This window comes from Anolis sagrei, chromosome 5 (assembly GCF_037176765.1).
Source record: "Anolis sagrei isolate rAnoSag1 chromosome 5, rAnoSag1.mat, whole genome shotgun sequence".
Taxonomy (NCBI): Eukaryota; Metazoa; Chordata; class Lepidosauria; order Squamata; family Dactyloidae; genus Anolis; species Anolis sagrei.
Window position 1 is genome coordinate 154,499,969 of NC_090025.1, and position 278,029 is coordinate 154,777,997.

Here is a 278,029-nt window from a genome sequence, read left to right on the forward strand (position 1 = left end):
GGTAACTCTGGAAACTCTTCGAGCTGGAATCATTACCAAACCTGGAGTCAGGAAGATATTTTATAGGCCTGAGTGTCCACATAGGAATCTGACAGGAGGGGAAAAAAAGAACTTTGAAGCATCTGTCACACTGGGTAGAATTATGAGGCTGTAAAGTGAAAGACATAGCTCTCTATTTACTATTTATGTTGTATTCAAGTCTTTAAGCACTGTCTACACCACCAAAATAAATCAGTTGCAATTCAGAGTATTCTGCTCCAGAGTTGCCCCTGAACCATCCCCTCCCCCAATAATACACTGCAGCAGTACTTCCCAACCTTTGGTCCTCCAGGTGTTTTGGACTTAAACTCTCAGAAATCTCAGCCAGCTTATGAACTCTTAGGAATTGTCGGAGCTGACGTCCAAAACACCTGGAGGACCAAAGGTTTGGAACCACTGCACTACAATGATATTGAATTGATGGCCAAACATTTCTCCTGTTCAAATTCAGATTGGGACCACTTTTTCTCTCACTTCTTAAAACCACCACTCTTCCTCAGCCACGAACAAGTTCAACTGTGAGTAGTTTGGGCTCTCATCACTGAAAAGTCAAAATCATCTCAGTCTTTCTTCTTGGGCCCAGTTGTTCACATCATGTCATAGAATAATAGAATTTTTAAGTTGGAAGGAACTAATTAGTTAAACTCCTGATATGCAGGAATGTACAACTTTAGACCTAAAAGATCTCCAATCTCTGATTAAAGATCTCCAAAGATTATGAGTCCACCATCTTCTGAGGCAATTTATTCCACTGTCAAAATAGTTGTTACAGTAAAAAGGTCCTTTCGTATTTATAGGTGGGAACTTGTTTCTTGTTATTTGAATCCATTGGGCTGTATTGTAGTCTTTGGAGCAGCAAAAACAAGCTTGCTCTATCTTCTACTTGACAGCTTTCAGAAATTTAAAGATAGCTATAATTTTATCTTTCAATCTCCAAGCTAAACAAACACACATCCCTAAATTGGTCCTCATAAAGCTTGGTTTCCAGATCTTTGATCATCTTGGCTGCCCTTTTATGGATATGTTCCAACTAGTTGATAATGTTCTTGAAGAGTAGTCCCCAGAACTGTACACAGTATTCCAGGTGATATCTGACCAAAGCAGGATAGAGCATTACTATGACTCTCAAGAGAGAAACAAATTCCTGTTGATGCAGCCCAGAATTGTGCTGGCATTTTTTTGCCACATCACACTGTTGACTCATATATAACTTGTGGTCTACTAAGACTCATAGATCCTTTTTACATGTAATGCTTTCAAGTCCTACATCACCCATCCTATATTTATGCATTACATTTTTCCTGTCATTGAAAGGAAAAACATGAACAAATGAAAATACATTTCACTGATTGAAAATTAAATGTTCTGAATGCTGGATTGGAACAGTAGGAAAAAGTACCCAAAACTTTTCTCAGCTTTGTTTTTAAAACTTCTGTAGATATTGGCACAATGGGTTAAATCTTTGTGCTTGCTGAACTGCTGACCTGAAGCTTGATGGTTCAAATCCATGAGATGGGGTGAACTCCCATCTGTCAACTCCAGCTTCTGATGCAGGAACATGAAAGAAGCCTCCCACAGGAGGATAACACATCCAGGTGTCCCCTGGGCAACATCTCCGCAGATGGCTGATTCTCTCACACCAGAAGCGACTTGCAGTTTCTCAAGTCGCTTCTAACATGATAAAAAAGATATTGATATTAACAACACATGAAAGCTGTAATGCATCCAATGAGACTTCAAACCAAGAAATGAGATTGTACCTAAATTTCAAACATAGGGTAAGGTGAGGAAGAAGAATTAAGAAATTTAAGAACCAGGTAAGTACAAGGCAGCAACTGTGTAGTGTTGAAATCAGTTGTATCTGATGCAGTATACTCCTTGCACTGACTACTCTGCCCAGCAGTCAATGCAGAACACTTGGGGGGGGGGGAGGTGAAAAGATGGGTTGGAAAGTTTACAGGAGCAATGTCATAGCTCTTAGCAGCAAGAGGCAGCAGGGAGAGAGGGGGCATTTCCAGACAGTATCAAAATGTGGGTTTTAAAAGTGGGGCAAAAAATCCTGGGCCCAGACAGCAAGTCCACACACAGACCTGTCAGTCCCAGGAAATCCCCCCCCCCCCATCCTCACACCTTCATTTGAAGCAGATCAAGATGAAGGGCAAATGGGGGACATCCAGAGGAAGATTTTTTAAAAAATTATTATTCTCTCTCAGATGCACTGGACACCATATGCACATGCAGAGATCCCAATGTACACACAAGAAATTTTCTTATCTCTTCACCCAACTGTTAATTCAAACTCTATTTAATATTACAAGAAGAAAAGAAAGGTTGCAGAAAGTTCTACTTGCTTTCCAACTGTGCTTTTAGCTACCTATGTGTCCGGGGCTCAATTTTTTGACAGATGAATCAGCTGTTTGGGGCTTTTAAAATGTGCATGTGCACTGGAGAAGTTCACACGGGGATGGGAAGGAAGTTACCGTATATTCCGGCATATAAGGCGACTGGGCGTATAAGACGACCCCCAACTTTTCCAGTTAAAATATAGAGTTAAGACGACTCCCATGCATAAGACTACACCCGTGTATAAGACGACCCCTTTTTAGAAGATTTTCTTGGGTTTAAAAGTAGTCTTATACGCCAGAATATACTGTACATGTTTTTTTATGGCTGTAGGGATATATAGTCATGCGAAGGTGCACATTATGGGGAAAGAATCAGGTTTTAAGCATGTGATTTTCAGCTGTTAATCTGATTCCACTTGCATTTTCACCACCTCCCCTTTTATCCCGGTTACTTCCAGGTTTTATTGCATGTGTAGAAGGGCCCAGATTCGTTTCAAGATAGCACTCTTCTTCTGAGATTGTTCCTTTCACTTTGAAATCCAGCAAAGTGGAGGGGGGTGTCCTGCAGTCTCACATCGCTCACACAAATATTACAGAATAACTCTCGACATAACTTGGAAAAGTGCCATTTTATACTGCAAATCCCATAATTCCACAGCTAGTATATAATTTCATGTTTCAATTTCATTCAAAAGAAATCTAACTCTGAGTGAGTGCTAAAATCCCTGAAATTTCATAACTCATGGGCTTTGGTACCATTATTATAGCATAATACCAATACTATTCTATAAAAGGTCTTGTTTCTCTATAACTTTGCCTTAAGCAGCAAAACATCTTGTCTCAGCCCTGACTACAATACCACAACTGCAGCAAAAGAAAGTCAGCTTGAAACCAGTTGCACAACAGGTCTTATTTATGTGTGCTCTGGGAGGGGTGGCGGGGTGGGGAAGTAGGACAAACTTCATCGAAGACATAGGAAACAAGCTGATATAAATAAGAAGGAAATTAAACTCAGCAGGCTACTTACTAAAATAGCAGGGATGCCTAACAGAGTGCTAGGATAAGAATAAAAAAGGAACAAAACTAGCCGTAAGCCTTGTAATGTGAAAAAAGCTCCCCATTGTCCAGGGGACTAACGCTCCCCCTATGACCAGCCCAAAGCACTGCCCATGTGGTATTACAGAAAGGTTCCCTGGGGCAGGGGGCCAGCAAGTTCTAGAAGTCTTCTGAAAATACTGCAAAACTTTTCTTTTCAGGCTAACTGGCCTTAAGCAGATTGGCTGGGATTCAATGTTTGGACTGTTTTCTTTTCATCTATTTTTTAAAGAGAAGTTGATTTTTAACTCATCTTTAAACTCAAAGTAAGGTTATATCCATGCTACACAGTTACAGCACCATGATATCACTTCAGTTGCCATGGCTGCAACCAATGGAAAACTGGAATCTGTAGTTTACTGGGGAATTTAGAATTAGGTAGCATAATATGGAGCTCTCTAAGTAGAAAAGTCTAAGTAGCTGTCAAGACTACAAGTATCAGAATTCTGCATAAATGAACCATGTTAGTTAAAGTGGTCCCAAAATACTATGCAGCATGCTCCCCCTTATCTGTGGATTTAATATCCATGGTTTCACTTACCCACATTCCAAAAAAGATTCCCCCACCTCCTGGAAGTGTTTGTGTGCCTCACTAGGTCCTTCATTGTGGTGCTATAGCATGATTAGTCCAAGTACAGTCAAAATATAGGGTTTACTTTTATCCAAGCTTCAGGTAGCCATTGGAGTCTTGGAATGTATCCACAGCAAATATGAGGGTTGTATCTTAATTGTACAGTATGAATATACCCTAAAGATAAAATATGCCATAAAAAGGAAGGCAAACAGTGATCTCAGCACAGCCTATCTCACATGGAGCAATGAGGATTAACAATTGTAAAGGTCCAATACAATGGTTCTCAACCAAGGACTGTGGGTTCAGAGCCCGGCATGTCAAGCTCCCAAAGGATTGAATGAGACACAGAGGGATAAAGGCAAAGATCAGAGGCTTTATTCTCCTTTGGTCAAAGGAGGATGTCAGCATCAGTGCTCCGAAATCTGACATAAATGCAATTGCAAATTGTGTATGTGTGTGTCAGGAGCAACTTGAGAAACGGCAAGTTGCTTGTGGTATGAAAGAATTGGCCATTTGCAAAGAGGTTGTCCAGATGTTTTGATGTTTTACCATCCTTGTGAGAGGCTTCTCTCATGTCCCCACATAGGGAGCTAGAGCTGACAGAGGGAGCTCATCCATGCTCTCCCCAGATTCAAACCTCTGACCTGTTAGTCTTCAGTCCTCCTGGTACAAGATTTTAACCCATTGTGCCACTGGGGGTTCCAACAGATGTATTTATAGCACTTTGACAGCTATTCATAGCCAAGGCACTCTTCCACACTGGCTTTTGATTGGTCCAGAATGGTGCTGGCTGCGATCCACTCCTTGATATACCCAGGAGAGCCATCTTCCATTGCTGCTGATTGGCTCCAGTCATGGTGGGAAATGTAATAAATAGTCATTTGCTAAATTTGGAGTCTAGTAGCTGTTTCTGGTCTGCCCAGGGAAGGGATGTGGGAGGATTTGAATGTGACTATTTGGAGGTGATAGGATTAGATGGCCCTGCTCCTGCTTGGCTAGAACAGGACCACACATACAATAGGTGTGGAAGGCATAAGCATACCGTGAATAAGATTCCCCAGGAGGGGGGTGATCAGGCAGCCAGGAAAGAACCCTGTGGCCCTTTCCAAACCCATTATCTGTCCTGTGTATCTCTCAGGGCATTGCAAGAAGATTATGGTAACCAAATGTCTGGACATTCCCTGAGGTTTGGAGTGTAGTGCTTCTGCAACATTTAGGTGGGTTCACTGAAGGATTGCCTGAAAGTAGAGAAAAAGTCATTGCGGGCTCCCTATTGGTTTCTATGGAGTTGCAGATTCTGGGATTCAACTTTTGGGTTGTTTTTTGGTAATGCCCTGACTCAAGGACATTCATCTTTATTTTGATATAAACGTAAGAGCAGCTATTTTAGCTATCTGCAATGCATTCATACCTAGCATGCTGAGTAACCAAACTGGATCCCATTGCACTACCTACACTGCCCAAACACTGGGAATAGGTTTGTGCACAATGAAACAAGAATGGAAGTTTAATTCTCCCCATTCCCACATACTGGAAGAGGGAGGAAGAGGGAAAGCATGTGGGAAGAAAAATATGTGGGAGAAAGAGGAGAAGGGATAATTATGAGAGAAAAATGGAACAGAGATGCACACCAGATGCACATGGCTTTTGTCCACTTCTCCTGTTTGATGGTCGCAAATCAGAACTTTCCACACAACTGCTATTTTTTAGTCAAGAATTAATGTCTGAGAGGTCAAGAGCTCCTACTTCCAGTTTGAACTTCCCTTTGGTGGCTTTTGCAAACTGGTGCAACCACCGTGGGTGGCCAGACCAAGAATTCCTCTTGCAAACCTGAAGACACTCAGAGTCCACACTCCTTCTTAGCCATGTGGAAATACTTGCTGACTGTCTCCTTTTACTCAGGCATCTGCTGTCATCGCTGGCAAGTTCTGACTCTGATGTTGCTCTTATAGGGAAAGATATGCAGCTTTTTATTTCATGACAAATACCAGGGCCTGTCGTATACAATAACAGCCTATTAATAATTCCAATAGCTGTAACAAACATAGGCAGAAGGAGGCCCATAAGAACCCAAAGGTTCACATAGTAAAGGCAAATCATGTTCCATGGCATCACACAGACAGGGAATTGGATCTGGTTCTGGAAAATCTGTATTCACATATCCCAGATTCCTTTTTTTTTTTTTTTTTTTTTTGAAAAATGGGCATAAAAGTGACCTCTCACACCCAGCAGCAATGCTGTTTGTGATGCTACCACCTGCTCTGGCTTTGATGATGACATTATCAGGTTCTAACCCACAACATCTTCTGGAGCCATCTCTAGGTCTCGGGTTTTGGTTTGGAAATCTCAGTGCCAATAGACCTAGACCAGATTGTAGATTAGAACATCAACAGCTTTTAACACAATGCCAGCTTCTGAAAAGTTGAACTTTCCCCTATTTATAGCTATAGCAAATACCTTTGGAATGAAAGACAAAAGTTCAGAGCTTTTCTTTCATTTCCTCTCAAGACTCAAAGGAAAGGAATTAACTTGTGTTGCGAGAGTCCAAAAGTGGCAGGCCCAAACCCAGCACCTCAATTCATGGGTGATACCAGATGAGAGACTCCCCCCTGGGCACTCAGAAGACTGGGCGACTTGGAAGGCGCTGAACAGATTGCGCTCTGGCACCACGAGATGCAGAGCCAATCTTAAGAAATGGGGCTACAGGGTGGAATCCTCGGCATGCGAGTGCGGAGAAGAACAAACCACTGACCACCTGCTGCAATGCACCCTGAGCCCTGCCACTTGCACGATGGAGGACCTTCTTGCGGCAACCCCAGAGGCACTCCAAGTGGCCAGATACTGGTCAAAGGACATTTAACCAAATACCAAATTTACAAAATCTGTGTGGTTTTTTTTCTTTTTTTTCTTTTTCATTTTAATCTCTGTGTTTGTTTTGCTCTGTTAGAATTGTAAAACAGTGGTTGCTGATGACACGATAAATAAATAACTTGTGTTTTGACATGAAATTAAACAGAGGTTTAATTATGGGTCATCCCACAATATAGTGCTTTGAGTGTTATATTAGGACTCTGGAGACCATGATTGAACTCCCATTCAGCCATGGAAATCCAGTGTGTGACCTTGGGCAAGTCGCACTCTTCTAGCCTCTGAGAACGGTAAATACAAACCTGCTCTTACCAAATCTTGCCAAGAAAAACCCATACATAACCCATAGGGCAGTGGTTCTTAACTTGTGGATCCCAGATGTTTTGGCCCACAGCTCCCAGGATTTCCATCCAGTTTACCAGCTGTTATGATTTCAGGGAGTTGAAGGCCAAAACATCTGGGTACCCATAGTTGAGAACCACTGCCACAGGGGTTGCTCTAAATCAGAAATGACTTGAATACAAAAAACAACAACAACAACAACAACAACAACAACAACAACAACAACAACATGTTAGCCAGCTGACTAAATGCTTTAACAGTAGCAGATCCCACTCTGATTTTGGAAGCTAAGTAGGGCCTTCCAACTCTGGTTAGCACTTTGATGAGAGACCACCAAGGAACACTATGTCCTGTCAGTCATATTCCAGATCAGAAGGCCAGTTCATGGTACTTCATACTGCTGTCCTCCCAACAGTATGAAGTACCATGAACTATAGTTTGAAAAAAAAATGAATGAATCCTATGTATATGCACATATCTTATTTGTAGTGCAAAAAACATGAGAGAACAACACAATATTTAAAATGAAGAACAATTTAAACCTGCATAAACTTACCTGTGTTTCAGTGGGAAGTATTAGCCTGCTTTTGGCTGATGAGATAGTCAAGTTAATTAGGATTTTTGTTGTTGTGTGCCTTCAAGTTGTTTCAGACTTAGGGCGATGTTAGGGACAGGTAAAATGACCTTGGAGGGCCTTGGTTTAGGTACTCCTAATCCAGACAAAGGAACTGGCAAAACCATCTCTGAATATTCCTTGCCTATAAAATCCATGGTGCCACCATACGTTAATAGTCAATTGAAAATGAATACTGTACACAGATGCATCTAAAATTGTAACAGACACTGCTATACTATAGGATTGAATATATCGCTTCTGGAAGAGTCTGCAAATATTCCTGATGGACCCACATGCATGAACTATTCAGGTGCCCTAGCATGAGAAAGAGAAAAAAATAACTATAGGATATTGCTGCCCCCCTAAACATTCAAAGACTGCCACAGAAAAGTATTTGCTCCACTATTGTTTCATTTCCTTCCTTCGTTTTCAGATGGAGAGTTGGAGCTGGGAGAAATACAAAGCATTCCTTTCTAGCCTTGTATTTACAAAACAGTCTTGTTATACTTCCAGCTCTCTACTCTGTTTGTACTTGCAATAGAAAATATATAATGTGGACATTTCTAATTTTACCCAGCTCCCTTTCATTTCAGGGATAATTGTAAAGGAAAGTTACCTGGTTAAGCAGGGCTACCTAATGACAATAGTTGCAATTCTATTTCCAAGGGCTCTGACTCAGTTTTTCTGAAGCAAATTGTGATGATGGTCATGATGGTGATCATGATGATGACAATGACGATAACAATGACTATTATATCTGTATCCTGCTTTTGGATCAAGTCTGAAAATTGGCTCACAGCCTTAAAAACTATACAATTAAAAACCTACAAAACATAAATATTAAAATATAATTAAATTACTAATTACTGAAATCTGCTATGCTCTCTGTTCCACCCTTCCGTTGACTTCTTTGCTCTCCCAATGGTTTGATAGTCTCTTTGAGTTGGAATTGTTTCCCATTTTATTTATTTTATTTTGAATTTAACTGAGGTGACAATGACTGATGAATGGAAATGTATTAAATATCATTTTTTGCTGATATTAGCAGGATGTTATGATTATATCTACCCTACTTGTGAAGAAATTCTGCAGGATACAATTCGGCAAACTTACTTCTGGGAGACAAGCATTCCCAGAACTCTCAAAGCAGCAGTCATTGGAAACTAAAAAGTCCCCCACCTAGTCACTTTTCCAAGGTATGCAACAGATCAAAGACGCATGAAGGCAAAGGAAGGCAGAGTTTTGTTTTTCTATCCAGTCACAAACTCATGGGCTGAGCTATTTCCTTCATTGTATTTTTGCTGCCTTGTTTCTGTGGACAGTTTTCATAATTACTCTAAAGCAGTGCTTCTGAACCTTCTTAATGCCGTGGCCCCTTTATACAATTATCCCTGTTGTGGTGACCCCAACCATAACATTATTTTTGTTACTACTTATATGTTATTAAATATATATTTTCTAATGGTCTTTGGCGACCCCTCTGAAACCCCCTCACGACCCCCAGGTTGAGAAACGCTGCTCTAAAGTTATCAAAAGTCTTTGTGCTTCACCCAGCCTCTAGATCCTACCCAGTGCTTCTTTCCTGCTCTGTTCAAATCTCCAAAACAGTAATCTAAAAGCTGAGATAGGTTCAGCACTGTTGAGGTCATCTCAACATGAACACCTGTTCATTCAGGATTTAGACAGAATGAATGACATCTGAACAGTGCTGGGTCAAAACCCAAAGAACTTTTTTTAGACTAGGAAAAGTCTGTGATCTAAGAGACACAGGAATCCTATTGGTTAAGTTGTCCAAAGTGGATGTTTCCTCATGTTCTTATGCTGAGCATTCACTATGTAAAATAGTTGCCTTCTGAGTGATGTGCCAGTTACAACACATGACACTTACTGGAGATTTAAGAAGCCATTAACGCAGCAATAAAAACAATTTTATCTTCAGTGCCAGACTTCCACTAACTCTGATCTAGCAATAGTAGCACAGTAGTTTGTGTAATGAAAGACTGAGTGCAGGAACCTTACAGAACAACATGGAAAGAATGTCACTTTTGAAGGAAAGAAAAAACATTTAAAGAATCAAGCGCATAAATAATTTCCCAAAAAGATAGCTGAATTGGTCAATTGCAGCAAACAAGTCTTGTGGCACTTTAAAGACTACCACATGTAAGTTTAAACTCCTGTGATTAGTTCTTAAAGGATCTCTCATAATAAATACTGGAACTCTTTAAGGTCCCTGTAGACTCGGGTTGTTTTAAAATAAATAAACATTGCAATACCAAGATTTTCTATCTTTTAATATTATTCCCTTTTATAGTTTGCCTATTTGTTTCCATTACAGTGTTACAATGACATTACAATATTTATATTACATTTATTTGTACATTACTCCAATGTGCTCTTTGCATATTACACCTTACTGATACAGTAGTTTAAGATTAATAGCCTGTCAAAAAAAAAAGAGAGATTCTAACAGCATTCCCATGAATGTACTTGAATACATAGCCAGATTTTAAAAAGCATAACTCTACACCAGTGGTTCCCAACCTTTATTTGACCAGGAATCACTTGACCAGGGATCGCTCTCCAACATTAATACCAAAAGAGTTACGAATCAGTTTTTGCTCAACTTTAGATTCAGTTTGTTATTTGGGGTGCTGATTCAGAAAATTGCATTGGATAGACCACATCAGCTCTAGTTTCCGATACAGAACATATGCCATCCAGTAGTCACGATCTGCTCACCAACAGAAAACCATATTTAATCAGCCTCGGCACTATAAGAGGGTTTTGTGAGACTAGTCACTCTCATTGCGACAGTGTAGTAATGGTGAGGCCATAGACCATTTTTAGTTCTTGTGGACCACTGGTGGTCCACAGACCACAGGATGGGAACCACTGCTCTACAGGGATGGGCAGGTTAGCTTTCCTGCCCCAAACACTCACATCTTGTTCTTGTTTCCATCACATTTCTATAGAACATTTTTGAATGTTCTTATTTTTTAAAAATAAACAAAAATATTCCTTTTAGAAAGCCAACAAAAGACAGAGTGTGGGCAGAATTTGTTGCCAGAAGAACCTTACATTTTATGGACACCATATGATTGTTATTGTTGTACTAGAGTGGAATGTATTTTTACTGTAAGACTCCTTGGCAACTGTTTTGAGAGATTCTTGAGGCTTAGAAACTGGAGATAAACAGAACTGTGAAGCTCCATAAGAGGGAAGTTCACCTGGAGTCTGCCTTACTATCTTTGGAGCTCCTAGGTTTTTAAAGTATTGTTGAAAGCCTTCAAACTACTGATGTTGGAGAAAACCAAAGCACTAACAAAAAACATAAAGAAAAAAGAACAAAATGAAATAAAAGATAATTGGAAGATACAAATAGTCACAAAACTAAAATACCTAGGGATAATATTGACGGCCAGAAATTTGCAATTACTACAAAACAATTATACAACTAAATGGAAGGAAATCAAGAAAGATATGGAAGGATGGAGCAATCTGAACCTATCGCTAATGGGACGCATAGCAATGATAAAAACGATGGTAATACCCAAAATGATGTTTTTATTCCAAAACTTGCCGATAGTAAGAAACCAGAAGACATTAAAAGAATGGAACAGAGACGTGGCAAGATTCATCTGGAAAAATAAAAAGCCAAGGATCCACTACGACAACATGAGAGAACGAAAGGAGAAAGGGGGACTATCCACACCAGATTTAAAAATATACTTTGACTCAAACGCCTTAATCTGGGCAAGAGACTGGGCGAGGCTGGAGAAAAAGAAGCTGTTGACTTTGGAAAGGATAGAACTAAGAGAGGGGTGGCACACATATATTTGGTACAAGGGAAAAAAGACAGAGAAGAACTTCGGGAACCACTTTGTGCGATCCACAATATTGAAGGTCTGGGAAAAATACAAGAACAAATTATACAAAAAAATACCGATGTGGATATCCCCCTTAGAAGCTGAACAAAGAAGGTGCATGGGATGGCATGACTGGCCAAAATATAAGGATATATTAAAAAAAGAGGGAGGAGAGGTGACACTAAAAGCACAACACGAACTAAACACACTAGATCAAAAAATAACATGGTTACAATATTGGCAAATTAAAGAAAGATTCAAAAAGGATAAGGAAATAGGGTTTAACCTGGAGAAAAACTTCTGGGATAAAATAATGGAATCAGAAGGAAAATTGATAACGAAAATCTACAGAAAACTACTTGAATGGGAATTAGAATCAAAAAAAGGTGAAACATATATGAGGAGATGGAATGAAAACCTAGGAAGAACAATCAGAAAAGAAGAATGGGAGGAGGCTTGGAGGAAAAGACTAAAATACTGTTATGCGACAGACTTAAAAGAGAATTGGGCAAAGATCGCGTACAGATGGTACATGACGCCAAAGAAACTGGGGAGGACCTACAAAAACATGACCACGAAGTGCTGGAAATGTGGGGAAACAGAAGGGTCGTTCTACCACATGTGGTGGTCGTGCCCAAAAGCGAAAAGATACTGGAAGGAAGTACAAAAAGAAGTACAAAAGATACTGAAGATCAATATACCCTGGAGACCGGAGATATTCCTACTAGGAATGCAGGACTTAGAAATTGACCAAAACTCGGACAAACTGATGTTCCTGATGATGACAGCAGCCAGAATCTGTTATGCGCGAAAGTGGAAACAGGATGAAATACCGGACGAGGATGAACGCTTAACGAAGATAGTAGAAATTAGAAACATGGATCGACTTACCTCTCTTATATTAAGGAACAAAGGCATTAACAGAAAAGAAACAAACTGGGAGAAGGTGTCAGAATACTTTAAAGAAAGAAACAAGAAGATTCTAACAAATTAACAAGACAAAAATTACTGAGAATGAAATCTAATAAGAAGAGAGGGAGAAAGGAATAGATAAGAAACGGAAGAAGATGAAAGAGGAAATGAGGAAGAGGAAAAGAAGAGACCCTTAAGATGATACCAGGAAGTCACAAGCTTTTAATTTTTTTTTCTTAACCCCCCCCCCCATTATTACCCTAAATTTTTTTCCCCCTCCCCATTGTTTCCTCACCACCTTTCCCATCCCTCCCTCCCCTATCATTCCCTGACCACCCTCCCCAAATCCTTTTTTTTTTTGCTTTTAATCTCTGGTGAAAAACTTAATAAAGATTATTACAAAAAAAAAAAACTACTGATGTTGCCACTCCTTTATACTACTACTTGACTTGTAATTCTTTTTATTTGTGTATGTTGTACCCTGCCCTCAATGATGAAGGCAGGTGTAGATATCTTTAAAATGATGCAAAATAAACAACAGTGGGCATCCTACTCAGCAGTAGCAATATCTTAAGACAGAATTGTGATCTTGTAACTTTAGGGATTCACAGTTACAATCATTAATGACAGAATGTGACCTCTCCCAAAAGCTTTTTAGCCAGGCAGCATCTAAACCAAAAAATGGAGCACCGGGAAATGACATCTGCAGTGGTATGCCAGTCGTGGGCACATTGAGAGACACAGAATCCCATCAGGGCTCCAAGAGGTCTTTACAATCTGCCTGCCCAATATGCAGAGCACTGATTACATAATTTCCCAGTAACCTGTTCCTCATCACTCCAGAAACCTTTTGGTAGGGCTGCTGCCTGGCTCAAAAGGTAGTTTTTGGTGGATTGCATTGCCAGGAGGAACAGTTGTCATAGTTACATCTGATGATGCAGGATCTCAGTCTTTCCTATTTGAAAGTTGAGTGAAGAGCATAGAGGAGTTAATTTGGACCAGGTGCATCCCTTAAAACTTCCCATTCTGTGACAGCTGTGATACAATGCTGAGCTTATCACTCTTCTAATTAAAGAAAGGATTGCTCATTGGGGCTTTGCCTGGAAAAAGACGTCTAAGTCTAGATTTGTAAGAGGTGACTAAGGGATTTCTGAGGATTGGCTGAAGGGCGGGGGGGGGGGGGGTAGAGCACACTTCACCTGTTCAGTTGAGAGACCAGTTCCATTGTATTTCTCCTTTCTTCTGAACTATTTTCATTCAGGTTGACTATTACTAACATTTTGTAACTCCGAGAACTGAAGCTGTGTTTGGCTGTTTCCTTCTTTTATCATCTGCTTTTTCCTTTTTTGTATCATGTCTGTTAGACATGGCTGTCTTCTCTTTTAACTGATTTTATTTTACCCTAAGAGAGGAGTAAAAATGATGTAAATTAATATGTGTGTGAGAGTGTATTCTCAAAGTTATGTTTTCTAGTCCAGTACTTCTGAGAATGTTAATCTGCGGAACCAGCATTTCACCACCACCACCACCACCACACACCTTTAATGTGTCAGGGATGAGTTCCATATTTGTGCTGACAATTGTTCCTTTCTTTCCTGGAAACTCCTGGCAGACTGGCAGCTGATGGCTCATGGAACGGCACCCGTCTAGAGTTGGCCATTTTCAGCAGTACTGCTCTAGGGGCACTTCTAGACAACACTAAATCACAGGTTTTATCGAGGGGCAAAAAATCCTGGAACTTCGGGAGAGGAACACATACATACCTATTGGCCTGGGATTTCTGCCTCCATTGTCCAGACTTGATGCTTTGTTCTGAGATTTAGAGGCCACCACAGGACTTCTGGAAACTGGCAGTTTTTAAAAAACCTGCAAAATGCGGATATGCAGAGATCTGGATATTTGATTATGTGGATCACTGCAAAAGTTCCATTCTGTGTGCAGGGCAGAGAAACTCTGCCCTCCACACATTTCATAAAGTTTCTGGCACACAGTTTCATAAAGTTTCTGGCACACAGTAGAAGTTTTTGCCTTCTACTCAAGTGTTACCTTCTTTTTAGGAACCAACCAATCAGAAACAAGCATCTAAAACCTGGGTACAAACCCAGATAAAATATCCCATGATTTCTGATTGCAGGGACATACAGACATGAGAAGATCCAGATATTCGACTCAAAACCACGATATTCCTGCACCTGGAAATCTTGTGTTTTTTGCCTTTTGTAGTGATTGCTTCCAGGTTTACAGGGAACGGCATCTGGCCACCCTCATGTTTGCTGTGGAAGATCCGGGGATAAAGGTACTGGCTGGATGGGCCCTAGGCTACAGGTACCAAGAAATACAGTTCAAGTAATAATGTGGGGAAATCATATTCCTTGAGGACTAGCAACCTTAGGAAAAATCCTACATTAAACCCAAAATAGTGTTAATCATGCTTGAACCATTGGAATGAACTGGCTCGAACATATCTTCACTCCAGAGTGAATTTAGGACAGAGATACCATTCACATTGGAAAACCGTTAAATAACGTGAGCTTCTCCAAAGCCTCCTTTTAAAAAACCATTGACATGTTGTTCCCCCACCACAACCAGCATTATACAATCTCCTGTTCACTTTAGGGCATAAGAGTTAATGAAACATTCCAGCAAGTCCAATACAATTGTTTCTTAGAAATTCAAAATGCTATCAGCCTAGAGTTGACTTTTAATCTCAGCTCAGCATGGTGCCTTCAGTCACCTTGGCTTCCACCTGAAAACTTTCCACATTTTGACCTTCACTGCTTATCTGATGCCTCTTGTAAATTGCATGCAACTGCACACAAGCAGCTGGACAAATGTGTTTTGTACCAAAGGAAACATTATTGAAATCCACAAGCTCTCAGTCATTGTTTGGTTCTTGCTTGACCATAGTACAATGCACAAAATCTTTATGGTGAGATAGTTATTTCAAACAAGAAACAAACTATAGAAGTGCAATGTAAAAGCAGGAGTGAGTTCACCTACATCTGGAAAGCACTGCGGACTCAAACAATGATTCTGGACCAAACTTGGCACAAATACTCAATATGCCCAAATGTGAACACTGGTGGAGTTTGGAGAAAATAGACCTTGACATTTGGGAGTTGTAGTTGCTGTGATTTATAGTTCACCTACAATCAAAGAGCATTCTGAACCCCACCAACAATAGACTTGGACCAAACTTCCCACACAAAACCCCCATGCCTTGAAGGGACTTGCTGGCATGAGCCTCCCTCCAACTTCACACACTCTCTCTCACCTACACATGCACACCACGCTGCCATGTGCCAAGCATGCCTGCCCTCCCAGCTTGGAGTCTCAGAAACAGCCCTCCCCTTGGCTGAGAGCAGGAGGAGGAGAGCTTTTGGTAGGAGGATTTGCCGTCTGTTTCCAAAAAAAGAAGAGAAGGACAGGCGGCGAGATCTTCAGCCTTTTCTGCCAAAGAGGTTCCTAAAACCACCAGAAATATATGTTTTTTGATGGTTTTTGACAACCCCTCTGACACCCCCCCCCCCCAGGGGTCCCGACCCCCAGGTTGAGGAACACTGGGTTAGATGAACTCTGTCTAAGATAAACTGGCCAGTCTTGCAAATCAAAACCTAATGACTGAATAATGGTTCTTTTTATCCTCATTCCCTAAATTCATGCATGAGCAAAATGTGGCTAAGGATGATTTTAAGGACTTTCTCCATTTCAGATTCAGTTTTTCTGCCCAGACAGAACAAACTGCTGCTCTCTAAAGCTTCCAGGTGCTGAAATTCACCCTTTAGAGAGGTTCTACCACCACCATTACTGTAGCTACATAGACTGTTTGACATTTTAACATTTCTAGTCTTCAAAACCAGAAGTGGACTTGTGGCTGCTTCCAACTTTAGAACTTGGTTTTTTGGTGAAGAGCGATGTTTTGGCAGTCTGTGTGCCATCCAGAGAACCATGGAAAGAAATTGTCCTGCAAACCCACCATAGTTATCCAGCTGTGTTTTGCAACACTTGAGTACCTCTGGTCTCTGTATCATTCAATCTCACAAAGGTCCTGAAGTGGAAAATTTTCTCCTTGCTTTCTTTCCAGTTCTGGTTAAAATAAAACTATTAATGATTGCAAGTCCTTTCCAGTGTTTCCTCAAAATGCTAAGTAAAAGACTTGGCATGCCTTTACCATCATGGTACGTGAACAGCTGCCTGATCAAGTGATCCATTACTCTCCTGTTCAACTGCTGTCAGATCTCTTGCCTAATAGCCACACCCCAGAGGCTTCTAAAGTCTAGCAATACAACTTTGCAACAAAAATTAATAGGGCTTCCATTTGAATTTTGAATTTCATTTTTAGTCAAACAACTTCCTATTGCTGCCATTGTTATAACCTTTTTCCTAGTACTACAACTAAAAAAAAAAGTCAGATAAGAGACAAAGATCTAAAATTCCCTCTTGAACATCATTAAAATTATTTCACCTGGCAATCCTGAAGACCTTTTATTCAAACTAAAACAGATAGAGCTAGGTTCACATATTATACAAATTTTAAAATATAATTAGACAATAACATTAGTAAAGGTAAAGGTTTCCCCTTGACATTAAGTCTAGTTGTGTCCAACCCTGGGGGGGGGGGGGGTGCTCATTGGTGCTTAATGCTTAAGTATCTCTCAACCCTACAAAATCCCACAGGGTGCTCTAGAATCCCTAGTCAATTTCAGTGCCTTGCTCTGTTCTTGTGCAAGTTGTATGAACACAGATGGGGAACCATTTTTGTCTAGAAGAAGGAACAAATCCTTACACTTGGCCACGGTAGTCCACGCTCTGGTCACATCCCGCATAGATTACTGCAACGCGCTCTACGTGGGGCTGCCCTTGAAGACTGCCCGGAAGCTCCAGATGGTCCAGCGCTCGGCAGCCAGGTTGCTAACAGGAGCAGCTCTCAGGGAGCATACCACTCCTCTGTTGAGCCAGCTCCACTGGCTGCCAATTCCCTACCGGGCACAATTCAAGGTGCTGGCATTAGCCTACAAAGCCCTAAACGGTTCCGGCCCCACCTACCTCTCCGAACGCATCTCCTCCTATGAACCGACACGGACATTAAGATCGTCCGGGGAGGCCCTGCTCTCGGTTCCGCCTGCGTCACAGGCACGGTTGGCGGGAACGAGAGACAGGGCCTTCTTGGTGGTGGCCCCTCGGTTATGGAATGCCCTACCAAGCGACATCAGACAGGCCCCTTCGTTGCTGGCATTTAGGAAGAAGCTCAAAACCTGGCTTTTTGAGCAAGCGTTTGGCTAATCAGCGCAATTGTACACAGAATGACGGTAAACTGAACATAGGAACGGTATAAGGATATGAGACTGGATCTTGGTTGCGATCGAGGCACTGTATGAATGGTTGTGTGTTTGTTATTGGGTATGCTGTGTTTTAATTGTTATTGTTGTGGTAATTAATATTGTGTAAACCGCATTGAGTCACCTATTATAGGTTGAGAAACGCGGTATAGAAATAAAGCAAATAAATAAATAAATAAATAAATAAATTACACAGTCTGGAACTAGTCAGAAATCCAGCTTGGCTTCTCTTTTCCCTACCTGAGGAAATGACAATAAAGCGAAAAAGCTCACTTTTCTGCTATTTGCAAACCCAGCTGGGTGTCAAAGTTTCTCATTAACTCTGCACCAATGATCACTAAAGACACTAGGCCTTGGGGCCTGTTGGGATCAGACCCTACTGCAGTGTTTCCCAGCCTTCCTAATGCCACAGCCCCTTAATACAGTTCATCATGTTGTGGTGACACCCAAGCATAAAATTATTTTCGTTGCTACTTCATAACTGTGGAGGATGTATTTTCATTCACTGGACCAAATTTGGCACAAATACCCAGTACACCCAAATTTGAATACTGGTGGGGTTGGGGTGGGGATTAATTTTGTCATTTGGGAGTTGTAGTTGCTGAGATTTGTAGTTCACCTATAATCAAAGAGCAATGGAATTGAACCAAACCTGGCACACAGAACTCCCATGAACAACAGAAATTACTGGAAGAGTTTGGTGGGCAGTGACCTTGAGTTTGAAGGTGTAGTTCACCTGCATCCAGAGAGCACTGTGGACTCAAAACAATGATGGATATTAACCAAAAATGGCACAAATACTCTAGATGCCCAAATGTAAATACTGGTGGAGTTTGGGGAAAATAGACTTTACATTTGGGAGTTGTAATTGCTGGGGTTTATAGTTCTCCTACAATCAAAGTGCCCCTTGAACCCCATCAACGATAGAATTGGGCCAAACTTCCCACACAGAACCCCCATGACCAAAAGAAAATACTGTGTTTTCTGATGGTCTTTGGTGACCTCTCTGACACCCCCTTGCGATCCCCTAGGGGTCCTGACCCCCAGGTTGAGAACCACTGCCTTAGTGCCTTTTTGCCTGACTCAGAGGGTGGGATCATGCCTCTTCACAAATTCATTTGAATAAACCAACCAAACCAGTGGCTCAATGCCACTGCAGCACTAGTGAGGAAACAGCTAGCAAGTTGACATATAGCATATTCTTCAGCATTTGACAGATTAAAACTGGGACACATGCATCCAGGCAACATCAGAATACAGTTAAGATGGCTAAAGTTATAAACAAGGAAAAACAGACAAACCAGAAGAGACAAGAGCAGTTTACTTTTGCCTGAGTCTACCGAGAAGGGCAAGAAGACACCCTCTTTTTTTCTCCTACTGAATTAATTTAAAATTATTTCTGAACAATGAACATAATTTGCAGAAATTGAAGTAAGCTGGGGACAAATAGGAAAACGGGGGAAGAGAAGAAAAAGAACAAGGATATTTTAAAGGGAGCTGCGATGGCAGAGAATTAATTGGGACTATCCCTGCCCATTCAAGACAGCTAGAGGGTATAGTTTATGAAGCACAGAGTAAATTGTGTGGCATATCAGCTCTGTTCTTTAGCAGACATCTCTCACTATCTGAAGCAGTAGCTGCATTGTGCCTAATGGGACAACCAGCCCTGGCACAAATAGGAATACTGGGTACTGTCCAGTTTTCCTTTGATCACTCAGTTAATATCTTTAATCCTGGTGCACAAGTGTGTTGTTTCTCTTCCATTTCACCCATCTATTCTCACCCACTACTAATCCTCACACTTAGCCCGCTGTTCTCCTGCATAGATTTTCAGCCTCGATAATTTCTTCTTAGTCCCTGCAAACAAACAGTGTGTAATCAAACCTATTCTGGGACCTGTTGTTCAAAAATGAACTTTTCCAAGCTCTGTGTTAACCCTTTCAAAGAGTCTGGAGGAGACCAGATCCAAAATTGCAGTAAATACACACAGAATAAGTTTATTTACATTTGTGAAAAGTCTTTCCCTCACTCCTACTGCCTTCATGATACGAATTTGAACTCTCTTAGCTACACAATCAGATTTTAAATACTTAGACTTCTAATTTTTCTCTTCTAACGAAAGGTACAGACATTCTTCAACAATAACATACATTCCAAAATCATTTGTGCCTTCAACTAAACATTTATCTTACCTTTGTTTTCCCTGGGTAGCGAGTTTAATTATAGTGTTACATAAAATGCGTATTTTGTTAACATTGGAAAGAGGTTATGCTCTACATTAAGGTCCAAACAAGTCTGTGTTTACAGTACATCATTCTTTTTCCAGCTGTTCCCATAGTCATTAACAAAGTAAATTAGATATTTCTTTAAACCATCACCTTATTTTGTTGACTTCAGCAAAATGCAAAACATAATGGATATGGAAAATTACTACCCCAGGAGCTGTTCAGTTATGGCGACTTCTTCAAGTACTATAATCATAAGTTCACTGGGGAATCAGTTATGGCGGCCACAGCATTCTACTTCTTCTTCCTGGGTGTATCTTAGTACATAAACAAAGGGAGAAGTAGTAAAATGCATAGCTTGAAGCTTCTATTTCACTCTCAGAGGGGAAAAGGCTAAGAGTCTTCGTAAAAATGGTTTGAGGCTAAGATATCTGAAAGACTTCTGACTTGTCCCACATGAGCTTGCCCCAACTCTGGGAGCCTCACTACTGACCTTGTTCTATGTCAATCACCAAATAGGCTAAAATGCACAAGGATTTCTCTATAGCAACAACTCCACTACAGCATTCCCTCCCACCAGAAGACAACATGGCTCCATCCTTGTAGAGCTTCTGAGAAACAGTCAAGATTATAATATTACATCTGATCCGTGTGTTTGTATGTGTGTAACTTATGGTGACCTCGTGTTTTCATAAGGTTTTCTTTGGCAAGGAATACTCGGAGGTGGTTTGTCACTTTCTCCCTCTGAAATATGGCTCTTTAGTGACATTCACTGGTGGTCTTCCATCTGATTACTTAAAGAGCTGGGCATGTTTAGCCTGCAGAAGAGAAGGCTGAGAGGAAACATGATGACCATGTGTAAATATGTGAGGAGAGGTCATAGGGAGGAGAGAGCAAGCTTGTTTTCTGCTGCCCTGGAGACTAGGACGTGAAACAATGGCTTCAAACTACAGGAAAGGAGATTCCACCTGAACATTAGGAAGAACTTCCTAACTGTGAGAGCTGTTCAGCAGTGGAAGTCTCTGCCCCATAGTATGTTGAAGGAATCTTTCTTCGGAGGCTTTTAAACAGAGGCTGGATGGCCATCTGTCAGGGGTACTTTTAATGCAATTTTCCTGCTTCTTGGCAGGTGGATGGACTGGATGGACCATGAGTGTGTTTCAACTCTATGATTCTACAGTACTAACAAGGGCTGAGCCTGCTTAGCTTCCAAGAGCAGATAGTATCTGATGTCTTAGGAGCTGTTTAGACCCTAGCCTATCTTAAAATGTCTCTGTGTGTAGTATCTACATGTAAACCATTTATTTGTTGTTGTTTTCTGCCATTGACTAATGGTATATAGTATTTGTTTTCTGGTCTTTAGAGCTTTGAAAATTCCAAAAAGATAGATAGATAGATAGATAGATAGATAGATAGATAGATAGATAATATCACTGAACGTTCAGGACTCTCTTGATCAGAAAATTAAAATACTACATTCTATTTATCACCAGCAGAAATAACAACAAATAAATGGATAGTTGGCATGCAGATACTATTTCCAGGAACTGACTATTAAGATGAACATCAAGAGACAGCTGGATGTGAGCTTCCCTCCACCATAGTGCATAAATTACTTCATTTTTATATTCTTTTTACCCTCTTTCATAATACATTTCACAGGGGGAAGGGCAAGGTGAATGTATGTAGTATGACTGCTCCTTTGTATCACTAGAATGACTATTAAGGCAAACAAGACTAGTGACAACAACCTGAAATTAATGCCCCAAACTTGGTTGGTTAATGCTTTGAACCAGCTATGGGGTGGAGAGGGGAGATAAAATATGGGCATTTTTTCTAAAACATTGGATTCTGCCCCATAATAACATTTTCCTTCAGTCCCCAAATTTCTATCATTACACTAACTTAACACTAACACAAACATTTAAATATATACTATAGGCATCCAAAGAAAAGAGCAGGCAACAGCAAATGTAAGAGCTCCACTTATTTATCATGTCAGAAGCAAATTGAGAATACAGTTAGAATGTATTTAAAAACACAAACAAAGTTTAAAACTTGGCATTATGCTAGATTTCCTTTGACCAGAAGCTGGCCAATTGGAGTGCCTCTGGTGTCGTTGTAAGAAGGTCCTCCATTGTGCATGTGGCAGGACCCAGGCTGCCTTGTAGTAAGTGGTTTGCTGATCTCCACACCCACATGTTATGGGCTCCATTTCTTAAGACTGCCTCTGCACCTTGTGGTGCCAGAGCACAGTCTGTTCAGCGCATTCCAAGTTAACCATCCTTCTGTGTGCCCAGGGGGAAGTCTCTCATCTGGTATCAGCCATGGATTCAGGTTGCAGGTTTTAGCCTGCCACTTTTGGGGTCTCATTTGCTGAGGTCTTCCTGTGAGTATCTCTGAAAATCTTAGGAAGCTATTTTGTGATTTAAGGTGTTGGTGTGACAGAGGATGTCACTGCCTTGGTCTTTTTATTGTTGGCTGCAACACCAGTGGTGTAGTACCGGCTAAACAGTATAATTTCTCCAGTGGTGTGGAGCAAAGACATCTTGTGATAATGCAGCATGTCTCATTAAGAGCCGCATCCATTTTTAAAAAGTGGTAACATGTATTCCACACTGGGAATGAGTATTCAGTAGCAGAGCTCCACTGTAAACACAGCAATATTAGAAATTTGGGGTTTGAAGGAAACATTCATGGATGTGTATTAAAACTATTGTGGGGTAATGCCCTTGTTTGTTTTGTCCTTCCTCTGTAGCCATATGTCTTAAGTGGGCTGTATTCCACAAAGAGCTTTTATTGAAATTATTAATCTTAAAGCTACCCTACAATTCATTTTTATTTTGTCTTTTGGTAATGAAACTTTATAAAAGGGGAAATATTTTCCCCATGACTTTAAAGTCCAAGGGTGGGACAGATAAATAACAAATGTATGGGGATTTTACATATCTAGCTGGCCAACTCCAGCCATTGGGAATGCGAATGCGTTTCCAAACACAATTTAAGTAGTGGGTCTTACTAGACTCTTCTCCTTTTTTGTTGTCGGAAAAACTGTGCTTGCATTCTTCATATTGACAGTAAACTCTGGCCTCTCTACATTGTTTTGCTTCAGGGTTGTTATTTGAAATAACAATCTTGGCTTTTTATGTTTTCTGCACGTGTTACATTTATTTATCTTACTGAGAAAGGTTACTAAGTTTGTTTGTACTCAGAGGTGCTGCAGTGGGCTCTAGATCACTGAGGATAAAGCTATATCTACAAAGGACTCCAGTACAAGTATAGAAATAGAGAAGAGTACCTGGTTGTCCAGAAACCTTAAGTAAATCTTTATGACTTTCTCACAGAATGTGCTCACTTTGGGATTTTGTAGAGAACTTCATCACAGGTTTTAGACATTATTTGACTATCTAAAGATGCCTCCCAAACTCTATTTTTAGATTATAACTAATTATATTATCCAGATTACATGATGTAAAAATCACCTACCCAGCCCTTTATCTTTTTCTTTCTTTGCTTATCTTTCCGATAAAGAGTCCGAAGAGACTGGAAACTTGCACAATATCTGTATGATATTTGAATTGGATTAGTGAAGGTTAGGTGATACCTTAATATGGATTTAGCACCTTTTTGTTTAAACAAGTAATTAAAACGGGTGACAAGGAAATCTGAACTGGAGCTTCCAGCATTTTTCCAAAGTAATACCTTTGCAATACTTAAAGTGATACCTAAAATAATACCTTTCTTACTCTGGAACTTTATCTGAATTATAAGAAGCACTGCTTGAATATCAAGAAAAAAGTGGGTGCTAGAAATAACATCCTACGAAAGCTGACTGGCACAACCTAGGGATCACAACCAGACACAGTGAAGACATCTGCCCTTGCACTTTGCCACTCTGCTGCTGAATATGCATGTGTGGAATACATGTTACCACATTAAAACAGTAGATGTGGCTCTTAATGAGACATGCCGCATTATCACAGGATGTCTATGCCCTGGAGGTTATTATACTGTTTAGCCGGTACTGCACCACCTGACATCCATTGGGAAGTAGCCTGTAATGAAAGGACCCAGGCATTGGCATCTCTGGCCCATCCTCTGTTCAGATATCAGCCAGCAAGCAAACATCTTAAATCAAGAAATAGCTTCCTAAGATCTACAGAGATACTTGCAGGAACACCTCAGCAAGCGAGAGTCCAAAAGTGGCAGGTTAAAATCCAGAATCTCAATCAGTGGCTGATACCGAATGAGAAACTCCCTCCAGGGCACATAGAAGACTGGGTAACTTGGAGGCACTGAACAGACTACGCTCTGGTACCATGAGATGCAGAGCTAACCTTAAGGAATGGGGTTACAAAGTGGAGTCCATTATATGTGAGAGACCACTTACTACAATGCAGTCTGAGCCCTGCCACATGCACAATGGAGGATATTCTTACAGCAACACCAGAGGCACTCCAAGTGGCCAGCTTCTGGTCAAAGGAAATTTAGCATAATGCCAAGTTTTTAATTTTGTTTCTGGTTTTTCTATACATTCTAAATGTATTCTTAATTCACTTCTGACAGGATAAATAAAATAATAACATTGCTCTCTCTTTTTTCTTTCTTTTTTTCTTTCTTTTTTTACAAAAATATACTTTAAAAGTAGGGAAATTGTTTATAAATGCTCTTAGTTCCTGAAAATGTTCTTCCAAAGATAATACTTTAAAACTTTTTAAAAATCTCATTATGTTAGGTGAAAATGTACCTCTGCCATAAAGCATTTATGGAATGATGAGAGGTGAGGATGATGTGAGTGGGATTTTGAGGAGCGGTGTAGTTTTTATTTGACTACATAACCAACCCACACTGTTTTGTGAACCCTTGCTGGCTGTTGTATACTAATGTCGATGTTTTGTTTAGATTTATGTTATTATAGAATTTTGTCTGGTTACATGTAGTTTAATTTATTTGTGTCAGGTGCAATTTACTGATGTTAGGTCTTAATTTGATGTTAGGCCTTAATGTTACTTTTATATGTGGAGGTTTTCTGGGATTTTATGTTAGTATTGTGTGTTTTATATAGGCATTGAGTGTTTGACATTGTTATGTTGGAAGCCACCCCGAGTCCCCCTGGGGAGATAGGATGGAATACAAATATATTATTAAATGTATATTAATATTTGTATGTACCATAACATAACATACTTGTTTATTTATTTATTTTCATATTTTAATACTTTTGCTCTATTTTCATTGTATTGCACCATTGAATTGTCCCATGTATTGTATTGTTTTAGCCGCCTTGAGTCCCTAAGTTGGGAGAAAGGCAGGATAAAAATTAAGTTAATAAATAAATAAAAGATTAAAGTGATATCAAACTGCATTCATTCTATAGAGTACATGCGCCCTGAAAGAAAGAAGTTGTAGCATAAGTTTTTGTAGACCTAAATCTGTACAGATGCAAAAAGCCGAGAAAAAAAAAGTAACCTAATTGTTTGTTAACATATTATTTTTCAAAGTCTGGTTTGAATTCCATCTCTTCATCTCTTCAAAGATTTAAATGTCATATGGAAGTTCTACGGCATTCAGGCACCTTAACAGGAATATGAAACTATCCAAGAGGCCTGAGAAAACTGTTCTGATTTGGACTCAGTGACCTAGCTATATCAAGTTATTTTCATCTCTACATGCAGTAATAAATTATGACAGCACAGTCACAGCTTTGAGATACCTATTGCTGTGCAATGTGTTATCAGAGGCCAAATTGATCTCTTAATTTCTTCTGCCACGGTGGCCCTTCCAGGCCTCAGCAATGCCCACACCTCAAAAGAAATACTCAGTTGGCAGTTATCAAGGCAACTGAACTGAACGAAGACTGAATGCTAAGAGCAATAGTCTATTTCAAGGGCTGTCTAGTTAAGTCTTGCTTGAAAATACATAAAACTAGGAAGGGAGACCCAAGGTCTTGAAGTTTCCCAACAAGCGGTAAACAACAAATAGAACAGGCAGATCACATGAATTGATATAATTTTTATTTAAATTATATCAATTCATTCCTAAATAAAGAAATATCCTTCCCAAAGCTCTCTCTCTCTCTCTCTCTCTCTCTCTCTCTCTCTCTCTATATATATATATATATATATATATATATATATTAAGATGCAGATCTGTGTTCTCATTCATCTTTTCTCTCTGTGTGTAGAATTCCTTGCTTTTGACAATGTGTAAGTTGCTACTGATTATGTTAACTGAGTGAGTTAGGACAAGGCAACCTGAAGCTGAAGGGAAAGAACAATTCTGTTTTATAAACACATTCTGAAGAGAGTCTAAAAATATCTTGGGGAGGAATAAATAATGAAGAGAGGGTTCATTAATTTTTTAAAAAATCCAGAGAGAAGGCAACAATATTATATTTAAAAATTCTTATACTTTTCTAACACAGGCTGGCCTTTGCATCTTGCTGAAATGAGATCATGATGTTTTTACTAAGGGCAAAGTTTAGCCAAACAGCTAGATAAGTGACACTTGGTTACTCAGCTGAAGCAATCCAGTGTGCTTGCCAAATGAACAAATCTATAGACTTTGAACAAAGCTTTATTTTTTTTCTCAAATCCATTCTTCCACTCCCCTTTTACAAATAAAGCTAAAGGTAACCTTCACAGCTCGGGAAGGTTACTTTTTTACAACAACAGTAGCAATAACAACAACAGCATTTATTTACAATGCCCTTTCCATCAAAGGGTGGAATATCAAACATAGACAAAGAAAGCAAAACATAATACTATAACAGTCTTTGATGTAGGGAGCAATCCACCAGGAGAGATTTAGGTAGCAAGTAAGCAAGAGGAAGATACAACTCTTTCCTCATAGAGATGGTGGTGTTCTTCCCATTTCCATGTGCTGACTCCCCTTAGACACAGCAGACACCCCAACTTTTATAATCTTGCAAAGGAGAAAGGTGGTCCTCCCATTTAGGAAAAAATCCAGGAACTTATCTACCAGGACTAAAAACTCATAGTCGTAGATGCTACAGTCCTGACATTCAACTTTCTTGATTATTCACTTGTAATGAGGTTCTTTGGCCTCTAGAAACATGACTTTAACCCTGCAATCTTGCAGAAAATCTAGAATTTTTTTGGCCATATAGTTGGCTCTCCTGGAAGCATCATTTGTTGTTGAGTTAGTGGGAGGAGTTAGTGGTGGAAAGAACCGGTTGGTGAGAGGCGATCGTTTCCACCAGAAATGGGAATATAGTTAAATTCTACTAGAGATTGACCACAGAATTGCACTGGAGGACCTTGAGATTCCTAGACAGGTGCTTTCTCTAGAAACATCTAGGTCCTCCAGCACAACTGGAGGAAGTTGACCATAGAGTTATTATCAAGCCATGGTAAAAAAAAAAAAAAGAACGGCCTGCCAAAAAAATTATAGTTCACAAAGAGACTACAAATAAATATGTGATTTTTTCTTTTTTATTAAAAACCTTTTCAGGAGGTCTGAAGATGCAACATTTTTAAGCTTTAGAAGAGCAGGAATAGACCTAGCAGCAGCTGTGCCCCATTAACTATATTGTGCCTAACCCTTTAATAAGGTAAAGGTAAAGGTTTTCCCCTGACATTAAGTCCAGTCGTGTCCAACTCTGGGGTGTGGTGCTCATTTCCATTTTTAAGCAGAAGAGCCAGTGTTGTTCATAGACACCTCCAAGGTCATGTGGCTGGCATGACTGCATGGAGCGCTGTTACCTTCCCGCCAGAGTGGTACCTATTGATCTACTCACATTTGCATGTTTTCAAACTGCTAGGTTGGCAGAAGCTGGGACTGACAGAAGAAGCTCATGCCGCTCCCGGATTCGAGCCTGCGACCTTTTGGTCAACAAGCTCAGCAGCTCAGCGCTTTAACCCACCGGGGGTTCCCTTTAATAAATTGTATCAAATTGATTATTTCTGTGCAACTTGTATCTTTCATACTAAGTGGAGCTTGACAAACATATCTTTAGAACTACAACTTCGAGAAACCTCATGCAAGCTGGAAGTTGTGGTCAAACCCATGAAATGCTTCCAAGCCCTACCTAGAACAGGGGTGAGAATTATCTAACCCTGCAGCTGCTTTTGTTACTGCAACTCCCTCCCACCCCCTTGCCAGCAAAGTCAATGGTGAGGAATGCCTGGGAGGACCATTGATTCCCCACCTCTGGCCTAGACAGACAAGCTAGCTACAGATAGCTGACATTATCCATCTAACCACCTGTTTGATCTGCTTTGCATGTCTTTAGTTTCCTCTTGCTGGGCAGGAAAACAGAGGCCCACCGTTTTGTTTCCACACCTTTGGTGTCCCGGAGGCACTGGGGGAGACTGCATATGCTCCTAGTTTCCACCCAGACACAGGTGCAGACAACAATGGTGCATCCCAGCTGTTTTGAGTGCACAGGCTGCATCCTGTAGGAAAAGAAGCAATCGTTTCTTGTAACAACCGCAATGACATTTTCAGTGGGAATAGGGTAAGACCCTAAAGTTTATAAAAATAAGCAATAACCATGGAAAGAGAATATAAAAGAGCTATATGAGAAACTACAGAAAAAAAGGATATTTGTGTTATGTAGGGTAGATTAATATGCAAATGCCTCCAGGTCATCATGAACCCAAATGGAGAGCTGGAATCTCAAATTGGCCAGGATCCAGCTATATCTCAAGTTTTTGAAGCAAGACTTGGGGTGAGGCTCAAACCACCATACTACTCTGGCTCTTTAAGGAAATCATAGTATCACATATATGCTGGTAGAAGATGAACTAGAAAGGGATTTTGAATGATGAAAAAGTCAACACAGCAGCCATGAAAATGGCTGCAGCAACTACATCCCAGCAACTACAACTCCCAAAGTGCCTTCCTAATGAAGCCTACAATATTTATCATTTAGAATAAAAGATTTATCATTTAGAATAAAAGATGGGATTTGACAGAGTTTTACAAAAATGATGTGGAGTAAAAGAATAAAAACCTTTTCCCTCTTTAATAATAGTGGAGCCCAAAGTCCTCAAATGAAATTGATAGATCTAAAGAAAAGTACTCCTTCACATAATTCATAGTTGAGGTGTGTAATCAGATTCTATAGAATATAGTGATGTGATCATTGGTTGATAGAACTTCAAAAGAATAGGACTATCAATACTTATTGAGCTTTCCCAACCAAATACCATCTAGTTATTTTGTCTAATGGTCAGAAGGGATTGTAGCCTAAAACAACTGCAATATCCCAGCTAGAAAAAGCAGCCTCAGGCTTCATCTATACTGTCAGACAAAACCCTACATTGCTATATTATCCAGTTAGAAGTGGATAATCTGGATTTTGTCTGGCAGTGTAGATGTGACCTAAATGAAACATCTAAGTAAAACATCTATATTCAGAGTGAGGTTGGGGGAGGGGGTGATTGGACTACAACTCCCAGGATTTTTTGGCCAACATAGTCATTCTAAGATTCGGAGAATGGTCGTCTAAAAAAGTGGTTCAGAACAAGGATGCTGGTTGTTGGCAGACACAGAAGTAGCCTGAAATAAGTTGAAACCATTGTTCTATCTAGTCCAGCACTGTAATACTGATTGGAGCAATAGTTTTTCAAGAGATGGGATTTTTTAAGTGGTTCTCAACCTTCCTATTGCCGCAACCCCTTATTACAGTTCCTCATGTTGTGGTGGCCAACCATAACTTTATTTTGTTGCAACTTCATAACTATTATTTTGCTTCTGTTATGAATCATAATGTAAATATCTCACAGGCAGGGTGTATTTTCATTCACTGGGCCAAATTTGGCACAAAGACTCAATATGTCCAACTTTGAATACTGGTGGGGTTGGGCGGGGGTTGATTTTGTCATTTGGGAGTTGTAGTTGCTGGGATTTATAGTTCATCTATAATCAAAGAGCATTCTGAACTCCACTAATGATGGAACTGAACCAAACTTGGCACACAGAACTCCCATGACCAACAGAAAACACTGGAAGGGTTTGGTGGACATTGGCCTTGAGTTTGGGAGTTGTAGTTCACCTACATCCAGACAGCATTGTGGACTCAAACAATGATGGATCTGGACCAATCTTGGCACAAATATTCAAAATGCCCAAATGTGAACACTGGTGGAGTTTGGGGGAAATAGACCTTGACATTTAGGAGTTGTAGTTGCTGGGATTTATAGTTCACTTACAATCAAAGGGCATTCTGAACTTCACCAACAATAGAATTGGGCCAAACTTCCCACACGGAAGCCCCATGCCTTGAAGGGACTTGCTGGCACGGGTCTCACCTACAATCAAAGGGCATTCTGAACCTCACCAACGACAGAATTGGGCCAAACTTCCCACACAGAAGCCCCATGCCTTGAAGGGACTTGCTGGCACGGGTCACACTCCCACCTAGCCCACTCTTCCTAAGAAACACACAGTTGTTCAATTGGGAAAGAATTAACTAAAACAATTTTCCTCCCTTAAGGTATCTCACTGTTCCATCAGGAACCACCAAAATCATCATGAACAATGATTGGTGGGGATGGTAGGAGTTGTAGTGCAACATATCTAGGGGGCACCAGGTGGAGGAGAACTGGACTAAATTAACCTGATGACTAGAAGAAAAGGAAGATTATGACACAACAATTCAACGGATTACCTGAGTTGCATCATCTTCTGAAATTATATAGCACTAGAAAATTCTTCCTCAACTCTTTTGGTCTGGGAAGAGAGCCAAGGACTCTCTACTCTACATTCCTCATCTTGTTTGTTCATTTGTTTCTGTCCCATTTATTTCCATCTTAAGTAATATTTTACTAAATGTCATGGAGCCAGCTTTCCCTCCCACCCTTCAACACAAAAGAATAATTCAATGCTAATTTAGTTAGAGATCCATAATTAATGACAGATTTCTGAAAGGACAAAGTAGCTAGTTGTTTCCACCATGTCACATCTGGAAACATCTTCATGGCTCAGTGACCCGTGGCCAAAACAGCACAGTGCCTTTAACACCTCTGTCTTATACCAGTCAACTCTTGACTAACATATTTACTAAGATTCATTGAAAACAGTGGTGATGATATTCTCTTGTGCCATGAATCCATACATAGCCAAGCGGTATAGTATTTTTGAACAATACTTGTTCTTTATGGCCAAGATCTGGTATGGTACAGGGTACAGCTCTACAGTAATAGTTCAACAGGAAGAACCATACTACATTTCTTCACTCATACGTCCTCCCCAACTCACCATTTAATTGCTGTAGCCTTCCTCCTTCTCCCTCAATCATTCTGTATTCAATGGAGATAGGCATCGAAGAAACATCAGTTGTGTTTGCTTAGTCCTATGCATACTAATGACATGATTACCTGACAGGATAACTATTATCTCTGGAGAAAATGGGCTTCCTATATAGGAAATAGGTTTTCTCTGCAGAAAATAGTTTTTTGGAGCAAAAAAACCCCTCCTTCCTAATTTTTTCCCTGTGAAGCAAAACCTTCACAATACATCCCATCTTTCAAATATAGAGAGAAAAGTGCACAAAATTCTCAGTAGTCTATCATTCTTCCTGATGCGGTTCCCATGAGGAGATCTCATCACAAAACCCAGTTTTCAGCCTGGAGGTTAATTATTGTGAATATTGTTTCTGTCCCTAATAGAAACATAAATATACACATTTTAGCTTTTTCTAACCCAGTGGTTCTCAACCTTCCTAATGCTGCAACCCCTTAATACAGTTCCTCATGTTGTGGTGACCCCAAATAATAAAATTATTTTTGTTGCTACTTCATAACTGTAATTTTGCTACTGTTAGGAATTGTAATGGAAATATCTGATATGCAGCATGTATTTTCATTCACAGGACCAAATTTGGCACAAATACCCGATACACCCAAATCTGATTACTGGTGGGGTTGAGGGGGATTAATTTTGTCATTTGGGAGGTGTAGTTGCTTGGATTTATAGTTCATCTACAATCAAAGAGCATTCTGAACTTCACCAATGATGGAATTGAACCAAACTTGGCACACAGAATTCCAATGACCAACAGGAAACACTGGAAGAGGTGGTGGGGACTGACCTTGAGTTTTGCAGTTGTAGTTCACCTACATCCAGAGAGTACTGTGGACTCAAACAATGATGGATCTGGACCAACCTTGGCATGAATACTCAATATGCCCAAATGTGAACACTGGTGGAGTTTGGGGAAAATAGACTTTGGCATTTGGGAGTTGTAGTTGCTGGATTTATAGTTCACCTACAATCAAAGAGTATTCTGAACCCCACTGATAGAATTGGGCCAGACTTCCCACACAGAACCCCCTGGTCTAACACTGGTCTAACCATTTCATTGTTTCAGTTCCCATCTTCTTTTCCTTTCAGGGCTGATTCTGTTGTTAGACAGAGTAAGGCAACCCCCTTATACAACACATCAGGAGATCCTGACAATTTTCCAGAGCCATTACTCTGTGTTGTAGGATGGGGCTGTTTTTACTACGTGGTTCATTCTGCAGCCTCTAAAGTGGCCCCCGGCACTCAAGAGGGGATCGTCCTATCAACAAGTCTGAAGTAAAATTAGACCATCACTCCAGCTCATTGCTGTCCGCTGAAGGGAGGAATGGTGTCATCTTGTCCTTTGCCTCTTTCAGCAAATTATATTGGCACTCACTACATCGTTATAGTACCTTGGCACCACTTTAATTGCCATGGCTACATTTTACAGAAATTTGTAGTTTACTGAAGTACTAGTGCTCCCTGGAAGATAATCCTACTAAACGACAGATCTCAAGATTCCATTGGATGAAGCCATAATGGTTAATATGGTATCCCACTATTATAATTGTGCAGTGTAAAAGAGACCTTGGACTAGCCCTGGGGTCATTTATCATTTGTTGACATTTCCTTTTGAACCGTATTTGATCATTCCTCCTGCCAACACGTCTCTTTTTATCATCAGAGCCGGTTTTGCCCTCCTTTAGGAATATACTTTTTAAAGGAGTATTAAAGCAGTTGCGTTTGAAGGGAGAGAGGCGATCTAGTTTATTTTCTACCTACTTGTCCAATTAAGCCCTTCTTTCGTCCCTCTGTTTTAAACTTTTTAATCCATGCTACCAGCCCTGCCCACTGTGATTTTTTTCTGTGTTTAAATTATTGTGATTTTACATTGCTTGATGTGATTATTTATATTGTTTTTTGTATTTTTTATTATTTTTATATTTTATTGTCATTGTATATTGTTTATTTGCATGGCTGTATTGTTGGGCTTGGCCTCATGTAAGCCGCCCCGAGTCCCCTTGGGAAGATGGTGGCGGGGTACAAATAAAGTTTATTTTTATTATTATTAGTTGAACCTGGGAGGGGGAAACAAATATAACATATGTTGTACACCATAGTTTGGCCCACATTTGGCCTCAACAATTCCCAAAGGGAACATCTTAAAGCACTTTGCAATAGTGTGAAATCTAAGCTAGTGTAACATAAGCCACACCAACTGCACACACACTATTCACGGATTGGCCTTCTCAAGTGTGTGACAGTCTGGTATAGGCTACATTTGTGTCTAAGTGACAATGTTTGTTTCGGTCAGGAGCAAAACAGTTACTCATCCAACTAAAAATGGCGCATTGTTTGAGTGGCAGCTGCTAGGTGGTTTTCTGCAAAGATGTTCATGAGCTGCTCCAGGCAAACACACACATACAGAGTCCATGCAAGGGCAAATGTTCATGATCAAGTAAATCACATTGCTTGGATACCAGAGCATTATATATCAGAGGAACACTCAGGAAGGCCATATGTTAACTACCTTTCAATGATAGCCGCTATGGTATATCAGTGGAAGCCTTTGGTATAGAAATCCCAGTTACTCGCCCTTCCATCCTAGGGTGAGGATTTAAATGATCAAAACGTTAGACGGAGAATGTGGGGTACGTGATGGAGCCATGAGAAGTGTGGCTGGGAGAGAAGCAATCATGAGATTCCACAACTACTACATCCAAGTCACAGTTCAACTTACAATGACACATGATCTTGTGTTGGAGATTTGCAGATCCTGAGAAAGTCTGGGGTGAGCTGAATACTAAGCCTCTGGGAAAGCAGTCATGCACTGCCCCTTCAGCTGGACCTCATAGCCCTTCCAGAGGAATTCCTAGCTAATGGAATGGTTGTGCAGAATCCAGATAGTAATGACCATTTCAGTCTCCCTAGTGAAGCAGACTCTCAATGGCTTTTCACAAAAAAACAAAAACAAAACAAAACAATCCCCTTAAACCCTAGACTTCTGTTGTAAAGTGCTGGAATATCACTTCCAGGTAGTGCTTTCATTTACAGTTCTCAGAGCTGTGTAAGTTAAGACTACCTGGTTGTTGTACAACAATACTGATATTGCACTATGCTAATAATATAATATATTGTATGTATATATATCTTGTAAGACGCTCTGAAGGCATATAAAGGTCGTAAATAAATAAATAAATAAATAATAAATAAATAAATAACATCTCTAGCATCCAACAACAATCTATATAAATAAAAATGTAATGTTCATTTGTGGGATTAACATAACTCAAAAACCACTGCACGAATTGACACCAACTTTGGTCACAATACACCTATCAGGCTAACAAGTGACCACCACTCATAAAAACACTGAAGAACACAGTGGAAGGGATTTAAGATCCAAAAAACCCAAAAAGACACTACAGCACATGTGCAAAAAATGACTTCCCCGACAAATAAAACACACAATAGTATATCCACGTTCTCTTCTGGACTACAGCTCCCAGCATCCCCTAGACCAGGCCCTTTAGGAGAGGATGCACTGCTTCCAAGATGCAAGCTTTTTTCTCCTTGGATTTCTTTGAGAACATCTCAATCCCTGTATTTTTCCAATTTTCTATTCCTGGACTGCAACTCCCAGCAATCCTCCAGATAGATAGATTAGATAGAGATAGGTAGGTAGGTAGGTAGGTAGGTGGGTGGGTAGAGAGAGAGAGAGAGAGAGAGAGAGAGAGATCAGGAGGACTGCTGGGAGTTGCAGTCCAAGAACAAGTAGAGAAGGAAGAATAGGGAAAAAGAGGAAGGGAAAGAAAAGCAGGGGAGGAAGGGAAGAGAAGGAAGGGAGAGAGAAAAAAGAAAGGCAAGGAAGGAGAGAAAGCAAGAAGAGAAAGAAGGAGGGAGGAAAGGTTGGCCACAACAACGCGTGGCGGGTACAGCTAGTAATATAATAATAATAACTTTATACCCCGCCTCCATCTCCCCTAAGGGACTCTGGACATTTTGCTAGCTCACCTGAAATTAAGTAATAGAAGGGCTTAATTTTTGACATTTTCACTTCATATGTCAAAATATCAGAAGGTCAAAAAAAGACTGGGACGTGATGTGTTGGTGAACATTTTGAAGCTAAAAAGTGTTGTGCCCATTCAAAGCCGAGTTGTCTAACCTGAAGAAATCAGACAGATCACATTTTTCCCTGTAATGTTATCTGCATACCAGAAATGCCAATCCTGGCTTAATTTAATCATGCACTGTTAAATACACAGGAACAGGGGAAAAGAAAGTATTTAGCAATCAGTGTGAAGACATGAACCTTGTCAATGTAATCAAATGGAAAAGAAACAGGTAAAACGTTTTTTTAAAGAAAGGACAATGTCCTATATTCTATTGAAGATTTTCTTTCACGAAAACATAGAAAGCTAAATTTTAGCCTACCATAGAATGGTTCATCAAGACCAGGGGCCCGTTCACATTACAGAATTAGAATGCTATTAATTGTCACAAAGTAAAGGTACAGGTTTCCCCTTGACATTAGGTCTAATCAAGTCCAACTCTGGGGGATGGTGCTCATCTCCATTTCTAAGCCGAAGAGCCAGCGTTGTCCGTAGACACCTCCAAGGTCATTTGGCTGGCATGACTGCATGGAGCACCATTATCTTCCAACCAAAGCACTACCTATTGATCTACTTACATTTGCATGTTTTAGAACTGAGTGGTTAGAATCATAGAATCAAAGAGTTGAAAGAGACCTCATGGGCCATCCAGTCCAACCCCCCTGCCAAGAAGCAGGAATATTGCATTCAAATCACCCCTGCCAGATGGCCATCCAGCCTCTGTTTAAAAAAGGCTGGATGCTAGCAGAAACTGGGGCTAACAACAAGAGCTCACCCCGCTCCCCGGATTTGAACTGCTGAACTTTTGGTCAGCAAGTTCAGCAGCTCAGCAATTTAAACCATAGCAGTTTGTCATAGCACCTAAAAATCCTGGCGTTGGCAATGTAGAGAGTGATATTTGGAATGAGGACTGAGCAATCTCCAGCATTGTGTTATTGGGGGCTCCATCTGTTGATATGAAAGACTTATTACAGAGTAAAGATTCTCCCCTGTCCCACATTTAAGGAAGCCTGCAATACTTCAAAAAGGGAGATGCAGAGTACTGAGTACAAGTGGAGTGCTATTAGTTTCTTATTTTATATTACTTAATATTTCTTCAGATTGAAAATCTCATAATATAATCTTTCTGTACTAAGACCCATATACATTTACAAATTCATTCTGCGTGCTACAGATTCTAATTCCAGTTTTGGATTGAAGCAAACATAATATGTTGCTACACATAACTGCAAGTTTCATGTCGCTGCACATACATACACTTCATTCAAGTCTGTGCCAAGTTGGTATTTACACTTGTAATTCCTGTAGAATTCATTCATGAGGAAAACTGTACAAGCTTGCGAGTTAATTATTGTCTGATATATAAAGCCCTTGGGCAACATATGATTCACGCTGGCAAGGCTGCAACAGTTGGAAAGATAGGAAGCAAAGCCATTCTCTACTATTTCTTGTAAATACAGGTTGAGTATCTCTTATCTGAAATACTTGGGACCAGAAGTGTTTTGGATTTCAGGTTTTTGGCGGGAGTTGGATTTTGAACACCTGTATTGGGTTATCTGTGCATAATTCACTTATATTCCATCTTTCTAATGAGATAACTTGGAGATGGGAACCAAGCCTAAACATGACATTTTGTGCATAAAACCATAATTGTGTACACTGAACCGTCAGAAAGCAAAGGTGTCATTATTATCTCAGCCACCCATGTGGACAATTTCAGATTTTAGAACTCCTGATAAGGGATGCTCAACTTGTACCTTAGGAATCTTCACCTCTTGGACACCAGGTGACATGTGTAAACATACAACTTGAATAGATGTCAGATTTTTAAAATTTTAAAATGTATCTACTACTATAATATATAGCTAATCATTTTATTTATTTATTTACTATATTGATATCCTGCCCTTCTCAATGCAAAGGGAACTCAGAGCAGCATTTACACATAGGCAACAATTCAATGCCATAAAAACAACATGCAATTAAAATAAACATAAACATTAAAATAAAAGAAATTAACATTGTACCAATTGTTAAAACCATACAGTCCAAGATCATAATCCGGAGCCATTCCACTTGTCATTGCACATATTCCATATCCTTTATTGCACTACAATTATCTGAAGGCTTGGTCCTATAGCCATGTTTTTATTTTCTTTCTGAAGGCCAGGAGGGAGGGGGCTGATCTAATCTCACTGTGGAGGGAGTTCCATGGCCAAGGGGCCACCACTGAGAAGGCCCTGTCTCTTGTCTCCACCAACTGCACCTGTGAAGGAGGTGGAACCGAGAGCAAGGCCTCCCCAGAAGATCATAATCTCTGAGATGGTTCATAAAGGGAGATATGTTCAGACACATAAGCTGGGCCAGAACTGTTTCGAGCTTTAGAGACTAAAGCCAGCACTTTGAATTGTGCTCGGTAGCAGACTGGCATATTGAGTTCTGTGAAAGAAAATAATGATACAAAGCATGACTAACAAAGAGGACATTCTATGTTCACCTTCAGAAGTAACCGGTAGGCAAGATTCTTGATGATAATAACAACAATAATAATAATAATCCTCAGCTGCTGCAAGAAGATCACATAGACAGACTACAAGCAGAGGCATAACACTGTTGCTCAGATGATTACTTGGAACTTGTGCCACAAATACCATCTGCCTGCAACAAAGAACTGGTGGGATCACAAGCCGGAAAGAGTTACAGAGAATGAACACGCCAAACTCCTCTGGGACTTCTGAATTCAGACAAACAGAGTTTTGGAGCATAATACTCCTGACCTCACAATCGTGTTAAAAGTATGGATCATCGATGTCACAATCCCAGGTGACAGCAGGATTGCAGAGAAACAACTGGAAAAGCTGACACGATATGAGGATTTAAAGATCAAACAGCAAAGACTCTGTCAAGCCAATCATTTTGATTCTTTTGTTAATATAATAAAATGTCTTGTTCCTATGATTTAATACTGTTTTCTAATAATATTTGATTGCAGTGGAGGTTGTAAGTATAAATAGTTACTGTGGACCTGTCCCACCACTACCCTACTTCATACCCTACTTCGCTTTTTGGAAGAAAGTTGATTTTTGTGCCTAAGATAAAGCTGGAGGATGTTTGCCAAGTCCCTCTATTCTAAGAGAGATTTCAGTGATCTAGCCAGGTGAAGAAGGTAGGCTCCTTAGCACATAAATATTTGAAAATCTAGCGGCTGGTTGGAGTCCTTCAAAATGTGCAGTTCTTTAGCAAGTCAACAAGAATCTCCTTTAAGGGATCATACTAAAAGTCAAGCAAGTTATGATCAGAACTTTAAAAAGTGACCATGCTGGCAAACGGACTCTGGGAGCACTGGTCCAAAACATTAACTTTTTGTATTTCTCGGTTGGGAAAATGGGGGGGGGGGGGGATGCAATGAAATATACACTTATGCCACATAGGTTGTTCAATTACTATCTCTGAGTTAGTCATACCAGTTGTTCCAGAAGCAATGTGTACCTTTGGGCAAGCATCAGTCTGTGACTTAGGAAGCTATGGTGCTGTATCCCTGAATGTTTCTTTCAAATAGGAGCCAGATGTAGCTTTCATTGACTTGGCCATCTTACCCAATAGCAAGGAATTATGAAAGTTAAAATTCAAACATTTGAAGGGTTTCACTATCCCAGTCCCTTTCTTGAAACTAATGAGCATCTTTGGAAGCCACATTAGGAAAGGTATTCCAAGAGAAAATACATATACACTGAAATAGCTACGCTCTCATATCTGTCCTGAAGTAGGAAGGGTGCATGGTTGTTTGGCCTGGATTTCAACCCAGGTGAAGCTACCTAACTGTATAATTGAAATATATCCTTCTCTAGATAAACTACAAAGTATGCAGTGCAGCAAGATGAGGGGAGGAGGTTGAAAACCTGTGACAAAATATACAAGGGGTAAGACCTGATAAGAAGGAATGAGGCCAACCACACTGATAGCTAACCTAAGATGTTTTACTCTTTAAGGAAGAGGGCAAGATGGTGCCTTTGGAAAAAAGGCAAGGGACCTGCTCACCTCTCAATTAAAATAGTTACCTCACTGCAGTGGGTTAAACCGCTAAGCTGTTGAACTTGCTGATCAAAAGGTGCTGCAGTGGGTTAAACCGCTAAGCTGCTGAATGTGCTGATCAAAAGGTTGCTGGTTTGAATTTGAGGAGCTGGGTGAGCTCCTGCTGCTATCCCCAGCCCCTGCCAACCTAGCAGTTCGAAAACATGCAAATGTGAGTAGATCAACAAGTATCACTCTGGTAGGAAGGTAACAGGACTACATGCAGTCATGCTGGCCACATGACCTTGGAGATGTCTACGGACAATGGCAGCTCTTTGGCTTAGAAATGGAGATGAGTACCAATCCTCAGAGTCAGACACACCTGGACTTAATGTCAGGGGAAAACCTTTACCTTTCCCTACCTCATTTTACTTAGTAAAACGCCAGCCATGAAAGCTTAATGTAATTTCTGGATGGTCCCATGGTCTGTCTTTTTTTAATCTCAAGGATAAAATATATTAATAACCCCAAGAAACCACACATAATTAAAACAACAATTAAAATATATTCTTGGCTTGATGACTGGATTTATTAAAGTAGACAGTGACAGATATGAACAGCTGAGTCTTCAGTTTGAATGACTGAAGGTCACCCTACCAAAGTCAGACAGCCCACCCAGAGTATTCTAAAGCTTGCTTGCTGGAGCATACCTCTTTAAAAACGTAAAGCACTACTTGACTCATATATTCAGTCTATGGTCCTGCTTTGTGAGTGTGCATAAAGTATACAGTCATGTATACAAATATAATGAAAGATTAGAAGCCAATGATACTGTCAGGGAAAAGTGTTTTTTAAAATCGCAATGTTATATCAGTACCGGCATAATGTCTCCTGTGAAATGACCCTGATTCTCCAGCTAGATAAATGGGAATCATACCATCCCAAAACCTTTGGCTGCCCCAAATGCCTGCATTCTGCCAGGGCCAATACTGCATGTTGGGGCAGGAGGAATCTTTGGCTCTATTCAATCCCATTTTTTGTTTTTATTAATCCTCGCCAGTAGCTTGGAGTCACAGTCTAAAACAGCGACTTTTTTCAAAACTCAGATTGCTTACTGATTAAGAATATCACTTTGGCTCTCTGAGCCTGCTTGGTTCATATTTAGCTGCACAATTAATTGTGTACTTGTGGAAAGGCTTTGTTCTTTCATTTTTTAAACCAACCATCTTGTCAGAATTGAACTGTGGAGGAAGGATTCAGTTTCCATAAGCTGCAGTTTTTCCCACACAGAATTGGGCTGTTTGGAAAGGAGTCCATTTTAGGAATCAAGCTGAGTGGAGACTCTATTGTCCATCTGATGTTCTTATTTCCCGTTACTGTCCTATAGTTTGATTACACTCCTCAAATCTCATTCAGGCTAATATTGCTGTTGCCCTTTGCTTTCTGTCTACTTCCACACCACTTGTCATCTTTCCACCCATCACTGCTCTGTCATTGCCCTTTTAAGCACACTGTACAAGCCAAAAGCAAAGCAAAGATGAACAACAACATAGCCTATGGGTTGTTGTGAGTTTTCTGGGCTGTATGGCCATGTTCCAGAAGCATTCTCTGAACATCTATGGCAGGCATCCTCAGAGGTTGAGAGGTCATATCCTATGTCCAAGGAGCTCCACTGCTGGCCAAATGTCACAAACCAGCACCAGAAGATTCAAATTATGCACTCCTCTTTTTATATTTCTCTTTCTCTCTTTTCTGTGCTAAAATAAAGGTTTCTTGACATCAAAAATAACTGGTGGAGAGGGCCTCTTTTGATGATCCAGGTATCTACCAAAGCAATATCATGAAACAGCAATTATACTGGAAACCTCTCTTGTTCCGACAGATAAATACAGTCCCTCAAGGGAAGAAAGAAGGAAAGAAGGGAGGAAGGAAAGATAGGATACTATTATTCCAGCAACCAACATGCTGTGAGTCTTTGGACTTCTAATCTTTTAAAATTTAAATAAAATTTTGCAAAAGGTCAAAAAGTGCTACATGTAATGCCTAAGTATACAGTGTTAACAGTGTCTGGAGGACAAATTTAAGTTTCCCAAATAAGGAGACCAAGTTAAACTTAGGAACTGATGCAACATGTTGAACTCAAATATTGTTTTCAAATGCAACATGGCAAAGTCCTTGAGAGTCTCTTAAGCAATATATTTTTGAAGAGTCTCTAGATTATAACAGTGACCTGTAAGTCTCAGGTAGCTACAGAGATTCCAAAATAGCTTTTCCCAGCAAAGTTAATTTCTATTTACCTTAATGGATATTAGCCCAGACTCATAAGATGAGGTTGGGTGCAGTCCCTAAGAAATGGTTACTGGAAGGAATTTGGGGAAGAAGTTGTGATTTACTTACACAAACACTTGGTAAGGGATCTAAGGTTCAAGAGTTTTAACAAGTTATTTTTGGGCAACTCACAGAGATTCCCCCCAACACTGTAACTATTCCATTTTCCAGTACCAACTAGATTTGATGCAATGGATCAATTCTTGAATGGAATTCAACAATTGTGTAACTATCACTCATTTGGTGACTCTTCTGTATATGAGATTAGAATTGGATTTAGACCTGGGAATTGTTAAGTAAAAAACTTTTCCAAGTTCTAATACGGATGTTGATTGCATCAGGATGAAGGAACCCATCTACTTTATCTACTTTTATCTGTATACAGAAGACATTGCAGAAGCAACAAAAGAAATCTATGATGTATAGAATGCTCAGGGACATACTTTTATTTTATTTATTAATAATGCAATACTAGCATCCATTTTGTGCCTCTCATGTTTAGCCAATAATCCTTGAATAAGGTTGCTTGTTGCTTGCTCACAAGAGTTATCAACTGATGATCTCGTCAGCATAAAAAAAGAGGAAATAATTAGTCAAGGTACATTCAGAACTGTATTGGCAGTTTATAAGTGTGCCTGAGGATGAACTGTAATTTCAGTCCCCACCCTATAACCACCTGCTATGATTCTCAAACTGAACAGTTTTAGCAATAGTTCTGCAAATCTGTTGCCAAGTTTCCAACGCTCTGTAGAGCAAATAATGCCACACAGAGAGAAAGGATAGACAGGTAACCTCCAAGTCATCCTGAAATCGGCTGTAAAATTATTGATTCACCCCATGCGTGCAAAGTAGAAGCAGCCGGTTTATCAGAACCTTTCTCCAAACAATTGCCCTTCAGATGTACCAGACTACAGTTCCAAGAATCACAGGTGATGATGACTGGGGTTGATGGGATACATAACCAACACAAGGGGGAAAGTTTAAACTCCAACATGTCTGACTTTGTTAAATCTTCATTCTCCCTGCTCCATTTCTCCCGCATAAGTGGTACCTATTGATCTACTCACATTTGTATTTTTTTCTTCAAACTGCTAGGTTGGTAGAAGCTAACAGCGGGAGCTCACCCCACTCCTCAGATTGAACCACCAATTTTTTGGTTGGCAAGTTCAGCAGCTCAGAGGTTTGACCTGCTGTGCCACCGGGGGCTCCTTGAAAAAGAACATTGGGAAAGAACATATTCTACACACTTTTCAGTTTTTCTGGGGAAAAACCGCTTTGGAAAAAAATGGGGGGGGGGGGGGGACAACACTGATATGAATTTTCCCCAATTTTTCTAGTTATTTTTTTCCAGGCCTTCCCACCTCTAGTTAGACCCTATCCTTAGTAGTCTAAATTCAAGAGTTGAGACGGCCAGTCCTCCTCCAATGATTTGCATTTGAAAAACAAATAGTTCTCTCTTTATTTGGGCCTTCAGCATACAATTTGACAGAATTATAGAGTTGGAGGGACCACAAATACAATCTAGTCCAACCAAATTTGAAATGACTTATACTTCAACTGTGACTATAAGCCCTTAAAGCCACGTTCAGGCCCTAAGACATGGATAAGAACATCATGGACCTCCAGGTCTTACTGGCCAGTTAGTGGTGACAATAGTTAGGGATAGTAAGAGGTGCAACTCAAAAATATCTGGAGGATCTCAGGTTTCTCATCCTATTGAAGAGTTACAGAACACTGGACCCCAAATAAGGGAACACCACATTTCTCTCCTGTAGAAAAGGCTTTGCCCATGTTTTTTCTGAGTTGACAAACAAAGCAATAGCGCATCTCAGATGTCTGATCAAAGAACAGATATTTTTCAAACATATTAATCTCACTTTGACACTCTCCCCATTGGGACTCAAGAGGAAAGCAAGAAGAAGGAGTTTACTGCAGTGAATAAAAAACTGGGTTTTCAAAACTTCTGTTTTCTGCTCTTCGAAGTTTAAGTCTCCATGAACATTTCATGGCCTTTGCTTTCAACAGTATCATAACATTTCTGAAATATTCAAGGCAATCCTATGGAACCACTCAAGAATAAATCCTATTGAGTCTTCTTTGGCTTAGACACAGATAGATGTGTAAGGATCTTATCAGATGCAGAGAAGACTGTGTCTTCACCTCGTTTCTGCATGTTAGTGAAACAGAGTCCCACAGAGCCCATCACATGACCCAGGGCAACTTCTGGTTGGGCTCCATGGGGCTCCTTTTTGGCAATGGGCAGAAAAGGAATCCAGAATGGCTTTGGAGGAGTCGGGTAACACCCAAATCCTCACTAAGGAATACAAAGAGGAAGCAGGGAAAGGTCAAGGAAAGAACGGGAAACCACGTGGGATGGGAGGCCATTCCAGAAGACATGGAAAAATGGTAGGAAATGGAAGATGCTTCCCTCCACTTTCCCCTTCATTCTCCCTGCCCGTCTGATGACGTCCTTAGAGTGAAACAATAGAAAGAGGTTTTTTTCTCAACACCATACCTTGTGCAATAGGCTATGTTTCAGAAGAAGTAACTGGCAAAACCACCTCTCAGCACCCATACCTTTAAAAAAAAACCTATGAAATTTGCAGGGTTGCCATAAGTTCAGAGTGGTCATAAGCTGCTCTAAGTCCCTTTTGGGATGAGAAGGGTGGGGTATAAATACAGCAAATAAATAAATAAGTTTTACAACATGGCAGCACATATTTGCTTGTTGTTCCTGAATGAGAAAGTATGTGTTAACATAGGATTCCATTATCTGGGCATAACTCCATGTATAAAACAACATAGAATAGAAAGTGTCATCAAAATTTGTCTGGAGAGGAATGGCATGTGTTTCTCATTTCTGCTTGGTGAAATGTTCCACTAACCTATTTTTTCTTTTCTGTTCCATCGATTAATATAAATATTGCCAACATCAAAGACATAATGCATAAAATATATTCTACTGAAACAACAAAGCTCATTCATAGATATAAAAACATCATTGACAGGAAGGCTGCTGAGCACACAGATAACATGAAATTTGTTATTTTCCTTTAGCAATTTAGAAAATATGAAATAGGCACTAGTACATACTCTCCAGCTTTTGGAGGAGTCCGCGTTAAGAAATACAAAGAGGAAGCAGGGAAAGATCAGGGAAAGGATGGGAAAACACATGGGATGGGAGGTTTAATACTGGATCATGTATGGCCAGGTAACATTACGGTCTGGTCAAGATGACAAACATTATTAATGAGAAGGAATAATAAGGTTAAGACAAGCGGCAGCTGTTTGCTTTTGCCTGAACCTAGTGGAAAGTGCAAGATTACACCTACTCTCTCATCTCCTCCCCTGCACATTCTCCCCTTGGGTGCAAGCTACTTTTCCACCTTGAACTCAATTTGTAGTAATTTAAATAAGCCAAAACAAAAGGGAGAAATAGGGGGACACTTTAAAATAAGCTGGAAAAATGGGATGACAGTGGATTAATTGGGACTTTTCCTGCCAAATCAAGAAAGTTGGAGGTTATGCATCACATGTAGGATTTCAGTCCTTTGCCAATGCCTTAATAATAATAATAATAATAATAATAATAATAATAATAATCTTTATTTGTACCCCACCACCATCTCCCCGATGGGGACTCGGTGTGGCTTACATGATGCCATGCCCAAAACAACAATTACATAAAATAAATCCGAAAACGCAAATAATGAACAATAATAACGCAATTACATAAAACAAATGAAAACATAGCAATATAAGACATTAACATTTTAATGAGTAGGCAATACTATAACATTGTTTTTTGAACTCTGTCATGAAGGAGGAAATGTTGAAAATCCCCCTTTTCTCTGTCAAATATATGGCTTTTTTTCTCTAGAAATTATGGTGATCTAAAATCGAGATAACTTCTAGATACAAATAAACCAAATTTGTTTGACCATAATCAAGCAATTTTAATACAAAATGCCAATGCTAACATTCTAGGAGGTTTCCCCTGCTAGAAAGAACTGTTAGAATCATAGAAATATAGAGTTGGAAGAGACCACAAGGGCCATCCAGTCCAACACATTCTGCCATGCAAAAAGACCCAACCAAAGCATTCCAACAAAATGGCCATCCACCCTGTTTAAAACCTCCAGAGAAGGAGATTCCACCAGGAAGTTTTTCCTAATATTTAGGTGGAATTCTTTTTCTGTACCTTAAATCCATGTTTCCGAGTCTCTGGAGCAGCAGAAAACAAGCTTGCTCCATCTTCCATGATATCCTTTCAAATATTTAAACATGGCTATCATGTCACCTCTTAACCCTCTCTTTTGTTCCCACTTCTCTTACAGGAACACATATTTTGCAGTGAGATCACATGTCCCTAGGATTCCAACCATGAAATATTGCCTCTCATAAAAGAGATCTGTAAAATTATTTATGAGTTATACTGACAGGTTAGAAAAAGGCTTTTGATTCATTCTGCCTCCCTCCTCCCAAGAAACATCCAGTTGTCTTACGGTTACAATTCTACAACATACAACTATTTTTATCTCGTCTATAGGTCAGGTTCCAAAAGTACTGCTCTAATCAATTTTCTTCCTCGCCTTCTCCAGTTTCAGGATAGATGATAGTGAATCTGCTAAGCAGTGTTGGGATTAGCTAATTGCTGACTGGGTAATGGATGGCATTTGCTTTCAAAGGAGTTGAACATGAGCTCAGCCCTTCTCCATTTTGAATACAAGAAGCTGCTTTCTATTGAGGCAAACCATTCATCCATCTCCATGGTTTGTTCTGACATGGTAGCTACCCCTTGGCTCAGGAACTGCCATCCCAGGGAGACTAAAATGCCCCCCTCCTGACTGTCCTTCTGTCATTGTCAGACAAAGATGTTTTATTTCAAGAGACTTTTAGAATTGAAGCTATTTAGAGAAATGCTTTTGGGGATGCTGTACTATTTTTATTGAACTGCTTTTTATTGCTTTTTAGATGCATGATTTATACTGTTTTAATATTGCGAATACAGTCAGTCCCCAAGTTCCGAACAAGATAGGTTCTGTAGGTTTGTTCTCAAGTTGAATTTGTTTGTAAATCGGAATAGGAACATTTTAAATGTACCAGCCACATAGATAGATTAGATAGATAGATAGATAGATAGATAGACCTTCTCTCCCCCCCCCCCCCAAAAAAAAGATGGACAATTTCACAATTGGCTAATCATAGCTCTGTGTGTATGTCTCTTCAATTTGTCTATCAACTTATGGTGATGCATGAATTTCACAGAGTTTTCTTAGGCAAGGAATACTCAAAGTTCTTTTGCCAGTTCCTTTATCTGAAATCTAGCCTGCAGCACATGGTATTCATTGTTTTCAAACAATTACTAATCATGGCTGACCAGACAAGATCTAGTGTTGTACAAGTCTGGAAAGCGTCAGAGGATTTTTCTCAACATTCAGAGGATGAGGGGAATGATGGGTTTCAAAATGAGGTGTCTGTGAGTGTTCAGGGGGAATTGCAGGCAGACAAGGCTGATGTTTGGAATTCTTCAGATCGTTCCCAGAAAACAGAGGAAACTGAAAGCACCAGTTCCCTTGAGAAACAGTCTTGGAAAGATGGGGAGGTTTCAAGGAAGTGTAGATTAAACTTGAGAAAACAGGGTGTGAAAAGCAGGCAAAGTATTCCCAATGGGTTCAGAATAAGACTTTGAAATCCAGGTGTCTTAGACATGATGTCATTGGTATCTGGATGACCTTAAAGTAAGTGGTTTGGCTTCAAGCCTTTCAGAGGAGACAACATTGCTATTGTGGATTCGGTCTCCTATTCATGTTACCAAGTTCTTGGTTCCTGTATTGTCAATATTCTTTTTGTTCCTGTCTATGTATCTTTGGAGTATTTACCATGGAGAGGTGTGGTGCTGGGTGAATGGATGTCTCAGTGCTAGGGTGCAACATCCATTACCTTTAAAAGTAGTTATCCTTTCAGTGTCCTGACCCCCAAGCTGTCTAAAAATGTATGAACTCTCTTCCAAAATGATTAATGACAACCCCTATGTACACCCTGAAGATTTTCAGTTTTCCATTCCTATTTTAAACATTGAGAAAACACAATGCATTTGTGTCATATGCAAGTGTTTTAGTACAGCCAAGACTGAGAAACTATTTATAGCTTCCATATCTGAATTTACAGTATTTATATTCTAGTGAGTTGTATGTTTAATTATCATGTTAACTTCCTGCTTTTTCTCATCACTGTTACCAGGAACATCTTTTCACAAATTAGTTTCAAGCTCTGTTTTTTGTATGACAGTTACAGGGCCACATGTTATTCTGAGCATGTCAGAAATTTAATATATTTACATTTTTAGCTTTTAAGGAAAGACTTGTGATAAACTTCACTGACCTAATGTTTATAGTACTGTGTGATAAAAGTCACATTAAAAATGATTACACACTAAAGTCTAGATAACTGCCAAGGTTTTTGAAGCTCTGCTCTGTTAGTCAATAGTTCTTACAGTTTTAAAAGTGAACGTTCCCTATTCTCTTGAGCTTTTTCTGTCTTAAGAACAGAGTTGTTAACACCTGTTCACACACAGCAGTTTGGGACTGCAAACTGACTCACTGCACTGTGTTAAATTAAGGTTGACTGACAAAATCTTTTAGCATAATCACTTGCTTACCATGTGCCCCACTTTCCAAACATTATCATGAGTGTTCCTTTTGCTATTAAACACAGACCTAAAAGAGAAGGAAGCATTTGCCTTGAAACTCTGCTAAATTAAAATAATCTGAGCAGGAATCAGTAGATTTGAAGCTGTAATGTTCAAAAGTTGACTTACCCATTACAATCATTATTGGTGATGGAAATCCTGAAACCCTCTGCATTCATGGAGTTGACTATCCATAGTTTGAAAACATTTTTTTAATTCCTAAAGATAAGCCTTGCATTTGCCATTTTATAGAAGGGAAAACATTTTACTATATCATTGTATGTAAATGGACTTGACTATCCATGGATTTTGTCATCCCTGGAGTCCTGGGACCGAACACATGGGGATACCAAAAATCCACTGAATATCAAAATGTCTGATTTACCCATTATAAGGCAATGAAATGTATTATTTGACTATTGTTCATAGAGTACTTCTATGAATTCACTGACATTTCCCAGAAACAGTGTACTCTAGTTTCCATATATACTAGTGTGCCCTTTAAAACACTGCTAAATTCTGCACCAAGATACTAAAATATATACATTACGGAAATATATTATATTTGCCCATTCTCCCACAATTCTGTTTCAAGTGACTACATAAGGTTTAGTCTGATCATTAGAACATCTATCCAAGGCCCTGACAACATTAGTTTTTTGAATGGCTATTTCCAGAAACCCCAAACCAGAATGGCTAATGGCCATACTAGTTCCTGGATTCTGGGAGCCATAGCACCAGAACTAATGGTTTGAATTAGTATTTTCCATACACTGGTTTTATTTTCTGATATCAAAAGTTTGAAAACTGGAGGGGGAACTGTACTTTCAATTGTTGTATAAAAGAGGGAGTTTCAGCAGGTGTTGCTTGTCACCTGGTTGCATGACAGGCAATACCTGTTGAAATTTATTCCACTATATGATCATTAATTGTACAGCAACCTTGTCAGTTTTCACTCTGACAACTCTACTTCAGCTCTCCAGAGACTCAGAGTCCCTCAGAGTAGAGATAACAAACAATTGGATCAGGAACATACAAGTAACAAAACACAGCTATGCATGGGATGCTTTCAACTGGAGAAAGGAAACATGGCTTTTCATATACCAGAAAAAGGAAAACTAGAAATATCTATGGTAACATTTTGATCAAGTGGAGATTTACTCTATTTAAAAAACCCCACATGACTTGATCTTGAAGACCAGTGGCTTGGCAAATGCCCAGTCTGAACACGGTGCACTCTCTTTTACCTCTCCCACACTTGGCACAGAAAGAGCAAAATAACCCATAAAGCAGGTCTTAAAAATAGCATGCTTCTTACACAAGGTGACCCATTAAACCTGGATTTACAAATACACATAGGTATAAAATGTTCATCATCTTCATCGTTGCCGTCAAGCTTACTCTTGCTTGATTTGTAGTGTAACCAAGTTATAAGAGCACAGAACATGATGTCTCTGTTTTAGCAAAATGACTCACATTATAGAGTCTTAAAAGTAATACAATAATGCCTACTATTTGATCCAAAGGACCTGAAGCAAGACAGTTTTTAAAAACAAATTACAATTGGTTTTTCATGGGTTGCCTCTGTGATAAATAGGAGATGAAACGGGGAAAACTGTTAATACAGAGGTCATTGTAACATCTGAAACAGGATACCCTGACATCTTGAGAATCAAGGTATATTTTGTCCACCAGGAAGTACCAGTCTTCCAATCCAGACTTGTATATAAGTTTGCAGGGAGAGTGAAACAGTTAAATGTGAAAAACACTTTTCTTACAACTTGCAAAGTTCTTTTTAATTTTTTTTGCTACAAAAAACCCACATTTCCATAACTGGAAAAGCTATTTTCCCACTGCAGGAAATAAGAGAGGCATTTCAGTTGTCTAAGTGCTCTCAACATTCGCTTACATTTATCAGCTAATGTTTTCCTTCCAAATCGGAAAATTACATATCTATTCAATGTTCCTGATTTAGAAAAATGTGTGTCTGTATCATAAACAGCATACCTCAGAGTTGGCAGTCCAAAAGCAACAAACTATAGACCATATTTTGGTTGCCTTTGAATTCTTGGCACAATCATTAGTCTGCAGTTTTCACATCCTCAATTGTACTATTTTATTACCATTTTGACCATTACCAATAGTATTACCATGGCTTTGTTCTTTTGCAATTGAATTACAATAGCTCCAGTACTGTTTCCATACCAATATTCTTCTGCTGTCACTCCTTCATATTAATTTAATTATCTCTCAAAAAGTTCCTCATATTAGATCTTCATTCTATTAAAGCTACATTTTCATAGTAGAGCCTTCCATGCATCCTCATCTTGTAACCAGTACATGCCATCAACATATAAAATCTGAAGTTTAATGGAACTGAGATATCAGGAAAAATCCATCAGTGAACTGTAAAAACAGTATGATGCCACATCTATGAGGGATACAATCCTGAACATAAAGTAGAAACAGAAAACAATGAAATAAACAATTTCCACAGGAAGCTGCCATAGAGATGCCCTGGGAGACCTTGATTCCCAGGTTCACTATGTTCTCCAGGGCAATTCTTTGGTACTTACTTGTTTACTTACTAAGGTGATCCCTCGTAGCCCGAGGATGATGGTCCTCGAAGTATGGTGTCTTGACGGTGGGTTCGTAAGTGGCTGTGGAGCCCTATTCTTGACCTGCGTGTTCTCCCGCAGTGATGACATTGGTTTCAAGATGGAAGGCGTTCCTGGTCAGGGTTGGCTTGATGTGCCTTCCTCTTGGCACGTTTCTCTCTTTCACCCCTCCATTCATGCCTCTTCGCATTCTGTAGCACTGCTGGTCACAGCCGACCTCAAGTTAGAGTGCTCAAGGGCCAGGGCTGCCCAGTTCTTGGTGTCTATGCCACAGTTTTTTAAGGTTGGCTTTAAGCCCATCTTTAAATCTCTTTTCCTGTCCTCCAATGTTACATTTCCCATTCTTGAGTTGGACGTATAGTAACTGCTTTGGGAGATGGTGATTGAGCATTCAGACAACGTGGCCAGTCCAGCAAAACCGATGCCGTAAGAGCATCACTTCTATGCTGGTGGTCTTTGCTTCTTCCAGCATGCTGACATTAGTCCACCTGTCTTCTCAAGAGATTAGCAGGATTTTTCTAAGGCGACGCTGATGGAACCATTCTAAGAGTTGAGTGTAACATTTGTAGACGCTGGCATATAGCAGGGTTGGGAGGACAATAGCTTTATAAACAAGCACCTTGGTCTCCCTACAGATGTCCCAGTCCTCAAACACTCTCTACTTCATCTGGAAAAATGCTGCACTCACAGACCTCAGGCAGTGTTGTATTTCGGTGTCAATGTTGAATTTGTGGAGAAGTGGCTGCCAAGGAAGCAGAAATGGTCAACATTTTCTAATGTTACACCATTAAGCTGTATTTCTGGCATTGCCGAGGGATTGGCTGGTGACTGATGGAAGACCACTTTGGTTTTCTCAATGGTCAATGACAGGCTGAACTTCTTGTATGCTTCAGCAAAGGTGTTTAGAGTGGCTTGTAGATACTTGAATTAGTATAGACTACGTTGTCATTGGCATATTGGAGTTCTATAACAGATGTTGTGACCTTGGTTTTGGCTTTCATTCTGCTGAGGTTAAATAACTTGCCATCTGTCCCACTCAGGTGGGAAGCTTCTCATCAACAATATGCATTATCATAGCGATGAAGATGGAAAATAAGGTTGAGGCAATAACACATCCCTGTTTGACACCTGATTCCACCTTGAATGGGTCACTTTGGGAGCCACTGCTGTCAAAGACCGTTGGGTAACTTCAAGCAGAAGCATACAACAGAACTGAAAGACCTAAAACTCCAGCAGGGTCATATTGGAAGATATATATCCGGCTAACATGGAAGTGTGGTCAAAATGGCAAAAGTTATTAGTGAGGAAGAAAAGACAAACTAAGAGAGGCTACAGCAGTTTGATTTTTGCTTGAACCTACTGGAAAAGGCTCCTTACAGTCTTCGACTTTTGCCTTTTGAACTCAGTAAGTAAGCCACTGAAGTAAGCAAAAGAGAGAAAGAGGGTAAGTGGGAGAAGAGAGAAACCAGAACATTTAAAAAGGTGCTGAAAAGATGACAAGAGGATTTGCTGGTACTATTTCTGCCAAATCAGGACAGTTGGAGAGTATAAAGACAACCACCAGTTCAGTAACCAGGCCAAAACAATTAGGAATGTGCTGTTCTGGAAGCTATTGGCTTTTTGTTCTCTTTGTAGCTTTTGTTGGATTTATTTCATCAATATCTAGTTCCACTTTCAGTCAAACAAAGAGCTTTTATAGTATACGGAACAGTAGACAAAGGAAGTGCTACCTGGCCCAGGAATCCCCATTCCCACAATAATAATCAGGTAACTGGTTTTGGAAACAGTACAGTTTTTAGTCTACAGACTTCAGATTTCAGCTGAGAGATAGAGTAGTGCTTTTGCAACTGATTAAAAAAAACCATACTTTTTCCCATGCAGTTTATACATTTCCAAACATAATATTCTGTTAAATATGTAGGTTTGATTTCTGAGAAATATGACTGTTTTTAAGGTTTGCGTCCCTCAACACCAAATGAAGAGTACCTGCCTTATGAGAACACAAGAAGCCCTAAATAAATGACCTATTTTGTATAGCATTTTATTCCTATAGTTGCCAGCCACGTACTTATGGGACACTTGTAATCAATACATGAATACTGATCATTTGTGGTACAGAAACATAATGTATCTGATAGTGAATGCGATATAGCCATCAAAATAACTTTGTACCAAGAGCCTTATCCTTAATTAATTTGTTTAATATTCTTTTAAAGCCATTCATGTTGGTGGCCAAGTTTTCCTATCTTGATAGCTTGCGACTGCTGGGGACGAGAGACAGCGCCTTTTTAGTGGTGGCTTTCACCTATGGAACGCCCTCCCCAACAAAATTAGATCACCTCCTCTTGGCCTTCTAAAAAAGCAAAAAAAAAAAAAAAAGGCTGTGCGTTACCGTAAGTTGTAACAGGATCAAGTGTGTGTGTGTGTGTGTGTGTTAAAGAAAACCTTATACTGTTGATTATTATGTGCAGCTGCTAATGTAGGTCAGCTAGTAAGTTTGGATCACACCCAGTGGGGTATAACTGTATGGGTTTTAGTATACAGTTTAGCTTTTGCTCTGAGGAGCCTTTGCTCAGGCATTTTGCTCAACCATTTCTACTGCTTTCTCATTTGGGTGAAGATGAAGAGGCCTTATTTTGTATTGCTTACAAGGACTATGTAAGTTTGTTGCACTGTTTGTTTTTGTTTGCAACATTGCAAGTTTATGTTTTAACTCTGCTGATAAGAGTAATTTTTTCTGTTCTTTTTCCTCTTGCCTGGGTGCAGGGTTGTTGTGTCTTCTTCATTGGACCTGACTGAAACACGCTATGTGCAACACTGTGGAAACAAGCATTTGGGCAGTAAGCAGAACAAAAAACAAACACGGATTATGTGCAATTGTTATTTGATACTGGAATGCCCTGGACCATGCTTTTGGATCATGTGATTTAAATGTTTATATTAAAATGTTTTTGGTACCTTGTTTTTATTGTCAAATGTAGTTATGTTTTATGATTTAATTGATAGTTTTATGTTACTGCTGTTTTATGTTAGGTTTTCATATTTTGTAAGGCATTGAATTTTGCTGTGAATATGTTGGAAACCATTTTGAGTCCCCCCAGGTGTGAGAAAAGAGTTACATAAATGAAGTAAATAAATAAATAAATAAATTTGTAGAACAATATCAGAAATCTAGGAGCTCTATGGCAGAACATCAGCTTGATATCCAAAGAATTCAGGGTCTAGTTATGGAAGTGATGTGAAGAATACCTCTTTAAACTACTGTGTAGAGTTCACATATGTTTTGTTAAAAAAAATGAAACTAACTGGTATCACAGCATGAGAAATCTATTTCACTTTGTGGTGGGATGGGAAGTAATTGATATCCTGGGGGGAAGAAAAATAGCACCAAATCCCTTCTCCAGGATGTGTGGAAGAATCTATATTTAAAATACGAACCCCTGATCCAAGCTCTCATGAACTTCCTAGAACCTTAAGGATTTTGTCTTCTATAAATGTGTAGAGCAGTCTTCCCCAACCTAATGCCCTCCAGTGCTTGACTACAACTCTAATAATTTAGAGATCACTGGCTATGGCATTGTAAGAGTTGTAGATCAACATCTCTGAAGTCTGTTCTAGATAAACTCATGCAAGAAACTTATAGTATACTGCCCAACAGGTGGTGAAGCAGTGGTGAAGAGTTGATGAAGGGGAGACAAAGGAAGATCCTAGGGAGATTGCAGTATATTTTGTCTGATCCAAGAATAATTTTTCCAAAAGACATGTGCAGGAAACATTTAACAACAGTGATGAATAGCAGTAAGTGGGAGGGGGGGGTAGGGGTGAGGGTTCAACTTAAGCCCCTTGGAGTTCAGTGAGGTTGTCTGGGTGTAACTGAGATAGGTGTTTGGCTGAGGTAATATCCATTCTATTCTCACGAGTTTAAACATAGTATTGCAATAGAATCTGCTCAAAGGGCAGAGTGCATGGAGTGCAAGGACTGTCCCTACCAGATAAGCAATCGTTGAAACCAAGCCACTGCTTACTCAATCTAGGAACTGAAGAAGCAGGAAAAGACTTAGGAAATGTAGCTGTATTGGCTGCTCTGTAGCTTGTACTGTAACCTTCCTAGAGATAAAGGTAAAGTAACAGATAATTCTGACTCAATAAATACTGATTTAGTTAATCTTTGAAGGGTTTTCTATACCCCCACCCCCTGCAAAGCTGTGTTTATATCCTGACAATAAGGATTTTTCATACTGTAAAGCCCCTTTTAAAAAAAACCAAAAAAAAAAACCAACAACTTGTTTTTGAACCACTTTATAAATATTGATCTGTCAGTCAAAGTGAAGAAAAGGTTCTAAAGCTTGCAACCAATAAAGGGAGGAAAAACACAAAACAGTCATCAAAGTCAGGAGAAGCCACAGTTCTGTTGTTGCCCTTGCCGAAAACTCTCCCATCTGCTCATAACCAGAGGCTTTCCTTTGGTGTTTCTTCCAAGAGAGATGTGGAGATGGAAGCAAACAGGGAAGAGTTTGTCAGTTGTGGAATGCTCTTCTATGAAAACCCCATCTAGATTCACAATTGTAATATTTTCAGCATTCAGTTAATATGCTACTCTGCTGCCAGCCCCTTGAAGAAATGTATTCCACTAGTTCTCGAATATCAGTGCCCTTTGAGCAGGCACTAGCCCAGGGGTTCACAACCTGGGGGTCGCGACCCCCAGGGGGGTCGTTTAGCAATTTCGGAGGGGTCACGAGTCTGCCTCCTTAAGCCCCGCCCCCAATGCCGCGCCCAGCCGAGGGCTCTCCTCGTGTGAAGTCTCCCTTGGCTGGGCTACGGTCCCGCCTTCCGGCGAGGCCGCGATCCAGCCGAGGGGCTCTCCTCTCGCAGAATCCCCCTCGGCTGGGCCGCAGTCCCGCCTTCCAGGGCTGTCCTCATGCCGGGTATATTATTTGTGCTAATTCTGGTCCAGATCTATCATTGTTTGAGTCCACAGTGCTCTCTGGATGTAGGTGTACTACAACTCCAAAACTCAAGGTCAGTGCCCACCAGACCCTTCCTGTATTTTCTGTTGGTCATGGGAGTAGTGTGTGCCAAGTTTGGTTCAATTCCATCGTTGGTGGAGTTCAGAATGCTCTTTGATTGTAGGTGAACTATAAATCCCAGCAACTACAACTCTCAAATGACAAAATAAATCCTCCCCAACCCCACCAGTATTTAAATGCGGGCATATTAGGTATCCGTGCCAAATTTGGTCCAGTGAATTAAAATACACCTACATATCAGATATTTACATTATGATTCATAACAGTAGCAAAATGACAATTATGAAGTAGCAATGGAAATAATTTTATGGTTGGGGGTCACCACAACACGAGGAACTGGATTAAGGGGTCACAGTATTAGGAAGGTTGAGAACCACTGCACTAGCCGATCCCTCTGCAATGCCAAAAAACAGCTTAATGGTGTAACATTAGAAAATGTTGACATTTCTGGTATATTGGCAGCCACCTCTCCACAAAAGTCCACATTGACATTGAAGTACAACACCTGTCTGGGCTCTGCAAGTGCAGCATTTTTTTTAAATGAAATAGAGAGGGTCTGAAGATCGGGACGTTCGTAGGGATACTAAGATGTTTGCTTATAAAACTATTGTCCTTCCAACCCTGTTATACGCATGTGAAAGATGGACTGTCACACTCAACTACTGGAATGATTCCATCAGCATTGCCCTTGAAAAATCTTGCATTTTTCTTGCGAAGACAGGTGGACAATTATTAGTATTCTGGAAGAAGCAAAGACCACCAACATTGAAGTGATGATCCTCCACCATCAACTTCACTGGACTGGCCATGTTGTCTGAATGATCACCATCTCCCAAAGCAGTTACTCTACTCTAAACTCAACAACGGAAAAGGGAATGTTGGTGGACAGGAATTCAAAGAGGCATGAATGGAGGAAAAAAGGGGACGGTCAAGAGGAAGGTACATCAAATTAACCCTTGTCGAAACCACTTTCCATCCAGAAATCAATGTTCTCACTGCGAAAGCACATATGGATTAAGGATAGGCCTCTACAGTCACCTACTGACCCACTGCCAAGACCCTATACTTGGAAGGCAGTCATACTCAGCCACAAATGACAGCCTATGATGATGAATATCTGTCCAAGACCAACTGATTATCCCTACATTTTTCATTGGCCAAGGTGTTACTGTGTGTGTATGTGTGTGTGTGTACACGCGCATACAATTATACAGGGTGAGGCAGCATAACTTCCTTTTTTAAATGCGCGCCATTCAGTCGGTTGAAGACGTAGTGGAGCGCTAGTGGTCTCGTTCGAGAGACGGGAGTATAAAGTTTTGTCCTGACACAGTTCAGTCGCCATCATGCGTTGGAACAGTGAGGAGCGTTTTTGCCATTGAGGCCTATTTTTCAAGAGGATTTCGAGTGGCCGGCCCTCTCTCCAGATTTGGCCCCTTGTGATTTTTTTCTATGGGTTTTTTTAAAAACCCCATATTTATGTGAACCGTCCAAGGATCCTACAAGTTTTGAAGACCAACATCCAGGAAGAAATTGCCAACATAATGCCTGCTATGCTGGCAAGAGTCATGACAAATGCCAGAAATTGGTTTACTCAGTGTATGGAGAATGGGGGACGTCACCTACCTAATTTGATCTTCAAAACGACGTAAAACAAAACTTTAGTTATGCGCTTATATTACATATATATATTAAAAAATTCTGATTCATACAATGGGTTTTATAAAGTTTTGAAAAAAGGAAGTTATGCCTCCTCACCCAGTATTAAAATACCCAATGGGGTTTGATAACAAGACGCTCCCCCTTCATGGATACCAAAATCTGTGGATTCTCACATTTCATGGTATATACAGACATAGTAAAATTATGACCTTAATATCAAATGGAAAAATCAAGGTTTGCTTTTGGGATATATATATATTATATATTCAAGCTATGAATGATTGAATCTGTGATTACAGAACCTGTGGATTGTGAGAGTCAACTGTATTAGATGTTTGTTTTAGTTTTTGTATATTTTATCTACAAAACATTAGGTCTTTTTAAAAACTATAGAAGAAACAGACAATGCAAACCATAGAAGCAAAAGGTACTGCATGCAAACTCCCGTCCCAAGGTATTCCTGCAATGTAGGACAGCAGTTACCATTTTGATGGGTGATATCGGCACAGCTGCTGGCATTGTGTGAATGCAATGCCTCAGCAGTGTAAAGTGGACAACTTAACTCTGCCCTTCCACTTGCTGCTTCCCCCCTCCCTTTATTCTTTTTTCTTTTCACAATTGCAAAGTGCTTTAAAATAAATGTTTCATAGGTTCACCGCCTCCATGCGATAAAGTCCCAAGTCAGATGATGCAAGATTTCACTGTCAGCTTGGAAGTGACTATGGACTGAAGATGTTATAAGTGAGTTCATCCCCTTATCCCCATCCTATGTGTCATGATGACCTGCTTTAGGTCACTTTTTATAGAGATAAAGTGAGGTAGAAATAATAGCAACAACAACAATATGTATTTTTGATGATGGGAACAGCTCTGCCACTGGAAGAGTATATCAGTAGTATGGTTAGGGGATAGAATTCCACCAGTATAGCTGGCAGGACAGCTGTTTTTAAATATACTGCAGTGTGTGTGTGTGTGTGTGTGTGTGTGAGAGAGAGAGAGAGAGAGAGAGAGAGAGAGAGAGAGAGTTCAAAGTGGGGAATCTATTATTGTTTCATATTCTAAGATTAGAACGATTTTCAAGTAAAACACCCAGATCTTTGCAATGGAAGCCAATTTCAGAGAAAACTGAATACCACTCAGGCATGACTGACAAGCTCTGTCATGCCTTAAACATATATTGTGTTTGGAATGTATTCTCACAAGCCTTCACCCTGTAAAAGAGATTTGAACCAGAAAATCTCGTTCTTGTAAAGGCAAATGCTTAAGACGGCAATCTTACTCTTGCTGCAACACCATGTCATTTTCCAAGAGTGAGAATTTTCTAACAAAATTAGGAGTAATGGCATGAGAAAATGGTTGCACCCTCTTCTCCACATGATAGCCCCAGTCTAAACTGGGAAGGGGCAGCTGTTTTCTTTCTTTGGAATTCACTATGACCAGTCTCACTATTTAAATACAATCTGATTGACAAGACTTTGGTTTTATACATTTAAGGTGTTTCTACACTCACCCAAGTCCACTCAGATGCCAAGGAACTGCATCTGTTAAGTCCCTGCCCTTGACAATTGTGTAATTTAGGCTATAGAGATAAGGTATTGTATCCAATTATGTTGATCATTGTCTTGGAGCTTAATATCAGTTGCAAAGTTGTGGTCTAAAGTCTCAGCTTTAAAGACTATGGTGTACGTGGAGCTTAAGTTACCATTCCATATCACAAGCACCCAATTGCTAACCAATATAGTCCATGTACAAAGCATTATACTAGCACAGGGAATAGATACATTCCATTATTTATTTCGGATTTAGAATCAACATTTTGGAAATCATGAAACATATGCAGAGTAGAATTTTGTCCTACACCAACAGAATACTTTCCAGAATAGACTTTTCAGATCAGATAATGTTTCCTCTTTACACAGTTCTTTGGAAAGTTTCCTGTACAATCCTTTTCTCTTGCATACAAATTTTTGCTGCTTTAATTAATCGACTGACCATATCAACTGACTCAAACTAGTAGTTCTAGGCCTTCTTGTTTTGCATACCCAAGATAAAACACAAGGACAGAAATGAGTGAATTTAAATTAAGAGAATGGAGTAGAGTGGAAAAATAAGAAGAAACATACAGAAAACATTATATAGAGACAACAAAAAGGCACTGGTAGTATATAGCTATATGTCTTCCCCTAATTTTTAAATTACTGTTATTACTAATTTTGCCATTGAACATGCACATTTAAGGAATGGAATTTGGGGAGGGAGATAATTCTCCTTGGAACATATAAACAGCCCTAAATAAGGGAAATTATCTATATATTAAACTTTCCCAGATACTAACTACTGAACCATTTAACTATGTTTTATGTGCTCAGCAAAGAATGGGCCTTAAAAGGGTATTGTTTGAATAAATCTATGCTGTTTTGCATACGGTAATTAATAAAAATTAGATGACATATAACTGTTCATTGTGGAATGCATAAACTTGACATTATATCTTGTTACGCATGTGTTCAAATCATGTGTTCCATAGCCAGAAGCAAACATCACATAACATAATGGAATACTGCTTGTAAGAATGGTAAACTGATACTTGTGATGTTGGATTGTTTTTTTTAATGTCACGATGTATCTTACAAAATAAGGTAAGAGTTTTATTATATGATCCAAAATAATTACATAGCAAGGAAACATTGTAAAAATGTCTGTATTTCCACTTTTTTCACAATAGTAATCATTTGGCACAATCTTGAAGCAATTTCTTAACATGACAATACAGGGGCATCTTCTTTCCAAAGGACTCTAGCACGTACTTCACATTACAGACTCAGGTAGATTCATTGTTACTTCAGGTACATCCACATCGTAACATTAATGTTCTGCTGTGCTTTCAGTTAGACAATCCCCCAGATAATCTGGCTCCAACCAGGACCCAACATCTCATCCTTGCACTTTACCGCTGCTCTGTACTCAAGTCATAATGTTCCATCTTATACTGCCCGCTATCCCTAATGTTGCCATTTGACTTATGCATTTTACCCACCAGACCTATCCTTACAATTGAGTTGCACTGGTCTGCCCACCCGTTCCCAGAAATTGTTTGTTATTGCAGGTTCATTGGTTGCTGATTTGATAGTTACTCTTCTATTCTGTTATAATGTTGTTGTTTTATGCTGTTTTATGCCGTTGTTTTTATATTTTAGTGTGTTATATTTTAACCATGTTTGTTTGGGCTTGTCCCCATGTAAGCCGCTCTGAGTCCCTCCAGGGAGATGGAGGTGGAGTATAAAATAAAGTTATTATTATTATTATTATTATTATTATTATTATTATGCAGTTTGACCACACTTTAACTGCCATGGTGCAATGCTATAGAATCACAGGAGTTGCAGTTTTACAAAGTCTTTAGACTTCTCTCCCAAAAAGTTTTGGTGCCTCACTGAACTACAAACCCCATTGTAGGACTGAGCCATGGCATTTAAAGTACTAAAGTATTAATTTTACATTTTACCCTTAGTTTTAACATCATATATATATATATATATATATAGAGAGAGAGAGAGAGAGAGAGAGAGAGAGAGAGAGAGAGTCAATAAAAAGATATAAAGGAAACCTTTATAGGTCATTTTATTGCAGAAAGCATAATGTTTTAAGAGACATAATCTCCACACTGAACATGGAATTGTATTAATGAGAAACTGGTATGATCCATAAAATATTCTTAAGAGTAAAAAATTGTACAGCCATCTAAGCAAGACAGTATCCTAGCACAGCGAATAGAGGGGCAACAAACAACAGGCTTCCATTTTTTTTATGCCTGCCGTTTATGAATTGGGATCTTGTTAACTGATAGAAATGTTAGACATTATGGGACATTAAAAATCAACTGGATGTTGTTCCAAGGCTAAATGCCAGACAGCAGCTGCACTTCCTGCTGTGTACTGTCATGGGAACTGGAGTCCCTAGGAAACAGGATTTAGTTTCTATTTTGATGAAGCGGATGTCTTCTATAAAAGACCACTTTTGCCTTTCATGATTTGACTGGCTGACATTTAGAAAAAGATGCATATGACCTTGTAAAGATGGCTTCTGTTTTAATTTTTTTCCTGAATTGATTGGATTTAATCACATCAATCCTTAAATTATGTGGACTCAATATACTTCAAGGACATTATATGACAAAAGTCCACTTGGTTTTAAATGGGCAAACTCATTTTTTTAAAAAAAGCACAGAAATTGTACACCACAATTTTAGAAAAATATATTTAAAATTACCTATAAAAAGGTAACTTAGTTTGTGATAGGTTGTTGTGGCATTGTTTAGAAGGTGTTACAGACAACAAGCAGGGAATATCAGCCTGCAAATGGACATGGACAACAGTGGTCAGTTTCCCCACAGCCACTGAGCTGAAGGGAGCCAGTCTTCCAACCAGCAGCCGATGAGAGGCCCTCCCTCCATCTTTAACTGCCATTCCACCAGCCACTGAGTGAGAGGGACCCAGTCTACCAACCAGGCACTTGCCAGCAGCCACTGAGAGGACCTTCTGCCATCTTTAACTGCCATTCCACCAGCTGAGTGGGAACGAGCCAGTCTACCAACCAAGCACTCTCCAGCAACTACTGAGAGGCCCTCCCGCTATCTTTAACTGCCATTCAACTGACTGCTGAGCATGAAGCAGCCAGTCTACCGACAAGACACTTTCCAACAGCCACTGAGAGGCTCTCCTGGGGTGGCCTTTACCATCAGCTCCCTGGCTAACTAACGTTCTAGGGCCTGATTCCATTGGACCACCTATGGTCGCACGCAGACCTGACTACCAGCATGAGCAACGAGAGCTGTGACTCGATTGGTGGCTTCCCTGGGCTGCGCTCCACTCGGTCCCTGGGCTGCGCTCCACTCCACTTCCCTGGGCTGCGCTCCCACTGCCCAGCATCAACCTGGGGAGGTTGGTGCGGCAGAGCCGCTCTACCATCGCCTCCATTTCCTGCTACCACTCCGTGACCTCGCTGCTAACTAGCCGTAGCCCAAGGTTACTTCAAGTCATTGATACCTTATAGTGTGCCTCCAAAAATAGAACTACAGTACTGGGGAATTTTACCAACCAGCTCCCCTTTGACCATCAGTTTTGTACTGCAACTGGGCTTAGCTTGGATTGGGGCCACTGGCTTCTCTGCTGATGCTCTACTTTTGGCTCTGTCCTCTTGGGATTTAGTGGGGACTTTTTTTTCTGGGTTTTTTATGAAGACATGTTTATGTGTTGTATTATAAACACATGTTTATGTGTTGTATTTGTTTATTTGTATTTGTAATGCAGCATTGAATTTTGCCTTAACTGTAAGCAGTTCTGGGTCCCCTTCAGGGGATAAATACTATCAGTATATTAATTTTCTGCCTTGAAGTAGAAACTCAAACTTTCTGAAGATTAGATATTTTAACAAATGCAATTCTGTCCCTGTCCTTGGTTGGATAGGCAAAAAGGAATTACTTTGAGCTGGATTTTCAGGATTTTTCCTTGAGGCAGTTTTCCTTTTATTCGCCAGTGTCATTCTCTCTCTCTCTCTCTCTCTCTCTCTCTCTCTCTCTCACACACACACACACACACACACACACATAAACACAACTGTGCCAGATGAAGATTTCATCTGCAAAGATGTTTTCAAAATGAAGCATTTGTGTTTCAGAAAAAAGAATGATACAGTGATATCAAGAAACGGCCATGGAGACTGAAATACAGTAGTAGAAATACAGAAAGGTAGATAACCCACTTCGCAAAATACTACTACTATTATAACAACAGCCACCCAATCAACCAGGAATGTAAAATGGAAGTTGGCATTTCACTCCATCCATCTGATGCTCCTTCATCAGATGCTACTAACGACTTTCTTTCAGTTATTCTCAAAAGCACTAGAAGATCCCTTTGTATATCACTCTTCGTAAGACATTCCTACACAACCTTGAGCAAGAACTTTCATTTCCAGTCTTGCGTGATATTGTACAGATAATCATCTGAAATGTTAATACAGGCCTTTCAATCTGATTAATTTGAGCAGAATCAAACACAAGTGTTTGAACTGAGATGTAATCACACATTCCCTTTGTTTGATTTATTTATTTTACATCTAAACCCAAACATCAAGTGTTCTATTTTTATTAGCCAGAAGGGACCATGTGAATATTATTCATCCCATTCCAGGCAGTGAATATTGAATGAATAAAATTGATATTTAGCTGTTCTACTTACTTTGGCCATGATGGAGTATTAAAAAAATATAAACAATCAAATTCATCAAACATAATATCCTATGTAAACACTTAAGTTTCTTCATGTAAAGGAAAGAAATAAGTCTATAAATATTTAAATTTTGTATCTGAAGATTCTAGTAAGGATGTTATCTGGTAGTGACATTTAGATAAAAGTTGCTTTTAATCTTAGATTGTGTATGATCTGATAACTTGTTTGATGATAAAGGCCTTTAAAACTTTATTTCAGCATTAATTCACACCCTAGAAGGCAAGACAGGAACAGAATTCAAAATGATCTTAAGAGATTTGAGAGATGGGCCAAAACTAACAAAATGAAGTTCAACAGGGGCAAATGCAAGATACTCCACTTAGGCAGAAAAAATAAAATGCAAAGCTATAGAATGGGGGATGTGTGGCTCGACAGCAGTATGGGTGAAAAAGATTTTGCCGTCCTTGTGGACAACAAGTTAAACATAAGCCAACAATGTCATGCAGCAGCTGAAAAAGCCAATGGGATTTTGGCCTGCATAAATAAGAGTATAGTGTCTAGATCCAGGGAAATCATGCTACCCCTATATTTTGCCTTGGTCAGACCACACCTGGAATCTGTGTCCAATTCTGGGCACTGCAATTTAAGGGAGATGTTGACAAGCTGGTATTGTCCAGAGGAGAATGGCTAAAATGATCAAAGGTATGTAGAACAAGAATGATTGACAACTGGAAAATAGAGGGAGAAACCGTGGAGGCTGTGACAGACTTTGTATTTCTAGGTGCAAAGATTACTGCAGATGCAGACTGTGGCCAGGAAATCAGAAGACGCTTACTTCTTGGGAGGAGAGCAATGTCCAGTCTCGATAAAATAGTGAAGAGTAGAGACATCAGACTGGCAACAAAGATCCGCCTAGTCAAAGCCATGGTATTCCCTGTAGTCACCTACGGATGTGAGAGCTGGACCTTAGGGAAGGCTGAGCGAAGGAAGATCGATGCTTTTGAGCTGTGGTGTTGGAGGAAAGTGCTGAGAGTGCCTTGGACTGCGAGAAGATCCAACCAGTCCATCCTCCAGGAAATAAAGCCTGACTGCTCACTGGAGGGAAAGATACTAGAGACAAAGTTGAAGTACTTTGGCCACATCATGAGGAGACAGGAAAGCCTAGAGAAGACAATTATGTTGGGGAAAGTGGAAGGCAAAAGAAAGAGGGGCCGACCAAGGGCAAGATGGATGGATGGCATCCTTGAAGTGACTGGACTGACCTTGAGGGAGCTGGGGGTGGTAACGGCCGACAGGGAGCTCTGGCGTGGGCTGGTCCATGAGGTCACGAAGAGTCGGAGACGACTGAACAAATGAACAACAACAACATGTAGAACAAGCTCTTTGAGGAACATCTTAAAGAGTTGGGCATGTTTAGCCTGCAGAAGAGAAAGCTGAGAGGAGACATGATGGCCATGTATAAATATGTGAGGAAAGTCATAGGGAGGAGGAGGAGGAAAGCTTGTGTTCTGCTGTCCTGGAGACTAGGACGTGGAACAATTGCTTCAAACTACAGGAATGGAGATTGCACCTGAACATTAGGAAGAACTTCCTGACGGTGATAGCTGCTCAGCAGTGGAACTCTCTGCCCCAGAGTGTGGTGGAGGCTCCTTCTTTGGAGGCCTTTAAACAGAGGCTGGATGGCCATCTGTCGAGGGTGCTTTGAATGCAATTTTCCTGCTTCTTGGCAGGGGGTTGGACTGGATGGCTCACGGGGTCTCTTCCAACTCAATGATTCTAAATATAAAAGTGCTGTACCCAGCATTTCCTACAAGTCACTGAGAGAAACAACAGGTAAATGCTCTTCTGTCTCATTGCTGCTATTTTCCATGTGAACTGTAGGGTTTGACCAATATTTTAAAGCAGTTTTTAAAAAATGTGAACCCTTTTGGCAGAAAGATGTACATTTCCTAGTTTTGTTCGCTTGTGATAGTCTAGAATCACTCTTTAAATATGCAGCTATAAACTATTATAAATTGTGATCTCGGCTTCAGGATTTTATTGTAACCATCACTCCATCCAGCCTGGTATTGCCTTGAAGTGGTATATTTTTTGGTATATTAACACAAATAAATCCACCAGTGGTAGACACAAATAAGAGGCTGGGAAAATGAGGACTACAATGCTGGTTTTGGATTCCCCAAGAGTTTCCCAGCACTTGCTAATTTATTTTTATTTTGCCAAGGGTTAATTTGAAGAAGATAGTGGAAGTGGGGGCACTTTTATTGTATTTTTTTCTACTACTTTGAGACATTTCACACCTAACCAGTGCCTTTTTTCATTAGTTTTTCATCTAGATTGAGAAAAAAGCCCTATCCTGTGGGAGGTGGACCAAAAATAGCAACAATTTTATTTTACTTCCTGGTTGATTCATAAAAAACATAGGGATGAGAAATGAGAAGGGGTACAATGTCCTATATTTACCTCCTAATGTTAAGCAATTGCCTTCTTCTGCTCTAAACAGGCCACACACAGCCACGGGCAGTTCCCAAAGAGCAATTATTTCCGGACATTTTTCATTACTGCAAGCTTCTTGCATCAGTGTTTGTAGTTCCTAGAAGGCTGCTTTACTCGTTTTTTTTTCTTCCCAGGTCTGCTTATTCATATTACAAATATTTCTTAAATCTGTCTCAACACAGTTTACCATCATGACTGATACTACATCTAGCTCTGTAAGAAATTCCTTCCCTAAAGGAAGTACTAAATGGGTCAGGATGTGTTCTTCTGACCTTAAACCTGAAACATTAGTGAAACATGGGTAGCTTTGCACTAAAATTATGTCAACTACGGCATATTAATGGGTAGCTTTGCACTAAAGTTATGTCAACTACGGCAATAAAACTGGGTATTCTTGGATTTGAATCTGAATGATGATTGTGTATCCCAAAAGATAACATTTAGCTCAAGAGGGCTGGGTTTGCTATTTATTGATTGGATTTTTAAAAGGCCGAGTAGTTGATGTCTGTAAAATTATATTTCATAGCTAGATGCAAATATATATAACTCCCCTCCGGCAGTTTTTAGTAGTTTCCTTTGCTTCATTATCTCCAGGATCTACAACCATTTCACTAATCTATTCCTTTTTCCTGAGCAACTGGCAAGAGGCACATCTACATTACTGAATTAATGAAGTTTGAACCCTGTGCAGGTACAACTGTACCAGGAGCTCCAATTTTGTTTGCTTTGCATTTAATGTTTGTTGTAGTCCTAAGTTTCAGGGACTCTACAGATAGGTGGCTTCTTTTGGCTGCAATCATAGGGCAAGCCACCTGTCAATTATAGTTAGGTTCCCTGGTCCTGCCCCTTTTGGGGTTTTTGGAGGGAATAGGAGCCTTTTTGGGTCAGTCCACACAGAGAAGCTTTCAATGCAGGACATAATACCAAAAGCTCCTGCAGAAAGCTTCGTCTTCTACAGCTTGGCCGGGGTTATACAGCCCACATCTTGGATCATACAGCCTTACATCTCCTTTGCTGAGGGACTTCAGTCAGCCATCACTGAAACTTGAACTCCTTTTTCCCTGGAAGTCTACAAAGCTCTGCTTGGTAAGGGTCACTCATGGAAGCCAGAAGCAATTGGTACCGGGTGCAGGGGCTCCACACCAACAGAGGCAAAGACAGATTGCCCAGATTAGAAGTTATGGATTTCCCTATTAGCTAAAATACAGTTTATGAAGATGGTGCCTGTTCCCTGTGGACAAGATTGAGAGAGCCAATAGACTGTTAAGAAAGTTTTAAAGTACCTGTTTGTTTTCATTAATAAAGAACTTTGTTGAACCTAAGCAATCTAAAGACTCTGTTTTGAGGAAATCCAAGGTCCTTTAATCTGTGGCAGACCCAGCGTCCCATTGGACACACGGAATTTATGTCCTGTCTACAGTCTTATGCACAGGCCCAGCATGCGACAGCACAAACCCACTGAACTGCCAGGGCTGGAGGCTGTAGCCTTCTCTGCCAAAGAGTGTTTGCTGATCTCTCAACAAACTACAACTTGTATTGTTCCATACATACAGGGGCGGCTCAACCCATTACTCAAAGTAAGCATTTGCAGTATAGTTGATTTTGCCCAGGGGCACTCTTGAGGCGCTCTTGGGGGAAAATAGACCTTGACATATGCGAGTTGTAGTTACTGGGATGCAGGCCCGTAGCCAGGATTTCGTTTCGGGGGGGGGGGGAGGCTAATTTTTTTCAGGGGGGGTTTCGGGGAGGCTGGATTTCGGGGGGGGGGGCTGAGTCTGAGTGAAAGAGGGTCTAGCCTAGCAAACCTTTTTTATCATTACCCCAATACCCCCATGCATACGGGATATAGTGAGTATGGTGATCAGATCATGATATGAATAAACATAACAGTTTAAATAATGCACTTTTCACGAACCACCATGAGAATTTAGGGGGGGGGGCTGAAGCCCCTCAAGCCCCCCCCCCCCCCCCCGGCTACATGCCTGCTGGGATGTATAGTTCACCTACAGTCAAAGAGCATTCCGAACTCAATGATGGAATTGAACCAAATATGGCACACAGAACTCCCACAACGAACAGAAAATATATATCAGTGATTGGTTTGGGGGGGGGGGGCCGCCAAAATACTGTTTGCTTACTGTTGAAAATTACCTAGGGCCGCCTCTGCATACATAGCATTGAGCCATGGCAGCCTCCCACAATTCCTAACAGCCTCAGGCCCTATGCAGATGAGGAAAGGGCCTGGGACTTTTAGGAATTGTGAGAGTTGAATTCCAAAACGCCCAAGCTTGCCCCTGCCTGATCTACACTTTCTGAACCCAGATTATATCTGCTTGGAACTGGAACTATATGAGTCTGCACTGCCATGCAATCCCGTCCTAAGCAGATTCAGAAACTGTCTGATATGAGTGTGTACAAGGGAAGGCCTCAGGGCCGCGCGCCGACTGGCCCCGCCCCCCTGTCTCGATCATTTCCTTCTTTCCTCCCAGGCCCCGGCCCTTCTGTCTGGCCCCGCCCCGAAGGGGGCGGAGTCGGCGCCTGCGCAGTTCCTCAGGGAGGCCGGGACGCTGCGGGCGGGCGGAGGAATGTACGTTACGGTTAAATAGTGGGTGAGGGGGGCCGCAGGAGGAGCAGCAGCAGCAGCAGCGCTTCCTCAGAGACCCGAGGGAGAGGAGGCTTGGTCGCCGGTGGAGGGAGCGGAGCGCTTCGGGCCTCCATGGCGAGGCGGGCTCATGGGCGGCCGCGGCAGAAGAAGAAGCAGCAGCAGCGCTTTCGCGGTTAGCGCCGCCGAGAGGCCTTTCATTGTCTTCGGCGGCGGACTGGCTGACTGAGGGGCTCTTCGTCCTCTCGCCTCTTTTGAGCCTCGGGGGCTTCCGTCGCCGCCGTCACCGGAGTGCTTGGCGGCGGCGGTGGCCTTGCCTCGCCTCTATGATGAAGTTTAAGCCCAACCAGACTCGGACCTACGACCGGGAGGGCTTCAAGAAGAGGGCGGCGTGCCTCTGCTTCCGCAGCGAGAGGGAGGACGAGGTGGGTCCCGAGGGGGAAGGCCGGAGGTGGACTTCCCGGCGGCCAAACGGGATTTCAAGGCACTACAGCAGGCCTGGGCAGACTTGAGCCTTCCAGGTGTTTTGGACTCCAACTCCCACCATTCCTAACAGCCTCAGGCCCTTTCCTTTCCCCCCTCAGCCGCTTAAGCGGCTGAGGGGGAAAAGGAAGGGACCTGAGGCTGTTAGGAATGGTGGGAGTTGGGGTCCAAAACACCTGGAAGGCCCAGGTTTGCCCAGGCCTCGTCTACAGTGTGATGGATTCAAATGGCAGAAAAAGATATTCCACCTAAACCTTAGGAAGAACTTCCTGATGGTAAAAGCCTCTTCAGATGTGGAATATGCTTCCCTTGAAGTTTTTAAGCAGAGGCTGGATGGCCATCTGTTGAGAGTGCTTATATTGGGTGTTCCTGCCTGGAAAAATGGGGCCAGACTGGCTGACCCCCTTGGAGGCTCTTTTACTGGAGGTTTATAAGCAGAGGTTGGATGGCCAACTGTTGGGAGTTCGTGTTTTGGGTATTTCTACCTGGTATAATGGGGCTAGACTGGCCGACCCCCTTGGAGACTCCTTCACTGGAGGTTTTTAAGCAGAGGCTGGATGGCCATCTGTTGAGAGTGCTTGCATTGGGTGTTCCTGCCTGGCAGAATGGGGCCAGACTGGCCGACACCCTTGGAGGCTCTTTTACTGGAGGTTTTTAAGCAGAGGTTGGATGGCTAACTGTTGGGAGTTCGTGTTTTGGGTATTTCTACCTGGTATAATGGGGCTAGACTGGCCGACCCCCTTGGAGACTCCTTCACTGGAGGTTTTTAAGCAGAGGCTGGATGGCCATCTGTTGAGAGTGCTTGCATTGGGTGTTCCTGCCTGGCAGAATGGGGCTAGACTTGCCAACTCCCTTGGAGACTCTTTCACTGGAGGTTTTTAAGCACAGGTTGGATGGCCATCTGTTGAGAGTGCTTGTATTGGGCGGAATGGGGCCAGACTGGCCAACCCTTGTGATTGTGCCTGTATGGTTCAGTGTGCACAAACATTTTTTTATACATAAAATACTGCATATAATTACCTCAAATTGTAAAGTTGGAAGACAGCCCCCACCCAGGGCCATCCACTCCAACACTATTCTCCCAGGCAGAAATCTGCACCCCAACAGATGGTAACCCAGGTGACCATTTGGAATCCCCCCCCCCCCAGGCCACAACCAGCCAGGTTTTAAAGCTGCAAGGCCATTAAATGCTAATCAAGGTGGCCATTTGCACCAGTCCCACTTGCCTCGAGGAGAGAAAGAGTTCTTTCTCCGAGCCGGGGCATTCCAGAGATATATAAACCCCAGTTGCTTAGTTTCCAACAGACCCATTGACCCCTGCAGATGCCTGTCATAGATGTGGGTGAAATGCCAGGAGAGAATGCTCCTGGAACATGGCCATACAGCCTGGAAAACTCGAAGCAACCCTATCCAGGCTCTGATTTTAAAAGTCCAGGGAAGGAGATTCCACCACTCCCCAAGGTAGAGCATTCCAGATTTACCTATAATGTACAAGATGTACGGATTTTGTGTTTAGACCTGGCTCCCATCTCCCAAGATATTTCAGTATGATATTATGCAAATATCCCAAAATCAGAAATCCCAAACACTCCTGGTCCCAAGCATTTTGGATAAGGATACGCAACCTATATGTAACAGGTAGTGTATTAAATCCCCTCTTTCCCCTGACCCACAAATACAAAATCATTGGGAATACACTATATGTTACATTGCCCTTTGTATAATGACCCTAGAAACAATCTTCTGGGAGCCCTTTTGGAAGAAAGGGAAGCATGGCAAGAGTCAGCAGTTATCTGTGACTTTTTAGCAGATTATTCCAAAAACATAACATTAAGGGTTGCCACATTTGCAGTTGCAGCCCAAATTAGTAAAGTCCACAGCAGAAGCTAGAAATTGAGATAGTTTAGGATGATAGAAATCAGACATTGTTATTATTACCATGTCACTGCTATATGGAATATGTTTTAATGTTTATATTGGAAAGTGTTTATTGTAATTTTACAGGTTGCATATTATTTGATGTCAAGGTCTATGGCAATTCATTCATTCATATTCAACCTATAGAAAATTCACCTCTTCTGAGATAGGCCTGGGAGGGTCTTTGAGGGGTCTCAGCCTCTCGAGTGGTGAGGCATTGCCAACAAGGGCATCCTGCCAAGCAAGGTCTCCCTCCAGCTTGGTTTAGTTGCAACATAGAGCAATAACAGAGAAGATCAGGGTGTAATATATGAAAGAGCTACTGTAAAAAAGCCAGCCCGCTAGTCTGTAAATGTCTACTTGTTTAAACTGAAATGAAAGTGTGCAGAGCACAGTGCATCCTTCACATACAGACTTGTACCTTAGCCGGAAAGATCTGGCTGTCTCTGAAAACAGCATGGCCTGAGTTCAATGACCTTTTCAGTGAGAGGGCAGATCAAGTTGCTTTTGTGACACCATTTTCAGAGCCAGCATCTTTCTCCCCCTCCCCTCGCCCAATTGGCACAGCAGACAGGTAGGCGGCACTGGCTTCTATTTATGCAAGAGTAGTCTGCTTTTGCCCCATTCTTTTTTTTCCCCCTCCTGTATTCAGATCCAGTAAATCTGCCACATTTGATAGGGAGCTGCTGGTAAATTACCATCCCACTGAAGCAAAAGTAGTGGAAGTGGCTTTGAAAAGTCACTGGGTATACACTATATGATGTGGTAACAGATGTCAACCACAAAATTGCTCGTAATATAAAGGACATGTAAAAGTTCAGTTGGTCTTCCGTATCCATGAATTCCACCAAGCCTTGAAAATTTCAGCAACCTCTCCCTCCAAAAAGCAAAGCCCGATTTTACCATTTTACATAAGGGTCAGCATTTTATTATATCACTGTATATAAAGGGACTTGAGGATCCTCTAATGTTGGTATCCATGAGGGTCCTGGAACCAAACCTCAACAGATACCATGGGCCTTTTCTAGAGTGTTTTTAGACATTTTCGTACAGTGGTTTCTTTTTTTAAATACAGTAGTCTCACTTATCCAATGTTTGCTCATCTAACATTCTGTATTATCCAACACAGTCTACCTCCTGCCCGGATCCACAGCTGTTTCAATACATTGTGATGTTTTGGTGCTAAATTCATAAATATAGTAATTACTACATAATATTACAGTGTATTGAATTGCTTTTTCTGACCATTTGTTGTAAAACATGATGTTTTGGTGCTTAATTTGTAAAATCATAAGTAATTTGAAGTTTAATAGGCTTTTCCTTAATCCCTCCTTATTATCCAACATTTTGTTTATCCAACGTTCTGCTGGGCCATTTATGTTGGATAAGCAAGACTCAACTGTAAAGTAAAATGCTATATAATAGATACATGCTATCAATTCCACTATCATGGAAACCTACGTTTTGTGCTACCTTCTTTAGGGAGTTTTGTTACAATGTTATGGTCTTTGCGTGTTCATTATCCATGAGTCTTATAAATATTCAGCACTCCCTACACTTTGGGGGAATGTGTTGACCTCTACTGAAATTTGTAGTACCTACTTCAGTATGCTGCTCCTACTTTTTAAGAGTGTTGCTGCTCTCTAAGTTTAAGCTTCAAAAATACAGACAGTATGATAGAAGGATGCAGTAATATGCAAACTCATTTGGGAGTGGTCTTGTGTAAATATGGTTGTGTTCTAGGCAGTAAATTTAGTTTTCTGTTATTTGAAGAACATGAGATAGCGGTCTAGCTGTATTCCAAAAAAAAGTGCAGGGAGGTAGAATTTTTAAACCTATATAGTTTATTTTAATAGTTTTATTTGTCTGAAAACTGTACTTTCAACTGTTAGAATGTTAGAATGTTACTGGTTTTTGCTTTTCCACGTAATCAAACATCTTTGTTGTAAGATGTCTAAGGAATAGCAAGTTCAGGTTTCTTTTTAGAAATGCTTTAAATTTGTAGGGGAAAGCCCTATGAATGCTGTTTCTGCAGCATCATATCTTCATCTTTGCCAAGACTAGTACATGATGGTACTGTCACACAATGCAAACAGTTCTGCCAAAAACAGATTTGGTTTTTGCATCTTTTGGCAAAAATTCTCCATGTTCCATGATCCAATTTTATAGTATGCCAATATAGTGGGATCTTATTGCTGAAAGTATTGTAAGACAGATAGCTCTATCCATATGATACCAAGAGGTATGTTGCTCAGGTACACAGAACAGTTAAAACTCATAATTGGGGTAAATGATGCCTCACTGACTGCAAGCAGAATACTGTACCTTTTGCTGAAGACTCAAGTAACTCTTCTCTTGCCAATAGTACGGCGTGTCAGCATTGTTTGGTTGTGTTGGCACCACCATAGTGCCTCTTAGTAAAACAAGGCTTCCCCCTTAGTTTCACACGCTGGTGTTCTCACTGTAAATTGAAAGTTTCGTTTTCAAAGTGGCCAGTTGATAAGGAATGTATTAAAGCATTATTTTCAATCTCCAGTTGCTGTATACAATTTTAGAATTATATTTATATTATTTAACATTGGGATATTTGGGGATGCGGGCTGTATATAACAAAATTTAAACCCACAAGTGTTTATTCCATTAAAAAATTAAAACTCCATTTAATCCTTAAGATTCTTTTGTACAGCAAAGTACACATTGAACGAGGATGGTGGTGGAAAGCCAACTGCTGAGATAATGTATCATAAATGGTAGCCCTGCTTGTATCACTGGACACTTACTTTTAGAGCTGGGATTGTTGTGAACTATATGATGATGAAATATAAGTCTAATTGTATTGTTGAAGGCTTTCATGGCCGGAATCACTGGGTTGTTGTAAGTTTTTCGAGTTGTATGGCCATGTTCCAGAATCATTCTCTCCTGACATTTCGCCTGCATCTATGGTAGGCATCCTCAGAGATTGTGAACCAGTGGGGAGGAATTCTGGGAGGACTGCATTTTGACTGTGCTGCTTTAGACTCAGAAATGGTGGGGAAGATTGGCAAACCACCTCTTGAGTGTTAATTATCTAAGAAAACCTATGAAATTCAAAGAGTTGCCATATGTTAGTAGGCTACTTGAATGCATACTATGATTACTTAGTAGAAATCATGAGGATTTTATCTTCCATCTTGCCAAAATCACTGCACTGAACCCACATGGTTATGTTTTCTATTTATTCCTTCAGCTAGCTGACTTCTATAATTATACATTTATAAAAAAAATTAAATGTTTCAGATTGTGTCAACCAAGGACCTGAATGCTGATATTATGGAGAAATGCTGGTTTGCCTTTGTCCTTTGCTTCCAGAAAGCCCTGGGTAATTGAGAGCCTAATACTACAATTGTTCGGTTTGAAACATGTTCCCTTATAGTATCAAATAAGTATTCAAAGGATTTCAGCTGAAATTTTTACTTGACTTTTTCATGTGTATATGAAGAGGTGAATGGAAACCTTTTTAATCATAAGAAGATACAGTGCAAAACAGATGTATTTTGCATAGAGAGATGGAGGTATTCTTCAAGGCTTCATGAAGATTTTGTTGCAAACCAGTGTTTGTTTGTATTCATATTCAGGAAGAATGTACATTCCAAATGAAAAATCACATGTTTAAGTCAGCCTGCAAGCAGAATATGAATTGTGAAAATCATGTCCTCAACATTCTCACATTGATAATTTATGAGCTACTACAAATGTCACTGGAAAAACCAAGGTTTTGTGAAAGAGAACCAAAATATTACCGTAGTCTAGCATTTGTATGTGCCTTGAAGTCACCTGTTGACTTATAGAGAATTCATGAATTTCCTAGCATATTCTTTGGCAAGGAATACTCAGAGATGGTTTTGCCAGTTCCTTCCTCTGAAATCGCACCTTATATTAGTTTATAGTTCCTCATTGAAGTACTAACTAGGACTGACTGCTTACCTTTCAAAATCAGAAAGTGCTCTTTGAGCACTTAGGTGGGTTACTGTAGCCTTGTAGCATACCTTAATCATTTTGCTAGTATTCAGTTCTATGATGTTTCTGTCAGCTCCTCACATAATATGGAGGCTGTAGAGGGAGCTCTAGTCATTCTGTAAAGATACTGCGTATCTTAACTACTATCCTTGGTTAAATAGCATACTTTAACAATGTTGGGAAAATAACTACCTTATTAATTGTGCAACTAACTAACTGTCCATAATGTTTCTGAGTAACTTGGCAGGTCCACTGCTTCCTAAAAACATAATGGATAATGATTATCCTTTGTTATGAACTGACTTACTTTATGTGTTTGTTTAAAAGACTTAGCAGATCTGATGATGATGGAAAAATTCGTCATATTTTCAGGAATAGGAGCAAATAGTTGCTTGAGTCTCATGATATTATCCTGGAACAACCAAAGCATTTTTCTCCTTAAAAGGACCATTCTTCTCCCTTTCTCAAAAGTAGATTGAATGTTAAGAAAGTGTTGTTCAATAAATTCATGCAGCTCTTATACTTACTTTGAATATAACTTCACATTCTTACAAAATAGTTCCGAATGGACATAATGAGATCAAAGAAATTGCAGATGCTTAAAATGTGAAATAAAATGTTCTGTTAAAAAAGACAAGTGCCTGTTAGTGCTGTATCTTGGTTTGCTATGTGAAAATTCATAGTATATAAACTATTACCAATAGACAGTTGGTAGAGATTGGTTGTAACTTTTAATTAGTCTCGACAGGGCTAGCCAACATAAAACTGTTCCCAGTCATGAAGAAGGGAACTGGCAACTCTGACAGAATTCAGATAGCTCTTTTAAAAAAAAAAAGTCCCAGCTACTAGTAAGTAGAGAGATCCTGACTGGTCAGTTCTTTTGACTGAGGAATATTTTTCTTGCAAGCTTTCAACCCTGTAGAACCCTGCACCATTGCCAATTCTGTCACCAAAATTTATGGGCCAAAAATAGACTACACTTTTTTAAAGGTTTTATTTGCTTAAGTAAAATTTACATATAGTTAATTAAAAATCACTCTCTACCAACAGCAAATAAATTTTAAAAGGAATCAATTTAAAACAAGAATAGATAAAAAATATAAATGAAAAGTTGATTTCCAGCTTTCCTACCGATGGTATATGATACTAAATCCTCCTTCTCTCATATTCATGCTAATTTGACACTTTTGTTTCTTGATCTAAACTAATCCATAAACCCTTCTCACCTCTTCCCTGCAAAAAGGTAATTGTTCCCAATCTTTCATAAAACTTCCCAATGATTTTTTAAAAATTAAAATAGATAATTTATCAATGTTTACATGAAGTTAGCCTTTTAAGCATCTCTTTTTAGTATTGTACTGGTAGATTTTGTAGCAGCAAAATTTCTAGTGGGAATGGGATAAGGGGTTCACAGCTACAAAAATAGGGCCAGGGTTGAATGGTAGCTGCTCTATTTTAGAAAACATTGATCACAAAACTTGAATTTTATTAATTACAAATTGTAATGAAATTGGTAAAATGTTCTGCTTTCAAGCATTTCCCATATAACATTAGCAATACAATAGGCTCACATATTTCACCCTAGTAACATGGATGTGAGAGCTGGACCATAAGGAAGGCCGAGTGAAGGAAGACAGATGCTTTTGAACTGTGGTGTTGGAGGAAAATTCTGAGAGTGCCTTGGACCGCGAGAAGATCCAACCAATCCATACTTCAGGAAATAAAGCCCGACTGCTCACTGGAGAGAAGGATATTAGAGGCAAAGACGAAGTACTTTGACCACATCATGAGAAGACAGGAAAGCTTGGAGAAGACAGTGATGCTGGGGAAAATGGAAGGAAAAAGAAAGAGGGGCCAGCCAAGGGCAAGATGAATGGATGGTATCCTTGAAGTGACTGGCTTGACTCTGAAGGAACTGGGGGTGATGATGGCCGACAGGGAGCTCTGGCGTGGGCTGGTCCATGAGGTCACGAAGAGTCCGAGGAGACTGAATGAATAAACAACCAACAACAAGGCACACATATTACTTGACTGATCTGTTCTAGTTCCCTTCAATATAGTATGATTTTCACATAATATTGACCCTTAGTTTTCTTACAGTGTCTTGGGCTTCCAGCAGAAGCATACCATAGAATCACACTGGAAACTTTTCTAGGTATTTTTTTTCAGTTCTCCAGAGTGATTCTGTGATACTCAAGGTTCTTTGCATATACACGAGGTCATGTTAAATGAGCATGTGTAATCAGTGGACCTACTGTATATACTCTTCTCAAATGTGCTAAAGCCCATTAAGCAGGTGGTCTGTAGCATGAATATTTTTCTAGAGTTCAGATTCAATCTTTATTCGTGGTTATTCTGCTTTAGGTAGAACCCTAGATGTTTTTCTCTATAATCTTGAATTGTGATGTAGATACAAAAAGAGAATACAGTTCTATGCTCTTATGTTTGGACTTCATCATTTTTCTATTTTCTCACTATAATATATGGTAACTATAACATATGTTGCATTGATGGCATGAAACCAAGCAGAGTGAATGGCTTTTCCGGGTGTCCTTTCCTTGGCTGGGATATGGAATATTTTCATATCTAAGTACAAATCTACTAGCTTTTAGCATACAAATATCAATTAAAGGCTGGAGTGAATTCTAAACAGGATCACTTCAGGGCTTATGATGCATGAATGGTTGATAAAACAGGTGGTTTATTGGAGCACATGATAAAAGAATATTTAGTAATTATCTTTTAGTCTCAGTTGTAACTGATTGCATTGCTGTGTATATGACTGGATCAAACATTTCTGGAGGGCAGTCATCCAGAGGAAAGCTATGCTATTGGAAGACAGGGATGTGTTTGGCAGAGAAAATTATCCAGTTCTAAAAACTTAAAATATCTAAGCAATATGACAAATCTATGGTTTGTTTAAAAAAACAGAAGTTCATGATAAACATCTAGCTTCTAATAATCACCGTAGTCTGCCTTCCTGCGCCTTGAAATTTTATTCTAGATGATATGAAATCAAACTGAGTTTATTTAAGGTGTGGAATAATTTATGCTATTATGAATGCCTGTATTTTTTCCAATAACACTATGATCAGTCATTCAAAACAGTGTCATGTTTTGATATGTCATGACTCTGAGTCTTATGTAATGGTGCAAAGCCATGCATTTAAGCTCCAGGCAGGCAAAACAATGACCCCTTCCTCCCTGTACTAGTAACTGGGATCACTGATCACAGGCTTAGACAATGTAAATGCTGATTGGAACAATTTCACTAAGCTCAGTGTTTTTATACAGAAGAATAATCTAGTTTGTAATTGTTGGTGGTCACTCACATTCTACAAAACACACTGAATTTCCTCCCTAAAAAAGTTCAGTGGCTAAAGAATATTCAACAAACTTGACTTTAGGATATTTAGCTAAAGTTTTTTTTTAAAAAAATAGAGTTATTATGATGTAAGGGAAGTGGTTAATACTCACTTTGTCTTTTCAGAAGCACAATTTCAGAAGGGAGGCTACAACACTTCTGCATCTCTGAATTGCTTTTGTTGGTGCAGAAGTGCAAAAAATGAATATTTGCCTCAATAATATTTATTGCCTGTCTTGCTTTTAAACCACAGTAAGATGATTAGATATTAAGGTATTCTGGAAGTAAAACAATAACCAACATTGAGCTACAGAATCCAAATAGCCTATTTATTATTTTGATCTCTTATCTTCTGTTTTCTTTTACTCAAGTTTTAATAGAAAATATACTTCTGCATAAGCCCCTATATTTTCATTAGTAAAGAGAATGTATTTGAATGAAAGGTAATTTCATTCTTTATATCTTTTGGAATTTGGTTCCAAGACACACAGTCCACCTGCCACTGGATAACAAAATCTATGGATGCTCAAATCTTATGATATACAATAGCACAGCAAAATAGTGTCCTTTATGGCACAACTATGGTTTGCTTTAAAATATATTTTCAAGCTATGAATTATTGACTCCATAAAGGCAAAATGATATTACAAAGGCCCAAAAATATGCTGAATCAAAACTGCAATCTGTTCTAAGTAATTTTATTCAAGGCAAAAGCAGTTAAGGCATCATATGTGTAAGTGTACACTTATGAGCTTTAAGTACACTGCTTTAGAAGCATTTAGATTTACAAGTAGATTACTTCTGATTTGCATCTGAAATGTACATGTACATGTTCTTCAGTTAGGGAACGCAAACTTGCTTCAGTACTCAAACTTCTCAAGAAAATAAATATTTCAATCACAATGAAAGGAAGAGTAAACCATCCTGAAGTGGGTTATACTTTATTATTATTTGACACATTTCTTCACCTATTTAATGTTCTTAATCTTTTTATTCAAGATTGCTTTGATATAGAGAATTACATTCTTTTCATACTGTTATTGATTTTAAAATTGGAGTTGATTCACACTACCAAATGGGATCTTTCTTCTTTTCTATGGTATATATAGATATATTGGATTTTTTTTTAATTATGCGCATGTCCTCTGTTGCAGTCAATCTCTCTCTCCATATATATATCTAAATATCTATCTATCTATCTCAGACGCTTTGGACAAACAGCTTTTTTGGTGGGATCTGTTTGGGTTTGTAATAGTAAGGCCAGCAGTTTTGCAGTAAAGTGACAATGCGCTACCTAGGATAGCATTCTTGAAACAAGATGATTAACTGTGACTTGGAGACGTATAAAAATGTGTATGCAAACTTATATAACATTAAAACAAGAGGAGTAATTCATAATGAAGTTGATAGCCTTTCAAGTCCAGATCTGTTGTCTTAAACAAAGAGACCTAAATCCAGTTCTTAATTCCAGTGAGAGTAGACCTGCTGAATCAATGGAAGTGTGGGATGTATCTGCTTTTCCAAATAAAATTCATACAGTGGTGATTTTGCAAAAGGTGATCTAACACAATTCCCCCATGATTTAAAATCTTACTTTTTTTGTAAATATCCTACTTTTCTTTTGCAGGTGCTACTAGTAAGCAGCAGCCGCTATCCAGATCAGTGGATTGTTCCAGGTGGAGGAATGGAACCAGAAGAGGAACCAGGTGGCGCTGCTGTCAGAGAAGTCTATGAAGAAGTAATGGTTTATTTCCATTTGAAATAAAGTCTAGTTGATTTTTCTCTGGATTTTGTCTAATGCTTTGTCAAGGCAAATTCTTGATGAATGCTGCAAGTGAAAGTTTGCTGGCTCTTAAATTTAGATGGCACTTTATTTTTCTTTGTAGATGGTCTAGGTAGATTCATTTCTAGCTATCACTTAAACCTTGTTGGCCTCTTTAAGATAATACAAAGGTTTGCTAAGCTACTGGGCTTGTGTCTGAGAAGTGTGAAAGCAATACATAATGATTTTTCAAAAAGATGGCTCTGTGGAGATATTGGGTGATTTGTGGATATTGAATAGTTATTCAGAGGTTTTATTTTCCAATATCTTAACAGTGTATTTTAGTGATAAACCTGCATGATTTACTGTAATGATTTTGTAAGATTCATATTGTAAACTTGCAAAACTATTTTCACTTGTATAAATTCAATTTGCATATACTAATTTGGATTAATTCTGTTGGGAACTTGCAATCACCATTTAAACTATTTTCTGGATTATTTGTTGACAATAATTAAATATTGTCAGATAGTTAACATATAGATAACATAAGAAACTTTTGCCAATCTATAGCAAATTCCAGTCTAATCCACCTATTTCTGGATTAGTTCCTTGATTGCTAAATAAAAGTTCTTTAAATAGCACAAGGCTTCTAAAAATCTTGAAGAAGCTTGAATTAAAATGTGTGTGTATACATACTCCCTATTTCTTTTAGCTTGCCTTGAAATTGTGGAGGATCGGGATAAGACACAAAGAAAAAAATGAAACCATTATCATGTATACTGAGTAATATAGTTTTATAATGTAATAATTGAATTGCATGGACATAAGAGTTGTTTGTGTTGGGAAGAAATCTGATTGTCCCTTTCCTTGCAGGCTGGAGTGAAGGGAAAACTAGGCAGATTGCTGGGCATATTTGAGGTGAGCTGTTTAGAGAAACATAATCTTAGATGTGAAAATGCTATCCTATATGTTAACACAGGATGAGAGAGATGGGTATCTTATAGTACAGCCAGCAGTTGTTAACTGCTTTTTACACTGTAGCATTGAATTTTTGCTGTTCTTAATTGTTGTGAACTGCCGTGAGTTGCCTTCGGGCTGAGAACAGCGATATATAAGTAAGTAAGTAAATAAATAAATACATTAAGGGCATGCCTTACTGTGCTTCTTGGGATATTATAGAATGTTGTAATATCCATGCAGAAAATGTATAGGTGTGAGAAAACTGGTTCATTATAGTATGCGTACAAATACAGTGTCTGGTTTGTGTATGGTAAAGCATGTTCTATTAGACCACATGACTCAGACGGATAAAACAGAGACTTGTTTTTAACATGACAGAAAGACAAAGCCAGGGACAAAGTTAGGCTGGTCATGAGAGGACAAGGCTGCTGGGCAGCTTGCCAGCCACGGCTTCTGCAGATTGACTGTTGTGCTCCCCAAACCCTGCCATACAAGGGAAAGGAGGGGGAAATGAAGAGCACAGCAATGTGCCACCTCTCCCTCAAGCAGTCCTGCTCAAACCGTTGAATGAAAAAGAGGCAGGGACATGTGGAGCCTGGCTATTACTTTGTATAGATATTGGGAGGGTAGGAAGACTGCCTATATAATAGCAGGGGTGATTTTCCCATTATGCCTTGTGAACAATTGCTTTGCTCCGGTAGGCAATCAAAACGATAGCCATATTCCATATTGTTCCACTTTCTCTCAGTAGTGTGTGAATGGGACTGGAGAAATCCCTGATGCAATCTTTCTATCCTACCAAGGCACAAGGAGTAGCAGGCTGAGAGTAGGGTGTTTGTGGGTGGAGGGGGCAGGTAATGAAGAGTTAACAGTAAGGGCTGCTCTCTAACAAGAGCGGGGGAACAGCTCTTTTGGGAGAGCAGCAGCAGGGGACATGGATGCGTATCTGCTTTTAGCTCTAGGGCTCTGCCACTGGACAAAATTTATACCTGCCTCAGATTTCAACAAGTACATTGGAGGCATTCTGTACATAACCATATGCCTAGATCTGTCTGATTTATCATCATGCCTTAATATTGAATTTTGACATTTTTGTACTACCTGAATGCTAACCCTCTAAGCAGTGTCTTATAATGGAACTGTTGGATGGAAATGATTTTAATCTCTTACATTGCAAATGTGAATTAAAATATTTTGTGCTTCTCCTTTTTTCACACTGAAGCAGAATCAAGACCGAAAGCATAGGACTTATGTTTATGTACTTACAGTGACTGAAATCCTGGAAGACTGGGAGGATTCGGTGAATATAGGCAAGTGTGTTTCTCCTCTGCATATGATAAGTATAAGAATGTAATATCAGAACAGTGCTATTTTTAGGACAGTTTAGATACTGCTGGTGTCTAATTTGCAGTATAATATTGAATTAGAAGTGTATTTTAAAATGTTCAAAGTAAAACTAAGAGTATTTTAATTATATCAGTGCTTCTGATAGAATTTGTAAATATGTTTGAAAATAAGTATTTCTAGTTTTCTGCTCTGGCATATCCACTTCTGAACACATTCTAAATTACCAACCTGAACTCATTGAAAGGAAGTGGGTAGTAACAGAAGATTATTAGTAATTAAAATACTAAATGTTTTAATTAACAAGTGTAGCACACAGATAGAGAAGGGAAGCCACTAGGTAAGTAAGAAACAGGTGAATATACTAACCTATGTGTTCATTTTCACATAATACTTTCACACTGAACATTAATCTTTCACACTGAACACTCAACCAGTTGTGATCATTAGGAACCTTGATTTATAACCCCTTCTCAGAATACTTATTTAGCATAAGACTAATTTGGAAATTTTATGAATAAAATGGATTGCCATAGCGTTTCACTATTCTGTATGATGAGCAGAAGTGTGCTTTTAAATTAACAGCAGGTTTCTTGGATTTTTCTTGGGGTGTTTCCATTCCATTTGGCTACCTAGCTAAGTTAAGGAATTGCTGTAAAGATTCTTGAGATGAACAAATGTCAAGTTTCAAGCCAGTTTTTGAAATGTTTTCTTCCTTTTTATAGGAAGAAAAAGAGAATGGTTTAAAGTTGAGGATGCAATCAAGGTCCTTCAGTGTCACAAGCCTGTACATGCAGAATACCTGGAAAAACTGAAATTAGGGTGTTCACCAACCAATGGAAATTCTGTAGTCTCTTCTCATCCTGATAACAGCTCTCTCTATGTTACTTCAGCACAGACATCTGGGCTGCCCTCTACTGTAAGATAAACTTGGAAATAACTTTTGTTCACTGTCACAAGGGCCGATGTTTAGTGTCCTGTTTATAGTCATTGAAATCTTGAATGTGTTGAACACTTTCTGTTCAGACATACACTTTTTTCTTTTTTTAGTGATGTGTTAATGTTTCAGCAAACCAAAGCCATATGTGGACTTTTAAAAGATGCCTTAAATGGCCCTCTTTATGGGGTTTTTTAAAGCATAAATAATTTAAGTACCTAATTAAAGAGTGAATTTGTAAATTGGCATTTTGGCTTAACTTTTTTTTCCTTTAAATTTCCAAAAATAAAGTTAGTTTGGGGGAACTTCGCTGTAGTATAGACACTCTTGCCTATTTCAGTGCAAAACTAGATGAAGGAGTTAAAAGGCAATGAAAACCAACAAAAGTGCCTTCTATATCAAGTTTCCTCCTTCTGACACAAAATTCCTAACCAGAGCAGTGCCAGTTTGTCTACCTTTGCCAATCCTGCTCCTTCTTAAAAGTTAGTCAAGTAGCCACAATAAAAAGTATGCATAGAAACATGCCAGCCCCATAACCTGCTTGTCTTCTCTTTTGTGAAAGCATTAGCTTTCTTAGCTATTCTAGCAGGTTTTGATTTGCTACTGGAAAGCATCCAGTCATATGAATTTGATCATTATTGGGATAATATATTTCCTGAGATTCCAGAAAAGGGTAGGGTACCAATTTGAATGTGCTCCAGTCCTTTTTAACATCTGCAACTAAAGCATAGATGTGTAAATTCTCTGCACTATACAAGTTTGAATTCAGAAACTTCTAAAAACATTAACCTTTCCCTAAATTCAGATCTGTGGTTGAGGTAAAAAAAAAACCTACCTCTGTTGTGAAAATTGTTTTTTCTCATTCTGTGTATGTAACATAAACCCACTGTAAATAATCAAGCTAGTGTATAGTGTAAAGTGGAAAGTAAATGTAATGTAATGTAAATACTATTGCTTACACAACTTTGTTGCCACCTAAGACATTAGTGTTCTAGTAGCTACATACAGACAGAAATCTGAATAGTGGATATTTTCAAGTCACTATATCTTCACCTATAGTGTTTCTGCTTATAACATAGCTGTCTAAGGCATAAGAGCACTAGCTGGAAAAGGTGGCAGTCCTACACACTACATTCAACACATTGTGTAAAAGTGCTGCTGTAAATCAACAAATCTGCTGTTACAAATTACAGAAAATATTGGTGCCATATATTGTCTCTCTAATGTGGAAATAATCCTGTGCCATATTAATGTATTTGAACAAGGAACACCAGTGAAACATTTCAGTCATTCCTTCAAGAGTGATCAAGTACAATTGACAGAAAAGACTTGAACCTCTGCCACAGGTTAAATCTGACAAGTGTTATTGGCCTCGAGACAGCTAATTGCAGCAGTAGGTGATCATCAGTTTTGTGTCTGAAAAGCCTTTTCCATATTATGGTATATAGATGAAGTCAAAAGAATGTTAATAATGCAGAGCGATGGCAGACCCATCAATGTGAAATGTTAAACTGATCAGATGTGGAAATGACTGGTTCTTGGTATGTATGCATTTTTTCTTTAATTTTGAGGTGGCACTTCAACCCACACTCCTATACATTATTCAGTTGTAATTCACTGACTACATGATGGTAACAGGAGAAATATCTCTTGGTTTTCATAATGACAAACAGAACAAATGGGTTTATGTTTCCTACTGTTAATTTCATCTCAAGTTTTGTTTTTGGAACATAAAACCCAGCCAAGCTTATAGAAATTGCATATTGATAATGCATGATTAGTTTGGTTTCTATCATTATGTGTTATGTAAAAAAATGTACAGTTGTCAATGCTAACCCAAATCAAAGGCGATGGCTTATAAATACTCCAGACTGCTGTGCCACATAGTTTTAAATATATTGGTGTACAGATCTCTTCAGCCTATGCAACTTAAGGTGAAGACCCTTACTGAGACTGACTTAAAAATTTGTCTTACAACATTTGGAATGACAAAGGTCCCCTGTGCTGTTGGCTACCATTGTTGCATTTCATTGATTGAGATGAGAACCCAGCAAAATTAACATTGTCTAATCCCATATCTTGAAGCAAGCAAATGTGACAGCAAATACCTCTTTTGCCAACATTAAAGCACAGAATTGTATATCCCTGGAAAGGAGGTTTGGGTTTCTTCAGTGAAACAGGGGGATCCAAGAAGCATTCTTACAAAATGAAAATTTAGAACGAAGTTTCCTATAAGTGATCTTTGAACCCTATACCTGGTTTCACAGGGTGTGAGGATAAAAATTTGATTTGGACCATACTCCATATGGCAATGCATGCCTTGGATTACTTATGGCAAGTTTTGCAAGGTCAATGAGATGCTTACCAGACAGGTTGTGATTTAGTGGGAGCTTGTTACAGTGGATTGTTCATTGGTAACATGCCATACAAACTGCAAGAACATTTATGCAGGTTGTAGAGTATTAAAATAGAAACATCATCCTGAATGCGTATTACAAATTAGCCAGGCCTATTGTCTCATAATTTTGGAAACAATTGCTCCAATATGCTTCTGAGAAGTACAAAATAATTGAAGCGAAACTACAATTTAAGTTGTAAAGATTTTGAACTGTGCATGGCTTTCTTTTAAGACTGATGTAAGAATTTTGACTTTTTATATCTGAAACAAGCCTCCAAAATAAAAAAAAAACATACCCTACAGAGATTATGCCTCCTTTATGATGTAAAATTTATTGAAAATAGCTGTAGGAGTAGTGCTTTCATGTGCTCTTCTGTCCATTACTATGCTCCTATTACTACAGAAAAGGTTTGGCATGTGTCTCAGATCAGTGAAAACTTGTAAGTAGTGAAAAAATCTCTGGTAGAAAACAAAGTTGAATTATGCTAAAATATGACAATGACTCTTATTTTTTCCCTGCTGTGGACTGGAAGTGTACTGTCTTTGAAATCCAGGGAAGGGAGCACAACTCAGCAAAGACCATATGCCATGCATGTATGAGATTCCAGAGATCTTTTCTTCCCATCACCTGCTACATGATCTTTCTGGAGTCTTGGACTGTTGCCACCAATCTGAGCCCATTAGCTCTTCTCAAAAAGTTTTCATATTCCAATCTTGAATAACTTTTCAGAAGTAAACCTCACTGCAATTGATGCCTTCTGGTGCATTTTTTCATTGCTGTCCTTAATTTTTTGTAATGCAACAGATAATTGCTTTTCACCCATTAACGTGTACTTAGCTGAATCCAATTATTTGGTATTTGATCATTTCCCTTTATGCTAATAATATAAATATGACTCAAATGGTCTACACAGCAGGCTGCAGGATCAAATTAGCACAAGATAGTGTTGGATGCCCATTTCCCCATATGTAGGCAATCATTTAGTAGTAGTCAACTGTGTAGAAATACAACTAGTTTAGTCATCGGTTTGCATTAAATCCTTAACAAATTAACTCTGAAAATAAAAGTTTACTGCTATATCTATGTTAGGGACCTGTATACTAGATGGGGAACTCAAAAATGTTTTAATATCTACATAGTTTTAAAATGCTCTATATTATTTCGACCTTTAATCTAATAGCTGAAGTTTCATTTGGTCTTCTGTAAATATGGTAGTTTAGATTCAAACCTTTATATCTTTTGCAGTTGGAAGGGACTGAACATAAGGCTGAATTTCAAATTTCAGTCGAAACTAGATCTTTACATTTTTAAATTAACCTGAGTTTTACAGCACATATACTCTTAAGATGTCTCATCAGACTGGTAGATAAAACGGGACTTGTTGTGCACCTCCAAATGATAGTATGCTTTATCAGCCCTAGCCACCAAATGTGAGAAGTGTTGGGAGCTGTAGTCTAACAACATGTAGAAAAATCCAGAGTGGGATTGGGATTTGGAAGAGCCAAATTCAACCCCATAAACAGCCAGGATTTTGAGACACCCACACATTCAGAGAGTTATTGTGAGGATAAAGTAATGAAAAATATGTATGCTGTATTGAGATCACTGAAAGAAAGTGTCACTATAATAATGAAAGCATTACATCTCAAAATCAAGGTTCCTATTAAACACTCCAAGTATATTTGGGTCCAGGTGAAATTATTTTTCTCCATTATATTGCTTCAGGAATGCACACTGAAAAGTATTTATCTCCATTCAAACTGTTGATACAATCATTCATGTATGTGGTACTGCAGACAAAAAGCACTGAATTAGTCTATCCCACAGCAGACTAATGCAGCTAACATGCATGTCCTTCTGTAAAAAAGTAGGTTTTCTCACCTTAACCAAAAGGTTAGTCTGCCTTACTCTGTTCAACTTCTTGAACAGTTAAATATCCATTCTGTCTCTCTAGGATACTTCTACTTTGTTTTATTGCGCCTCTCTCAATTCTACAACCTAGGGACCAGAGTTCTAGCTAGCCTTTACTAAGTGTGGGAAAAAATTCTTTCTGAAATTCCTATTACCATATATATATTTGTTCTCCATTCCACTTCAATGCCAATTGCCAAAGGAGCATTGCTATGTGTTTCCCTATCTATGGAAAGAATTTGAGACAAAGTATAACCAAGAGGCTTCAGGTACAGCTACAAATTACAGTTAAACCTCTAAGGATGCAGTTGGCTTTGTGTTTGCCCTGCAAAACTCCTTGATCCTCTCCAAATGCAAAAAGCTATCTTGCTAAATCCTATCTGCCTAGCGGTTGTACAGAATGACTGTTAGGTTTAACCGTTCTTTTACTAGCATTTAAAATTTACAATCAGGGATTTGCCACAGAATGCTTTGATATACCCTCATTTCTAAAACCAGTGCTTTGATTCTATGATCTAAATAGCCAGGAAGAGCTTTACAGTACTATTTGTACACATTTTCTTCTTTTTTATGCCCTGAAGCCTTTCCTCTTCAGGATTCAGCATCAAGGCTGGCTGATGATTCCAAACCAGATGGGGATCAGAATATAAAAGCAAGTTTTTAAAGCTTGTGGCATGCTGTCCCCTCAACAATCACTTCTATGGGGTGGAGATTGTTTTTATATCCCACCTTTTTCCAATTTGAAATTCAAGGCAACTTGCAACAGATAAACATAAGCTAAAAATCCATAGGATATAAAAATTAAAATGTATCAAAGGATTAAAAGCCATTAAAAACATAAAAATATTAAAAAGCCAATAGAAAATCTCTTAGCACTCACTCCTTGAAGACCTGCTGAAAGAAAAAGATCTTCGCCTGCTGGCAGAAAGTTAGCAAGGAGTATGTCAATGTCGACTCTGAAGAGGATTCCAGAGCCTGGAAGCAACAACTAAGAAGGCTCTCTCTCATGTTTCTATCAGATCCAGATGTAACCATGAAAGAAGGGCCTCAAAACACAGGAAAGCTAATATAAATATAAACCTTCAAATAAATGTGAGTCCAATACTTGAAAGACACAACACTCATCCAAAACAGGAGACATACTTTTGACTAGATTGAATCATGAATTCAATAATTTATGATAAATTACTAATAGGATAAAAAATCTCTTTCCTCCATTGAATGTAGAGTGCAGTCACAAGTATTTCTCTTGTTCTGGATGGGGCTATACTGTTCCTAAGACATTTGACACACAGTTAGAAGGGTGCCATTGCCTCATTCTGTATGGTTTTGAGGTCTCAGTGGTTTCTGTGCCATAATGTTCCTGTATTATACTTCTTAAAACAGCCTGGGAATTTCAGTTAAGTTAAAGGCGCATGATTGCTAATTGGAACTGGGCACCATATCCTAAAGCAATGATTCTCAAGCTTCATTCCTTCTGATTATTATTATTTTTTTGTCGTGTCAGGATCGACTTGAGAAACTACAAGTCGCTTTTGGTGTAAAGAATTGGCCGTCTGCAAGGACGTTGCCCAGGGGACGCCTGGATGTTTTGATTTTTTATCATCTTTATGGGAGGCTTCTCTCATGTCCCCGCATGAGGAGCTGGAGCTGATAGAGGGAGCTCATCTGCGGTCTTCAGTCCCGCCAGCACAGAGGTTTAACCCACTGCACCACAGGGGGCTCCATTATTCCTTCTGATGCTTTAGGGTCTTGATCTCTCAGAACTCCTATTGAGCTTATCATTATTTCAGCCTTAAAGGAAAACAATAACAAACTTCTGGATAAATCTGGCCCCAAACCCCTTATTAGAAGGTTATAGTTGAAATTAACTCAAACACACAAAAATAGCCTACAAGTGTTTACAAGGCTCTTGTGCATATTCACAAAATTCTAATCCATTAGCAGAGCTGTGGAGAAAGAGAATTGCTTCATGACATACTACATACATTAATTCAAGAGTCTTTGCCACTGCACATATAACACAAGGAATCTACTCAAAAGAGTTTTGAATCCTGGGAAGCAGATTTATTATTTTCACAGATCAACACTAAATAATGACTATACCAATCTGCAAGACCTGTATGGCCTTACACATCCCTTTGAAAGTTTAGGGTAGTAGTGATTGGCATTTTTCTGGGTCTTATTATGTATTATCCAGTTCCCATAATTGTATAAATATGCTTTATACCTAAGGCCCTAATACCACTCAGTACTGCATCTGAAGAAGTGGCTTTATATTTTTTTTTAATAACCTCATGCAAAAAAGCCCTAAATGTGCTGCCAGTATTCTTTTTTAACTCCCCCGTCTTCTTTTGAATACTGCCAGAGACTAACACAACTACTTCTTTGAAAACTACCACAGTGGAAAAGCATGTGCCTTGTTAAGCTGGTTCAACAGATCCAACCCAAGAGGTAATGGACTGTTCCTCTAAACCTGGCAGGAAATGATGGAATGTAGACAATTAAACAAAACATTGTTATTATAACACCAATAACAGTATATATGGTGAAAAGGATGAAACTTGCATGTGAAGAATGAGCATTTAGTTCTCTCATGAGGGGAGATTATTTCCATTTATTTTCTTTGTACAAAAATCCAGTTCTATGTACTTTGTACAAACATTCATTGTACTATGAGAATACAAGCCTTGGTTGTTGTTTTTATGTGGATCCTTTTTTAAAATGAGAAGCTCACTGTATAATGAATAAATCACTCTTCCTTTTATTTCAGTGTCATAACATTACAGTCAGAAGATGTCAAACAGAATCTATCAGGCATTTTAAAATAATCCTGGAAATGGTAGGAATGTACAGATGTTCAGATACACACAAATTTGATTCAGCTAGCCTAGTGATGTACAGTAACCACAATGTTTATGCTTCTATCAAAAGCATAAAATCCACTAGTATTTTAGGCTATAATTAGGTAATATTCAATAGTTTTTTTTCAGATACAGTTTATCCACACAAAGCATGGATATGTGTTATTTGTATTTCTTCCTTTCAAAACCATGGTTTACATAAACAAAAAAGTAATAGTTTACTAATTTCAGCAAAAGAATATGATTATTGCAAACATTATTAAATGTAAACTTAAAGGTTCATAAATTGGTATATACACCAGATTTTTTCTCAAATTTGTTAATTATTAGCACCAAGATTAACATGGAACACCTGTATTGTAATTCAATAAAAATAATAATCCAATCTTTCTACCAAGTACATACTATCGTATAGCAAACAGTTCCAAGTTATTAAACACCTAATTGTAGAACTTATGGAGTAAGTCAACTCTGCTTGTCAGTATAATACAGTGGTTCAAGCAGCTGGACTGTATCAAAACTAAAATATATGACCTATTTATTGTTGAATATTTGTACCACAACTCTGCATACACAGTGGGGCTGCTTCAGGCTATACAGGATGTGAACTTCAGCCCACGTTTAGTTAAATTAGATTGGCTAGAAAGGAAGGGGACACACATCATTTCACAGCAGGTATCAAGTCATTAGTTCCATCAAAAACAGGTAAGTTTCAAGTACACGCAATGGCTCTAGTTACATCCCTAGATTTAAAATGGATTAAGAAATAGAACTGAGAAAGTCCTGTAAGTATCACTCTTAACAGTCAAAGCTAGAATCTAGAGGGTTTGGGCCTTTTTTACAGGGTTGCTTCTCTATTAACCACTGCTGTAGGGAATTCCCAAACTCCCTACTTTAGAAAACAATTTGGAGATTTGGCACAAGAACCGCTTGTCAGTGCACTTGGGAAAGAAACAGCATGCATAACACTTAATCACATTCCAATTAAGCAACTTTTACACCAAGTTCTAAGACTATTTTATTTTAAACTTGGTGAATTTCAAATGCAAAGCAGAGTTCCACAGAAAGCCGCTTTAGCAAATCTTTGAGTTAATACACCTTCCCCTATAACACTGCATATGATGTGTACTGCTGCCAAAGTTAGGACTATGATTCGAAAAATAATGTGTAGATTAGAGATATTTACTGCATGCAAGAGAAAAAAGGGACAATGCGCAGTGTTGAGCACTTTTAGGTCCCACTTATCTGAACAGGGAGTATTTCAGCATGTGCTTAAGATTGGAATCCTATACACACACGTACAGAAATAAGTTCCATTGAACTCAAAGAGTTCTCACTGCAAACATATCCTTAGGATTAAATATAACCTTCCCACTGAAATTGTTGCTTAACTTTGGCTGAATGATGTGCTAATTTGGAAAGATAAGCAATGCTCTAATAATACAACTATCACATGTATATATCATACTTCAGCATGGTACCGAGTGCATTTTTTAAAGAACAGCTCCTAAGGCATTTTTCTAGAAATACATTTCAGTGGTTAAATACCAGAGTAAAAGGTACATAAATATGTAAGTTCTTCTGTGCAAGATCTTTTTAATAAAAAAAAACCAAAAAATTAACCCATATTAAAAACATTTTGAACGTCACATAAATGTCAACATATCAGTGTGTCAAAATACAGAATACAAAGTTATGCAAGTAAAAATAACTTTTCCCCAAATTAAAAAATAATAATAAGCCAACGTTCCTGGGAGCAATTCCTGTTAACTTAGTGCAGCTTGCTCTTCAGCAAAACATTTCACAATTACACTTCAAAACAAGAAAATGTACCTGTTTATGTTCCTTCAATGAAATATACAAGAACTTACATATTTATATTCAGTCAATGAAATGCACAAGAGCTTAAAACATTTGTAAAGGTTGAAAGAGCATATTAACAAAGCAATGTGGATATTGATCAGGAACAGCAATGGAGTAACTGCAAGCCCAGATACCAATCAAGAATATCAACTAGAAGCATTCTCTCTCTCTCCTATTAAAGAAGATTATAAATATGATAAACAGCTGACAATAAAGCAAGTAATTTGAGGGACATACCATCACTAAAAGCATTTTGTCTGTTGAAAGTGTGATTTTAATAGATATTCTTTATCTTACACAAGAGCACAATACATACACCACATTCTATAGAAACCCCAAATGATGCTAGAACAGGTATGATGGGCAGAGAACTATGGAACTCAATTACTGTCCTCCTGAACTGCGAGACAAGCATTACCCATGGCAAGCTGGCATTACACTGGCCACATTCAAAAAAGAAATTTAGAAGTTGGTCAGCAAAGACGTAGAGTCAGAAAAGGAAGTTTGAAATGCAGTCAAAACATGCTTCCATAAATTATTTACATTTATATGATGGCCTTTATAAAATCACATGATCTCCATCTTCCAAATGAAGAAATGGGTCAAAAAGAAAGCAGGAGCTTATGGATTGCAGGCAGGGCCACAGTTAACAAGTTATCATCCAATTTACCTGTACTATAACATCTCATTTTATGCAAAGATCTTACTTTTAAAGATGCAAGCTGACTAAGTGTGTAGTCTGATACCTGATAATACTTAGCACAAGACAGACAAGTTCACATACACCCAAATAGCTTTTTTTTTGCTAGCTTCCTGGTTCAGTGGTACTTAACATTGCAAGTACATTCACATCAACGATGCATCTAACTTACTTAAGACTCTGATAAGCATTTACATTTACCAGAGGCTTTTTAAAAACACAAAATCAAAAAAAAATTATGAACACTATGAATATACAAGTCAGTAAAAGATCCAATATTTTACTACACCCATTAGGTTGGTGAAAATCCAATGTTCTAAACTGGTTTCATTTTCTTTTTTTAAAAAAAAAAACAAACAGATTGTCACAATTGAAATTTGAAGGAAAAAAAAGAACACAGCAAAACAAACTGTACAAAGGCAAAGTAGAATAACAAAATATTTTACTAAAACAGAAGATTTACAGAAGATTTTCCAGACAAGCCATACAAAATGGTCACAAGCTTTTATTCCTTGAAGGGAAGGGTTTTTACACTTGACAGCAGAATCACAATATTATTAGTGAATGGATGTTTAATGTTCCCGTTTTTGTTCAAACAGCCAAGCTTGTCCATCTACAGCATCTAAGTTAGACTTGGCTAGAGGGCATATTCTAGAGTATAACTGGTTAGCTGCTTTAACCAATGCAATTAGCATCACCATAAAAAAGGGAAAAGGAGCCCACACAATTAGAACAAAATATCCCTGCAGCTAACCCTGACTACTTTCATTCACAGTGCTCACACTTAACTCATGATGGGAAAAATTATTAAAAGCAGAGATGTGTTACTTCTTTTAAACAATTTCACAAACAATCCCGATGATACTTCTAGCCTCTGCTCATGCAGAACAGGAGTGAATTAGGACAAGACACAGATTTGCTAGTGTGCATTTAAATCATCAAAGAACTGATGTCTGGGGTTTTTTTTAAATTCTGTAACGTTTTCTAAGACTGTGTCCATTAAATGCAAACAAAAAAGGAAGAGGTCTTGGCAGAACAGGAAAAAGTGATGCACACTGATTCAGAGCACATTTTAAATATTATTCATGGCATATAGCCTAGTCCATGCTCTGGCTGTAAAGGGAAAAAAGGTACATATTAGACAAATTAGACAGACTTCGCTAGTCTCCCATCACCTTTTAATTTGCTAAACTTTGTAAAATATGCAAAAACTAGTTTTCAATTACAATTCCTGAGGACAACTCACAATAAAGTATCAATTTTACATCGGCTTTATAACCCAAATTTTACTAAATTTACAGTAGCCTTTATGCATTTGTACCAGCCATATGACAACTGCAATCTTACACATCCCACTGGCTACATGAAGTTAAACACTTATCCACCTTCAAGATAAGCTCTAATTATGAATATACATATAGGGCTTGTGAATAAGACAAGTAATTGGGACAAGTAAAGTTGTTTAATCTTAAAATGTTGTTAAACTGTCAAGTCAACATATGATGTTCCTTCCTCCACTTTTTACACCTCCTGCCTCCAAGTTTAATCCTGTTCTTCATACAATACATTCAGTTACCTGCCCTAAAATATTATATTTTTCAGAAAATCAAGACTAACCCTGCATGTAGTTTGTGTCCTTTTTCTTATGAAAAAGGCATCCAAGGGGAAGCTGGAAAAGTCTCCATGGTCCAGAATGAAGATACTTATTGCATGTCAATTGAAGTCTCCAATAGGATTTTTTCTTGAAATGCACATACAAAGATAGTTATGTCCATGAGTTTAACAACAACAATTAAATTTGTCTTTCTCTTCCCCAGTTTCTCAAGCTTCCTCTTGGCTGTTAGTTAAAGAAGTGTTTTAGTTAGGCAGTAACTGCACTCATGCAATTGCCATCATATTCAATTTTGTCCCAGTCTCAAAAACAAGGATGTATTGTGCCTTGATTGTATCTTTTCGGCCAAGATATACTTGGTACAAGAAGCAGTTAAAATAAATCAATATTGGCCTAAAATATATGTGTATTACCTGTTTCTATGGCTTGGGCTTCATTGGTCTTCCACTGCTCAGCTACATCATTCGCTAGTGGATCATCTGGGTTGGGAGCGCTTAACAAAGCCTGGATTGATAGCAGAACTGTACGAATCTGCAAAGCTGGAGACCATTTATCTGAGGAAGCAAGTCAGAAAGCATTAAAGCCAGCAGTATATTTTTAAAAAATCCCCCTCTCCCCTCTGAGATAATTTGAAATCATTTTCTACTCTTAGAAATTTGGTCAGAAATATGTAGTTTCTTATCAGGATTCCAAACCACTTACCTTTCAAAATATCTAAACATATTCTTCCCAATTTGTCTACGTTAGGATGATAAATTTTGGTCATGAAACGTACTTTCGGAGCTGCCATTGGATATTCTTCTGGAAGAAATAGTTCAAGTTTAAATGTCCCACCCTCAAAGGGGGAATCCTGTGGACCTGCAATGACCACATGAAAATAACGTGCGTTGCTTTCATCTGGCTCTGCCTTTATTCCAGGAACAGGTTCTGCCAGCAAGCGCTGGGTTTCCTGAAAAAGAAAGAAAACACTAGTGGTGCATGCACACATAGACTATTTATTCAAGGACACAGGCATGTTGTTCTCCTTGTTACACATTTTACTAAAACCACATATACCTAACTCTCAATCTGATGAAGCTTTGAGTTATAAATCAACAAGCAAAGAGGACTGGAGAGAAAGCACGATTGTGCTGCCTTCTGCAGCGGGAACTCCAAAGACCATTCCCCCCACATGTTTCCATTATGTAAATAAAACAGGTTCATTCACCACTTAGTAAACTTAGATCCACGCAGCTATATTTAGATGAAATAGAAGAGCAGTGTCATGCTGTCATGTTATGATTGTTCTGATCAGCAAGAAATATAAATAATGAGTAACACACCAGAAGAAAGATAACAAGGAGTGAATACTTCATTTATCTATTTCTACCAGAAAGCAAATATGCACTGGCTGCTGCATTTTGGATGAGCAGGCATTTCTGGGAAATGCTTTTTATGCAGGGAAAACACAGCCCACATTAATCCATAGGCAGTCAATCCCACTCTGTAAGGGGAGGGCAAAGGCCATTTACTGTGGCCAAGTGTCCATTGCTAACATGCCTGATCAACTGCTACTTTAACCCTTACCAGTCTGCTCAACTATGCGAGTTAATCCATTGTTGGGGCACAATGTATTTAAAAAACCGTCCTTCCTGGAAGCTTTCAGAACCAGCAGTCTTCTGTTTTTTAATATCACAAAGACTGACCTGGAAATCCTACACAACCTGTGCCTCCTCTCAGAGAAAGGCTGGTAGAAGCTTTGTTTTGATCAACCCAAGAAGTCATTACGCTGTAGTTAACATAAGAAATGACAACTTCTTTTCAAATCCTCCCATTCATGAGTTGGGACTCCCTAAATCTTATTTCCTTCAATAATACTGAACTAATATTCCCATCTTCCCCAGCCAGCATGACCTTTCAGTATGCTTGGTGGGCATTGCAGTTCAACACATGTAGAAGAGCTGTTTGAGGAATGAACTGAACAATGCACCCCCCAATTTGGAAGTTAGCATCAGACCATCAGTAAGAGGCCCTTTTTGTAGTGCTATCCCAGTTGTTGAATTCCCTCCACAATCCTATCTGTTTAGAATCTTTATTAATTTCCTCCTTTCCTGAGGTTTTTTGAAACAATCAGGTTTTAATTTAACTCGCTTTCATTTCAATTTTAGCTCATATTATTAAATAGTGTGATATTTGATTGCTGAGAGATTAATCCAACAGAAGAAATCTGCACCATGCCTGTCAGTTCATGGACATACTGGCATCCAAGCTTAGCATAGTTGACTCCCTTTGGGGGTTTGCATTTTGCAATTTGATTATTCACAGATGTGATTAAAATGTGATCACATCTAGTAATCTCCAGGTACTCCAGTGAAACGACATGCCTAAGTTCTGCCAGAAGTTGACCACAGTCAGGCTGGAAGACCTAGTGATTCTTAAGAGAGAACACTTCTCTAGAAATCTCTAGGTTCTTCTGACAAGTTGCTCATAGAGTCATGTTGGAAGACCCAAAGATTCCTAGATAGGTGTTCACTCAGGCAAAAAAATATTATTTACGTTTTCATGGAATTTTGTGCCCCTAACCCAAGCAAATGTGGAGGGCTAACTGCACTTTACTTTCACTCTGACCAAAAATGTACAGAGAAAACAGAAACGTTGCCATTTTCTTCTCCTCCAGCTTTGCCTTAATTAACAATCCAAAATAAAAGGAGTATAAATTGAAAAGCTTCTTTATGAAATACTTGAACCAGCAGTTTCATTCATAACAAGTGTCACAGCAAATACATGCTTCTTCAAATATGTCTAACCAAAGACAGTGCTGATAACCTTACTATTGTGTTTGATTGTATTACTTAACAAGCAACAGAATTTGCACTGGATACTGGGGACACAAGAGACTCAGCTATTTGATGCAGAATTGTGATCTAGCAGACATGAAAGCATATTGTTCCTATAATATCTTTGCACACAGTACAGAAACAATATGCTTTAAGTCTGGTAGGAAAGTCAGTTAGTTTAGTGGTTTAAGCACTGGGCTACGACTGAAGTCCAGGGTTCGAAACACACTGGGTAACCTTGAGAAAGTCACATCTTTCAGCTTCAAAGGTAAATGCCCTCTGAACAAATCCTACCAAGAAAATCATGTGATAGGTTCAACTTAGGATCAACATAAGCTAGAAATTACTTTAAAAGGAGAAAATAACAGTATCATGCTATCAAGGCCTTTTTCCAACATCCTGATTTCTTTCCCTTCACGTGGGAAATTAATGGAAACAATACCACATACAAAAATCAAGGAAGGCAAGCGATGGGAGACTTGCTTCAATTTATATACATCTTCAATTATTTTTGATGCCAGGAGACGTGAACTGAAAATTCAGAATTAAAAGTGGTGGATCTCTGTAACACTGATTACTTTTCTATAGAAATATATTTGAGTTGTACTGACATTTCAAGAAAACATGATTTCCCAGAACAAAATACAGAATTATTTGTACAGATTAGTTATTTTGGTCTATAATATGACAATTGCTTCTACATAAGATCAGACTGCAACTTTCCCTAACAGTGTGATCAGTAAAAGTTTATTCAGAAATAACTCCAGTGTGTGAATTGAGCTTTATGCTTTAGTATGTTTAAGATGAAAGACTAGGACCCAAATTCACTAAGGACACATGCATAATTCATGCTACGCATGTGGGGGCAAAAAGTCACAACTGCATAATAAATGTATTCTGCTGATGGCAGCAGAACTGGAGTTGCAAAGGCAGCATATTCATTTATGCCTTATCCTTGCAAGTTGTGCATTGTGGTCGCACATCGTGTATTATGCAATGGCACCTAGTCATTGGTATGCATTTCAAAATGTTGCTATTCTGCATAGGGCTGTCATGGTTTATGACCACGTGTGGGCATTTAAACTATGTTAAATGGATGTTGCATTGAGGCCAAGGTATGGTGATACAGTAGAGAAAAGAATTTAAGCATTATGGAAGTACTGGATATAAAAATATACTGCCGCTATTCACAAACATTTGAAGAGGCATTTATTTTCCAAGGTTTCCTCAGATTTCTTTCTGTGTACTCATAGTTCTAAGACTTACTCCTGCTTCCAGACCTACAAATTAAAACTCAGCTTGTTTCAGTGTTGATGAGAGCCCTCCTAATTATCCACATCTGCAAAAACGAAGACATAACTGCCACAATTTGCTGGTTCCATATCTAACACTGAAATCCAGTGAATTGCTTATCTTCAAAGGATCTGTGCTAGACCCAGTGGATGTTGTATTTACCAATGGACAGCTGATTTCCTCATTATGTTACATGGGGGGGGGGGGGTTGATGTTGAGGAAAACGTCTATAGTCTGTGAATGCATTAGAATCAATTTTGTAGCAATATGGGTCATAGACTAGGTGTATTTATAGTTACAAATACTAATTCACTCACTGATGACAAATATATTGAACTTTCTATGCAATTCAGTCCATCTTCTTAAAAGTAATAACATACATTTCAAGTTCAATAAACGAAGTTAATCAACCAAGTATTGCATGCAAACCATGATTCTGAATTTGAGAAAATATGTTTCTCTTCTATTTCTTCTTCTCTATTTTTTCTATTATCTCTCATACTTTTTCTCCAGTTCATGCACTGTTCTTGTTCCCTTTTTACTACCTGGTTTAGTAAGTCGGTTCTTTCCACAACTTACATTGATTTTTCCCACAATTTTAGGTTGCAGATTTCTGCCATCCCCTTTTCATTCTCACGGATCTTTCTCAATCTGTGTCCTATCTAGTTTGGATTGCAGGCCCTGTAGGTAGAGGCCGTACTACTTAGATATTCACATAGCACCAAAATATCTGTAGATATTTAAATTATCAATTTTGGGGCTGCAGGAAGAACAAGAACGAAGATACCTTTTAGTTTCCTGCTGATCGTTCTGTTTTGCTCCCTGATCATTTGACATTTGATCTCTTCTTTCTGCACCTCTTTGTAACTTTTAAAGGAGACAGAGTTATAATTAGATCTCAGTCGGTATTCGAGATTACCAAACACCTGTTATACATGGGTAGTCACAGTTGCTTGCTCCATCCTTGCCACTTAACTTTGAGTCATAGGCCTGAACACCCTGGCTCATTTCCTGTCATTGATTTTCTCACTGCTCAGTATTACTGGAAACAGAATTTTCACCTCACATCATTTATATGTATGAGATAAATACATTTATGTTTGTTTTGCTTTAGTATGCTTTGTTATACAAAATATCTGAATTTCATGCATCCTTTTATGGAAGTAAAATAAGCTATAGCAAGATACTGTTGCCTCCGTCTCCTGATTCAGAGAGTTCAGTTAAGAAATCACACCAAAGAACAAGCAATCAATATGCTAACACATCTCAAGACTCTGGTTAATGACTTTAACCAGAGCTAGACAGGCCTCTGTGGGGCAGGCACCGAAAAGGTAACATTGCAGTCTAGGAAAGCAAGATGTTTTTGAGTCCTGGTTAAGCAAAAGGCAGGCCAAACTATCAAAATGCTGCCAATAATAACTGGATAAAAGTGACAAAAAAGAGACCAGTTCAAGAACTATTACACTTCTTCTTCAATTGCATAGTTGGATGATAGTACATCTATTTTTCTAACAGAAAAACTCCCTTCCTGAGTTTCATATAGCTTTCTGCACAGACTGCAACCACACTGCATGGCATACTGAAATTAATAAGCACAGTGGGACTAGTGTTTAAAACATTAGAGAAGCAGCTGCACAAAAGGCTCAGAAATGATGTAATAGGCAGCCTATAATAGAGATGGAAAAATCATATATACATATTTGACTATGCAAATGAGCTACATAATATCCAATTTCAGATATTTGTTATATAACTTATTTTAAGAAGAAAGGTATTGAAAATTCAGCAGCGTGGAAAAGCAGGACCTAATTACTTCAAAAATAATAGGTCATATATTAGCAATCTAGCTTCCATCTACTGTCACTGAAATCAAATGCATTAAAACATTAGAAGCTAAAAATCCTAAAACTGAAGATAACTTATCTGTGTTAGCAGTATTGGCAATCGCTCCTACATGCTATATCTATATAAAAAGGTATGTGATAGACACACACAGAACCTTAAGTAGAAACACCCAAAGTATAATTATAACATAAAAGAATTTCTTTAAAAAAACTCTTTTTCCTATTTTTCAAATATTTCTATTGATGCTAAGTCCAATTAGGGTGCAGTGCTTGCACATTTTTCGATAAAATAAATTTAGTGCTAATTTCACTTCTTGTGCTACTCATTTCACTCCTTGCATAATTCATTTAATTTATATCCCATCTTTCTCCAAACATGAGGAGTTCAGAAACTTAAAATAAAATATAATTAAAACTATAAGCAACACAAACGTTTAAAAATATAATCATATTTTAAAGGTTTTTAAAGCAGTTACATACTAATGATGATGATAAAAATACTAATACAACATACCTTCCACAGTTAACCCTCAAGAGCCTGGCTAAATGGGAAGGTTTTGCCTGCCTAAAGAAAAAAGGAAAGAGGGGCATATCCTAGCTTCCCATGGGAGGGAATTCCACAGTTAGTAGCAGCCCCTGTAAAGTCACTCTGCTGTATCCTGACCAAGTGATGGTGGTAGGTTCAAAAGAAAAGCCTCCTGCCAAGTATCTCAAAACTCTGACAGGCTCAGATAGGGAGGTACAGTCTTTCAGGTAGGCTGGACCAAAGCTGTATGGGGCTTAAAAATAGCACTGTGAATTGTGTCTGGAAACAAACTGGTAGGCAGTAAAGCTGTTTCAATGTGGAAGTTTTATGTTTCCTGTCATCAGCTCCAGTCAACATTCTAGTAGCAAAATACTGAATCCACTGCAATTTCCTAACAGTTTCCAAATCAGCCCTACACGTGTTATAGTAATCCAAATGGGATGCAATCAAGGCATGTGTCACCATGGCCAAGGAACAGCCAGAGGTGGGGCAGCAGCTTCAACTGTGGAAATACACTACTGATCGCTGCTGAGATCTGGTCTTCCAGGCTTAAGGCGGAGTCTAAGAGTACACCCAAATTACAAACCTGAGATTACCAAAGAAAATGCAGCAGGCTCATCCTATTCCCCAACCTGCCTTTTGCCCTACCTGGAGCACCCTATCTTGCTTTGATTCAATTTCAATTTATTTGTCTTGATCCCAAAACTCTGTGGACCATTTTCCCTAGCAGTTTCATGAACAAAGTCCTATTGCACAGAAGAAATATTTCATCACAAGAGCAAAGTAGAGGGCCTCCAAATATTTCCTGTAGAAGCTGGAGTAAAAGTAATTGACTTCCCTGAAGGAACCTGCTCAATCTTTTTTCAAAGACCTTCTGGTTTACATGGACCAAGATACTATGCTATTTCCCTTGCTAATCTGTGAAGATTTTTTGATGTTAAGATTGCCCCTGCCCACAGCAAATGGGTGACTAACCACATGTGCACCAATTACAGTCTGACAAAGTGTGCTGTCAAATTTGATGCCTTCCCCACCAAATGCTTTTTAGATATAAAGAAACTAAGACTGCCCAGTTCTTGCTGCCATAATGCTTCGGTTCATAGTCTACAGCCACATCCTGTTAACTGCTGTTAAGTTGACTTTGATGTATAATGACCCCATGAATGAGAAACTTCCAAGTCATCCTGTCATCAAAAGCCCTGCTCAGATCTTGCAGACTCAAGCTTCCATAATTAAATCTATCTTTCTGAAAAGCAGTCTACTTCTTATGCCTTCTACCTTTCCAAGTGTAATTGTCTTTTCTAGTGACTGATGACTTTGTCCATCATTATCTTTTACACTGATTTTGTATGTTGATGTATTTTACTTTATGTATTGTATGGCACCTTTGTGTGCTATTGTATAAGCTGCCCAGAGTCCCTGTGGGAGATGGTGCAGGGTATAAATAAAGTTTTATTATTATTTATTGCATCCACTTCCATCCTTACTAACATCTGCCCTATACTTGTATCTTCTATGGGCATAAGTGGGTTTCAGACACAGACTATTTCTGCCCACTCCCTTCTGCTCCTCTCTGTTGATGGAGAGATGTCTTACTGGCTTCAATATAAATTCTGGCAAACATCCAGACTAAGCAGGAGTAAGTACTTCTATCCTCATTCAAGAAACATCTAAGGTAGGAGTGGGGAAAAGTGGGTATGCATCCTCCAAAGCTGTCTCGATAATCCTGACTCAACAGCCCATTTTCTGTCAAAAAAGAGAGTGACTCTTATATATTAAGATGCAAAACACTAAAACGATGTTTAGAATCAACATATACCTATTTTCCTATAACAGAAATGGATGCCTATACACTTTTAAAATTTTCTTTGTTTTTGTTGATAATTTTGCCATCTTTTGACCCTAGAGGGTCCTTGAAGCAATTTTTTAATGGTCCCCAAACTCAATGCAATTCCTCAACCCTGATCTACAAGAACTGCATTTATTCATTTAGTGCTTAACATTTTTACCAATTCAATTCACATTTTCAGATATATATTTTTACTCCCATCACTATTACACATTTTTGGTTTTAACTTCTGTGGATTTGATTAAAATAATTTCCCTAGTAATTTCCAGCTCCCAGGTGAACCTATGATTAATGTCTTTTTGTCATGCTGGGAGACCTAGAGATTTCTAGTGAGGACATCTCTCAAGGGGAAAGCTTGTTTTCCACTGCTCTAAAGACCAGGAAAATGAGCAATGGATTCCAACTGCAAGAAAAGACATCCCACCTAAACATTTGGAAAAACTTCCTGATGCTGACAGCTCTTTTGCAGTGGAGTATGCTCCTCAGAGAATGGTGGAGTCTCCTCCTCTGGCCATCTGTTGGGCGGCTTTTATAGTGTGTTCCAGCATGGAAGAAGGGGGTTGCACTGGATGGCCCTTGGGGTCTCTTGCAACCTTATAATTCTATGAAATGCCGTAATTCCACAGCACTGAGCCATGGCAATGCGGTGTCAAACTGAATTCATTCAACAGCGCTGATATACCCTTAGCAAGCCGATTTAGACAATGTGTTGCCAAAGGCTTTCATGGCTGGAATCACTGGGTTGCTGTGTGTTTTCCAGGCTGTATAGCCACGTTCCAGAAACATTCTCTCGTGAAGTATCACCCATATCTATGGCAGGCATCCTCAGAGGTTGTGAAGTTTGTTGGAAACTGGGCAAGTAAGGTTTATATATCTGTGAAATGTCCAAGGTAGTCTTGTCTGTTTGAGGTAAGTGTGAATGGTGCAATTGATCACCTTGATTAACACTGAATGGCCTTGCAGCTTCAAAGCTTGGTTGCTTCCTGCCTGGGAGAATCCTATGTTTGCATTTGCCTAGTTTCCAACAAACCTCACAACCTCTAAGGATGCCTGCCATAGATGTGGGTTTTTGTTTCATGTCAGGAGCGACTTGAGAAACTGCAAGTCACTTCTGGTGCGAGAAAATTGGCCATCTGCAAGGACATTGCCGAGGGGACACCCAGATGTTTTACCATCCTCATGGGAGAATTCTTTCAGGTCACCGCATGGGGAGCTGAGGCTGACAGAGGGAGCTCAACCCAGTCTTCCTGTATTCAAATCAATGACGTGTCAGTCAGCGATCCTGCTGGCACAAGGGTTTAACTCATTGTGCCATGGAGTGCTATGATAATTTGGGATAAATAGTAAAGCTGGGTTCAGATCAGATATATGGCCTGTCTGGAAGGGCCCTCAAAAGGTGTCTAAATCTGGGTTGCTGTGAGTTTTCTGCACTGTATGGGCATGTTCCAGAAACATTCTCTCCTGATGTTTCACCCACATCTAGGGGGCACATTGGGTTAAAACCTTGTGCCAGCAGGATTGCTGAATGACAGGTCAATAGTTCGCATGAGGGGAAAGCGAGCTGAGTTCCCTCTGTCAGTTCCAGCTCCCCATGCAGTGACATGAGAGAAGCCTCCCACAAGGATGATAAAACATCCGGGTGCCCCCTGTGCAATGCCCTTGCAGAATACTTTGGTTTGAAGCTGCAAGGCCATTAAGTGCTAATCAGAGTGATCAACTGAAACATTCACACTTGCCTCAAACAGATAAGAGTTTTCTCCTGCCCTGGACATTCCACAGATCTATAAACCTCACTTGCCTAGTTTCCAACAAACCTCACAATCTCTGAGGATGCCTACTATAGATGTGGGCGAAACATCAGGAGAGACTGCTTCTGGAACATGCCCATACAGCCCGGAAAACTCACAGCAACCAAGTGATTCCAGCCATGAAAGCCTTTGACAACACAGTGTCTACATCCACTTGCCATGAGTATATCTGCACTGTTGAAGGAATGCAGTTTGACATCGCTTTGATTGCCATGGCTCGCTGCTGCGGAATTATGGCATTTCACAGAACCATAAAGTTGCAAGAGACCCCAAGGGCCATCCAGTCCAACCCCCTTCTTCCATGCTGGAACACACTATAAAAGCCACCCAACAGATGGCCAGAGGAGGAGACTTCATCACGCTCTGAGGACCATACTCCACTGCAAAAGAGCTGTCACCAACAGGAAGTTTTTCCAAATGTTTGGGTGGAATGTCTTTTCCTGCAGCTGGAATCCATTGCTCCTGTTCCTGGTCTTTAGGGCAGTGGAAAACAAGCTTTCCCCTTGAGAGATGTCCTCACTATAAATTTCTAGGTCTCCCAGCATGACAAAAAGGTATGAACCATAGGGTCACCTGGGAGCTGGAAATTCCTAGGGAAGACATTTGAATCAAATCTAGAGAAGTCAAAACCACAAATGTGTACTAGTGATGGGAGTAAAATGGGAGGGGCCTGAGGCTGTTAGGAATGGTGAGAGTTGAAGGCCAAAACAACCAGGGAGAGAGGGTTCAGCTCCCTCTATCCATTCCAGTTCCCCATGTTGGGACATGAGAGAAGCCTCCCACACATGACTGGTAAAACATCCAAAAACTTCCAGGCGTCCCCTGTGTAACGTCCTTGCAGACGGCCAATTCTCTCACACCAGAAGCGACTTGCAGTTACTCAAGTCGCTCCTGACACGTAAAAAAAAAAATTCTGGCAGTGCGGACTCATATAATCCAGTTTACAGCAGAAAACCTAGGATCCGATCTTGGGATATAGGGCCTGTCTGGAAGGAGCCTAAGAGGCGCTCCTGGGTCATGACTGAAACCCGGCCACGCCTCTCCTCCCAAATTGAGGGTCTGGTTTTGAAGCAGAGGCTGGATGGCCATCTGTCGGGAGTGCTTGGCGCGTGTGTTCCCGGGGGTCACTTCCAACTCGGCGATTCTGTGGGCGAAGCGGGCAAGGAGTGGCCCTCCTCACCCTGGCGGAGCAATGCCTGGGCGCTGAGGGCATCATCTGGTGCGCCTTTTGCGGCATTTCCCCGCCATTCCAGCCCGTCCTTGAGTCACAAACAGAGCCGCCTCCCTTCACCGCAGAGGGGCAGCGAGAGAAGGCTGGCGGGAGGGAGAGAGAGAGGCGGCAGGCCTGGCCATTCATTCCCTCGCAGCTCCCTCCTTCCGTCCGCGCGGTCACTCCCACCTGCCCGACTGCCCGCCCGCCTCAAATGGCGGCGCGTTCCCACTCTCCCTGTTGCGGCCCTCAGGCCTCGCAGAGGCGCAAGAGGCAAGGCCAGCTGAGGGCACCGGAAGCGCCGCCTTCCCCGCTGAGTCCCGGCTCAGGGCTCCTCTCCGCCCAAGGCCCAAGGCCCGGCCGAGAGGCCCAAGAGGCCTGTCTCCCTGCGCGGAAGGCCTCAGGCGAGAACGGTGAGGCCGAGGGCGCGAAGCCGACCTACCTTGATGATCCTGCGGGGCAGCCCGGCCATCTTGTCTTATCGGGGATTCAGGCTCCGCTGGGTCTCGGCTCCGCTCGGGGCTCACGCGCTGCCGGAAGGAGTCCGTTCTTCACTTCCGGCGACGTCACCCGCTGGGCCGCTGCCCCGACGCACGCCGGGAAAGGGAGTCCTCGGCGGGGCGCGAGGGCGCCTGGAAGGAAGGCGGAAGGAAGGCCGCGCGGGCTCAAGGCAAGGCAGTTCCTTGCCCTGCCTCATTGCAGTGGGATCCTGGGAGTTGTAGTTTGGTGAGGCGCCGGCATTCTTTGGCAGGAGGAGCAGGCTGGAGCAGACATGGGCAAACTTAGGCCCTCCAGTTGTTTTGGCCTTCAGTTCCCGATAATAGTATGATATATTGTCGCAGGCTTTCATGGCCGGAATCACTGGGCTGTTGTAGTTTTTTTCGGGCTATATGGCCATGTTCTAGAGGCATTTTCTCCTGACGTTTCTCCTGCATCTGTGGCAAGCATCCTCAGATGTAGTGCTACCTCTGAGGATGCTTGCCACAGATGCAGGAGAAACGTCAGGAGAAAATGCCTCTAGAACATGGCCATATAGCCCGAAAAAAACTACAGCAATCCAATAGTATGATAGCTGGGTCCGGAAGCTCCGAGCCTAACGCTGTTTCTACTTCGATCCTTCGGGAGCGCTGAATGCGCAACGCGATATTACAGAAGGAATATAAGAGTTCTTTAATGGTAAAACCCTAACCGAACTCTAAACCTAACCCCTAATCCTAACCTAACTCTAAACCTTACCCTAATCCTAACACAAACCCTAACCCTAAAGCATATTCTAACCTTACCCTAACCCTAACGCAAACCCTAATTCTAAAGCTTACCCTAAATCTTGCCCTAACCCTAAATCTTACCCTAAACCTAACCCTTAATCCTAACCCTAAAGTTTACCTTAACATTACCCTATGCCCAATCCTTACCCTAACCTAAAACCTAACCCAGGGGCGGCTCAACCCATTACGCAAAGTAAGCATTCTCAGTATAGTTGATTTTGCCCAGGGGCGCTCTTGGGGAAAAATAGACCTTGACATATGCGAGTTGTAGTTACTGGGATGTATAGTTCACCTAAAATCAAAGAGCATTCTGAACTCCACCAATGATGGAATTGAACTAAACATGGCACACAGAACTCCCATGATGAACAGAAAATATATATCAGTGATTGGGGGGGGGGGGGCGCCAAAATACTGTTTGCTTACCGTTGAAAATTACCTAGGGCCGCCTCTGACCTAACCCTAAACCTCATCCCAACCCTCCCCTCATTTCTAGCCTTCTACCCTTACGTGGTCCCTTCTCTTATTCACAACCACTCTTGCAAAATGTGCATAACGCTCAGAGCTTCCGGACCCAGCTATCATACTATCACCCAATTCCCACCATTCCTAACAGCCTCAGGCTCTTTTCTTTTCCCCTTCAGGCGCTTAACCCTAGTGCCCCAGTCCCAGCGAATGTGGACAGAAGGTGCTGTCTTTGTATGCCAGCTGAACAGTTTTGGTTAATTTATATGCAAGCTATGCCAGTGGAAACTGATCTAACACACATAAGGCACTGCCTTGATTGTGTTACCTTGTTCTCTGAGGCCACTATAGCAGTGTGTTGTTCATTCGTTCAGTCGCTTCCGACTCCTCGTGACCTCATGGACCAGCTCACGTCAGAGCTCCCTGTCAGCCGTCACCACACCCAGCTCCTTCAGAGTCAAGCCAGTCACTTCAAGGATACCATCCATCCATCTTGCCCTTGGTCGGCCCCTCATCCTTTTTATAATAATAATATTTTTTTAAAAAAAAAACTTTATTTGTACCCCGCTACCATCTCCCCAGCTTCTGCCAACCTAGCAGTTCGAAAACATGCAAATGTGAGTAGATCAATAGGTACCGCTCCGGCGGGAAGGTAACAGCGCTCCATGCAGTCATGCCGGCCACATGACCGTGGAGGTGTCTACGGACAACGCTGGCTCTTCGGCTTAGAAATGGAGATGAGCAGCACACCCCAGAGTCAGACATGACTGGACTTAATGTCAGGGGACTACCTTTACCTTTACCTTACCATCTCCCCAAGGGACTCAGTGCGGCTTTCATGAGGCCAAGCCCACAGCACATCAATAAATAAAAGCGATAACAATCAATACAAACAGTTGAAATAAAAACTCAAAACAAAAAATACACAATAAACAGTAACAATAACATAGAGCATTAAAAAACCTATGGCCGGGCCAAATGTAATAATTAAAATTTAAAAATGCTGGGCATGAAACAAGGTAAGGTAAACTAGGATAGGGTTTTCAAAGAAAGATGAGGGCACGTAGACAATCCTAAATCAGTATTAAAGTGCATTTTTCCTTCCATTTTCCCCGGCATCATTGTCATCTCTAAGCTTTCCTCTCTTCTCATGATGTGGCCAAAGTACTTCATCTTTGCCTCTAATATCCTTCCCTCCAATGAGCAGTTGGGCTTTATTTCCTCAAGTATGGACTGGTTGGATCTTCTCGCAGTCCAAGGCCCTCTCAGAATTTTCCTCCAACATCACAGTTCAGAAGCATCTATCTTCCTTTGCTCAGTCTTCCTTATGGTCCAGCTCTCACATCCGTAGGTTACTACAGGGAATACCATTGCTTTAACTATGTGGATCTTCATTGCCAGGGTGATGTCTCTACTCTTCACTATTTTATCGAGATTGGTCATTGCTCTCCTCCCAAGAGGCAAACGTCTTCTGATTTCCTGGCTGCAGTCTGCATCTGCAGTAATCTTTGCACCTAGAAATACAAAGTCTGTCACTGCTTCCACCTTTTATCCCTCTATTTGCTATCAATAGCAGTATCAAAATAAAAAGTATATGACAGACTGAAAAATACATACAGAGTATTAAATTACCACCAGCAATGCACTAAATAACCTGATTGTAATATTTCAGTTTTTTAAAATTTGGTTGCTATTTTATAGTACTGTTTGGTTTAGACTGCATTGTCATAAAGTTTATATCAGATGCATGTGTGTAAGTGAGCAAGATTGGCCCCAAAGTACACTTATGTTGTAGGCATTTCTATGTGCTACATAAGCCAAGCACTATGGACGTATATGTACAGATACATATATAGGTTGAATACCACTTATCCAAAATGCTTGAGTTCAGACATGTTTGCGATTTTTTGGATGTTGGGATATTTTCATCAATGTTCTGGGATATCTTGGAGATGAGAGCCAAACTTAAACACAATTTTTCATATTTCATATACACTCTATACCAGGCATGGGCAAACTTGGTCCCTCCAGGTGTTTTGGACTGCAACTCCCACCATTCCTAACAGCCTCAGGCCCTTTCCCTGTCCCCCTTTCCCTTTCCCCCTCAGTCGCTCAAGCAATGTTATCTGCCATTAAGTCAACTTCAACTTATGGTGATCTTAAGAATGAGAGACCCCCAAGTCTTATTCTGATCCTGCAAATGCTTCTTCATAGGGTCTATCCATCTGTAATAAGGTCTTCCGCTTTTTCTATTGCCTTCCCAAACATTACACAGGCTTGTGATTATTTTTTTTCAATATTGTCACATTTTTTTAAAATGCTGAATTCAAACAAAACACAATAAAATGTCATACCATGTAAGTCTTTCACAAATTCATTATTTTTTAAAATTCAGTCAATTTCGATTGTAAGCACTGATGATTTGTTTGAATGATTTTGAACAGCTTTTTATGTTTCATATCCAATTAAAGTTTTTTGAAAACCTGTTGGAAAAGTTTAACCACTTTCTTATTCTTCTCCCAATGAAATTTTACTCAATTACATGTTACAAAATAAAAGCATTAAAGTTAGTTGTGAATAAATGTTAGCTCACTTTGCGATTTGTAATGCCAAACTCCTGTAAATGTGGATAATTTTCAAAAACTGTTAATGACCCTCAATTTACCAGGCCTGTTGTCTGTCATCTATTAAATCATGTTTTTTCATATAGGTCCCAACCAAACTACACTGGGGAACACTTTCTACCTTTGTCCCACACCAGTTTCTAAAGACCTACTGCTATTTATTAGACATATGTACGAGCATTTCTGTTCAGTCACCATTACATTCTTATCCTTTATTCGTTTTTCTTATCACACTTGCATTGAAAACAGCCTCCGTTTCTTGTGTGCCATTGAGATCATGTAAAGGAGCAAGGTTAGTTTCAGTAATGTGAGATTCCAAAGGTCATTTCAATTTCGAGCCTTCTCAGAAGGGATACAGCTTCCTAAGACGGCTGCCTGGCTGGTTTGTATTTTAAGAAGTACTACAAAGGATCCGTATGAGAGTTAAAAGTTGAACTTGATTAGTATTTCTTGGCTACTTTAGGCAACTGTCTTAAATACTTGAATGGGTGAAAATATATTTGAACGCAAGAGTGTAACTTGAGTAAATGCCAAGAGGATCAAACAGTTTTCCCTTTTAACTTCTTACATCCCGGGAATGGTGTTGTGACAGAATCTAATGGATAGCAATTTGGTTTTTGGTTTTTTTGTTCATTTGTTTTTAGAAGGGCAATGCTGAACTGTTTTTCCCTAACAGAGTGGATGAGAACATTACTTTTCCAAGATATGTCCACATCATTGCACAATGCAACTGTTGAACTGTACATATCACCATATCACCATTTTCACAATATATTCACATTTAGCCTATAAACCAATACATTCTTCTTTCAGCAAATATGGTCCTGCTACTCAAAATAAAATACCCCCACCGCCTGTGAAGCGGACAACAATATCAACTGAAATGTTGTTGCAGGGGAAATTGCATCAACCCTAGATACCATAGAGAGCGGCAAAAGATGGAAGGAGTTGTAATCTAACTATATTTCAAGGACCTCATCCATCTTGTTAGGAAGAAATAATTTTGGCTGTTGCAACATGTAAGTACACCACCTGAGTAAGCATGTATGTGGTGCATCTGAAATAACTTCGAATTATTCATTTAGTTATAGTCAAAAGCAAAATAAACTACATAAAGAGAATTCCTTGCTATTAAAACTGATGAATCTGGTACATGGGGTTATATATATATATATATATATATATATATATATATATATATATATATATATTGATCTAGATTGTAAGAAATAAAGTCAGTGAATATATAGGCAATGATGATGTTTTTAAACATGACTGTGTCATAGTAGCATTAAATTCATTGCACTGAAACCTAATTAACACATGTATTATGACTGTGTCTTAAACTACTTTATCACAATTCTAGACACCAGTGTCATAAGTGAATCCTTGGGAGACTACAATTCAGTAGTTTGTTTAATCAACACTTCAAAGTTCATTAATCAGGTGTGTCTATACACATGTTCTCATATACATATATACACATGTTCTTATCTTACTTCTGATGAAAACTAATTGTATTTTTTTTATTTTATTAAAGTTTTTCAGGATAAATTTATGAATTGCCACCAAAGTGCTAATGATCTTGAATTATTCTTTCCATGACAAAGAACAATATTGTCTCCTACTAATAACAGATATTTATAATCTTGTTAATGGCCATTTCAGCAGCTTGCAAACCTTTATAATCCTATCACTGCTAATTCAGTACCATAACCCAACATTTCACTTGTGGAAGGAAGAGGGTCATACTGATTTGCATTAATATAGATTTGTCAGTTATATGCACTTGAGGTCTACAATCTGTCTACAAATAGAAGTAATGACTAGTTCTTGTCCCAAAATCACGATTATATCCTGGTAATCAGAGGAAAGGCACTATAGCACTGCTTCTGTAGTACTATAAATATTAAAAGGTACTGTGGTATTTACTAAAATTGATGATGTAAAAGAGCTTTGAAAAGGGACAATGAATTCTACGAACAGAAAGATGGAGTAGGTATGGGGAGCCCTCTCAGCCCGGTCATAGCTAACTTCTACATGGAACACTTTGAAGAACAAGCCCTGGAAACAGCAACCAAAAAGCCCACGATATGGTTCAGATATGTGGATGACACCTTCACCATTTGGAGCCAAGGAGAAGAAGAACTCAACAGGTTCCTGGACCATCTTAACAGCATCCACCCAAACATCCAGTTCACCATGGAAAAAGAAAATGAAGGAAGACTGCCTTTTCTAGATGTCCTAGTCATCCGCAAACCAGATCAACAATTGGGTCACACCGTCTACAGAAAACCCACACACACAGATAGATATCTACATAAAAACTCCAACCATCACCCAAGTCAAAAAAGAAGCACCATTAAAGCCTTGGCAGACTGTGCAAAAAGAATCTGCGAACCCCACCTCCTCCAAGATGAACTGAACCACCTCAACTGGGCTCTACAGGCCAATGGATACTCCACCTCAGACATCAGAAGAGCTGCAAGACCAAGAACAAGCCACGAGAGTAAAGATAAAGATCCACCCAGAGGAAAAGTGTTCCTGCCATACATCAAGGGAACCACTGATCGCATAGGGAAGCTGATGAGGAAACACAACATACAAACAATCTACAAACCCACCAAGAAAATCCAACAAATGCTACGTTCAGCAAAGGACAAGAGGGATCCTCTCACCTCTGCAGGAGTCTACCGTATACCATGCAGCTGTGGACAAGTCTACCTAGGGACCACCAAACGCAGCGCCCAGACACGCATCAAGGAACATGAAAGGCACTGCAGACTACTTCAACCAGAGAAGTCAGCCATAGCAGAGCACCTGATGAACCAGCCTGGACACAGCATATTATTTGAGAACACAGAAATGCTGGACCACACCAACAACCACCATGTCAGACTACACAGAGAAGCCATTGAAATCCACAAGCATGTGGACAATTTCAACAGAAAGGAAGAGACCATGAAAATGAACAAAATCTGGCTACCAGTATTAAAAAACTCTAAAATTATAACAGCAAAATAACAGAGAGGAAATAACCAGGCACAGATTAACACCTCCCAGCAACAGATTTTCCCAGGCTCAGGCAGGCCTTCAAATGCTAATGAAGGTGATCAGCTAAACATTCACACCTAACTGCAGCAGGGAAGAGCTCCTTGCCCCACCCCAGCCATTCCACAGATATATAAACCCATTGTCCTAATTCCAACAGACCTCACTACCTCTGAGGATGCTTGCCATAGATGCAGGTGAAACGTCAGGAGAAATGCCTCTAGAACATGGCTCTATAGCCTGAAAAAACCCACAAGAACCTAGTTTATTTTCAGATAATAGAGTCTCTCCCTCCCCAACTCCACCAATATGGGAATTATCTAAAATGTAACTTTCAAACCTCTGATCCTTAACATATTACTGTATGAGTATTTCAGACTAACAGATTACTCCTGGAATTACCCTGGTATTTAACTTTAAGCCTCTCCCAAAGGCCTCCACAATTTTAAAAAATGTTTTTCTAATTTTACGTAATTGTGATCAAACTAGTTAAGTGAGAAGTTGTCACTGAGAATAAAAAGATCTCCACCTTGAAGCAGATTCCTTTCAGAGCTACAGCAGCAGTTATTCCTGTAACTCAACTCCTTGCCCTTAGCAGTCACAAGTTGTGAAATTATCTGCCAATCCCTTTTCCAAATCCACCAAATTCTCCTTGCTTCGCCATTCTTCCTGCAAAGATTTTGCATACAATGGCCACCTCATTGGAATGGCATTTAGGATTCTCTATAGGAAAACAGGTCCATCAGAAACCGAGATTTTAAGGTTGTTTACTTTTGTAAGGATTACCATCTCCCACCTCTGCCTGCAAGGACCTGCAGCCACGAAATCTAACACTCATCAATGTAGCACAGTTTATCATGTGCTCATGCCAGCAAGTATTTTACACATGAAATGTCTGTGTATTAGATTGATGTTGAAATTATTGGTGGGTTCCCAATACAATGACTTTCTAGCTTGTCTACAGTTGTCAACCATGCCCAATTACATACAGCAGGATTGGACAATCTGAATGAGTCTGGGTGCAAATCTTCACTCCAAGGTCCCATCATGGGTCTCACAAATTCCAGTGTCACCCATGGTGGTACCCTGGAGGGAGTATTTGCACCCACTGTTTAATTTGTTATTTGTTGTTTTTGGCACTGAATGTTTGCCACTATGTTATCTCAGCTAGAAACCACCAGCTGAGATAGGGTGGGTTATACATATTATTATTATTATTATTATTATTATTATTATTTTACTGACACAAAAACACTGTATGTCACAGCAAACAAGATATATATGTTGGATTTCACATCACAAAATCACAAGTCAATCACTTTCCAAGCGTCTAGGACTGTGTGATGTATTTTCGAATGATGCGTGCAGATCCAAGATAGCATCGTTATAGTAGTAGTAATAATAATAATAATAATAATAATTATTATTATTATTATTATTGCAATGTGTTCTCAAAATTCAGTAGCAACAGATGACCTCTTGTTGAAAAGAGGTTCCCTGGTTTGTCATTGAAACCAGCAGCAAGCCACTGCAACCCATTCAAAACAAGTGTTTTGTTAGCTTTAAATGAAGTTTTCTCAATTTGCTGCCAGATTTTGGTGATATGGTTTTGGAGTGGACTTCTATTCAGAGTGTTGTAATCTGCTTTACCTGGGATTGCCTTTGAAAGAGTGGCAGCCAGATTGCTGACTGGAGCTCTGGCTACAGGAGGACACAACTCCTGTGTTGTAATACCTCCACTGGCCGCCTGTTTGTTTCAGTTCAAAGTGCTGTTTCAATTCACAGAGTGCAATTCAAACTGCTTGTTATGACCTATAAAGCACTATATGACTCAGGCCCATGTTATCTCAAGGACTTTATTTCCTTATATACAACCTGTCCGTTCTTGAGACCTGCTAGGGCAGTGTTTCTCAACATGGGGGTTGGGACCCCACCGGGGGTCATGAGGGGTCACCAAAGACCATCAGAAAACACAGTATTTTTTTGTTGGCCATGGGGGTTCTGTACGGGAGGCCCAGTTCTATTGTTGGTGGGGTTCAAAATGCTCTTTGATTGTTGTTGTTGTTCATTCGTTCAGTCGTCTCCGACTCTTCGTGCCCTCACGGACCAGCCCACGCCAGAGCTCCCTGTCGGCCGTCACCACCCCCAGCTCCTTCAAGGTCAGTCCAGTCACTTCAAGGATGCCATCCATCCATCTTGCCCTTGGTCGGCCCCTCTTCCTTTTGCCTTCCACTTTCCCCAGCATCATTGTCTTCTCTAGGCTTTCCTGTCTCCTCATGATGTGGCCAAAGTACTTCAACTTTGTCTCTAGTATCCTTCCCTCCAGTGAGCAGCCGGGCTTTATTTCCTGGAGGATGGACTGGTTGGATCTTCTCGCAGTCCAAGGCACCCTCAGAACTTTCCTCCAGCACCACAGTTCAAAAGCATCTATCTTCCTTCGCTCAGCCTTCCCTAAGGTCCAGCTCTCACATCCGTAGGTTACTACAGGGAATACCATGGCTTTGACTAGGCAGATCTTTGTTGCCAGTCTGATGTCTCTACTCTTTACTATTTTATCGAGACTGGACATTGCTCTCCTCCCAAGAAGTAAGCGTCTTCTGATTTCCTGGCCACAGTCTGCATCTGCAGTAATCTTTGCACCTAGAAATACAAAGTCTGTCACGGCCTCCACGATTTCTCCCTCTATTTCCCAGTTGTCAATCATTCTTGTTGCCATAATCTTGGTTTTTTTGATGTTTAGCTGCAACCCGGCTTTTGCGCTTTCTTCTTTCACCTTGATTAGAAGGCTCCTCAGCTCCTCCTCGCTTTCGGCCATCAGAGTGGTGTCATCTGCATATCTGAGGTTGTTAATGTTTCTTCCAGCAATTTTCACCCCAGCTTTGCATTCCTCAAGCCCCGCACATCGCACGATGTGTTCTGCATACAAGTTAAAAAGGTTGGGTGAGAGTATGCAGCCTTGCCGTACGCCTTTCCCAATCTTGAACCAGTCTGTTGTTCCATGGTCAGTTCTTACTGTTGCTACTTGGTCCTTGTACAGATTCCTCAGGAGAGAGACAAGGTGGCTTGGTATGCCCATCCCACTAAGAACTTGCCACAATTTATTATGATCCACACAGTCAAAGGCTTTAGAATAGTCAATGAAGCAGAAATAGATGTTTTTCTGAAACTCCCTGCCTTTCTCCATTATCCAGCGGATATTGGCAATCTGGTCTCTCGTTCCTCTGCCTTTTCTAAACCCAGCTTGAACATCTGGCAACTCTCTCTCCATGTATTGCTGGAGTCTTCCTTGCAGGATTTTGAGCATTACCTTACTGGCATGAGAAATAAGGGCCACTGTACGGAAGTTGGAGCAGTCTTTTGCATTTCCCTTTTTTGGTATGGGGATATAAGTTGATTTTTTCCAGTCTGATGGCCATTCTTGTGTTTTCCATATTTGCTGGCATATGGCATGCATCACCTTGACAGCATCATCTTTTAAGATTTTAAACAGTTCAGCTGGGATCCCGTCGTCTCCTGCTGCCTTGTTGTTAGCAATGCTTCTTAAGGCCCATTCCACCTCACTCCTCAGGATGTCTGGTTCTAATTCAGTCACCACACTGTCAAAACTATCCTCGATATTATTATCCTTCCTATACAGATCTTCTGTATAGTCTCGCCAGCTTCTCTTGATCTCTTCAGCTTCTGTTAGGTCCCTGCCATCTGTTTCTTATCATACCAATTTTTGCCTGAAATTTACCTCCAATGTTTCTAATTTTCTGGAAGAGGTCTCTTGTCCTTCCTATTCTGTTGTCTTCTTCCACTTCCATGCATTGCTTATTTAAAAATAGTTCCTTATCTCTTCTGGCTAACCTCTGGAATTGCACATTTAACTGGGCATATCTCCCCTTATCCCTGTTTCCTTTTGCTTTCCTCCTTCCTTGGGCTACTTCCAGTGTCTCAGCAGACAACCATTTTGCCTTCTTAGCAACTACAACTCCCAAATGCCAAGGTCTGTTTTCCCCAAACTCCACCAGTGTTCACATTTGGGTATATTGAGTATCTGTGCCAAGTTTGGTCCAGATCCATCATTGTTTGAGTCCACAATGCTCTCTGGATTAGATGAACTACAACTCCAGCTGTTGTAGATGAACTCTACAGCAGCGGCTGAGGGGGAAAAGGAAAGGGCCTGAGGCTGTTAGGAATGGTGGGAGTGGAAGGCCAAAACACCTGGAGGGAGGGCCCAAGTTTGTCCAGGCCTGCCTTAGAATGATGCACCTTCACCGTATTTCCCTACAACAAGAACAGTTTAAGAGAGGCTGCCTTGGTCACTGCCCTCTTCCCATTCGTATCCATTGCCATCTAGGGGAGCCTTGTAACCGAGACTACGTTCCCCAATGTCCTTTGCACAGAGCGTGGCTCATTGCCGGAAGTGGGCTGGGGAAGCCGTTCCGGTCGGACAGGCGAGCAGGTTCCGTCGCTGAATTGGCTCCGTGCGGTGAGTGTGTGCACCTTCTCCTTCCACCTTTTCCTTTTCTGGGTTCAGCCCATCCCTGGTTGAGGCTGAAAGGCTGTCTGGAAGTGAGGAAAGGATTGGGCAGGAAACACTGGAGGAGAATTCCGTGTTTTCAGTCCTCCACGCCTTCCTTTTGTTTGTTGTCAACAAAGCGTGCAGGATGGGGCAAAGGGGACGAAGCAAAGCGCCGAGAAATCAATTCCTAGGCCTAGGGTGCAGCTGCACTGTGGAATGAATGCGGTTTGACACTGCTTTGGCAGCCCAGGTTTAATGTTAAGGAATCCTGGGAGCTGTAGTTTGGTGGGGCACCAGCATTCCTTGGCAAATAAGGCTAAAGATCTTGCAAAATCCCATAGCATTGAGCCATGGCAGACAAAATGGTGACAAACTGTGCTATAAAGTAGAGTAGGCCCATTGAATTAATGGGATTTACTCAAGTAAATTTACAATTTCTTTGTGGCGCAGCTGGCTGGGAATCAGCTGCATTAAGATCACTACTGACCATGAGTCATGGTCATGAGTTCGAAGCCAGCCTGCGTCGGAGTGAGCTTCCGACCATTGTGTAGCTTGCTGTCGACCTTTGCAGACTGAAAGATAGTTCCATCTGTCAAGCAGGAAATTTAGGTACTGCTTATGCAGGGAGCCCCCGGTGGTGCAGTGTGTTAAAGCGCTGAGCTGCTGAGCTTGTTAACCGAAAGGTCACAGGTTCGATTTGGGGGAGCAGCGTGAGCTTCCGCTTTCAGCCCTAGCTTCTGCCAACCTAGCAGTTCGAAAACATGCAAATGTGAGTAGATCAATAGGTACCGCTCCGGTGGGAAGGTAACGGCACTCCATGCAGTCATGCCGGCCACATGACCTTGGATTTGTCTGTGGACAACACCGGCTCTTCGGCTTAGAAATGGAGATGAGCACCACATCCCAGAGTCAGGCATGACTGGACTTAATGTCAGGGGACAACCTTTACCTTATGCGGGAGGCTAATTTAACTAATTTAGGATGCTATAAAATCTCCAGCAAGTAAGCAAAAGAGTGAGGAAGTACTCCAGTGTCACAAATGGACGGTGAAGCGACAGCTCCATTGGTGGCCAGAATACCCTCATGAAAGCTGGAAAGTTAAATAGCTTCTGTGTCTGTCTATATATGCTGTGTGTCTGTGGCATTGAATGTTTGCCATGTACATTGTAATCTGCCCTGAGTCTCCTGCAGGGTGAGAAGGGTGGAATATAAATACTGTAAATAAATAAATAAATTTGTCGTAATTGGTAATATTACTATGAAAGGTAAAGGTTTCCCCTTGACATTAAGTCTAGTTGTGTGTGACTCTGGGGGGTGGTGATCATCTCTATTTCTAAGCCGAAGAGCTGGCTTTATCCCTAGACAACTCCAAGGTTAGCATGACTGCATGGAATGCTGTTAGCTTCCTGCCAAAGCAGTACCTATTGATCTACTCACGTTTGCATGTTTTCAAACTGCTAGGTTGGCAGAAGCTGGGCCTAACAGTGGGAGCTCACCTCACTCCCTGGATTCGAATCGTCAACCTTTTGGTCAGCAAGTCCATCACTGTTTGTTATTGTTGTGTATCATTAAGGCAGCCTCATCATAGTTTTCTGGTGCTATTTGTAGCCGTTCTGAGTCCCTCACAAAGATACAAAAGTTCTAAATTCTAAATAAATAAGGGTTGTGCCTTACTTTGAGGCTGAGAGAATGTGACTTGCTTAAGGTCACCCGGTGCGTTTCCATAGTTGAGCTGGAGTACAAATGCTAGTTTGAGTCCTAGTCCAACATTCAAGCTATTATACCATGCTGGGCCTCTGTAATTGATAGTTTACACTAGAATGGACAGCACTATCTGATATGAAAAATAGTGTTATTCCCTTGGTTTCCATGGCTGAGTGGGGATTCGAACGCCTGTTCTCCAGACACAAGTCAAGCTTCTGCACCACACTGTCACTGTATACAAACAGGCTTACAGGCTTATTAAGACATGACATAAAAGGGAAAGGGGATTGCAGTGTGGAGAGTAAGGCCTCATCTTTACTGCCATATAATGCAACTGAAACTGGATTATACGGTCAGTGTTGGCTGATATAATCAATCCAGAAATATTGTCTCTTCTCTCCCTCCAAGCCAGGGCAGTAGCTGTTGGGGTGAAGGGGAGGAAGGCCCTTTTATCTGGTTTTGGGCCTACCCATGGTGGATCTGTGTCAGCATCTTATTTCTGTAAAAAGCAATGGCAATTAGGATGACCAACAATTGTGTGCCTTAATGTCAGGTATTTTTGGACCCTTCTGAGACCTTCATTCTGTAGGTTTTTAAAACAATGTGGTCCCTGTCAATTGGAGTATTGAGTCCAGAATCGGTTTCTTTTGTTTTGTTTTTAAGTTTCATAGCACCCAAACATTAAACCAGAAAATGTGTCCCTATAGGTTGAACATTTCTTTTTAATTGCTGTAGGCAAGCCCAACAACCCCATATGGCATCAAGAGCCCATATGGTGCAGGTTGAGCATTAGGCATATTGTTTGCAGCTGTTTTGATGACACTGTTGTAAAATTTCAATCCTGTTAGACTGGTTCTCTCTGAATTTTGCAACAAAACATTATTGAAAAACTAAAATGTGCCACTATGAATGGACGAGGGTTAACTTTTATTTATGGAGGGAGGAATGTAAAGCCTTTTGCATTGTGTCCTGGTGTTAATTAATGTTTCAGTTTAAGATTTTGCCATCTTTGTTTTAATCTTAACCTCTGGCTCAGTCTGGACAGGAATGCAGGAAAGGAGAACAGCTTTAATATTAAGGTTAAGGAAATTGTGGTTCTCAAGGTATTGGACTGTGTTTTCAATCATCCCTGCCCTTTGGCCATGGTATCTGGTGTAATTGGGAACTGTATTTAAGTACAGGGCCTGGGCCTCATGTTTTTTTTCACAATTGATGTATTTATACATCTTTGACATCCACTTAATTTAATCCTGTCCTGATTAGCCATGGCCTTATTGATTGAGGTTTTTTTTTTCCATGTCAGGGGCGACTTGAGAAACTGCACGTTGCTTCTGTTGTGAGAGAATTGGCTGTCTGCAAGGACATTGGCCAAGGGATGCTCGGATGTTTTACCATCTTGTGGGAGGCTTCTCTCATGTCCCCGCATGAGAAGCTGGAGCTGACAGATGAGAGCTCACCCCACTCTCCAGATTTGAACTATCAGCCTTTCGGTCAGCAGTCCTGCTGGCACAAGGGTTTAACTCATTGCACCACCAGGGGCTCCTATTGATTGGGGGGAGAGGAAGTTTCTTAAGCAGAGTTAGGATAATTAATTCTCAAATGAGTAAGGCTCTCAAGCCTTTTCTTAGTTAAATGTGTGATAACATCCTGGAATAACTGTTAAATACTGAATCAGTTATCTTGTAAAGCTGTAGACTTAATACCTGTTTTATGAATGCCTTGTCTCCCAAACAGAAAAGTGAATTATACTTATTTCCTCCAAACACAATTTTGAAGTGGCTCCTGTTTTTGTCAGCACCATGGCTATAGCATCAAGAACGACAGCTTTATCCAGTACTGTTTGGATGCGTTTGAAAGCTCTCACCACGCATGGTCCAATACCTGGTAAGCCCTGCAGGCCTATGTATGTATGGTGTTTTGGCAAAGGACCCAAGCCCCTTACATCCAAGCATTTAAAAATATACTGACTTTTGGATAATAATTTTGGATCATCTCCCCACGCAGTAGGACAGAAACAGGCAACTGTCTGAAGTTAGGGAATGGCATTAGTCCTTCCTCCACTGCCTTTGAGGTCTAATTTATAACATGAAGTGACCTGGAAATCACTTCCTGCATTTTAAAGCCTCTTAAGGAAATTTGGGGACAAAAATATTGAGAAAATTCTGACCTTGGTCACCCCTGCAGCCAGTGCTTACTTTCCACATAAATTAGTCCAGAACGTTAACCTGTTTGACTTAAGAACGTAGAAGCTTGCCCAATATTTCTATGGAGTTTTATATCTCTTTCTTCTCTTTCCTTTCTGGGGGCAGAGGGGTTAATGAATATGATTTATAATTAATCAATTGGAATAATTAATGAGATTCAGTCCTTTCCACCCCCACATCCGGTAGAAACCTATCTTTTACAGCTTATATCATTCTTAATTGGAGTGGGGGTTCTTCTGTTTTCAGGTGCAGTTAATTGTGCTTGTCTCAAATCTACATACTCAGCTCTTCCTGATGACTATAACTGGTATGTATTAAGCTGGACTGGGTGGAGAGGGGAGGGGAAAATATGTATGCTTAATTATATGGCAGTCCTGACCATCTATACCTTCTTACATTACATTTATTGTTTAATTATGCAACATTTCAGGAAGTACAGTTTTTAAAACCAGAAATTTTATTTAAACCATGTTTAAAAGAATAACAACTTTCTGGTAAATAATATGTTAGAACACATTTGAGTTGTAATGGTGCAGGGAGAAATAGTACTTACTGAGTGTGGAAGAATGTTTATGAAATTTATAAAGATATATTACACATTCAAAGGATAACAAAAAATGAGCAGTCTGTATTATTTATTTATTTATTTATATCCTGCTTTATCGCTCCTGAAGGGAGACTCAAAGCAACTTAACATAAAAGCTTTAGCGTACAATTCAAAATATACAAATATGTAAACATTAAAACAAGATTAAATATAAATAACATTTTAAAAATTCAGTTCAATTCCATTATGACATATTCAAAGTTAAAAACCACAGCACCCCCTGACTTGATCTTAAAAACCTTCATCTTTAAAACCGGTCTGAATAAAAAGGTTTTGGCCTGCCGCCAGAAGGACAACAGTGAGAAGGCCGTTCTGTCTTCCTTGGGCAGGGAGTTCCAGAGTTGAGGCACAGCCAACGGGACAGATGGACTTTATGTAGAATCATAGAATCAAAGAGTTGGAAGAGACCTCATGGGCCATCCAGTCCAACCCCCTGCCAAGAAGCAGGAATATTGCATTCAAATCACCCCTGACAAATGGCCATCCAGCCTCTGCTTAAAAGCTTCCAAAGAAGGAGCCTCCACCACACTCCGGGGCAGAGAGTTCCACTGCTGAACGGCTCTCACAGTCAGGAAGTTCTTCCTAATGTTCAGATGGAATCTCCTCTCTTGTAGTTTGAAGCCATTGTTCCACGTCCTAGTCTCCAAGGAAGCAGAAAACAAGCTTGTAGTTTATTGGAATAACGTTAAACCTTGGGGGGGGGGGGGAGGGGGGAGTCAAAGAAATACCAAAAAGAAAAGTCTTGTCGATTGCCATATTATCTGACCTTGATGTTTTCATATTCATACTATTTCATATGAGAATAAATTAAAAGAGAATGTATTTTCCCACTAAAACCAGAACATTATATATTGGGAATTATAGATACTGAATTGGAAAAAAACAAAGATAGATTGTCGAAGGCTTTCATGGCTGGAATCACTGGGTTGTTGTAGGTTTTTTTGAGCTATATGGCCATGTTCTAGAGGCTTTCTCTCTTGACATTTTGCCTACATCTATGGCAAGCATCCTTAGAGGTAGTGAGGATATCTCTGAGGATGCTTGCCATAGATGCAGGTGAAACGTCAGGAGAGAAGATAGGTTATTGAATTATCTGCTGATGGTGGTCAGAATAAATTCTGCTCATCACTGGAGAACAAAAGAAATCCATTCTCGTGAACAATGGATGTCTAAAATAGTGGACATAATCTCCATGGACAATTTAACCCAATTACTAAACAAACATACAGAAGGACATAGAAAAACAACGGACTTGTCTGTAGTAAGAGATTATATGAGAAAAGAAGAAACAAAACTGATAATAGAATCAATTTGAAGAATATAAGAGAACTTGTACCCAGGAAACAAAAGAAGGGAATAGCAAAATAAAATAAATAATTAAGACTGGGATAGAAATACCATTGTGAAGAAGATTGGAAATTCCCTTTTCCTTTTTTTTTACCCATATCTTTTTTCTCACTTCTTAACTACCTTCCCCAAATCCTTAGTAATTTTTCCATGTTTTCCTTCTCTCTCTATATATATAGAGAGAGAGAGAGACAGACAGACAGAGAGAATATCTTGCCTTACTTAGACCCTTTGTGTGTTAGATACTCATGTCTATTCCCAGCTCTAACTTTACCTATTTTTCCTTTCAAATTGATTGTAGATAAGAAAACTAATAAAAAACTATTTAATTTTTTTTTAAAAAAACTATTTTTTTAAAGAGAATATATTTTCCAATGACATATCTCTTCCATATGGCAGAATATATTAATGGGTGTTTTATGTTTTAGCAAAGTGGAACTGGCTTTGACATCAGATAGGAAGACAGTTGTTTTCTACCATCAGGCGGTGGACATTCCTTATGAGCACACGCAGGTAAGTAAAGACTTCATCAGGCAGAGCAGGGGGAAGCAGAGGGAATCATCTTAACCTGTTCCCTCCTGTCTTTCGCCCTATTCTGGGATGGCCAGCTATCCTACATGCTTCCCGTGCCGTTCCCCCGCTTTCTCCTACTTGCTGATGCTAGGAGTCGGGTATCACCCAACTCCTGAAGACGGCTGCTAGATTCCGTTTCCATGTGCTGCTGAAACAGAGCTCCATGGAGCCCCACCACAAGTGCCCTTATGTCATGTGATGTCCTCGGTGGGACTCCTGTGGGGCTCTGTTTCCACAACACATGAAAACGGATCCCAGCAGCCATCTGATTAGGTCCTTAGCCTGAAGAATGGTATCCTCTTCATCTAATTGAAGAAGCATAGCTAGAGCTTGGGACATTCTCCAAGTATAAGTTCTTGGGAGTTAACCCTTAGTGTGAATATGATTAAAACAAACTCAAAAACACACATATATTTTAATCAGTAATGTTGCTCATTTCTTATGCACTGCATAAGAAAATGCATTTTGTGAGTTAGGGAATATTTTCTGGCAGTGAGAATTTCAGTGAGCTGGGGGCTAAGGTGTAACCAACACTTCTTGTTTTGTGTAGGGTTTTTTTTTTGTGATATCCATTTCCAGTGTGCATTCTAGTACCCCATTCTCAAGCACTCCTAGTAAGAAAGACATTAAGTTTTCTCCAAATGTGCACTCAATAACACAGAATTTGTCGCCCGTTGCACAGTAGCTCTCCACCTATAAATAAAGGGAGAGATTGTGTTCACATTTGTAAAACAATTGGCTGCATCAGCAAATCATGTGTGCAGCTATTTCCATACGAACGTGTAGTTCCAGTAGGATTCCGGCCTTAATCTGTAGTGAAATGGTTTGCAGTATCAGATTCCGGACTTGTGATAAGTGTCCTGTGAACTTGTCTTCAAAGAAATACAATATGCTAAGTTTTTCTTTGTCATTATTTGTTTATTTGGGTCATTACTCTTTGTCAGCCTATTCCCCGGGGAGATCCTTTGGATTACAAAGAGGAAACGCACGATCAGGTGCTGAAATCAAGACTGGAAGGAGAGGAGCTCAAAGACAAGAAAGGCCCCACTATTGAGCAGCTTAGTAAAATGTTTTACACAACAAAGCATCGCTGGTACCCTGTGGGACAGTAAGTACTATTTGAGGCTATTCCTTGTGTGGAAAGAGTGCTGCCTTTATTAGAAAGCTTATATCTGGCAGGGATTTATAATCCTTCAGATAAGAGAAAACTTGAAATCAAAGGCAGCTGTTAAAACAGTTTCATAACATCATAGCAGGAAAGATGCCTTTTTAAAGATCTTATGATGTTGGCACCAATATCAAAGCTCATGATGGTCTCTCATTCCCTTCTCCTCTTGTTTGAGCCTTGCATTAGGCTCTTCTCTGTTGTATATCTATTTTCCTAGTCATTTTCTCACCCACTCCCTCCCAACCCCCCACAGATGCTGATTATCTACAGAAATTACTTTTGTGATGAAAGATTTGGACTATAGAAGTTATTTAATGGGTTGCTTATATTTTGTTGATGAGTAAATGCTTAGTTGCCTTGGAGATAACCTTTTATGCTCTGAACAGGTGGGTAATTGTAGAGTAACTTTAACGTAAAATGTTTATTAAATACAAAAGTAATATTTCCAAATTCTACCTGGCTTCTCAGATAGAATCTGCCAATTTTTGTGTATCTTGTGGATCCGGAAGAGGTGGACTTTCCATACTGGGAGGCAAAATGGACTCAAGAGTGCAAATCAAATAATTGTGTTAGGTTATCAACAAACTGATTTAATATAAAGAAGCGTATCACACATGGGTCACACATTTTTCCAAAATCCAATTATCTTGTTCATAATTCTAGGACTGCCTGTATACAAAGCATTGTCCCGGCATTGAATGTTTGCCGTATATATGTTGTGCTTTGCCATGAGTCCCCTTTGGGGTGAGAAGGGCGGAATATAAATGTTTTAAATAAATAAATAACAAATAGGATTATGAAAAGTTAATTGTAATGCATAGACAGGCAGCAACTTCAAGATTCTCAATTTCTGAAAATAGTTTAAACTGAGCACCTGACTAAATCCACAAATGTTTACTGAAATTCTGTTTTTGTTTGTTTGTTTTTTGTTTGCTTCCAGATACCACACCAGACGTAAGAAAACAGATACTCCCAAAGATAGATGACCACGACATTTCTTTGTCATCTTCCCTGCAAACGTGTTTCTCAAGCATAGGTGTATATTATCTATTTCCATTAAAGTGCTTTAAATATAAAATCTTGTTTCGTGGATTAATCTATTTCTGTAAGGTGGATGGTTTGTCACGCCTAATTTAAAGCAACGAAGATACATACCTTGGAAAGCTGCAGCTCATGGAACATTTGTGGTAAAAATGGAAATGGAGTTCAAGGCATTTTTGTAGAGGGAGCTGATCAAAAAAGAAATGCCTGAAAAACAAGTGGATGCCACAGACTTATAGGAAATTGACGTTAAACTTAGTGAAACATGACGATCCGGGGTTGAGGGTGGGATTAAGCCACTGCTACCAATCAGGATTTTGTAAGTCAGCAATTCAGTCATGGAACCCTTCAGGAATTTTTTTCCAATGGAATCCTAACTATTCTTTTTACTAAGCATGGAGAACCCATATAGTTCTTCTAAATCCTTTGATGGGAGGTGTTAGCTGGCCCTGATTGTTTCATGTCAGGAATTCCCCCAGGAATAATGTGCTCATCAATTCTACGGATATGAACAATTTCCCACATGTAGAAAATAGCAGGCATGGTGCAGTGATCTGAACATTAGACTACAGCTCTGGTAACCTGGGTTCGAATAACCACTCAGCCACTGAAACCAACTGGGTGGCCCAGGCTAGTCACGTACTCTCAGCCTGAGAACCTCCGATATATGGTGCCTTTGGATCAACAGATGTTGTAAAACGTGTAACTTCCAGCTGTTTCAGACATTAATTCCTTGAATATTGATGACCACTGGTATGAAGAATTTACTTAAGTGCAGAAATCTATGTAAGCATACATATGGGAAGCAATGCCGTGTGGTATTCTAAAGGCCAAAATATTTACAGCATAACTTATGCTATGGTAGAGTGAGCGATACTTCAGAACAACTAAGCAAAAAATAATAAATATGAACTTGGAAAAAGTGACATGCCCAGAATAGCATCTGTTGTTTAATTCCAGTGGCACTGAATTTGCCTTTTCAATTATAGCACTCTGGATCAGAGGTGATTTTCTATTCAGATGGTCATTTGTGCATATAAAAATTTATGATCTCTTAATGAATGTCAGAGGAATCCTACCTTAAATTCCTTTCTAAGCCACCAGAGGGCACTGATACACCAAAATTCAGCTTGTTTGGTTGCCTACTGCTAAGCATGCTCCAAAAGGGAAAGGCAAAATGATTAAAAGCAAGCAGTATTTTACTGGGCTGTCCTTGTTGACAAACTTGAGCAAGAAAAAAAAGCTTATTTACTAACATCAGAGTAGAGGTTTATAGATAATTGGCTTGTGTAATTTTAATTATTTTAATATTGAAATGTTTCAGTGAATATTTAAATGTATGTATTTATATGCGGGATATGTATTGCATGTATTGTATAACATCGAATTGTGTGTTTATATGCCCCACTCTGAGTCCCCTTCAGAGTGAGAAGGACAGTATATAAATATGGCAAATAAATAAATAAATTACTAAGCGACTTTTTTTTCATGTCAGGAGCAACTTGAGAAACTCCAAGTCGCTTCTGGTGGGAGAGAATTGGCTGTCCGTAGGGATGTTGCCCAGGAGACGCCCGGATGTTTTACCATCCTGTGGGAGGCTTCTCTCATGTCCCTGCATGAGAAGCTGGAACTGACAGATGGGAGCTCACCCAAGTAATTTTAGAAACTAGCCCTAATTTTTCTTTTTGTTTGCAAGAAGAAAGCTTATTTGAAAACAATACTGGCAGAGCATCCTTTATTTGAAATGCTCCAAATGTTAACTTTTTCCATATGGTTGGCTGTGATAGGGACACCTTTGCTATTTTTATGGTTCAGTGAAAATTTTGTTTCATGCAAAAAAAATATTAAACAAATGTATACTTTTACTTTAAAAATATGTGTATATGATATAAATGAAAAAAGAAATAAACCTCTTTTAGGATTTTTTAAAATTTACACATCATTGTAATATATTTCACTAATATGGGAAATGTGCTTTTCCGGTGTGATAATAGGTTCTTCCCATTATCTGAACTGCAGAGTTTGAGAGTATTATTTCACCTTCAGGTAAATAATGATGCCTTGGGATTTTAGTTACATTTTATTGGGGTCAGCATCACAGAGGAGCATCAGAAGTCATATGGAGCCCCCAGTGATGCAATGGGTGAAATCCTTGTGCTGGCAGGCCTGCGTACCGAAAGGTCAGCAGTTCAAATCCTGGGAGCAGGATGAGCTTCCGTCTGTCAGCTCCAGCTTCTCATGCAGGGAAATGAGAGAAGCCTCCCACAGAATTGTAAAGCATCTGGGCATCCCATGGGTGACATCCTTGCAGATGGCCAATTCTCTCACACCAGAAGCAACTTACAGTTTCTCAAGTCGCTGCTGAAACGAAAAAAATCAAAAGTCATGGGAGGCCACTGCCCGGCAGATGGCCATTTTGTTGAAAACAAAAACATCTAGACACTTCTGAAGATAAGTTATAAAAGCCTGAAGTTTAGAGAGTAAACAAAGAGAGAGCAAAGGCAGGGCTCACCTCTTAGTAGTAAACTAGGCAAAAACACTGAAGCTCCCAGCCATGTGAACATCCAGACCAGAAATCCATCTGTACTTATGAGTAGCCTAGGGAAATGTTTAGTTGAGGTGTGTTGGGGATCGTGTTTCTTTTATCACATCTGAGCTAAATAGGACTTGACCTGTTTCACAACTTTGTAATGCCTGAAGGGAGATGTCATTCATGTTGAAAGACGTTTGGCCAACATAGGTTGCTTGCTTATAATAAACTTTAATTTAAAAATTCTCCTCTCCCCGCTCTTTGATGTGCTTGGTTCGGTGTGCACAGGATTCTCAGTTTCCTGAGCACCTTCACACTGGTTATTATGGGGGTCTGAAATTAGTGGGTGGTGACAAGGAATACAGATCAGCGCTATTCCTGCTTCTTGGCAGGAGGTTGGACTGGATGGCCCATGAGGTCTCTTCCAACTCTTTCATTCTTTGATTCTATGATTCTCAAAACTTTTCCACTTGCAACCTCTTTCCACCCAAGAAATTATATGTGACCCCAGATATATAGGTAAAAGGAACTTTTTTTGATAATAAACAAGCATTTGCAAGGCTTATAAACTGGCTACTTTTCCTTTTTATTAAGTGCATCTGAAGCCATTTCTGCAGAGTCCACTGTAAATACTTGTGCATTGTTGCTAACAGTTGTGTAAATGGGTGGCGTTCAGAAACCTTTTATGGTTGCCAAATGAGTCCTAACACTGAGCTAAGGGAACCCCATTTGTGGTTGGGACACACAGTTTAAAAAGCAGTGATACAGATCTCACAGGGTACTACTCCTACGCACAGTACCCTGTCAACTGTGCTGCCAACTGTGGGAGAAATAAGGTTGAACATTGTGAAAGCTGTGATGTAATGTAAAATAAACCAAGTGTAGTTCACGTTTGATCAGCCCACACTCTGCTTTGCCAGAGAAAGAAAATATGCCATGCAGGTGAACAATAAAAAACAAGTAGTTTATTCTTAACAGTTCAGGACAACATATGTACAATGTGATCACTTGCATCAACTCACATAATGTGCTTTTATGAGAGATATAAAATGGTCTTTCTTTGTCCATGTGGATAAACTCTTTCAGTAGGTTATGAAAGCTTGCTCTCTGCTTCTCCCTTTTTCTCTCTGCACCTGCATAGCTCAAGCTGAGCAAAAATGTAGCAGTATCCAAAAGTCCCAGGCTCAGCCATCTCCCCAGGCATTGCCCAACCAATCAGCTTCATGAATTTTACAGTTGTCACACACACATGAACTAATTCCTTGCATGCTCCAACATAAGCCACTGACTGCATGGTTATCAGCCTCCTCCCAGTAGACTGAGATCAAAGAAATGTTTCATGAGAACTACAACTCCCCTTAATGTTCCCCCAGCAACAGCAAAAATATCCCTCTGGGCAGCTAAACCAGTAAATCCCAATAGGATGGCCTCCCACAAGGATCTGTCTCCAGGGGCAAATCAAGAATGGGCAACTTGGAAGTCCCTGAACAGACTCAAAAGTGGAGTGGGCAGATCAAACCTGGCAAAATGGCACTACCTAAAAGAATCCACCTTATGCATCTGTGAAGCACAACAAACAACTCCGCATTTGTATGCCTGCCCATAATGTCCTGCCTAATGCACAGAGGAAGAAATGTTTGAAGCTACAGACAATGCGGTCACTGTTGCCCGTTTTTGGTCAAAAAATATTTAGCAGCTTATGTTCCCTCTATTTTATCGGTTTTATGCCAATTTATTCATGCAATGCTTTAGACACGAAATAAATAATAAATACACCTACGCAAGTGGAAGATGGCAGCTGTTATTTGATCTGATTTTTTTTAAAATATAGGGAAAACATTTACAAAACAGAAAAAAGCAGCTCTTGAATACAACACTTTTCCTTAAGACCTATGGTGATGTAATGCAGTTTGGTGATAAAGCCTAAAACATTTTCCAGGGGGAAAATGCCTGGTTCAATCCTGGCATCCCAAAATACAATTAGAAAACAAACTTGTCTGTAATTTAAAGAAGCTGCTGCATGACAACATAGAACTTGGAAAAGTCACTTTTTTGAACTGCATTTATGTGGACAATAGGACTATATTGATATAAAGCAATTCCTTTTGTTCCTATATGTCTTTGTTATCTTAGGACAGTACTGAAATACTATAATTTTGATGTATTATTTACTTGGAAGTAGGTTCCATTGATTCAGTGGTTTCCCCCTCAAAATTATGCACACTATTAGCCTCTACGAATCATCAAATAAAGTGACACATTCAATAGTTTCTTTAGTTTTCTGCTAATATAAATTATTTTAAATTGTATGACAAAATGCCAGTTTTCATCCTTTTTTTCTTCTTCTAGCAATATTCCTGTTGCATGTATCATATTCTATCAGCTCCCGGTGGTGCAGTGTGCCAGTAAGACTGCTGACCAAAAGGTCAGCGGTTCAAATCAGGGAAGCAGGGTGAGCTCCCATCTGTCAGTTCCAGTTTCTCATGCGGGGGCATGGGAAAAGCTTCATACAGGATGATAAAACATCCATGTGTCCCCCAGGCAACATCCTTGCAGACGGCCAATTCTCTCACACCAGAAGCAACTTGCAGTTTCTCAAGTCGCTTCTGATACGGAAAAAAAAAATCTCTTAGAAAAGCAATTTCAAAGTAAGTGAAGTCAGGAGCAGCTTACCTTTCTTCTCTGAAACCGCAACAGTTTTTAGGTTTCCATTAACATGTTCTCTGAATCACATCTAAAACGGATTGTTCTAATTTGCAAGAAGTTTAAACTTGATATTCTCGTTTCCCAGCCTGGAGGCGAGACAGCGTGTCTATCGCCAGTGAGCGGAGCAGCTGTAATAAACCTAAATCAATTCTGAGTTATAATTAGCAGCTAGGTGAACTTAGGGAACTGGTTTTAACATGTCTTAAGGAAAGCCTTGTCTTTATCAAATATTATACTCTATCAGTATAACAACAATTATATAATGAACCCATAGTGCTTGACCTTGGTTATGGACTGGATAAGGGCCAATACATGTACCATATATGCTTGTGTATAAGCCTACCCGAATATAGGCCGAAGCACCCAATTTTACCACAAAAACTGGGAAAACGTATTGACTCAAGTATAAACCAAGGCTGGGAAATGCAAAAGCTACTGGTAAATTTCAAAATAAAAACAGATACCAATAAAATTACATTAATTGAGGTGGAATAGGTGGAATGTTTTTGAATATTTACACAAAAAAACCCTGTAATTTAAGATAAGACTGTCCAACTCTGATTACACCATTATTCTAACCTTCAATGTAAATGTGCTTATGTATCTTTCCAATAATAACAGAGTAAACTAATATGTAATAACAATAATGATGAAGTAAAACAATAAATATAATAACAATAATAAAGAGTAAAATAATAAATGTAATAACAATAATAATAAAGACTGGCACAAGCCAGTAAAGGTGGTCCCAGTGGTGATGGGCACACCGGGTGCAGTGCCTAAAGACCTTGGTCTGCACTTAAACACAATCGGCGCTGACAAAAATTATCATCTGCCAACTGCAGAAGGCCACCTTACTGGGATCTGCACGTATTATTCGCCGATACATCAAATAGTCCTAGACACTTGGGAAGTGTCTGATGTGTGATCCAATACAACAGCCAGCAGAGTGATCTTGTCTGCTGTGGACCCATCTTGTTGTGTTTCAAATAATAATAAAGTAAAATAATACATGTAATGATAATAGAGTAAAATAATAAATGTAATAATAATAATAATAATAATAATAATAATAATAACAGAAGAAAATAATAAATAACCTTGACTCGAGTTTAAGCTATGGGGAGCTTTATCAGCCTAAAAAGGAGGCTGAAAAACCCAGCTTAATACTCAAGTATATACGGTAAGTTGAATCCACACAAAAGGGCTGTTTTGTTGGTACCTGTGTCTGGTCAATGTAGCATGATCAAACAAATTTGACATTTGGGAGTACTGTACTCATTCATCCATGTTTGAACTAATGGAAAAGAAGATTATACATTAAACAAACAGGCATTTTTATCACTGAAGGTATAATTGCATCCATGACATGGAATGACTCATGTAGGCACTATCTGATATAATCACCTCAAGAGCCAAATGAAAATCCAGCATCAAAGCTGCCCCCCCCCCCCCCCCGCAAACTATTCTGCCAGGCCATTTGCTTTCTAAGTGGAAAATGTGGTGACCAATAGCCTCAGGCCTATCAGGGAAATGCAACTGTTCTGACTAAAGAGGAAGAGTGAAGAACCAACATAAGTTAATAAAAGAATGTCATTGCTCCTGCAGCCAATTCAAAGGAAAAGGAAAAGAATAATCCCTTCAGCTCCAAAATATATATGGGAGGATCCTCCTTGTTGGTGAGGATACTTGGTCCCCAGGAGCTGTCACAAATCCAACATCCCCCGCCTACCCTCCCCCCCCCCCAATTCCAGTGCGAGTGAATGCAATAAAGTATAGCACTACCCTATACAGGCAGTCCCCAAGTTATAAACAAGATAAGTTCTGTAGGTTTGTTCTTAAATTGATTTTTTTGTAAGTCAAAACAAGTACATTTTAAAGTATAACTCCAGCCAGAGAGAGATAGACAGATAGATTTGGATACTTACTTACTTAGGTGATCCCTCGTTGTCCGAGTATGATGGCCTTCCAAGTGCAGGGACTTGCCGGTGGATACATAGGTGACTGTGGAGCCCTATTCTTGATTTGCATGTTCTTCCACAGCGAGGACATAGGTTTCAGGTGGATGGTGGTCCCAGTCAGGGTTGGCTTGATGTGCCTTCCTCTTTGCATGTTTCACCCTTTCTCCCTCCATTCGTGCCTCTTTGAATTCTGCAGCACTGCTGATCACAGCTGACCTCCAGTTAGAGCGCTCAAGGGCCAGGGCTTCCCAATTCCCGGTGTCTATGCCACAGTTTTTAAGGTTAGCTTTAAGCCCATCTTTAAATCTCTTTTCCTGTCCACCAACATTCTGTTTTCTATTCTTGTATAGTATAGTAATTGCTTTGGGAAATGGTGATCGGGCATTCGGTCAACGTGGCCAGTCCAGCAAAGTTGATGGCGTAGGAGCATCGCTTTAGTGCTGGTGGTCTTTTGTGCCATTTGTGCACGAATGGAGGGTGAAAGAGAGAAGCGTGCCAAGAGGAAGGCATGTCAAGCCAACCCCGACCGAGACCCCCTTCCACCTGGAAACCAATGCGCTCACTGTGGGAGAAGATGTAGGTCAAGAATAGGGCTCCACAGCCACCTACAGATCCACAAGAATACTGATCCTGGAAGACTACCCTACTCGTCCAAAGAGGGATCACCTAAGTAAGGTGGTCTTTGCTCCTTCCAGCATACTGACATTTGTCCACCTGTCTTCCAAAGAGATTTGCAGGATTTTTCAGACGCAACACAAATGGAATTGTTCCAGGAGTTGCATGTGACATCTGCAGACAGTCCACGTTTCGCAGGTGTATAACAGGGTTGGGAGGACAATCTTATATATATATATATATATATATATATATACACACACACACACACACACACACACACACACACACATACACACACTAGCTGTCCCCTGCCACGCGTTGCTGTGGCCCAGTCTGGTGATCTGGAAAATAAAGTAATGAGAAAGTGTTGGTTTCTAATATATGTAATTCCTTTATGCTTGTGAGTAAACAGTATTTCTTGTTGTTTCTTTGTCAGTGTTGATGTGGAGCGTGTCTGGTTTGCCGACTCTGGAATATGTAACATATCATAGTCCTTCTTTAAGGGTCTCTTTCAAATCTACGATACTATATCTGTGTGTGTGTGGGAGAATCATATCTATCTCTATTTATGACTGGATGGCTCTTTGTCAGAAGGGCTCTGATTACATTTTCTTGCCCTGGTGAAGAGAGTTGGACTGGATGGCCTTAAGTATTTTCTGTTGGTCATGGAGGTTCTGTGTGGGAAGTTTGCCCCATTTCTGTCGTTTGTGGGTTTCAGAATGCTCTTTAATTGTAGTGAACTATAAATCCCAGTAACTACAAATCCCAAATGTCAAGGTCTATTTCCTCCAAACTCCATCTGTGTTCATATTTAGGCATATGGAATTTTTGTGTCAAGTTTGGTCCAGATCCATCATTGTTTGAGTCCACAGTGCTCTCTGGATGTAGGTGAACTATAACTCCCAAACTCAAGGTCAATGCCCACCAAACCCTTCCAGTGTGTTCTGTTGGTCATGGAAGTCCTGTATGCCATGTTTGGTTGAATTCCATCATTGGTGGAGTTCAGAATGCTCTTTGATTGTAGGTGAACTATAAATCCCAGTAAGTACAAATCCCAAATGTCAAGGTCTATTTCCTCCAAACTCCATCTATGTTCATATTTGGGCATATGGAATGTGTTCACAAAACAACACCAATAACTGTCCACATAAATGCCGAGTTACAAAATGCCAGTAAAAAGTAAAGGTGATTGCAAATCAGCAGAGCACTAAACTTGCCTTGTATTTCTGACATTCCCTGTGGATTGGAAATAATCCCAACTAAAAACAGCTAAAAAGGCTAAAAATCAGCCCCACCTATGCCAACTTTGAATTGATTGGGGGGAGGGAAAGGAATACACATGACATCCACCAGATCTTGCTATGGTTTCTCTGACCAGGCCAATGGGGATGCCCTGGGCCACTTCCTCCCACCCATTGAACCGCCCAACATAACAGTTTACACTGGCACAAGGTGCCCTCGCATCTATGCGGGTGCCATTACGCAAAACCTGGGCCAGGATCTGGATCTCAAGAGCTGTGTTGGCTCACGGGGAGGGAGTGGCACATGACACACATCCTGAATTCTCAGAACTGCTCAATATTTTCATGAAAATTCTTAGAATTGCCCTTTTCTTTAAAAACAAAAACAAGTTTCCATCTAGCTGTCAGATACACACAAAAACGTTACGGCTTGAGGTGCTAGAGCAAATAGGAAAACAAGCAGGAGCTCACCATTCCTCTCTCCCCTTCTCCAAACATCACATTTTTAAGGCAATTATAAATGGCAGGTTCTCAATTCTTCATATTTGAAATTATTTCCAGATTATAAATAGATGCATCTGTAGTTTGGGACCCAAATCCTTGTATGGAAGTATTAGCCACTGTGAGTTTAATTTGTAGTTTGGCTTTATGAATAAATAATTTTACAAGTGTGAGAATTAGTGATAGAGTTTATCTACACCAGGGGTCCTCAAACTTTTTAAACAGAGGGCCAGGTCACAGTCCCTCAAATTGTTGGAGGGCCGGATTATAATTTGAAAAAAACATGAATGAATTCACATAATTGAATGAATGAAATCACATAATTCTTTCTCCATATATTCTCCAAGGCTACAAAGCCATCAGAGAGCATGCTTTGTATACAGAAGGTTCCAGGTACAGTTCCATATGTCATTTCTTAAAAGGACCCTAGTTGGGCTAGAAGATGGATCAAGAGACTGGCAACCACACAACAGATGAAGCTAAATTCATCTCTGGATTTAACATATTGTATTTAGTAAAGTTAAATTAAATCTAGTCGTGACCAACTCTGGGGTGGTGCTCATCTCCATTTTTAAGCTGAAGAGCTGGCATTGTCCATAGACACCTGCAAGGTCATGTGGCCAGAATGACTGCATGGAGTGTTGTTACGTTCCCGCAGACGTGGTACCTACTGACCTCACATTTGTATACCGTATATACTTGAGTATAAGACGACTTTTTCAGCCCCCTCCCCTCCTTTAGGCTGAAGCCCCTCTCAGCTTATACTCAAGTCTAAGTTATTTATTATTTTACTCTTTTATTATTACTATTATTATTATTACATTTATTATTTAGTCTATTTATTATTATTGAGTCTATTTATTATTATTATTATTACATTGACATTATTTTACTCTATTCTTATTTTTATTATATTTATTATTTTTCTCTATTACACATTTATTATGTCACTCTATTATTATTACATTTATTATTTTACTCTATTATTGTTGTTATTACATTTATTATTTTACTCTATTATTATTGGAAGGATACATAAGCACATTTACATTGAAGAAGGTTAGAATCATTTAATCAGAGTTGGAAAGTCTTATCTTAAATTACAGTTTTATGTAAATATTCAAAAACATTTAAGCTATTGATGCCTCGATTAATGTAATTTTATTGGAATCTATTTTTATTTTTGAAATTTACCAGTAGCTGCTGCATTTCCCACCCTCGGATTAGACTCAAATCAATACATTTTCCCTTTTTTGTGTGGTAAAACTAGGTGCTTCGGCTTATATTTGGGTCAGCTTATATTTGAGTAGATACAGTACATTATTTAATATATGTACAATGAAAATAACAGCAGATAGTTGACGCTCATTAGAACAACAACAGACAGGGAGGAGGAATTTCACATTTTCTTCCTCTGCTTCACTGCTGATAAAGATCACTTACCCAAAGCTGCCAAGAACATTCTTCCTCTGATGTCAATGCAGAATCACCTCTTAATGCAAACACCAATGACAGATGACTGATTTTTTATCAGGACTGAAGCATGTTAGGAAAGGGTTGATCCAAAAGTTTTTAGTGCAACCCCAACTGCTTCCTATTTGCATTTTTAAAAGAGGCATGTGCCTTAAATGCAAAGTTGCTTTTAAAATCCCATCTAGCCCCCCCCACCCCAAAGGATATAAGGCAGCTTCATGTTCCCAAGCTGCCAAAGCGTTCAGCCTCCTTTTCAGAAGCAAACAAAAATAAACTCAGCAGGACTACTCCATTTTTCGCTATATTTGGCTATCTCTTCCTCTTTATGAAAAACATATTGATTTAAGTGAGAAACATGTGAACAGCTTCCACAGTCCTCTACTGCCTACAACAGGCAGCAGGGAAAGTATCAAATATCAATGTGCACATTCAGTATCAACTACCCAGTAAAAGTGTTTAAATGATTTTTTATTAGTAACTAACCGTCCCCTGCCATGCGTTGCTGTGGCCCACATGGGGGTTCTGTGTGGGAGGTTTGGCCCAATTCTATCGTTGGTGGGGTTCAGAATGCTTTGTGATTGTAGGTGAACTATAAATCCCAGCAACTACAACTCCCAAATGTCAAGATTCTATTTTCCCCAAAGTCCACCAGTGTTCTCATTTGGGCATATTGAGAATTCATGCCAAGTTTGGTCCAGATCTATCATTGTTTGAGTCCACAGTGATCTCTGGATGTAGGTGAACTACAACTCCAAAACCAAAGGACACTGCCCACCAAACCCTTCCAGTATTTTCTGTTGGTCATGGGAGAACTGTATGCCAAGTTTGGTTCAATTCCATTGTTGGTGGGATTCAGAATGCTCTGTGATTGTAGGTGAACTATAAATCCCAGCAACTACAACTCCCAAATGACAAAATCAGTTTTTTTGAGTGAAGGACATACATTGGGTTGTTAGGTGTCTTGTGTCCAAATTTGGTGTCAATTCGTCCAGTGGTTTTTGAATTCTGTTAATCCCACAAACGAACATTACATTTTTATTTATATAGATAGATGAATTATGTTGCCTCCAAACAACAGAAGATGCCTCTTATTCCAATGGTGGTGAACCCTATGGCACGTGGGTAGGTGGCGAGTGGCAAGTGAGCAAGGGGAGTGGATGTAATAAATACCCTAAAGGACAAGATCCCATCTGACCTTGGAATCTAAGCAGGATCAGCCCTGGCTAAATTTGGTGGAAGACCACCAACAAATGCCAGATCCCATATGCTATATTTCAGAGGAACACCTTTGAATATTCCTGCTAAAGAATACCCTGTGCAATTCATGGGGTCACCATAAGTTAGCAGGCAAAATGCATAGGCACATACCGACAAGAAAAAAAAACTGCTTAAATACTGTTTTGCATAAACTGAAACTTATTTATGTGTGGAAAAGGAAAAATACTTAACAATTTGAAATGTGAATGGTTGTAAAAGCGGTGCAATCCATCTACAGGGTAATAAAAATATACTGACTTATCAACCTGCATGAAGCCATAGTAAAAAAAAAACAACAACATAAGACTATCTGTGTCCATAAATTGACATAGTATCGCTATGTTATCGTGGTAAGAATTGACCTCCCATGATACTGTTAGTTTACAGAAACTAACAGTATCATCTGAAGTATGTGTATTTAAAAGTGTCGTATATACTCGAGTATAAACAGAGTTTTTCCAGCCCTTTTTTAGGCTGAAAAAGCCCCCCTTGCCTTATACTCAAGTCAAAGTTATTTATTATTTTACTATGTTGTTGTTATTATTGTTGTTGTTGTTGTTGTTCTTATTATTATATGTATTATTTTACTCCATTTATTATTATTCTTATTACATTTACATTATTTTACTCTATTATTATTATTTTTGTTACATTTATGATTTTTCTCTATTATTATTATTACATTTATTATTTTACTCTATTTATTATTCTTACATTTATTATTTGACTATTATTGTTATTATTACATTTCCATTATTTTACTCTATTATTATTATTATTATTATTATTATTATTACATTTCTGATTTTATTCTCTATTATTACTGGAAGGATACATATGCACATTTACATTGAAGAAGGTTAGAATAATGGTTTAATCAGAGTTGGTCACTCTTATCTTAAATTATAGTTTCATGTAAATATTCAAAAACATTTACCTTACTGATGCCTCAATTAATGTAATTTTATTGGTATCTATTTTTATTTTGAAATTTATTAGAAGCTGCTGCATTTCCCACCTTCAGCTTATATTCGGATCAACATGTTTTCCCAGGTTTTTTTTGTGTGGTAAAATTAGGTGCCTTGGCTTATATTCGGGTAGGCGTATACTTGAGTATATACGGTAGTTGTAAATAGAAAAAGTTCTGCAGTTAAAAAAAAAGCTCAGTACAGGATTGATGTATGGTACTTTGCTAATGAGTCCCACCATAATTTGTAGATCCCTAGATTGTATCCCTGGTTTACATATTCACTTTTCCTTGTATTCTATCTATATTCTCTACTATTTACTGTTGACTTGTGCAGTACTATACATGATCAGCAGACCAGTCATACACCTCATATACTCATGGTCCAGGACACTAAAGCATTTCCATTTTATCTTGGATTTCCAGAAGGACTTAAATTATTAATGTTCATCTGGGAGGGATTTGCGACTTTTAGTCCAATTATATTATCAATCTCTTTGCTTCCCTTAGGAATGCCTCGATTTTTCAAATGCACAAAGCCATCTCATGACCATACACACACTTGTTTTTGCTATTTATAGGGTCAGTCAATAACATTCTGCCGGCAAGAAATGTTGCCTTCCTTATGCCAAAGTGCTGAGAAAAGTAAAGCTTCTCCTCACCAAAATTTGGCATTATAGCTTTTGTTATGTCAATAGAAAAATAGAGCCAAGTCTAGGATAAGAAATAGCAAAAGCATAGAAAAGGACTGAAAACCTACAAATTCTACAAAAGGCTCCTGCAGAATATTTCTTCTTCCTCCCAATAAAGTTAAGCAAAGTTATCTTGCCAATCTGGCACAGAACAACTTCCATGTCAGTGAAAAACAACTTTGAGAAATACTGTATGATGTGTAAAAATTCTGGCCACATAATTCTAAATGCTTGCATATGATTACTACTGTTCGCTTGTTTTCTCTTGAAGACAATAGCTCTCTTCTATCTTTTTTAAACTCTTCAACAAAGATCTTGTTTTTCAAAAATGAAAGAAAATTGAAATTTGTATGCATCTTTTAATCAATGGCTATAGTCATATTTTACTGACTCTATTTAGCAGAAGTTACTTTTGTTAATTTTATGTCTGGTTTTTATGTAATTGATTTTATATGTTGTTGTATTGCATTTTATGCATTGTATGGCACAACTGTGTGTTATTTTGTAAGCCTCCCTGAATCCCTATGAGAGATGGTGGCAGGGTATAAATAAAGTGTTGTTGTTGTTGTATTTTCAAAGGCTTTCATGGCCAGAATCACTGGATTGTTGTGTGTTTTCTGGGCTGTGTGGCCATGTTCCAGAAACATTCTCTCCTGACGTTTTGCCTGCATCTGTACAAGCGTCTTCAGAGGTTGTGAACATAGCCAAACACACAACAGCCTTATTATTATTATTATTATTATTATTATTATTATTATTATTATTATTAGCTGTCCCCTGCCATGCGCTGTTGTGGCCCAGTTTATGTATATGAGTTTTGTGTGTATATATATGCATATATATGTGTGTATATTTGTGTATATGTGTATATATGTGATTTTGTGCATGAGTTGTAATGTATTTTTTGTTTTTGGTTTTTAAAGTGTCTTCTGCTATGTTTTTCAGTGTTTTTATGAGTGATGGTCACTCGTTGACCTGAGAGGTGTATTGTGTCCAAATTTGGTGTCAATTCATCCAGTGGTTTTTGAGTTATGTTAATCCCACAAACGAACATTACATTTTTATCTATATAGATTATTAGTAGTAGTAGTATCCTCCTACAACTTTCTCAGTATTTTTGTATGTATTTGGGACCTAAAGCAATTATCCTTTGAAAATTCTCCTTTGGTACAACTGAAAACTCTCCTTAGGGACCACAAACTTTTATAATTTGGAATGTTTTCTTTAAAATGTAAACATGATAACCTTATACAGCAACCACAGAGAAAGTAACTGGATGCTGTTTGTACATTTGAACATTATTAATAAGCAAACCCATGTTAAATTCCATGCCACAAATGTGTAAAATCCCAACTTTAGCTTTAGCTCAAATATTTTGCTAAGTTATATTATGCAATAAAAAAGGAAAAGAAATGGAATCAAAAACTCAAATTTACCTACTCATATGACTTAAAAGAAAATTGATACAAAATGATGTGCCAATGGTATATTACCCCAAAGAAACTGGCAAAATGCTATCCAAGTATCCAAAATAAATGTTGGAAATGCAGAGAATGAAGAAACAATCTTCCATATGTGGTGAAAGTGTAAAAAAGCCAAAAACAATTGGAAATAAATTCAAGGAGAAATACAAAAGATGCTAGATATAAATTTACAATTTAAACCAGAACATTATCTATTGGGAATTTAAAATACAGAATAGGGAAAAAAAACACAACGATAGATTATTGAATTATCTTCTGATGGCAGCCAGAATAAAGTATGCTTGTCACTGGAGAACAAAAGATATCTAAATATATTGGACATAATGCCCAAGGACAGTTTAACCCAATTACTAAACAAGTACACAGAAGGACACAGAAAAACAACGGATTGGTCTTTAGTAAGAGATTATATGAGAAGTGAAAAAATAAAATTGATATTAGAATCCATTTTAAGAATATGAGAGAACTTGTCACCAAAAAAGAAAAGAACAAGGCTGGGATAGAAAATACCACAATGAAGAAGGCTGGAAATTCCTCCTTTCTTTTTTTGGTCTCTCTCTCTCTTCTTTTTTACCTATTCAGTAATATATATATATATATATATATATATATATATATATATATATATATATGAGAGAAAAGGAATGCACTGCAAAAAATACTAGGGATCTGGGAAAGGTAGTTAAGAAATGAGAAAATAGGTACTGAATAGGCAAAAAAAAACAAAAAGAGAGAGACAGGTAAATAGGTTAAAAAATTTAGAAGGGGTTGCCTTACTTAGACCCCATGCATGTTAGGCCTCTTCCACACAGCAGAATAAACTGGAATATATGGCAGTGTGGACTCAGATAACCCAGTTTAAAGCAGGCATTGTGGGATTTTCTGCCTGGGTTATATGACTGTGTGGAAGGGCCCTTAGATTCCCGTGTCTATTCCCAGTTTTAACTTTACTTATTTTTCCTTTTAAATTGATTGTATAAGAAAACTAATTTTAAAACTATGTTAAAAAAAGAATATTTTGCTAAGTTTTTTTCAAGGTGAAGCAGAAGTGCTACTGAAATACCGAAAGGTTTAGAATGAGATCATATTAAATCCAATCTTATACAGAAATAGATTTGTCCCCATTTTGCAAGCCCAGAGTGTTATTCTTATTTCAATGACCAAACATCAGGTTTCCTTTTTTAAAAAAATCTTATATGCTGTTAGTACTTTAGACAAACATACTTCTGAAATAGGAAACAGTACTCAAACATTCTCCTTTTAAAAAATTAAATCAGTCTGAATTTTTCAAGTTACTCACAGTTATTCTTCCAAAACTCATTCTACTTAATAGTATAATAAAATGCCAATGTTTTTATCAGGACTATTACAGAGCCAAATTATGCTTTTGATGCAGAGTTTCTGGTTGTTGTGTGCCTTCGAGTTTACTCCGACTGACGGCAACCCCTTTCATAAGACTTTCTTGGAAAGATTAGTACAGAGCTATAATCCAACTGTCAATATACTATAGTTAACTTGAACTTTGGGGTGAAGTACATCCTTCTAATACTGTAATGTTATCCTTATGAAGTGAGTTCAAAATGAAGTCCTATAAACATGATCTAGTTTCCAATTAGAATGCCATTCTAATACATAGAAAGTAAAATATAGCTGCTTTGTGGGGGAAGATGTAGAGAACTACACGAAATGGGGAGGATATAAACATCCAAAGTAAATGGTGTGCTTTTGATGGAAATAAAAAATTTAAAAAAATAAAAAGTAGAAATAAAATTTCAAAACAAATTTTAAAGGAACACAACCTGAAGAAGGACTTCCCGAAACAAGGGCAATTTACCAGGGATTACCTGATGTTGTGTTTGTAACAGATATTACGGATATTTTTCCTTTTGATATCCATGTATGCTGTGCTTTATGTGTTTATTATATAGACGAGTGAGTATCTGGTTGGGTCTTTAAGAGAGAGGTTCTCTAACATTTTGACTAACATAGCCTAGAAAAATATGTGTGTGTGTGTATTGATAAATATATATATAGTTATGTATTAATGGTAAAATTGACATTATTGTTTCTTCATAGACATTATTATTACTTCTTCATAGTTTTCTTAACTGTCACAAAACAGTTGGTAAGCTTTCCTTTAGATATATATATATATAAAAGGAAAGCTTACCAACTGTTTTGTGACAGTTTTCTTACGTGTGTATATATATATATATATATATATATATATATATATATATATATATTAATTATATGCTTTCTTGCTTTTAGGGTCAACTAACCTAAAAAAGAGTTCTAAATCCAAAAGTTTGTACAGAACTATGTGACACTTTGGTTAGTCCTAAAACAGGATAATGCTGTTTTATGTTTGTTTTTCTATGTAAATTGACATTGTTATTGATTTTATAGTATTTTGTATTTTACTGCACTATCACGTGCTTCTGTATGCCACCCTGAGAGCCTTTTGGAGAATGGTGGCAGGATGTAAATAAAGTTTTTTTATTATTTTATTATAATGCCTAATTGCCACTACTTCTAATTGATGTAAACTCTATACAACTTACTTGAAGAAAACACAGTGATCATTGGCTCTTGTTGCCAAGTTATTATGCATACAAATTAACCCTAATCTGAACATAAGAGGCACAGAATGTGGTTAATAGAATGTTATATCCCTTTAATTAGGAAGCCTGGAAGAATAGAGTCATAGGAGGTTAGAAGGAGGGGGATTGCATTTTATTAATGAGCTTTTATGTTGCTTTTAATTCATTTTTGCAGTAACGTAATTTTAACATTACAATTTATTTAATTAATTGCATTTTAATATCCCAAATTATTCTGGTTTTATTTGTAACTGTTTTCGATCTTTCCTTTAGCCATTCCGAACTCCCATTTGCAAAAGAAAACAAGGCAGAAATCAAATGAACCAAGATTTAATCTATTCTGCAGAAATGTGCTTGTTGTTTTATTCAATGCTATGACTTACAAATCGCTTATATAATAACCTTTCTAAGCCATATATGAGCAGAAAGCGGTCTGAAACAAGTCCATTTTCAATAAACAAAATTTTGAATAAAAGGATTGACATTTGCATAAAAATTTTAACTGGGTTGGGATTCCAGAGCTTGGCCCCTGTGACAGAATGCTCAAGTCACATCTACACTATAGAATTAATCCGGTTTGACGCCACTACCGATTGCCATGGCTCAATTCTATATAAGCATTGGGTATTTTAATTTTAGAGCCCTTCTACACAACCATATAACCCAGAATATCAAGGCAGAATAACCCACAATATCTGCTTTGAACTGGGTTATCTGAGTCCACACTACCACATATTCTAGTTCAAAGTAGATAATGTGGGATTTTATTTAGCTGTGTGGAAGGGGCCTTAGAAGTTCTGGAACATGTTTTTGATGACGAGACGACAGTGAATGGGTATTGTAGTAACTGTTTATTAATTGTGTAATGTGTTAGGTTGTTAACTGTTTCTATACTGTAGCACTGAATTTTTGCTGTTCGTATTTGTTGTGAACCGCTGTGAGTCGCCTTCGGGCTGAGAACAGCGGTATATAAGTAAGGCAAATAAATAAATAAATAAATAAATAAATAAATAGTGCTGACTTCTGAACATAGATCCATAGGAGTTAAACTGTATCAAACTGCATTAACGCTACAGTGTAGCTAGCTGCAGCCCCAGGCCCCTTCTACACAGCTGAATACAATCCCACATTGTCTGCTTTGAACTGGGATATATGGTAGTGTGGAAGGGCTCTCGGTTAAGTTAAATTATTCACAATTCAAACAAAGCACTAAATGTGGAACCTCTATATCAGAAACCATAATCATATGTCTCTCCAGATATTCTTAAACTACAACTCGTACTATTCTTCAGCACTGACCTTGCTGGCTATCCATGGAAAAGGACTATTTAAATTATTCCTATTATTATTCCTATTATTATTATTATTATTATTATTATTATTATTAAATTATTATTAAACAACTCTGAGTCCCCTAGGGGAGATAGGGCAGTATCTAAATAAATAAATAAATAAATAATTATTATTGTATCCAGGAGCCCTACAATCCATTGGCTGTGTCTGCAATGGATTCTCCTCCTTTGGAGGTTTTTAAACAGAGGCTAGCTTTCCATCTGTTGAGAGTGCTTTGATTGTGTATATCAGGGGGGTTAGACTGGATGGCCCTTCTGAGTCTATAATTCTATGACTTGCATAGTGTGATCAAATTATTTCCCCCCCCCCCCCCACACACACACACACACAAAAGCATACACAATTAACCATTTTGAGAACAGTGATCTGACCAAATTGCTAAATGTTTTTTTAAAACTGCGTATGAGATGGGACTTAAGTTAAACTCTCGAATCTAACACTAAGTTTTGTTATTGTTGGGTTGCTGTGAATTTTCCGGGCTGTATGGCCATATGCAAGAAGCATTCTCTCCTGACTTTTCACCCACATCTACGTATGGCAAGCATCCCCAGAGGTCAGTTGGAAACAAGGCAAGTGGAGTTTATACATATGTGTTTACATACAGTAGAGTCACACTTATCCAACCTCTGCTGCATTATCCAATGCAGTCTGCTTCCCGCCTGCATTCACAGCTGTTTCAATACATTGCAATATTTTGGTGCTAAATTCGTAAATACAGTAATTACTACATAATGTTACCATGTATTGAACTGCTTTTTCTGTAGATTTATTGTAAAACCTGATGTTTTTGGTGCTTAATTTGTAAAATCATAACATAATTTACATTTAATATGCTTTTCCTTAAACCCTCATTATCCAACACTATCCAATCCTTTGTGTTTCATTTTTATTATGTTATTTTATACTGATTATTTTATTTTGTTACTTTATGTATTCTATTATGATGTAATTTTTCTGTTGTTTTGTGTCTAATTTTGCTGTATTGTTTTTTGGGCTCGGCCTCATGTTAGCTGCCCCGAGTCCCCTTTGGGGAGATGGCGGTGGGTTATAAATAAAGATTATTATTATTATTATTATTATTATTATTATTATTATTATTCTGCCGGCTCATTTATGTTGGATAAGCGAGACTTTACTGTATCTTGTTTATATATCTTGTTTCCAACAAAACACACAATCTTTGAGTATGCCTGCCATAGATGTGGGTGAAATGTCAGGAGAGAATGCTTCTGGAACATGGCTATACAGCTCGGAAAACTCACAGCAACCCAGTGATTCTGGCCATGAAAGCCTTCAACCACACTTGGTTATTGTTTCTTTTAACCGTCTCATATAGATTTTACTATGTGGTCTGACTTGTTAACACTTTCATCTGAAATAAATAAGCCTGGCCCTAAACATGTTTACATATCCATATGTCAAGATTAGTCAAGTGAAGTACACTTAAGACTTGGCTAGAAGCAAATCTCTTTAGGTACACATATCAGGATCCTGATTCAAAGACATTTCTTGGGGAAAGCACCCTAATTTTATACTCACATTCCCTATTTTATTCAATTGTTTGCATTTTATTTTGAATATTGTAAGTTGCGAAAATAAATAAATGTCAACACTTCAAGAAAAGGAGAACATGCAATCCAAGGCACAATTTAAATCAGGTTGAAAGTGATGATACAACCATGTTCAATGTAAAGCAATATTATACTAATAATATTAAGGTATTATTATTATAAATTTTATATTACATGTAATATTACTAATAATATTACAATATAATGGTGTAGTACAATATAGTAATATAGAATACTGATATTGTACTATGCTAATAATATAATATATTATATGTATATATATCTTATAAGCCGCTCTGAGTGCCCTTCAGGGTGAAAAGGGCGGCATATAAATGTCATAAATAAATAAATAGAAATAAATGTGTTTTAAGATTGAAGATATTCAGGGAGTGTGCCATTTTCCATGTTTACCTTTTTCACCTTGATGATTTGGCATGATAATCTGCTAATAGTTCCACATTCCTATCAGGTTGGTTGCTGTCACCGAGGGGATTTGCTTAAGAGCAAGCAGTTCCTGAAGTGTTGAAACAAGTTGCATATTTGAGTTTGCCAGATTTGCTTGAGACTGTAGGTGTTTAGAAAAGTATTTTTGTGAAAGGGCATGAGGCTGTCAGGAAGGGTGGGAGTTGGGAGTCCAAAACACATGGAGGGCCCAAATTGGCCCAGCCATGAGCTATCTCAGCTTACTAATTTGCATATGGTTTCTGATTGTCCAGCCTCAACATTCTAACATTTTTAAGTGGCTGAGGGGGGAAAGGATGGGGCCTGATGCTGTTGGAAATGGTGGGAGTTGGAGTCCAAAACACCTGCAGGGCCCAAGTTAGCCCATGCTTGAGCTATCCCGACCTACTAATTTGCACATGGCTTCTGATTGGCCAGCCTCAACATTCCAACATTCTTAAGTGGCTGAGGGGGGAAAGGAAGGGGCCTGAGGCTGTCAGGAATGGTGGGAGTTGGAGTCCAAAACACTTGCAGGGCCCAAGCTGGCCCATGTGTGAGCTATCTCGACCTACTAATTTGCATATGGTCTCTGATTGGCCAGCCTCAACATTCTAACATTCCTAAGCGGCTGAGAGGGGAAAGGGGCCTGAGGCTGTTAGGAATGCTTGGAGTTGGGAGTCCAAAACACCTGCAGGGTTCAAGTTAGCCCATACTTGAGCTTTCTCGACCTACTAATTTGCATATGGTTTCTGATTGGCCATCCTTAACATTCTACACGTGTATTTGTAAACAAGGGCCCATCATACATCCTTATTCTTTTTTGTTATTTTTGTTGGTGAGAGATCTCCCCTCCTTAAGGAAGAGAAGCCCCCCGGGACTTACCAGGAGGCGTACACGCGTCTGCCACGTACACACATGACCCGCGACACGCTCCCTATCCCGTAGGAAGCGCGTCATCTATAGGAAGCGCGTTATCCTTTGGCAACCTCCGGCATCCCCCACCTCTTCCGGAACATCCTCACAATAAAGACCCCGCGAATGCTGTTGTTTTTCCACCCCTGAATTAAAGGCAGTGGAGCAGAGAAAGAGGCAGGGCGGGAAGAAGAGTAAATGGAAGAAAAATCCGCTTCGTTTGCATGTTTATTTACGGATTGCGGGAGGGAAAGGAAGAAAGAAAGAAGGGAGGAGAGGGAAAAAAGAGAGAGACGGGAGCAAGGGCAGGCGCGGCTGCAAAGCGAGCCCGGATTCAAAGCAGAGGCGAAGACCACGTGACGCGGTTCCTGGAAAGTTCTTGGAAAGCGGCCTTTGGCGCTTCTGCCATTCGAGGCAAGGCAAGGCAAGGCGGGCGCAGGAAGGAAGACGCGGCTGGGACGGGACAAAACGGACGGGATCCCGGTGAAGAGGGACACTTTCCAGCTCGCCCTCGGGACCACCTTTCAAGGGAAATGCCCCCGCCACTTCTGGCCATCCTTGGACTAAGAAAACCCCGAGAAATGCGCAGGCACGTCTTGAATCTGCAGGAGACTCCAAGGCGCACAGATGAATGCATTCTGATCCCATTCACCCATAGTACAAGGCTGTGGGATCCTTGGGAGTTGTAGTTTTACTAGTCCCTAATCTTCTCAGCCTGGTTTCTCTTAGAAATGAAACACCCGGGATCCTGACAGACTTAAGCAATTCAATACAGCATCCCCCCCTCCCCATTACACTTCATCACCCTAGAGAATGAATCCACTTTAAATCCGGTTTCTGCCTCCTGCAGAATTCACACACACAAGCTTTGGGTAGATAGATAGAGAGAGAGAGATCTAGAGCTACACTTAATGCAGGGGCGTTAACCCTTCCCTATTGTGTATGTGTGTGTGTGTGTGAATACACACACAAACTTTGGATAGATAGATAGATTGATTGATTGATAAATCTGGAGCTACACTTAATACAGGGGCGTTAACCCTTCCCTATTGTTTGTGTGTGTGAGTGAATACACACACACACACACTTTGGATAGATAGATAGATAGATAGTTCTGGAGCTACACTTAATACAGTTCTGGAGCTACACTTAATACACACACACAAGCTTTAAATAGATAGATGGATAGATAGATAGATAGATAGATAGATAGATAGATAGATAGATCTGGAGCTACACTTAATACAGGGGTGTTAATCCTCCCTATTGTTTGTGTGTGTGTGTGTGTGTGTGTATGTGAATACACACACAAACTTTGGATAGATAGATAGATAGTTAGTTCTGGAGCTATACTTAATACACACACACAAGCTTTAGATAGATAGATAGAGAGATAGATAGATAGATAGATAGATAGATCTGGAGCTACACTTAATACAGGGGTGTTAACCCTTTCCTATGCTATCCAAAGCTTGTGTGTGTGTGTATATGTATGTGCATGCACACACACATATTTACACACACACACACACACACACAAGATCTGGATAGATAGATAGATAGATAGATAGATAGATCTGGAGCTACACTTAATACAGGGGTGTTAACCCTTTCCTATGCTATCCAAAGCTTGTGTGTGTGTATATATGTATGTGCATGCACACACACACACACACAAGATCTGAATAGATAGATAGATAGATAGATAGATAGATAGATCTGGAGCTACACTTAATACAGGGGTGTTAACCCTTTCCTATGCTATCCAAAGCTTGTGTGTGTATATATATGTGTATGTGCATGCACACACACATATTTACACACACACACACAAGATCTGGATAGATAGATAGATAGATCTGGAGCTAAACTTAATACTGGGGTGTTAGCTCTTCCTTATGCTATCCAAAGCTTGTGTATGTGTGTGTGTATACACACACACACAAGTTTTGGGTATATAGATGGATGGATTGATCTGGAGCTACACTTAACCCTTCCCTATGCTATCCAAAGCTTGTATGTGTGTGTGTGTGTAAGCTCTGGAGAGAGAGAGATATCTATATATATGACTGGAGCTACACTGAATACAGGGGTGTTAACCCTTCCATTTGCTATCCAAAGCTTATATATTTGACTGGCATTACACTTTTAAAATATACCTGTTCCAACTTACAAACAAATTTAACTTAAGAACAAACCTACAGAATCCATCTTGTTCGTAAAGGGGGGACCACCTGTATATTTTTAAACTCTGGGTTGTTGTAAGTTTTTTGGGCAGTATGGCCATGTTCCAGAACCATTCTCTCCTGACGTTTTGCCCACATCTGTAGCAGGCATCATCAGAGCTTGTGAGATCTGTTGAAAACTAGATAAGTGGAGTTTCTATATCGGTGGAATGTCCAGGGTGGGAGAAAGAACTCTTGTCTGCTTGAGGCAAGTGTGAATGTTGCAATTTATCACCTTGATTGCTTCCTGCATGGGGGAATCCTTTGTTGGGAGGTGTTAGCTGGTCCTGGTTGCTTTCATCTGGAATTCCCCTGTTGTTTCTCTTTATTTACTGTCCTGATTTTAGAGTTTTTAATACTGGTAGCCAGATTTTGTTCATTTTCATGGTTTCCTCCTTTCTTTTGAAATTGTCCACATGTTTGTGGATTTCAATGTCTTCTCCGTGTAGTCCAACATGGTGGTTGTTAGAGTGGTCCAGCATTTCTGTGTTCTCAAATAACATGCTGTGTCCAGGTTGGTTCATCAAGTGCTCTGTTATGGCTGACTTCTCAGGCTGAATGAGTCTGCAGTTCCTTTCCAAAATCGTTTCATTTGGTGATATTTTTTTTAGACATGTGTCATTTCGTGACAGTAATCCAGTTTTATTAGCAAACCAGAGGTTAAGCCAACCCATCATGAGAGGTACATCGATTGGGTTGCTGTGAGTTTTCCAGGCTGTATGGCCATGTTCTCCCCTAACGTTTTCACCCACATCTATGGCAACTATCTTTATACTTATAGCTGTGAGGTTTCTTTGTTGTTGTTGTTGTTGTTATATGGCAATGTAGAACTAGCAATGGGATCTGTAGTCTTACAAAGGCCTTGATTTAGCCTTCTCTGTTAAATTGAGGGCTGGTGTCTTGCCACACCATAAATCCCAAGATTCATGAGAAACTGCAAGTTGCTTCTGGTGTGAGAGAATTGGCCATCTACAAGGATGTTGCACAGGGGATGCCCGAGTGTTTTTGATGTTTTAGCCACCCTTGTGGAAAGCTTCTCTCATGTCCCTGAATGGGGAGCTGGAGCTGACAGAGGGAGCTCATCTGTGCTCTTCCCAGATTTGGAAGATGCCCAGGGGATGCCTGGATGTTTTGATGTTTTTACCATCCTTGTGTGAGGCTTCTCTTATGTTCCTGAATGGGGACCTGGAGCTGACAGAGGGAACTCATCCATGTTCTCCCCGGATTCGTACAATGCCCAGGTGATGCCTGGATGTTTTGATGTTTTTACCATCCTTTTGGGAGGCTTCTCTCATGTCCCCGAAAGGGGAGCTGGAGCTGACAGAGGGAGCTCATCTGTGCTCTTCCCAGATTTGGAAGATGCCCAGGGGATGCCTGGATGTTTTGATGTTTTTACCATCCTTGTGTGAGGCTTCTCTCATGTTCCTGAATGGGGACCTGGAGCTGACAGAGGGAACTCATCCGTGTTCTCCCCGGATTCGTACAATGCCCAGGTGATGCCTGGATGTTTTGATGTTTTTACCATCCTTTTGGGAGGCTTCTCTCATGTCCCCGAAAGGGGAGCTGGAGCTGACAGAGGGAGCTCATCCGCACTCTCCTCTCCCTGGATTCGGACGATGCCCAGGTGACGCCTGGATGTTTGGATGTTTTTACCATCCTTGTAGGAGGCTTCTTTCATGTCCCTGCATAGGGAGCTGCAGCTGACAGAGGGAGCTCATGGAAAGCTGGAGCTGACAGAGCGAGCTCATCCACGCTCTCCTCTCCACGGATTCGGACGATGCCCAGGCGATAGCTGGATGTTTTGATGTTTTTAACCAGCCTTGTGGGAGGCTTCTCTCATGTCCCCGAATGGGGAGCTGGAGCTGACAGAGGGAGCTCATCCGTGCTCTCCCTGGATTCGAACCCCCAACCTGTCGGTCTTCAGTCCTGCTGACACAAGGTGTTTAACCCACTGCGCCACGAGGGGTTCCTAGCAGATAAAGTGGCACCCAACTGTATCCATCCTACAGTGGAGAAAGCAACCTGATCCAACCATTTCCCCGCCTTTCCTTTTGTTTCCATTTTCCCTTTTATTCCCTTCCCTCTTCTTGGAAGAGGTTTTCCAAGGAAAGCGTTATCTCTCCAGGAAATAGGGATGCTCCTCGCTTGGGGAAGGTGAGTGCGCCCTTCAGGAGAAAGAAAGAGAAACAGAGCGAGGGAGCGCTCCAGCCAGCATCTCTTTGGCAAAAGGCAGGGGAAAGGAGCGCGCCTCTTAAAGGGGCCGCCTCCTCTTTCCTCCTCCTCCTCCTCCTCCTCCCACTGCGCTCGCCCCCGCGCCTGGTTTCCTCGACAGCAGCCGCCCTTCAAGCCGCTTAGATTGAAAGGCAAGCAAAGGAGAGAAGAGGAGAAAAGGGGGCAGCAGGGTGGGATAGAAGAGGAGGAGGAGGAAGACAGCTGCATTCCTCCTCTCTCTCTCTCCTCTGCCTCTCTTCGAACCCTTTGCTCAGGATGCGCTCCAAGTGCAGAGGAATCCGGCCGGGACTTTGAGGGCTTCTCTCTGCGGGAGGCTTCTCTTCCTCTTCTTCTTCCTCATGCTGCCCCTTCCCCGCCCCTCCCTCCTCCACCGTGGCTGGTTGGTGGTTGCCCCCAAATGACCCTGCGCTCGGAGGAGACCTCGGATGGCGGCGGAGAAGAGGAGGCGGAGCGCCTGGACTCAGCTATGCGGGAATTGCGGCGCGCGGGTAAGGGGGCTTTGCATGCTTGGGGTCGCTTTGCAATGGGGGTAACACAGTAGGGGTCAAAGGCTGGGGAAAGGATGCACTGGGCAAGGTCTTTCCCCCCTTTTTTGCTCGTGGAAGCGCACGAGCAAAACAAAGCCAAGCGCACACAGTGCGCTTGGCTTTGTTTTGCTTGTGCGCTTCCTCTATTGTGTCCAAACCTTGCTGGAATCCTTCTCTATCAAACTTATTGGTCAACACAAATATATACCCAACTGCAAGTCCAACTCTTGTAGAGTCATCTCTTCTGAGTTAACTAAAAGTTTCATTGACACTTCCATTTCAAATCAATGAATGTTGTGAGTTTTCCGGGCTGTATAGTCCTATCCCAGAAGCATTCTCTCCTGACGTTTCGCCTGCATCTACAGCAGACACCCTCTCAGGTTGTGAGGTCTGTTGGAAACCTGGAAAACTCACCACAAATCCATGACAATCAATGTTGAACTTGCTAGCTAGCCCTCACTTCCAACTGCTGCACTTGACTTCCTTCTCTTTGTTTATATTCCTAGATCATAATGTTAACACGTTGTGGAGCATTAATATTCTTCATGTGTTCTCAAAGGCTTTGACCGTGAATCACTAAATGGTTGTGAGTTTTCCCAGGCTTTATGGCCATGACAATGCATGTTTACCATGCTACCTAGTCCTCACTTCCAACTGCTGCACTTCTTCCCAGACCCAATCTCTTTGTTTATTTTCGTAGATCATAATGTTAATGCATTATGGAGCATTAGCATTATTCTTGTGAATCACTGGGTGGTTGTGAGTTTTCCGGGCTGTATGGCTGTGTCCCAGAAGCATTCTCTCCAGACCTTTCGCCTGCATCTACGGCAGGCATCCTCAGAGGCTGAGAGGACGGTTGGAAGCCTGGAAAACTCACAACAAACCCATGACAATCCATTTTGACCATGCTACCTAGCCTTCACTTCCAACTGCTGCACTTCCTCCCAGACCCAATCTCTTTGTTTATATTCCTAGATCATAATGTTAATGCATTATGGAGCATTAGAATTATTTTAGTGAATCATTGGGTGGTTGTGAGCTTTCCGGGCTGTCTGGCCGTGTCCCAGAAGCATTATCTCCTGATGTTTCGCCTGCATCTACGGCAGGCATCTTCAGAAGTTGAGAGGTCGGTTGGAAACCTGGGAAACTCACAACAAAGCCTTCGATAATCCATGTTTACCTTGCTCCCTAGCCGTCACTTCCAACTGCTGCACTTCCTTCCAGACCAATCTCTTTGTTTATATTCCTAGATCATATTATAAACAGCAGCATTAGCAATCTTCATGTGAATCATTGGGTGGTTGTGAGTTTTCTGGGCTGTCTGGCCATGTCCCAGAAGCATTCTCTCCTGACATTTCGCCTGCATCTACGTCAGGCATCTTCAGACGTTGAGAGGTCGGTTGGAAGCCTGGAAAACTCACCACAAACCCATGACAATCCATTTTGACCTTGCTACCTAGCCTTCACTTCCAACTGCTGCACTTCCTCCCAGACCCAATCTCTTGGTTTATATTCCTAGATCATAATGTTAAGGCATTATGGAGCATTCATATTCTTCATGTGTTGTCTAAGGCTTTCATGGTCAGGAATCACTGGGTGGTTGTGAGTTTTCCCAGGCTTTATAGCCATGACAATGCATGTTTACCATACTTCCTAGCCCTCACTTCCAACTGCTGCACTTCTTTCCAGACCCAATGTCTTTGTTTATATTCCTAGATCATAATACTAATGTATGGAGCACTGACATTCTCTCCGGAAGCATTTTCTCCTGAAATTTCGCCTGCATCTATGGCAGACATCCTCAGAGGTTGGAAGGTCGGTTGGAAACCTGGAAAACTCACAACAAACCCATGAAAGCTTTTTGACAATGCATGTTTACCATGCTACCTAGTCCTCACTTCCAACTGCTGCACTTCTTTCCAGACCCAATCTCTTTGTTTATATTCCTAGATCATAATGTTAACGCATTATTGAGCACTGAAATTATTTATGAGTTGTTCAAGGCTTTCATGGCCAGGAATCAGTGGATGGTTGTGAGTTTTTCCCAGGCTGTATGGCCATGACAGTCCATGCTGACCTTGCAACCTAGCCCTCACTTACAAATACTGCACTTCCTTCCAGACTAATGTTTTTGTTTATATTCCTACATCATAATGTTAAGGTATTGTCGAAGACTTTCATGGCCGGGAATCACTGGGTGATTGTGAATTTTCCAGGCTGTCCAGCCATGTTCCCGAAGCATTCTTCTCTTACGTTTCACCCACAACTATGGCAGGCATCCTCAGAGATTATGGGGTCTGTTGGAAACTAGGAAAGTGGGGTATTCTATATCTATGGAATGTCCCGGGTGGGAGAAAGGACTCTTGTCTTTTTGAGGTAGGTGTGAATGTTGCAATTGGCCACATTGATTAGCACTGAATGGCCTTGCAGCTTCAAGGTCTGGCTGATTCCTGCCTGGAGGAATCCTTTGTCGGGAGGTGATTAGCTGCCCTGATTGTTTCCTGTCTGGAATTTCCCTGTTGTTTGAGTGTTGCTTTTTATTTACTGTCCTGATTTTAGAGGGTTTTTAAAAAAAATACTGGTATATTTTTATAGAATCATCTCTGTATTTAATTATTTATCTATTGTGTCCAGAAGCAAATCGAGGGTAGACTTGTAATGTATTTAAAAACACAAACATTTTTTTAAAATGTCATTATACTAAATGTTCTTTGACCACTTGGAGTGCTTCTGGTGTTGCTATAAGAAGGTCGTCCCTTGTGCATGTGGCAGGACTCAAACTGCATTGTATTAGGTGGTCTGTGGTTTGCTCTTCTCCACACTCGCACGTTGTGGACTCCACTTTGTGACCCTATTTCTAAAGGTTGGCTCTCTGTAGAATTATAGAACCCACCAAACTTTGAGGCTGAGAGTTCCACTACTGAACAACTCTTACAGTTAGGAAGTTCTTCCTCAATGTTCAGGTGGAAACTCCTTTCCTGTAGTTTGAAGCCATTGTTCCTCGTCCTAATTGCCAGGGCAGCAGAAAACAAGCCTGCTCCCTCCTCCCTATGACTTCTGCCTCACCAAACTGCAAATCCCATGATTCCATAGCATCAATCCCTGAAGCATGGTAGAGGCTCCTTCTTTGGAAGCTTTTAAACAGAGGCTGGATGGCCATTTGTCAAGGGTGCTTTGAATGCGATTTTCCTGCTTCTTGGCAGGGGGTTGGACTGGATGGCCCACAAGGTCTCTTCCAATTTTATGATTCTATGAATTATGACTGTTATAGAGCAATCGAATCATGGGAGTTGCAGTTTCACAAGGTCTTAAGCCTTTTCTGATGCCTCACCAAACTGCAAATCCCATGATTCCATAACATTGAGCCATGGCAGTTAAAGTGGTGTCCGACTGCATTTATTCTAAAGTGCACATGCAGCTAAAGTTACTAATCAATGTGTTTTAAGATTGAGGTGTTAATGGTCTTGATCTTGGATATTCAGAGTGTGTGCCATTTCCTATGGTTACCATTTTCATCTTGATGGTTTGGCAAGATAACAACTCTCAAAGTTAGGAAGTTCTTCCTAATATTCAGATGGAATCTCCTTTCCTGTACTGTAGTTGGAAGCCATTGTTCCGCGTCCTAGTCTCCAGGGCAGCACAAAACAAGCTTGCTCCCTCCTCCCTATGACTTCCCCTCACAATATTTATATATTTATACATGTGTCCTTTCAGCTTTCTCTTTTGCAGGCTAAACATGACTAGCTCTTTAAGCCGCTCCTCATAGGGCTTGTTCCCTAGAGCCTTGATTATTTTAGTCGCCCTCCTCTGGACACATTCCAGGTGCCCAGAAAGGAGATGTAGACATGTTTTTTTTTAAAAAAAATTCTAAGTCATTTTGTTTTCCTTCCTTTCCCAGGTTGGTATTGGGGCAACATGAGTGTCGCCGAAGCCAAAGAGAGACTGCAAGAAACCTCCGAAGGGACTTTCTTGCTCAGGGACAGTTCTCACTCCGAATACCTGCTCACAATTTCAGTGAAAACATCAGCAGGGCCCACCAACCTGCGCATTGAGTTTCAGGACGGCAAGTTCAGATTGGATTCTATCATCTGTGTTCGGTCGAGGCTTCGGCAGTTTGACAGCGTGGTCCACCTGATTGAGTATTACGTCCTGATGTGCAAGGACAGGAGCGCGGTTTCTGAAATGCCTTCCAATGGATTGGTTCACCTTTACCTGAATAAACCCCTCTATCATTCGGCTCCGTCTCTACAACATCATTGTAGAGTCACGATAAACAGGTGCACAAATCAAATCCAGGAGCTTCCTCTCCCGACGAGACTGAAGGAATTCTTGAAGGAATATCGGTATCGGGTATAAAATATGCCACCTACTCTGCCTCATTTTTTAATTCTGAATACAACTGCATGAAAATGATAATCTTTTGCACTCAGCTACATAAGATAGCGTGTAGGTCGCTGAAGGATAAAATAAATCGGGCAAATGGGTTTAATGATCCACTGTCAAAACTGGGACAGACGAGATAGTTTTCTTCCTCGGTTGCCCACACCTAAACTTCACTTTGAGAAAATTGCCTTAGAGGGGACAGCAGATGCAGGCAAGTAAAAAATGGGCTGGTAAAAAGAAATTAGTCACTCTCTTTATCTATCTACTCCATTTTCTTTTGTATTTGTTTTACATGTGGACCCACTTCTAAAATCTGAATTTACTATACATAGTTTATTTACAGAGAACCAAAAGAATGTCTTGCTATATTATGCAAGATTCATGTCAAAATGGAACGTGTGAATTGTGCCTGCCTTTACCTTAATATGACTTGTTATTTTATTAATTTAGACCATTTATACACTCTACCCTTCAGCCATAAAGAGCTGATAGAGTGGGTTACAAATTGTTAATTTTTAAATTCTATCTCTTAGTTTGAGCCCATGGTGGTGCAGCAGATTAAACTGCTGAGCTGCTGAACCAAAAGGTTGGCAGTTCTAATCCAGGGAGAGGGGCGAGCTCCCACTGTTAGCCCTAGCTTCTGTCCACCTAGCAGCTCAAAAACATGCATGAGTAGATCAATAGGTACTGCTTCTGCGGGAAGGTAATGGCCGCTCCATGCAGTCATGCTGGCCACATGATCTTGGAGGTGTCTATGGACAATGCTGTCTCTTTGGCTTAGAAATGGAGAACTACCCTTCAGAGTTGGACATGACTAGATTTCATGCCAAGGGGAAACCTTTACTTTACCTTAATATGATTTGTTCTTTTATTCATTTAGGCCATTTATATACCCTGCCCTTCAGCCATAAAAAGCTGCCAGAGTGTGTTACAGATTGTTAATTTGACAGTTCTCTTAGTTGACAATCTTAAAAAGACAGCAACATGAGGGAAAGGGGGCGGCAGTGTGGGAGAGGAGGAAATCCACCAAATGCAAAGGGAGAGTCTTTCTTCAGTGAGCGCATGACAAAAGTTTTCAGGTGTTATCTAAACTATGTTGATGGGCTTTGTATGACTGAATTGACAGTAGCTGCCACAATAGCGACTGGTATACATTTTCTTGGAAAAGATTCACAATATTGTAGTTTGAGTGCTGTGTCCTCACACCAGAAAGGATTAAGGTGGCAGTAGACATTGGGATCCCATGCAACAAACTACTAATGGCTCTTTAAACTTTTTCATAAAGACCCTTCAGGAACAGGGATGGTTGTCAATACAATTCCAGTTCATATTAAATACTACCTTAGAGGTTGGTGGGAACTAGTTCTATAGAGATAGACTCGCTAAAATCTAATTTAATATTAACTCAATTGCTCCCTGTGATGTATTCTTGCAATCTTTAATTTACACATTAGGTTAATAAATTGCTCATTTTTATTTATGACCCAATGTTATGGTTCATAGAAAACAGAGGACACTTAAAAAATCACAAGGAAATAATGTCAAAAATATTTTTTAAGCTGATCCTAATGCTCTGCTCCACTTGTGAACAATGTATTAATTCTGCAGATCAAACCTATTCACTTTTACTCAAAAGTAGTTGTGCTTAAGGCCCCATTTGGACAGTCCGGGTACAGACTTGTCAGCTGATGTATTCTGAATCAAATTATGAGACTACTAACTACACTGAATTAAATCTAATGAATTGTGCGTACGTGGTGTTGAACTACAGCAATCTTTCTTTGCAGAGGAGCTGTATAATGTATAGTAATCTAGTTAAAAGAAAACTTATATAACTTTGAAGTCGGGCGGAATAGGCAAACATTTTACTCTTTTATGAGGACCCAGTGCATGCATTAGGATAGCATTGCTAGATTTTAATTGGTGTGAAAAGCCACTCTTTTTGTTATAGATCCATTTATTGCCTATAATAGGCCTCCTTTGAATGAGGCTTTATAAATGCCTAGACTGCAACGTTGCAGTTGTGGTTTCCATGGCTAAACATGGAAAGCAGCAATTATGACTACCTTCTACAGTGTAGAATTTTTTTATTCTTATTTCCTTGAAATGCAAATGAGTTTGCCTGTTCTAAATATTGTTTGAGGCTGTAACTGTCTGATTTCAGATTGTATTCAATAAAGTAAATTGCAGAGGCTCTATGTCCTTGATGTACTTTGGGTATGAAGAGGGACTTTTTGTGGTTTTAAAAAGAACCTCTCGGTTTACTTCACTGCTTGCCTTCTTTTGTGTTGAAAAACACTTGATAATGACAGAAGTGTTTTTCACAATACATATATTCCTGCTTGAACATGGAAACCTACTGCTTGACCTCAGGCAGGTCACACTCTCAACCTCAGAGGAAAGCAATGGCAAACCCCTCTGAACAAATCTTGCCTAGAGAACCTGTGAGAGACACACCACAGATTGAAAACAACATAAAGGGACACAAGTATTCATTCTACACCAGTGGTTCTCAACCTTTTTTTTTTTTTTTTTTTTTGACCAGGGACCACTCTCCAACATTTGTACCAAAAGGGTTACAAATCAGTTTTGGTCAACTTTAGATTCTGTTTGGTTATTTGAGGTGCTGATTAAGAAAACTGCATTGGATAAACCACATGAGCTCTAGTTTCTGATACAGAACATATGTCATCCAGTAGCTGCCATCTACTTGCCCACAGAAAACCGTATTTAATAATCTAGAGCTGATGTGGTAGTAGTAATCTTTCATGGGTAGTCGGCCTCTCCCCTCCCAACAGCCCTGCTGCCCCAGCACTATAAAAGGGTTTCACGGAACCAGTCACTCTCATTGCCACGTGGTTTTGAGGCAATGGTATAGTAATGGTGAGGCCGCAAATTAATTTGTTCCACAAATTACTTGGGACATCTGATGCCATAATTGAAAAGATGGTTCATCTTAAGATAAGCCCTGCTTATCAAACTAGTGGCCCATCTATTCCAATATTATGTTTATCACAGTGACTAATCAGGGATCACTAGAAAGTCCACAGATTGGCTATGATCCTTTATTAGCAATCGATATGCAGTGCGGCATATTGTCTCCAAATTAAAAAATTCCAAATACTTGTCATGATAGTCTGTAAGTTTATACTCCATAAATCTGTACAGTCCCTCAAAACTATCTAATAATTATCTAATGAAGTAGCTGTGACCATATCTTTTGCTGAACTGATGTATTTTGATTCCCTTCTGTCTGTCCTGAGGCATTTCCCAATCATGAGTTTGAATTTTAATAAGAATGAGGAAGGAAAAACTGTCCCCTGCACACCATACAAATGCTAGCTGCACTGCACATGGCATTTTAATGTGCTGTTCTATAAATGTGGAGAAACATTTAGCTATAGTCGGATAGACACTATCACCCCCCTTTGGGGTCACCTCAGGTTGTTCCAAAGGAGACGTTGGTCATTGTGCTTCCAGGAACACAGCTGAACACCTCTCTGTTCCTTTTCAGTCTCCACCATTCACTAAATGCCTATGTTGGGTGTGTGCACATGCAAAAAAACAGGTACATCCTGAGGGAAGTAGGAGAAGAAATCAGATGTAATTCCATTTGGGCAGAACTTCACACTCCATTCATTTCGCATGCATGATCTCAACCACTTTCTCAGAAATAAGTCTGAATAGTTCAGTGAAACTTTCTAGCAAATAGCTCTATGGAGGAAATTATCTGTGGCCTAGATAAAGAGCTATCAGCTTCAAAACAGTCATGCACAACTAACACAAAAGGTATGTTGTTTTTAAAAAGCAGTCTGTTTCCCACTTAGCAAATTTATATACTGTTAATAGAAACAGGCTGAACATATGTGCAGGAGGAAGAGTATTGGCCAATAGCACATTTTTGCAGTTCAGTTTAAGAAAAGCTTTGCTGATCTTCATATTTAGGAACGCATAATCTTTTACACTTCTGCATAACTTTCAGAATTTGGGAAAGAACTATCTTGTGGCCCTGATAACACTATAGTTACAACAACATTATGATAGTATCCAAAATGTAACATTGTTCATGATGGGTAGTTCTTTCTGCTACTTTACACAAACTTACATGTTCATCGACCCAATGCTGTTTTGTGTGCAGTATAAGTTCACCAATGTGGGGGAATGAGTACATGCTGGTGTTTACTTGGTGGTAGCAATAGTTGCAGACACCACATTGCCCCTCTTCCTGTCCATAGTTCCCAAGAAAGGATGGGATCATGTGAAAGGCTTCTAGTGAAGGAAGAATGAAGATGGACTAATGGATCAAGCCTTATCCTCTTCCCTGATGCTTGTCTTGTAATGGGATGGAGCATTTACCATTTTCCCATGGGTACTGATGACTCCAGTATTCATCTGTGATGATAACTCTGCTGGCCAAGCCTACAACTACTGAGAAATTACGTCTCCTCTTAGCCATATAATAACTGAGAGAGATGACTGTTAGGGACTGGACAAGTTAAGTGTAGAGACATTTCACTCTTCTGTAGTATCCAACCTGGAATGCTGCTCTGGAGACAAATGAAAACAAAACGCAGTCTGGTTGCATATATTGTCTATGCTGTTGTCTTAAAACTAGCATGACCATGTTATCAATCTACAGCAGGCAAAAAAACCCGAAAGTGATCAATGTTGTCTAAGTTCTTTATTATTTTGTGCAATGAAAAGCATTACCAGTACAAAACACAGTTAAGGGTATAATTATTTAAAATAATAATAATAATAATACTTTATTTATACCCCGCTACCATCTCCCCAAGGGACTTGGTGCGGCTTACATGAGGCCGAGCCCACAATACAACAATACAAGCAATAACAATAGCAATACATGCATTTAAAATAAATCACATCGACAATAACGTAAGCATTGACAATAGTACAAGACACTTTACAATCTATGGCTGGGCCAAATGTAATTAATTTAAAATGATGCTGGTCATGGACGAGATAAGGAAGTGGGGTGTGGTGTCATATCTCTTGAACCTTCATAGTAAAATTATGAAGATAGCTGTGATCAGCCTTTGAAGTCTGGCATTATTGGGATTAATTAATCTAGATTTTGTTGGTAACTGTTGGCAAGAAGTACTTTGGCTCTTGTTTTGACTTCAGACCCTGTGTAATAACCTTAAATATGCAATGTTGAACAAAATACAAGTGATCATTGAAAAACGGATTCCCTCGCTTTCAAAATTTATATGATGCTAAGGATTATCCAGTGGATAACCACTTTTGCCACCATTTAGGCAAAGACAACACTGAGTAAGTGTTGAATGAAATACGGCAATAAAGTTAATATAAAACCCCTACAAGAGACATACAATTTGTAAAATATTGATCGCTATTTCCGTATGTATACATTTCACTAAAATGAGTTACAACCCTAATTTTATGCCCTAGCTTCATAGCAACATGTCTAAAACTTTGTCAAATAATTGACAAGAGTTTTTAGACACATTGTTGTGAAGCTGGGGCATAACTAGTTGCAAGTCACTTAATGACCTAGTTCAGATAATACAAATAAGAACCACTGGCATATATGCTCAACTGCTCCCAGTAGCAATAGGAGTCACTAAATGTTATTAGCATGCATCCTTGGCTTTGTGTCTTTCCCATGCAATGGCTAGAGCAATTGAGCAATATACACCAAAGCACTGCTCTTAACTAACCAACAACTAGGGTTCCCCATGCATCTCTGGCATATCATCAACCCTACCCATAATAAATCAGCGGTTGTATCAGGATTTGACACCAAGCCAAATTCCAGTGTTCCATGTGCTTTTGAAACTCCCATATTATTGGTAGGCCGTTCTGTTTCATAACCACAATGGTGTAATTAAGAACTACTTATGGGTAGGTCACCATGCTCTTTGTGGGTGGTTTGTGTTTTGAAGAAGCACACCAAAGTTACTTATGCTGACATACATTGGGTCAAGAATATCTACCATTCTGTCCATATCCTCCTGTTTCTAGTGCATTTTTAACATTTAAAAGATCTAAATACTTTGAGAATGTCACTATTTTAGGCAAATCTAGTATAGACTTGTTAGGAAAAGCAATGTTTCCACTAGATATTCCTCTCCTGAGTTTTCCTCTTCCTTCTCAGAACGAGCACAGGCAAAGAGCAAAGGCATAATGTATCTGCTGTATTTTTTCTCTCCCCCACTCAATATGTGACTTGAGTGAGAATTTGGTAATTTCAGTTGATTCAACAACCTCAAAGGATCTCGTCAGCAGTTCTTCTTTCTTGGAACCATAAAAAAGATTTTTTGCCAGTAGACTTGATTTTACATTTATCTGTGATTATCCCTGCACAACCGCAATGGAGTGCTTAGCATATTTGCTCTAAATTTCATTATAGCATGCAACATGGACTTTTCACGAACAGGAGGCTAACCAGCATTCAAGTCACATCCTTGTGTAAAAAGGATGAGATGGCTTGGCCCAAAAGAGCATTGAAGACAATGAGATAATACAAGGTTAACATTTCTTCAGCCCACCATAAAGGTTATTGAAGATCCTAAGAAAGGCCCTAAAATAGTCAACACGAACATGGAAGCATTGCAAGTTTCAGTAAAGCTGAGGGTAATTTTGGAATGATGCGGAAACCTATGTATTTGTTCCCAGTTCTGTTGTTTGAAAAGCTGTGAGATCCAAATATTCTTGATTTCAGCTCCTCAAAGCGAATAGGGATTCTGGAACTTGGAATCCAAATCCACAGAGGATCAAAGGTTGACAACCACTGCCATCAATAATGCATATAAATGATATATAATAAAACAATGCATAAGATATCATTTAGATGTCTTATATATTATTTGGACAGTAAAAAGTGGAGCTTCTAGCTAGGAAGACTGGATAATATATTCCAGTAACATACCTATCAGCATGGTTTTGTACTATGCTTTTTCGAAGGGAGCAAAACATAGTCCAGCTGGAAGCAAATCTTACATACTCAAGATATGTGATTTACATATACTGCAATGGCAGCAAAGTTGTACAGCTTTAATCCTAATTTTGCCACAATCTTCAGATATACACTCGTCTGAGTTTATGCAATAAGCATGTTCGGCTAGATAGCAAGTAGTAACTGATGTGACTCGCACATGTGACATTGGACACATTTTTGACATTTGATATATTGTCTTGGAAGCCAACGCTGCCATGAGTTATGAAAGGAAACAGCATGCAGTCAAACTGGGTGTGAGTCATAATTTTGTCATTTATTAAGTAACATATTTTTAAATAGGAGTATAAAGTTAATCCTCTTGGCTTAAATCAGCCTTCCCAAACCAAGTACCATCTCCATTGGGGATTCTGGGAATTGTGGTGCAACATATTTTAATCCAATCCAATCCAATAGATCTTTATTGGCATATATATAGCAAAACAGTAAAAAAACAAAACAGTATAAATTGTAAAAAAAGGAACTTCCTATTTGTTTGAAAAACAAAGGCAATAGCATAACTACTCTATGGAGCTCCCATTTGGTTAACCCCTAATAATAGTGCCATCAGATCTTTCCACTCGAAATTCCTCCACAAATTATTTGGCATGCCAAACTACATCCCATATGCAGTTCTATGTCTAGAATCTGGCCAATACTCTATAGAAGTCACTATATTTTTAAAACACCAGGTTTGGAAAAGCAGGGTTATGCCTTACACCTTCTTTCCATGTGTTCAGATGACTCTCCAAAACCTTCCTTTTCAATGCTACCACTAATCAGCTTTGTATTTCAGCACAGCTTCTCAGAATGTATATTGTCTGTGTTGTTCATGCCACTAATTTTTCCTTGTATGTCATTTTTATTTTATTATTTACTCTGCATAAATAATAAAATACAGATGAGGGAGAATTGCGAAGAACTTTTTGTAACCCATTATGCCAAACATTTGCATTATCATTAACTGGCACATAGTTCTTTAGTTCACTTCTAAATGTGTAGTACTTAAACTGAAAACAAATTTTCCTTTTATCCCCATTATTTTCAATTGCCACTCAAGGTACTTCTATTTTTTCAGTGTGCATCAAGTTTTCTTTGTAATTAGTGTTTTAAGTGACTCATCACTGGTTAGATTAATTAAAGACCTTTTGATCAACCAAAAACAGACCCTTGCAACAAAACAACTGAACATATCCCATTAATTTCTAAAAATACAAATACTTATAACATTACAGGATAGGAATCATTTTGAAAATCAACTGGACATGAAAGAAGACTCAATGCTTCCTGAAAGCTCAAGGGAAAAACAAAACAATTAAATTATTTGAGGAGACATTTATAATTTGAGACAACTTTTTCAAATGGAATGAAGTCCACAAATAAAGTTATTGTACTGAAACTATTTTTATCACAAGTACCTGCTGTTCAAATAATTTTAAAAATACCCACTTTATGGTTGCTTTCAACATGAATGCATATTTTCAGTCCTGTAAATTCTTTTGCCCATACATACAATGTTACAAGAATGCAATCTAAAAACACTACCTTGAATTTACATATATTCAATTAAAAGCATTGCTTAGTGTTGTCACTTACAAAAACTAGTACTCCTCCCATAACCAGTTAAAAACATAAAACTGTTTTGCCGGGTTGAGATGACTAGAACAGCAAAGAAGATATTACTATCAGGTTAGTTTTAAAGCACAACCCAATAGCATTTACTTAGAAGTTTGTGTATGTTTAATGAAAAAGCTTATGAGTTTTAACATTTACATAATATTTTCCATATTTTAATGGGTCTAATAAAGGCATTGCTACAGTGTGTTTTGGGAAATAAATCCCAGATTGATAAACTGCACACTCTCTCAGCCTTTGAGGCAGATGTGGAACCCCTTCTGTACAAATCTTCCCAGAAAAACCCTGTGAATGGTTTGCCTACAACAAAAAGAGAGTATACTGTTTTTGGAGGGGGGAGCAAAATACATATATTATAATTATAAAGTAATTTTTCATTGAATTTCATTTTTGAAGGACAGAGCTCTAAAGTTAGACTTTAAGATTCTGCATAAATAATAAAATACAGATGAGGGAGAGTTGCAAAGAACACAGTGAGTTGCTGTGAGTTTTTTTGGGCTATTAAGGGTGCATTAAAAAAGGGGGGGGGGGGATCCCAGAATTATAAACTGTTAATAGAATATGAAATTTTTCAGAATAAAATCCCCAAAAGAAAGCCCTTAGAATTATGAACTGTTTGGGATATTTATACCCTGCTTTTCCCTACCCTAAGGGGAACTCAAGACAGCTTACATATGTCAATTGTTTAATGCCTTATATAGACACCAGAAGTGACTTGCAGTTTCTCAAGTCGCTCCTGACATGACAAAAAAAAAAAGACACAAAACAAATCTAGAATTATAACCTGTTAGGCGATTCTCTGAGGTCAGGGGCACAGACTCCAATAAATAAATAAAAAAAACCCACAATTTTAAAAATTTACCCTGAGAATATATCTCGAGAAATGTCTCAATCTTGCAGTTTGATTATACGTATGGCCAACTTCCACTGGAAACTAACCATAGAATTGCATTGGAGGACATACACAGCCCGAGAGGCATTCTTTCTAGAAATCCCTTCCAGAATGACAGAACGAAGTTGACTATTGTGTTACATGGGAAGACCTACAAATTTCTAGAGACAATATTTTAATCAAATCCGGAAAAGTCAAAACTCCAGAAGTCTGAGATGACTCTAAATCAGGCATGGGGCAAACTTGGGCCCTCCAGGTGTTTTGGACTTCAACTCCCACAATTCCTAACAGTCTCGGGCCCCTTCCTTTCCCCCCTCAGCCGCTTAAACGAAAAGGAAAAGGAAGGGGAAAAGGAAAGGGCCTGAAGCTGTTAGGAAAAAGGAAGGGAAAAGAAAAGGGCCTGAAGCTGCTAGGAATTGTGGAAGTTGAAGTCTAAAACACCTGGAGGCCCCAAGTTTGCCCATGCCTACACTATATACATGTGTGTGGGGGGGGGGGGGGGATTCAGAGTTAAGAACAGTTAAAGGTTTGTACATCTTTTGGGAGGAAATGAATTCTCCATTACAAACTTTTACAGGATATACACTCACATAGATATACAATCAAAAGTTTTCATATATAGGAAACAAATACAAAATGAATACGTATTACATTGTATTCATTTTGACTTCCTGTGTGTATAAACAAGGGATCAATATGTAGAGAATATTTTGTACAATTGTGTAATTAATCGTTTGTGAATAAAGGTAAATTCAGCTACAATTTCCCATTTTCCCTACATATGGCGACTTTTGGAACGCAATGAATCTATATTTATTTACATATATATTTGTGGGGGAGGGGTCACCCCATATATCTTCTCAAGGTCTGATCCCAAGCCTCTCCCAGTGAAACTCCCCTCACCTCGAAACAGGAAACAGAAGTAGCTCTAAAAGGCTTTGTAAACCTTTCTTTTCCACTTGGCTCACAGCTCTGCGAAGTCCCGAGTTTATGCCTACTTTTGTTCCGCGAAAGCGGTCACGTTTCCTCCGCGGCGTCAAAACGATCCCTGGAACTTCCGGTCCGGGCAAGAAGCTATGTCTGTCAGGTTACAGTTTGCCCTGTGTCCGTCCTTTAGCTTCTGCCCTGAAGAAAGATGGCGGCCGCCCACTTCCTGTTCGGCGATTCTTCCTACAGGGAACATGGTAACCTTTGCCGTTCCCACCAGGGTTTTTTGACTTATGATTCCCGCGCTTAGAGTTGTAAGTACTTTCACATAAAAGGTTTGACTCCGGATTGGGCAGTTTCTTCTTTCCCCCTTTTTAAAGCTTCCTTTGGAGGTTTTCTCTGCATTTCTTTCCCATTTTTAAAGCCTATACAAGCTTCCTGACGTTTCCTACGCGTTGTTTATTTATTTTCAAAACAACGTTGAAGGGATCTACTTACATAACCTGAACTCCCATGAAAGGTTTTCATTTGGCATAGGTTTAATATACTGGACTTTATTTTAATTTAATATTTTGTGGTTTTATTGCCAGGCTCTTGCTACTGTACATGTATTGTCTTTGCAAAGATGTAACACACAGGACGCCAAAGCCTCAAGTGTTTAAATAACAGAATAAAAATGCTTGACTGTGTGGACGTTTCAAAAAGAAAAAAAGTAGTTTAAAACACGGCAAATAGGCAATGGCCATAAAATTGAGTCATTGAGCAGAGAGTAAACGTTAGGGTTTTCCGCACTACGTATATGTATCTCCATAATTGTGTAAGCCAGGGGTCCTCAAATTTTTTAAACAGAGGGCCAGGTCACAGTCCCTCAAACTGTCGGAGGGCCGGATTATAATTTGAAAAAAAATGAATGAATTCCTATGCACACTGCACATATCTTATTTGTAGTGCAAAAGCCACTTAAAAACAATACAATCATTTAAATCAAGAACAATTTTAAGAACTATAAATTTTTTAGTATTTCAGTGGGAAGTGTGGGCCTGCATTTGGCAGATGAGATAGGATTGTTGTTATTGTTGTGTGCTTTTGAGTCGTTACAGACTTAGGTTGACCCTGAGTGAGGGCCGGGTAAATGACCTTGGAGGGCCGCAGCCGGCCCCCGGGCCTTAGTTTGAGGACCCCTGGTGTAAGCTATCATACTGCAACCATAGGACATTCTAGTTGATTATCATAAAGAAACAAACATTAAAGGCTATTTGTAACAAAAAATACAATTTAATAAGAACAATCCAATGGGTTGTTGTTGTTCATTCGTTCAGTCGTTTCCGACTCTTTGTGACCTCCTGGACCAGCCCACACCAGAGCTCCCTGTCAGCTGTCACCACCCCCAGCTCTTTCAGAGTCAAGCCAGTCACTTCAAGGATACCATCCATCCATCTTGCCCTTGGTCGGCCCCTCTTCCTTTTTCCTTCCATTTTCCCCAGCATAATTGTCTTCTCTAGGCTTTGCTGTCTCATGATGTGGCCAAAGTACTTCAACTTTGTCTCTAGTATCCTTCCCTCCAATGAGCAGCCGGGCTTTACTTCCTGGAGTATGGACTGGTTGGATCTTCTCACTGTCCAAGGCACTCTCAGAACTTTCCTCCAGCACCACAGTTCAAAAGCATCTATCTTCCTTCGCTCAGCCTTCCTTATGGTCCAGCTCTCACATCCGTAGGTTACTATGGGGAATACCATTGCTTTGACTAGGCGGATCTTTGTTGCCAGTGTGATGTCTCTACTCTTCAATATTTTATCGAAATTGGTCGTTGCTCTCCTCCCAAGCGTCTCCTGATTTCCTGGCTGCAGTCTGCGTCTGCAGTAATCTTTGCACCTAGAAATACAAAGTCTGTAACTGCCTCCACGTTTTCTCCCTCTATTTCCCAGTTATCAATCATTCTTGTTGCCATAATCTTGGTTGTTTTGATGTTTAACTACAACCTAGCTTTTGCACTTTCTTCTCTCACCTTGGTTAGAAGGCTCCTCAGCTCCTCCTCACTTTTGAAAAATGTATTTGTAACATATTAGATGTTACCACTTCTTAGACTATGTAATGATGCATGCTAGAGACTGCTGCAACGGGCTTCTCACAAGAGTCATGACAAGGGCTGCTGGCTGCTGCACAGATCACAGGTTAATTCAATCCATGTTGGCCATCAAGATGGCCCCCAAACGCAGACTCCATGGAAGAAAGATAAGACATAAAATGAACACCCAAGCAGTGTTGAACACTGCTTGAACACCTAGCACAAAGTAGCTGCACGTAATATTTATTTATTTATTTATTTTATCGTGTCATCAGCAACCATTGTATTACAATTCTAACAGAGCAAAACAAACACACAGATTAAAAAGAAAAAGGGAAAAAAACACACACAGATTTTGCAAATTTGGTATTTGGTTAAATGTCCTTTGACCAGTATCTGGCCACTTAGAGTGCCTCTGGTGTTGCCGCAAGAAGGTCTTCCATTGTGCATGTGGCAGGGCTCAGGGTGCATTGCAGCAGGTGGTCAGTGGTTTGCTCTTCTCCGCACTCGCATGCCGAGGATTCCACCCTGTAGCCCCATTTCTTAAGATTGACTGTGCATCTCGTGGTGCCAGAGCGCAGTCTGTTCAGCGCCTTCCAAGTCGCCCAGTCTTCTGAGTGCCCAGGGGGGGAGTCTCTCATCTGGTATCACCCATGAATTGAGGTGCTGGGTTTGGGCCTGCCACTTTTGGACTCTCGCTTGCTGGGGTGTTCCAGCGAGTGTCTCTGTAGATCTAAGAAAACTATGTCTTGATTTAAGTCGTTGACGTGCTGGCTGATACCCAAACGGGATGGGCTGGAGATGTCTCTGCCTTGATCCTTTCACTATTGGCTGCTACTTCCTGGCGGATGTCAGGTGGTGCAATACCGGCTAAGCAGTGTACTTTCTCCAGTGGTGTGGGGCGCAGACACCCTGTGATAATGCGGCATGTTTCATTAAGAGCCACATCTACTGTTTTAGTGTGGTGAGATGTGTTCCACACTGGGCATGCATACTCAGCAGCAGAGTAGCATAGCGCAAGGGCAGATGTCTTCACTGTGCCTGGTTGTGATCCCCAGGTTGTGCCAGTCAGCTTTCATATGATGTTGTTTCTAGCACCCACTTTTTGTTTGATGTTCAGGCAGTGCTTCTTGTAGGTCAGAGCACGGTCCAAAGTGACTCCCAAGTATTTGGGTGTGTTGCAATGCTCCAGTGGGATTCCTTCCCAGGTAATCCTCACAGCTCGGGATGCTTGTCTGTTCTTAAGGTGAAAGGCGCATGTCTGTGTTTTAGATGGATTAGGGATCAGCTGGTTTTCCCTGTAATAGGCAGTAAGAGCACCTAGAGCTTCGGAGAGCTTCTGTTCAACCATCTCAAAGCTCCCTGCTTGAGCAGTAATGGCACGATCATCAGCATAGATGAAACTCTCTGTCCCTTCTGGCAGTGGCTGGTCATTTGTGTGGATGTAGAACATGGATGGAGCAAGCACGCTCCCCTGAGGCAGGCCGTTCTTCTGTTTTCGCCATCTGCTTCTCTGGCACTGGAACTCAACAAAAAAGCTCCTGTTTTGTAGCAGGTTTCTTATGAGGCGGGTGAGGTGGTAGTCCTTTGTGATATTATACATTTTTCTCAGGAGGAGGCGGTGGTTCACAGTATCATAGGCTGCTGACAAGTCTATGAAGACAGCTCCTGTGATCTGCTGCCTTTCAAAACCATCTTCTATGTGCTGAGTCAGGTTCAGCACTTGCGATGTGCAGCTTTTGCTTTTTCTGAAGCCAGCTTGCTGTGGGATCAGACAGGGGTCTATATTTTCCATAATTCTATGCAAAATAAGTCTCTCCAGAACTTTGTAGAGGTGGCACAACAGGGAGATTGGTCTGTAGCTTTTTGGGTCATTACAGGCTTTGCCTGGCTTCAAGATGGCGATGACTCTTGCTTTCCTCCAGATTTTGGGGATCTGACAGGATGCAGTGCAGTTGTTCATCAGCTCCAGCAGCCAGCGCCTTGCTTTTGGACCAAAGTTCTTGATTTGTTCCATCCGTAGATCATCCAAGCCAGCTGCTTTGCCATTCATACATTTGTTGAGAGCCATGTCCAATTCAGTAGATGTAAAGGGTTCATGAAGGTTGTTGTTCTCAATCTCTTGTTGTCTGGCTATTGGTTTCTTTCCTACTTTGGTGGCAAGGTTGGGTTTCCCATTCTTCAAGAGTTGGTGTGCTATCTGATCTGCCTTTATGTTGGCATGGGTATTAGTTTGTGAGGGGTCACTGCTCAGCCGTCTTAGCAACCTCCACACCTTCTGGCTGCTCCTGCCCATGTCGACCTCTGTGATCAGCTTGATCCACTGTTCTTTCTTGGCTTCAGAGATGGAGGACACAATGTTCTGCGCTGCCTGAAGAGTCTGCTCACTAAATGGGTCTTCGTTGTGGAGCCTGTAATAGTTTTCCAACAAGGCAGCTGTTTCAGGAGTAATGCCCTGAAGGTAGTGGGTTCTGCAGCCTCTCGGTATGGAGGCCCGTGAGCAGGTTTTCACTATTTCAATAAAATGCTCGTATTCCTCAGGGATTGGCACAACCGATGTGATCATGTCATCTAACATGTCTGCAAGTAATAATATCCTGCGGAAACTTACTGGCAGCACATGGGGTGCAGACCCAAAATTAGCCTTGTCTTACTCAACTACCAAGTATTCCTGCCCTGTTTGGCATAAGTCTGCCCATGCAAAGCAGGTGAACCTACAAGCCACTTTAAACACCTTTGCAGAAGCATACAAAAAGCTTGGCTTTTCACTGAACATCAAGAAAACCACAGTGCTCTACCAGCAGACATCAACCAATCCCTCTTCAATTCCAGAAATACATATTAATAGTGTAATGTTAGAAAATGTTGACCATTTTCACCAGTTTAGTAGCCACTTCTCCACAAAGGTCAACATTGACACCGAAATACAATACCGTCTGAGCTTTGCGAGTGCAGCATTTTTTCAAATGAAACACAGTATTGGGGACATTTGTAGGGATACCAAGATGCCTGCTTATAAACTATTGTCCTCTCAACTCTGCTACATGCCTGAAAAACATGGACCATCTACAAGCATCACTCTCAACTTCTGTAACAAATCCATCAGTGTTGCCCCCAAAAAATCCTGCAAATCTCTTGGGAAGACAGATGGACAAATGTCAGTATTCTGGAAGAAGCAAAGACCACCAACACTGAAGCAATGATCCTCCACCATCAACTTCGCTGGACTGGCCACATTGTCCGAATGCTCGATCACCATTTTCCAAAACAGTTACTTTACTCTCAACTCAAGAACAGAAAACAGAATGTTGGTGGACATCAAGAGAGGCTGAAAGATAGACTTAAAGCTAACCTTCAAAAACTCTGGCATAGACAGCGAGAACTGGAGAGCCCTGGCCCTAGAGGTCCTCACTGCGAAAGAACATTCGGATTGAGAATAGGTCTCTATAGTCATTTACGGACCCACCACCAAGACTCTTGGAAGGCAATCATACTTGGTCATGACTCAGCCAAAGTGGCTCACATTCTGTAGAGGCTACTTGCATTGCATTTTTAAAAAAAACCTTTCCAAAAATTTTCATTTTTTCCTTGGAGTTTTATTTTTCTACTTACAGCTATAATGATCTGAAAGTATTAGAAAGGGATTAGAAAGATAGGTAGTTTCATAGAAAGGAAAAAAAAATACTATTTTTGCAACACTAGGGTTATGTTTTCATTAGAGCTTTTAATGCTTTGAAATTTCAGACAAAGGTGACTTCCTGTTCTTTCTTTCTCAGAATGGATGCCAGAGATAAGCAGGTCCTGCGCTCATTGCGCTTGGAACTATGTGCAGAACTGCTGGTGGAAGGCCTTGTCATACAGTACCTTTACCAAGAAGGTATCCTGACTGAAAGTGATGTGCAAGAAATAAGAGCCCAAGTCACCAACCAGAGGAAAACCATGATGCTTCTTGACATCCTACCTGCCAGAGGCCCCAAGGCTTTTGAAACTTTTTTAGAATCCTTACAAGAATTCCCGTGGGTGAAAGACAAGCTTGAGGCAAAACGTAATGAGGTGATGCTGGTGGCACCCACTGGTAAGGTTTAAACTATTTATGACTTTGGAATGTCTGCCATGCTGTTGATTGAAAAGCTGCATTTATAAACCCTGGCCAAATCTAGGCTTCTGTTACATGATTCATCACCATTCCTGAGTTGTTGTTCTAAAAGGTGTTATTTGGCATGTGCTTTCTTACCCAGTATTCAATAGATAAAGTGTGCCTTATGGGGGACATTGAACCCAGCAACGTGTAACTTTCATGTCAGTGTGTCAATGAATCCAATTCTGGTTTCAGTCGCAACTTAAAATGCACTATCCATTATTTATTTATTTATTTAAAACATTTATATTCCACCCTTCTCACCCCGAAGGGGACTCAGGGCAGAGCACAGCATATATACAGCAAACATTCCATGCCGGGACAAGAATTCGTTATATGCATACATAAACATTAAAAAACATTTATTTCAATATTAAAATACACTGTTCAAAACCGTCTTGTTCATCTGCGCCAAATCTAATTGGCCTGCTAAAATTTCCTATCGCTGCTTTATTGCACTGTCCCGAAAGCTTGGTCCTACAGCCAAGTTTTTATCATCCTTCTGAAAGACAGGAGGGAGGGGGCTGATCTGATCTCACCAGAAAGGGAGTTCCATAGCCGGGGGGGGGGGGGGCAATCATCGAGAAGCCCCTCTCTCTCGTCCCCACCAATCATGCCTGTGACAAATGGTGGGATGGAGAGCAGGGCCTCCCCGAAAGATCTTAATCTCTGCAATGGTTCATAGGGGGAGATGCGTTTGGACAGGTAAATTGGGCCGGGGCCATTTAGGGATTTATAGGCCAAAGCCAGCATTTTGAATTGTGCCCAGTAGCAAACTGGCAGCCAGTGGAGCTGGCGTAACATGGGAGTTGTATGCTTCCTGTATGCTGCCCCAATTATTAACCTGGCTGCCTCTTGTTGGACTATTTGAAGTTCCCGAGCAGTCTTCAAAGGCAACCCCATGAAGAGTGCATTGCAGTAGTCTATCCAGGATGTAACGAGAGCATGGACCACCGTGCTGAACTTTATTCCCAAAATATGTGCAGCACTTTGGATAGTTTCTTCAACGTGTGGATGAAAACCCAAAGTGGATTGAGCCCTTCCCTCTGATATTGAATCCTCCAGCATTTAATCATTTCCTCAGCAATTGCAATCTGGACAAAAATGCCCCACGTATGACATTAGTGTTAGAAAAGTGAAGAAGCTGTCCGTAGGACCTTTTCTTATTGGTTTGCTATACATGGTATGAGGTTTTTTCTCAAGTTAGTACCAAAAGAAAGAAGAGTTAAATTTCCCCCTTGGCACATAGTAAATTTGCTGAAAACTGGGACACCCCAGCCAAATAATTAACCACATGATGAATGAAAGACTGAGTTTAGTTTTTACACCTTTCTGAAGGAGGAGGGCTGATGCTGCACCAGTTTAGGCCACTTATGCAACCAACTACTTCTCTCTTTTTAAAAAAACAAACAAACAACCAAACCTAGTGGTCAAAATGAAGATTCCTGCTTCACCAGCATGACATTGTTTTCCTAAGGCCTGACAAATATGTATTCTCAGAGCGGCACCTAGGTTATTGAACTCATTGCTCTACGGGATCTTTTTGGGTCACCACTGTGTTACAATTCTCTACCTTTGTGAAGGCCTTTCTTTTTGTTGTTGTGAACTATTGTCAAATCATCTTCAACTGATAGTGACCCTATGAATGAGAGACCTCCAAAGCACTATACTATCAACAGTCCCTTCTCAGGTCTTGCAGATTCAAGGGTGAGAGGCATTTGGAGAGAGAAGAGTATTTCGCACAATTTGAGAAAGCTCAGTTTTTTCAGGTCGTAATGCAGAGGCAGATGGAGCAAAACAGTTATCAACTTTGAGACCCAGTGCTGTGTTATGTTAAAATGTTAGTCAATCTCAAAATATAAAATGTTTTAAAAACTTTTTTAAAAGAATTCATAATGGAATATTTAAAGAGCCACAAAACCCTGCTTACCTGAGCTTGGAATGAGCTTAGAATTGTCCGAATTCAGTGAAACGATGTTCTGAAAACAACATTCCTTTTAATGTACCTTTTGATTGTTTGTTTGGCTTGGATGACCTCCCCAGCCTTTTAGATAATGGTTCCACCTTTTCTCGGTTGCAGTATGCAATCTGTTCACTCCGGACAGTAACAAGACAAATTGGATGACCTTCAGTTATGGCACGGTTGGCAGTCTCTCTGATTTTATGAAAACAGTTGTAATTCTAAGTTAGGTCAATTCCAAGTGATCTATTGATTATGCCAGATAGCCTAACCAGAGTTGTATTGTGTTTAAATTATACTATTTAGGATAAAACACTTAGGGTTTTCAGACTGCTAACTTGCCTACTTCTGCTGACTGGAGAGTTGTAGAAACTGCAGACTCAAAAAGTAATTTTTTCTAAAGTATTTTAAAGACTATTGATAATCCTATTTTCATTGGCCTAATTCCCTTTTAAAGGTATATTGAACATTTAGCTATTACAGTTTGCCAGCATATTCTTGCCTTCAGTTGTGTGGATATTACACAATATTCCATCAGAGGTTGACCATAGAGTAATGCTAGAGGACCTAAAAGTCCCAGCAATATATTCTATAAGGTAAAATACAGAGGTTTTTTATTTATAGTTTTTCTGTTGCTGTTCAGGAGATTCTGCTCTATTTTCTGTCCCTGGTGTAATTAGATTTTGAAAGTTTTTGCTTGTTGGAGAAACAAGGATTGGTGATAAAGCTTCAGTTGAGACACCTTTTCCCCGTGGTAAATCTTTCAGGAATCAGAATTTCCCTTCCTAGGAGATTTCTCTCACTTCCTGTTGTCTCAGCTCTGTTCTTGACTATGAGTTGTTTGTAAGTTGGGTGTCTGTAACTTGGGGACAGCCCGTATATGAAAGAAGCTAATGCCATTGCTGTAGAAAGTAGATTTTTTCCTTTCACTGACAAAAAAGAATGGAAATCCACCAGATCTTCATATTCAGAAAAAAAAAATGAAAACAAGCAAGAGAAAACCCTTTAATGAGTTTATAGTACTATGTACAATACTTTTGTATCTGTATCCTCATTTCTTTTAAGGTTATGTGAGGACACTCTCCTTGATTGTTTCAGCAGTGAGAGAACATTGCCACTGGTGCATAGCCATTTACTGAGTGTATCTGATGCTCACAGAGGCGTATTTCACATAGCACCTATTTGTGCAATGGGAACATTTGCTCCCTTTGGGATCACACGTATGTGCTTGTGTGAATGAGTGCCAGATAAATGCAGTATTGCTCAGAATGCCATTCAAGAGAAAAGTCCAGTCCTGCGGTATAAAACCACCTGTGGATATACCAAAATTCACCAAGATTGATTGTTTCCTGTAGCACCTTTTTCTTACTTAATATTTAAATTAAGATATACTTTATTATATCATATTAATTTTTAATAATAAATAATCAATTTCCGTGACAATATTATGGTTATACCCAAGAAAATCCATCTCGCATCCAAGTATCACATTCCACTTTATTCCTGCAGTTGTGATGACACTTTAAGTTGCTTTAAAGCAACAACTTATACATGCTCAGACTATTTCTTCTTTGTCAGACTTAGCAAACATGGATTTTGTTTTGTTCTTGTTCCAGCATACCAAGAATGTATGCCCTTACAGCAAAATACTTTTCTGGAAATGTGGGAAGCTTGCTGTTGGCAGGAAACAAAAATACTAAACACAAGGGACTGCTGAAGCTTCTTTCCCTTTTTAGTCTAATGAAGTGTTTCTCAACCTTTCTAATGCTGTGACTCCTTAAATACAGTTCCTCATGTTGTGGTGACCCCCAGCCATAAAATTATTTTCTTTGTACTTCATAACTGTAATTTTGCTACTGTTATGAATCGTAATGTAAATATCTCATATGCAGGATGTATTTTGACATTTAGGAATTGTAGCTACAATCAAAGAGTTTTCTGAACTCAACCAATGATGGAATTGAACCATACTTGGCACACATAACTCCCATGACCAACAGAAAATACTGAAAGGGTTTGGTGGACATTGACCTTGAGTTTTGGAGTTGTAGTTCCCCTCATCCAGAGAGCATTGTGGACCTAAACAATGATGGATCTGGACCAAACTTGGCACAAATACTCAATATGCCCAAATGTGAACACTGGCGGAGTTTGGGATAAATAGACCGTGATATTTTGGAGTTATTATTTTTTTTAATTTTCATATACCATAACATACATAATGATATATCTTGGGGATGTGACCCAAGTCTAAATATGTAATCAATTTATATTTCATATATGCCTTATGTATATAGCTGAGGTTAACCTGATATGCAATATTTTACATAATTTTGCGCATGAAATAGCAGAAAGCAAGCATGTTGCTATTTCAGCCACCCATGTGGACAATTTTGGATTTTAGAGCATTTTAGATATCCAGATAAACTGTGTTACACAAACAGAGTGAGTTCTATTCAGCCGAATTTGTCTGGTTTAAGACTACATTTATCTAGTTAAAATACTTGAGTTTAAGCTGCTATATTGTAGATGAGATTGGACTTGTCCCATGCTGTTTGAGTGGTCAAAATTTAGAGAAACGTAACATTTTTATAATGGTTCAAATATCAAAAAGCGTGAAAAAATGTGTGACCTTTTTGATTTTGTAATGCCCCCACCCTGCCTCTTGGCTTGTTTCAGCTTTTTCATCATACTAAACCTATTTAGAAAATTGTAGCTATAAATGAGAAAAGACCCCTGAGCTTTTTCCATCTTGTTTGAGATGTTAAACCGATACGTTTTACCTTGTGACTATAAAAAGCATTTTCATGTCAAATGCTAGCCAACCACACAGTAGGATTACTTCCCGAGAAAAGATTTATTTCTAGTGTGGCCAGTTCTGACAAAGGAATAATTGTCTAAAAGCCTCTGTATAATATTTATGATTCCTAAGAAAAGCTATAGCTGTTGGCAGGAAAGTACAGTTCTTTCTAGGAACAGCATGCTATTACAATCACAATGTGTGTTGCTATAAAGTGGAAAATGTGTGCTGTGGGAGGAAATTGAGTTTTCGGTGGAATGTTTTCCTATTTTGCTTCTCTCCAGAATTTTTTTTATCCTTTCTCTGTTCTGCCCTTAAGCCCTAAACATATTTATTTGAACCAAAGTTTCATACTGAGGTAAGTAATCTGATAAATCTTTGTTGATGTTGTCAGTTTCCTTTGGGCACTTACACAATTGATATTTCTTTATGCTAGAGAAAGGGAAAACAAGGAAGCTACCCTATGGGGGAGAAAGTTTCTTGCCAGCCCTTCTTGAGATATTGGTATCGAGGGGCTGATTTTGTCTCTCCACATTTGTGGATTTGACACTTGTGGATTGGATTATTCACAAATTTGATTGAACTCTTCTCCCTAGGAACCTTAGTGCAGTTCTGTGGTCAGCTTCCAGCAGAACTTGGTACTAGAGTCATGCAGAAAGATCTATAAATTCCTAGAGAAAGGTTCTTTCAGGTAAAAAATAGCAATTTATTTATTCACATTTTTGTGCTTTTATAGGAGTTCTGTACCCCTAACCCCAGCAGACTGACATTATCAAAGTAAATGTGTTCCCAGGCTTTAGGTTTGGTAGCATAACATGAGAAGATAGAGCACTTCTGATTTTTTTCCTCAAACTTTTTATTTTAAACCAATATCATGCATATGTGAAATGAAATAACCATGTAAACAAAACATTTTGAGGCTTCTAGATACCACTTAAAATATGATCTTTCATTAGTATCTTCTTTTCTTATAATTTCTCTTTTTTGTGGCCAAAAGTATAGATCTATGTTCTTATTTTTACAAACATGCTGGTGGGAGCGCCTGAGAAAGGCATCGGTTATGAAGGCAGCTATTGTTTACCTTGCCTGTTGTAAGCAGGCATACACAACTACAGTTGGACTCACAAAAGTAAAATTCTCCCCTTTTCCAGCTCAAGTGACATTTGTCCCAGTAATGGGTTGCCTACGAGTGTATATATACTGCAGAATGAATGCATTTTGACACCACTTTATCTGCCATGGTTCAGTGCTATGGAATTCAGGGAGTTGTAGATTGACAAGACAAAAACACTCTTTGGCCGAGAAGGCTAAAGACTACAGTTGTCATGATTCCATAGCATTGAGCCATGACATTTAAACTGGTGTCATTTAAACTGGATGCACCTTAAGTCAAATAAAGGCAGACCAGATGTCTTTATTTGACTTTATTTTCCAAGTGCCATTAGAGAGAAGTGAGTAAGGCAGGTACATCCCATGTTTCATTTGAATACACACTTCCGAAATACAGCTGGCTGTGGGAGTTGTAATTAAAAAAACCCCAAACAAACAAAAAACAAACAAATAAACAAAAATAGAAATCTTCTCTGTTGGAAGTGAAGGTATAAAGGTTCATTTCCTGGCTCAATTTTTATGCAGCCCACATGTGATTATTGCCTTGAGGCTTGTGATAGAGCAAATGGTACAAAAGATTATTTATACAGAATTACAGATATGTGTGATTCTCAGATAATAGAAAAAATGTAATAGCTATGACAGTATTATAAATACCCAGATCTGTTTGATACTGGAAACTAAACTGGGCCAGTACTTGCGTGGGAAATGATCAGCGAATGTCAGGTACTGCAGGCTATATGTCAGAGGAAAGCTGTCAAAACCACCTCAGAGTATTCCTTGCTTAAGAAAACATTATGAAATTCATGGGGTCACTATAAGGCAACTGAAAGCACACGCACAATATATGTACACATACAAAGTCTTCATTGGCTAACAATACTCCTCTTCCATTGATAAAATGATGCTCTTTTTCCTGATAGTTGTAAGTTAGAATTTTGATTAGCATCAGGGTCTTTCATGATGTAGTATTTCCAGTTTCTGTGTTGTAAAAGCTGGACAATGACGATCAATAGGAAGAGAATCAACTCTCATTTGAAATGTGGTGGTGGAAGAAAGTTCTGTGGATACCATGAACTGCCAAAATGAGTAGGACATGCTTCTAACATCAAATTAAGTCTAATCTCTCATGAGTCAGTTTCACTCTGGCCATATCATGAAATGACATGAGTCACTGGAAAAAATACGGTAATGTTCAATAAAGAGGAAGTCAGCAGGATAAGTAAACTATGTGACAGATGGTTTGAATCAACCAAGAAAGCCATAGTCCTGTGCTTCCAGGATCTGAACAGGGTTGTCGATGTTAGGGTATCTTGGAGGTATTTCATAGAGTTTTCATAAGTTGAAGATCTTTCAAATGGTGGATTCTAAAATTACATCTGATTCAAAATAGACACTCACTGCAGCTGTATTACAAATGGACCAAAGCCAGCCACCATAGAAGTGAGTCATCCCATTGGCCTTTCAAGACTTGGTTTTGTCCCCCATGTAATTTAACATATGTATGAAATAACTGAAAGAGGTTGTCAAGAACTTTGGGATCCATACATGTAAGTACATGTAAGTACATAGATGAAAGCCAGCATAGTTGCAATTTCCTTAATTTGGATGATGTTCTGATTATATAAATACATTTTTTCAGAACCGTTTTTGTACAATGAGGGGGATTGCTTTTTTTGTGGTTTTGTTTTGTTTTTGTTCTTCATGAACCACTTGAGTAATCTGGGATTAAGAACTCAATCTAGAGGTCCTTTCAGTCTACTCAACTATAACACTATGATTCCATTTTGATGGAAATCGCATTCTGTGGGATTCTGGGATTTGTCGTTTAGGGATGGATATTTATTTTTCAGCCAGAGGGATCTGTTGCTTAATCAAACTACAAATTCCAGTATTCTAGTGGGAGGCACCTCTGGCAGTTAATGTGGAAACCTATTGCTATAATTATGTAATGTAAAAGAACTCTTGGAAATCCACAAAGTTTCTTCATAAACCAGATAGTCTCCCATAAATTTCATTGTCAAATGAAAGTCTAACACTGAGATATTAGGAAGAACCTACGTATTTTACAAGTATTCTGTCACTGCTTTGCTTATCTACCTAGAATTGATTTTTAATAACCCCTGAGACTCTTTGTTGGCAGAGTAATTGTTTACCAGTGTGGAATAAGCTGCTGTGTCCACATTGGCCTCATGCTTTAGGCAGCCAGCAGCATGAGACTGGAGTATTTTTGTTCTATTTCAAACATACACAAAATCTGAAAAACTAGGATCTGAGGGAACGCATAATGGTCAGAGAGTGTTTATAATAGAGTAAGTTTCAAAAGAATAGTGTATTTCCTGATAACAAGTACAAACCTTCACGCATAGTGTGCCTTCTTTATCCCTGAACTCTGATCCGGGTCGCCTCTCGTGATCAGTGATGACGTAGAGACGCTTCTGCAACTGCTGGGATTCAGTAGATACTGGCTCCGTTCCTCAAATTTTAATCTGGAGTTCAAATGGGATTACTGACTTGCTTATAAACACAAACATGAGTTTGGCCTTCTCGTAAAAAGCGTCTTGCTGCCAGTTACAACACACAGCCTATGATCAAAACATTGTTCATTGAATGTCAAGTTTCCTCTTCTGCCTCTTCCATAGCAGAATTATTTCTATCAAAATAGACCACATAACCTGGTTTATGTAGATCAGAACAGGCTTTATAAATTGTAACTTTCCATAAAACACTTGTTTTCCTGGCAATACATCTCCAATGCTCTTTATTTCTTGGTAGTTTTTACCCAAACAGTTGGCTCCCAGGGAATAAACTCGTGCCAAAATCTAATGTGACTTGTGCAGTCATCTGTAATCCTTTTAGAGGAAACTGGAAGAGAATCATAATTAACTGCTGCCAGCTCCTTGTTTTGTTCTTGTCTTTCACTGGATTTGTCCAGAAAACAGATAAATATTCAACATGCAGATTATTTCCTCTTTCCAAGAAAAAAGGATACATTTGTAGCAGCCACCTGTTCTAACAGTCTGATTAAAGGATCAGGTGACACTGAAATGTTCTAACATGATTTTCAATCTAATTATTGTTATGGAGCCTTTGGGGAATTTCTTGGTGCTAAGTTCTTCAGCAGGTCAAAGGGTACCAAGGGATTGTATTCCAATAGCTGCTACTATTATTTAATTTGTAGCGAATGCCAATGGTACTAGAATCTGGTGTCATGTATTTGATATTTGCCTTTATGGTGTCCAATATTTATGTATTTCTGAAGTACCACTGGATTATTTCTCTCAGCTGATGAGGATGTTCATTTGCTGCCCAATGCTTGTGAAAAGAGGCTCATTTAGCCTCTCTTCCCTGCACAAAAACACAATGCATTCAGTTGAATGAAAATAACATCCTGCCCATGTGCACCATAGTTTTTCATATCAATGATTCAAATCTTGGGCTTTTGCATAAATGTATATGTTGGATAGAGGTTTTCTGTCTCTATCACAACTATACAGCAAAGCTGAAAACCTGTCCAAAGGTGACAAATAAGCAATTTATAACACCACTAGCCATCCCCTGCCATGCGTTGTTGTGGCCCAGTCTGTGTTTATGTGTTTTGTATGTGTATATTTGTGTATATGTGTATATATGTGTGTTTGCGTATATATATGTGGGTTTGCATGTGCGTTGTAATTTTTTAAAACTTTTTATGTCTCTTCTGCTGTGTTTTTCAGTGTTTTTATGAGTGATGGTCACTCATTGGCCTGATATGTGTATTGTGTCCAAATTTGGTGTTAATTCATACAGTGGCTTTTGAGTTATGTTAATCCCACAAACAAACATTACATTTTTATTTATATAGATCAGGGGTTCACAAACTTTATAAACAAAGGGCCAGGTCACAGTCTCTCAAACTGTTGGAGGGCCGGATTATAATTTGAAAAAAAAATTAATGAATTCCTATGTACACTGCACATATTTTATTTGTACTGCAAAAATCACTTTAAAACAACACAATAATTAAAATGAAGAACAATTTTACCAAATATAAACTTATTAGTATTTCAATGGGAAGTGTGGGCCTGCTTTTGGATTGTTTGGCTTATTTGGATTGTTGTTGTTGTTGTTGTTGTTGTTGTTGTGTGCTTTCAAGTCGTTTCAGACTTAGGTTGACCCTGATCGAGGGCCGGGTAAATGACCTTGGAGGGCCGCATCTGGCCCCCGGGCCTTAGTTTGAGGACCCCTGATACAGATTATAGGCTTTGCTGAAAAAGACATATTTCCTTGACATGGAAGAACAGTACACCAGAGATGGACTAAGTCATCTTTTTCCTCCTATGTTGCTTGCCCCATGCAATCTCGATAGACATTGCACATGATCTGATGATTTTACATGGTTTTATCTTAGGGCCTTTTATAGCAAAACAAATGAATCTTTTGAAAGGGATAATATAATCGTCGTTACCATTGCAATCAATTGCATGCCTTGTTTGTGCAAGTGGGCATTCTGCTGCCCACCAGTCTCTTCTGAAACATTTAAAAATTTAAAGTTATGAAAGCTGTTACAAATATTATGAAACAATATAGTATATTTAGGGGCAACAGGCAGCTGTGATAAAAATAAAGAATGCTTCTTGTTTCAGAGACTTATTTCCCTTGGAAACTGGGTATCCATCTTGCCATTTCCCTCTTGTCTCAGATATTATACTATCACATCATAGCTACTAGGGCTGTGCAATCAATGAAAAAATGTTTCAAAATTCATTACAAAATAGGAGTGAAAATTATTAGTGAAGATTTTGTTACTATAACAAGTAATGAAATTTTGTTACTTTTTCATTATAGTAATTGCACAAGTATGGAAATTTAAGGGGCTCCTTTCTCCCTCATTTTTATAGCTATTGGGGTTAGACTTGATACAATGGTAGAACACATTTACCACTGTTAAGCTGTCAAGTTTCAGAACATTTGATTTATCCACAGAGTTTTGGAGAATTTTTAAAGTTTTTGTAAATGTTTTAAAAAAACTACAAGATCTATCTATATCAATTTTCTATACAATGACACAATATAACAGGAGATCATTTCCCCCCAACTTTCAGAAATATTTATACATCTGCTGATTTTAAGGACTTTTTAAAGTTTTGACAAAAATCCCTAAAATCAGCAGATGTATGAATATTATCTTTTTTCAGTTAATTTCTTGTTTCAGTCTTTTAAAAAAAAGAAAACTTCTAGATATGTCCAACATTTCCCAACCCTTAAAATGTTTAAGAAATCAGAATTGTTACTCATGGGCTGGAGGCTTATGATACATGAATGTTATGAGAATTTACACATCACTTTAACATCGACATCTAATGCATGTTATAGTGACAGGTTTTATTGTAACATGTTGCTTTCAATCCTGAAAATAATATATATCCATACTGAGTAAATTTTAATTCTGTACATGAAATATTCCTTATTTGGATGAGGATTATTTCATGATTGACACTTTTATCAATATTAATAAATTTTAAATACGGATTAGTTGGGGATCTTCACATGTCTCAGTAAAATATGAGTTGCTTTTGCAAAACAGAGGAATATCTGTTCATGTGATCTCCTGGAACTTGTGTTTTGGAGTTTCACTGAGACAAGGTTTTTGGCCAATGCTAAATTTGCATCAGCCAAATGCCTTGTCTCAGTGAGACGGGAGGCTTCATAACAAAATTCAGAGCTCCTGAGGTCAAGCAAATACTATCGTTCTCTAAATGTTTCTAGGAAAATATAATCAAAACCACTCGGTGCAGATTCATACTGCTATATAGCTGTAGTTTGCAATGTTAACTCTGAATATTTGAGTCTTGTGTGTCCCTGTGTGTAAACCATTGCAGTCTCGTGGTAGCATTTCTTTTAAATACGGTCACATTCTTCTTTCTAGAGCAAAGCAATTATGCTTCTATTTAGCCGATTTTCCTTCTGTAAAACCGATTTCCATCACAGTGTTTTATTTTCACTATCAGGTTGTACAGAGTTGTGTTTTGTCCCTTCCTCACTTTTCTTTAAACTTTAAATATAAAAGTTATATTATGAAAAATATTTAAGCTTGCAATAAATAATTTGAGGGCACTTCATTGCAGCAAGGAATATTTCCTAAATGAAAATGGAACTGCTTGCAGGTGCGAGGTATGTAATGGCCAAATTGGAAAGGATAATATTTGGAGCAACTAAGGGGTTCATATTTTCTCGGTTTGTTTTGCCGTCATAATGTATTGGAACTCCTTTATTAGCAGCATCTCTAACCAGATCATGTACATTCTGTTAAAACCTTTGAGATTTCTATATGTTATAAAGGCCTGGACTTTTTATATGCAAATGTAGACAATTGTGTGCTAGATTTTTGCATCACACAATTTTTATTCTTTTTTGGGTTTTCTGGATATTATTAAATAATATCTCATCCCACGGTATTCAAGTGATAATGTTCAGAGAAGACTTCTGCTCAGAAAAGAGTATTCTCAGCTTCTTAGCTTCTTGGGCACAAGCTGTTTACAAAGATCTTTGCTCAGGAATATTTTTAAAAAATGGGAGAATTGAGTGAAGATTCTTAAATTTTTTCAGAAGCCCAACTTAAATAGAGTTCATACATTAGCTATATTTTGTACTTATTTTGTGGTATATTCATGGCAGGGCGACTGAAATGCCAGAAGCTTTGGGAAACCTAAACTTACCTCTTGTTGGATTGTCACAAATGATGGAATAGTGTTTCTGCACTAGATGTAAACAGTTTAAAAATTCTGTTTTAATACTATAATCTTGGGTTTCTTCTCCTTGTTTTCCAGAACTGAGATATTTAAGAATGTTAGTCCTGAAGGTCCTGGATGTATGACTTACTAAGTGAAGAATGTTTCTTGTAATTGTATATCTAATTAATTATTCCTTCATAGTGTTATTGCTGCCAATAGCAAAACAGATACTGTGCCTGTGGTTGCTAGAGTCAAATTATTTTATTGAAAGAAACATTTTAAAAACTATTTATCTTGTACAGATTGTACTGAGAGTTTCATTTAGCCGGTTTTCTGACATTGTGAGAATCAAGTCCAAAGTTCCTTTCTTCATATGTGATGGACTGGTAGGAAGATGGAAATTTACTTTAATAATAATAATAATAATCTTTATTTATACCCCGCCACCATCTCTCCAATGGGTACTCGGGGCGGCTAACATGAGGCCAAGCCCAAAAATAATGATAACAAGATGAGATACAAAAGTTATTGTATGTACTTATCTCCAAGATGTTAACTCCCAAAATTGTAAATGTAGATTTTGTAATGTTTCTAGAAGTGTTTTTGTTGAATATTATAAACAAACTAGAGAGTAGATATGGACTACTTATTAAATATTTGACAATAGCGACAAAGTATTTTTTACTCAAATATGGAAATGGATGATGGAAGAATCCTTAAGATTTGCTTAGTTAAACCAAATAAGGTTGATGAGTTCACCCAAATAGCCAAATTAACTTCAGTTTCAAAGGATAAACAAATGTAAGACTTTTGGAAACCCATTGTAAAATGTTTATAGGATTTTTAAACAATAGGAAATCTAACTATGTGATAATCTGTGATTTTGGTCATTAGTAATATTAGTAGGGTTATTTAATTGTATTTGTAATGGTAGATTTTTTTTCTTTCACTTTTCTTGTTATTACAGTTGGCATTGTGCATCAAATCCTTACTAAGTATTATTTATGTGTCTTTCTTCTTCTTTTCACTTTTCTTTTTCAGTTTATTTTGTGAATTCATCTTATTTTGATTATCAGTTAGATTGTTTGTATTTTTTAAAAAAAATAAATAACTATAAAATGTTGTTTCAGTGTTTTAAAAAACAAACAATCAGGATAAGTGGGTGAATAACCAATAAGTCTGAAACTTAGACTTTTCATTTCAAAGAAAATACCTTTTTGTGAACAATTCTCAGAGAGAGAGAGAGAGAACATATGTTTCATTTTTGTTTGGCATTCAAGATTTTTTAATTAGCATTAAAAAAAATTAAGGTCAAATGACTTGTTGAGGTTGTTGAAGTTAATGTAAGGATGCTCATGTTAAAGTGGAAATAATTCCAAACCCAAGCATCACATTATTTACCAGCACAAACAACAACACGTGACGCAATCATGCTAGGTATGCCTATTAAAATAATGACTTTTGAACAAAGAGTTTTTCACCCAAGAGAATATGCCCAGAATTGAGCAGTTCCATCCTTCCTGTAACCACTAATTTATTTATCGTGTCAGAAGTAAGTTGTAACCACTAATTAAATAATACTATATTATTATTGGTATTATGTAACCACTAATTAAATATCAATTAATACTACAAAATGCTGTTAACACAGGGAATCTAAATAGTACCACAAATCCTAGGTGATAGTTCTGTTAATGTGCAATCAGAATCAGGATAAAGACTTGCACTTGGGAGAAAAACTTCTTCCGTGTGGTTAAAGAGTTAGTTAAACATAAAGCTTTCAAGTTCAAGGGGCAGGAACGGTCTTACTGAAGAACAGCATCAAAGGTTTTCTGTAAAATATTGTTTTCCAGGAAAGGTGCTACTTCTATCCCTACTAAGAATGTTATGTTTTCCTGTTTCTGAGAAATATTGACGTCATGAGGAATGCTGAAGTCTCTCTTTTTTTCGCTCTCCTGTTGCATGTAAGAATGGAACTGCGTAAGTGCTATCTAGGAATTAAAGAAGTTCATGGCAAAACTCTCATTGTCTCTTATACTTTGGTTCTCACCCTTAGGCTGGTAGCTTGATATTCATCATCATTATGAATTAAGAACAAAACAGTTTCCGACTGTACCTGTGTGTGTGTGTGTGTGTGTGTGTGTGTGTGTGTGTGTATGTGTGTATGCATGCCTGCAGGTGGCCATGTCTTGGTGTAATGCATCTACTTTAAATCTGCACAAAACAGTTGCTGTTTTTTGCCAGCTAGTCCATATGACAATTCAGAGACCATAAATCAAATTAGTAGTTTTGGGCCATGCTTTGGAGCTAATTATATGACTCTGACATGACAGTAAATGTCACCACTTTCAAGAATTTCAGATTTTTTCTTAGAGTAAAATCATTTGGGTGGGCTTGATCTTTTTGAGAACTGCAGTACATGGGAAAGGAAGGTTTAATCCTTCATCCTTGTGGAAGAAATCCTTCTCTGTGGCTGTCTGGTACTGTAGTCTCTAGGTGCTCTACAGTGACTTATCTGCTAATTTTCCCTAAATGAGTACAGCAAAAGATAACCTACCTTCTTTAGGAATTTGACTGGAATACACAAAGAGTCAACTTTGGAATATTTAAGTGTTTAAAATTAGGAAAGAGTGGCAGCAAAAAAGACATTTTAACTGAATAAATGTTAACTGTAGAATGGGTTTTAGATGTAGACATAGGGATCTTCTGAAGCTAATGCTTGAACATATGGAAGTAGAACATTTCTTTGCATCTGACACTGGGATGGAAATTGTGCATAGCTATGAGTTGCACATCCCAGTGTAGCTATGAATTACACATCCCAGTGTCCTTTAACATTGGGTAAGGCTGATGGGATTTAGATTCTGAGAATATGTGGAATAGCCACAGTTCCCATCCCTGGTACAACAGCATTAAGCAAAAGCCTTAGTAGGTGAACTTCCTCATGTCTAGCTTGTACTCCTTATTCATTTTAGCTCACTTCATCACCACCCCTAATGAATGTTCTAGTTCCCTGTTGGCACAGATCTGTACTTTTTGTCTTCCTGACTCTTTCTTCAGCGTGCCACGGCTGTTTTTCTCTAAATATATAAATATCCTTTCCTTTGTTCACTATTTAACTGATGCTGTTTACTTAGTTTGCTTTGTTTGAATGGAAGCAACATGAAGAGTTCAGCCTTAAGTGGTCTCTCTCACTCTCATGCAAATGCAGATTTTTAGAATCTTTAGCAAATGTGCAACATTAATTCAAAGTTATATTTTAAAAAGTATTGTGTGTGTGTGTGTGTGTGTTAGTGAAAAACAGAATTCTTCTGTGGCAACCTGTCAGAGTCCTGTAATCTAATCTGTTCAACAGTGAGATTTTTTTCCAAGAAGTCAGGAAATGGTAAAAGGGCAAGCTTTCAAAGCTCCCCTGTTTAGTTTACAAATGCTTCTGTTAATTTAATGCTGCTAAGGAACTAAACTCTTCTCTCCCTCCCCCTCCTTTTCTCAGAATTTCATCTCTAGGAAATTAAGGGCACTGCAGAACTGTGAAGTGCTTAGATTCACAACAGATAACTCCAAGTCTCTTGTCTGAAATAATCCACTTCTCTGAAAAGCCAAGGGCAATAACAACTCCCCCTCCAGCTGCACACCCCAACCTTTTCATCCCAAATGTCTCTTATTGTGGAGTGTTTTATTTCATGCACATCATGGTAAGGATTTTGCTATGTAAAATGATTGCATAAAGGCAATATAAAGTGCTGGAACTTGCGATTAGAATTGCTGAGACTTTGGATTTAGCCAGTGTTGTCTGAAATGTCCAATCTTTATAGGGGTAGGTAAACTCCAGCCATAAAGCTTCATGTAGCCCTATCTGAATTTCCAAAGTTGTTTCTGCAGCCCTGTTTATGGACTACCATTTCTTTGTGAAATGTGAGCGGCACCTAACCAATTGTCATTCAAACATGAGGTTAATACCCATGATCTTCATCTACATCTTTGGGAAACATTAATGGGTAAGTTTGAGCGACTGTGAGCACAGAAAACTTACCAAAATTAATTAACTAGTAGGCAAGATATTACACACACACACACACACATTGAGTTTATGTTGAAATTGTTCATTATCTCACATTTTGGAGTTGTCAAGACAGTATGATTGGATCACTAAGGAGAAATCCTTGTCTCTATACTCCGCTCCTGGTCTTCTTGGTAACATCAAGGCATGGAGATGATCCTGGCTTCTCAAAAAAGTCACAAGAGCATAAACTTTGGCCGATTCTTCAAGGCTAGTAAGGCTTCAAGTAAGGCCTTGGAGTTGCACAGAATTCCTGCCATTGGAAGACCACCTCAGCTAAACACATAAAAGATTCACCACCAGAAGGAGAACCAACAAATCATGAATTGCCTCCAAAAGTTATGCATGGAATAGGTGCAGTCTGCAGTAGTGAAACAAAGTAAACAAAGCAGTCTCTAAAATTAAGGTATTCGAGTTCTTCAAATTGCCTACTAAAATTTCACAGACTCTGAACCTTGAAGCTATTTCCTTCTCTTGAAGCTCAGAATTTCGAAGATTAATATTAGCATCAGCATCTTTTCCATTTATGGGATCAGCACATTAAGAACCGATCCTTCACTTCTGTTGCCTTGGAAACTGCATTAATGAGGACTAATTATAACTGTGGGATCAGAATGCTGGGTGTAGTGCAAAAGACCAGGCAGCGCCTTGCAAAACAAACTCATTGTGATGCCTCCTTCAAAGCCTGCACGAGGTCTGCACTGACCATCAAATCAATGCAACAGCATCAACCAAAATAGAGCTCCACAAATGTTGTGGAAATAATTTTTAGAAATTTCCTTTCTGGCAGATATAAGTAAGTCTGCTTTGTTGATGGTCTGAGCCATGCGGAACACTTTGTTCTAGGCATGTCACAAAGAATTATGTAGAAGAAAAAGACAAATGGATCTCTCACATTGCATAATTAATTATAGCTTGCTGATACCATTTTGACTGCCATGGCTGCATCCTATGGAATCCTGGGATTTATAGACTAACGAGGAATTAGAACTGTCAAGCTGAGAATTCTAGAGGCCACGTGAACCTTCCAATTGTAGGATTCATAGGATGCTAGCATGGTAATCTGAGTGCTAGAATTGTGTCCTGTGAATGTTTCTCTGGTTTTAGAACATAGTTGATTATATCTCTTTCTTTGTTAATTTGTTAATCAAAACCTGTTTTGTTTTGGGTTGGAGACAGAGGAGGAAATTGACTACAGCATTCATGTTATTTCTCATACAGGTTGAGTGTCTCTTATCCAGAAATCGGAAATGCTTTAAAATCTGAAATTGCATATGGCTTCAAACTACAAGAAACGAGATTCCATCTGAACGTTAGGAAGAACTTCCTAACTGTGAGAGCTGTTCAGCAGTGGAACTCTCTGCCCCAGAGTGTGGTAGAGGCTCCTTCTTTGAAAGCTTTTAAACAGAGGCAGGATGGCCATCTGTCAGGAGTACTTTGAATGCAATTTTCCTGCTTCTTGGCAAGGGGTTGGACTGGATGGCCCATGAGGTCTCTTCCAACTCTATGATTCTATGATTCTATATATAGCCAGCTGACATGGCGATACCTTTGCTTTTTGAGTTATACAAATTTTGCTTCATGTACAATATTACTTAAAATATGTTTTCTATAACTTACTGTTATAGGAAGATAACGTATTACCTAAATGCAAAGGGGCATTTGAATTCCCTCTTCCTTTTCTTTGTTTAGAATAGCATTTTTATGAAGTTCTTGCGCTTATTACTTTCTTGCATTCTGACTTCAAGCATTCGTATCGGGTGTATGGCACTCTCCACATGACTAGCAATAGCTTGGCACAGAACTAACAAGCAGTGGATACTTCATGTACTCTTAGGGATTGGCATATTTAGAGCCTAAGCACTTCTCTGATGGGCTGTGGGTTTGGAAAGAAAAATAATATTAAGAAAACCTGCAAGGAAAAGAATATTGCAAGGGATAGAAGAGGGAGAAGGAGAGATCGTGCATGAACATACCATACAACAAATTTAGTTAAAACGTTTTAACCTGGATGTGGGGGGATGGGGGACTTTTGGGCCTGTCTCTGGACAGTTTCCTGATTGCCATCAAGGTGGAATTTCCATAAACAATATGCAGGAGTGCATAAGCAAGCAGTTGTAGAGTTAAGTCTATGCAAAAGCTGCTATTTGCTAATGGAATACAGTGGGAATGTCTCCAGTGATTCCTAAAAGGCCATATGTTCCTCGAAGTCTTGCCACCATAGCAACAGCTCACCGTTTGCTTTGTTTCCAGGAAAGCACTTATCTGTGCTGTTTTGCCTTAGCCTTTATTTAATTGGTAAATTCAGCTAGGAAAAGAGAAAAGTCACACTAGCAAAACATTTAGAATGCTTGCTAGTACTCAAGATGGGCAAATGAATGAATTATATTTCTGCAGTAAGAAACACAGAACTAAAGGCACTGTATATGAGAAAATATTTCCTATGTAAAATATATTGAGCAGTACTTTGAGATTATATATATAGTGTGAATTAATTCCCATTGTAAGGACCTCAAAGAGGCCAAATTAAAGCTTTGTCCCAACATTTGTCTTGTCTGCTCACAATCCCTTATTGAACAGAATTGACAGTAATAAACAATGTAAATTAAAAATTATGATAAAAATCGTTATACACCTGAGTTAGAAGTGTGTTACCTTGTTGCAGTTGACACCACTACCATGATGCTATGGTCACTAATGCAGTTCTTATACAAACGAAGAAGCATTACTTAACGTTAATACATCACCAGACTCTGCAAAAGCTGTGCAAGATCCTATGCTTGCTTTTTCCTTAGCAGGACAGCATTAAAATCACTGATTTTGCTCAAGGAAAGGGGCTACTCTTAGGAAAGACTACAGGGAAGCTTGGAAAGGGGGTCAGACAAGGGCACATTTTAATTATCCTATTTAACTTGTAGCCAATAATGTTATACATAAAGCAGGATTGGATTCAGAGGAACTGGTACGATATGACTAGCAGAAAAACTTGGAAAAAATTATGAAGAAAGTTGAAGCAGAAATTGTAAGTTTCTGTCGAACATTAAGAAAACAAAAATTATGACCATAGATGATTTATGTAATTTTAATGAAGAGCACAGATGGAGGGCCCGGAGTATAGGAAGACTTTTTATGTACCACAAATAGATAATGCTGTTTCAAGAAAAAGCATTAAAAGCAGTACTCCACACTATGGAGTATCAAATATTATGAACCCCGTTATATGGAAAACAAGTGGATTGGTAAACATGATAAAGACCAGAATCATATTTTGAAATCATCCAAGCTACATTTCAGCAGGTATATTTTATACTCTCAAAATAGGCCAATCTCATGAGAAATAAAGTAAGGTCACACACAGAAAAAAGATCAGGACATTAGATTAATGCTAGATGCAGCTGACAACACAAATGCACAAAGCTGAAATTTGTTTTAAAAGCCTGATAAAGATCGTTGAATTCTTATTGGAACTAATATCCAATTTGTTCTTCAAGGTCCACTTAAAAACTGATGTTGGCTTCATTTGATTCATTGCATGCAAAAAGAGACATGTTTTTCTAAATATCTTTATAATTCCTGCATATCAGAACATATATAAACAAAGAAACATTACTCTATATTTCACTCCAGGGAATTCCTAAAGCAGGCATTTTCAGATTATTTCCACTGTGGAGATCTTTTTGAAGCAAAAATTTCTCGTGGAGCCCCGATAAATGTGTGTGTGTGTGTGTGTGTAAAATCAGGCATGGGCAAATGTTTTGACCAACATAAATTTAACATTATTTTAGTGGAAGACTCCAGGAGCCATCCAGCCCAACCCTTCTGCTATGTAGGAAAAGCACAATCAAAGTGAAAAATGGCTTTTGGAAGCAAGCAAGGCAAGGAAAAAAAGGCTTTTGGGGGAAATGAGGAAAATGGCTTTTGTGGCTGAGGGGCGGAGGGAAAAAGATTTTTGGTGGCAAGGAAGGAGCAAAAGCGCCTCCCTCTTCTCTGGCCAGCTATTTTGGAGATATCCCACCTTTCTTTACTATCCCACCAATAAATATAAATAATATTTAATTCTGGTGCCACCATACAATGTAAAGGAATGAATCCGTCAGGCGAGGGCGTTTTAAATATCTTTGCCACCTTTTCTGCTCCTTTAGAGGTTAGAAAGTGAGAGAGACTTTGCTTAAAGTAAAACAGTAACTGTTGGTTTATTTGTATCCTCTTTGTAACAAAAGTGTGATGGTTTCAGAAGTATATATGCTTGGTGGTTACAGATGAGGTAAATATTCTTTTATGAAGACGTTACAAAACAACGTTTTGACTTTCATTCAAGCCTTTCCTTTTTCCTAAAAGACTTTTAATATTAACACATGAAAACTGGTTTGCAACCATCTTTGACTTGACGTAGAGATTCTGACCACTTGGTGCTTTTAAAACCTCTCTACTGTCACTAGCTTCTTGCTATTAGTCAACCACCTTTTGCAAATCCCTAGCTAACTCTCCATCTGACTTCAACTAACTCCCTAACTGCCTCCAGCCAACTGACCAACTGACATAGAATGCTCAGTTAGACTCCTCCAACTGTCATCCTTGGCTCCGCCCACCTTACAAATCTTGGCACCCACTCATTTGCATCCACCCAATCAGGTCGCTTTCATGCAAATAGCTTCTCCACTGGTGCTGCCGCTCCCTGAGAGTCACAAAATGGCTGCTCACAACAAAAGTTTGCAACAGAAGTTTGATGGTTTCAGAAGTGTATATGCTTGGATGACCTTTTAGGGTAGGCCATGTACCAACTTTCTAAGGTGAGTTAAATCCGTTACAGAAGGCATGTTGAAAAGGCCATTGGTGCAAGAGAGGTGGAGGGAGAATCAGGAAAAAGGAGGGAACCACAGAACCCCTCAATATGTTTCGCTAAGGCCCAAGGGCTCTGTGGAGTACACTTTTAGAACCACTGTCCTAAAGGAACATGAATGTTGAATTTAATAGAACAATCAACCTTTGATATCACCAGATTTTTCATCTACAAACAGCATCATGTCTGGCATCTGGGACAAGGAAAACTGATAGTAATCTATCCTCCAGCATATCAGAGATGACAAAGAAAACACATCTGTGCAGGAGTGGGCATGTACAGCTGGGAAGAGAGGCAGGATGCAGTGCACTGGCAGTGCATTGGATGCATCTTTTGAAACATGTGGTCGACATGATGGAAAAGTTCAGGAAGCATGAGTAGAGAGTTGAAGTTCTCAATGGGGCAATTTTCTGGCTTAGTCCTCCAGAAGGAAGTGAATGAAGAGGAACTACCTTTGAAACAGAGGCACTGTGATTGAGAGAGTCCGAGGCTCCCTTTGGGTTGGAGGAGGCTTAGACAGGAAGGGTTATTGTTTCCTCTTTCCTCCTGAAGCTCCCATCCCAATGCCTTGCCGGCCATCTTGCCAAGCATCAAAGGAGGTCAGAGCTTGGACCTGGAGGTCTCCCCAGAGGGACTCACTTCTTCTTTGGCTCCTCTTTGGTAGTCTTCTTTTTCTTCCTGCCAACGAGGGCAACTGGATGTGGGGCTGCCCAGGGCAGAAATGGTATTCCTTCCTCCTACCGCTGGATCTTCTTTTGATAGATGTTATCCAGGGCAGCTTTGTGGGGTGCCAAACCCCACAAGGGGTGCCATTGCTTTTCTTGCTGTGCAGAGGCTACTTCTTGGGTTTGTTCCTCAATGTTGTAAGAAGTTGAGGAGGTTGTGCCCCAATGAGGATAGGGGCCAAAAGGAAAGAAGTATTTCTCCCTCCTGACCTCACAAGAATGGCAAGAATTACCATTATATATATATATATCACTAGTATAATAATCACATTTAAAATATATGGGAAAGAGAACTAATAAATATACTCAAGAAATAGAGAGCAGGACTAGGGGAATGCAAAAACCAGTCTCAGGAAAATGGCTGAAGAGACTGCGAGGCATCAGGGTGTCAGTTGATCAGTTGCCCAGGGAAGAGTTGTGATGTCAGGGGGAGGCATTGTGATGTCAGCAGGAGGAAAGGGAGGGGCTTCCCTGAGGGGGAAGTGTGTATGTGTTCAGAGAAATGGCCTTGAGGGAGATGAAGTGAAATGATAATAATTTTTATTTATATTCCTTTTTCTCTCTCAAAAACAGCTCATAATAAAACCAATACAATGCAGTCAAAACTTTAAAAAATTTCAAACATTAAAATGGAATGACACGTGACCAGTATGAATAATAAACAATTTAAATGATTAAAACCAGTTAATGTTTTTTCTATAGCTAAAACCACAGTACCTCCTGACTTGATTCTAATAACTATGATGGGAGGACGGGCTTTCTAAGGGATTTTAACAATCATGATGATGACTGAGAAAAGGGGGGTGAGCTCAAGAGAGAGGTTTCTATCATCGCCTTACTTTGAAGTTGAGAGAGTGCATGTCTTGTCTAAAATCTTTCCTGGCAGAATTTTACATTCTAACCAACCAACCCCCCCCCCCCCCCCGCTTTTTTTTTATTTTGTTTCCCAAACATTCTAAGCCCACGCACAGCTCCATATCAATGGAAGATACAGATAGAAAAACAGGACAGGTAGGGCACTTCTTAGACAGAAATCTGAAATGTTCAAAAGTTAACTGAGAGAGTGGTACCAAGATTCAAGAAGTTCTGCCTAACGTTTAATAGCGTTTAACGTTTATTTTCTTGTCATTTGAATCCATTGCTCCAGTTCCTATGATCCTAGAGTTGGGGGAGGGGGGGATCGCAGGGACCATCCCGTGCAATCCATTCCTTTCTCGAAAGTCAAAAAGTTCTCCCTAAGCTGAATACTGAAACATTATATAGAATAACAGCTTAACGTTCAATAAGAAGTTACTTCCAAACAAAACTCTGTGAGCAAATGTTTCTTGACATTTCTGAATAAAAACTTCAAAGAATATATGCCAACTTTACAAAAATAGCTCTCTATCTTCAAGTCCTTTGCAAGCAGTTATGGCATGGGGCATTTTCTGAATTAAAATACATTCCAGGTTCTAATCTCCCACTTTTCAATTTTAAAATAACTTAAAAGTTTTCCAACTCAGCAATTTAAAGTTGCATAACAGGCAACAACAGGGAATCAGGTCTTCATGTTACAGAAGCGTATTTTCCTGAGATTAAATAATTATAATAATTCATGACAAAATTTGATTTCTCTCTCTCTCCTCTTTTGCTTGCTTCCTGTGTAATACTATGTTTTTGGTTCTGAGAAGACCTTTCCCCTCCCCAAATGCAAATCCATTATTCCTTGAAGCGTCCAAAAATAGAGGAAACACTTTTGATTTTCTTACAGCACTTTTTACAGAGTAGGGGTACAGGGAAGGGATTGCATAGATCCAGAACAGCCTTAGGGACTGAACTCTGGCCACCCTTCATCTAGCTGATCTGACTCCTCTCTAGAAAATAAGAAAACCCAAAGTAATCATTCTGAATGCCTAACTATTTTGACAGTCTTTTCATACATTGGCCAACCTGTTCCCTATGGGAGGTCTCCAGGCAGGAGATGAATGTAATTTTACCTGCTGTCTCATGTTCTGTTGCAACTGATATTCATAAACATACTGTCTCCAACATTGAAGCTGGTATGTAGCCATCTTAACTATATCATCCCCTTTTCTAGTTAATTGGCCCTCTCCCTAGACAGATGTGTTTTGGGATCCTTGTTAGTAGTATGATCAAATGTTAAAAGAATGAATCAACTTGTATTTGTGACCTTGCTGGATGCTTTTTGCATCCATCTTTCATCAACATTGCCCTGAAAGGGAAGCAAACCAGTTTAATGGTCTCATATAGCCAGCAATGGGGAATTTCATCACCAGCCAGGAATAGTTTGGGTGAAATTAGTCTTAGTAGTCAACTCTACCATTGGCTGTGAGGGGGCACTGGACTGCATCAATGAAAGGACTGAAATTTTTCTCTGCGCTGTACCAGTTACCGCATTATTTAGCAACCTTTAAAAAAGCTTTCAACTATAATGTGTGCCAGTATTTGGCATCCACTGGAGCTACATTCAGTTCTGGAACTAAACGCCTTCTAATCCTGTCCAAGTTGGCAGCCAGCACTACACTCTGTTTTCACTCGCTGTTTACTTGTTTAGATAGGAACAAGGAGCAATAGTCTCCATTCTTTTTTGGAAGCCTGGTTGGCTGTATAAATTGGACCAAAGAAATGAGGACAAGTCAAGAGGCAACGATGACAAAGACAAGTGGGTTTTTAAAAAGCAGTTCAAGAGAGGTCCCATTACTGGCATCTTTCCTCAAAGCAGCCTGAAAACCTGGAAATGACACTTCAAAGAACAAGCCAGCCTATTTTTCTCTTTGGGAATTGTCTGGGGTTAGCAAACATTTTCAGCCGCAGAACCCTTATTGAAACAAAGGTTTAAAAAACCAATAAATGTTTATATATTATATTCTAAATTATATTTTATATAATGTATATATATCAGGCATGTGCAAACATTTTGACCAACATAGAGGGAAGATAAGTTATTTTGAATTTCAAATTGGGGATTAAGAAATACACAATAGCAAATATATATTGTCCAACTCAGAGACAGATAAATTTTCTTAAGAAAGTGTTCAAGAAACGTCAGGCATTTTACGAAGGAGATGCTATTGTAGCAGGAGATTTTAATATAGATCTCAACCAAATTAAAACAATTAATTTAAGTAAATGAGGATTAAGGGAGGGGGTATGAGCTAACTAATAATAAACCCAAACTGACATACTATTCTAATAGATGTAAAAAAAAGTTTGACCACATTCTGATTAAGCCAGTGGTTCTCAACGTTCCCTAATGCCGCAACTCCTTAATACAGTTCCTCATGTTGTGGTTATCCCCAACCATAAAATTATTTTTGTTGCTACTTCATAATTATAATTTTTCTACTGTTATGAATCATAATGTAAATATCTGATATGCAGGATGTATTTATATTCACTGGACCAAATTTGGCAAGTTTAAACATACAAGTAACAGAAAGATGATTAATAAATATGGAAATATTCATACAAGTAATAAAAGAGGTAGTAAGAAACTTTTAAAAGGCTAAATCACCAGGGCTGGGTGGATTTTCAGCAGAATTTTACAAGGAAACAATAGAAATACTAGCCCACAGAAGTGCAGAATCTATTAAATAGCATACTGGGGGCAGGGAAGGTCGCATACCCATGGAGAAAAGCAAAAATTATTGTATTGGCCCCAAAAAATAGCCAAAGGAAATAAATTCATATTTACCAATTAGTTGACTAAACCAACTGCAATAGAAAATGAAGGAAACAAAGATGAGGGAAGGTATGAGGTGTTCACAAGCAGTATAACGTCAATAAAAAAAATCACACGGCCCTAGGAAAAATGTGCTTCAGGTATGGAAAAAATGGCAACCAAAATGGATGTCAGAAATGTCTAAATGGACACCTTTAGAGAGTTTATAAGAGAAAGTAAATGACCCAAAATGGTGGAAAGAAATGAGAAGTAAAGAATTCTACAAAATTAAAGACATGTATGACATGAATGGTCAATTAATTCCCATGGGTAGGATAATAGAAAATAAAATGTATACTAAAATGGTGCAAGACCCAGGCCCAACTACCATACATGACAAAAGAATTAAGCCCAATGTGCCAGCATTGTGGAAAAATATAAGGGATGGTATGCCTACATATGGTGGGAAAGCCCAAAGGTCTGGGAAAAGATAATGAAGACGATGGAGAAAATGTTTAAAGTACCACAACAGGTAGATTTAGATATCTATTAATGGCAGCAGTGGGTGATAGCAGAATTATTATTTTTAAAAAAACAAGAATTGTTTAAAAGTATGATTCAGTCAGGACAAGCAGTGGTTGCATGGGCATGGAAAGACAAAAAATGGACAATGGAAAATTTGAATAGCTATCTATATGATCAGGTCCGATTTTAAATTATAATAAGTGTAACAGGATGATGCTTAAGAAGATTAAAAAATGAAATAAAGAGCAAATGAATGATGAGTATATAATGGGTTTAAAAGGGGGAAGCCAACACAGGCTTCTTACAGAAATCAAGAAAACTTGGTGCATGGTTAAAGATAATAGTATACACTAAATATGTGGTCAGAGGGAGGGATGAGGGTTGGGTAACACTGGTGGCTTTAATATTTAAAAAAATAGTGAAACTTTTTTTAAAAATCTATATATATAAATCTGTTAGGTTGGTTCAACGGGACAGCAAAACTCTAAAACCCCCCAATGAAACTTAACCAAAATTCCCATGCCCATAACACAACCCACAAGGTACAAACATATCTACTCAAAATGAAAAACAACACAACAACACACTCACAAAACGGCAAAACAACAAAACTAAAAAAAAACCAACGAAACTTAACCAAAATTCCCATGCGCATAACACAACCCACAAGATACAAACATATCTACTCAAAACGAAAAACAACACAACAACAAACTCACAAAACGGCAAAACAACAAAACTCAAAAAAACCCCAACGAAACTTAACCAAAATTCCCATGCCCATAACACAACCCACAAGGTACAAACATATCTACTCAAAACGAAAAACAACACAACAACACACTCACAAAACGGCAAAACAACAAAACTAAAAAAAAAACCAATGAAACTTAACCAAAATTCCCATGCCCATAATATAACCCACAAGGTACAAACATATCTACTCAAAATGAGAAACAACACAACAACACACTCACAAAACGGCAAAACAACAACATTCAAAAACACCCCAACGAAACTTAACCAAAATCCCCATGCCCATAACACAACCCACAAGGTACAAACATATCTACTCAAAATGAAAAACAACACAACAACACACTCACAAAACGGCAAAACAACAAAACTCTAAAAAAACCCAACGAAACTTAACCAAAATTCCCATGTCCATAACACAACCCACAAGGTACAAACATACCTACTCAAAATGAAAAACAACACAACAACACACTCACAAAACGGCAAAACAACTGAGCATGCGCATTGGCGCCCAGCCGCAGAAGAGAAAGAAAAAGGGGGAAAGAAGGAAAGAGGTAGAGAAGGAAGAAATGATAGACAGAGGGAGGGAAAGAAAAAGGGGGAGGGAAGGAAGGAAGGAGAGAAGGAAAGAAAAAAGGGAATGAAGGAAGGAAAGAGGGAGTGAAGGAAGGGGGAAGATGTAGAGAAAGAGGGAGGGAAGGAAAGAAGGAAAGAGAGAAGGAAGAAAAGAGACCAGAAGAGAAAGAAAAAGGGGGAAGGAAGGAAGGAGAGAAGGAAAGAAAAAAGGGAATGAAGGAAGGAAAGAGGGAGTGAAGGATGGGGGAAGATGTAGAGAAAGAGGGAGGGAAGGAAAGAAGGAAAGAGAGAAGGAAGAAAAGAGACCAGAAGAGAAAGAAAAAGGGGGAAGGAAGAGGAGAAGGAAAGATGGGAGGGAAAGAATGAAGGAAGGAGGGAAAGAAGGATAGAAAGAGGGAAGGTTGGCCACAGCAACACGTGATGGGTAAAGGTTGTTATTTCTATTATTATTATGCTATTATTCCTATTAGACTCTGGGGGAATGGGAGAGGTGTCAGGTCCCAGAGGCCATGCATTGCATTATTGTTATTGTTATGATGGTGGTGAAATAAAAGGAAATAAAAAGTGAAAGAAGGAAGCAAACAGGGAGGGAAGAAAGGCAAAGGAAGAAGGGGGGGGGGAATGAAGGAAAGAGAGAAGGATGAAACCAAGTAGTGAAAGAAGGAAAGAAAGAAAGAGGTAGAGAAGGAAGAAAGGAGAGAAAGGGGGAGGAAAAGGGGGAAGGAATAGGTAGGTACCACTCTTTCATAATAGTTCAGATATCTACCTCAACTTTGATAAGTTTTACTATAGGCCACAGCAACGCGTGGCAGGGCACAGCTAGTTATATATATAAGAAGACTTATGTTAACAGCCTATTGAATAAAAATGGAATGTATTATACAACACATGTACAACCATTAAGGCTACAACACATTGATATTTCATAGAATTGCTTTTAGAGGCAAGGGAAGTGAGGAAAAAAAGATTTGGGGGCAAGGGGGTCAAGGAAAAAGGCTTTTGGTGGTGAGGGAGGTGGGGAAGGAGAATGAGCAGAAAAGAGGAGGGAAAGCTTGGAGGGGGGGGGAGGGGGAGGGAGGAGGAAAAGGGAACCGCAGAACCCTTCAGGATGCTTTGTGGAGCCCTAAGACCTCCATGGAGAACACTTTGAGAACTACTGGTCTGGGCAAAAACCATTTGGGTAAATGGGAAAAAAAGAATGCCATGACCACATACTGAGGCGCGAAGTTTCCAGTGTCCTCCGTTATCTGAATAAACCTACAGCTGAAGTGTGGTAAACAGAATTCTTCATGCTGCCTAGAGAAGTCTGGGAGTTTTAATTTAAAGAATTAACTTTTCTAAGCTCTAAGGCAAATACATGGGTTTTACAGATCTCAGTGACATATGTCTGCTAACGTCCACATTTTCAGTATCTGTACATAAAATCATAGAAATGATTCTGTTCAGCTTCTGTGAAACCAATGCTGGACTGATAGACAAGTACCTAAAACTGACCTTAATGAGAAATGGCACCGCTGTCATAGCAAATTAAAGTTACACCTCAGTTTCTCTTTACGCAGAGCTTCTTAAGCCAAAACATCTTTATTTTTGTAGCATATTTCCCATACTTCAATTTATTTAATCATTTATTGGGCTTTTGCCATTCCTTTCAGCCCAAGAGTATGATTTAGAGCAGGGCTTCTTAAACGTTTTCCACTCGTGGTCCCCATTTGACCTGAGAAATTTTTACGTGACCCCAGGTATATTGGTATACAAAATAAGTTTTTAAAACCCCAAACATTTATTGAAAATAAATCAGTATTTGCAAGGCTTGCTAAACAAGCTGGGTCTCTTTTTTGTGGGGTACAGTTGAAGCCTTTCCTGCAGAGTCCAATGTAAAAACTGCACACTCTTGCTGACAGGTTTGTTTAAATGGGTGGCATTCAGAAATCTTTTACTGTTGTCAAACACTGAGCTAAGGGGACCCCCATTTGGAGTCAAGATCCACAGTTTAAGAAGCAGTGATTTAGAGATTAAAGAACCATATTTAACTTTCCTGGGAACTATACACCAGTTCTGCCAACCTAGCAGTTTGAAAACATGCAAATGTGAGTAGAAATAGGTGCTACTCCGGTGGGAAGGTAATGGCGTTCCATGCAGTAATGCCGGCCACATGACATTGGAGATGTCTACGGACAACGCCGGCTCTTTGGCTTAGAAATGGAGATGAGCACCATACCCCAGAGACACGACTGGTCTTAATGTCAGGGGACAATCTTTACCTTTACCTTATACACCAGTTACTAAGCAAACATTTTCAATAAAAGTCTATATTGTTCCTAGCTGGAAAAAGTAGTTGTGACTCCACCAATTAGTCCAATGAAAAAGTATGATTTCTTTCAGATTGCAGGGCAGATGAGTATTTGCTTCCAGGTCAAGGATTAAAAATCAAAAGAAAAGAGATATAAATTAAATCCTACAAGTAGTGGAGATATATAAGACCAAAGAACTTCCTGCATTCAAGCGGAATAAAAGAAAAGCAAATAAATAGACTTGCACAGTTTTGTTCTACAAGTATGCCCAAGTTGCATTCATGCAAACAGCTGGATCCCTGTAAAAGCAGAACACACATCTATGGTTTTCCTTTCCTGTGCTCAGGAAAGGAAATAGTCTCTCTAAAACATACTAGGTCCTCCAGAAGATTCTACGCAATACTTTAATTACTTTAAATAGCGGGAAGGATAGGGCTTGTGCATTTCAAGAGCTCAGTGTGTGATAACCAGAACTTTTAAAAAATGAATAACTGTTCTCTCTGAGCATTATGAATTGCACAATCTGAACCTAATTATATACATCCTGTTCTGTCCCCGAAGCTAACTCTCTCAGGTGCCCTATTCTCGGCAAGAGCAGAGTTGGAAACTCACAAAAAACGTGTTACAGTAAACAAAAAAGGAATCTAATTATCCAGTATCCAGTATCCTAACCCCTCCCAGGATCTAACAGATGATTACTTGAAGAAATAAATGGAAGCAGGAATAGATGGAAGCAGGTTTCTTGTTATCTGTTTGCCTATCAGACCAACTACCCCTACTTGCACACTTGTTCACCCTCCTCACCCATGTATTTTGGGCCAGTCCATCTCACCTGCCTTTTCTAGAGAAACTCTTATCTGGCTCAACATCCCAGGCACTGAGCCACCTTTTGGGCTACTCGAAGTGCCTGGTCCGTACCATAGCCTGCAGCCTTATGGCAATCTTCTGCGCCATGGACAGGGATTTCCTCAGGTCTTACTGGGCCAGACTGGACTGCTGGATCTCTGCTGGAATGATTCAGTTGAGGATAAGACATATATGGTGCTCAACTAGTTTTGCTGTTGGCAATATAGCCTACCAAGCTGGCCCTTTTATGAGCCCCTCAACAAAGCAGTTCCTTGTATAGTTCGGTTAATGGGTAATCCTCAAGCAAAGACACGTTAAATGCGGCTTCAGTCAGCAATAATGGGGGATTCACTGATCCAGAATAAAGCATCCGATATTCTGCTGTACAACAGACTAACTGACGCCGGCGCCTCACAGTCTCTTCAGCCATTTTCCTGATCTTGGTCTTTGCCTTCCCTAGGCCTTTCCTCCTGTTTTCCTTATTCAGCCCCCCCCCCCCTTAGCCTTTCGCATTATTTGTTGCAATTTTCTTCATATTTAGTATAATTTCTGACTTACTTTGTAATTTTTTTTACAATTTACTATTACTATTACTTGTTTCAAAATATTTAGCAGTACTCTTGTTATTATTACTTTTTTCTGCTTCTTCTGAATATACAAATATATTAGGAAATTTATTATTATTAGTTTGCTATTTTTGTGGGGTAGCCATGCAAGGATCGGAAGAGAGGGACCTCTTACCTTCTGGCCCCAATCCCCATATGGGCACAACTTCGTATCCTTATCAGAACATCGAGGAGAAAACCTCTTGACTAGGAAGAAGGTCCCATGCAGCAACAATAGCAATGGTGCCCCTTGTGGGGTCTGACACCCCAAAAAGCAGTTCTGGCCAAAATCCATCAAAAGAAGAGGCAATGCCAGCAGTAGGAGGGAGGATACCATTTCTGCCCTGAGCAACCCCACATCCAGTTGGCCTCACTGGCAGAGGAGAGAAAAGAAGAAGAAAATCAAGCAAGTCCCTCAGGGGAGACCCCACAGGCAGCCACCTCCAAGTTCCAGCTCAGACCACCAAGATTTTTCACCTTTGATGCCTGGCAGGACAGCCTGTGTGGCATGGGAGGCCCTTCAGGAGGAAAGGGGAAAGGAGGAAGACTAGAAACAACAACCCTTCCTGCCTAAGCTTTCTCCAACTCAAAGGGAGCCTCAGCCTCCCTCAACCCCAGTGTCTCTGCCCCAAAGAAGGTTCTACTTCACCCACTTCCTTGTGTGACCTTGAAGGAGCAGGGGATGGTGACAACCAACAGGGAGCTCTGGCATTCGCTGGTCCATGAGGCCATGAAGAGTCAGAAACGACTGAACAAATAAACAACAGATCAGAAAATCACTTTATGAAGAGAGGCATGCCAACCATACCTTGTCAGGTCTTTTTATTCCTTTTGGGAGCTCACTGCAGCCCATGCATCATGCTGGAGTCTAAAAACTGATCCTGAACTTTCTGAAACATTGTACCCCTCAGCTCTTCATTGCGTTTGCTAATCTATTTGTTTTCCAGATATTGAAGTTCATAATATTTGTTACCCTATAGTGTGAAGTAGTAATGCTTTTAATGCTTTTTCTTGAAATGTCTTATCTGTTTGTGGTACTAATAAAGTTTTCCTATATTCCAGACCCTATTTCAATGTCTTCATTAAAGTTACGTAAATCATTTGTGGTTATAATTGCTTTGTCAATGTTCAATAGAGTGATTAAAATGCACCCCCTTGTCAACTTACTTTTTATTCTGTCCTAAGAGTAGCCACTTACCTTGAGCAAAATCAATCAATGATTTTAATGGTGCTCTGCTAAGGAAAAAGCAAGCATAGGATCTTGCACAGCTTTTACAGAGTCCATTTGTTCCATTAACAATAATGCTTCTTCATTTGTAGAACTGCATTAGTGACCATAGGATCATGGTGGTGATGTCAACTTCAGCAAGGTAACACACTTCTAACTCAGGTGTATAACTATTTTTATCATAATTTTTAATTTACATTGTTTATTGTTGTCAATTCTGTTCGATATGGGATTGTGACCAGACAAGACAAATGTTGGGCCAAGCTTTAATTTGGCCTCTTTGAGGTCCTTACAATGGAAATTAATTCATACTACATGTATATATAATCTCAGTACTGCTCAATGTAGTCATATATTGCACATAGGAAATATTTTTTCATATACAGTGCCATTAGTTCTGTGTTTCTTACTGCAGAAATATACTTCATGCATTTGAGCAACATTTTTCTAAATGTTTTGCTAAGGTCACTTTTATCCTTTCCTACTGCAATAAGGAAATGAAACTGGCAAAAACATTTGAGATAGAACTTGATTCTCATGACTTGATTGGAGTGGTCATAGTACAGAGTTATAAAAGCAATGGTGAAAGTGGTGTTAGAGAGTAAGGGTGGCATTCTTTTATCGCCAAGTTTACCATCTAATAAAGGCTAAAGCAAAACAGCACAGATGAGTGCTTTCCTGGAAACAAAACAAGCGGTGAGTTGTTGCTATGGTGGCAAGACTTCGAGGAACATATGGCCTTTTAGGAATCACTGGAGACATTCCCACTGTATTCCATTAGCAAATAGCAGCTTTTGCATAGACTTAACTCTAAAACTGCTTGCTTATGCACTCCTGTGTCCTGCTTATGGAAATTCTGTTTTGATCACAATCAGGAAACGAAGTAAATGCCCAGAGACAGGCACAAGCGTTTTTTCCACTATCCAGGTGAAAAACATTTTAACTAAATTTGTTGTATGTTATGTTTGTGCACAATCTTTCTCTCTCTTAATGTCTTCTGTTCTTTGCAATATTCTTTTCACAGAGAATTAACCTTGCAGGTTTTCTTAATGATTGTTTCCAAATACACAGCCCAATCTCTAAGAGTGTATAAAGTATGCATCGCTTGCTACTTCTGTTCCAAGCTATTGCTTTCATGGCCGCTGCCTTCCTTCCTGGGGGGCAGGCCTGGCCCTGCCTGTCTAGGCCTCCAGGGTGGCCAGACTGAATCTGGGCAACGCCCCCTCTGCCTCCCTCCTGGGAAGGAGTGGCTGGAGGGGGTCCTGTTTCTGCGGAGGCCTGGCCCCACCTGGGAGGGCCCCCAAGGGTAAGAAAGAGCTGGGGTGGGATCAGACGGGGTGCTTCTTGGGCCCGGACAGTGTCCATATAATAATTTCAGAGACCTAATGAACCTAGCAATTGCAGGATTCATGGAGTGCTAGCATGATAATCTGAGTGCTATCATTGTGTCCTGTTAATGGTTCTCTGGTTTTAGAACACGGTTGAATATCTCTCTTTCTTTCTTTGTTCATTTGCTAAACAAAACCTGTTTTGGGAGGGGGGTTGATGGGGGGAGGTGGACAGGCAGATGGCCAGCAGGAATTCTTGCGTATATTACTTTCTTGCATTCTGACTTCAAGTATTAGTATCAGGCGTATAGCACTCTCCACATGACTAGCAATCATGTAATTTTTATGCTTTTAGTAGGTGTTTTAATTCTTATATTTCATGTTTTGAATGTCCTTTCATCTTATCTTATGGTGAATTGTCCTATTGATTTTATGCCTAGTTATATGTTGTTGATTTGAGTTTTGGTTTATGTATGTAAGGCATTGAATTTTGCCATTATTTTTGTGTATACCGCTTTGAATGCCCCCAGGGGTAAGGAAAGCGGTATATAAATACTATAAATAAATAAATAAATAAATAAATAAACCAATTCTCAGCTAAATAGTTCTAGTTCCTCGCTAGTCTATAAATCCCAGGATTCCATAGGATGTAGCCATGGCAGTCAAAGTGCCATGGCAGTCAAAGCTATCATTATACAACGTGAAAGAGCCCCAGCTGTCTTTTGCTTCTACATAATTCTTTGTAACATGCCTATGTGGCTCAGACCATCTGCTAAGCAGACTTATATCTGCCATAAAGGCAATTTCTAAAAATTATTTCCACAACATTTGTGGAGTTCTATTTTGGTTGATGCTGTTGCATTCCTTTGATGGTGGCTGTGGACCTCGTGGGGTTTTTGAGGGAGGCATCACAATGAGCTTATTTTGCAAGGAGCTGCCTGGTCTCTTGCACTACACCCAGCATTCTGATCCCACACTTATAATTAGTCCTCATTGATGCAGTTTCCAAGGCAACAGAAGTGAAGGATCAGTTCTTAATGTGTTGATCCCATAAATGGAAAAGATGCTGGTTCTAATATTAATTTTCAACATTCTGAGCTTCAAGAGAAGGAAATAGCTTCAAGGTTCAGAGCCTATGAAATTTTAGTAGACAACGTGAAGACTTCAAAAACTTTAATTTTCTAGCCTGCTAATCTTGGACCCTCCCAAGCTCTGTAGCCAGTATTTGTGCTAGCATGAGAGTTATGGAATGTATTGCCCAAGAAAGTGACTTTTCCAAATTTTGAAATCCCTCCCCACCTCCTCTTTTAATAACCCAATTGAAAGCTTTTGTTATCTTCTGAGCACCCCCCCCCCCCAAATATGTATTATGGTAATTCCTACATTGAGAAATACAAACAGAGTAAACAAAATCATACAATTGTAGAAATGCAAGCTACCAAGATATCCATTTTTTTAATCCGACTAGTTTTTACAAAAGACAAATGGAAGTGAATAGCAGTTCCCAAAAGTTGAAAGTTATGCAATGTGTGTGATAGGAGTCTTAAAATAAAATTGGGGGAATTATTTGCAGCCATTTAAATTTAGACTCTGCAATGTGATGTGGGGAGCTTTCCTCTACTTCAGGAGCAAGAAAATTGATTTTTTTGTATGTTTTGTTTGGAAAAATAAATTTCAGCTGATGCTCAAAATTATTTACATCCTTGGAAAGAACACATCACTTTAGAAGGGAGAAAAACAGCTTTTGTGTAAACAGTATCAAATAATTTTAAATGGTATTCTAGAGAGCTGACCTTGTTTGAAAAGTACAGCTAGAATTTTTTTTTTTTTGGCTGTTGAATAACTTTCTCATGTACTTGTCACCCAGTACAAACTAGAAGTAGCTGGAATTGTGCATCAAATGACTGATAGAGAACCATCCTGGCCCATCGTAAACGCAGATACCTCTATTGAAATGTTGGATTGAGTGGAAAATTTGGGGTTGGATCATTCTATTACAGCCTTAAATGGACTTTTTTGCCACATAGATATTTCATTATATTTAATTATAATGCCATCTGATAAATCTTGTTAGCATATGATTCAAGTGCATTCGTTCTGAGGTCTACACTAAAGTTTTCTTTTTCTTATACTATGTGGAATTTCAGTGCAATTTCTCTGTCTCTTTTTTTTTCCTTTTTCTAGATAATGAAATACCTGGGATTTTGCAGCACACTTTGAAAAACCCACCAACAGACCAGCAGATTAACAAACTTGCTAGAGGACTTGGATCTGAATGGGAGTTCATTGTGTTGTCTCTGGGCTTGACACAAACTGACATTTATCGTTGCAAAGCCAATCATCCTTACAATATTCAGTCACAGATTGTGAATGCCTTCATTTTATGGAGGCAACGTTTTGGGAATAAAGCGACTTTGGAGACTCTATGTGATAGTTTGAAGCTGGGAGAAGTGGATTCCTCTATAATCCAACAATTGTTTCAGTGAGATTCTTATCATTCTTAATGGAAGAACTTGAAATTAAAGCTGGCTTTATTCAACTATCTCAACTTTTTTCCCCAAGATGAATTTTTATTGCTCTTAATGGAACTTGAGGGTGTCTTTTAATGCTTTTAATGTAGTGATACTTTAAATACCTTATGATCTGTGATTTTGTTGATACAAGCAATTGTTTCAGATTGCACTTATTCCATGCATAACTTTTGGAGGCCATGATTTGTTGGCTCTCCTTCTGGTGGTGAGCCACTTAATGTATTTAGCTGAGGTGGCCTTCCAATGGCAGGAATTCTCGGCACCTCCAAGGCCTTACTTGAAGCCTCATTAGCCTTGTAAAATCTGCCAATAATTATGCTGTTGTGACTTCTTCGAGAAGCTAGGATCACCTCCACGTCTTGATGTTTCCAAGATCATGAGCTGAGCATACAGACAAGGATTTCTCCTTAGTGACCAAATCATACTCTCTTGACAACTCCAAAATATGTATAGGAAATAATGAATGAGAAAACAGTGCCAAAATAAACAAGATGTTGATGTATATGTCTTGCCATATTTCTTTCTTACTTGATGGATGGTTTTGGCTTGGATAATTCTTTATTGTAGTTACTACAGGGTGAGGCAGCATAACTTCCTTTTTTAAAATGCACGCCATTCAATCGGTTGAAGACGTAGCGGAGCGCTAGTGGTCTCGTTCAAGAGGCCACTAGGAAGTTTTGTCCTGGCACAGTTTAGTCGCCATCATGCGTTGGAACAGTGAGGAGCGTGCTTTTGCCGTTGAGGCCAACTTTTCAAGCAGATTTGGAGTGGCCAGCCCGCTCTCCAGATTTGGCCCGTTGTGATTTTTTTCTATGGGTTTTTTTTGAAATCCCGTGTTTATGTGAACCGTTGAAGGACCCTACAAGATTTGAAGACCAACATCCAGGAAGAAATTGCCAACATAACGCCTGCTATGCTGGCAAGAGTATGACAAAAAGCCAGAAATCGGTTTACTCAGTGTATGGGGAATGGAGAATGGGGGATGTCACCTACCTAATTTGATCTTTGAAACTACATAAAACAAAACTTTAGGTATGTGCCTACATTATAAAAAAATAAAAATTTCTGATTCATACAATGGGTTTTATTAAGTTTTGAAAAAAGGAAGTCATGCTGCCTCACCCCGTATGATTGAGGTGCTGCAGTCTTCAAGAATCAAGAATCTGGTATGTGGCTTTTCATGCAACTTGATAGGAGCCTTGGTGGTTCGAACCTGGGGATGTGAGACAAGCCTCCCACAAGGATGGTGAAACATCAAACATCCGGGCATCCCCTGGGCAACGTCCTTGCAGACGGTCAATTCACTCACAACAGAAGTGATTTGCAGTTTCTCAAGTCACTCCTGATATGAAAAAATGCAACTTGACAATTAAACTTCACACAAGATGTAAACATATTAAAAATAATAATAAAATATAACCAGCAAATTAGAACTTAAAAATGAAATTGAATTAAAAACACATCCACAAAAAAGTAGTAGCTAATTTAATTTTTGGCAACTTTTTGTGCTCACAGTAGCTCAAACTTACTAAAGCTACCAAAAGATTTAGCTGAAAACCATGGGCGTTAACCTAATGCTTGAATGACATTTGTTTAGGTGTCTCTCAAACATTACAAAATGGACCTTATTGGGAATTAAGGTGCCACAATCTAAGACTGTTCCCTTCCATCTTGCCTTTAAAAACCAAAAAGAATTCCTGTGACAGATTTCAAGGAGTGGACAAGTTCAAAAGAAAAGGCAGTCCTTCAAAGAAAAACAGCACTCTCTAGATGTGTGTCTGAATCATGGATCATAAATACCTATCAATTCAGTGACAAAATACGTATTTTAGATTATAAGTACTAATGTCTAGACATTTTCCATAGAGATAAAAATGCTTTTCCAAAATATTTATATGAACATTGTTAGCAAATAATATCTTCTGTTAAAAAAAGATTGTAGCCCTACTGTTGACTCTGGCAGCCTGAATTCCAGACAGCATGATTTGTTTCAATTCCTAGAAACACAGTGTGGAGTATCTTATTTTGAATGCTTTTATAAAGCTGTGTTGATTGCAACATTCATAATGCCTTTACACCTCAGTCAAATATTTTTTTTTTTTGCCCTATAGTATGCCAAGCCAAATTAGAAGCTGCACAGTTTGGAATGGGTTGTGTTTGTGTGGCACCAGTAATTAAGAAACTCTTTAAACCCATGAGTTGCTATAGTAAAATGCTTATGATATATCTTCTCTTTCTAGCCACTTTGAATCACAAGAGCCTTAATGAGCTACTATTTCTTAGTATGACCTATCACTTTCAATAATTATTTGAGGTCACACTTAAATTAGGGTTTTCTTTTAGGGTTTTCTTTTACATCCTTGACAAAATGATTTGGAAAGGTTAAAATAATACAACTTTGAATGCTTGCACATGAGATTAAAAGTTAAAATTCAGCAAAATGCAAAAGTGTATGAGTTTTAGGTACCAACAATCCCCTCCCTTCCTCTCTTATCCTCCTGCCCTTCTTCTGACACCACCTTGCCTCCCCTTCAGGGAAGTCCCTCCCTCCCTTTCCCCTTCTTTCCTTCTGACATCAGAATCCTTCTCTCCAGTAACTAACCAACTGCAATCTTGCAATCTTTTCAGCCAGAGACTGACCTTCTGCTTCCCCTAGCCCAGTGGTTCTCAACCCGTGGGCCACAGCCCATTAGTAGGCCGTGAGGACAAACATCCAGTCTGCGAACTTCCTTCCTCTTTCTTTATTATTTTATTTTATTTTATTTTATTATTTCTGCTCTTTTCTGCAGAAACCCCACCACTTTTGGTACTAATGTTGGAGAGTGGTCCCTGGTCAAAGTGGGCCCTTGTCAGGTGGGCCCTGGTCAAGTGGGCTCTGGTCAAGTGGGTCCTGGACAAAGTGGGTCCTCGTCAAGTGGACCCTGGTCAAAAGATTGTTGGGAACCACTGACCTAGCCCTTTTCTCCTGTTTGCCTTATTCGCATTTTTTTTGCATTTTTCTTATTATTTAATCTGCTTTCTGGCTTTTTATACAGTAATTATTATTACTATTTACTATATAGCATTACTATCATTTCAAGATATTTATGGAGTATTTGGAGTTTATTATCATTATAACCATGTATTGGTTGACTTCTTTTTTGAGTATATTTACTAGCACTGTTCTCAAATCTTTTAATATTAACATGATTGTGGTATTGCTAATATATATTTATTTTATTCAGTGGTTTGCTTTTTTCCTGGATAAATAACCATTAGGAGTATTGCTTATATATTTTCATTTATAATTATTACTGGTAATTAGTGTGCTATTTCTATGGGGTAGCCATACAAGGCTCAGGAGGGAGGAAGACCTCTTTCCTTTTGGCCCCAGTCCTCATTGTGTTACAAGGACCTCCACTTATTGAAACATTAAGGAGCCAACCTCTTGAACAGGCAGAAGCCCCCACACATCAACAACAGCAAAGGCACCCCTTGTGAGACTTGGCACACCACAAAGCTGCTTTCGCCAACCTCCATCAAGAAAACATCCAATGTCAACGGGAGGAATTCTTTGGCCAGCAGTGGGTGGAGTACCATTTCCATCCTGGGCAGCCCCACATCCAGTTGCCCTTCACTGGTTGGGGAGAAGAAGACAACGACGACCAAGAAGAAGACCAGGAAGAAGATTGTCCCTCAGGGGAGACCCCACAGGCATCTCCAAGGCCCAGCTTTGACCACCATGATCTTCTGCTTTTGAGGGCTGGCAGGATGGCCGGCATGGCAGGTAGGCCTTCAGGAGGAAAGGGCAAATGAAGAAGATAGGAATCAATAACACTACCTACCTAAACTTTGACAAACTCAAAGGGATCTCCGGCTTCCTTCAACACCCAGTGCACCCTCCCCAAAGGAGGTTCTACTCCTCATTTCTTTGTGGAGGATTAGGCCACATAACCATCTTATCAAGGAAGCTCACAGCAGCTCATGCATCATGCTGGGTTTTAAAAATGGATTTTGAACAACTCTATCCTGTTGAAATCACAATTTGGAATTGGACTGAATTTTCATCTGGTCCATGGAAACATTCATGCTCTTATTTGTGCTATCTGCAAGATAGCAATGAATACTTTTTTGTTTTTGGCAATCAAACATAAACATAACTGTTTTAAAACAGCCTACCCAGCAGCTAGACCAGCAGCATGTCAAGTGTAAGACATGGGCACCAAGAAAGACCATGTCAGATACTGAGCTCTGAACTCATTACGTCCCTGTCCTGCCCAGGGCTGCCCCATTTGAGTTTTGTATTTACGTTTGCATTTCTGTTTCGCTTTGGTTTTTATTTTGTGTTTCTGCTTTTTAATATTTATGTTTAACTTTTAACGGCAGTTGTATTGGGCTACCTACCCTTTAAACAGCCTCTGAAGAAACCATATAATACTTCTTGGCCGAAACGCAATGGGTTTTTTTCTTGGAATAACCCCCTCCACTTTTCCCCATGAATCCCGAGATTGTATTCCATTGCTAATGTTAAGTTATCATCATGCAAGACGAAGTTAGTAGAGTTTTTTAAAGCTCTCCTTGTAACCATAAACGTAATCCAACATGGTACAAGGTGACCTGGAACTTTCTTTCTGTGTTTCTTTCTGTACTAGCACCAAGTTTTTTTATAACATGAGGGATTTTTCAAACAGTCACTCTTTTCTCATAATTGAAAATGGCCCCACCGGTACAGAAACACATCACACGGCTATGTTTGCAGACAGCTGCATGAGAAATTAAATGGGAACAGACTCAAGCAGAACCTCAGTTCTTCTACATTCCAAGCAACTGCCATATCTGATTTTTGTGAGTGGCACTTTTTCAACAGTCCCTTAACTGTTAAGAGGCACAGTGGATTCTGAACCTTAAGAAAGAGTTGGTTGTTCATTGCAACATTATTAGAAACTGGTCAGCATAGGGAGCAGCTTATGTTTAACAGTGGTAGCTAACTAGGACATCCAGTAGTTCTGAGCCACCCTGAAAACTTGTGATAGGGTAACATACAAACATCATAAAAAATATCCTAGAAGGAAAACAATAGGTTCCTCATTCGATAATCTCTATAACTAGCAACTGTTGCTAAAGCACTGCATCTCTTGATTGAAGGTTAATTAAATATCAGCAGAATCCAGTTTCATATGGAGCAGCTTGTAAATATAATTCTCACAAAGTATGGGCTAAAACATTACCAAAATTATAAGGTGATAGTGAAGGAAGCATAGTTTTAAAAGGGAATTTTCAGGGATGTTCCAAATGCCCATATGCCCTGATTTACTGCCACATTGGCCTGCTTCTGCAGAGGGCCTTTGTTTGCAGAGAAATGCTGATGATTTGAGAAAACGTTGCAGAGAGGAAGTTACTTTTCAAGGATAAAAGTACATCAGGACAAAACTGGCTAGCTGGTGGCTAGTTGATAGTCCCCAAGTTTCCCAGTCATTTCGGAGTTATGCTTTCAACAGAATAACAAAAAGACTGATTCATTAAGACAGTCATGGTCAGAGAACAATAGACTATAGTTGTGCCATTGTTAGGATCTCATGTGTGCTTACATGCCTGCCAAAATCATAAAGAACCAATGAGCATCTGTATGGCCAGCTCAGACCAATGAAATTATTGATCTTTGAACACCAATGAGAATGTGTTTTCAATTTACTGCCAAAGTGATAAAAGCTCTGCATCCCTATTGAGAGTTGCGACAAAACCTTTGATTTAATTCCTGTATGCATGTTTGTTGTTATTTCCATGGCTGCGCAATAAAATAGCTTTTTTGCAGTTTGAAGATTCAGCTTTCGTGATGGCCTTCCTCACCCACCCCACTAGAAAGGGAGCTCCTGCTTTTTAGATTTGGATTTAAGGAGTATTTTGGTTCTTTGCCCCTTCAACAGTGTTGCTTATACTAAAAAAAATCATCAGGTGCTTTACAAAAAAAGAAAAAAAGAAAATACAGTTAGCCCCTGGCTTTAGGTTTATATAAATTAACAACATGAGCATTTTGGTTATAGTTTTTCTATTGGCATATTCTTACAAGAGTCAAAGTCTAAAGTGAGTTGTTATAATGGGACAGCTTAATAACTAACATCTTTATCTTGTCCATTTTAGTATGATGTTGAATTGGGGGGGGGGGGGGGGAGAGAATTATTTAATATAACAGTTATGCTAACTGTATTTTTCAGTGAACATTTTAATTTTCTGATTACAAGCATTACGCTATGAACTTCTAGACAACTACTCTTTCTGTTTTGCTTCAACATAAAGGAGTCCCCAACGACTTTCTATTTGTGGTGAAATGGGTTGTAGGGTCATGAAAGATAATAATTCCATTAACTGAAGTTATCACAGGATTTGGTTTATGGAATTCTAGAAAATAGGCACCAACTCAAAATGGCTGCCATGGCACCATGGTTAGTCTCAAATGGTTGCTGTGGGGGCCATGACTAGTCACGGTAGATAATTTACTTTCCCAATCAATGGAGGCAGAGGTAGATTTGAAACCCAACTGCTTTTTGACTCCACTGAGCACAACAGAACAGCCATTTCACTGAAGGAGAACTGGTGGCCTATGCTAAAACACAAGCTCTCCTTCCAGAAAAGACAAAATGCACACACAAAAGAGATACACACTATGAAAACATAATAATAATAATAATAATAATAATAATAATAATAATAATAATTTTATTTTTTACCCACCTCTCCTCCTGGCTCAAGGTGGGTTACAAAATAATTAAAATACATAAACATTGTAAAAATACTAAAAAAAAAAAAAACATCCAAACTACAAAATATTAGTTCTGCACAGAAACAGATACAATGCCCAGTTTGCTCCTTGCAGCTTCCCCAGGTCTGTCCCCTATTGCCACCATTGAAACATACTGGGCAGCTGTTTCTCCCCACTTCATCATCCTACTTTTCTATCAATAACAAGTAGCCAGAAAACAGAACTCCAAGCAGTACCCATAATAATGCCCAGAAACATTCTGGCAAAAGAAAGAGATTAAAGAGACAGGGTGTCTTGCAGTTGATACTTCACTTTGCAATCCGTTATTTATAACACCAAGACAAGGTTCAGAGGAGCATTAAGTAGGCGCAGGAGGCAATCATTAAAGGGGGTCTTCAGAGGTGCTCTGGGATCCCCAGTCATAGCAGTGGAAACTCTGGATCAAATAACTATCATAATGATCTTTGAATCCCAAAATTTGTAGAGCTAGTTTAATGTCAGTCTTCAATTTGACACCTTTTATAGAGCTGAAAATAGCTTGTCTCCTTTGGAATACTTCTCCCTTTCTTTCACGCTTTATTCAATTTGAAGTCCTTAGAGATATTTCTTTTCAGCGTTGTAAGACAAGGGCGTGGGTGCATGCAATACTGAGCTTTGAAGAGTGGGATGTATTCGAGGATTGACTCATATCCCTGGGTGAGATCTCCTCCGCTCCCACAGCATTTCTGTGATATTTCTGGTTATTTTTCCTTTCTTGGTCTAAGATACTTATTTTTCTTTTTATAGCTCTCGTGGCTAAGAATTATGGAAACGGTGGGTATAGATCTGTCCTTTTCTCTCTGCTCATAACCTCCATGAATATATTTTGTAATTCTACATTTTACATAATCAGACCGGAAAGTCAACATTGGGCAGCTGTAATATAGCCTTCAGTAGTCAAAAGCCACTAGGGAAACCATGCCCAGTTATTTGCATTCTTGTTTTTTCAGCTTTCCCCCGTTTTTTCTGGATTAGATTCTTCTTCATCAAAACCCCAACTGTAAAGATTTCAAAAATTTATTGTTGAAGGCTTTCACGGCCAGAGTCACTGCGGTGTTGTGTGGTTTCCAAGCTGTATGGTCATGTTCTAGCAGGATTTTCTCCCGACATTTTGCCTGCATCTGTGGCTGGCATCTTCAGAGGATGCCAGCCACAGATGCAGGTGACATGTCAAGAGAAAATGCTGCTAGAAAAAGGCCATACAGCTCGGAAACCACACAACACCCCATATCAAAGATGGCTTTGCAGGCAACAGTTAAGTACTACACACAAAATTGCCCCAAGAAGAGGACACTCGTAGGAGAAACAGAAATGAAATCTTGCCCCTCCCAGTCACATCAATACAAGGGAAATATATTGCAGCAGCGATTTGAATTAGTTTCTGTGACCCCAGTTGTTCCTTTTTATAAGCAAAAAGAATACACAGAAACCTACTCTTAATTAGACTTGTGGGCGGGCCTCTTTTTAGCCATTTCCTTCAGCCAATCCAGCTTCTTCAGTTTGTTCGGGTGCACAAAATGGCAAGGGCCCAGCCATCACGGATTTGTGTCCGTAACAGGACCAGGTGGCAGCCGACCTCGGCTCCTCCTCCCCTATTCGGCATCACAGTTTAATCTTTTTTATTGATCCCAGCAAACCCTCATTCTCTGAAAACTACTACCATATAGTTACCTCTCCTTTTGAGTAGAAAATAAAAACAGCTCTAAGGAAGCATTAAATCCAAAGCAGAAAGGAGATTGGAGTGTACCAAGAAAAAGGTGCTACTAAAGCTTCCCCAGCTGGTAGCTCTCCGGACTCTTTTTTTTTTTTTACAGGATCCAAAAGAAACCCCACCATCTTTCTAGGCAATTGGTTTCATTGCTGAACCACTCTTACTGTCAAGACGTTCCGTCTAATATTCATTTGAAATCTGATCACTGGTAACTTCAAACCAGTAGCCCTGGTCCTATCCTTTGGGGCCAGAGAAAACAAACCTGCTATTTTCTGTGATATTAAGGCAGAAAATCCACAATACTTGCTTTGAACTGGAATATATGGCAGTGTGGACTCAAATAACACAGTTCAAAGCAGATATTGTGGGATTTTCTGCCTTGATATTCTGAGATATAGGGCTGTGTGGAAGGGCCCTCGGTCTTCTTTTTGCCAAGTGGAAGGTAGCCAGCTCTTTCCACCTTTCATGTTTTATTATTCATTCCTCTTATCATCCTGAGTCCTTCTATGCCCAGAACTGAATGCAGTAATCCAGATAAGGCCTGACCCCACCACAGTACATTTTAGATTCCTCTTCTATCTATGATTTTCCTGAAATAAGATCAATATTTTACAGAATAATTCAGATTTGGAATTTCCTCATCTCCCTTCAATTTTTGTTTGTAGATTGGTCTAAAATTGGGAGAGATTAACTGTCTGCATACTTTTCTAGAGTGTTTGTACATATCGAGCAGTGCTATACTACTGCTATAGAGAAATTGAGAACCACTGCTATTGAGAACCACTGCTATAGACAAATGCCCCATATACACTACAGGGCAATCATGCATAGATCTATTCTGAGATTTGTCCCAGTGAAGTCAGTTACCTAGAGACCCCTATGTAAAAATATACAAGATCGCATTCTAAGGAAAACTTCAACAAGGCCATTGGAATACATGGATTTCTTTATGACAGACGTGTTGTTTTGAACTCCATCTTTTGAAACTCATGTCATTCAGTATTGTATTCCCCCCAACACAATGGTTTCCCGTATACCAACCCTTTGAAATAGGGTGTGAAGCTGTGATTAGCTCAAAGCGACCATATTATGGAGAAGCTGAGATTTGTCAGCTTCTCCCTCTGCCCAAACCTATACTGTGGGTTGGACAGAGGGGTGGATATGAACACAAAGCTTATGGATCTGAGACACGGCTGTAATTTTTAACAGACTGACAACGTTAAAAAAAAATAGTACCGTGTTCTGATCAACATTTTAATGTCTTGTATGCAAGAATATCATGAGGTAACTTTGTTGAAAGTCTTACTACATCTAGAGGTTTCCCTGACCTGCCAACACTATCAAAAAAAGAAACAAGATTAGTATGGCATGACATCTTTTTGAGAAGCCAAGGCTGGTTCCTAGTAAATGCTCACAGCCTGATGGTTTAATGATCTGCTCTAAAACATTTCCTGGTATTAATGTCTTGCTGACTGACTGTAGTTGCCTAGGTCACCTTATTACCCTCATTTCAACCATGTGTTCTTGTAGTAATGTAAGCTTAAACTCAAGGTTAATATTAATGTAAGTGTAATGAAGCGTCTTATGTTCAATATAAATGTAAATAATGGAAGGGTTTTAGAAATCTTTTTAATGGAAACGTAACACAGTGTAACTCTTTCATCAACTTTCCTGTCTCTGCCTATGTGGCAGACTAGAACCTGAGTAAACGACAAACCAGGGGTAATTCCTCACTTAGCAAAATGATGTTCTCTGGGAACCTGCCAAAGTACCAGGAAAAGAAAGTCCTTCCTCTTCCAAGCAAATATTCAATCATTTTAAATAGAATCTCAGAACAAAGCATCTTCCAAGAATTAGGTTTATACACTGAGTTCATGCGCTTCTTCTTTGATCATAAAGTTTTCTATGAAAGGATCAGCAGTTCAAGGAGAGCTGGCAGTACGTAAACTGGAAGTGTAATTTCTGGAATTTAGTTGAAGTTCCCCAATGCTTTATTTAATTCTGACACCACTTTTTGGGAGGGTGAATTGCAGTAATTTCTTCAAGTGTTAGCAAAAATGTCATTAAATCAAACTAAAAATGGACATATTCACTGTTAATGAGAACTTCAAAATAGCTTCTGCAGAACTGCTATTTATAACATCAGTCACTAGTTTGACTAAAACCATGGCACGCTTACCTGTGACAACATTTGCTGAGGTGCTTATGATCCGTAATGTGCGCTACTGTTCACTTCATTTAAGTGTTAGTTCAAACCTTTTGGCTATTTATAACACAGATATTTAAGCTGACATGAAGCCAAAACACTCCTGGATTATTTGTCTGCCAAGTACCTGCAGCTCCCTAAGAAACACTTTCTCTCAAAATTCTCTTTTCCGTACAATTGTTAACAGCTTTCCACCATAATTTCTCACAACAGGGCCAATTTAAATGTTCTTTCCACAATTTGGCTGCTGCCAAAAACAGTGTCTGCTAGGTGTGGGGAGCTATATCTTCATAACAGTGATTAACCTTCCTAAAATTCACCAGGTATTAGGGTAAAGTAAACCATGTAATTACTATGTAATTTACTTTAGGCCCCCTGGTGGTGCAGCAGGTTAAACTGCTGAGCTTCTGAACTTGCTGACCCAAAGGTTGCGGAGAAGGGTGAACAGGGTGAGCTCCTGCTGTTAGGCCCAGCTTCTGCCACCCTAGCAGTTCAAAAACATACAAATATGAGTAGATCAATAGGTATCGCTTCTGCAGGAAGGTAATGGTACTCCATGGGAAATTTGGAGGTGTCTATGGACAACGCTGGCTCTTTGGCTTAGAAATGGAGATGAGCACCACCCCCCAGAGTGAGACACAACTAGACTTAATGCCAGAGGAAACCTTTACCATGTAACACGATTTTTGTTCTTGGGCCGTAAATGTCATTTCCTGAATTGGTTCTATCATATAAACATGAAAAAAGTTGATTAAATTGCAGAAACTTTGTTTTTGCAGGATATCCTGCAGCACATTTTGCTATAGTTTTTCAATAAATATCTCATAAGAGTCTCAACCAATTCAATTTTCATTTCCTTCCTCTGAAATACAGCCTACAACACCTAGTATACGTTGGCAGTCTCCCATCCAAATCCAAACCATAGCTGACCTTGGGCTCTTTAGACTCAGAGTGGACTAATTAAAGGGCTAGCCTTGTTCTTCTTGTCTCTCAGCTCCTTAACAATGCACAGCTCTAGTTGGTTTGACAATTTAAATTGACAAGAATGCCCCAGGGACATTATACGTCAGGAGCATTCTGGGATACTAAATTAGTGTAAATGTATCTAAACACATAGAAACTCAATGTATGTATACAAATGGTGTGTGTGTGTATACTTACAAACTTGGTGTCTCCATTTGATAAACTATATGTATGTATTAATAATATGAATTGTTTATAGACCCAATTACCTGATGATACTCCTTTGAGTCGAAACCAGTTGAATGTTGGAGTCTACTCTTGTGTAATAGGAAAAAAAAGGACATTTACTGCAAATGTTGGAGTCTCCTCTTGTGGAATAAAGAAAATAGGATATTTACTGTGCAAGGACTTGGAGTCTACTCATCTGTAGTAAAGACACAAGGACTGTTTCCACATGCATGAAGATTTTTTTCATCTTTCAAGAAAAGAACAAATTATTTCTGTTAAATGTGAATATAACAATCCTGTTTTTTATTGGCATTTGTATTTGTATGCATACATTAAGTTTCTATGTGTTTAGATACATTTGCATTACTGCAATTAGTGGATACTGGTCTCTTTAGTTCCAAGTGAACCCATTTTTCTTTACAATACTAAATTGGTGACCTTCTGGCTGAGCAATAGGAGATTCAGTCTAGCACATGGAAAGAACTTAAATGGGGTGCCACATAATTTAACATGAATTTTTAATTTCCTCGAGATTGTTGTGATAACTTACTCAGAAAATGTCATTGCACATAATAAGGAAGCAACTGTCCCTGCAGTATCAGGCATTTGTTCCATCTTGTTTATATTCTTAGAACATCAGGGCATGGTGTGAATATTTTGGGGCAGTGCGTGCGTCAGTGTTTGTTTCTCTGGGCACTGCATGGAATGAACATCGGAATCTCAGCCACCAGCTGCATAAACTAAGGGGAGACACTGATAAAAGCCTAAATAAGGCTATTTCCAAGCCAATTAAAGGTCCCAGTTGCTGCAGTATATGGCACAAGAGCATTGGCAGGTAAATATCAACCAGTGCTAAGATAGAAGAAACTGAATTGCAAGAGGAATTAAAACATTTAAGGATTTATTGACCCAAATATAGCAAGTGCTGGCAAGACAGCAATTGATTTTTTAAGCAATTTGAATTTCCACACTGCTTGATGACTTAGGAGTACCTCTGTACCATATATATTTGTAATGTTCATTACATATTCAGATGTGTTCTGGATGACTCCGAAGCACATCTATTTGTTCACAAGTCATAATCAAAGTCGGTTGCTGGACGGCTCCGGTCTAGTGTACCTGTCAGAATGTATCTCCTTCTACATCCCACCTCAGAGTTTAAGATCTTCTGGGGAGACCTTCTCTCGGCCCCGCCTCTGTCTCAAACACGTTTGGCGGGAACAAGGGACAGGGCCTTCTTGGTGGTGACCCCCACCTGTGGAATTCACTCCCAGGGGAAATTAGGTCATCGTTATCCCTTCTCACCTTTAGAAAGATGGTAAAAACTTGGATGTGGGACCAGGTCTTCGGGTAATTAGGCAGAAAGGGCAATTGACAATGTTGACAATGGCTTGAAATGGATTATGGATAAGTTAAACGGAGTACACAATCATAGTATACGGCTAGATAAATGGCCACCAGACTGGTAATACTTCAGTGGACTGTAAGTATATTGTCTTAATGTTTTTATGCTTTTAACCAGTGGTTCTCAGCCTGGGGTCCCCAGATGTCTTTGGCCTACAACTCCCAGAAATCCCAGCCAGTTTACCAGCTGTTAGGATTTCTGGCAGTTGAAGGCCAAAAACATCTGGGGACCCCAGGTTGAGAACCACTGCTTTTAACTGTTATAATTATTGCTGTTTTGTATTTTATTATATGGCATTCAATTGTCAATTAGAAGCCGCCCTGAGTCCCCCCAGGGATTGAGAAGGGCAGGGTAAAAGTGTTCAAAACAAATAAATAAGTAAATAAATAATACTGCATATATCCAGGCAGTATCGACGGTATTAATTCCTGCCAGAAATGTGTGATTGGTCTTATTTATTATGCAACCAATCCATGATAACAACAACCCACCGTTTTCATAAAGGTTGGGGATGGAGGTCAAGGACCTTGCTGTCACAATGTTTCCAGTTAGAAAACAATAAAAACAGGAAAGGAGAAGTTGTGGTATCAGCAATACAAGTATACTTTCTCTCATTTGGTAATGTGAATTAAGGAGGAGGAAGAAGAAAGATTTGGATGAAGATAATGAAATTGCAACACAAATGTGTTCTGATATGATGGTTCAAGTATAGGAGATATTTCAGACAAGAGCAAGCCTGTCTTCAATAAAAAGGATCAAGAACCTTTGTGCAGAGCTGGGAAACTCATTTTGTGGGACTTCGGCTCCCAGAATCCTTGGCCAAGTTGGCTGGGGAGTCTGGTGTTGTAGTCTAATAAAGCAGCTTTCAGTCTCTGACTTTTGGCCAGTTGATGAACTAGAAAGCTTAAGATAATTGGGACCCCTTCAACACTGCCGTATGAAATCCAGATTATCTGCTTTGAGCTGGATTATATGGCAATGAAGACTCATGTAATCCAGTTCAAAGCAGATAATGTGGATTTTGTGCTTTAATTATCTGGGTTGTATGGCAGTGTAGAAGGGGCCTAAATCAGTGTTGGATTAAACTAGGGAAGCTGTTGAAAGTAAGCAAAGTTTTATGTTGGATGTTAAAGGTTAGAGGGAGCCAGTAGAGCACCCTTTCTCAACCTGAAGGTTGGGACCGGGGGGGGGGGGGTTGCGAGAGGGGGGTCAGAAGGGTCGCCAAAGACCATAAAATAATGATGATGATGATGATAATAATAATAATAATAATAATAAACTTTATTTATACCTCACTACCATCTCCCCAAAGGACTCGGTGCGGCTTACATGAGGCCAAGCCCACAAAAAAGTTATAATAAACTCAAAAACAGAAAATACACAATAAGAAATACACAATAACAATAACAAATAGCATTTGAAACCTATGGCTGGGCCAAATGTAATAATTAAAATTTAAAATTAAAATTTAACATGCTGGGCATGAACAAGGTAGGGTAAACCAGGATAGGATTTTCAGAGAAAGATGAGGGCGTGCAGACAATCTTAAATCAATATTAAAGTGCATTTGAGGACATAAGCACAGTATTTTGTGTTGGTCATGGTGGTTCTGTGTGAGAAGTTTGGCTCTGTTCTGTCATTGGTGGAGTTCAGAATGCTCTTTGATTGTAGATGAACTATAAATGCCAGTAACTACAACTCCCAAATGTCAAGGTCTATTTTCCCCAAACTCCACCAGTGCTCACATTTGGGCATATTGAATGCCAAGTTGTTTGAGTCCACAGTGCTCTCAGGACATAGGTGAACTATAACTCCCAAACACAAGGTCAGTGCCCGCCCACCAGACCCTTCCTGTATTTTCTGTTGGTCATGGGAGTAGTGTGTGCCAAGTTTGGTTCAATTTCATCGTTGGTGGAGTTCAAAATGCACTTTGATTGAAGGTTAACTATAAATCCCAGCAACTACAACTCTCAAATGACAAAATCAATCCCCCCCAACCCCACCAGTATTCAAATTTGGATGTATTGTGTATTTGTGCCAAATTTTATCAAGTGAATGATATATTTCCTGCATATCAGATATTTACATTAAGATTCATAACAGTAGCAAAATTACAGTTTTGAAGTAGCAACAAAAATAACTTTATGGTTGGGGGTGGTCACAACTTGAGGGATTATATTAAGCGGTCACAGCATGAGGAAGGTTGAGAAAAACTGCAATAGAGAGATTTTCTGGAGGAACATCTAAGTGGGAAATTATTTTGTGCAATCTAAGTGGGAAATTATTTTCACCGTATGCTTTTCAGACAGCCCTGAAAGACTGGCTGATAGTTAGATCATTTTTTTTCCTGGCATCTCTCCCTTTTTCCTAGATTTCTCAAAGATTAGAGTCAGCATCTCTGAAATAATGTTTGTAAACTCCATCAGGATCCTGGAATGCAATTAATCAGGTCTTGGAAGCCAAGATCATTTAAATTAGTGAAACATTTCCTTTTGGTCTCTGAACCAAACTAGAACTGCAGGCCCTTTCATATATCATTTGTTATGTTTTCCCCAGGTTAAACACAGTTCTTTCATGGGAGGAGACCAAAGCAGAGTTGAGTCATTCAGCCTCCATTGCACCCAACGATAGAAAACAGCTCCTTTATTTGCTTCTTTTTTTGTCCTTTTTTAGAGGTGTATGTATGTTACTTTCATCACAAGCCACTCCTAATTCTGGAGCTTAACATTCTCTTCAGGTTCATGTGAATATGCCTTCGACTATTTCACTTTTCGGAATTTGCCATCCCTCCTAAAAACTCTTTTTCTCTTAGGACTTTCTACTCACAGGGTGTTACCCAACGGCTCTGTTACCAATTTAAATAAGATAAGACTTTTAAAATGATTTAATAAGTAAGTCAACAGACCATATCAAATACAAACAAACAATTTAAAATTTACCAGATACTATAAACTGTATTCAATTTAACTGGATTAAAAGGCATTGCATTAGAAAAGAAAGGACAAAAAAAGCCTATTAATTACTTCTTCAAATATTTCCCATTTTCTTTTAATCTTAAACTGGCCACTTTAACTGCAGAAAGAGGAGCCCCCAGTGGCACAATAGGTTAAATCCTTGTGCCGGCTGAACTGCTGACCAAAAGATAGTTGCTTCGAATCCGGGGAGCAGGGTGAGCTTCTGTCTGTCGGATCAAGCTTCTCATGTGGGGACATGAGAGAAGCCTCCCACAGGATGGTAAAACATCCAGATGGCAATGTCCATGCAGACAGCCAATTCTCTCACACCAGAAATGACTTGCAGTTTCTCAAGTTGCTTCTGAAATGGAGAAAAAAAACTGGAGAAGGGGCAATTTTCTATGTTACTTGCTGGTTACAATCTTATAGAAAAAAGCTCTGGTGTAAAAAAAGTTTGAGTAATTTGAAAAGAACTTTTCTACAGATTAGCAGAGAGTACACCTCCGACTATGTCCAATTTTCTTTCCCCTCCTTCCCTATCAGAAACATGAGAAGGCGATTTCTCTTAAATTCCTTTCATTTTCATTCCTCAACCATTCCTTTTCCATTAGTAAAGATTAACTCCAAGGTAGCAAATCCCCTTGTTCCTTCCTCCACCTTCTGAGAGATTAAGTTGTCAACAGTTTATTGGATGTCAGGCAAGGATTTATTGGATTCTTCCTTCCTAGCAGAGTTAGATTTCCTGCAGATGTCGGGATCACTACAATAGTTTATTAAGGAATCAACTCTGTAATGGGGATGTATTGATGGGAAGGGTAAATGCAGACAACCCCCCCCCCCCCAAATAAGAGTTCTTCCCCCCAAATTTTTATTTTTTCCCCATGTACAAGATAGCCTTTCTATACATGGATACGGCAAGATTTGTATACTGCATGATTCATCTTTGGCGCATCTACAGCAATATGTGAAAAATTGTTCTCAACTTAGACAGATGCACCATCTGGGCATTCAGTGCTTCATTAGGGAAAATCAGACATCCATTCCCAACATACCTCACCACTGGCTGTCCCTATATGGCTGATGAGAACTGCAGTTTAACAGCTGATGGAGTGCACATTCCCCACTCCTGCTTTACATGTGCTCTATAAAGATAGTAAGACCCACTGTATCCATCGAGGGATGTTCCCAGCCAGACTGCAGCTACCTGAAATCATGCATATGACTTTTTTTCATGTCAGGAGTGACTTGAGAAACTGCAAGTCACTTCTGGTGTGAGAGAACTGGCTGTCTGCAAGAATGCCTGGATATTTTAGTTGTTTTATCATCCTTGTGGGAGGCTTCTCTCATGTCCCCACATGAGGAGCTGGAGCTGACCGAGGGAGCTCATCCACGCCCTCCCCAGAGCCGGCACAAGGGTTTCACCCAGTGCACCACCGGGGGCTCCATGGATATGACTGAAAACCAATGATTTGATGACTTCTAATCCCAGTGTACTATTAAGTTGCATTGGAGAACCTAAAGATTGCTAGAGAAATATCCTTTTCCAAAAGTTTCTATTCCACCTCCCTACCTTCTTCATATGCTGTACCAATCATCTGCTTGCTGAATTACTTTATGAAGATGTTCACATTCAAAGATATCCATACAGATTTGAAATGTTAAAGTTTAAACTGGAGTAAACTCCTGGATCTTCCAAATATTAATAGAACCAAGTCCTAACTTTTTTTGTCAGTGGTATGTTGGATACTACCATTCGGAAGTAGGGTCGCAAGGGGGGTGTCAGAGGTGTCACCAAAGATCATCAGAAAATGCAGTATTTTTATTTATTCTGTTGGTCATGGGGATTCTATGTGGGAAGTTTGACCCAATGCTATCATTGGTGGGCTTCAGAATGCCCTATGATTGTAGATGAATTATAAATCCCAGCAACTACAACTCCCAAATGTCAAGGTTTATTTTCCTCAAACTCCACCAGTGTTTACATTTGGGCGCATTGAATATTCGGGCCAAGTTTTGTCCAGATCCATCACTGTTTCACAGTGCTCTCTGGACCTTGGTGAACTACAACTCTCAAACTCAAGGCCAATTCCCCCCCCCCCCCCCAAACCCTGTTGGATTCTGTGTGCCAAGATTGGTTCAATTCCATCATTGGTGGAGTGCAGAATGCTTTTTGATATAAATCCCAGCAATGACAACTCCTAAATGACAACAGCAGTAGAACTCCTCCCCCCCCCCCCCCAACAGTATTCAAATTTGGACGTATGGGGTATTTGTGCCAACTTTGGTCCAGTGAATGAAAATACATCCTGCATATCAGATATTTACATTACAATTCATAACAGTAGCAAAATTACAGTTATGAAGTAGCAACAAAAATAATTTTATGGTTGGGGGTCACCACAACATGAGGAAGTGTATTAAGGCTTCACAGCATTAGGATGGTTGAGAACCACTGCCTTAGACAAACAATAATCTCCCAATCACACTCCCTACCATATCTCAATGGCAAGATGGTGGATGTATATTAATATACCATGCAGGTCTATGGTTTTCTTTCACTTGTTGAAATCCTTTTTTTTTTTTTTTGTAAAGTTCAAAGTTTAGAGATGGTGAAGTACACCAACCTTGTTTTAATTCAATCCCAGGTAGAATGTGTAATGGGGATTGCAGTCCAATTTATCTAGAGAACACCAGATTGAGAGAGACTGCATTATATAACCTTTACACCAAAAGAAGTATAATGTGGGGGTGTGATGTGGTATAAGTTTATTGTTTAATCAGGTTGGTGACTTACGTGCCTTTCCAAAGTGACCTTAAAGTACCAGGTAAGGACATGTTTACAGTTTTTACAATTCAGAAATGGCTTAGTCTTCACTTAGCACAGGGGTGGAATCCATGCAGCCCTGTACCCATCAGTATTCAGAGATGAAAACAGCTAGTCAGTAATGTGGTCAAGATGGCAAAAGTTACTAAATTAAAAGCGCACAAATTAGGAAAGACTGCATCAGTTTGCTTTTTCCCAATATCTACTGGGAAGTGCAAGATGCCATCTCCTCTTCTACCTGCTGAGTTAATGGGATGCAAACTTCTTTTACAATTTGATGTCAGTTTGTAGAAATTAAAGTAAGCTGAGAAAAAAAGGGCAAAGTGGGAGAAGAGAGAAACTGGGACTTTTTCAAAGCAGGTGAAAAAGTCAGAGGATTAATTGGGACGGTTCTTTCCAAATTGGGACAGCTGGAATTCTACAGATGTTAATGGACTGCAATTCCCAGCATTCCTCACCATCATCTATGGCAGTGGTTCTTAATCTGAGGTCCGTGTACCACCAGTGGTACACAAGACCAAAAATATGGTCTGTGCCACCATTACTACACAGTTGCCTCAAAACCACACGGCAACAAGAGCGACTGGTCTCGCAAAACCCTGTAATAGTGCCAAGGCAATGGGGATTTTGGGAGAGAAGAGGCTGACTACCCACAAAAGATTACTACTGCCACTTCAGCTCTAGATTATTAAATATGGTTTTCTGTGGGCAAGCAGATGATGACTACTGGATGGTATATGTTCTGTATCAGAAACGAGAGCTGATGTGGTCTATCCAATGCAATTTTCTGAATCAGCACCCCAAATAACCAAACCAAATCTAAACTTGACCAAATACTGATTCGTAACCCTTTTGGTACTAATGTTGGAGAGTGGTCCCTGGTCAAAGTGGTCCCAGGTCAAGTGGTTCCTGGTCAAAAAAGGTTGAGAACCACTGTTCTATGGTCTCTAGGACTGCTGGGACTTGCAGTTTTACTATACCTGGAGGCCCACATGATTCACATTCCTGTCTTAGCAGCTTGTGTATTGGTAGCAGGGGTTCACTGTCAGGCCAGAAACTGGACTTAAGGAATGCTGATTGGTCAAATGCTGCAAATTGTCTGAGATTGTTATGAGACAAAACCTGGAGAAATGAGCTCGCTAAAGATTGTGAGAGTATTGTGTGGAATGAGGAACAAGATCTGTTCAGTCAACACTCTTTTCCAGAAGATGACCTATTGAACACTTCCAGGAATAGCTGTGCCAAGCTTGTCGACTGCTTTCTTGGAAATACTCTCAAGAAAAGTGGCTTCAGGCCAACCCCGATGTACAGAAATCCTGGAGTGGATTGAGGGATATAGTTAGACGTGGAGGAGATGGCTGCTTTTCAGCAGCTGCTGTGAGCTTTATCAGGCTGTGAATAGCTTTGCTGGGAAAGAAGGAGGGAGAATGTATGCAACCTCATTTATAGAAAGATTACAATTACTCTTGACATTGAGTACTAGAATGGAAAGAACATACATTATCAGTTCCAGATTTGTTAGTTTAATTCATAATGCTTCTCTTAAATTATTATTCATCGTGGAAGAGTTTGTCATGTACAGAGGGCAAATGTTAAAGGATTCAAACTTTAAAGGATTGGATTATTATTATTAATAATAACAATAAAAATGCAAAACTAAAGCCAAAACAAAGCAAAGTATAAAAACATCATAATATTACATAGTTTTTAAGAGGATTGGATGATTTTTTTTATCCATTGTATGTCCATCCTTGTGAAAATAAAAACAAAATAGAAGCCTAAAGACTGGAGACCAAAAACATAAAAATGATCACATTTATACAATATATTAGAAAATTATACAACACATATTGACAGAGTAATGTGAAATCCTTGTATGAATACCTACAAAGCTGAGCATAGCTTCTAACTTTGATAGCAAACATTTCAATTAATGATTTCTCCTTCTGCAACAATTTCCCAAAAAACAGCTGTACATTTTTCTCGCATTTGATGAATTCTGCTCAAGTGGCTACGTGCTAGCAGACTGAAGGTGAATCCGGCAAAGACTGAGATCCTGTGGCATGGCCGCCTGATAGGTCCGACCCATCCGTTACCTACCTTTGATGGCGCTGCTCTATCTCCATCACCTACCGTTAAGAGCCTAGGTGTCGTTTTGGATTCACAGCTGATAATGGAGGCTCAGGTCGCTGCTGCCAGTAAACAGGCCTTTTTCCATCTATGACAAGCGAGGCAACTGGCACCTTACCTGTCGGATGAGGCTCTGGCAACAGTCATCCATGCCACGGTCACATCTAGGCTAGACTATTGTAACGCCTTGTATGTTGGCCTTCCTATTTCTATGACCCGAAAGCTCCGTATTGTCCAGAATGCTGCAGCCAGGTTACTCACAAAAATGCCCATGAAATGCCATATAACACCAGTGCTGCAGCATCTACACTGGCTCCCAATTGAGTATCGTGGTTTATATAAGATGCTGGTCCTGACCTTTAAAACTTTATATGGCCAGGGTCCATTGTATCTTAGAAACCGTCTCTCCTTCTACCATCATTGGAGGTTGCCATGACCATCCCAACGTGATTTGCTCTATAAGCCGGGTCCTATGGAAGTGCACTTGGAAAGCACCAGACGCAGGGCCTTCTCTATTTCTGCCCCTGCCTTATGGAATTCCTTGCCTCCCTATTTGAGAGCCATGCATGACTTAGGGCATTTTATCCTAGCACTTAAGACCTGGCTTTTTACTAGAGCATTTGACCCATGTTAATTTTAATATTTGTATGTATGTGTTTTATCCTGTATAATTTCTGCTATGTAAATCGCCTGGAGCATCTCGGATGGAGGGCGATTAATAAGTAATTTTTTAAAAAAGTGCCCAAGAATAATCTAAGGCAGTGGTTCTCAACCTGTGGGTCTCCAGATGTTTTGGCCTTCAACTCCCAGAAATCCTAACAGCTGGTAAGTTGTAGGCCAAAACACCTGGGAACCCACAGGTTGAGAACCACTGATCTAAGGTAAAGGTAAAGGTTTCCCCCTTTACCTTGACAGGGACTAGAACACGCACACACTAAGTTAATAACTGAAACAGTGCCAAAGGATTGTCAAAGTCCTGTCATGTCCAACTCTGGGGGTTGGTGCTCATCTCCATTTCTAAGCCAAAGAGCTGGTGTTGTCCATAGACACCTCTTCCCCCCTGTTGCGCCAACTCCACTGGCTACCGATTTGCTACCGGGCTCAATTCAAAGTGCTGGCGTTGGCCTTTAAAGCCCTAAATGGTTCCGGACCAAGCTACCTATCCGATCGCATCTCTGCCTATGAACCCACCAGGATTTTGAGATCTTCTGGGGAGGCCCTGCTCTCGATCCCGCCTGCCTCACAGGCTCGGCTGGTGGGGACGAGAGATAGGGCCTTCTTGGTGGTGGCCCCTCGGCTGTGGAATGCCCTTCCCATGGACATTAGACTAGCCCCATCATTAATGGTATTCCGCAAAAAAGTGAAAACCTGGTTGTTTGAGCAGGCGTTCGAATAGTCAGTGCAATGAATGTAATGAACATAGGAATGGAACAATGGATGACGAATCTGGATCATGTTTTTCAGTGATGAGACGCTAGTGAATGGCTATTGTTGTTAATTGTATATTATTGTATAATGTGTTATGATGTTAACTGTTTTTATACCGTGTTACTGTAGCATTGAATTTTTGCTGTTCTTGTTGTTAACCGCTGTGAGTCGCCTAAGGGCTGAGAACAGCGGTATACAAATAAAGTAAATAAATAAATAAATAAATAAGGTCATGTGGCCAGCATGACTGCATGGAGCCCCGTTACCTTCCTGACAGAGCCGTACCTATTGATCTCCTCAATTTTGCATATTTTTGAACTGCTAGGTTGGCAGAAGCTGGGACTAACAGTGGGAGTTCACACCACTCCCTGCATTCGAACCTGCAACCTTTCAGTCACCAAGTTCAGCAGCTCAGCACTTCAACACACTGCACCACCGTGAGCTATAATCTATTTTATCTATAAAAATAAATTTTCTTCTTGTTTATTTTTATGTGTGTTTCTATGTTTGCTTCTGATGTCACACCATTAGACATGCATTACATTACAATCATTTTGATTTCATTTAGTGGAATTGTTTACTTTAATAATCCCCTGTATTCCTTTACAGTGGGCAGTTTGTGGTCACCAGGGGCACCAAATGCCCTCATAAATATTCCACATCACCAAAACCTCAAAACAAGTAAGCAAACCCCAAATCTATAAAATAAATTCTCAAAATCTGAAGCCAGGGAAGAGAGGTTTTCCACTGGGGTTCCACAGGTGATGGAACTTCTCCTCACTCCCACTGAAATGAATGGGGAAGGCCTCACAGGTGGGTTCCTCTGTGTGCCTTGGGTTTGTGGTCTCTTTTTGTCCTTCTACTGCCTTTTTATTCAGGCAATCAAATTCCAATTAAGTAATGTTGTTGCAAATTGATCTTTAAATCAGGTGGGTGCTATTTCTTTCTTCCCTATCTTGATACTCTTGATCATGCTTTAAATCTCCCTTATGATTTAATTATTCCATTTTAGGAATTATATTTGTTTTATATGCTTTTAATCTTAGTCATCCTTTGTTAAAACTGGTATTATTGTTAGCAGCCTTCCATACGCATGCTGGTTGTGTGTAGAGGTAGAGTTCACATCTGGTAGAATAATTTAATTTGAGATCATGTACTTCTAAGTATTCCTTGCCTAAAAAAACTCTAAGAAATGCACAGGATTACCATAAATTGACAGAGACTAGAACACACACACACTAAGTTAATAACTGAAACAGTGCCAAAGGATTGCCAAAGGCTTTCATGACCGGAATCACTGGGTTGCTGTGGACATACAGCCTGGAAAACTCACAGCAACCCACTCACAAAGGATCTCAACAATATGTCAGGAAAACCAGCTTTGCAACTAGTTAGATTCCTTTAGTATACCGATGACTCCTAGCTTTCCTGCTGCAGTTCAGGGGAAGCCTATTTAGAAAGGTGATAGCTATAATCTCCAATGCGAATTTTGTAGCTCCATAAAGTGCTGCTGCTTAAACAAGGGTAAACGGAAGAAAACTTGGCTCCCTAAAAACAAAAGCTGCAACAAAAAAAGTTATTCATCTGGTAGCTTATACTCAAGTCATATAAAATGTTTATGAAATTCAAGGAAGGCCTATTCTAGGAAAGTAATCGTTGAAAAGTAATATGAAATGCCAGCAAACATGATGTTTTCCATATGATATTTCCCCCAAAGGAAGATGCTTAGAGATATGAAAAATAAACAGGCTGCTGAAAAGGTTTGACAGTATCATTTTAACCAGATAATGCATTACTGGAAAACATTTTTGAACATAGGATTCTAACAAATCATCATAATCCATTAAGCTTTTCTTGTCCCATATAGCATCTTGGCAAGTAGATCAAATCTGTTAGGCAAGCTCGCTCTGAACTGATCAGCCTGTAGCCATGGGATTCACATTTTCTATACATGAAAATCAAGTATGGTGTATTGATTGCTTCTGCACTTTCCTTTAATCTATTGCATTTTCATTTCGAAAACCATAGGTTTGCTATTGACTTCTGTAAAGATCTAGCTCAGGCATATGTAATTTATGGCAGTTCCCATGGTACTTAGAGAGCTCAGAGATTAGAATGTTGTTTTAAGAAAGAAAATATAATACGTTAAGCCTATCATTAAAAGGATAGTTATTCATTATTATTATTATTATTATTATTATTATTTAACACAATAATTTTAGACAACATCAAACAACAATCAGACTGTACAGAACCAGAGAAAGTAACAAGTATACATGTTTGCATACCTAACAGAAGACGAAAGGTTAAAGTAGAATACATTGAAACACTAAACGCTACACCTTCAACACTAAGATTTAGTATACTAAATCAGGATGGTTATTCTTGTAATTCTTCTTAAAATAACATTCCAGACTCCTAGCCATTTTGGACAAATATGAGGGATGATGAGACTTGCAATTCAATTGTATTTGAAGGGTGCACAACTCAGTTTAGTTATCTCCTTAATAGGTTTTTATGGTGAGTTGGAGCCAGCATGCAGTCTCATTGGGAAGGTGACGCTTTCCCCATGTGATGGGGAAAGTGTCATCTAGAGGATGCTGCACATGGGGCGACAGTCACCCTGCTGCCCCTCTCTTTCCTCAATGAAGAAGGACACTTCACCTGGCCTTTTTGATGAGGCCCAAACTCTCTCGACTTGAAAGCATCCTCCACAATACTGGGCCTCTGCCATTAGTCACAGGATGTCACAGGATGTCGTGTGATGTGATTTGTCATGTGATGTCTGGCATGGGGTTCTGTCCTCAAGACAGGGTAGAAGCATCCCAGGACACTAAATTCCCCCCATCTGTGTCCGGTGTCAACCAGTGGTTTCCATGGTTGAGTAGGTGTTCAAATCCCAATCTCCCAGAGCCTTAGTGTAACTCAAATTACCACACCATGCTATCTTACTTCCTCCTCTATTATTGATGCAGTTATGGATGTATTTATATTTTGTCTTTTCCCCAGCCTGAGACTTAAGGTGGTTTGCAAAAAGTAAAACAGATATAGGTAAAAATTCGCATCACTAAAATATATAAACCTGAAAAATGTACCTTATATACACATGTATAAGGTTAGAAATTTTAGCCAAAAAAGCAACCACAAAAACCTGAGTGGATTTGCTCGTAGGTCAATGTGAGTACTCTACCTTAACTCTTATTAAAAAGAAACTATTCTTTTCTGTGAGTAGATGAACTTGAAAGAAGCATCAATTCCTTTTACTTTTTTTGCTCTGGTGAAGAAAAAATATGTATGTCTTGCTAGGAAAGTCAAATCTATGTAAGGATTTTATCTAGAATAGACCTGTCGTACCTGTCTCTCCCTCAACTCCAGCCCATCTTTGTTTTAAGTTAGCTCAGTAAAAGTTCAGTTTTTCTGTTGCTCAGCTTTGCTTACCGTCAACTCATCTGAAATACACTCATGACAATGACATTGGAGATGTCCTTTTCTTCCTCCCTGTGAATCTGTACTCAAAATGTTATATTGTTTATAACAGCAAAGACTAAAGAGCCATACTCTTTTTTTATTGTTTTTGTAAACACTCTTCAGCTCTGTCATTCATCTTGATCACAATATGGTCTGCTACATAGGGAAACCCATGGCTTGTGGAAAATTGATAAGTGGATTGCCGTTTAGTCTAGTAGTTATTTATTTTCCAGAATTAATGTTCTCTTTTTTTGAGGCATGAAACTTTAATAAAACCCAATTAGCACCTTGGCTAATTGTACAATCAATATTTTATCACACAAGCAACTGTCTAAACTTTCCAGATAGCTTAGCGATAAAGCTTATTTTTTATAATGCATGAAGTATTAAGAAATAGTACACCAGACAGGGTTGTTGTACATTTTTCGGGTTGTATGGCCATGTTCTAGAAGCATTCTCTTCTGACGTTTTGCCTGCATCTGCGGCAAGCATCCTCAGAAGTTGTGAAGTTTCTTGGAAAGCCTTCAACAATATGGTATGCAACAGTCCTGCCCTGTATGACTCCAATGGCTGCCTCACGAGTTCAGGGTTCCCCTCCCTCCTTAGAAAAACTTATCCTTCCTGTATGGGTAGGCTAAAAGATGGCAAATAAAAATATCCTACTTTTTTTCCCCTTAGTCTTAATTTGTATTATCTTTATAATTTTATTCTCCCCCTTCCCAGGAGTTGCGTAATAATGTCCCTTTCTTATTAATTTTTATTTATTTATTTATTTACGGTATTTATACCCTGCCCTTCTCACCCGAAAGGGGACTCAGAGTGGCTTACACACATCAAGCAGGTCTGTGGCCATCTGAGAATCAGTGGAGTGGTTCCCAAATTAGAAAGAAAGACAGGAATACAAAGAAAGACAGTTAGGGCTAGAAGCAACTGAAAATAGTCTATTGTTCAGGCAGGTTGTTGCTTTCCTAAGTGTGCCTGGTGTATACAGAATCCAAAGTGTTGTTTTTCACTTCACACTGATTGAACCAGACGTTACCCTCAGAAATGCTGCTCTTGAAAACGGATCCTTATGCCCTTGTCTAAATATGAGTGAATTCTCAGCCTGCCTGTGAGTTTCAGCTATATTCTCTGATTCATCTATTTGGAATTTGGAATATCCCTGGTGATTTCTAAGAAACTATTTTGATTAATGCTACTATAAATAAAACCAGACTAAATGTTTGGAGGTGATTCAACAATGTGCCATGAAACAAAATTTATGTGGACATATAGCTTAGTGAGAATCAACATTTTGCTTTGAGTATGAACTACAACTCAGGAGATCAGAATTCAGTTCACCACTTAGCCACAGAAACACACTGTGTTTCACACCTTAGTCAAATCCCACTCTCTCAGCCTCAGAGGGAGACAAATGCAACCCCTTCTCTTAACAAATCTTGCTATGAACACACTCTGAAACAACGTGAAGCACACAACAACAGCAACAACAACAACACATTGTATATTTGGATATTGATGTGCATCAGACTATAGAAGAATGTAGAATTAGCAAAGGAAGAATTATAACTGTCAGCACTATTTATGACTTCATTATAGGCTGGCATCTTAATAGTGACATACAAAATCCAAATTATCCTTCCATATCTCTGTCGTTTTTGTGGTGGTCAGAATTCTTTATCTCCCTTGTGCAATAACCAAAATCCCATGAAACCATGCCTTTTTCATTTAGCTTTTTGCCTCTTCCCTCTCTGTTTTCACATATGATGGGCAGTTCTAATCAGGCAGGTCAGTATGATTTGCATTTGACAGTGGTGTCAATAATTTGCATTTGACGGTGGTGTCTATTGACTGAATAATGCTAGACATTTTGTTGACCACAATGATATCACAAGTGTGTATGTACCATCCTTTTCTTGCCTTACCACAGGTGAAATTTCCTATATAATATATATTATATTATAATAATATATATTGCTAAATAGAGTCCTCACATAACCAATAATCTCACACATCTTGTTGACATCATGCTATGTATGCACGTACGTACGTCTTACTCTAGAGCATTTACACCCTTTGGCCTTTAGCCAGAACAGTTTAATCTGACAGTTTCCTATTACAAATTGTTAATCTGACAGATTCCTTGTATTTCTGTCTAAAAAGACAGAAATACAAGGAAAATGGATGGCAGCAGGAGAGCAAATAGTCTAGCAAATAGTGGTTGCTCTTCTCTCTCTTGGGGACCTAGTTGCACTGGGAATGGATGTAGGGCTTTCATCACCTTTGTGAGTAACATATGATTATTTCATTTTGGTCGGGGCACATATTGTTATTGTTGTATTTTATCTTTTAATAAAGGATAAAATACCAGGTGGGTTCTACCTTGTCCCATTGACATGAAAGCTTTGGGGAGCAACACTTGCCTTGGAAATACCACTGGGAGCTTATCACATTTGGTATTTGAATTGATTTACACATATGTAGATCAAGTAGAAAGGCATATAGAGCTTAACAAACTAGTCTTCTTGCCTTTATCAGATCCTCAGAAATTTTAGAGTCCAAAACCTACACTTTCTTTTTTCTCAGTGATATATCTGAAAACAACCATATATTTCTCCATTTCTCTTGAGATAGAGACTATCGATGAGCATAAGCTCTGGCTGGAGGATTAATACTAAAGGCGAGTCATCTTCTGGAGACTCGGAGAGAACAAGAAGGACTGGAAGATTCCTCATTCAAATCCTCACTGAACCATAAAACAGCCCAACCTACATCACATGCTTCTCCTGAGAAGAAAATAAGTAAGAGAGAAACTTTTAGTTCTTAAATGGAATGGTGTGAGATAAATGTAATAGATAGTTGTATAGAATCTTCAATAATAACCAATATATTGTGGTTTGATATGGTTTCTGGAAGCTAATTCACATCTCTTTAAGTGAATAAAGTGATCTCATTGTCTGCTAAGATCATATGTACAGAAATGGTACAGATATCTTGTTTTGAGGGATCCAGCATGGCGGAATGATTTAAACAATGGACTACAACTCTGGAAATCAGGGTTCAAATACCTGATCAGCTATGAAAACACATAGCTATGGGACCTTGGGCGAGTCTTAGAAAACATCGTGATAGCATGGTGAATACACACAATTTGTTTAGATTGGGGATTGGAGCTGTTCCAAAAGGCAGATAAGAACATTTCTGTTTTACTAAGCCTTTACAAACTTATGAGGGTTGGGCTGTCCATGCCGTAGGGTGAAAATTTTTAAATTTTGTAGTTTTTAAAACACATTTTAAGGTTTTAAATCATCTAATTTACACACTTCAATTGCTTTTAATCTTATATTTATACTTTTATTCTGATTTTGTATTGTTTTTAGCTTGTTTTAATATGTTGTTGGCCACATGGAATCCTATTATTGTGGGATATCAATGAATAAAATAACAATAATACCACCCAATTTCCTTTCTTCATTTTATACCTTCCTGCATATACAGTAGAGTCTCACTTATCCAAACTTTGCTCATTCAACGTTCTGTATTATAAAATACAGTCTTTCTCTCACCCGGATCCACAGTTGTTTCAATACATTGCGATGTTTAGGTGCTAAATTCGTAAATACAGTAATTACTACATAACATTACCGTGCATTGAACTGCTTTTTCTGTTGATTTGTTGTAAAACATGATATTTTGGTGCTTAATTTGTAAAATCATAACATAATTTGATGTTTAATAGGCTTTTCCTTAATCCCTCCTTATTATCTAACATTTTCACTTATCCAACATTCTGCCGGCCTGTTTGTGTTGGATAAGTGAGACTCTACTGTATCTGCTGCCAAGTTTATATTTTTTCTTGCCACAGTTTCATGGTTGGCTAACTTTTGTTTGCTGTCTTTTATCTATCTTTATCATCACCCCTGTGGTGGTTTGCTGGAAGCTCTATTACATAAGCAGTATGCTTTAACCATAATAGTAGAAAAAACACAAGGAAGAACTTCATGGTGACATGATGACACAGTAAATAAATGCTATAACTAATATCAGGAACACAATTTTCCAACCAGGTGCAAGGTATTATAAAGATAACACTGAATACACTCCTGTTCCTATGAACTAATGATAGAGTGCAGAAAAGAGAAGGAAAGGATCCTATCCTCATATCAGAACATTAATCTGAAAAAGAGAGGTATTATCTAGTCTTGCAAGCAACAAAGTTCTCTTATAAAAAGAGGCTGTAATTTCTGTTCCCCTTGTTGGAACATAGCCTAACTTGGATGTATGAAAGACTTTTTGGAAGATCTAAACTCATAACAGAAAGATTTGGTGGGGTCAGTAGGCATTTGTTTCATAATCTTTATCCTTCTTTCTATGATAGACTCAAAGCCTCTTAGAAATGCAAGAAGTGGCCATGCTGGCTGGGGGATAATGGGAGCCTTAATTGTACAAATACACTCCTGGCACAATCAAAGTCCAGACACCCACACTGTGAACGCTCATGCAAAATCTCTGTTTCCTGGTTTACATTTTGAATTGCCAGGAACATCACTCTCTTATCTGGATTAAGTTTCAAATTATTTGCCCTCATCCAGCCCATTGTTGATGACATTATTTCAAAACCAAGACAGCTTCTTGGGACTAAAGTAGAAAAGATTAACAGAACTGGATATCATCCACATATCGATGCCGCTGGTTCCTCAGAACTCTAGACAAACCTTCCCTAAAGTTTTGCATACAGTATATACAAAACAGAATTCTGAAATACCTCACAAGCCAGTGGCCAGAAATCAAGCAGGCCCTCTAGGAAGGAAAGCACCATAAAACAGTGCCTCCAAGTCTGATCTCAGTCAGGATTTCTTCAACAGCTGTATTACAACTGCCTCCTTTTAGAATGCTGGGACTCTGCTCTATTTCAGAGAGGCATTGACTTCTCTCATTGAATCAGTCCTTCAGTGGTTTCTTAAATAAGACAGATAGGGCAGAGGTCCATAGAAATACCCTAGCCCAGTGTTTCTCAACTGTGCTCCTCCAGGTGTTTTGGACTTCAGCTATCAAAAATTCCAGCCATCTTACCAGTTATTAGGAATTGTGAAAGCTGAAGTTCAAAACATGTGGAGGAGCACGGTTTAAGAAACTCTTCTCTAGCCTATGTTTGACCTCACATTCGATTTTCTGCAGGTGCCACATCTTGTGTCTTTAATCACTATCAGTTCCATGGAAACCAGGGAGATGGCCTTACTATTGTATCCACAGCCTTTGCTATTCTTCCATTCTACAAGTCAATCAAAATTTCAACAAAATCCCATCCCCAATGGCTGTCAGAAAGCCATCTAGATTCATAAGCTTTATGGGGTGAACCATCTTAATCAGTCCTTCACCATGCTGAGATTATAGCACCACAGATGTACTTGGACCGCAGCTCCCAGGAGCTCCAGCCAACACAGCAAGTTGTGAGGAATGCTGGCAGTTGCGTTCCAAATAACATACAGGTCTACATGTGTATACCCTGGATTACAGATTCAAATGTTATAAATAGTGAAATGAAAAAGGGGAAGAAAAAACAAATGCCAACATTTTCTGTGTAGCAAACCTTAAAAGAGTAACATTATAAAAATACAGTCAAAATATAAAGTACAAATAGCAGAGATAAAACAATAAAAATCAAGTTTTATCACATGATAATTTGTCACCTGAACTAGTAGCCGCCCCCAAATTTGTACTCCAGATCAGAAGTGGACTTAAAAGTAACACATTACAAGTAATATTGCAATGTTTTTTCTTTTGGGGCGAAGAAGTCCAATGGTGTTACTTTCAAAAGTAAAATGACAACTGTAAACTTTTTTTTAAAGAAAAGGGCTGGCTGGAATCTAACAATAAAATGATATATTTGTTACCAAAGTAGATGTGTTCCTAGGCTGTACTTTCTTAACAGCTACTGGGACCAGAGGGAAAAAGATACCATGGAATAAATAGGAATAGATTCCTGCACCAGAACAAAGGAGAGCATTTAAAACATGTTTCAGCTGAATTTTTATTCAAAGCAAACCTTAAGCACGTGTGAAGTGAAACAACTGACTTGCAGAAGTAAACAAAAGAAACTACTTGCACGTTTCTTCCACAGTGCATCCCAGGATGATTGAAAACATCTTATTGGAAGAGCAACATTCTTGTTTAAGCCACAATGGCATTGTTTTCTACACATCCGCCAAGGCCACATCCTTATGGTAGGCCCAGCTATGAGGATACTCTTAAAGTAAATCTTCATTTGTAATTTCCTTGTTTTTTTGGGGGTTTTTAAAAAAATATTTTTATTGGTTTTCTTAGAATACATCAATACATCATACTTTCAATACTCTTATATTCCATATTCAATTAATTACGTCAACTAGAAGTGTATATATATCTTGTATACTTTTTTTCACCTTTGTGTCCCCACCCCCTTCTGAGCCATTTCAATTTACATTCTCTTTCCAAAATACAATTTCTTCTTGTGGAAGTAATTTCCCATCTACTTCTTTTAAGCCGTTCTCAACAAATTTTCCCCGAACTTCATCAAAGTTGTTTTCCTTCCATACCCCTTTCCTGACTCTTAGCCTACATGTCAATTTATCATTTATTGCTAGTTTCCATAGTTCTTTATACCATTCTTCAATTGGTATATTTATTTTACCTTTCCAATTCTTCACTATCAGTAATCTTGCTGCAGTTAACATGTTATCTATTGCATCTTTCTCTGTTTTTTTCCAATTTCTTAACATTATATAGTGACAACAATGCAATGCTTGCACTTTTTCCTATCTTCATATCCATTATAGTTTCTTTCTCCAAATACCTTCCCCCAAAATTCATTTACATATTTACATTGCCACCACATATGTACATATGTACCCATCTCCTGGCAACCTCTCCAACAATTTTTGTGGTGTTCCTATTAATATTTGCAATCTTTACTGGTGTTAAGTACCATTTCCAAACCAATTTATAATAATTTTCTTTAACATGTATCAATAAATTCTTTAAATAACTTTGATCCCATAATTGTACCCAATCTGCTTCCTTTATTCTAATCCCTAGATCTTCCTCCCATGTCTCTCTTAACGTTGCGTCCTTTATTCCCCCCCCCCTTAAAATCAATTATTATCTTATACAATTTGCTGGTTATTCCTTTCATCTTGTGGTATCCTCCCGTAGCTCTTTCTTTTTGTATCATTTGTTCAACTTGTGTAAGTTTGCCTCCTTCCCCATTATTTTTTATCCAATTCTTGAAACATTGCTCTAACTATTAGCAATGGAACAATGAGAGTTTAATATCTCTAAATTCTCTCAATATAGTTTCTTTCCTCATGTTTACTTTTATCCAATCTCCAATTTTATCTATATTCTTCTCTCTTAATTTTTTATCTAATATATTTTTAAATTTCCTTGTTTAATGACTGCAGTGTCTCAAACTTATATGTCCGAAAAACTTGAAATATTCTGCAACTGCTGATAAAACAGGCCATTCTGTTTGATTTCTTCCTGACCAATGGACTACTATTTCAACACTGGCAAACACACATTTTGCTGCCTCAAATGTTATCCCTGTACCTATGTGTTTGACCAGCTGATTCCAAAAATGGAAACAGTTTCCCCCTATCAGCTCTAGCTTTTTGAGATACAGAACATATACCATGTACCAGTTGCCATTAGCTCACTCAGAAAATCATGATAAACATAACTAAGAAACTGGAACTGATGTGATCTGTCCAATGCAATTTTCTAAATCAGAGGCCCAAATAACCCCAGCAACAGGCTAAAAACCAAGATACCAAGAAGGTTTTATTTGTTGGGCTATGTAACCAGTGAAGTCAGAATTTAAATCCTATCAACGGTGGTTACCATATCTATAGACAGCAGAAACCCATTCTAAGAGTCTGCAACTGGCAAAGCCTAGCTAGCCCAATGTTCTTGGAAAATCAGACTCAATAGTTTGAAGGCAAACGACAGAAGCTTTATTCAATATGCAGAAGGAACACATGTACAGCAACAGGTGCCCAAAATGTAGGGATTATCGGACATGCAACCATTCTCATATAATAGAAAAGCCATGCATTAACATTGTCTGAGCTTAAATCTTCCTCCTAAGTCTCTGACTGGCTGAGAGCTGGGGCTGGTTGGCTCTGCCTCCACCCGTGATTGGTCAGGAAGCAGACTGCGATTGGAGCAAGTCTTGATGACGCAGCCAGGGTTCCTCTCCAAGCTGGGTTGGACAGTCCTGAGGCCACCAATCAGCTGGCCCTGCGCAGAGAGAGGCCAGCAGGAATCCTGAGCATATTTGGCATGATTATGCTCATAGCAGGGACCCAGAGACCACAGGTGATGGAGTTAAGGCTAGTTTTCCTGTGAACAATGAGTATGGATCTTTGTTGTCTGATTTCAGACTGGACAGACAGTGGGAAGGTTCTGAGATGTCTATTTAGGACCACCAGGTAAACAGAATTCTCTTTGCACAATATCATGGGTGTCTGATGGCAAAAGTCCTTCAGGAAGGTGTATTGTCAAGTGATGATTGCTTTCTGAGTCACTCTGCTGGGCAGAGATGGAGAAACAGTCCATGTCATTTGCTTTCTATTGCATTCAAGGATAGAGTATATGTATACAAATCCCAGAATTATGGCACATTGGTTGTGCAGTTCATATGGGGTTATGCTCTGTTCTTTTAAAGTCAGCAAGGTACAGCCAAGGATAGAGAAAGACAAGAGATTCATTTAAAATGATTCTTTTGGGGCAAAAAGATCCAACATATCTAATTCAGATCAGTACAGATTAAAGAACTGTATCGAAAAGGGTAAAATTGGGGAAAAGTGGACTTCTTGGGAAACATTAGCTGCTGCTGGTCCACTATGTAGCTGGGAAGACTTCATGCAAAAGAGAGGATATTACTTTTGGCTTTATCTCCTTTAGGAAACTATGTATTTGTATAAATCTTTTTATTATGGGTGAGAGTAGCAGTGTTCGATAACAGAGTGCCCTGCTTTTTTTGTTTTGTCACTCTGAATCACAGTATTTACTTTTTCTCCAAACTGCTTTCCCTTTTGGAAGCATCAATGATGTAATAAGATCAAGACTATTGTAGAGGAAGGTCTAATTTCCTCTGGGTTATTTCAGACTTCATCCTTGTGTTGTTAGCTTCCATTGTTTAAAAAGCAACTTCCCAGTCCTTTTGGTTTTAGGACTTATGAAACAGTGCTCCATTCATACACTTAAAAAATAGAAGCCAAACAGATGATTCGATGCATGATTGTAATTACCATGCGTGTGTTGCTTTTTAGAATAGGAAACATGGTCTCTTTCAATTGCATCGTGACCACAGTAAATGAGAAAGAGTTTCAACTCTTCTTTCCATGCCATTATTCAAACAAAAATCTCTCCTGTAGTAGCTCTTTTATTGAGAATTTACATGTACAGTAGAGAAGGAGCCCCCGGTGGCGCAGTGGGTTAAAGCACTGAGCTGCTGAGCTTGTTGATCGAAAGGTCGCAGGTTCGATTCCGGGGAGCGGCGTGAGCTTCCGCTGTCAGCCCTAGCTTCTGCCAACCTAGCAGTTTGAAAACATGCAAATGTGAGTAGATCAATAGATACCGCCAGGGGCGGCTCAACCCATTACGCAAAGTAAGCATTTGCAGTATAGTTGATTTTTCCCAGGGGCACTCTTGAGGCGCTCTTGGGGGAAAATAGACCTTGACGTATGCGAGTTGTAGTTACTGGGATGTATAGTTCACCTACAATCAAAGAGCATTCTGAACTCCACCAATGATGGAATTGAACCAAATATGGCACACAGAACTCCCACGACAAACAGAATATATATATCAGTGATTGGTTCGGGGGGGGGGGGCACCAAAATACTGTTTGCTTACCATTGAAAATTACTTAGGGCCGCCTCTGGATACCGCTCCGGTGGGAAGGTAACGGCGCTCCATGCAGTCATGCTGGCCACATGACCTTGGAGGTGTCTACAGACAACGCTGGCTCTTCGGCTTAGAAATGGATATGAGCACCACACCCCAGAGTCAGACATGACTGGACTTAATGTCAGGGGACTACCTTTACCTTTTTAGAGTAAGAGAATATTTTGACTTCCCATGTTTTGACTTATGGGCTTGTATCAGCCCCATCTTGATAACATTTCAAAATTTTGGAATAACCAAAGAGTCTCTAGTTCTGGTAAATGCTAAATGAGAACTATCCCATGCCCTGGTTAAGTTGGAATGAATGAGTTTGGTAACATTATAACAGTCTCTGGTGATGATATTTAGGATGATACATTAAGCATCAATAAAGTTGTCTTTAGATCAAAACCATTATGTCCAACACATAAGGAAAATAACATGGACCTTTCAAGAAGACACTTTCACCCTGAGATTCTTCTCTGACTACCCAAGGAAAGTGTTCAGGCCCTGAAATTTGGGTACTGTATCAGTGAGTTTTTTTAAAAAAAATAATAATTCTAGGCTTAAATCCTCTAAAAGTGCCTTATCTCACCTGATCTTGGAAGCTAAGTAGGGTATCCCCTAGGTTGTACTTGGAAGGGAGACCGTCAAATGAATACCAGGTGCTGTAGGCTGCCAACTGATGGGAGAATATCTTATATATGCTTTTAAGATAAGGAAGGGTCTCTAATTTTAAGCTTGAATGAGAAACATGAATGGAGAAGATATTTTCACTAAAATATTATTAACTTCATCACATTTACTAAATTCCATGAAGTGCTACAATTAAAATGTGGTAAGGAACTGTGTTCATCACATTAGGTTGGGTTCAAATGTAGGGTAGAACATTCTTTGTATATTTTAAGCGTGGGGCTCAGCATTGTTTTCAAACTTTTCAGGAGGTAGTGGGGAAGTGGATTTTTGGTAATGATTCGGATGTTTAGCCAATTATGTAATGTGATGGCATCTGTTGCTCTCAGGTGTAAAATGAAATGTTTCACCAATTTTTCCATAGTCAATACCCTTCTCTTGGTGCATTTACAATATGGAATGTATACCCTTACACCCCACTTTAAATACCATAGCTCCATACTATGTGGTCCTGGGAGTTATATTTTCCCAAGGTCCATTCCCTTCTCCAAGTGTGGAATGAATGCAGCTGGGCCTTACTTTAAATGCCATGTCTCCATGAGATGGTCTTGGGAATTGCAACTTCCCAAGGTCCATGAACCCTCTCTGGGTGCATCTACACTGTGAAATGAATGCAGTGGCACTTTAAATACCATAGCTCCATACTAGACAGTCCTGGGAGATATAGTTTTCCAAGGTCCTCACCTTTCTCTGTGGGGCAGCCGAGAGAGAGAGAGAGAAAGCGCGCATTGCGGCTTTCCCTTCCTCCCTACTTCCGGAATTGAAGACACGTAACAGCTGACATTTCAAAGAGAAGGTTCCCCCCCCCCACAAAGAACACAGGGGAGGGATGGTGGGTCGTGCCTAGCAATTTTTGTGTGATGACAAATTAACTGAAAGAATGATAAATACAACTGATTAACACAGATTCATTTAACAGTGTGATGAAAGTAGGAAAACCTGTTTCATTTCAAAACTGTGTATTACTAACTCCTACTCTACTAAACACTTCCCTGCTTCAATGTGATGAAGTCCTAAGGGGAAAAAACCAATTACGCCATACATTCTATTGACTTTGTTAATGTGCTATTCTTTGTATTATAAAGTTTCCGAAGTTCATGTTGCCTTTAGGGCAATGCATGGTTTCTAGACATGCATCTACACATTGCAAAATAAATTGATTTACATATAATGTTTGCATAGATTTTCATACCAAGTAGTAATGTGAACAAGCAATAAATTTAATTAATTTAATTGTTAATTTGCTTTCTTGCCACTTTTTCTTGTTATATATGACGATAAAGTTCAGCAGGCATGTGGTTAATGTCCTTAACATAGCAGAGTAGCCCTTTGTTCCTGGAAGGCAATGATCTCCTCATGAATAAGATTAATCCTGTTCATTAATCCCAATGCATTAATCCACTTTAAGAACTCTAAAGTAGGCCAACAATCTTCAAGTACACTTCTTATCAGATGCAGGGTTTGTTCAGAGCCTTTTGTCCTGCTGCACAATCCACTTGAAACAGGACATTTTATATGACTTCTACAGAACCTTGTTCATTAAAATCTTTTTGGTTAGTTCTAATTAAAGTAAACTATTGAACCAATTGCTGGATTGCGAGTCAACATATAACTAAATGTAGTTGATATAATTGGTCTACTCTGGTTTGGATTAACAATTCAAGCTGTATTTTTCTGTTCTGTGTTAGCATTGTCATGTAATTGTTTTATATCTATGATTTTTTTATTTATTGAGATGATTTTTTGACTAATCCTAATACATTATTATTAATATAAGGTTATAAATACTAAAAGATAATGATAAACATTTTTAAATGTCTTTCTCTACACTAATTTGTTTCAAGAAATAACCATGCTAGGGCTTTAATTGCATCTAAATTACATGTTAGATACAATTAAAGCCTCAGTCGCTTTAGGCTGGAAGGACCAAAAGAAATGGACACAAAACATGATATAAATATTTAGTGGACTACCTCCTCCAAGACTACATTAGCAAAAGGAAAACTTACTACAGTGCTTGCTTCCAAGACCTGAAACACTTTATGAGAAAAAACAAGTGTTTCAGGTCTTGGAAGCAAGCACTGATCTGGTATGGGTATAACATGGATTGCACATGTGAATAAGTATGTTTTTTATATTTTGAAAGCCCCGTTTTTTACGAGATATACAAACATGCCAATTTTTCCAATGAAAAAATGTCTATGCCCCATGGGAGTACTAATAGTGAGGCTAAAAAAATCTACTAGAACAAAAGGCCAGCCCACAAGAGACATCTATATTTTTCTAAAATTGATTTTCAAGACTCTTTTACAATTAGAAATGCCTTAAGGATAAAATAAATCTAACTGTAATGACTTTTACTGACATTTTACCAAATGGCGGCAGTTACGGATTCATTAGCAAGAGACTGAAACAGTATTACATTTAGCCTTACTCTCCTCTATTAATTCATTTGTAAACCTGAATGTCATAAGGTAGTAAAATTACAAGCTTGATTAATACATATTCTTAATGTCAACTGTATCCTTCGTTTTACATGTTTGCAGTTAAAGACACAGATTTAAAGACATTTATTTTGAAAATGGCTGTCTGTGACAAGAAGCAAGATATGTAACATCTTCAGAAAGTTATAAGGTCTACATGATATTCACAGATGCAATCCTTTGTTACATATCAATAGGGCATTGTGCCATTTCAGATGGGAGTAAAGTGTAGTTGGACTACAGTTCCCATCAGCCCTATCAAACAAACATGTGGAATCCCTATATATCAACATCCCACACAAGATTGGACTGCAGGCTGTTAGGAACATCCTTCCAGATGGGACCATAAGCAGACCTAGCCTTTAAGGTCTGTCCCTTTGATCTCACACACAAGGGCTTCACTCTTGCAGTAACATATGCCTTCAGGTTATACACGTACCACAATATGCCAACATCTTGAACTGGAACAACTCCTGCTCACATAAAGCCCTCTTCTACCTATGGTACAGTAATTATGTGTTTATAATTTTGAGTCATGGACTCACTCAGGACATTCTACCAGAATTCCACCGACTTCTACTGTATCATCAATCTAAGTCTTGAACTGTCAAAAGTTAAAATTCCTATTCTGAACACCACTGTAAAGCTACGCATCACAGAACAATACTATATCACATACCACTGACTGCTACACATACTTATATGCCTCCAGATTCTACCCTGCAAAATCCATAGTTTACATCCAAGCTTTCTAATAAAATCTCATTTGCCCAGATACAGAAGAAAGGGATGCCACACTCATGGAACTACAGCAAGTATTCTTCAGGGCATAGTACCCATGGTATAGAGCTTAAAAAACAAATCAACAAGGCAAGACTGGTATCCAGAACTAATGTATTACAGAAGAGAGCTAGAATTCAGATATGACCTGAATGCCATCAGTGGTCATATTAAGCTCCCAACTGACCCCATTCAGGTATATCAACAGTGAATTACAACCTATTCTAGAAAATATGTTATCTTATCAAAATCTTGGGTAGCAGGTCTTTACTTGCCTCTGAGTCTCAAACAGGTATGCAACTACAGGAAGACTGGGGTAGTATCTTCACTGTTGAATTAATGCATTTTGCTAACATTTAACTATCATGTACCAATGCTATAGAATCCTGGTAGTTGATAGTTTTACAAGATCTTTAGCCTTCTCTGTCCAACAGTGTTTGTGCCTCACCAAACTACAGTACTTGTGCCCCTGGTGGCACAATGGGTCAAACTGCACTCTTATGTTGCTCCAGTGAGTAATCTGGCTGACACCCATTGGACTAGTTGGGGTTTCCAAACAGTCTTCAAAGTCAACCCCACGTAGAGTGCATTGCAGTAATCTATTTGGGATGTAACAAGAGCGTGGACCACTGTGGCCAGATCAGACTTCCAAAGGTGCAGCTGGCGCATTAGATTTAACTGTGCAAAAGCTCCCCTGGCCACCTCTGAGACCTGGGGTTCCAGTCTCAGCGATGAATCCAGGATCACTCCCAAACTGCGAACCTGAGTCTTTAGGGGGAGTGTAACCCCAACACAAGCTGTAGCCCTATACCCTGTTTGGCCTTTTGACTGACCAGGAGGACCTCTGTCTTGTCTGGATTCAATTTCAATTTGTTAGCCCTCATCCAGTTCAACACAGCTGTCAAGCACAAGTTCAAGGACAGCCTCCTTAGTAACAAGTGGGAAGGAGTGACAGAATTGAGTGTCATCTGCGTACAGGTAACACTGTACTCCAAAATTCCGGATGATCTCCCCCAGCGGCTTCATGTAGATATTAAACAACAAGGGGGACAGTACTGAACCCTTTGGGACTTCACAAGACAAAGGCTTTGAGGTCGAACAAGTGTCACCCAATAACACCTTCTGGGACCGTCCCTCCAGGAAGAACTGAAGCTACCTGCAAGGTGTCCCAGAAGGATATCGTGGTCAGTGGTATCAAAGGCTGCTGAGAGGTCCAGCAGAACCAACAGGTACACACTCCCCCTGTCTAGTTCCCGGACTGCATCAGCCCCTTTCAGACCAAAAGCAAAGTTTTATTTTGTTTACAAAGCTATAAACACATGTAATTCAAAGACATGACAATCATTACAGAGTTACAGAAAGATGTAAGCTCCATATTCCCCAGGATTCTTGAAAGGTGAACTATTGATTCTTTAGGTTTCATCAACAATGGTTTTTATTCCTCCCAAAAATTAGATTACGAAAATAAAGACAGCTGAGAGGACACACTGGGAATGGGTTTTTGAGTAAAAGGCTTCTGCCCTTATTTCGGCACTCCAATTCCTGGACTGAGCAGAGGCCCAAAGGCACTCTGTCCCTGAATTGCATATACATGTCTCTTTCTGTCCCCAATCCCCTATTTTGCGCTGGTTTTTACTGGATCTTGAGGTTCTCATAAAAAGCAGAGTACAGGTGTGCATCTGAAATCTATCCACTTCCTCATTTCAAGTTCAGCAACACTTTTCATTATGTCCTGTTGATTCTGGCTTGGGGATTAATGTGTAATAAATATGTTGTGTGAATAGCGGCCCTGAATTTCCCCAGTGTTGGTTCTAGTCCTGGAAAATAAGTCAAGGGAGGCTTTAATAACCTATTTCCTCCTTTCTATTTGTGTTTTGTCTTATTCTTTTCGATAGTCAAATAACACTCTCTGTGCCTTTGGAAAGTACCTGAATCCTATTCAGAGAACCCAGCCACATTACTAATGCCTATTCTTTCCCGGGTGTTGAAAGGGCTTAATTAGCATCTGTTTTGTTTCTAAGTGCAAGAGAAATTGCAGGGTTTTGCCTATAAAGTCCTAAACAGCTTCTGACCCAGTAAATGAAGGAACTGTGTACAGTGCTGACGGATCATTGGGATTTGAGCATATGTTACCTATTTGGAAGAACTTGCTCATCAAACGAGGTGTTGTTTCCTTAGAAGATTTTAACTGAATTTGTTATTTTATTGTTTCACTGTAGGTTTCGTGAAAGTTATTTTTTTAATGTGAAAGCAGACTGGAATAAAAGCCTTTCACATTGTGCAAGTTTTTTAAAAAAGAGATTGTACTTTACTTTGACTTTTCTCCTGGCTTTCATTGATCTTTGGTTTTAGTAAGTCATGTTGAGCTTCAGTTCATGGAAATGTCAGGTGAAATATATGAGTGCAATGTCTCTATACGTGCCTCTCTGTTGCCAGTTAACTTATGGTGACCCCATGAAAATGATAGGGTTTTGTTTAGCAAAGATTACTCAGAAATGGTTTGACTTGTTTCTTCCTGTGAAATAGACTATACAGTACCAAGTATTCATTGACAGCCATCTATGGGCTGGCCTTGCTTAGCTTCTATGGCACTGGTTCACCATTTTTTTTTCGCCAGGGACCATTTCGACCAGGGACCACTTTGACCAGGAACCACTTGACCAGGGCCCACTTTGATAAAGGGCCACTTAACCAGGGACCACTTTGACCAGTGTCCATTTGACCAGGGATCACTTTGACCAGGGACTACTTGACCAGGGACCAGTCTCCAATATTAGTACCAAAAGGGTTATGAATAAGTTTTTGGTCAACTTTAGATTCAGTTTGGGGTGCTGATTTAGAAAATGCATTGGATAGACCACATCAGCTCTAGTTTTTGATACAGAACATATGCCACGGTCAGCGACAGGGAAGGAGTGGCAGGTGGTGCAAAAGGAGCAGAAAATAAATAAATAAATAAATAAATAAATAAATAAAATAAAATAAAATAAAATAAAATAAAATAAAATAAAATAAAGAGGAAGGAGACTCACGGACCAGATTTTCATCCTCGCTGCCCACTGTTCTATGGGATCTGGTGCTTTTGGTATATTTAACCCATATGTCTGCTAGCCGGTACATATTCAATGCCATGACTGGATCTGCCTAAAAGAAAAAAAAATCTATCTATCTATCTATCAAGATGAGCTTTAAAATATCACAAAGTAAAGTATCAAGCACATTAGAAAAAATATTCCAAAGGGCAACATTATCCTTGATTCGTTTTTAATTTACTCTTGTAAGATTTCCACTTTAACTGCCTTGCCAACAACACAGGGAATACTAGGATTTTCAGTTTAGGGAGAGATATTTAGAATACTCAACTGATGACCATTAGCACCTTGTTTAATTTAGCAAATATTGTGATGGCAGTTAAAATATAGCATGGTCTCCTATGGGAAGGGCTTTCCATCCTTTTTTTTCCTTTTCAGTTTCTGTTCTTAGAGGTGTCAAAAATCAGAAAGGCTCAGGAGGGGACTCCACTACTTCATGATGTTTGTCGGGGGTATTATATTGGGGAAAGAGTCTTGAAGGCACACTTCTTCTTACTGAAGGGTGTGAACATTGGATATGTGGTGAAATGTAAACATGGAAGAGCAGTTAATCATTGATAGATGCCATATGTTCACCCTGACGTGCAACACTTTTTATAGAACTGAGTTGGTACAGACCTTCCTCTCCTGGTAAAAGCAGCTGTAGTTTACTTTTGAAAAGTAGGGTTTTAAATTTGAATTGTACAAAAACCATAGTCCAGGAATCATCAATTCCACACACACACACACACACACACACACACACACACACACACTTACTCTCTGTGACAGTTCTAGGAATGTTCCAGTGTAAGTGGAGTATCTGAATCCTTTAAAAAGCTGCTTTGTTGGTATCCCCACCAACCCAATCCACTTTGTAAATAAAATTATGCCAATGTGATGCCATGAGACTACAGTAATCTTCATTAGTAATGCAGAGACCACTTTACTATTTGGATGATAATTAATAGAATTGGCAGCAACATATTATCTCATGTGTTTCAGATCAGAATTTCCAGATGGCTCTTCTGCACTGTGTCTTAGATCTAAATATGTAAATTATTGTGGAGTTATTTAATAAAAATCAAGAAACATTGAAGTAATTAGACATGGATTTATTTTGTGTGTGTCAGGAGCAACTTGAGAAACTGCGAGTTGCTTCTGGTGTGAGAGAATTGGCCGTCTGCAAGGACGTTGCCCAGGAGATACCCAGATGTTTTACCATTCTGTGGAAGGCTTCTCTCATGTCCCTGCATGAGAAGCTGGAGCTGACAGAAGGGAGCTCACTCCACTTTCCGGATTTGAACTGTCATCTTTTTGGTCAGCAGTCCTGCTGGCACAAGGTTTAACTCATTGCACCTCCAGGGGCTCCGTATTAGACATGGACGATTATGCTGTTATTATTAAACATTATGATCATCTTTTTGAAAGTTGGGGACTGTCGTCAGGGAAAAAAACTGTGTCATATGTGTACATATTGGTGAAATGTATAAAATGAAAAGAAAAATAATATAAGTCATAATTGAAAGGTCCACTCCACAATAATTCAGTATTGTAATTGCTGTATAAATAAAATGTGCATAAACCCATATTTCTCAGCTTGAAAATAATTTTTAAGCAAAAGGTTTGATTTTCATGTGGAAAAGCACCTATTGCAGATAAGATGTAAATATAGAATAGTGATTACATGCATTTTTCCAAGGTGAGAACTCTGCCTGTAATTTTGCTATGAAAATTGTAAGATGACGTACTATAAAGAAGGTGTTTGCCCAGTTACCCAAATTTCTTTTCCTGTACCTGAGTATCTGTAACCTTGTACAGATATGACACGGTTGATGTATATTTTGCTAAAATTTTAAATCCTCACTACAAATATACTTCTAACGATGTAGAGTACCTAATACTGCCATTATTATTAGTGTTGTTATTACTGTTCTTCTTGTCGGCCAGAATCCTGTTGAAGATGTATGTCTGCAGGAATATGAATTGGGCATTTCCATAATGTTCATATTGAGTAAAGAGCTTGTGACAGATGCGCTCTCCATTGTCCCAAATCCCTGGGAGATCCTATCATTCACTTTTCCCCACATAATCCCTCTTGGCCTTACTGTGATCCCTATGTAGACCAGGAGATGTGTTGTTCTGGAATTTTATTGTAACCAGATGCTGTATCAAAATTGATATATCTAGGAATATCCAGACAGATTTATGAAGAAGAATGACTGAGTAGAAGTTTTTTGAGATATAATTAGATTATACATTAAGTGTAGATCTATTTAATCATTCATGGCACCCAAAATCCTATCTAGTTCTTGGTTTGGCTGACTCTCCTGTCCCTATTACAGCCTTTCCCTATTTTTTGCATAATTTCTCTCCATCTCTATGTGTCTCTGCAATCTGCCTTTTACAAGAGGCAAATCTCAGTTTGCACCCTTTCTCCCCATAGCAATCCCTCAGCTGTGATTGGTTTCCACCAGCCAGGCTTGGCCAGCTCATTCATTCACATTGGAGGACCAGTCCCAAGAGTGTGCTTCTGACATCAATTGGTTCGGAATCTGGAACAGATCCTGCAAAAATGACTTATTCGAACTGCGGTCTCCCTGCAGTGATAGTTGGTGGATCTATTTTAGTGGGAAAATAAGTCCCACCCAAAATTTAAAGGAACTATGAAAGATTATGGACTCTTATCCACAAAATAGGTTATATACTTTGAATACCACATTTAAAGTTTCGACAAGAACTCAGAAAGGAATCACTGGCATGAAAGTCCCCAATTAATACTTCTGCTTTTCATGTTTAATAAAGAAGGGAATTAGTAGCAGTTATCTTGATCTGAAGACTGGAAGTGTCTATGCTGGAATCTATCCCAAGTCCCCTCAGGGAGATAGGGCAGAATACAAATATATTATTATTATTATTATTATTATTATTATTATTATTATTATTATCTGTTGCAATGCAAGAAGGCTGAGAGGTTGGGGGGAATAATATCATTCTTAGCATCAGAATCTGAAGACTGTAATCAAATTGTGCAGTTTCAAAATATTCCTTCTCTTCTCCAAGAACGCTGACTTTACAAACCAATTAAATTTTGGCTTTCTCAGTTTCTCATTGCATTTTTGGCAAAGGCTCCATGTTAACTTATTTATGTTTTGAGTAGCATGCTAGTTTGGGTCCAGAAGTGTAATATAATTAGATCTTGAATTTCCCGGAATTTTGCTGTGCGGGCTTTATGTTTCTATGGTGATAGCCTGTTCTACAAAAGTACACTGAAAATTTTAACAATTCTGTGTATCATTTTCTGTAATAGGTGCTGTTTTCTCTATAAATTAGAGAATAAGCTCATATATTATAGGGACCACAGTGGGGCTGTAAGTGAAACTGCTGAGCTGTGGAACTTGCTGACCAAAAGGTCAGTAGTTCGAATCCACAGAGCAGGGTGAGCTCCTATTGTCAGCCCCAGTTTCTGCCAACCAAGCAGTTCAAAAACATGCAAATGTGAGTAGATCAATAGACCGTTCGTGCTAGAAAGTAACAGAGGTTCATGCAGTCATGCTGGCCACGTGACCTAAGAAATGTCTATGGACAACACTGGCTCTTTGGCTTAGAAATGGATATCAGATATCCATTTCTAATCGTAATGTAAATATCCTGCATATCAGATATTTATATTACGATTCATAACATTAGCAAAATAACAGTTATGATGTAGCAATTAATATAATGTTATGGTTGGGGGTCACTGCAACAGGAGGAATTGTATTAAGGGGTTGCGGCATTAGGAAGGTTGAGAACCACTGGCTAGATGCTTTAGCTCAATGTCATGTTGTTTTAATATTAGCACTTTTCAGTTTGGAATTTTATCCACTGTTACTGTTTTGCTTTTATTCTTCATTGCTGATCTTTATTATCTATCAGTGAGTGTTTTATGCTTATTTTAGATTGGTATCCTTATTTTTAATCCTCTTCTACTTCCTCTCCAAGAAAAATGTTTTTTTTAATAGGCAAAATATAAATATATTTCAAAAGCCAATGCAATCCTATGCATCATGTAAACCCAGCCAAGTTCAATGTGACTTTCCCCAAACTTGCTATATATAAAATTGTAGATTTAAAATACAAAATAAAGCTGAACTCCAATGATTAGTCCTATTGAGACAATTGATAAGTAGATACATTACATTGATGAAATGGGTTTCCTATACTTGGAATATGGAGCCCCCGGTGGCTCAGTGGGTTAAACCGCTGAGCTGCTGGACCTCCTGATAAAAAGTTGACAGTTTGAATTCAGGGAGTGGGGTGAGGTCCTCCTGTTACCCCAACTTCTACCAACCTAGGAGTTTGAAAGCATGCAAATATGAGTAGATCAATAGGTACCACTCCAGCGGGAAGGTAACTGCACTCTATGCAGTCATGCTGGCCACCTTGGAGGTGTCTACAGACAATGCCAGCTCTTCGTCTTAAAGATGGAGATTAGCGCCACCCCTCAGAGTTGACACGACTAGACTTAAACTCAGGGGAAACCTCTACCATTACTATATTTGGAATATATGGCAATATAAACTGCCAAAATGGATCCTTGATTAAATTAAACTGGTGTCATTATGACCTTTTTATTTTTAACTGGGCTCCAGATGGCATACAACTAAAAATTAATAAATAGATTTAAAATGATTCTAGATAAAGATCTGTATCAGCAACCAAGCAAAACAGTAACAATGGCAAAAATTCTAAACTGAAGCAACTGGCTAACTAAATTTTTAACCTGGTATCAACAATGAATGGGAACAGTCTCTGGCCATAGAGACCTTCCATGTACAGTCTCAAAGGGAATCTGCCTTTGCCTTCCTCTTTGACTTCAAAGAGGAATGGCAATTTCACAAATCTAACCACTAAGAAGTGGTCCTATTTTATTCTTTGACCTAGGTCTAACAAGCCACTGTCTGAACCCAGCAAGACTGAGCCTCATGACTCATTCACCACAAGCAAAAGTGGCAAGTTTTGCATACCATTACACATCTTCCATCACCTTTCTTTGAGATGGGTGCGGTGCATAAAATTGGCAGCTTCTGTTTGTGGCAGATGATGAGTCACTGCTTACCACAAGTCGGGGAAATACCAAAAATCATCAAAATAAAAGGAGAAATCAACTTCAGACTTTTGCCTAAAAGGTTTATTCAAATGACCTAAAACATTTATTGCATTCTGATGGAAGAACGTTGCGTCAGATCCTCGCTGGAGGTTGGGATTGCAGTACCAACCCTTGGGCTCCTATTAGCCAACAATACCCTTTGACTCTTCAGATCTTCCTCTGGATCTAGTATCTCAGCTTAGTTATGTTCTTATAATTCTTATATTAAAAGATATCCAGAAGGGAATGTAAAAAAGAAAACTTTAAAGGCTTATTATACAGCAAATTAAACAATTATTCTGGATTCATAAGCAATACAACATTTCCAACACTTTTCACTGGATTCTTTCCACACTCTTACATTCTAACAAACTAATTTTCTATCTGATCCTTGTCAGCTCTCTGTTCTGACTGGCCCTATCTCGGACTGTTCCCTCTGAATATTTCATTAATTTTTATGTGTCTCTATTTCTAACTGGCCTTATATTGACTGTTTAACAAATGTGTCTCTAGTTTTATATCCTTCTCCCTATAAACCCCACCCCAGAAGTCTGAGGTCTGTTGTTCCCTGGATTGACTCAGACTATGAAAACTAATGATTTAACCATCTTCACAAATATCTCCTTCAGAGACAGAAGTTTTAATATCATGATTTACTGAAGTAATTCCCTCAATAATATTTGTTCAGCATATGGTCTCTCTATAACAGTGGTTCTCAACCTTCCTAATGCAGCGATCCCTAAATACAGTTCCTCATGTTGTGGTGACCCCCAACCATAACGTTATTTTTGTTGCTACTTCATAACTGTAATTTTGCTTATAGTTAACCTACAATCAAAGAGCATTCTGAACTTCACCAATGATGGAATTGAACCAAACTTGGCACAGAGAACTCCCATGACCAAGAGAAAATACTGGAAGTGTTTGGTGGGCATTGACCTTGAATTCTGGAGTTGTAGTTCACCTATATCCAGAGAGCACTGTAGACTCAAACAATGATGTATCTGGACCAAACTTAGCATGAATACTCAATATGCCCAAATGTGAATACTGGTGGAGTTTGGGGAAAATAGACTTTGACATTTGGGATTTATAGTACACCTACAAACAAAGAGCATTCTGAACTCCACCAACGATGAAACTGAACTCCTATGACCAACAGAAAATACTGGAAGGGTTTGGTGGGCATTGACCTTGAGTTTTAGAGTTGTAATTCACCTACATCCAGAGAGCAAGAGGAGGTCTTTTGATGGGAGGATTCACCGTCTGTTTCCAAAAAGGAAGAGATGGATAGGCAGAGAGATCTTCAGCCTTCTTTGCCAAAGGGATTCCTAAGACCATCAGAAATATGTGTTTTCTGGTGGTCTTTGGTCACCTCTCTGAAACCCCCCTCATGACCCCCCCCCCAGGAGCCCTGACCCTCAGGTTAAGAAACACTGCTCTACAATATATGAAAAGCGAACAAAGCCTAAGATTCCCAAATACCATATATCTGGACCAGAGTTACAGAGCCTGACCTTTCTCTTTCATGTTTATGGCTAGGGCAAAACACTACCTTGAAAAGATTTCCTTAAAACTCTCCGACTGCTGGCCACTGCTGCTGCAGGCTCCCCCAGAGTGGTTGCTGTAGGAAAGAGCCAAAGGGAGGAATCTCAGGGCAAGAGTACATCTTTTTAAAAAGCTGTCCAGTTTGTAAGAATATTTGCAGCTGAACCCATTCACATATTTTGTTTGTTTATTGGATTTATATCCAGCGTTTCTCAAAGATGAGATCCAATATCATGCATGATTTTTTCCATCTAACTATTGAATGTTTGAATATTGCTCGCAGGTAGGAAAACAATTATGACATGTAAAACAGTGATAAGGAAAAAGCACAGAACCAGCTGAAAGGATTAATTTGGCTCAGGACACCAAGCACATAGCTAAGATCTGGAAGTTTCACTTTGTGCAAGCACATGCATTTCTTCCATTCACAAATGAAACATGTCTCATTAACAAACAACAAGTTCACAATCCAGTTTAAAGTTTGTGAACTTTTGCCTGAGGTGAGCATTAATCCCTTCTTTCAACTACCTGCCAACATATACTGTCTTCAGGGCACTTTATGGAAAAACACATATTGCATCACAACCCCATTGTAATTATCCCTCCGTTTATTCAATTTTTTCCTTTTATGTCCAAGGATGTGTTACCTTTAATTGAAGCCTTTTCTTTTTTCTTTTCTTTTTTTTTTTTGAGGCCTTCATCTTGTCCATTTTGTCAAATTTCCCCCAAATCACTCATTCCCTGATTTCAGTCCTAACCTACCTCTAGCTCCACACTTTCCTCTTCCACTGTCTCCTCTTCATTCTTCAGTTTCCATTCTGACATTCTCTGCAACTGTCCCCAAAGTATTTTCCCCCTTTCTGCACATCTCTGTAGCTGCTAGTCAGGGCTGGATTAAGACCTTTAGAGGCACTAAACAAAATATTTTCATGACTCATATCTAAATCAAATTATAAACAATTGTAAACAATTATAAACCCATAACATAAAATAAAACTTTATTTTTAAAATTGAAGCAAAACTTACAATAAGATGGAAAATGTTTATGTTTGTATACTTCCACTTTATAAACTGTATATGTTTGAAAAGTGCTCTCCTAGTTTTTGTAATGGCAAGGTCTTTTATTATGGTAGCCCTTTTGTGGAACCTGATTCAGCTGCATCATTTGTAGTTTTGCACCACATATTCCATGATAAATCCTGCAGTGGAAAATTTCCATGGTTCCCTCCTACCCTTGATGCCCAAAACACATGCCCCTCTTGCTTGATTGTTCATCCAGCCCTGCTGCTAATACCGTTTGCAACTCCTCCTTTCCTTTTTTTTTTTTTTTTGCCTTTTTCTTCCACCTTGTTTTTCCCCCAAGTACTTCAAGACCTAGGTTCTCAAACTCTGCTTCAATCACCTCTGTTCCAGCAGACTCTCTGTTTATAATGATAGAAGAGCCACACTAAAGCAGGGTCCATGGGCTGTTGTGGTATGCAATTCACAATTTGCTTCATATTTAGAGGCAAAGATACAAGATCGGTTATGAAAAAAAATGCTGTAATATGAACAACTATGAGTATGCTGTTTGCCTTTTTCTGCACCTTTTCCAACTCTGTAGTATCTTGTTTTCATGACAAACCCAGTCTGAGATGAAATAATTGAGCAATGGCAGCAGGGTTTGAGATATATTCTTCATATCTTGCCATATCCAACCCATGTCTTATATCTTACACTGCATCTACTGAACTTTGGTGAGTTGCCGGGGTCATTGGATGCATTTTCAGGTCTTTTCTCATCAACATATCCTCCAATTTGCAAGGCATAGCTTTTGTCACCCACTTTTCCAGCTGCTTTTCAAATATCCTAGTTTCTTCCTCTGGCTTTCCCTCTTTGTCATCAGCTTACTTGAATTGCTTCCATTTGAGTTCAAAGCATAAATGTAGTTTGCATTCAGTTATCTCAATGGGACAGAAGATGGCAATGGGCAGAATCTTACTCATTATAGGCTCATCATAAGTCAGAAACATCTAATAACAAGAACCATATTTGTTAATCTGATAAACTACAATGAAGGATTTCCATGAATCTGATGGTCACACATGAAAAAAATGAAATGTGTTACAGATTTGATTCAGATGATAGAAGAGTTCTGTAGAATCGATACAAATAGTGATATGATGTTATAGACTCCTCTCTTTTTCCTGTGATTTCAGTACCAGTGTTTTGGCATTGAGCAAATTAGATCTCAGACATACCCTGCCAGTGTATGCTCAGGGGTGCTAATGATGTTTCCTCAGGTCTTCTCACTCTTTGGGATTGATCTGACAACAATCTAGATATGCAGCAGAATGAGAAAGGAAGTAAGTTATAATGAGATGGTAGAATATATCAGAGGCTTCCAGGCGACAAATAAATCAAGCTTTTTTCCAATTCTCTTTTCTGTTGTTTTTATGAATGCTATTTTAATTGGAAACATATTGCAAAGACTCAAGCTTTAATGCATTAAATGTGTGGCCCTTGAGATGTTATTAGACTGCATCCCCCATCATCATTCATAGATCTTGCTTGCTAGTGTTGATAGGAACTGTAGCCCAGAGAGTTTTTTTTTTCTTCCTCTCCTGCAGTGACTAACTATGGCATATGGATACATTTAAAAGATGCATGCTGCTAGAATTCTATATACTTCAGGTTTCATGTTCACAACTCATAAATATATTTTGCATTTCCATACAGCAGGAATGAGAAACCTGTGATGTGCCAGATTTTTTTTTATTTCTACCTCCCATAGGCCCCACACAGCATGGCAAATGGTGAGAAATCATAAAGGTTCAAAACTTTTGAAAACAAAAATTCTCAACCGTATTAGACTGGATGTTTCACTTTAATTTTTGATCTTATTCCCTCTTCAGCTTATTAAAAAAGTTTATGAAGTTAGTGTTCTATCTTCATGTATTGTGCTCCTTCCAAATAACATTATTGTATAAATTACATGTATGAAAGCAACTAAGCTTGGACTACTTTCACAGTGTGGATATGTATGTCTTCTCAGAAGCATGTCCAGTACAATTTACTCCCAAGGAAGCATCTATAGGATTGTAGCCTTATAGTCTGTTGCTATGAATGCTTATTCATATGGCCCCAGTGACCAATTCCTAGCTTTATAATCTATAGAATCACAGTCTGAAGATGGGATCTTGTTCCAAAACCTATTTAAATGCAAACATATTTTCTATAAACAGATTGAAATACTATTAATCTGAAATACTCCAAAGTCTGAAATTGTCCACAAAATGAGATAGCGATACCTATTATTTATCATGCTTTAATGGACACAACTATCTTTAATGTTCAAAATTATTTAACATACTATATTTTGAAAGTTTTTTTATTATATATACATACATAGAGATATGCAATCTACAAAAGTCAACAATTAAAATACAAGTATTTTCCCCCCAATTCCACCATCTCCCCATTCCCTCCTGAAAACCTCCACCCTTGATTTCTCTTTGTGTAATACAAGGGTACAGGAATACTACTGAATATTTATACCTCAGTATGTTCAAGTGTTTAATCATTTTCCCCTGGTTACCATCTTATACATAAACATCTGTCTAAGGTTCTCAAAAGTATTCATTTAACATATCATATATAAAATACTTGTAGAGGATATGCATAAGGTGTTGATAAAACATAAATGAATTTCATGTTTAGACTTTGGTCTTGTCCCCAAGATATTTCATCATGTACACGTAAGCAAATGCAGGCATTCCAAAATTCTCATCCCAAAATTCCTAGATCCAAAACATTTCTGATGGAAAGCATTTCAGACAAAGGATACTCAACCTATGGAAAGGCACAATAGTCTCAGAATCCTAAAGTTGCCTAAAAATGAACAACTGCTGACACCCAGTGGCCAAACAGCTTAAAGAAAGTTTAAAATTGATGTCTCAGTAGATTGTTCTTTCTTCGCTTATTTAACTAGTTAGTTGGTTCCTTTTTTCATCTTTGAACTAAAGAAGTGGGTTAAATACATAAGGAATAATCATGAAGCAGACATAAAATGAAACAAGTATAGATTATAAGTACGAAAGTTTTGTTCTTGATGCTGCAAACAATATAACTGTTTATAAAATCCTTCTGGTTGTACCGAATCCATTTAGTTTTCATGGCAAGAATACTGGAGTGGTTTGCCATTTCCTTCCCCAGGGATTATATTTAGTCTGACCTCTTTGCCATGATTATGGCAACTAGATGTCTTGGGAGGAGAGCAATTACCAATCTCGATAAAATAGTGAAGAGTAGAAACATCACACTGGCAACGAACAGAGGCGGCCCTAGGTAATTTTCAACGGTAAGCAAACAGTTTCCCCCCCCCCCCCCCACCAATCACTGATATATATTTTCTGTTCGTCGTGGGAGTTCTGTGTTCCATATTTGGTTCAATTCCATCATTGGTGGAGTTCAGAATGCTCTTTGATTGTAGTTACTGGGATGTATAGTTATACATCCCAGTAACTACAACTCGCATATGTCAAGGTCTATTTTCTTCCAAGAGCGCCTCAAGAGCGCCCCTGGGCAAAATCAACTATACTGTAAATGCTTACTTTGCGTAATGGGTTGAGCCACCCTTTTCTAAACTCAGCTTGTACATCTGGCAATTCTTGCTCCATGTATTGCTGGAGCAGACCTTGTAGAATCTTGAGCATTACCTTACTGGCATGAGAAATAAGAGCAACTATATGAAAGTTTTAGCATTCTTTAGTATTTCTCTTTTTTGGTTTGGGGATAAGTTGATTTTTTTCCAGTCTGATGGCCATTTCTGTGTTTTCCACATTTGCTGGCATATAGCATACATCACCTTGATAGCACCATCTTTCAAGATTTTAAACAGTTCAGTTGGAATCCCGTTATCTCCTGCTGCCTTTTTATTAGCAATGCCTCTTAAGGCCCATTCAACTTTACTCCTCAGGATGTCTTGTTCAAATTCACTCACCACACCATCAAAGCTATCCTCAATATTATTATCCTTCCTATAAAGATTTTCTGTATAGTCTTGACACCTTCTCTTGATCTCTTCAGCTTCTGTTAGTTCCTTGCCATCTTTCTTTTCAATCATGCCCATTTTCACCTGAAACTTACCTCAGATATTCTAAATTTCTGGAAGAGGTCTCTTATCCTTCCTGTTCTATTGTCTTCTTCCAGTTCCATGCATTGCTTGTTTTAAAATAGTTCCTTATCTCTTCTGGCTAACCTCTGGAATTGTACATTTAATTGGGCATACCTCCCCCTATCACTGTTTCCTTTTGCTTTCCCTCTTTCTTGAGTTACTTCCAGTGTCTCAGCAGACAACCATCTTGCCTTCTTGGTTTTCTTTTTCTTTGGGTCACACCATATGGTAAAAGTGACAAAAGTAGTTTTACTTACAAAATGTGTGCAAAAAATATCACACAGGTACAGGCTTTCTTAGGTAGAATTAAAGATAGATTAAATCCAAGTAGAAAAAGGCCAAACGTGGTAAAATAGAAGATTCTCTATCTCTCTTAGTAAGGAGAGAAACTTTATCTCACCTCATGGTGAGGAAAAACGAACAACTAAGATTGAAAACAATGCACTAGCTATCTTAAAACAAAATCTTAAATATAAAAGAGAATCTTATTTCTGCCTACTTGACTTCCAGTATGTAGATGGCCCAAAAGGAGTAGGTGGCTACCAAGCAAGAGAAAGAGGGCAATACAACAAACATGCAAGATAGTTAGAATTCCAAGGTTTCTGTTCCTCATTTGAAAGTGTTATTTCCTGTTTAAGTGTGTGGTATGTACTATGAAAGTAGTACAAAAACTTTGTTTTTATGGTTGCCACAAACTATGTTGAATTGGGTGAGACTAGGAAATTTTCATTGAAAACTATAGCAAAATGTTTTGCAGGATGTCCTACAAAAACAAAGTTTTTGCAGTTTAATATACCTTTTCCATATTTTTTATGATAGAACCAATTAGAAAATGACATTTTTTAACCCAGGAACAAAATTGTGCTACAAAGTGTTATTATTGTCTCATTCTGTGGAATTTTCTGACCTCTGTATGGTAACAATTTCAAGAACAGAAACTGCTGACTGTTCTTTTATTTATTTATTTTAAAGTTTCCAGACTACTGGCTGAACACTGAATGATTAGGCAGAGAGAGGCAGTCAGCATATGATGACATAAGTAGGAAATATTGTTAGCCGCAACTTTTCCTTCTCCTTCGTCCTCCACCACATTTTTCCAGGGTGGCTTAAAAAGGTGGATATATTCAGCGTTCACGTTCATATCATACTTTAAAAAAAATTACTAACCAACAAGCTAACAGTAGAATTGCAAGCAATTTACAAGACCAGAAAACAATCAAGCCTGCATAGAATATTTTGAAAAATCCATTTCCTGTATGCAATTAGCCATCAAAGGCCAGTCAAAACAAAAAAGGGCCTTCATTGGCTTATGAAAAGACAGCAGGGAAGCTACCAGTCTAACTTCTCTAGGAAGAGAGTTCCAAAGCCTTGGCGCAGCCACTTCGGAGGTCTTCTCCCAGGTTTCCAGTAGAAGTGTCTGTGAGAGTGGATGGAAATAGATAAGGTTCTTCCCAGAAGATCTCAAAATACAGTGCCTTCAGATAGACATAGGTTTCATCTACAGGGGCCCCTGGTAGTGCAGTGGTGAAACCATTGAGCTGCTGAACTTGCTGGTGGTTTGAATCAGGTGAGCAGGGTGAGTCCCCGCTGTTAGCCCCAGCTTCTACCAACCTAGAGGTTCAAAAACATGCAAATGCAAGTATATCAATAGGTACTGCTTCTGCAGAAAGGTAACGGCGCTGTATGCAGTCATGTTGACCACATGACCTAGGAGGCATCTACAGACAACATTGGCTCTTCAGCTTTGAAATGGAGATGAGAACCAACCCCCCGCCCCCCGAGTCAGAATTGACTAAACTTAATGTCAGGGGTAAACCTTTACCTTTAGTTTTTACATCACCATATAAAATTCAGATTATCTGCTTTGAACAGGTTTATATGGCAGTGTAGATTATCTGATTCAAAGCAAATAATCTGGCTGTGTATGTGGGGCCACAGAGGGCTTAATGGCTTATAACCAGCATTTTTCATTGAAGGGAAGCTGTTGCAACAAGGAGGTTGTGTGCTTTCTTCTATCCAGCCATAGTAAACAATCTGGCTTCAACTCCTTGGACCAGATGAGGTTTCTGAACACTCTTAAAAGTTAGACCTATGTAGAGGGTAACACATGCCTTCATGATATTCAAATGGGATATAAATAAGGCATCACTATGGCCAAACTTGGTATCTCAAAGAATGAACACAGATAATGCATACATCTTAACTGTGCAACTGCACTCCTGGCCATTGCTGAAACTTGAGCTTTCAGGAGTGAACCTGTGTTTTCAGGAAGACTGTAACTCACCCAACACAAGCTGATTGCCTATATTCTGTTCAGCTTTCAACTAATATATTCTTGCTCTTATCCCCCCCCCCCCCCCCCAAGAAACGTAAAGCTGATAATTGTAGGATTTTCTATTTCAGAAATAACTTTCTGCTATGCAACCAAAACCTTGTCATGGGAAGATGAGAGGATACTGTTTCCAGAACCATTACTGGCAGCAAAATGTTTTGTGTTTTCCCCTGAAGTGTGTTCATTAAACACCAATCAGTTCTTGATTTAGCTGTTAGATCAGTTATTCCAAATACGGCATTTTCCCAGTTAGTATGAATAAGAGTGTGGGCAATTGCTTGAACTATTACCTCTGCTATCTAAAGCAGGTCACTGCTGAGAAGCAGGGCTTGTTCAGACAGAGGGTTTCTTGGGATAAAAAATTATAGAGTTTATTTTATTTATTGTATCAGAAGTGAACTGAGGGTACATTTGTAATATTTTTTTAAAGACAGTTTAAAAATTTAGCATTACACTAAATGTCCTTTGACCATTAGCTGGCCATTTGGAGTGCCTCTGGTGTTGCTGTAAGAAGGCCCTCCATTGTGCATGTGGCAGGGCTCCAACTGGTCTTCTCCACACTCGCATGTCATGGGCTCCATTTTGTGGCCCCATTTCTTAAGGTTGGCTCTGCATCTCGTGGTGCCAGAGCACGGTCTGCTTAACACCTTCCAAGTCACCCAGTCTTCTGTGTGTCCAGGGGGAGTCTCTCATATGGTGTCAGCCATGGGTTGAAGTTCCAGGTTTTAGCCTGCTACTTTTGGACTCTCACTTGCTAAGGTGTTCCTGTGCGTATCTTTGTAGATTTAGAAAATTATTTCTTGTTTTAAAACATTGGTGTGCTGGCTAATGTCTGAACAGTGGATGGGCCGGAGTTGTCACTGACTTGGTCCTTTCATTACTGGCTGCTACTTCCTGGTGGATCAGGTGATGCAATACCGGCTAAACAGTAGGGCGCAGACATCCTGTGATAATGTGACATGTCTTAATAAGAGCCGCATCCACTGTTTTAGAGTGGTGAGATGTGTTCCACACTGGGCATGCATACTCAGCAGCAGAGTAGCAAAGCGCAAGGGCAGATACCTTCACTATCTGTATCAGATACAGTCAACTATAGAGTGAAACAAAAATAAGGTAATTGCACAAGAGACAAAAGGGTTATAATATCTAATAAGCTAGAAAAAGAGTGGGAAAACTGCTCAACAGCATCATTGTGGTTAGAAATAACTAAGTTGGTAAATAGTTATTACAAGACAAAATTCTGAGGGTGATCTTGATCTGGCGAAGGTAAACTAGGAGAGGCAAACGTAGCCAAGGAAGAACGTGTGATTTCAGCTATGCTCACACTGATAGGATAAAGCCCTGTTTGAATCAGAACAAAGACAGCATTAATCATAGAACTGATAGACTGAAAGGCAGCTCCTGACTTCTCTGTGATAGCAAACAAAGGCTCCCCAAACTGATCAGGATTACAACCACTTTAAATGCCCCATCTCTCTCTTGCACCACTCTGCACCTTTTGCTCACTACAAAACAGCTTTGAAATAGTGGAAAATAAATCTGTCATTCTCCTGCCCAGAGTAGTATACCCTTCCAAGTGTTTGGGATTCCAACCCCAGGTGTCTTAGCCAGCTTGTTGAATGGTCAAGAATTCTGGGAGTTAATGTTCCAAACACCTGGAGGGCCAAAGGTTGTGCAGACCTGATCTACACCAAAGAAAACAGTTTTCATTTGTCATTCTTTTAGAATGGGAAAGTTCATTATTCTGCACTCTGTCTTTTTAAACCACGAATCTAAGATTGAGAACAACCTGGGGTCATAGGATGGGGCCATGGAAGTTAAAGTGTGATCAGCGCTATAACTGCGCCATGTGAAAAAGAGCTAAGGTCCAATGGTATTCCAGTATCCAATTCCAATGGAAACAGGACTTTCTTACTTTCTCCTTCTCTTACAACCAGAGATTCCTAGAGAGAACACAGTAATTAAATCTATTAATAATAAAATCTTTGAAAGTTTCCGCATATGTGGAGGGCTGACTGTATAATGTAATTCATATGCTTTGCAAAACAGTCTACATTTCTTTCCACACTTCGTATATTTCCTTCAATATGGCATATTTTATTTCAAGTCAGGCATTGGCTTAATTGTACACATGACAGGTTTTTTTTTACCTCTAACGCAGCCTTCATTGCAAATTCTTATCACTCCTATGTTACAAACAGAAAATGTGAGTAGACTTGCTTGTTAGGATAGCTAGCTATTAATTGCTTAGTTATTATATATACATAGTTAACATAAATAATTTTCATTGCCATGGAACACTCAAAAGAACTGATGTCAACAAATTTTGGTTTTTTGACCAAATAATATATTACTTCTCCACACTGAGAATACAGTTCAGCCCAGCTGGACTTCTGCATCAAGATGCTGATATAGCATCCAAACAATCTCAGTGTTGCATAAACATCTTCAAGAAAACAGGAAATTCAGGAGTCCAGAAGCAGTCATTAATACAGAACATTTGAAAGACTGACCAGATACATTCAATCATTTTTGGAACCAGGGGGGAAAGTTGCTGTAACTGTAGTTTAAAAACTAATGCATTGCCTGTTTCGTATCACATCACATGGATATGACTGGATAGGTTTTCACCACATTTGGAAGGAATGTTTGGAATTGTGTGTGTGTGTGTGAGAGAGAGAGAGAGAGAGAGAGGGAGGGAGGGAGAGAGGGAGAGGGAGAGGGAGGGAGAAAGAAGGAGAGAAACATTAGAATTATACTTGAATCATAGAGTTAGAAGAGACCCCAAGGACTATCCAGTCCAACCACATGGTGGGCAGGAAACACAATCAAAGCATTCCCAACAGATGGCCTCTTTTGAAAAGCCTCCAGAAAAGGATACTCTACCACTCTCCAATTAGGCAGCATATTTCACTGATGAACAGCTCACACCATCAGGAAGTTCTTCCTAATGTTTAGGTGGAATCTCTTTTCCTGCAATTTGAATCCATTGTCCCTTATTATGTTGAATATTGTTATCTTTATTTATATCCTGCTTTTCTCCCCAGCTAACATCTATCGACAATAAACAGTTTTAAAAGAGTAATACAAAAGTTTTAAAAAACCAATTAAATAATAACAGTGTGGTAAAAAAGAATTAAAAATACAGCAAATACATTAAAATGACCTTTAAAACTCATATCCCCACCTTTAAAACTCATATCCTATTCTCTAGAATAGCAGAAACAGGTCTTCTCTCTCCTCAGCCAGACATCCTTTCAATATTTAAACACAGCTATCATGTCCCCTGTCAACCTTCTCTTCTCCAAGATAAACATGCCCAGCTCCCTCAGCCTCTCCCAAAGCTTTGATCAATTTGGTTGCCCTTCTCAGGGCACAGTCCATATTGTCAATATCCTCCTTGAATTGTGGTGCCCAGAAAAGAAGTTATTAATTACAGGGCTCCTCCAGATTCACTGTGTGTAGGCACACAGGAACCCCACAAAAGTGGAAAAACTGCACACTCTGTACATCTTTCACACTGTACATTTTTCAGGCAGAAAGCTTAAACTCTCATCATCAGTGCATTGATGCAATTTCTGAAAAACGGTTAACATTTGACGGAATGGTCAAATATTCATCATGTAAACACAAAAAAAGTATTTATGCAGTGAATGAGGTCTTTGTCACATGCAGAAGAAGATTTGCAAAGGAATAGTTCAGCTATTGCAAAAGTATTGTTAGATTTCAGAAAAGATGGCAACATTATTACTGCACAGATGCGTATTTCTGCAATAAGAGAGAAGCAACCTAACACTTATCCTTTTGAGCAGATTGCAAGAAACTTTTTCCAACAATGCTGATCACTCACCCACTCACATAGGAATTTTGCAATGCTCAGAACTGACAATGAATGCCATCCATTTAGCCAAAGTTCACATATTTCTAATAGGAGAATCTCATGATCTATTTATTATAATGCAAAATATTACATTGTGTAGATTCACTGTAAGACACTTCTGGATATTTCAGTTTTGATAGATATTACTCAGGATGGAGAAAGGAACATAGCAGATAGTTAGGCCCTACTTGCCTTGAGAAAGACCACTGACACCCCCAAGAAGTGTGGGCACCTTGCTTTATTTTTTTTAAAAAATATTGGATTGGGTTTACTTAGCCCCCCTGCATCGCTATTGCAACCAAAAGGTAAATACAGAGAATGAGTCCAGATCTTCATCCTGAGCTGGAGGTTTGAGGGGGAGAGAGAATGAGTCAGGGAAGAATGATGTGAAAAATTCAAGACATAGACTCCATCTACACTGACCACTTAATGCAGTTTGAAGCTAGCAAAATCCCACAAAAGGGTGCAAAAAAAAAAAGCCCTTCATGTGCATTGGTGTTCTGTGGTTTGTGGCATCACCATCCAGACCTCAAATTGGTACAGGATTTATGTGTAATAATCTGCAGAGAGAACTGAAGATTTGTCTACACCAGTAGCTCCCAACCTTTTTTTGACCAGGGACTACTTGACCAGGGACCACTTTGACCAGTGACCACTCTCCAATATTAGTACTAAAAGAGTTACGAATCAATTTTTGGTCAACTTTAGATTCAGTTTGGTTATTGGGGGTGCAGATTCAGAAATTTGCATTGGATAGACCACATCAGCTCTAGTTTCTGATACAGAACATATGCCATCCGGTAGTCACCATCTGCTTGCTCACAGAAAACCATGTTTAATAAGCCTCGGCACTATAAGTAGGCTTCGTGAGACCAGTCACTCTTGTTGCAATAGTGTAGTAATGGTGAGGTCGTGGACCATATTTTAGTTCTTGCAGACCACTGATGGTCCATCACCACAGGTTGGGAACCACTGGCCTACACTAATGAAAAAATTAGAAAAAAGTGATTCCCTCGTGGAATGCTCACCTACAACAACCAGTTCTGCCCACTACAAATGCATGCCACTAACTCCACAGCAAACGATGCTGCCTAGAGGGCCGGACATCTGCCAAAAAAAATCTGGATTTTCTGTAAAACAGATGGGTTTGAACCAAAGTAAAGCCCAAAGAATTGAACTGCAGGCAAACAATCAAGAACCATATGTGTCAGAATTGCAGCAGTTACAAGCTGAGTACTTTCTTTTTAGTCTGTGTATTCGAGAGACAGTATGATGGCCATCTTTAAATATCTGAAGGGACAGCATTTACAAGATGGAGCATGCATGTTTTCTGTTGCTCCAGAGACTAGGACACAAACCAATGACTTCAAACTGCAAGAAAAATGATTCCATCTAAACATTGAGTGGGACAGGAAGAACTGTTCAATGGTGGAAGAGATTGCCTTGGAAGACGGTGGACCTCACTGGAGTGGTCATCTGTAGGGAGTGCTTTATTTCTTAATTCCTGTATATCAGTGGTTCCCAACCTTCTTTTGACCAGGGACCACTTTGACCAGGGACCACTCTCCAACATTTGTGCCAAAAGGGTTATGAATCAGTTTTTGGTCAACTTTAGATTCGGTTTGGTTATTTGGGGTGTTGATTCAGAAAATTACATTGGATAGACTACATCAGTTCTAGTTTCTGATACAGAACATATGCTATCCAGTAGTCGCCATCTACTCACCCACAGAAAACCAAATTTAATAAGCTTCGGCACTATAAGAGGGTTTTGCAAGACCAGTAGCTCTCATTGCAACAGTGTAGTAATGGTGAGGCTGCAGACTATATTTTAGTTCTTACAGACCATTCCTGTCTATCAAGGGATTGAATGAGCTGCTCTTGTATTTTTTGACTCTCTGTGTTGTAAAACATTCAGTAGATCTATTTCTCAATGCCACATTACCCATTGCCCCACTATTATTTGCCTCCTGTTCTTTTAAAATGGGCTCAGAGAAGGATTTTGTTCCACAATTGAGACTTGAGATGTCATTTGTTCTTTAATCATTTCACTATACCGCAGATGGCTAAAAAGACAAATAAATGGCTCCTAGAGCTAATAAATTATGAACTCTCCCTAAAAGTCAAGATAACCAAATGTATACTGTCAGACTTTGACTATATCATGAGAAGACCTGACTCACTGGAAGATACAATAATGCTTGGTAACATAGAAGGCAGTAAAAAGAAGAAAAAGAAGACTTCACAAATGGATAGACTCAATGAAAGAAGACACATCTCTGAATCTTCAAGATCTGAGCTAATGATCAAGTGATTTGGATGGCTTTGATTCCTTTAGTTTCTATTAGTTGACTTGATGGTAGTTAGTTTATTTTATATATACATTGTATTAAAAAGAAAAGGGAAAAGATAAAAAGGTGGGAAAACAGAAAAAAGAAAAAAGAGGGGGGGGGGAGAGGAAAGGGACTAAAATAAATGGCAGTATCTTGACTTCCATCTACTTCTTGCTGTGGTCTTTTTAATAAACAAGCAGTTCCCTTTTCTTCTTTTCTTGATAACTTCCCCTTTCTTTCTGTAGTTACTTGTGAACAGCTATTTCCTTATGCATTCTATCTAGTTTATATTATTATTACCTTGGTTTGTTTTAGATAATCCTTAATTGGTTTTCAGTCTGTTTGAGTTTTTGGTAAACCCTGATGTGTTTGTGTCTGGTATGCTAGTCTATCTGTATTCATAATTTCCATTATTTTTTTCAGCCATTCTTCGATCGTAGATGGTTTCTTACTTTGCCAATTCGTAGGACAGTAGTAGTTAACAACAATCCTACTATGGTGAAAACTGCATTGGCTAGACCACATCAGCTCTAGTTTCTGATACAGAACATATGCCATCCAGTAGTTGCCATCTACTTGCCCACAGAAAACCATATTTAATAAGCCTAGCACTATAAGGAGATTTTGTGACACCAGTCACTCTCATTTCAACAGTGTAGTAACAGTGAGGCAGCGGACCATATTTTAGTTTTTGCAGATCACTAAAATAATAGTAATAATAATAATAATAATAATAATAATAATAATAATCTGTCAAAGAGTGCTTGAGAGTGACCAAACTACAACTCCAATGGTTCCATAGCATTGAGCCATGGTGGTTGTAGTGGTGTCAAACTGTATTAATTCTACCATGTAGATGCACCCTAGCTCTCCTCACTTTCAGCACATATTTATTTATTTACTCACTGCTTTTATATCCTGCCCTTCTCATTCCTAAGGGGCCTCAGCAACTCACAGAAAAGGCACAATTCGATGCCACATATATACATACATAGAATAAACAAAACATATACATTAAAACCAAATAATTAAAACATCACCAACTTAAAACCAATTAATTAAAAAATTACACAATCAAATTATAACACCACCTCCCTCCCTCTTTCCTCCAAATACCATCCATATGCAAATTTTGCTGAGATTCTATCCCTGTTCTATCCCAACTTCATTCTGTTCCAATTTCATAGATTTTCCAAACCACACTTACCCTCTTATCTCACCCTATAATCCAATATATCATCACATGGTATGATACACATTGCATAATATCCCAGCAATCCTCTGACACTGCCAAAAACTTTCCCCTTCTTTTTTTGTTCACATGATAAACTTTGAAGAAAAGATGACAAATCCTTGGGCAGGATATTTATGAAATATTACCCATCCTCATTCTTTGAATTCTAAGCTATTATGTGTCCCATTTGGGGGGAAGTGTGATCTCAATCTAATAAATAAATATTTATGAGGGTTTGGATGATATTGTCCTTCACTTATCATCTTCCCTGTTGTTCCATGCCTCTAATGTCCTTAGCAGTGAAAATCCCTTATGGCAAGTTCTACAGATACTGTGGAATGCCAAAAACAGACAAACAAAAATGAGACACCAACAGAATATAAGGCACCAGCACTCTTCGGCAGAAAAAGCTAAAGAACTTGTAACACTACAACTCCCATGATCCTACAGCACTTAATCACAACAGTTCAAGTGGTGCTAAAACTGCATTAATTCTACACTGTAGATACACTCAGAAAGGTAACATTGATGGTGAATAACAACAACAGTTACGCCAAGTCTTCCAGCTGCTCTGAAGAGAAGCCCTTCATCTGGAAGCCCATGGCTGTCTAGGGGTCCATCTGCACTGTAGAATAAATGCAGTTTGACCCCACTTTTAACTGCATTAGCTCAATGCTATAGAATCTTGGGATTTGTAGCTTGGTGAAACCCCAGTTGTCTTTGGTAGAGAAGGTTAAAGATCAAACTCTCTGCATTTGTGTGCAAGTGGGGTCAACTGTATTAATTCTACAGTGTAGATCAGGCCTGGGAAAACTTGGGCTTATGCTTAAGTGGCTGAGGGGGGAAAGGAAAGGGCCCGAGTCTGTTGGGAATGGTGGGAGTTGAAATCTAAAACACCTCGAGGGTCAAAGTTTCCCAATGCCTGGTGCAGATACACCCTCTGAAAAACTGAGAGCAAGGACAAGAACTAGGTCCATTAGCATCCAAAAACCTGTTTCTGGTGGGGAATAACTGCAGGGTGTGCAGTTTATAGTCAGCCAGTGCATCAGCACTCTTTGGCAGAGAAGGCTACAGGCCTTGCCATTTATTTATTTATCGTATCAGAAGCGAACCAAGGGTACAGTTGTAATGTATCTTTAAACACACACACACAGTTTTAAAACTTTGATCAGTAGCTGGCCACTTGGAATACCTCTGGTGTTGCTATAAGAAGATCCTCCATTGTGCATGTGGC

The 278,029-nt window shown here is 39.3% G+C and overlaps 5 protein-coding genes across 6 annotated transcripts; 4 read left to right on the plus strand and 1 right to left on the minus strand.

Moving 5' to 3' along the window:
• The first annotated feature begins 69,175 nt into the window (after positions 1–69,175).
• On the plus strand, positions 69,176–87,161 carry NUDT4 (nudix hydrolase 4). Of its 2 annotated transcripts, none has more exons than XM_067469127.1 (5): positions 69,176–69,670; positions 80,633–80,743; positions 81,644–81,688; positions 82,953–83,044; positions 83,804–87,161. In XM_067469127.1, exons 1-5 carry the CDS (start codon positions 69,572–69,574, stop codon positions 84,000–84,002), a joined length of 546 nt encoding a protein of 181 aa, XP_067325228.1. In that variant the 5' UTR covers positions 69,176–69,571; the 3' UTR covers positions 84,003–87,161. The 2 variants fall into 2 exon arrangements, with proteins under 2 accessions (XP_067325228.1, XP_067325229.1); XM_067469128.1 differs by having other exon boundaries at positions 82,956–83,044.
• Positions 87,162–94,173: 7,012 nt separating this feature from the next.
• On the minus strand, positions 94,174–107,284 carry UBE2N (ubiquitin conjugating enzyme E2 N). Its single transcript, XM_060777324.2, has 4 exons — positions 107,149–107,284; positions 96,063–96,309; positions 95,774–95,914; positions 94,174–94,861 (listed from the first exon to the last, which is right to left on the minus strand). The coding sequence occupies exons 1-4, from the start codon at positions 107,176–107,178 to the stop codon at positions 94,821–94,823; spliced, it is 459 nt and encodes a 152-aa protein (XP_060633307.1). The 5' UTR covers positions 107,179–107,284; the 3' UTR covers positions 94,174–94,820.
• Positions 107,285–118,484: 11,200 nt separating this feature from the next.
• MRPL42 (mitochondrial ribosomal protein L42) lies at positions 118,485–127,302 on the plus strand. The gene is made up of 6 exons (XM_060777325.2): positions 118,485–118,588; positions 122,060–122,209; positions 122,776–122,836; positions 124,912–124,996; positions 126,001–126,164; positions 127,165–127,302. The coding sequence occupies exons 2-6, from the start codon at positions 122,125–122,127 to the stop codon at positions 127,208–127,210; spliced, it is 441 nt and encodes a 146-aa protein (XP_060633308.2). The 5' UTR covers positions 118,485–118,588; positions 122,060–122,124; the 3' UTR covers positions 127,211–127,302.
• A 26,267-nt stretch (positions 127,303–153,569) lies between these two features.
• SOCS2 (suppressor of cytokine signaling 2) lies at positions 153,570–161,136 on the plus strand. Its single transcript, XM_060777321.2, has 2 exons — positions 153,570–154,520; positions 158,458–161,136. The coding sequence occupies exons 1-2, from the start codon at positions 154,430–154,432 to the stop codon at positions 158,913–158,915; spliced, it is 549 nt and encodes a 182-aa protein (XP_060633304.2). The 5' UTR covers positions 153,570–154,429; the 3' UTR covers positions 158,916–161,136.
• Positions 161,137–169,418: 8,282 nt separating this feature from the next.
• Positions 169,419–212,638, plus strand: CRADD (CASP2 and RIPK1 domain containing adaptor with death domain). The gene is made up of 3 exons (XM_060777318.2): positions 169,419–169,689; positions 175,217–175,515; positions 211,790–212,638. The coding sequence occupies exons 2-3, from the start codon at positions 175,218–175,220 to the stop codon at positions 212,089–212,091; spliced, it is 600 nt and encodes a 199-aa protein (XP_060633301.2). The 5' UTR covers positions 169,419–169,689; position 175,217; the 3' UTR covers positions 212,092–212,638.
• The last annotated feature ends 65,391 nt before the right edge of the window (positions 212,639–278,029 follow it).

Coding starts and splice junctions, on each gene's coding strand:
- MRPL42 (XM_060777325.2), top strand. CDS start 122,125: ATGGCTATAGCATCAAGAACGACAGCTTTATCCAGTACTGTTTGGATG. Junction 122,210..122,775: donor CACGCATGGTCCAATACCTG/GTAAGCCCTGCA, acceptor TTCTGTTTTCAG/GTGCAGTTAATTGTGCTTGT. Junction 124,997..126,000: donor TTCCTTATGAGCACACGCAG/GTAAGTAAAGAC, acceptor ACTCTTTGTCAG/CCTATTCCCCGGGGAGATCC.
- CRADD (XM_060777318.2), top strand. CDS start 175,218: ATGGATGCCAGAGATAAGCAGGTCCTGCGCTCATTGCGCTTGGAACTA. Junction 175,516..211,789: donor GATGCTGGTGGCACCCACTG/GTAAGGTTTAAA, acceptor TCCTTTTTCTAG/ATAATGAAATACCTGGGATT.
- UBE2N (XM_060777324.2), bottom strand. CDS start 107,178: ATGGCCGGGCTGCCCCGCAGGATCATCAAG. Junction 95,915..96,062: donor ATGTTTAGATATTTTGAAAG/GTAAGTGGTTTG, acceptor TTGCTTCCTCAG/ATAAATGGTCTCCAGCTTTG. Junction 94,862..95,773: donor AGCCCAAGCCATAGAAACAG/GTAATACACATA, acceptor TTCCCTTTACAG/CCAGAGCATGGACTAGGCTA.
- NUDT4 (XM_067469127.1), top strand. CDS start 69,572: ATGATGAAGTTTAAGCCCAACCAGACTCGGACCTACGACCGGGAGGGC. Junction 80,744..81,643: donor TCAGAGAAGTCTATGAAGAA/GTAATGGTTTAT, acceptor CTTTCCTTGCAG/GCTGGAGTGAAGGGAAAACT. Junction 81,689..82,952: donor GATTGCTGGGCATATTTGAG/GTGAGCTGTTTA, acceptor TTCACACTGAAG/CAGAATCAAGACCGAAAGCA.
- SOCS2 (XM_060777321.2), top strand. CDS start 154,430: ATGACCCTGCGCTCGGAGGAGACCTCGGATGGCGGCGGAGAAGAGGAG. Junction 154,521..158,457: donor GCGGGAATTGCGGCGCGCGG/GTAAGGGGGCTT, acceptor TTCCTTTCCCAG/GTTGGTATTGGGGCAACATG.